Here is a 288,358-nt window from a genome sequence, read left to right on the forward strand (position 1 = left end):
AGGGGGACGGTTAGGGTTATGGTTAGGGTTAGGGTGAGGGTTTTTTGTTAAGGATAGGGTGAAGGTTAGGGTGAGGGGATGGGTTAGGGTTAGGGTGAGGGTTATGGTTAGTGTGAGAGTTAAGGTTTAGGGTAGGGTTAGGTTTAGGTTGAGGGTAAGGTCTAGGGTGAGGTTGAGGGTTAGGGTAAGTGTTAGCATTAGGTTTAGTGTGAGGGTCAGGATGAAGGTTAGGATTAGGGTTAGGGTAAGGGTTAGGGTGAGGGTGAGGGTTAGGAATAGGTTTAGGGTGAGGGTTAGGGTTAGGGTTAGGGTGAGGGTGAGGGTTAAGGTGAGAGTTAGAGTTAGGTTTAAGGTTAGGTTGAGGGTTAGGGTGAGGCTTAGGTTTAGGTTTAGGGTTAGGGTTACGGTGAGGGTTAGGGTGAGGTTAGGGTTAGGGTTAGAGTGAGGGTTAGGGTTAGTGTGATTGTTAGGGTGAGGGTTCGGTTTAGGGTGATGGTGAGGACTCAGGTGAGGGTGAGGTTTAGGGTGTTGGTGAGGGTTAGGTTTAGGGTGAGGGTTAGGGTGAGAGTGAGGGTTAGGGTGAGGGTTAGGTTGAGGGTTAAGTTTAGGATTACTTTTAGGGTTAAAGTTAGGGTTAATGTGAGGTTTAGGTTTAGCTTTAGGGTAAGGATTAATGTAAGGGTGAGGGTGAGGTTTAGTGTGAGAGTGAGAGTTAGGGTTAGCGTTAGGGTTAGGGTGAGGGTTAGGGTGAGGGTTAGGATTAGGGTTAGGGTGAGGTTGAGGCTTAGGGTTAGGGTTAGGGTGAGGTTGAGTGTTAGGTTTAGAGTTAGTGTGAGGGTTAGGGTTAGAGTGAGGTTTAGGGTTAGGGTGAGAATGAGGGTTAGGTTTGGGTTAGGGTTAGATTTAGGGAGGGTGAGGGTTAGGGTTAGGATTAGGGTTATGGTTATGTTTAGGTTGGTGGTGAGGGTGAGGATGATGGTTAGGAATAGGGTGAGGGTTAGGGATAGGGGTAGGGATAGGGTTAGGTTGAGTGTTAGTGTTAGGGTTAGGGTTAGGATGAGTGTTAGGGTAAGGTGTAGAGTTAGGGTTCGAGTGAGGGTTAGGGTTAGTGTGAGGGTTTGGTTTAGGGTTAGGGTTACGGTGAAGGTGAGGGTAAGGGTTAGGGTGAGCGTTAGGATGAGGGTGAGGGTTAGGGTTAGGGTTAGGGTTAGGATGAGTGTTAGGGTGAGGGTGAGGGCTAGGGTTATGGTGAGGGTTCGGGTGAGCCTTAGGGTGAAGGTTAGGGTTAGGGTTAGGGTGAGGGTTAGGGTGAGGTTAAGGTTTAGCCTGAGGGTTTGGTTGAGGGTGAGGGTTAGTGTTAGTGTGAGGGGAAGGGTGCGGTTTATGGTTAGGGTTAGGGTTAGGCTGAGGGGTAGGGTTAGGGTTAGGGTGAGGGTCTGGTGAGGGTTCCATTTAGGTAAGGGTTAGGGTTAGGGTTAGGGCGAGGATTAGGGTGAGGGTTCGGGTGAGGGTTCGGGTTAGGGTGTAGGTGAGGGTTAGGATTAGGTTGAAGGTTTAGTTTAGGGTTAGGGTTACTTTTAGGGTTAGGGTGAGGGTTAGGATTAGGCTTAGGGTTAGGGATACCGTGAGGGTTAGGGTGAGGGTTTGGGTTAGGGTTAGGGTGAGGGTTAGGATTAAGGTTAGGTTGAGGTTTAGGGTTAGTTTTAGGGTTAGTGTTAGGGTGATGGTGACGGTTAGGTTTACGATTAGTGTTAGTGTTAGGGTTAGGGTTAGGGTTAGGCTTAGGTTGAGGGTGAGGGTGAGGGTGTGGGTTTAGGATAGGCTTAGGATAAGGGAGACTGTGAGGCTGAGTTTTAGGGTTATGGTTTGGGTGAGGGTTAAGTTTAGGGTGAGGGATAAGGTTAGGGTTATGGTTAGGGTTAGGCTGAGGCTGAGGGTGAGGTTTAGGTTTAGGTTTAGGGTTAGGTTAAGAGTGAGGGTGAGGTTTAGGTTTAGGATTCCTTTTAGGGTTAGTTTTAGGCTTATGGTGAGGGTGAGGGTGAGGGTTAGGTTTAGGGTGAGGGTTAGGGTTTTGGTGAGTGTTAGGTTTAGGGTGATGTTTAGAATGAGGGTGAGGGTTAGGAGGAGGGGAGGGGGGAGGGTGAGTGTGTGGGTGAGGGTTAGGGTTAGGGTTTGTGTGAGGGTTAGGGTGACGGTAAGGGTTAATTTGAGTGTGAGTGTTAGGGATAAGGTTAGGGTGAGATTTAGGGTTAGGGTTAGGGTGAGGGTTAGTGTTAGGCTTAGGTTTATGGTGAGGGTGAGGGTGAGTGTTAGTGTTAGGGTTAGCATTAGGATGAGTGTAAGGTTAAGGGGTAGAGTTAGGGTTCGGGTGAGGGTCAGGGTTAGTGTGAGGGTTGGGTTTAGGGTTAGACTTAGGGTAAAGGTGAGGGTAAGGGTTAGGGTGAGCGTTAGGACGAGGGTGAGGGTTAGGGTTAGGGTTAGGGTTAGGATGAGGGTTAGGGTGAGGGTGAGGGCTAGGGTTAAGGTGAGGGTTAGGGTGAGCGTTAGGGTGAGGGTTAGGGTTAGGCTTAGGGTGAGGGTTAGGTATAGGGTAAGGTTTAGGCTGAGTGTTAGGTGGAGGGTGAGAGTTAGGGTTAGTGTGAGGGTTAGGTTTAGGGTTAGGTTTAGGGTGAAGGTGAGGGTAAGGGTTAGGGTTCCCGTTAGGGTTAGGGTTAGCATGAGGGTTAGGTTGAGGGTGAGGGCTAGGGTTAGGGTGAGGGTTAGGGTTATGGTTAGGGTGAGAGTTAGGGTTATGGTTAGGGTGAGTGTTAGGTTGAGGGTATGGTTTACCCTGAGGGATAGGTTGAGGGTGAGGGTTAGGGTTAGGGTGAGGGGAAGGGTAAGGTTTAGGGTTAGGTTTAGGGTTAGGCTGAGGAGTAGGGTTAGGGTTAGGGTTAGGATGAGGGTTTCATTTAGGTAAGGGTTAGCGTTAGGGTTAGGGTGAGGATTAGGGTGAGGGCTTCGGGATAGGGTGTGGGTGAGGGTTAGGATTAGGTTGAAGGTTAGGATTTGGGTTAGGGTTTCTTTTAGGGTAAGGGTTAGGTTTAGGGTTAGGGCTAGGGTTAGGGATAGTGTGAGGTTTAGGTTGAGGGTTTGTGTTAGGGTTAGGGTGAGGGTCAGGGTTAAGTTTAGGTTGTGGTTTAGGGTTAGTTTTAGGGTTAGGGTTAGGGTGATGGTGACAGTTAGGCTTAGGATTGGTGTTAGTGTTAGGGTTAGGGTTAGGGTTAGGCTTAGGCTTAGGTTGAGGGTGAGGGTGAGTGTTAAGGATATGGTTAGCGTAAGGGAGAGTGTGAGGCTGTGTTTTAGGGTTATGGTTTGGGTGAGGGTTAGGTTTAGGGTGAGGGATAGGGTTAGGGTTAGGCTGAGGGTGAGGGTGAGGTTTAGGTTTAGGTTTAGGGTTAGGTTTAGAATGAGGGTGAGGTTTAGGTTTAGGATTCGTTTTAGGGTTAGATTTAGGCTTATGGTGAGGGTGAGTGTGAGGGTTAGGGTTAGGGTGAGGGTTAGGGTTTTGTTGAGGGTTAGGATTAGGGTGATGTTTAGAGTGAGTGTGAGGGTTAAGGAAGGGGAAGGGGGAGGGGGAGTGTGTGAGTGAGGTTTAGGGTTAGGGTTTGTGTGAGGGTTTGTGTGATGGTGAGTGTTAATTTGAGCGTGAGTATTAGGGGTAGGATTAGGGTGAGATTAAGGGTTAGGGTTAGGGTTAGGGTGAGGGTGAGGGTGAGGATGAGGGTTAGGTTTAGGGTGAGGGTTAGGGTTAGGTTTAGGGTTAGGGTTAGGATTAGGGTGAGTGTTAGGGTTAGGGTTAAGATGAGGGTTAGGGTGAGGGGTAGATTTAGCTTTAGGGTGAGGGTTAGGATTCGTGTGAGGGTTAGTTTTAGTTTTAGGGTTAAGGTTATGGTGAGGGTAAGGGTTAGGGTGAGGTTTATGGTTAGGGTGAGGGTTAGGGTTAATGTTAAGATGAGGATTAGTGTGAGGGTGAGGGCCTGGGTTAGGTTTGGAGTTAGGGTGAGCGTTAGGGTGAGGGTTAGGGTTAGGGTGAGTGTTAGGGTGAGGGTAAGTTTTAGGGTGAGAGTTAGTGTGAGGGTGAGGGTTAGGGTTAGGATGAGGGAAAGGGTGAGGGTTAGGGTTAGGGTTAGGATTAGGCTGAGGGGTAGGGTTAGGATAAGGGTGAGGGTGAGGTTGAGTGTTTCAGTTAGGGATGGTTTAGTGTTAGGGTTAGGTTGAGGATTAGGGTGAGGTTGAGGGTGAGGATGAGGGTTAGGGTGTGGGTGTGGGTGAGGGTTATGGTTAGGGTGAAGGTTACGGTGACGGTAAGGGTTAGGGTGAGGGTGACGGGTAGGGTTACGGTTAGGGTTAGGGTGAGGGTTAGGGTTAGGGTTAGGGATAGTGTGAGGGTTAGGGTGAGGGGTTGGGTTAGGATGAGGGTGAGGGTTAGGGTTAGAGTGAGAGTAAAGGGTAGGGATAGGGTTAAGGTTAGGTTGAGGTTGAGGGTTAGCATGAGGGTGAGGGAGAGGGTTAGGGTTAGGGTGAGCGTTAGGTTTAGGGTGAGGGTTAGGATTAGGGTTAGAGTAAGGGTTAGGGTTAGGGTGAGGGTTAGGGTTAGGTTTAGGGTTAGGGTTAGGGTTAGGGTTTGGGTGAGAGTGAGGGTAATCGTTTGGCTGAGGTTTAGGCTGAGGGTGAGGGTTAGGGTAAGGTTTAGGGTTAGGCTGAGGGTTAGGTTGAGAGTTAGAGTCAGGTTTAAGGATTTGGTGAGGGTTCGGGTGAGGATGAGTGTTTGGGTTATGGTTAGGGTTACAGTGAGGGTTAGGATGAGGGTTAGGGAGAGTGTGAGTGTTAGGGTTAGGGTGAGGGGAACGGTGAGGCTTAGGGTTAGGGTGAGGCTGAGGGGTAGGGTTGGGTTTAGGATGAAGGTGAGTGTGAGGGTTTCAGTTAGGTAAGGGTTAGGGTTAGGGTTAGGGTGAGTTTTAGGGTGAGGGTTCAGGTGAGTGTTAGGGTTAGGGTGTGGGTGAGGGATAGGGTTAGGGTGAAGGTTAGGGTGACGGTAAGGGTTAGCGTGAGGTTGACAGTTAGGGTTATGGTTAAGGGTAGGGATAGGTTGAGGTTTAGGGTGAGGGGTTGGGTTAGGGTTAGGGTGAGGGTTAGGGTTAGTGTGAGAGTTAAGTTATGCATAGTGTTAGATTTAGGGTGAGGGTAAGGGTTAAGGTGAGGGTGAGGGTGAGGGTTAGGGTTAGGGAGAGCGTTAGGATTAGGGTGAGTGTTAGGATGAGGGTTTGGTTTAGGGTTAGGGTGAGGGTTAGGGTGAGGGAGAGGGTTAGGGTTAGGTTTAGGGTGAGGGTGAGGGTAATGCTTATGCTGAGGGTTAGGATGAGGGTAAGGGTTAGGGTTAGGGATAGTGTGAGGATTAGGGGTAGCTTTAGGGTTAGGGTGAGGGTTAGGCTGACGGGTAGGGTTAGGGTTAGGGTAAGGGATAGGTTTAGTGTGATTGTTAGGGTTATGTTTAATAGAGGTGACGGTAAGGGTTAGGGTGAGGGTTAGGGTTAGGGTGAAGTTTAGGGTTAGCATTCAGATTAGGATGAGGGTTAGGGTGAGGGTTAGGGTTAGGGATAGGGTTAGGGTGAGGGTGAAGACTAGGGTTAAGGTTAGGCAGAGCGTTAGGTTTAGGCTTAGGTTGAGGTTGAGATTGAGGGTGAGGGTTAATGATAGGTTTAGATTAAGGGAGACAGTGAGGCTGAGAGTTAGGGTTATGGTTTGGGTGAGGGTTAGGTTTAGGGTGAGAGATAGGGTTAGGTTTCAGGTTAGGGTGAGGGGTTGGGTTAGGGTTAGTGTGAGAGTTAGGATTAGGGATGGGTTAGGGTTAGGGTGAGGGTAAGGGTTAGGGTGAGAGTTAGGTTGAGGGTTAGGGTTAGGATTAGGGTTAAGGTAAGGGTTAGGCTGAGAGTGAGGTTGAGGCTGAGGGTGAGGGTTAGGTTTAGTTTTAGGGTTAGGGTGAGGATGAGGGTGAGGGTTACGTTTAGGATTAGTGTTAGCGTTCTGCTTAGGCTTAGGGTGAGGGTGAAGGTGAGGTTGAGGCTTAGGCTTAGGTTTAGGTTTAGGGTTAGGGTGAGGGATAGGGTTAGAGTTAGGGTTAGGGTGAGGGTGAGGGTTAGGATTAGGTTTAGGGTGACAGTGAGGGTGAAAGTTAGGTTTAGGATTAGTGTTATTGTTAAGATTAGGCTTATGGTGAGGGGGAGGGGGAGGGTTAGGGTTAGGGTGAGGGTTAGTTTGACAGTGAGGGTTAGGGTTAGTGTGAGGATTAAGGTTAGGGTTAGGGTGAGGGTGAGGGTTAGGATCAGGGTTAGGTTTAGGGTTAGTGAGAGGGTGAAGGTTAGGGTTAAGTTTAGGTGAGGGTTAGGGTTAGGGTTTAGGTTAGGATTAGGCTTAGGGTGAGGGTTAGGTTTAGGGTGATGTTTAGGGTGAGGGTGAGGTTTAGGGTTAGAGTGAGGATTCGGGTGAGGGTGAACGTTAGGGTGTTGTTGAGGGTTTGGGTTAGGGTGAGGGTTAGGTTGACAGTGAGGGTTAGGGTGAAGGTGAGGGTTAAGATTAGTCTTAGGGTGAGGGTTAAGTTTAGGGTTAAGGATAGGGTTAGGGTGAGGGTGAGGTTTAGGGTTAGGTTTAGGTGAGGCTTAAAGCTGGGGTGAGGGTTAGGGTTAGGGTTAGGGTTAGTGTGAGGGTCAGGTTAAGGGTTAGGGCTAGGATTAGGGAGAATGTTAGGGTGAGGGATAGTGTTAGGGTTAGGGTGAGCGTTATTGTTAGGTTGGTGTTTAGGGTGAGAATGAGTGTTAGGGTGAGGGCGAGGGTTCGGGTGAGGGTGAGGGTTAGGGTTAGCCTGAGGGTTAGGATGATGGTGAGGGTTAGGGTTAGGATTAGTGTTAGCGTTAGGGTGAGTGTTAGGGTTAGGGGAAGGGTAGGGTGAGGGTTAGGGTGAGGGTTAGGTTTAGGTTTAGGGTTAAGGTTAGGGTTACTGTTAGGACTAGGGTTAGGTTTAGGGTTAGGGTGAGGGTAAGCATTAGGGTGAGGTTTAGGGTGAGGGTTAGGTTTAGCTTTAGGGTTAGGGTGAGGGTTAGGGTTAGTGTTAGTGTTAGGGTTACGGTGAGACTGCGGCTTAGGTTTAGGTTGAGGGTTAGGGTTAGGGTGAGTTTTAGGGATTGGTTAGGGTTAGGGAGAGGATATGGGTGAGGGTTAGGATTAGCCTTATGTTTAGAGTTAGGGTGAGGGTGAGATTTAGGTTTAGGATTAGGGATAGGGTTAGGGTTAGTCTGAGGGTGAGGTTAAGGGTGAGAATTAGGGTTAGGGTTGGGGAGAGGGTTAGGGTTAGGGTAAGGATGAGGGTTAGGCTAAGGGGTAGTGTTAGGGTTAGGGTGAGGGTTAGGGTGTGGGTATGTGTTAGGATTAGGGTGCCGGTGAGGGTTAGGGTGAGGTTGAGGTTTAGGATTAGCGTTAGCGTTAGAGTGAGGCATAAGGTTAGGGTTAGTTTTAGGGTGAGTGTAAGGGGTAGGGGTCGAGTTAGGTTTAGGGTGAGGGTTAGGGTTAGGGTTAGGGTTATTGTTAGGGTTATAGTTAGGGTGAGGGTGAGGGTGAGTGGTAGTTTGAGGGTTAGGTTTAGGTTTAGGTTTAGGTTTAAGCTGAGAGTGAGGGTGAGGGTGAGGGTTAGGGTTAGTGTGAAGTTTAGGGTGAGGTTGAGAGTCAGGGTGAGTGTGAGGGTTCGGGTGAGGGTGAGGGTTAGGTTGTGGGTGAGGATTAGAGTTAGGGTGAGGTTTAGGGTGAGAGTAAAGGTTAGGGTGAGTGTTAGGGTGAGGGTGAGGTATAGGGTTAGCATTAGCGTGAGGGTTAGGGTTAGGGTGAGGGTTAGGGTTAGTGTTAGGATTAGGGTAAGGTTTAGGGTTAAAGTTAGGGTTAGAGTTAGGGTGGGGTTGAGGGTGAGGGCTAGTGTTAGGATTAGAGTTAGGGTTAGGTTTAGGCTGATTGTGAGGGTGAGGGTGAGGGTTAGGTTTAGGTTTTGGTTTAGGGGATGAGGGTGAGGGTGAGGTGTAGGTTTAGGATTAAGGTAAGGGGTAGTGTTACGGTTAGGAAGAAGGTTAGGCTGAGGGTTAGGGTTATTGTTAGGTTTAGGGTGACGTTGAGATTTAGGGTTAGGTTTGGGGTTTGGGTTAGGGTTAGGGTTAGGTTTAGGGTTAGGGTGAGGGTGAGGGTGAGGGTTAGGGTGAGGGTGAGGGTTACAGTTAGCTTTACCATGAGGGTTAGGGTTAGGGTGAGGGTTAGGGTTAGAGTTAGGGTGAGGGTTAGAGCTAGGGTTAGGGTTAGGGTGAGGTTTAGGCTGAGGGTGACGGTGAGGGGGAGGGTTAGGTTCAGGATTAGGGTTAGGGTTAGGGTTACGCTTAGGGTGAGGGTGAGGGTGAGGATGGGGGTGAGGGTGAGGTTTAAGGCGTGGGTGATGGTCAGGTTTCAGGTAAGTGTTAGGGTGACTTTGAAGGTTAGGGTTAGGGTTAGGGTCAGTGTTAGGGTGAGGGTTAGGTTTAGGCTTAGGATTAGGTTGAGGATAAGGTTTAGGGTGAGGTTTAGGGTGAGGATTAGTGTTAGCGTTAGGGTTAGGTTGAGGGTTAGGGTGAGTGTTAGGGTTAGTGTTAGGGTTAGGGTGAGGGTGATGGTTAGGGTTAGGGTTAGTGTTAGAGTTTTGGTTAGGGTGAGGTTCAGGGATAGGGTTCGTTTAGGGTGAGGGTGAGGTTGAGGGTTAGGATTAGTGTTAGGGTTAGAGTTAGGGTGAGGGTGAGGGTGTGGGTTAGGGTTAGGATTAGGGTTAGGGTTAGGGTTAGGTTGAGGGTGAGTGTAAGGGTGAGGTTGAGGGTGAGAGTTAGGATTAGGGTGAGGGTAAGTGTTAGGCTTAGTGTTAGGGTGAGGGGTAGGTTTAGGGTTAGGATTAGGATGAGGGTTAGGCTGAGGGGTAGGTTGAGGGTTAGCATTAGGGTGAGGGTTAGGGTTAAGGTCAGGGATATGGTGAGAGTAAGGGTTAGGATGGGTGTGAGGTTTGAGCTGAGGGTGAGGGTTAGGGTGTGGGTGAGGGTTAGGGTTAGGGTGAGATTAAGGGTTAGGGTGAGTGTTAGTGTGAGAGTGAGGTTTAGGGTTAGGATTAGGGTTAGTGTGAGGGTAAGGGTTAGGGTTAGGTTTGGGGTTAGGGTGAAGTATAGGATGAGGGTGAGATTTAGGGTTAGGTGTAGGGTGAGTGTTTGGATGAAGGTGAGGTTTAGGGTTAGGTTTAGGGTTAGGGTGAGGTTTAGGGATAGGGTTAGGTTTCGGGTTAGGGTGAGGTTGAGGGTTAGGGTTAGGATTAGGGTTCGGGTTAGGCTGAGGGTGTGGGTAAGGGTGAGGGTGAAGGTTATGGTTAGGGTGAGTGAAGGTTAGGGTTAGGTTTAGGGTGAGGTTTAGGGTTAGGGTTTGGGTTAGTATGAGGGTTAGCCTGAGGGGTAGGGTTAGGTTTAGGGTGAGGATTAATGTTAGTGAGAGAGTTAGGAGTAGGGTTAGGGTTAGGTGGATGTTAAGGGTTAGGGGGAGGGTTAGGGTTAGTGTCAGGATTAGGTTGAGCGTTAGGGTGAGGGTTAGTTTTATGGTGAGGGTAAGCGTTAGGGTGAGGTTTAGGGTGAGTGTGAGGGTTAGGGTTAGGATTAGGGTTAGGGTGAGGGTGAGTGTTAGGGTTAGAGTGAGGGCTAGGATTAGGGTTACAGTTAGGTTTAGGGTTAGTATGAGTGTTATTTTGAGGGTGAGGGTTAGGGTGAGGGTTAGGGTGAGGGTTAGGTTGAGATTTAGGGTAAGAGTTAGGGTGAGTGTTAGGGTTAGTGTGAAGGTTAATGTTAGGGTTAGGGTTAGGTTGAGGGTAAGGGTTAGGGTGAGGGTAAGGTTTTGTGTGAGGGATAGGGGTAAGGTTAGGGTTAGGGTGAGGAAAACGTTTAGGGTGAGGGTTAGGGTGAGGGTTAGGTTTTAGTTTAGGATTAGTTTTAGGATTAGCATTAGGGTTAGGGTGCCAGTTAGGGTGAGGGTTAGGGTTAGGGTTAGGGTGAGGGTGAGTGTTAGGTTTAGGATTAGGGTTAGGTTGAGGTTTAGGGTTAGGGTTAGGTTGAGGTTTAGGGTTAGGATGAGGGTTAGGGTTAGGGTTAGGATGAGGGTTAGTGTGAGGGTGAGGGACTGGGTTAGGGTTAGGGTTAGGGTGAGCGTTAGGGTGAGGGTTAGGGTTAGGGTTAGGGTGAGGGTTAGGGTGCGGGTAAGGTTTTGGGTGAGGTTTTGGGTGAGGTTGATTGTTAGTGTTAGGATGACGGGAAGGGTGAGCATTAGGGTTAGGGTTAGGATTAGGCTGAGGGGTAGGGTTAGGGTTAGGGTGAGGCTTAGAGTGAGTGTTTCATTTAGGGAAGGTGTAGTGTTAGGGTTAGATTTAGGATTAAGTTGAGGGTGAGGGTGAGTGTGAGGGTTAGGGTATTGGTGTGGGTGAGGGTTAGGGTTAGGGTGAAGGTTAGGGTAACGGTAAGGGTTAGGGTGAGGGTGACGGTTAGAGTTACAGTTAGTGTTAGGATGAGGGTTAGGGATAGGGTTAGGGATAGGGTGAGGGTTAGGGTGAGGGGATGGGTTAGGGTTAGGTTGAGGGTTAGGGTCAGTGTGAGAGTTAAGGTTAGGGATAGGGTTAGGGTTTGGTTGAGGTTGAGGGTTAGCTTGAGGGTGAGGGTGAGGGTTAGGGTTAGTGTTAGCGTTAGGTTTAGGGTGATGGTTAGGATGAGGGTCAGGATTAGGGTTAGAGTAAGGGTTAAGGTGAGGGTGAGGGTTAGGGTTAGGATTAGGATGAGGGTTATTGTTAGGGTTTGGGTGAGAGTGAGGGTAATCGTTATGCTGAAGGTTAGGGTGAGGGTGAGGTTTAGGATTAGGTTTAGGGTTAGCGTGGGGGTTAGTGTGAGATTTAGAGTTAAGTTCAAGTTAGGGTGAGGGTTAGGATTAGGCTGAGGGGTAGGGTTAGGGTTAGGGTGAGGGTGAGGGTTTCAGTTAGGTAAGGTTTAGGGTTAGGGTTAGTTTTAGGATGAGGGTTTCGGCTGGGGATGAGGGTTAGGGTGTGGGTGAGGATTAGATTTAGGGTGAAGGTTAGGGTGAAGGTAAGGGTTAGGATGAGGGTGACAGGTTACGGTTAGGTTTAGGGTAAAGGTAAGGGTTAGGGATAGGGTGAGGATTAGGGTGAGGGGTTGGGTTAGTGTTAGGGTTAGTGTGAGAGTTAAGGTTAGGTATACTGTTAGGATTAGGGTGAGGGTAAGTGTTAGAGTTAGGGTGAGAGTGAGGTTTAGGGTTAGGTTTAGCGTTAGGATTAGGGTGAGTTTTAGGATGAGGGTTTGGTTTATGTTTAGGGTAAGGCTTAGGGTGAGGGTGAGGGTTGAGGTTAGGTTTAGGGTGAGGGTTAGGGTTAGGGTTAGGGTTAGGGTGAGGCTGAGGGTTACGGTTAAAGTTAGGAAGAGGTTTAGGGTTAGGCTTAGGTTGAGGTTGAGTGTGAGGGTGAGGGTTAAGGATAGGATTAGGTTAAGGGAGACGGTGAGGCTGAGGGTTTGGGTTATGGTTTGGGTGAGGGTTAGGTTAAGCGTGAGGGATAGGGTTAGGGTTAGGGTTAGGGTTAGGCTGAGGGTGAGGGTGAGTTTTAAGTTTAGGTTAAGGGTTAGGTTTAGAGTGAGGGTGAGGTTTAGGTTTAGGATTAGATTTAGGCTTATGGTGAGGGTGAAGGTGAGGGTTAGGGTTAGGGAGAGGGTTAGGGTTTTGGTGAGGGTTAGGTTTAGGGTGATGTTTATAGTGAGGGTGAGGGTTAGGGTGAGGGTGAGGGAGAGGGTGAAGGTGTGGGTGAAGGTTAGGGTTAGGGTTCGGGTGAAGGTTAGGGTGACGGTGAGGGGTAAGGTGAGCGTGAGTGTTAGGGATAGGGTTAGGGTGAGGGTTAGGATTAGGGTTAAGTTTAGGGTTAGGGTGAGGGTTAGGATTAGGGTTAAGTTTAGGGTTAGGGTGAGGGTTAAAGTTAGGGTTAAGTTTAGGGTGAGGGTGAGGGTGAGGGTTAGTGGTAGGGTTAGAGTTAGTGTGAGTGTGAGGGTTAGGTTTAGGATTAGTGTTAGGGTTAGTGTTAGGCTTAGGTTGAAAGTGAGGGTGAGTGTAGGTTTAGGGTTAAGGTGAGGGTTATGGTTAGGGTTAGGATGAGGGTTAGGTTTAGGGTGATGGTGAGGATTCAGGTGAAGGTGAGGTTTAGGGTGTGGGTGAGGGTTAGGTTTAGGGTGAGGGTTAGGGTGACGGTGAGGGTTAGCTTGAGGGTGAGGGTTAGGGTTAGGGTAAGGGTTACGGTGAGGTTTAGGGTTAGGGTTAGGTTTAGGGTGAGGGTTAGGGTGACGGTTAGGTTTCGGGTTCCTTTTAGGGTTAAGGTTAGGGTTAGTGTGAGGTTTAGGTTTAGCGTTAGTGTTAGGATAAATGTAAGGGTGAGGGTGAGGTTTAGGGTTAGGGTGAGGGTTAGGGTGAGCGTTAGGATTAGGGTTAGGGTGAGGTTGAGGTTTAGGTTTAGGGTTAGGGTGAGGGTTAGGATGAGGGTTAGGTTTAGGGTTCGGTTAAGAGTTAGGGTGAAGGTGAGGGTTAGGGTTAGGTTTAGTGTGAGGGTTAGGCTTAGGCTTAGGGTTAGGGTTAGCTTTAGTGTTAGGATGAGGGTTAGGGGTCGGGTTCGGGTTAGGGTTAGGGTTAGGGTGATGGTGAGGGTTAGTGTGAGGGTGAGGGTTAGGGTTAGGGTGAGTGTGAGGGTGTGGATTAGGCTTAGGATTAGTGTTAAGGTTATTGTTTGGCTGAGCGTGAGGGTTAGGATTAGGGTTAGGGTGAGGTTAAGTGTTAGGGTTAGAATTAGTGTGAGGTTTAGGGTTAGGGTGAGGGTTAGTGTTAGGTTTAGGCTTAAGGTGAGGGTGAGGGTGAGGGTTAGGGTTGGGTTAGGTTTAGAGTTAAGGTGAGGGTGAGGGTGAGGGTGAGGGTTAGGGTGAGGGTTAGGGTCAGGGTTAGGGTGAGGGTCAGGGTTAGGGTGACAGTACGGTTTAGTGTATGTGTGAGGGTTAAGGTTAGGGTTTGGGTGAGGGTGATGTTTAGGTTCAGATTTAGGGTTAGTGTTAGAGTTAGTGTGATGGTGAGGATTAGGGTTAGGTTAGAGGTAAGTGAGGGTTAGGGTTAGGGTGAGGGTTAGGGTTAGGGTTAGGGTGAGGGTTAGGGTTAGGGTGAGGGTTAGGTTTAGGGTGATGTTTAGGGTGAGGGTGAGTTTTAGGGTGAGGGTGAGGGTTCGAGTTCGGGTGAGGGTTAGGTTGTGGGTGAGGGTAAGGTTTAAGTTGAGTGTTAGGGTGACTGTGAGGGTTAGGGTAAGTGTGAGGGTTAGGGTTAGGGTTAGGGAGGGCGTTAAGTGTTTAGGGTTAGGGTTAGGGTTAGGGTGAGGTTGAGGGTTAGGGTTAGGGTTAATTGAGACATATATAGGGTGAGGGTTAGGGTTATGCTTAGGGATAGGGTGAGGGTGAGGGTGAGGTTGAGGGTTAGGGTTAGGAATAGGGTGAGGGTGAGGGTTAGATTTAGGATTAGTGTTAGGTTTAGGTTTAGGCTTATTGTGAGTGAGAGGGTGAGAGTGAGGGTTAAGGTTAAGTTGAGGGTTAGGTGAGGGTTAGGGTTAGGGTGTGGGTGAGGATTAGGGTTGGGTTAGGGTTAGAGTTAGGGTGAGGGTGAGGGTTAGGCTTAGGCTTAGGGTTAGGGTTAGGTTTAGGCTGGGGGTGAGGGTGAGGATGAGGGTTATTTTTAGGGTGAGGGTTAGGGTTAGGGTTAGGGTGAGTGTTATGGTTAGGGTTTGGTTTAGGATGAGGGTTAGGGTGAGGGCTAGGTTTAGGGTTAGGGTGAGGGTTAGGCTTAGTGTGAGGTTTAGTGTGAGAGTTAGGGTTAGGGTTTATGTTAGGGTGAGGGTAAGAGTTAGGGTGAGGGTTAGGGTTAGGGTGAGGGTTAGGGATAGAATGAGGGTTAGGTTAGGGTTAGGGTTAGGGTTAGGGTGAGGGTAAGGTTTAGGGTGAAGTTTAGGGTGAGGGATAGGGTGAGAGTTTGGGATAGCGTTAGGGTTAGGGTGAGGGTGAGGGTTAGGTTTAGGGTGAGGGTTAGGATGAGGGTTAGGGTTAGGGTTAGGGTTAGGCTGAGGGGTAGGTTTAGGGTTAGGGTGAGGGTGAGGGTGAGTTTTTTGGTTAGGTAAGGGTTAGGGTTAGGGTTATGGTGAGGATTAGGTTGAGGGTTCAGGTGATGGTGAGGGTTAGGGTAAGGGTTAGGGTTAGGGTTAGGGTGAGGGTTAGGGTGAAAATTAGTGTTAGGTTTAGGGTTAGGGTGTGGGTTAGGGTGAGGGTGAGTGTTATGGTTAGTGTTAGGGTTAGGGTGAGGGTTAGGTTGAGGTTTATGTTGAGGGTGTGGGTTAGGGTTAGGGTGAGGGTATGGGTTAGAGTGAAGGTTAAGGTTAGGGTTAGGGTGAGGTCTAGGCTGAGGGTGAGGGTTAGGGTTAGGGATAGGGTGAAGATGAGGGTTAGGGTTAGGGTTACTCTGACGGTTAGGCTTAGGGGTATGGTTAGGGTTAGTGTGAGGGATAGGTTTAGTGTGAGTGTTAGGGTTAAGGTTTATGTTAGGGTGAGGGTAAGAGTTAGGGTGAGGGTTAGGGTTAGGTTGAGAGTTAGGTTTAGGGTTAGGGTTAGGGTCAAGGTGTGGGTTAGGGTGAGGGTGAGGGTGAGGGTTAGGGTGAGTGTGAGGGTGAGGGTTGGGGTTAGGATTAGTTTTAGGGTTATGGTTAGCCTTAGGGTGAGGGTGAGGTTTAGGGTTAGGGTTAGGTTTAGGGTGAACGGGAGGGTGAGGGTTAGTGTTAGGATTAGGTTTAGGGTTAGTGTTAGGCTGAGGGTGAGGGTGAGGGTTAGGTTTAGGGTTACGGTTAGGGTGAGGATGAGGGTGAGGCTTAGGTTTAGGATTAGTGTTAGGGTTCTGATTAGGCTTAGGGTGAAGCTGAAGGTGAGGCTGACGGTTAGGGTTAGGGTGAGCGTTTCATTTAGGGTGAGGGATAGGTTTCGGTTAGGGTTAGGGAGAGGGTGAGGGTTATGGTAAGGGTGAGGTGAGGGTTAGGTTTAGGATTAGTGTTATTTTTAGAGTTAGGCTTAGGGTGAGGTTGAGGGTTATGTTTAGGGTGAGGGTTAGGTTGACAGTGAGGGTTAGGGTAAGGGTGAGGGTTAGGGTTAGGGTTAGGATGAGGGTGAGGGTTAGGATCAGGGTTTGGTTTAGGGTTAGTGTGAGGGTGAGGGTTAGGGTTAGGGTGAGGTTTAGGGATGGGTTAGGGTTAGGGAGAAGGTGAGGGTCAGGCTTAGGTTAGGGTTAGGTTTAGAGTTAGGGTGAGGGTGAGAGTTAGTGTTAGTATTAGTGTTAGAGTTAGAGTTAGTCTGAGGGTGAGGTTAAGGTTGAGGTTTAGTGTTAGGGTTGGGGAGAGAGTTAGGGTTATTATAAGGTTGCGGATTAGGCTGAAGGGTAGGGTTAGGTTTACGGTGATGGTTAGGGTTAGGGTTAGGTTGAGGGTAAGTGTTAGGGTGAGGGTTAGGGTTAGGGTTAGGATGAGGTTTAGTTTTAGGGTGATGGTGAGGGTTTGGGTGAGGGTGAGGGTTAGGGTGTGAGTGAGAGTTATGTTTAGGGTGAGGTTTGGGTGAGGGTGAGGGTTAGGGTTAGGGTTAGGGTTACGGTGAGGTTTAGGGTTAGGGATAGGTTTAGGGTGAGGTTTAGGGTGAGTGTTAGTGTTAGGGTTAGGGCTAGTGTGAGGTTTAGGGTTAGGGTTAGGGAAAAGGTAAGGGTGAGGGTGAGGTTTAGGTTGAGGGTGAGGGTTAGGGTTAGCGTTAGGTTTAGTGTGAGGGTGATGGTGAGGGTTAGGATTAGGGTTAGGGTGAGGTTGTGTGTTAGGTTTAGAGTTAGTGTGAGGGTTAGGGTTATGGTGAGGGTTAGGGTTAGGGTTAGGGTTAGGGTGAGGGTGAGAGTGAGTGTTAGGTTTGGGTTAGGATTAGACTTAGTGAGGGTGAGGGTTAGGGTTAGGATTAGGGTTAGGGTTATGTTTAGGTTGGGGGTGAGGGTGAAGATGATGGTTAGGTTTAGGGTGAGGGTTAGGGGTAGGGTTAAGGTTAGGGTGAGTGTTAGTGTTAGGGTTAGGTTTAGGATGAGGGTTAGGGTAAGGGGTAGAGTTAGGGTTCAAGTGAGGGTTATGGTTAGTGTCAGGGTTAGGGTTAGCGTTAGGGTTAGGGTGAAGTTTAGTGTAAGGTTTAGGGTGAGCCTTAGGACGAGGGTGAGGGTTAGCTTTAGGGTTAGGGTTAGGATGAGGGTTAGGGTGAGGGTGAGGGCTAGGGTTAGGGTGAGGGTTAGGTTGAGCATTAGAGTGAGGGTTAGGGTTAGGTTTAGGGTGAGGGTTAGGGTAGGGTAAGGTTTAGGCTGAGGGTTAGGTTGAGTGTGAGGGTTAGGGTTAGGGTGAGGGGAAGGGTGAGGTTTAGGCTTAGGGTTAGGTTTAGGCTGAGGATTAGGGTTAGGGTTAGGGTTAGGATCAGGATGAGGGTGAAGGTTTCATTTAGGTAAGGGTTAAGGTTAGGGTTAGGGTGAGGATTAGGGTCAGGATTCGGGTGAGTGTTCGGGTTAGGGTGTGGGTGAGGGTTAGGATTAAGTTGAAGGTTAGGGTTAGGGTTAGGGTTACTTTTAGGGTTAGGGTGAGGGTTCAGGTTACGGTTAGGTTTAGGGTGAGGGTGAGGGTTAGGGTTAAGGTTAGGGAGAGGGTTATGGTTAGGCATAGGTTGAGGTTGAGGTTGAGGGTGTGGGTTGTGGGTTAAGGACAGGGTTAGGTTAAGGGAGACGGTGAGGCTGAGGGTTAGGGTTATGGTTTGGTTGAGGGTTAGGTTAAGCGTGAGGGATAGGGTTAGGGTTAGAGTTATGTTAGGCTGAGGGTGAGGGTGAGGTTTAGGTTTAGGGTCAGGGTTAATTTTAGGGTGAGGGTGAGGTTTAGATTTAGGATTAGTTTTAGGGTTAGTTTTAGGCTTATGGTGAGGATGAGGGTGAGGGTGAGGGTTTTGGTGAGGGTTAGGTTTAGGGTGATGTGTAGAGTGAGTGTGAAGGTTAGGGGGAGGGGGAGGGGGAGTGTGTGGGTGAGGGTTAGGGTTAGGGTTCGGGTGAGGGTTAGGGCGAGGGTGAGTGTTAATTTGAGCGTGAGTATTAGGGATATTTTAGGGTGAGATTTACGGTTAGGGTTAGGGTTAGGCTGAGGGTGACTGTGAGGGTGAGTGTTAGGGTTGGGTTAGGGTTAGAGTTAGGGTGAAGTTGAGGGTTAGGATTAGGATTAGGGTTGGGGTTACGTTTAGGCTGAGGGTGAGGGTGAGTATGAGGGTTAGGTTTAGGATGAGGGTTAGGGTTAGGGTTAGGTTTCGGGTTTAGGATTAGGGTGAGTGTTAGGGTTAGGGTTAGGATGAGGTTTAGTGTGAGGGTGAGGGCCTGGGTTAGGGTTAGAGTTAGGGTGAGAGTTAGGGTGAGGGTTAGGGTTAGGGTTAGTGTGAGGGTTAGGGTGAGAGTAAGGTTTAGGTTGAGGGTTAGGGTGAGGGTGAGGTTTAGGGTTAGGATGAGGGGAAGGGTGAGGGTTAGGGTTAGGGTTAAGATTAGGCTGAGGGGTAGGGTTAGGGTTAGGGTGAGGGTGACGGTGAGTGTTTCAGTTAGGGATGGTTTAGTGTTAGAGTTAGGTTGAGGATTAGGGTGAGGGTGAGAGTGAGGATGAGGGTTAGGTTGTGGGTGTGGGTGTGGGTTAGGGTTAGGGTGAAGTTTAGGGTGACGGTAAGGGTTAGGGTGAGGGTGACGGTTAGGGTTACGGTTAGGGTTAGTTTGAGGGTTAGGGTTAGGGTTAGGGACAGGCTGAGGGTTAGGGTAAGGGGTTGGGTTAGGGTTAGGTTGAGCGTTAGGGTTAGTGTGAGAGTTAAGGTTAGGGATAGGGTTAGGGTTAGGTTGAGGGTGAGGGTTAGCATGAGGGTGAGGGAAAGGGTGAGGGTTAGTGTGAGCATTAGGTTTAGGGTGAGGTTTAGGATTAGGGTTAGAGTAAGGGTTAGGGTGAGGGTGAGGATTAGGGTTAGGGTTAGGTGAGGGTTAGGGTTAGGGTTAGGGTGAGGTTTAGGGTGAGGGTTAGGATGAGGGATACGTGAGGGTGAGGGCCTGGGTTAGGGTTAGGGTTAGGGTGAGCGTTAGAGTGAGGATTAGGGTTAGGGTTAGGGTGAGGGTTAGGATGAGGGTAAGGTTTAGGGTGAGGGTTAGGGTGAGGGTGAGGTTTAGGGTTAGGATGAGGGGAAGGGTGAGGGTTAGGGTGAGAGTTAGAGTTAGGTTTAAGGTTAGGTTGAGGGTTAGCTTGAGGCTTAGGGTTATGGTTAGGGTTAGGGTTACGGTGAAGGTTAGGGTTTGTGTTAGAGTGAGGGCGAGTGTTAGGCTTAGGGTGATGGATAGGGTTAGGCTGAGGATTAGAGTTAGGGTTAAGTTTAGGGTGAGGATTAGGTTTAGGGTTAGGGATAGGCTGAGGATTAGGCTGAGGGTTAGTGTTAGGGTTAGGGTGAAGGATAGATTTAGTGTGAGGTTTAGGGTTAGGGTTAATGTTAGGGTGAGGGAAAGAGTTAGGGTGAGGCTTAGGGTTAGGGTAATTATTAGGGATAGCATTAGTGTTAGGGTGAGGGTTAGGGTGTAGGTTAGGGTGAATGTTAGGGTGAGTGTTAGGGCTAGGGTGAGGCTAAGGGTTAGTGTTAGGTTTAGGGTGATGGTGAGGGTGAGTGTGAGGGTGAGGGTTAAGGTGAGGGTGAGGGTTAGGGTTAGTGGTAGTGTTAGGGTTAGTTTTAGGCTGAGGGTGACCCTGAAGATTAGGGTTAGTGTTAGGTTTACAGTGAGCTGAGGGTGAGGGTTAGGGTTAGGATTAGGGTTAAGGTTAGGGCTAGGCTGAGGGTGAGGTTGAGGATGAGGGTGAGGTTTAGGGTTAGGATTAGGGTTAAGGTGAGGGAGAGGGTTAGCATGAGGGTGAGGGTGAGGGTTACGGCTAGGGTTGGCGTTAGGTTTAGGAGGAGGGTTAGGATGAGGTTTAGGATTAGGGTTAGAGTAAGGGTTAGGATGAGGGTGAGGGTTAGGGTTAGTTTTAGGCTGAGGGTTTGGGTTAGGGTTTGGGTGAGGGTGAGGGTAATGGTGATGTTGAGGGTTAGGGTGAGGGTGAGGGTTAAGGTTAGGTTTAGGGTTAGGGTGAGAGTTAGAGTTAGGTTTAAAGTTAGGGTGAGGGATAGGGTGAGGGTGGGGGTTAGGGTTAGGGTCAGGGGAAGGGTGAGGGTTAGGGTAAGGGTTAGCCTGAGGGGTAGGGTTAGGGTTAGGGTGAGGGTGAGGTTTTCAGTTAGGTAAGGGTTAGGGTTAGGGTTAGGGTGAGTTTTAGGGTGAGGGTGAGGTTGTGGGTGAGGGTTAGGGTGTGGGTGACGGTTAGATTTAGAGTGAAGATTCAGATGACGGTAAGGGTTAAGGTTAGGGTGACAGTTAGGGTTACGGTTAGGGTTAGGGTGAGGGTAAGGGTTAGGGTTAGGGATAGGGTGAGGATAAGGGTGAGGGGTTGGATTAGGGTTAGGGTGAGGGTTAGGGTTAGTGTGAGAGTTAAGATTAGGTATACTGTTAAGTTTAGGGTTTAGGGTAAGTGTTAGGGTGAGGGTTAGGGTGAGTGTTAGGATGAGGGTTTGGTTTAGGGTTAGGGTTACGGTTAGGGTGAGGGTGTGGGTTAGGGTTTGGGTGAGGGTGAGGGTAATGGTTATGCTGAAGGTTAGGGTGAGGGTGAGGGTTAGGGTTTGGGATAGTGTGAGGATTAGGGCTAGTTTTAGGGTTAGGGTGAGAGTTATGCTGACTGGTAGAAGTAGGGTTAGGGTGAGGGATAGGTTTAGTGTGATTGTAACGGTTAGGGTTAGGGTTAATGTTAGGGTGAGGGTAAGGGTTAGGGTGAGGGTTAGGGTTAGGGTGAAGTTTAGGGTTAGCATTCGGTTTATGATGAGGGTTAGTTTGAGTGTTAGGGTTAGGGTTAGGGTTAGGGTGAGGTTTAGGGTTAAGTTTAGGAAGAGCATTAGAGTTAGGCATAGGTTCAGGTTGAGGGTGAGGGTGAGGGTTAAGGATAGGGTTAGGTTAAGGGAGACGGTGAGGCTGAGGGTTAGGGTTATGGTTTGCGTGAGGGTTAGGTTTAGGATGAGGGATAGGGTTAGGGTTAGGGTTAGGGTTAGGCTGAGGGTGAGGGTGAGGTTTAAGTTTAGGGTTAGGGTTAGGTGTAGAGTGAGGGTGAGGTTTAGGTTTAGGATTAGTTTTAGTGTTAGTTTTAGGCTTATGGTGAGGGTTAGGGTTTTGGTGAGGGTTAGGTTTAGGGTGATGTTTAGAGTGAGGGTGAGGTTTAGGGTGAGGGTTATGGAGAGCGTGAAGGTGTGGGTGAGGATTAGGGTTAGGCTTCAGGTGATGGTTATTGTGACGGTGAGGGTTAAGGTGGGCGTGAGTGTTAGGGAAGAGTTAGGGTGATGTTTAGTGTTAGTGTTAGGGTTAGGGTTAGGGTGAGGGTTAGGGTTAGTGTTAGGTTTAGGGTGAGTGTGAGGGTGAGGGTTAGTGTTAGGGTTAGGGTTAGTGTGAGGGTGAGGGTTAGGTTTAGGATTAGTGTTAGGGTTAGGGTTAGGCTTAGGTTGAGAGTGAGGGTGAGGGTGAGGTTTAGGGTGTGGGTGAGGGTTAGGTTTAGGGTGAGCGTTAGGGTCACGGTGAGGTTTAGGTTGAGGATGAGGGATTGGGTTAGGGTAAGGGTTACGGTGAGGTTTAGGGTTAGGGTTAGGTGTAGGGTGAGGGTTAGGGTGAGGGTTAGTTTTAGGGTTAGTTTTGGGGATAAGGGTAGGGTTAGTGTGAGGTTTAGGTTAGGGTTATGGTTAGGGTAAACGTAAGGGTGAGGGTGAGGTTTAGGGTGAAAGTGAGGGTTATGGTTAGCGTTAGGTTTAGCATGAGGTTTAGGGTGAGGGTTAGGATTAGGGTTAGGGTGAGGTCGAGGGTTAGGGTTAGGGTTAGGCTGAGGTTTAGGGTTAGGGTAAGGGTTAGGGTTAGGGTTAGGGTTAAGGTGAGGGTGAGGGTGAGTGTTATGGTTGGGTTAGGGTTAGAGTTAGGGTGAGGGTGAGTGTTAGGGTTAGGATTAGGGTTGGGGTTAAGTTTAGGCTGGGGGTGAGGGTGAGGATGAGGGTTAGGTTTAGGATGAGGGTTAGGGTTAGGTTTCGCGTTTAGGATTATGGTGAGTGTTAGGGTTAGGGTTCTGGTTAGGATGAGGGTTAGGCTGAGGTTTAGATTTAGGGTTAGGTTGAGGGTTAGGGTTCGTGTGAGGGTTAGTTTCAGGGTTAGGGTTACTGTTATGGTGAGTGTAAGGGTTAGGGTGAGGTTTAGGGTTAGTGTGAGGGTTAGATTTAGGTTTAGGGTGAGGGTTACGGTTCGTGTGAGAGTTAGGTTTAGGGTTAGGGTTAGGGTTATGATGAGTGTAAGGGTTATGGTGAGGTTTAGGGTTATTGGGAGGGTTAGGGTTAGGGTTAAGATGAGGGTTAGGGTGAGCGTGAGGGCCTGGGTTAGGCTTAGGGTTAGGGTGAGCTTTAGGATTTGGGTGAGTGTTAGGATGAGGATTTGGTTTAGGGTTAAGGTAAGGGTTAGGGTGAGGGCGAGGGTTATGGTTAGGTTTAGGGTGAGGTTTAGGGTTAGGGTTAGGGTTTGGGTGTGGGTGAGGGTAATGCTTATGCTTAGGGTTAGGGTGAGGGTGAGGGTTAGCATTAGGGATAGTTTGAGGATTAGGTGTAGGTTTAGGGTTAGAGGTGAGGGTTAGGCTGAGGGTTAGGGTTGGGTTAGGGTGAGGGATAGCTTTAGTGTGATTGTTAGGTTTAGATTTAATGTTAGGGTGTTGATAAGGGTTAGGGTGAGGGTTAGAGTTAGGGTGAAGTTTAGGGTTAGCATTCGGTTTAGGATGAGTGTTAGGGTGAGGGTTAGGGTTAGGGTCAGGGTTAGGGTGAGGGTGAGGGTTAGGGTTAAGGTTAGGAAGAGGGTTAGGGTTAGGCTTAGGTTGAGGTTGAGGGTGAGGGTGAGGGTTAAGGATAGGGTTAGGTTAAGGGAGACGGTTAGACAGAAGGTTAGGGTTAAGGTTTGGGTGAGGATTAGGTTTATGGTGAGGGATAGGGTTATTGTTAGAGTTAGGGTTAGGCTGAGGGTGAGGGTGAAGTTTAAGTTTAGGGTTAGGTTTAGGTTTAGAGTGAGGGTGAGGTTTAGGTTTAGGATTAGTTTTAGGGTTAGTTTTAGGCTTATGGTGAGGGTGAAGGTGAGGTTTAGGGTTAGGGTGAGGGTTAGGATTTTGGTGAGATTTAGGTTTAGGGTGATGTTTAGAGTGAGGGTGAGGGTTAGGGTGAGGATGAGTGAGAGGGTGAGTGTGTGGGTATGGGTTAGGGTGAGGGTTCGGGTGAGGGTTAGGGTGATGGTGAGGGTTAAGGTGAGCGTGAGTTTTAGGGATAGGGTTAGGGTGAGGTTTATTGTTAGGGTTAGGGTGAGGGTTAGGGTTAGGCTTAGGTTTAGGGTGAGGGTGAGGGTGAGGGTTAGTGTTAGGGTTAGGGTTAGTGTGAGGGTTAGGGTTAGGTTTATGATTAGTGTTAGGGTTAGGGTTAGGCTTAGGTTGAGATGGGGGGAGGTTTAGGGGTAGGGTGAGGGTTACAGTTAGGGTTAGGATGAGGGTTAGGTTTAGGGTGATGGTGAGGGCTTCGGTGAGGGTGAGGTTTAGGGTGTGGGTGAGGGTTAGGTTTAGGGTGAGCGTTAGGGTGACGGTGAGGGTTAGGGTGAGGGTGAGGGATAGGGTTAGGGTAAGGTTTACGGTGAGGTTTAAGGTTAGGGTTAGGTTTAGGGAGAGGGTTAGGTTTAAGTTTAGTTTTAGGGTTAAGGTTAGGATTAGTGTGAGGTTTAGGTTTAGCATTAGGGTTAGGATAAATGTGAGGGTGAGGGTGAGGTTTAGGGTGAGGGTGAGGTTTAGGGTGAGGGTGAGGGTAAGGGTTAGCGTTAGGGTTAGGGTGAGTGTTAGGGTGAGGGTTAAGATTAGGGTTAGGGTGAAGTTGAGGGTTAGGGTTAGGGTGAGTGTTAGTGTTAGGGTGAGGGTTAGGGTTAGGTTTAGGGTTAGGGTAAGGGTGAGGGTCAGTTTTAGGGTTGGGTTAGGGTCAGAGTTAGGGTGAGGGTGAGCGTTAGGTTTAGGATTAGGTTTGGGTTTACGTTTAGGCTGGTGAGGGTGAGGATGAGGGTTAGGTTTAGGGTGAATGGTAGGGTTATGGTTAGGGTTAGCATTAGGATTAGGGTGAGGGTTAGGGTGAGAGTTAGAGTTAGGTTTATAGTTAGCGTGAGGGATACGGTGAAGGTGGGGGTTAGGTTTAGTGTTAGGTTTACAGTGAGTGTTAGGGTGAGGGTGAGGGTGAGGTTTAGTGTTAGGGTCAGGGGAAGGGTGAGGGTTAGGGTTAGGGTTAGGCTGAGGGGTAGGGTTAGGGTTAGGGTGAGGGTGAGGGTTTCATTTAGGTAAGGTTTAGGGTTAGGGTTAGGGTGAGTTTTAGAGTGAGGGTGAGGGTGAGGGTTAGGGTGTGGATGACGGTTAGATTTAGGGTTAAGATTCAGGTGACGGTAAGGGTTCGGGTGAGGGTGACAGGGTTACGGTTAGGGTTAGGGTGAGGGTAAGGGTTAGGGTTAGGGATAGGGTGAGGATTAGGGTGAGGGGTTGGGTTAGGGTTAGGGTGAGGGTTAGGGTTAGTGTGAGAGTTAAGATTAGGTATACTGTTAAGTTTAGGGTTTAGGGTAAGTGTTAGGGTGAGGGTTATGGTGAGTGTTAGGATGAGGGTTTGGTTTAGGGTTAGGGTTACGGTTAGGGTGAGGGTGTGGGTTAGGGTTTGGTTGAGGGTGAGGGTAATGGTTATGCTGAAGGTTAGGGTGAGGGTGAGGGTTAGGGTTAGGGATAGTGTGAGGATTAGGGATAGGTTTAGGGTTAGGGTGAGAGTTATGCTGACTGGTAGAGGTAGGGTTAGAGTGAGGGATAGGTTTAGTGTGATTGTAAGGGTTCGGGTTAGGGTTAATGTTAGGGTTAGGGCAAGGGTTAGGGTGAGGGTTAGGGTTAGGGTGAAGTTTAGGGTTAGCATTCGGTTTATGATGAGGGTTAGGGTGAGGGTGAGGTTTAGGTTAAGGTTAGGAAGAGCGTTAGGGTTAGGCTTAGGTTGAGGTTGAGGGTGAGGGTGAGGGTTAAGGATAGGGTTAGGTTAAGGAAGACGGTGAGGCTGAGGGTTAGGGTTATGGTTTGGGTGAGGGTTAGGTTTAGGGCGAGGGATAGGGTTAGGGTTAGGGTTAGGGTTAGGCTGAGGGTGAGGGTGAGGTTTAAGTTTAGGGTTAGGGTTAGGTTTAGAGTGAGGGTGAGGTTTAGGTTTAGGATTAGTTTTAGTGTTAGTTTTAGGCTTATGGTGAGGGTGAAGGTGAGGGTTAGGGTTTTGGTGAGGGTTAGGTTTAGGGTGATGTTTAGAGTGAAGGTGAGGGTTAGGGTGAGGGTTATGGAGAGCGTGAAGGTGTGGGTGAGGGTTAGGGTTAGGCTTCAGGTGAGGGTTAGAGTGACGGTGAGGGTTAAGGTGAGCGTGAGTGTTAGGGAAGAGTTAGGGTGAAGTTTAGTGTTAGGGTTAGGGTTAGGGTGAGGGTTAGGGTTAGGCTTAGGTTTAGGGTGAGTGTGAGGGTGAGGGTTAGTGTTAGGGTTAGGGTTAGTGTGAGGGTGAGGGTTAGGTTTAGTATTAGGGTTAGGGTTAGGGTTAGGCTTAGGTTGAGTGGGGGCAGGTTTAGGGGTAGGGTAAGGGTTACGGTTAGGGTTAGGATGAGGGTTAGGTTTAGGGTGATGGTGAGGGCTTCGGTTAGGGTGAGGTTTAGGGTACGGGTGAGGGTTAGGTTTAGGGTGAGCGTTAGGGTGACGGTGAGGGTTAGTGTGAGGGTGAGGGATAGGTTTAGGGTAAGGTTTACGGTGAGGTTTAGGGTTAGGGTTAGGTTTAGGGTTAAGGTTAGGATTAGTGTGAGGTTTAGTTTTGGCATAAGGGTTAGGATAAATGTGAGGGTGAGGGTGAGGTTGAGGGTGAGGGTGAGGGTTAGGGTTAGCATTAGGGTTAGGGTGATTGTTAGGGTGAGGGTTAAGATTAGGGTTAGGGTGAAGTTGAGGGTTAGCGTTAGGGTTAGGGTGAGGGTTAGTGTTAGGGTGAGGGTTAGGGTTAGGTTTAGAGTTAGGATAAGGGTGAGGGTGGGTGTTAGGGTTGGGTTAGTGTTAGATTTAGGGTGAGGGTGAGCTCTAGGTTTAGGATTAGGTTTGGATTTACGTTTAGGCTGGTGAGGGTGAGGATGAGGGTTAGGTTTAGGGTGAGTGTTAGGGTTATGGTTATGGTTAGGATTAGGATTAGGGTGAGTGTTAGAGCTAGAGTTAGGGTTAAGATGAGGCTTAGGTTGAGGGGTAGAGTTAGGGTTAGGGTGAAACTTAGGGTTAATGTGAGGGTTAGGTTTAAGGTAAGGGTTAGGGTTATGGTGAAGGTAAAGGTTAGGTTGAGGTTTAGGGTGAAGTTTAGGATGAGGGTTAGGGTGAGGGTGAGGGCCTTGGTTAGGGTTAGGGTTAGGGCGAGGGATAGGGTTAGGGTGAGGTTTAGGGTTAGGGGTAGGGTGAGGGTGAGGGTGAGGGTTAGGGTTTGGGTTAGGATGAGGTTGAGGTTGATGGTTAGATTTATGGTTAGGGTTAGGTTTAAGGTTAGGGTGAGGGTAAGGGTTGGGGTTAGGGTGAGGGCTAGGCTGAGGGTGAGGCTTAGGGTGAAGGATAGGTTTAGGGTAAGGTTTAGGTTGAGGGTAAGGTTGAGGGTGAGCAGTAGGGTTAGGGGTAGGGTTAGGGTGAGGGTTATGGTTAGGGTTAGGGTGAGGGTGAGGTTTAGGGTGAGGGTTAAGTTTAGGGTTAGGATTAGGGTGAGGATGAGGGTTAGGGTTAAGGTTAGGGTGAGAGGGAGGCTTAGGGTTAGGGTGAGGGTTAGGTTGAGGTTAAAGGTTAGGATGAGTGTTAGGGTGAGGTTGAGCGTTAGGGTTAGGCTGAGGGTGAGCGTTAGGTTTAGGGTGAGGGTTAGGTTGAGGGAGATCCTTAGGGTTAGGGTAAGGGTGAGGATTAGAGTTAGGATTACGGTTAGGGTGAGGGCTAGTGTGAGGATGAGGGTGAGGGTTAGGGTTAGGGAGACGGTTAGGGTGAGGGTGAGGGTTAGGTTTAGGGTTAGGGTGAGGGTTAGGGTTAGTGTGAGGGTTAGATTGAGCATGAGGGTAAAGGTTAGGGTGAGAGTTAAGGTGAGGGTGAGGGTTAGGATTAGCATTAGGGTAATGCAGAGGGTGACGGTTAGGGTTAGGATTAGGGTTTGGGTTAGGGTGATGGTGAGGGTGAGTGTTAGGGTTAGGGTTAGGGTGAGGTTGAGGTTTAGAGTTAGGGTTAGGGTAAGGGTTAGGGTTAGGGTGAGGTTTAGGGTTAGGGTTAGGGTGAGGGTTAGGTTTAGTGTGAGCATTAGTTTTAGGGTGAGGGTGACGGTTAGGTTAGGGTTAGGGAGACGGTTAGGGTTAGTGTGAGGTTTAGGATTAGGGTTAAGGTTAGGGTTAGGGTGAGGATAAGGGTTAGGGTGAGGATTAGGGTCAGGTTGTGGGTTAGGGTTAGCATTAGGGTTAGGGTCAGGTTTAGGTTGAGGTTAAGGGTGAGGGTGAGGGTTAGGATTAGGGGTAGGGTTTGAGTGAGGATTAGGTTTATGGTTACGGTGAGGGTGAGGGTTAGGGTGAGGGTTAAGGTCAGGGTTAGGGTTAGGTGAGGATGAGGTTTAAGGTCAGGGTAGGGTGACAGTGAGGGTTAGGGTTAGCGTTAGGGTTAGGGTGAGGGTTAAGGTGAGGTTAAACGTTAGGATGAGTGTTAGGGTGAGGGTGAGCGTTAGGCTTAGGGTGAGGGTTAGGTTGAGGGTGAGCATTAGGGATAGGGTGAGTGTGAGGTTTAGGGTTAGGGTTAGGGTTAGGGTTAGGGTGAGGGCTAGTGTGTGTATGAGGGTTAGGGTTAGGGTGAGGGAGACGGTTAGGGTGAGGGTGAGGGTTAGGTATAGGGTTAGGGTGAGCGTTAGGGTTAGTGTGAGGGTTAGATTGAGCATGAGGATAAGAGTTAGGGTGAGAGTTAAGGTGAGGGTGAGGGTTAGGATCAGCATTAGGGTAATGCAGAGGGTGACAGTTAGGGTTAGGATTAGAGTTTGTGTTAGGGTGAGAGTGAGGGTGAGGGTTAGGGTTAGGGTTAGGGTGAGCTCGAGGGTTAGAGTTAGGATTAGGGCGAGGGTTAGGATTAGGGTGAGGTTTAGGGTTAGGGTTAGGGTGAGGGTTAGGTTTAGTGTGAGCATTAGTTTTAGGGTGAGGGTGAGGGTTAGGTTAGGGCTAGGGAGACGGTTAGTGTTAGTGTGAGGTTTAGGATTAGGGTGAAGGTTAGGGTTAGGGTGAGGATTAGGGTTAGGGTGAGGATTAGGGTGAGGGTGAGGGTTAGGTTTAGCGTTAGGGTTAGAGTAAAGTTTAGGTTGAGGGTAAGGGTGAGGGTGAGGTTTAGGATTAGTGGTAGGGTTTGAGTGAGGATTAATTTTATGGTTACGGTGAGGGTGAGGGTTAGCGTGAGGGTTAAGGTCAGGGTTAGGGTTAGGGTGAGGATGAGGGTTAGGGTTAGTGTAGAGTGACAGTGTTGGTTAGGGTTAGGGTTAGGGTGAGGGCTAGTGTGAGGATGAGGATTAGGGTTAGGGTTAGGGAGACCGTTAGGGTGAGGGTGAGATTTAAGGTTAGGATTAGGGTGAGGGTTAGGGTGAGGTTGAGCATTAGGGTTAGGGTGAGTGTGAGGTTTAGGTTTAGGGTTAGGGTTAGGGTGAGGGTGAGGGTTAGGATTAGGGTTAGGGAGATGGTTAGGGTGAGGGTGAGGTTTAGGTTTAGGGTTAGGGGGAGTGTTAGGTTTAGTGTGAGGGTTATGGTGAGGGTGAGGGCAAGGGTTAGGGTGAAAGTTAAGGTGAGGGTGAGGGTGAGGGTTAGTATGAGGGTGAGGGTTAGGATTAGGGTGAGGATTAGGGCTAGGATTAGGGTTAAGGTGGGGGCTAACGTGAAGGTGAGGGTGAGGGTTAGGGTGAGGGGTACAGTTAGGGTTAGTGTTAGAGTTAGATTTAGTGTGAGGGTTAGGGTTCCGGTTAGGGTTAGGGTTATTTTTATTGTTAGGGTTAGGTTTATGTTGAGGGAGAGTGTGAGGGTGAGGGTTATGTTTAGTGTTAGTATTAGGTTTAGGCTGAGGGTGAGGGTGAGGGTGAGGATTAGGATTAGTGTTAGGGTGAGGGTTAGGGTTAGGGTGAGGGTTAGGTTTAGGGTTAGGATGACGCTTAGGGTGAGGGGTAGGGTGAAGTTTAGGGTGAGCATTAGGGTTAGGGTGAGGGTTAGGGTGAGGTTAAGGGTTAGGGTTAGGGTGAGTATGAGGGTAAGGGTTAAGATTAGGGAGAGGGTAAGGGTTAGTGTAAAGATTAGTGTTAGGGTGAGGGTTAGGTTTAGGATGAGGGTTAGGGTGATGGTGAGGGTTAGGGATAGCATTAGGTTTAGGGTTAGGTTGAGGATAGGATTAGATTTAGGGTTAGGGTGAGGGCTATGTTGAGGGTGAGCGTTAGGGTTAGGGTTAGGGATAGGGTGAGGATTAGGGTTAGGGATACAGTGAGGGTTAGGGTGAGGGTTAGGGTTAGGTTGAGGGTGAGCGTTAGGGTTAGGATTAGCGATAGGGTGAGGATTAGGGCTAGGGATAGGGTGAGGGTTAGGCTGAGGGTTAGGGTTAGGGTTAGGATGAGGGTTAGGTTTTGTGTGAGCGTTAGGGTTAGGATTAGGGTTAACGTGAGGGAAAGGGTTAGGGTGAGGTTTAGGGTGAGGGTGAGGTTTAGGGTTAGCATTATGGTCAGGGTTACTGTTAGGGTGAGGGTTAGGGTTAGGGTTAGGCTTAGGGTGAGGGTGAGGGTTAGGTTAAGAGTGAGGGTTAGGTTTAGTGTGAGGGTTAGGGTTAGGGTTAGAGTTAGGGTGAGGGTAAAGTTTAGGGTGCGGGTTTGGGTGAGAGTAAGGGTTAGGTTTAGCATGAATTTTAGGGTGAGTGTCAGGGTGAGGGTTAGCGTTAGGGTTAGGGTTAGGGTGAGGGCTAGGGTGAGAGTGAGGGTTAGGTTTAGGGTTAGGGTGAGGGTAAGGGTTAGGGTGAGTGTTAGGGTGAGGGAGAGTTTTAGGGTGAGGGTGAGGGTGAGGGTTAGTGTTGGGGTGAGGTTGAGGGTGAGGGTTAGTGTTACGTTAGGGTGAGGGTTAGGGTATGGGTGAGAGTTAGGGTTAGGGTTAGGGTGAGGGTTAGGCTGAGGGTGAGGGTTAGGGTTAGGGTGAGGGCTAGGGTGAGGCTGAGAGTTAGGGTTAGGGTTACGGTGAGGGTTAGGTTTAGGTTGAGGGTGAGTGTTAGGGTGTGGGTAAGGGTTAGGGTTAGGGTGAGGGTTAGATTTAGTGTGAGGGTAAGGGTTATGGTTATTATAGTGTTAGGGTGAGGGTTAGAGTTAGGGTTAGGTTTGGGTGAGGGTGAGAGTGAGATTGAGGGTTAGAGTTAGGATTAGGGTTAGGTTTAGGGTTAGGCTGAGGATGAGGGTGAGGGTGACGGTTAGGTTTAGGGTTAGGGTTAGAGTGTGGGCTATTGTGAGGGAGAGGGTTAGGGGGAGGGGGAGGGGGAGGGGGAGAAATTTAGTTCGGAAAGTGTTAGGGTTAGGGTTAGGGAGAGTATTAGGGTGAGGGTGAGGTTTAGGGTGAGGGTTAGGGTTTGGAGTAGGGTGAGGATTAGGGTTAGGGTGATGTTTAGGGTGAGGTTAGGGTAAGGGTGAGGGTGAGGGTGAGGGTTAGCTTGAGGGTTAGGTTGTGGGTGAGGGTGATGTTGAGGGCTACGTTTTTGGTTAGGTAAGGGTTAGGGTCAATATTAGGGTTAGGGTAAGGGTTAGGTTGAAGATATGGGTGAGGGGTAGGGTTAGGGGTAGGGTGAGGGTTAGGTTTAGTGTGAGGGTTAGAGTGAGGGTTAAGTTTAGGGAGAGGGTAAGTGTTAGGGTGAGGGATAGGATGAGGGTTAGGGTTAGGGTGAAGGTGAAGGTTAGGGTTAGGGTGAAGGTGAGGGTTAGGGTGAGGGTTAGGCTTATGGTTAGAGTTAAGGTTGAGGGTTAGGGTTAGGGTTAGGGTGAGAGTGAGGGTTAGGGTAAGCCTTAAGTTTAGGATTAGGGTTAGGGTGAGGTTAAGTGTTAGGGTGAGTGTTAGGGTGAGGGTTATGGTTAGTGTGAGGGTAAGGTTTAGGTTGAGGGTTAGGGTGAGGGTGAGGTTTAGGGTTAGGGTTATGGTTAGGGTGAGGTCAAGGGTAAGGATGAGGGTTAAGGTTAGGTTTAGGGAGATGGTTAGGGTGAGAGTGAGGGTTAGGGTTAGGGTTAGGGGGAGGTTTAGGATGATGGTGAGGGTTAGGGTGAGGGTTAGGCTGAGGGTGAGGGAGAGGGTGAGGGTGAGGGTTAGGGTTAGGATTAAGGTTCGGTTAAGGGTAGGCTGAGGGTGAGTGTGTGTGAGGGTAAGGGTTATGTTTAGTGTTACGGTCAGGTTTAGGTTGATGGTGAGGGTGAGGGTTAGGGTGAGAGTTAAACTGAGGGCAAGGTTTAGGGTTAGGATGAGGGTCAGGGTTAGGGTGAGGTTTAGAGTTAGGCTTATTTTTAGGGTTAGGTTTAGGGATAGGGTGAGTTTGAGATTGAGGTTTAGTGTTAGGGTTAGTGTGAGGGCTAGGTTAATGGTTAGGGTTAGGGTTTAGGGCTAGGGTGAGGGTGAGGGTTAGGTTTAGGGTGTGGGTGAGGGTGAGGGTGAGGGTTAGGGTTAGAGTGAGGGTTAGGGTGAGGGTTAGGGTGATGGTAAGTGTTATTGTTAGTATTAGATTTAGGGTTAGGCTGAGGGTGAGGGTGAGGGTGAGGTTTAGGGTTAGTGTTAGGGTTAGGGTTAGGGTGAGGGCTAGGATGAGGGTGAGGGTTAGGGTGAGGGTGAGGATTTCGTTGAGGTAAGGGTTAGGGATAGGGTTAGGGTGAGGATTAGGTTGAGGGTGAGGGTTAGGGTTAGGGTGATGTGTAGGGTGAGGGTGAGGGTTAGGGTCGTGGAGAGGGTTCGGGTGTGGGTGAGGGGTAGGGTGTGGGTGTGGGTTAGGGTGAGGGTGAGGATTATGGTTACGGTTTGGGTTAGAGTGAGGGTTAGTTTTAGGGTTAGGGATAGGGTGAGGGGTAGGGTTAGAGTTAGGGTGAGTGTTTGGGTTAGTGTGAGAGTTAAGGTTAGGGTTAGGGTGAGGGTAAGGGTGAGGGTGAGGGTTAGATTGAGGGTGAGGGTTAGGGTTAGCGTAAGTGTTAGGGTGAATGGTAGCGTGACGCTTAGCGTTAAGGTTAGTGTTAGGGTGAGGGTGAGGTTTACGGTTAGGTTTAGGGTGAGGATTAGGTTTAGGATTAGGGTTAGGGTTAGGGTGAGGGTTAGCATTAGGGTTAGGGTTAGGGTGAGGGTGAGGGGAGGATGAGGTTTAAGGTTAGGTTTAGGTTGAGGGTTAGGGTTATGGTGAGGGTTAGCTTAGGTTTAGGGTTAGGGTGAGGGTGAGGGTGAGGGTTAGGTTTGGGGTTAGGGTTAGGGTGAGGGCTAGGGTTAATGTTAGCGTGAGGGTAAGGGTGAGTGTTAGGGTGAGGGTGAGGGTTAGGGTGAGGGTTAGGATTAGGAGTAAGTTTAGGGTTAAGGTGATAATAAGTTTTAGGGTGAGGGTTAGGGTGCGGGTCGGGGTTAGGGTTAGTGTTATGGTTATGGTGAGGGTTAGGGTGAGGGTTAGGGTTAGGATTAATGTTAGGGTTAGTGTCAGGGTGCGGGTTAGCGTTAGGGTGAGAGTGAGGGTGAGGTTTAGAGTGAGGGTGAGGGTTAGGGTTAGGGTTAGGGTTAGGCTGAGGGTGATGAAGGTGAGGGTTAGAGTTAGGCTTAGGGTGAGAGTTAGGTTTCGTGTGTGGGTTAGAGTGAGGGTGAGGGTAATGGTTAGGGTGAGAGTTAAGGTGAGGTTGAGGGTTAGGGTTAGGGTAATGGTGAGGGTGACGGTTAGGGTTAGAATGAGGGTTAGAGTGAGGGTGAGTGCTAGGTTGAAGGTGAGGTTTCCGGTGAGGGTGTGGGTGAGGGTGAGGGTTTTGTTTAGGTAAGGGTTAGGGTTAGGATTAGGGTTAGGATTAGAGTGAGGGTGAGGGTTAGCTTGAGGTGTAGGTTGAGGGTTAGGTTTAGCATTAGGGTTAGGGTGAGGGTGAGTGTGAGTGTTAGGTTTAGGTGAGGGTAAGTGTTAGGGTGAGGGTTAGGGTTAAGGGTGAGGGTTAGGGTTAGCGTGAGTGTTAGGTTGAGGTTTAGGGTGAGGGTTAGTGTGTGGGTGAGGGTGAGTGTGAGGGTGAGGGTTAGGGTTAGGGTTAGGGTGAGGGTGAGGATTAGGGTTAGGATTAGGGTTAGGGATAGTCTGAGGGTGAGGGTGAGGGTGAGGGTTAGGTTAGGGTGAGTGTGAGGGTGACTGTGAGGGTTAGGGTGAGTGTGAGGTTTAGGGTTAGAGTGAGGATTACGGTTAGGATTAGGGACAGGGTGAGGGCTAAGGTGAGGGTGAAGGTTAGGTTTAGGGTTAGAGTTAGGGTGAGGGTGAGGGTTAGGATGAGGGTTAAGGTCAGGGTTAGGGTTAGGGTGAGGATGAGGTTTAGGGTTAGGGTAGGGTGACAGTGAGAGTTAGGGTTAGGGTAGGGTGACAGTGAGGATTAGGGTTAGGATTAGGGTTAGGGTGAGGGTTAAGGTGAGGTTAAAGATTAGGATGACTGTTAGGGTGAGGGTGTGCGTTAGGGTTAGGGTGAGGGTTAGGTTTAGGGTGAAGGTTATTGTGAGAGTGAGGGTTAGGGTTAGCGTTTGTTTTAGGGTGAGTGTTAGGGTGAGGGTTAGGTTTAGGGTTAGGTTTCGGTTCAGGGTGAGGGCTAGGGAATGTGTGAGGGTTAGGGTTAGTGTTAGGGATAGGATGAGGATTAGGGTGAGGGTTAGGTTTAGTATGAGAGTTAGGGTTAGGGTTAGTGTTAGGGTGAGCATGACGGTAAGGTTTAGGGTGAGGTTTAGGGTGAGAGTGAGGGTTAGGGTTATGTTCAGGATTAGCGTGAGGGTGAGAATTAAGTTGAGGGGTAGGGTTGGGGTGAGGATGACGGTGAGGGTGAGTTTTGGGGTTAGGTTTAGGGTTAGGGTAAAAAGTGATCGTGACGGTTAGGTTTAGGATTAGGGTTAGGGTTAGTGTTAGGCTGAGGTTGAGGCTGAGTGTGAGGGTTTGGGTCAAGGTTAGTGTTAGGCTGTAGGTTAGGGTTAGTGTGATGGTTAGGGTGATGGTGAGTGTAAGTGTTAGGGTGAGAGTTAGTTTGAGCGTGAGGTTTAGGGTTAGGGTTCAGGTGAGGTTTAGGGTGAGGGTGAGGGTTAGGGTGAGGGTGAGGGTTGAGTGTTAGGGTTATGGTGAGGATTAGGGTTAGGATTAGGGTTAGGGTGAGGGCTAGGTTGATGGTGAGGGTTAGGGTTAGGGTGAGGGTTAGGGTTAGGGTGAGGTTTACTGTTATTGTTAGGTTGAGGGTGAGGGTGAGGGTGAGGGTTAGGGTTAGGATTAGGGTGAGGGTGAGGGTGAGGGTTAGATTTAGTATTAAGGTTATGGTTAAGGTTACGGTGAGGGTAAGGATTAGGCTGAGGGTGAGGGCTAGGGTGAGGGTGAGGGTTAGGGTGAGGGCTAGCGTTAGGGTTATGGTGAGGGTTAGGGTTAGAGTGAGGGTTAGGATTAGTGTTAAAGTTAGGGTTAGGTTGAGAATAAGTGTTAGGGTGAGGGTTAGGGTGAGGGTGAGGTTTAGGGTTAGTGTTAGGGTTAGGGAAAGGGTTAGGTTGAGGGTAAGGATGAGGGTGAGGTTTAGGGTTAGTGGTAGGGTTAGGGTGAGGGTTAGGTTTACGGAGACGGTTAGGGTGAGTGTGAGGGTGAGGGTTAGGGTGAGCGTTAGGGATAGTGTGAGGGTTGGGTTGAGGGTGAGGGTAAGGGTTAGGGTGAGAGTTAAGTTGAGGGTAAGGGTTAGGGTAACGTTGAGGTTGACTGTTAGGTTTAGGATTAGGTTTACGGTTAGTGTGAGGGCTAGGTTGAGGGTGAGGTGTAAGTTGAGGGTGAGATTGAGGGTGAGGGTTTTGTTTAGGTAAGGGTTAGGTTTAGGATTAGGTTAGGCTTAGGGTGTGGGTGAGGGTTAGGTTGAGGGGTTGGGTTAGGGTTAGGGTGAGGGTTAGGTTTAGTGTGAGGGTTACGGGGTGGGTTAAGGCTAGGGTGAGAGTGAGAGTAAGGGTTAGATTGAGGGTTAGGGTTAGGTTACGGGTTAGGGTGAGGGGTAGGTTTAGGGTTAGGGTGAGCGTTAGGGTCAGGGTCAGGGTGAGGGTTAGGAAAGAGTTAGGGTGAGGTTGAGGGGAGGTATAGGGTTAAGGTTAGGGTGAGGGTTATTGTTAGTGTGAGGGTTAGTGTTAGGGTTAGGGTTAGGGTGAGGGTTAGGGTTAGGGTTAGGGTGAGGGTGAGGGTAAGTGTTAGTGTGTTGGTTAAGTTGAGTTTGAGATTTAGGGTAAGGGTTAGGGAGAAGTTTAGGTTTACATGAGGTTTAGGGTTAGGATTAGGATGAGGATTAGGATGAGGGTGACTCTTAGGGTTAGGGTGAGTGTGAGGTTTAGGGCGAGGGTTAGGGTTAGGGTTAGGGTAAGGGTGAAGGTTAGGGTGAGGTTAAGGCTTAGGGTGAGTGTTAGGGTGAGGGTGATTGTAACGGTTAGGGTTACTGTGAGGGTAAGGGTTAGGGTGAGGTTTAGGGTGAGGGTGAGCATTAGGGTTAGGGTGAGGGTGAGGTTTATGGTTAGGGTTAGGTTTAGGGTGTGCATTAGTGTTAGGGTGAGGGTGAGGGTTAGAGTTTAGTTTAGGGAGAGGGTTAGGGTGAGGGTGAGCTTTAGGGTTAGGGTTTGTGTGAGTGTTAGGGTTAGTGTGAGGGTTAGGGTTAAGTTTAGGTTTAGGGTTAGGGTTAGGGTTAGGATGAAGGTTTAGGGTTAGTGTGAGGGTTAGGGTGAAGGTTAGGGTGAGGTTTAGGTTTAGGGTTAGGGTTAGGATGAAGGTTAGGTTTAGGGTGAGGGTGAGTGTCAGTGTGAGGGTAAGGGTTAGGTTTAGGGTGAAGATTAGGGATAAGATTAGGGTTAGGGTGAGGGCTAAGGTGAGTGTCAGGTTTAGGGTGATGGTTAGGGTTAGGATGAGGGTAAGGTTTAGGGTGAGGGGTGCGGTTAGGTTTAGTGTGAGGGTTAGGTTTAGTGTGAGGGTTAGGGTTAGGGTTAGGGTTAATTTTAGGTTTAGGGTTAGGTTTAGGGTGAGGTTCTTTGTGAGGCTGGGGGTTAGGTATAGTGTTAGGGTTAGGGTGATGGTGATGGTGAGGGTGAGGGTGAGGGTGAGTGTTAGGGTTAGTGTTAGGGTGAGGGTCAGGGTTAGGGTGAGGGTTAGGTTTAGGGTTAGGATGAGGCTTAGGGTGAGGGGTAGGGTGAGGGTTAAGGTGAGCTTCAGGGTTAGGGTGAGGTTTAGGGTGAGGGATAGGGTGAGGTTAAGTGTTAGGGTGTGTGTTAGGGTGAGGGTGAGGGTTAGAGTTAGGGTTAGTGTGAGGATAAATGTTAGTTTGAGATTTAGGGTGGGGGTGAGCATTAGGGTTAGGGTGAGTGTGAGGTTTAGGGTTAGGGTTAGGGTTAGAGTGAGAATTAGTTTTAGGGTGAGGGTGAGGTTTAGGGTTAGGATTAGGGTGAGGGTTAGGATTAGTGTGAGAGTTAGGGTGATGGTGAGGGTAAGGGTTAGGGTGAGAGTTAAGGTGATCGTGAGGGTTAGGGTGAGGGTGAGGGTTAGGGTTTGGGTGACGGTTAGGTTTAGGTTTAGGATGAGGGTGAGGGTTAGGTTGAGGGTGAGTGTGAGTGTGAGGGTGAGGGTTAGGGTGAGGGTTAGTGTGAGGTTAAGGTTTAGGATGAGTGTTAGGATGAGGGTGAGCATTAGGGTTAGTGTGAGGTTAAGGGTTAGGGTGAGGTTTAGGGTGAGGGTGCGGGCTAGGATGAGGGTGAGGGTTAGGGTTAGGGTTAGGGAGACTGTTAGGGTGAGGATGAGGGTGAGGGTTAAGTTTGGGGTTAGGGTGAGTTTGAGGGTTAGGGTAAGGGTTAGGGCGAAGTTAGGTTTACATGAGGTTTAGGGTTAGTTTTAGGATGAGGTTGAGGATGAGGGTGAGTGTTAGGGTTAGGGTGAGGGTGAGGGTGAGGGTTAGATTTAGGGTTAGGATGAGGCTTAGGGTGAGGTGTAGGGTGAGGTTTAGGGTGAGAGTTAGGGTCAGGGTGAGGGTTAGGGTGAGGGTTAGGGTGAGGGTGAGGGTTAGGTTTAGGTAAGAGTAAGTGTTAGGGGTAGGGTTAGGGTGAGGGTGAGGGTTAGGGATAGCATTAGTGTTAGGGTTAAGCTTAGGGTAGGATTAGGTTTATGGTTAGGGTGAGGGCTTGGTTGAGTGTGAGGGTTAGGGTTAGGGTTAAGGAAAGGGTGAGGATTAGGGTTAGGGTTAGGGTGAGGGTTAGGCTGAGGGGTAGGTTTAGGGTTAGGTTAATATGAGTGTTAGGGATAGGGTTAGGATTAGTGTTAGGGTGAGGGTAAGGGTTAGGGTGAGGTTTCGGGTGAGGGTGAGGGTTAGGGTTAGCATTAGGGTTCGGGTTAGTGTTAGGATGAGGGTTAGGGTTAGGGTTAGGGTTAGGGTTTGGGTGAGTGTGAAGGTTAGGTTAAGGGTGAGGGTGAGGTTTAGTGTGAGGATTAGGGTTAGGGTTAGAGTTAGGGTGAGGTAAGGGATACGGTGCGGTTTAGGGTGAGAGTGAGGGTTAGGGATAGCGTAAGTTTTAGGCTGAGGGTGAGGGTGAGGGTTAGGGTGAGGGTGAGGGTTAGGGTTGGGGTCAGGGTGAGGGTGAGGGTTAGGGTTAGGTTTAGGGTGAGGTTTAGGACTTGGGTGAGTGTTAGGGTTAGGGTTAGTGTTAGTGTGAGGGTGGGGGTGAGGGTTAGAGTGAGGGTAAGTGCGAGGATGAGGGGGAGGTTGAGGTTTAGGGTTAGGTTTAAGGTTAGAGTGTAGGTTTGGGTTACTGTGAGGGTTAGGGTGAGGATGAGTGTAAGTGTTAGAATGAGCGTTAGTGTGAGTGTGAGGTTTAGGGTTAGGGTTAGGGTGAGGGTTAGGGGAGGTTAGGGTTAGGATGAGGGTGAGTGTTAGGGTTAGGGTGAGGGTGAGGGTGTAGGTGATGGTGAGGGTGAGGGTAAGGGTTTTGGTTAGGTAAGGGTTAGGGTTAGGTTGAGGGGTAGGTTTAGGGTAAGGGTGAGGGTTAGGTTTAGTGTGAGTGTTAGGGTGAGGTTAAGGTTAGGGTGAGGGTGAGGGTAAGGGTTAGGGTGAGGGTTAGGTTGAGGGTGAGCGTTAGGGTGAGGGGTAGGTTTAGGGTTAGGGAGAGTGTTAGGGTTAGGGTTAGGGTTAGGGTTAGAGATAGTGGGAGGGTGATATTTAGGGTTAGGATTAGGGTGAGAGTTAGGTTGAGGGTTAGGGTTAGGGTTAGGATGAGGTTTAGGGTGAGGGTGAGGGATAGGGTTAGCGTTAGGGTTAGGGTAAGGGTTATGTTGAGGGTAAGGGTGAGTGTGAGGGTTAGGGTTAGGAGTAGGGTTAGGGTGAGGTTTAGGGATAGGGTTAAGGTGAAGGTGAGGGTTAGGGTGAGGGGTAGGGTTAGGGATAGGATGAGGATGATGATTACGGTTAGGGTTAGGGTGAAGTTGAGGGTTAGGGTAAGCGTTATGTTTAGAGTTAGGGTTAGGGTGAGAGTTTGTGTGAGGTTAAGGGTTAGGGTGAGTTTTAGGGTGAGGGTGAGGGTTAGGGTTAGTTTGAGGGTGAGGATTGGGGTGAGGGTTAGGTGAGGGTGAGTTTAGGGTCAGGGTGAGGGTGAGGTTTAGGGTTAGGGTTAGGGTTAGGGTGAGGGCTAGGGTGAGGTTGAGGGTTAGGATTATTGTTAGGGTTAGTGTTAGGCTGAGGCTGAGGGTGAGGGTGAGGGTTAACGTTAGGGTTAGGTTGTAGGTTAGGGATAGTGAGATGGTTAGGGTCAGGGTGAGTGTAAGGGTTAGGGTGAGAGTTAGTGTGAGCGTGAGGTTTAGGGTTAGGGTTAGGGTGAGCATTAGGGTTAGGATTAGGGTTAGGTTGAGGGCTAGGGTGAGCTTGAGGGTTAGGTTTAGGTGAGGCTAAAGGTTAGGGTGAGGGTTAGGGTTAAGAGTGAGGGCTAGAGTTAGCGTGAGTGTTGGGGTGAGGTTTATGCTGAGGGTTAGAGTGAGGGTGAGGGTGAGTGTGAGGGTTAGGGTTAAGGTGAGGGTTAGGGTTAGTGTGAGGGTTTGGGTGAAGGTGTGGTTTAGGGTTATTGTTAGGGTGAGTGTGAGGATGAGGGTGAGGGTTAAGGTGAGGGAGAGATTTAGGGTTAGAGTGAGGGCTAGGTTGAAGTTGAGGGTTAGGGTAAGGGTTAGGGATAGGGCGAAGATTAGGTTTAGGGTTAGGGTGAGGGTTAGGCTGAGGGGTAGGCTTAGGGTTAGGGTTAGGGTTAGGTTTAGAGTGAGGGTTAGGGTTAGGGTTAGGGTGAGGGTAAGGGTTAGGGTGAGGGTTAGGGTGAGGGTGAGGGTGAGGGTTAGGGTTAGGATTAGGGTTAGGGTGAGGACTAAGGTGAAGGTGAGGGTTAAGATTAGGGTTAGGGTTAGTGTTAGGCTGAGGGTAAGGTTGAGGGTGAGGGTTAAGGTTATGGTTAGGGTGAGGGTGAGGGTTAGGTTATTGGTGAGGGTTAGGTTTAGTGTGAGGGTTATGGTTAGGGTTAGAGTTAGGGTGAGGTTAAGAGTTAGGGTGAGGGTTAGGGTGAGTGTGAGGGTGAGGGTTAGGGTTAGGATTAGGGTTAGATTGAGGGCTAGGGTGAGGGTGAGTGTTAGGATTAGGGTTAGGGTTAGTTAGTCTTAGGCTAAGGGTGAGGGTGACGGTTAAGTTTATGGTTAGTGTGTAGGTTCGGTTTAGTTAGATGGTTAGGGTGAGGGTGAGTGTAAGGGTTAGGATGAGAGTTAGTGTGTGCCATAGGTTTAGGGTTAGGGTTTTGGTGAGAGTTAGGGTGAGAGTGAGGGTTAGGGTGAGGGTGAGTCTTAGGGTTAGGGTGAGCATTAGGGTTAGGATTAGGGTTAGAGTTGGGGCTAGGGTGAGGGTGAGGGTTAGGGTTAGGATTAGGGTGAGCGTAATGGTTACCTTGACGGTTAGGGTTAGGGTGAAGGTTACGGTTAGTATGAAGGTTAGAGTGTGGTTTACGCTGAGGCATAGGGTTAGGTTTAGGGTGAGGGTTAGGTTTAGGGTGAGGGTTAGGTTTAGGGTTATGGTTAGGATTAGGGTTAAGGTGAGCGTAAGGGTTAGTGTGAGGGTTAGGTTAAGGGTGAGAGTTAGGGTATGCATTAGGGTTAGGGTTAGGGTTTGGGTGAGGGTTAGGGTTAGGGTGAGGGTAAGGGTTAGGGTAAGGTTGATGGTTAGGCTTAGTGTGAGGGTTAGGGTTAGGGTTAGAGTAAGGGTGAGGGTAAGTGTTAGGGTGAGGGTTAAGTGAGTATTAGGGTGAGGGTTAGGGTGAGGATTAGGGTTAGTGTTAGGCTGAGGGTGAGGGTTAGGGTGAGGGTTAAGTTTACGGTTAGGGTGTAGGTTAAGGTTAGTGAGATGGTTAGGGTGAGGGTGAGTGTAAGTGTTTGGTGAGAGTTAGTGTGAGCATGAGGTTTAGGATTAGGGTTAGGGTGAGGGTTAGGTTTAGAGTGAGGGTTAGGGTTAGGATTAGGGTTAGGTTGAGGGTAAGGGTAAGGGTGAGGTTGAGGTTTAGGGTTAGAATTAGGGTTAGGGTTAGGGTTAGGGTGAGGGTTAGGGTTAGGGTTAGGGTGAGGGTGAGGATTAGGGTAAGGGTGAGGGTTAGGTTTACTGTGAGGGTTAGGGTTAGGGTCAGAGTTAGGGTGAGGGTAAGGGTTAGGGTGAGGGTTAGGTTGAGTGTGAGGGTGAGGGTGAGCGTTAGGGTTAGGATTAGGGTTAGGGTCAGGTCTAGGGTGAGGTTGAGGGTTAGGATTATTGTTAGGGTTAGTGTTAGGCTGAGGGTGAGGGTGAGGGTGAGGGTGAGGGTTAACGTTAGGGTTAGGGTGTAGGTTAGGGATAGTGAGATGGTTAGGGTCAGGGTGAGTGTAAGGGTTAGGGTGAGTGTTAGTGTGAGCGTGAGGTTTAGGGTTAGGGTTAGGGTGAAGGTTACGGTGAGGGTGAGGGTTCGGTTGAGGGTGAGTGTTAGGGTTAGGGTGAGAATTAGGGTTAGGATTAGGGTTAGGGTGAGGGCTAGGGCGAGCTTGAGGGTTAGGTTTAGGTGAGGGTAAGGGTTAGGGTGAGGGTTAGGGTTAAGAGTGAGGGCTAGAGTTAGCGTGAGTGTTGGGGTGAGGTTTATGCTGAGGGTTAGAGTGACGGTGAGGGTGAGTGTGAGGGTTAGGGTTAAGGTGAGGATTAGGGTTAGTGTGAGGGTTTGGATGACGGTGTGGTTTAGGGTTAGGGTTACTGTGAGTGTGAGGATGAGGGTGAGGGTTAAGGTGAGGGAGAGGTTTAGGGTTAGGGTGAGGGCTAGGTTGAAGTTGAGGGTTAGGGTAAGGGTTAGGGATAGGGCGAGGATTAGGTTTAGGGTTAGGGTGAGGGTTAGGCTGAGGGGTAGGCTTAGGGTTAAGGTTAGGGTTAGGTTTAGAGTGAGGGTTAGGGTTAGGGTTAGGGTGAGGGTAAGGGTTAGGGTGAGGGTTAGGGTGAGGGTGAGGGTGAGGGTGAGGGTTAGGATTAGGGTTAGGGTGAGGGCTAGGTTGAAGGTGAGGGTTAAGATTAGGGTTAGGATTAGGGTTAGGGTGAGCCCTAGGGTGAAGGTGAGGGTTAAGATTAGGGTTAGGGTTAGTGTTAGGCTTAGGGTACGGTTGAAGGTGAGGGTTAAGGTTATTTTTAGGGTGAGGGTGAGGGTTAGGTTATTGGTGAGGGTTAGGTATAGTGTGAAGGTTATGGTTAGGGTTAGAGTTAGGGTGAGGGTAAGAGTTAGAGTGAGGTTAGGGTGAGTGTGAGGGTGAGGGTTAGGGTTAGGATTAGGGTTAGATTGAGGGCTAGGGTGAGGGTGATTTTTAGGATTAGGGTTAGGTTTAGTTAGTGTTAGGCTAAAGGAGAGGGTGAGGGTTAATGTTATGGTTAGTGTGCAAGTTAGCTTTAGTTAGATGGTTAGGGTGAGGGTGAGTGTAAGGGTTAGGATGAGAGTTAGTGTGAGCGAGAGGTTTAGGGTTAGGGTTATGGTGAGAGTTAGGGTGAGGGTGAGGGTTAGAGTGAGGGTGAGTCTTAGGGTTAGTGTGAGCATTAGGGTTAGGATTAGGGTTAGAGTTGGGGATAGGGTGAGGGTTAGGGTTAGTTTACGTGTTAGGATTAGGGTTAGAGTGAGGGTTAGGGTTAGTGTGAGGTTGTGTGTTAGGGTGTGTGTTAGGGTTCCGGTTAGGGTTAGGGTTAGGTTTAGTGTGAGGATTACAGTTAGGGTTATTTTTAGGGTTAGGGTTAGGTTGAGGGTGAGTATGAGAGTTAGAGTTAGGGTTAGGTTACGGTGAGGTTGAGGGTGAGTGTTTTAGTTAGGAAAGTGTTAGGGTTAGGTTTAGAGTGAGGGTGAGTTTTAGGGTGAGGATTAGGGTTTGGGTGAGGGTTAGGGTGGGAGTTCGGGTTAGGATTAGGTTAGAGTTAGGGTGAGGGTGAGGGTGAGGTTTAGGGTTAGGGTTAGGGTTAGGGTGAGGTTGAGGTTAGGGTTAGGATGAGGTTTAGCGTTAGGGTTAGGGTGAGGGCGAGGGTGGAGGGTGAGGGTTAGCGTTAGGGTCAGGGTGAGGTTGAGGTTTAGGGTTAGGTGAGGGTAAGGGTTAGGGTGAGGGTTAGAGTTAAGAGTGAGGGCTAGACTTAGCGTGATTGTTAAGGTGAGGTTTACGGTTAGGGTTAGGGTGAGGGTGAGGGTGAGGGTGAGGGTGAGGGTTAGGGTTAGGGTGAGGGTGAGGGTGAGGGTGAGGGTTAGGTTTAGGATTAGGGTTAGGGTTAGGGCTAAGGCTAGGGTGAGGGTGAGTGTGAGGTTTAGGGTTAGGTGAGGGTAAGGGTTAGGGTGAGGGTTAGAGTTAAGAGTGCGGGCTAGAGTTAGCGTGATTGTTAAGGTGAGGTTTACGGTTAGGGTTAGGGTTAGGGTGAGGGTGAGGGTGAGTGTGAGGGTGAGGGTTAGGGTTAGGGTTAGGGTTAGGCTGAGGGTGAGGGTGAGGGTGAGTGTTAGGTTTAGGGTGAGGGTTAGGGTTAGTGTAAGGGTTTGGGTGAATGTGAGGTTTAGGGTTAGTGTTAGGGTGAGTGTGAGGGTGAGGGTTAAGGTGAGGGTGAGGGTTAGGTTTAGTGGTAGTGTTAGGGTTAGTTTTAGGCTGAGGGTGACCCTGAAGATTAGGGTTAGTGTTAGGCTTACGGTGAGCTGAGGGTGAGGGTTAGGGTTAGGATTAGGGTTAAGGTTAGGGCTAGGCTGAGGGTGAGGTTGAGGATGAGGGTGAGGTTTAGGGTTAGGATTAGGGTTAAGGTGAGGGAGAGGGTTAGCATGAGGGTGAGGGTGAGGGTTACGGCTAGGGTTGGCGTTAGGTTTAGGGGGAGGGTTAGGATGAGGTTTAGGATTAGGGTTAGAGTAAGGGTTAGGATGAGGGTGAGGGTTAGGGTTAGTTTTAGGCTGAGGGTTTGGGTTAGGGTTTGGGTGAGGGTGAGGGTAATGGTGATGTTGAGGGTTAGGGTGAGGGTGAGGGTTAAGGTTAGGTTTAGGGTTAGGGTGAGAGTTAGAGTTAGGTTTAAAGTTAGGGTGAGGGATAGGGTGAGGGTGGGGGTTAGGGTTAGGTTTGCAATGAGTGTTAGGGTGAGTGTTAGGGTGAGGGTGAGAGTTAGTGTTAGGGTCAGGGGAAGGGTGAGGGTTAGGGTAAGGGTTAGCCTGAGGGGTAGGGTTAGGGTTAGGGTGAGGGTGAGGTTTTCAGTTAGGTAAGGGTTAGGGTTAGGGTTAGGGTGAGTTTTAGGGTGAGGGTGAGGTTGTGGGTGAGGGTTAGGGTGTGGGTGACGGTTAGATTTAGAGTGAAGATTCAGATGACAGTAAGGGTTAAGGTTAGGGTGACAGTTAGGGTTACGGTTAGGGTTAGGGTGAGGGTAAGGGTTAGGGTTAGGGATAGGGTGAGGATAAGGATGAGGGGTTGGATTAGGGTTAGGGTGACGGTTAGGGTTAGTGTGAGAGTTAAGGTTAGGTATACTGTTAGGTTTAGGGTGAGGGTGAGTGTTAGGATGAGCGTTTGGGTTAGGGTTAGGGTTATAGTTAGGGTGAGGGTGAGGGTTAGGGTTTGGGTGAGGGTGAGGGTAATGGTTATGCTGAAGGTTAGGGTGAGGGTGAGGGTTAGGGTTTGGGATAGTGTGAGGATTAGGGCTAGTTTTAGGGTTAGGGTGAGAGTTATGCTGACTGGTAGAAGTAGGGTTAGGGTGAGGGATAGGTTTAGTGTGATTGTAACAGTTAGGGTTAGGGTTAATGTTAGGGTGAGGGTAAGGGTTAGGGTGAGGGTTAGGGTTAGGGTGAAGTTTAGGGTTAGCATTCGGTTTATGATGAGGGTTAGGGTTAGGGTTAGGGTTAGGGTTAGGGTTAGGGTGAGGTTTAGGGTTAAGTTTAGGAAGAGCATTAGAGTTAGGCATAGGTTCAGGTTGAGGGTGAGGGTGAGGGTTAAGGATAGGGTTAGGTTAAGGGAGACGGTGAGGCTGAGGGTTAGGGTTATGGTTTGCGTGAGGGTTAGGTTTAGGATGAGGGATAGGGTTAGGGTTAGGGTTAGGGTTAGGCTGAGGGTGAGGGTGAGGTTTAAGTTTAGGGTTAGGGTTAGGTGTAGAGTGAGGGTGAGGTTTAGGTTTAGGATTAGTTTTAGTGTTAGTTTTAGGCTTATGGTGAGGGTTAGGGTTTTGGTGAGGGTTAGGTTTAGGGTGATGTTTAGAGTGAGGGTGAGGTTTAGGGTGAGGGTTATGGAGAGCGTGAAGGTGTGGGTGAGGATTAGGGTTAGGCTTCAGGTGATGGTTATTGTGACGGTGAGGGTTAAGGTGGATGTGAGTGTTAGGGAAGAGTTAGGGTGATGTTTAGTGTTAGTGTTAGGGTTAGGGTTAGGGTGAGGGTTAGGGTTAGTGTTAGGTTTAGGGTGAGTGTGAGGGTGAGGGTTAGTGTTAGGGTTAGGGTTAGTGTGAGGGTGAGGGTTAGGTTTAGGATTAGTGTTAGGTTTAGGGTTAGGCTTAGGTTGAGAGTGAGGGTGAGGGTGAGGTTTAGGGTTAGGCTGAGGGTTAGGTTTAGGGTGATGTTGAGGGCTCAGGTGAGGGTGAGGTTTAGGGTGTGGGTGAGGGTTAGGTTTAGGGTGAGCGTTAGGGTCACGGTGAGGTTTAGGTTGAGGATGAGGGATTGGGTTAGGATAAGGGTACGGTGAGGTTTAGGGTTAGGGTTAGGTGTAGGGTGAGGGTTAGGGTGAGGGTTAGTTTTAGGGTTAGTTTTGGGGATAAGTGTAGGGTTAGTGTGAGGTTTAGGTTAGGGTTATGGTTAGGGTAAACGTAAGGGTGAGGGTGAGGTTTAGGGTGAAAGTGAGGGTTATGGTTAGCGTTAGGGTTAGCATGAGGTTTAGGGTGAGGGTTAGGATTAGGGTTAGGGTGAGGTTGAGGGTTAGGGTTTGGGTGAATGTGAGGTTTAGGGTTAGGGTGAGGGTTAGGGTTAGGGTTAGGGTTAAGGTGAGGGTGAGGGTTAGGGTAAGGGCTAGGTTGAGGGTGAGGGTTAGGATAAGGGTTAGAGATAGGGCGAGGATGAGGGTTAGGGTTAGGGTGAGGGTTGGGCTGAGTTGTAGGGTTAGGGTTAGGGTTAGGTTTAGAGTGAGGGTTAGGGTTAGGGTTAGGATTAGGGTTGCATGAGGGTAAGGGTTAGAATGAGGGTGAGGGTAGGTGATAGTATTAGGGTTAGGGTGAGGGTTACGGTGAGGGTTAGGGTTAGGGTTAGGGTGAGGGTGAGTGTTAGGGTGAGCATTAGGGTTTGGGTGAGGGTTAGGGTGAGAGTTCGGGTTAGGATTAGTTTAGGGTTTGGGTGAGGGTGAGGGTGAGGGTTAGAGTGAGGGTTAGGTTTTGTGTGAGGTTGTGTGTTAGGGTGTGGGTTAGGGTTCGTGTTAGGATGAGGGTTAGGTTTCGTGTGAGGGTTAGGGTTAGGGTTATTTTTAGTGTTAGGTTTAGGTTGAGGGTGAGTGTGAGGGTTAGAGTTAGGGTTAGGTTAGGGTGAGGTTGAGGGTGAGGGTGAGGTGGAGGGTGAGTGTTTTAGTTAGGAAAGTGTTAGGGTTAGGTTTAGGGTGAGGGTGAGTGTTAGGGTGAGGATTAGGGTTTGGGTGAGGGTTAGGGTGAGAGTTCGGGTTAGGATTAGGTTAGGGTTAGGGTGAGGGTGAGGGTGAGGGTTAGGGTTAGGGTTAGGGTAAGGATGAGGGTTAGGGTTAGGGCTAGGGCGGGGGTTTGGGTTAGGGTGAGGTTTAGGGTTAGGGTTAGGTTTAGGGTGACGGTGAGTGTGAGGGTTAGGGTGAGGGTTGGGTTAAGAGTGAGGGCTAGAGATAGCGTGAGTGTTAGGGTGAGGTTTTGGGTGAGGGTGAGGGTGAGTGTGAGGGTGAGGGTTAGGGTTAGGTTTGGGTGAGGGTGAGGGTGAGGATTAGGATTAGGATTAGGGTTAGGGATAGGCTCAGGGTGAGGATGAGGGTAAGGGTTAGGGTGAGGGTTAGGGTTAGTGTGAGGGTTAGGGTGAAGGTGAGGGTTAGGGTTAGGGTTAGGGTGAGTGTGAGGGTGAGGTTGAGGGTTAAGGTGAGGGTGAGTTTTAGGGTTTGGGTGAGGGCTAGTTTGAGGGTGAGTGCTAGGGTAAGGGTTAGCGGTAGGGCCAGGATTAGGGTTAGGGTTAGGGTGAGGGTTAAGCTGAGGGGTAGGTTTAGGGTTAGTGTGAGGGTTAGGTTTAGAATGAGGGATAGGGTTAGGGTTAGGATTAGGGTAGGGTGAGGGTAAGGGTTAGGGTGAGGGTGAGGGTGAGGGTCAGGGTTAGGGTTAGCATTAGTGTTAGGGTTAGGTTTAGGGTTAGGTTTAGGGTTAGGGTTAGGGTCAGGATGAGGGTCAGGGTAAGGGTGAGGGTTAGGTTTAGTGTTAGGGTTAGGGTTAGGGTTATAGTTAGGGTGAGGGTAAAGATTAGGGTGAGGGTTAGGGTCACTGTGAGGGTCAGGGTGAGGGTTAGGGTTAGGATTAGGGTTTGGGTGAGGGCTAGGGTGAGGGTGAGTTTTAGGATTACTGTTAGGGTTAGTGTTAGGCTGAGGGTGAGGTTTAGGGTGAGGGTTAAGGTTAGGGTTAGGGTGTAGGTTAGGTTAGTGAAATGGTTAGTTTGAGGGTGAGTGTAAGGGTTAGGGTGAGTGTAAGTGTGAGTGTGATGTTTAGGGTGAGGGTTAGTGTGAGGCTGAGTGTTAGGTTTATGGTGAGCATTAGGGTTAGGATTAGGGTTAGGCTTACAGCTAGGGTGAGGGTGAGGGATATGGTAAGTGTTAGTGTAAGGGTTAGAGTGAGGGTTAGGTTTAGTGTGAGGTTGTGTGTTAGGGAGTAGGTTAGGGTTTGGGTTGGGGTGAGGGTTAGGTTTAGTGTGAGGGTTAGAGTTTGGGTTATTTTTAGGGTTAGGGTTAGGTTGAGGGTGAGTGTGAGGATTAAAGTTAGGGTAAAGTTAGGGTGAGGTTGAGGGTGAGGGTGAGGTTGAGGGTGAGTGTTTTAGTTAGGAGAATGTTAGGGTTTGGGTTAGGGTTAGAATTAGGGTGAGGGTGAGTGTTATGGTGAGGATTAGGGTTTTGGTGAGGGTTAGGGTGAGATTTCGGTTAGGATTAAGTTAGGGTTAGGGTGAGGGTGAGGGTGAGGGTTAGGGTTAGGTTTAGGATTAGGGTTAGGGTTAGGGTTAGGGCGAGGGTTAGGTTTAGGGTGAGGTTTAGGGTTAAGGTTATGGTGAGGGTGAGGGTGAGGGTGAGGGTTAGGGTTAGGGTTAGGGTTAGGATTAGGGTGAGGGTTAGAGTGAGTGTGAGGTTTAGGGTTAGGTAAGGGTAATGGTTAGGGTGAGGCTTAGGGATAAGAGTGAGGGCTGGGGTTAGCGTGAGTGTTAGTGCGAAGTTTAGGGTGAGAGTGAGTGTGAGGGTGAGGGTGAGTGTGAGGGTGAGGTTTAGGGTTAGTGTTAGAGTGAGGGTGATGGTGAGTATTAGGGTTAGGATTAGGGTTAAGGTTAGGCTGAGGGTGTGGGTGAGCATAAGCGTTAGGGTTAGAGTGAAGGTTAGGGTTAGTGTGAGGGTTAGGGTGAAGGTGAGTGTTAGGGTTAGGGTTAAGGTGAGTGTGAGGGTGAGGGTGAGTGATAAGTTGAGGGTGAGTTTTAGGGTTAGGGTGAGGGCTGGTTTGAGGGTGAGGTTTAGGGTAAGTGTTAGGGATAGGGCGAGGATAGGGTTAGTGTTAGGGTGAGGTTTAGGCTGAGGGGGTAGGGTTAGGGTTAGGGTGTGGGTTAGGTTTAGAGTGAGGGTTAGGGTTAGGGTTAGGATTAGGGTTAGGATGAGGGTAAGGGTTAAGGTGAGTGTGAGGTTTAGGGTTAGAATTAGGGGTAGGGTTAGGGTTAGGGTGAGGGTTAGGGTTAGGGTGAGGGTGAGGGTTAGGGTAAGTTTGAGGTTTAGGTTTAGTGTGAGGGTTAGGGTTAGGGTTAGAGTTAGGGTGAGGGTAAGGGTTAGAGTGAGCGTTAGGGTGAGTGTGAGGTTGAGGCTGAGCGTTAGGGTTAGGATTAGGGTTAGGGTGAGCGCTAGAGTGAGGTTGAGGGTTAGGATTATTGTTAGGGTTAGTGTTAGGCTGAGGGCGAGGGTGAGGTTGAGGGTTAACGTTAGGGTTAGGGTGTAGGTTAGGGTTAGTGAGATGGTTAGTGTCAAGGTGAGTGTAAGGGTTAGGGTGAGAGTTAGTGTGAGCGTGAGGTTTAGGGTTAGGGTTAGGGTGAAGGTTACGGTGAGGGTGAGGGTTAGGTTGAGGGTGAGTGTTAGATTTAGGGTGAGCATTAGGGTTAGGATTAGTGTTAGGGTGAGGGCTAGAGTGAGAGTGAGGTTTAGGGTAAGGGTTAGGGTTAGGGTTAGAGTGAGGGTTAGGGTTAGTGTGAGGTTGTGTGTTAGGGTGTGGGTTAGGGTTCGGGTTAGGATGAGGGTTAGGTTTAGTGTGAGGGTTAGGGTTAGGGTTAGGTTAGGGTGAGGTTGAGAGTGAGTGTTTTAGTTAGGAAAATGTTAGGGTTAGGGTGAGGGTGAGGGTGAGTGTTAGGGTGAGGATTAGGGTTTGGGTGTGGTATAGGATGAGACTTCGTCTTAGGATTAGGTTAGGGTTAGGGTGAGGGTGAGTGTGAGGGTTCGGGTTAGGGTTAGGTTGAGGTTGAGGATTAGGGTTAGGGCTAGGACGAGGGTTAGGGTTAGGGTGAGGTTTAGGGTTAGGGTTAGGGTGAGGGTGAGGGTGAAGGTTAGGTTTAGGATTAGCGTTAGGTTTAGGGTTAGGGTGTGGTTAAGTGTTAGGGTGAGGGTGAGGGTGAGGGTGAAGGTTAGGGTTATGTTGTGGGCTAGGTTGAGGGTGAATGTTCGGTTTAGAGTTATGGTTATGGTGAAGGTGAGGGATAAGTTGATGATGAGGATTAGGGTGAGTTAGAAGAGAAATAGGGTTAGGGTTAGGGTGAGTGTTAGGGTTAGTGTGAGTGTTAGGATTAGGGTTAAGGTTATATTTAATGTAAGGATTAGGTTTAGGGTGAGGTTTAGGGTGAGGGTGAGGGTTAGGGTTAGAGTAAGGGTTAGGGTAACTGATAGGTTGAGGGTAAGGGTGAGGGTGAGGTTTAGGTTTAGGTTTAGGGGTAGGGTTAGGGTGAGGGTTAGGGTTAGGTTGAGGGTTTGGGCTAGGGTTAGGGTTAGGGTTAGGGTGAGTGTTATTGTGAGTTTAAGGTTTCGGATGAGTGTTAGTATGAGGGTGAGTGTTAGGGTTAGTGTGAGGGTAAGGGTTAGGGTGAGGGTTAGGGTGAGCGTGAGCATTAGGGTTAGGGTGAGGGTGAGGTTTAGGGTTAGGTTTAGGGTGAAGGTTAGGGTGAGGGTGAGGGTTAGGGTGAGGGTTAGGGTGAGGGTGAGGGTTAGGGTTAGGGTGTGCATTAGGGTTAGGATTAGGGTTAGGGTGAGGGCTAGGGTTAGGGTGAGGGTTAGGGTAAGGGTTAGGGTTAGGGTTAGAGTGAGGTTTAGGGTTAGTGTGAGGTTGTGTGTTAGGGTGTGGGTTAGGGTCCGGGTTAGGGTGAGGGTTAGGTTTAGTGTAACGGTTTGGGTTAGGGTTATTTTTAGTGTTAGATTTAGGTTGAGGGTGAGTGTGAGGGTTAGAGTTAGGGTTAGGTTAGAGTGAGGTTTAGGGTGAGGGTGAGGTTGAGGGTGAGTGTTTTAGTTAGGAAAGTGTTAGGGTTAGGGTTAGGGTGAGGATTAGGTTGAGGGTGAGTGTTATGGTGAGGATTAGGTTTTGGGTGACGGTTAGGGTGAGAGTTCAGGTTAGGATTAGGTTAGGGTTAGGGTGAGGGTGAAGGTGAGGGTGAGGGTTAGGGTTAGGGTGAGGTTGAGGGTTAGGGTTAGGGCTAGGGCGAAGGTGAGGTTTAGGGTGAGGTTTAGGTTTAGGGTTAGGATGAGGGTGAGGGTGAGGGTAAGGGTTAGGGTTAGGGTGAGGGTGAGGGTGAGGGTTAGGTTTAGGATTAGGGTTAGGGTAAGTTTAGCGTGAGGTTAAGGGTTAGGGTGAGGGTGAGGGTGAGGGTGAGTGTTAGGGTTAGGTTGTGGGCTAGGGTGAGGGTGAGGGTTCAGTTTAGGGTTATGGTTATGGTGAAGGTGACAGATAGGGTGAGGGTGAGGGTTAGGGTGAGTGTAAGGGGAGAGATAGGGTTAGGGTTAGGGTGAGGGTTAGGGTTAGTGTGAGTGTTAGGATTAGGGTTATGGTTATGTTTAGGGTGAGGGTAAGGTTTAGGGTGAGGGTGAGGGTTAGGGTTAGCTTTAGGTTTAGGGAAACTGTTAGGTTGAGGGTAAGGGTGAGTGAGAGGTTTAGGTTTAGGGGTAGGGTTAGGGTGAGGGTTAGGCTTAGAGTGAGCGTTAGGGTTAGGGTGAGTGTTATGGTTAGGGTGAGTGTTAGGGTGAGGTTAAGGGTTAGGATGAGTTTTAGGGTGAGGGTGAGCGTTAGGCTTAGGCTTAGGGTTAGGGTTATGTTGAGGGGTTGGGTGAGGGTTGGGGTTAGTGTGACGGTGAGGCTTAAAGTTAGAGTTAGGGTTAAAGTTAGGATGAGGGTCAATGTAAGGTTTAGGGTGAGGGGTAGGTTGAGGGTGAGGATTAGGATGAGGTTTAGGGTTAAGGTGAGGTTTAGGGCTAGGGTTAGGGTGAGGGTTAGGGTTAGGTTGATGTATAAGGTAAGGATGAGGGTTTGCGTGAGTGTGAGGCTTCTGGTGAGGGTGAGGGTTTGCGTGTGGGTGAGGGTTAGGGTTAGGGTGACTGTTAGGGTGACGGTGAGGGTTAGGGTGAGGGTGAGTGTTAGGGTTATGGTTAGGGTTATGTTGAGGGTTAGGGTTAGGGTAAGGGATAGGGTGAGGGTTAAGATGTGTGGTTGGGTTAGAGTTAGGGTGAGGGTTAGGGTTAGGGTTAGGGTTAGGGTGAGGTTATTGGTTAGGGTGAGCGTTAGGTTGAGTGTAAGTGTTAGGGTTAGCGTTAGAGTTTGCGTGAGGGTTAGGGTGTGGGGTTGGGTTAGGGTTAGTGTGAGGGTTAGGGTTGGAGAGAGGTTAAGGGTTAGGATGAGGGTTAGGTTTAGCATTAGGGTCAGGGTGAGGGTTAGGGTGAGGGTTAGGTTAAGGGTTAGGTTCAGGGTGGGGGTTACGGTTAAGGTTAGGGTTAGGATGAGGGTTAGGGTTAGGGTTAGGGTTAGGGTGAGTTTGAGGGTAAGGGTTAGGTGAGGGATAGGGTGAGGGTGAGGGTTAGGGTTAGGTTTAGGGTGAGGGTGAGGGTTAGGGTGAGGTTTAGAGTGACCTTGAGGGTTAGGCATAGTGTTAGGGTTAGGGTGAGGGTGAGGGTCCTGGTTAGGGTGAGGTTTAGAGTGAGGTTGAAGTTTAGGTTTAGGGTGAGGGTTAGGTTGAGGGTTAAGGTGAGGGTTAGGGTTAGGTTAAGGGTGAGGGTTAGGTTGAGGATTAAGGTTAATGTTAGGGTGAGGGCTAGGGTGACGGTGAGGGTTAGGCTTAGGTTTAGGGTTAGGGTTAGGGTGAGGGGTTGGGTGAGTGTTAGGGTTAGGGTGAGTGTGAAGCTTAGGGTTAGGGTTAGGGTTATAGTTTGGGTGATGGTTAGGGTGAGGGTAAGTTTTATAGTGAGGGTTAGAGTGAGGGTGAGGGTTAGGGTTAGATTTAAGGTGAGGGGTTGGGTGAGGGTTAGGGTTAGGTTTATGGTGAGGGTTAGGGTTAGTGTTATGGTTAGGGTTTAGATGAGGATTAGGTTTAGTGTGAGGTTTAGGGTTAGGGTTAATGCTAGTGTTAGGGTGAGAGTAAGGGTTAGGGTTAGGGTGAGGGTTAGGGTTATTGTGAGGTTTAGGGTTAATGTTCGGGTTAGGGTTAGGGTGAGTGTTAGGGTTAGGTTTAGGGTGAGGATGAGTGTTAGGTTGAGGTTTAGGGTTATGGTTAGGGTGAGGTTTAGGTTGAGGGGTAGGGTTAGGTTTAGGGTGAGGGTTAGGGTTAGTGTGAGGATTAGGGTGAGTGCTAGGGTGAGCGTGAGGGTGAGGTTAGGGTTAGGGATAGGGTGAGGATTAGGGTTAGGTTTAGGGTGAGGTTGAGGGTTAGGCTGATGGGTAGGGTAAGGGATAGGCTGTAGGATAGGTTTAGTGTGAGGGTTAGGGTTAGGGTTAATCTTAGGGTGAGGGTAAGGGTTAGTGGGAGGGTTTAGGTTAGAGTGAAGTTTAGGGTTAGCATTCCGTTTAGGATGAGCATTAGGGTCAGGCTAACGGTTAGGTTTAGGGTTAAGGTTAGGGTTAGGGTGAGGGTAAGTGTTAGGGTGAGGGTGAGGGTTAGAATTAGGATTAGGGTTATGGGGAGAGTTAGGGTTAGGTTTAGGGTTAGTGTGAGGTTTAGGGTAAGATTTTGTTTAGTGTTAGTGATAGGGTTAGGGCGAGGTTGAGGGTGAGGGTGAGGATTAGGGTTAGGGTGAGGTTTAGGGATAAGTTTAGGGTTAAGGTGAGGGTTAGGGTGAGGGTGAGGGTGAGTGTGAGGGTTAGGGTTAGGGATAGGGTGAGGATTATGGTTAGGTTTAGGGTTAGGGTGAGGGTTAGGCTGACGGGTATCATTAGGTTTAGGCTGAGGGATTGGTTTAGTGTGAGGTTTAGGGTTAGGGTTAATATTAGGGTGTGGATAAGGGTTAGGGTGAGGGTTAGGGTTAGGGTGAAGTTTAGGGTGAAGCTAAGGGTTAGGTTAAGGGTGACGGTTAGGTTTAAGGTTAGGGTTAGGGTGAGGGATAGGGTTAGGGTTAGGTTGAAGCTAAGTGTTGGGGTGAGGGTTAGGGTGAGGGGTTGGGTTAGGGTTAGGGTGAGGGTTAGGGTTAGTGTGAGAGTTAAGTTTAGGTATACTGTTAGGTTTAGGATGAGGGTAAGTGTTAGGGTGAGAGTGAGGGTGAGGCTTTGGGTTAGGGTTAGCGTTAGGATTAGGGTGAGTTTTAGGATGAGGGTTAGGTTTAGGTTTAAGGTAAGGGTTAGGGTGAGGGTGAGCTTTAGGTTTAGGGTGAAGTTTAGGGTTAGCATTCGGTTTAGGATGAGGTTTAGGGTGAGGATTATGGTTAGGGTTAGGGTGAGGGTGAGGGTTAGGGTTAAGGTTAGGGTGAGGGTTAGGGTTAGGTTGAAGCTAAGTGTTGGGGTGAGGGTTAGGGTGAGGGTGAAGGTGAGGGTGAGGAATAGTGTGAGTCTGAGGGTAAGGGTTAGGGTTAGGTTTAGGGTTAGGGATAGGGTGAGGGTTAGGGTTACGCTGGGGGTGAGGGTGAGGGTTAGGTTTAGGGTGAGCGTGAGGGTCAGGGTTAGAGTTAGGATTAGTTTTAGGGTTAGGGTTAGGTTGAGGGTGAGGGTGAGGGTGAAGATGAGGGTTAGGTTAATGGTTAGTTTTAGGGTTAGGGTGAGGTTGAGGGTGAGGGTTAGGTTTAGGATTAGTGTTAGGGTTAGGCTTAGGCTTAGTTTGAGGGTGAGGGTTAAGGATAGGGTTAGGTTTAGGGAGATGGTGAGGCGGAGGTTTAGGGTTATGGTTAGTGTGACGGTTAGGTTTAGGGTGAGAGGTAGGTTAAGGGTAAGGGTTACGGTTCACTGAGGGTGAGGGTGAGGTTTAGGTTTAGGGTTAGGGTTAGGTTTAGAGTGAGGGTTAGGTTTAGGTTTAGGATCCGTTTTAGGGTTAATTTTAGGCTTATGGTATGGGTGAGGGTGCAGTTTAGGGTTAGGGTGAGGGTTAGGGTTAGGGTGAAGTTTAGGGTTAGGGTGATGTTTAGAGTGAGGGTGAGGGTTAGAGTGAGGGTTAGGGTGAATGTGAGGGTTTGTGAGGGTTAGGGTTAGGGTTAGGGTGAGGGTTAGGGTGACGGTGAGGGTTAAGGTGAGGATGAGGGTTAGGGATAGTGTTAGGGTGAGGGTTAGGGTTAGGGTTATTGTTAGGATGAGGTTTAGGGTTAAGGTTAGGTTTAGGGTGAGGTTGAGGGTTAATGTTAGGGTTAGGTTTATTGTGACAGTGAGGATTAGGTTTAGGATCAGTGTTAGGGTTAGAGTTTTGCTTAGGGTGAGATTGAGGTTGAGGGTGAGGTTTAGGTTTAGGTTTAGGGTTAGTGTGAGGTTTAGGGTTAGGGTTAGGATGAGTGGAAGGGTGAGGGTTAGGGTTAGGGTTAGGATTAGGCTGAGGGGTAGGGTTAGGATTAGGGTGAGGTGGAGGGTGAGAGTTTCACTTAGGGAAAGTTTAGTGTTAGGGTGAGGATTAGGGTGAGGGTTCGGGTGAGGGTGAGGGTTAGGGTGTGGGTGTGGGTGAGGGTGAGTTTTAGGGTTAGGGTTAGGTTTAGGTTGAGGGTTAGGGTTAGGGTTTGGGTGAGGGTGAGGGTAATCGTCATGCTGAAGGTTAGGGTGAGGGTGAGGGTTAGGATTAGGGTTAGGGTTACGGTGAGGTTTAGTGTTAGGGTTAGGTTTAGGGTGAGAATTACGTTGAGGGTTAGGGTTAGGGTTAGTGTGAAGTTAAGTTTAGGGTAAGGGTTAGGGTAAAGATAAGGGTGAGGGTGAAGTTTAGGGTGAGGGTTAGTTTTAGGGTTAGCGTTAGGATTAGGGTGTGGGTTAGGGTGAGGGTTAGGATTACGGATAGGTTGAGGTTGAGGTTTAGGGTTAGGATTAGTGTGAGTGTTAGGATTAGGGTGAGGGTTAGGGTTAGGTTTAGGGTTAGGGTGAGGGTGAGGGTGAGGGTGAGGTTTGGGTTAGGGTTAGAGTTAGGGTGAGGTTGAGGTTTAGGGTTATGATTAGGTTTAGGGTTACGTTTAGGCTGGGGTTGAGGGTGAGGATGAGGGTTAGGTTTACTGTGAGGGTTAGGTTTAGGGGTAGGGTTAGGGTTATACTGAGTGTTAGGGTTAGGGGTAGTGTTAGGATGAGGGTTACGGTGAGGGGTAAAGTTAGTGTTAGTGTGAGGGTTAGGGTTAAGTTTAGGTTTAGGGTGAGGGCAAGGGTGAGGGTGAGGGTGAGGGTTAGGGTTAGGGATAGGTTGAGGATTAGGTTAGGTTTAGGGTTAGGGTGAGGGTTAGGCTGAAGGGTAGGGTTAGGGATAGGCTGTAGGATAGGTTTAGTGTGAGAGTTAGGATTAGGGTTAATATTAGGGTGAGGGTAAGGGTTAGGTTGAGGGTTAGCGTTAGGATGAAGTTTAGGGTTAGCATTCGGTTTAGGATGAGGGTTACGGTGAGGCTAAGGGTTAGGTTTAGGGTTAGGGTTAGTGTTAGGGTGAGGGTAAGTGTTAGGTTGAGGGTTAGGGTGGGGGTGAGTGTTAGGGTTAGGATTAGGGTTATGGGGAGGATTAGGGTTAGGTTTAGGGTTAGTGTGAGGTTTAGGGTAAGAGTTTTGTTTAGTGTTAGGGTTAGGGTTAGGGTGAGGGTGAGGGTGAGGGTGAGGGTTAGGGTTACGGTGATGGTTAGGGATAAGTTTAGGATTAAGGTGAGGGTTAGGTTGAGGGTGAGGGTGAGGGTTAGTTTAGGGATAGGTTGAGGATTAGGGTTAGGTTTAAGGTTAGGATGAGGGTTAGGCTGACCGGTATGGTTAGGGTTAGGAGGAAGGGATTGGTTTAGTGTGAGGGTTAGGGTTAGGGTTAATATTAGGGTGTGGGTAAGGGTTAGGGTGAGGGTTAGGGTTAGTGTGAAGTTTAGGGTTAGCATTCGGATTAGGATGAGGGTTAGGGTGAGGGTTAGGGTTAGGGTTAGGGGGAGGGGGAGGGTTAGGATTAAGGTTAGGCTGAGGGTTAGGGTTAGTTTGAAGCTAAGTGTTGGGGTTAGGGTTAGGGTGAGGGTGAGGGTGAGGGTGAGGGTGAGGAATAGGGTGAATCTGAGGGTAAGGGTTAGGGTTAGGTTTATGGTTAGGGATAGGGTGAGGGTTAGGGTTAGGCTGGGGGTGAGTGTGAGGGTTAGGTTATGGTTAGGTTTAGGGTTACGCTGAGGGTGAGGGTGAGGGTGAAGATGAGGGTTAGGTTAACGGTTAATTTTAGGGTTAGGGTTAGGGTGAGGGTGAGGGTTAGGTTTAGGATTAGTGTTAGGTTTAGGGTTAGGCTTAGGTTGAGGGTGGGGGTGGGATTTAGGGTCAAGGATAGGGTTAAGTTTAGGGAGAAGGTGAGGCGGAGGGTTAGGATTATGGTTAGGGTGAGGGATAGGTTTAGGGTGAGAGATAGGTTAAGGGTAAGGGTTACGGTTCGCCGAGGTTGAGGGTGAGGTTTAGGTTTAGTGTTAGGGTTAGATTTAGAGAGAGGCTTAGGTTTAGGTTTAGGATTAGTTTTAGGGTTAGTTTTAGGCTTATGGTGAGGGTGAGGGTGCACGTTAGGGTTAGGGTGAGGGTTAGGTTTAGGGTGAAGGTTAGGGTTAGGGTGATGTTTAGAGTGAGAGTGAGGGTTAGAGTGAGGGTTAGGGTGAGGGTGAGGATGTGTGTGAGGGATAGGTTTAGGGTTAGGGTTAGGGTTAGGATTATGTTTGGGGTTACATTTAGGCTGGGGGTGAGGGTGAGGATGTGGGTTAGGTTTAGGGTGAGGGTTAGGGTTAGGGTTAGGGTTACGATTAGGGTGAGTGTTAGTGTTAGGGTTAGGGTTAGGATGAGGTTTAGGGTAAGAGGTAGATTTAGGGTTATTGTGAGGGTTACGGTTCGTGTGAGGGTTATGTTTAGTGTTAGGGTTACCTTTATGGTGAGGATAAGGGTTAGGGTGATGATTAGAGTTAGGGTGAGGGTTAGGGTTAAGGTTAGGATGAGGGTTAGTGTGAGGGTGAGGGTCTGGGTTAGGGTTAGGTTTAGGCTGAGCTTTAGGGTGAGAGTTAGTGTTAGGGTTAGGGTGAGTGTTAGGGTGAGGGTAAGGTTTAGGGTGAGGGTAAGAATGAGGGTGAGGGTTACGGTTAGGATGAGGGGAAGGGTGAGGCTTATGGTTAGGGTTCGGATTAGGCTGATTGTTAGGGTTATGGTTAGGGTGAGGGTGAGGGTGAGTCTTTCAGTTAGGGAAGGTTTAGTGTTAGGGTTAGGTTGAGGATTAGGGTGAGGTTGAGGGTGCGGGTGAGGGTTAGGGTGTGGGTGTGGGTGAGGGTTAGGGTTAGGGTGAAGGTTAGGGTGATGGTAAGGGTTAGGGTGAGGGTGAGGGTTAGGGTTACGGTTAGGGATAGGGTTAGGAATAGGGTGAGGGTTAGGGTGAGGGGTTGGGTTAGGATTAGAGTGAGGTTTAGGGTTAGTGTGAGAGTTAAGGTTAGGGATAGGGTTAGGGTTAGGTTGAGGGTGAGGGTTAGCATGACGGTGAAGGTGAGGGTTAGGGTTAGGGTTAGGATTATGGTTGGGGTTACATTTAGGCTGGGGGTGAGGGTGAGGATGTGGGTTAGGTTTAGGGTGAGGGTAAGAGTGAAGGTGAGGGTTACGGTTAGGATGAGGGGAAGGGTGAGGCTTAGGGTTAGGGTTAGGATTAGGCTGATTGGAAAGGTTAGGGTTAGGGTAAGGGTGAGGCTGAGTCTTTCAGTTAGGGAAGGTTTGGTGTTAGGGTTAGGTTGAGGATTAGGGTGAGGGTGAGGGTGAGGCTGAGGGTTAGGGTGTGGGTGTGGGTGAGGGTTAGGGTTAGGGTGAAGGTTAGGGTGATGGTAAGGGTTAGGGTGAGGGTGACGGTTAGGGTTACAGTTAGGGTTAGGGTTAGGAATAGGGTGAGGGTTAGGGTGAGGGGTTGGGTTAGGATTAGGGTGAGGTATAGGGTTAGTGTGAGAGTTAAGGTTAGGGATAGGGTTATAGTTAGGTTGAGGGTGAGGGTTAGCATGACGGTGAAGGTGAGGGTTAGGGTTAGGGTTAGGATTATGGTTGGGGTTACATTTAGGCTGGGGGTGAGGGTGAGGATGTGGGTTAGGTTTAGGGTGAGGTTTAGGATGAGGGTTAGGATTAGGGTTAGAGTAAGGGTTAGGGTGAGGGTGAGGGTAAGGGTTAAGTTTAGGGTGAGGGTTAGGGTTAAGGTTTGGGTGAGGGTGAGGGTAATCGTTATGCTGAGGGTTAGGGTGAGGGTGTGGTTGAGGGTGAGGGTTGGGGTTAGGGTGAGCGTTAGGGTTTTGGTGAGGATTAGGTTTAGGATGATGTTTAAAGTGAAGGTGAGGGATAGGGTGAGGGGGAGTGGGAGGGTGAAGTTTTGGATGAGGGTTAGGGTTAGGCTTCGGGTGAGGGTTTGGGTGACGGTGAGGGTTAAGGTGAGCGTGAGTGTTAGGGATAGGGTTAGGGTGAGGGTTAGGGTTAGGGTTAGGGTTAGAGTGAGTGTTTGGCTTAGGGTTAGATTTAGGGTGAGGGTGAGGTTTAGGTTTAGGCTTAGTTTTAGGGTTAGTTTTAGGGTTATGATGAGGGTGAGGTTGAGGGTTAGGGTGAGTGTTAGGGTTTTGGTGAGGGTTAGGTTTAGGGTGATGTTTAGAGTGAGGGTGAGGGATAGGGTGAGGGTGAGGGTGAGGGTGAAGGTGTGGGTGAGGGTTAGGGATAGGGTTCGGGTGAGGGTTAGGGTGACGCTGAGTGTTAAGGTGAATGTGAGTGTGAGGGATAGGGTTAGGGTGAGGGTTAGTGTGAGGATTAGGGTTAGGGTGAGTGTTAGGGTTAGGGTTAGGGTCACGGTGAGGCTTAGGGTGAGGGTAGTGTTAGGGTTGGGGTTAGTGTGAGGTTGAGGGTTAGGTTTAGGATTAGTGTTAGGGTTAGGTTTAGGCTTAGGTTGAGAGTGAGGGTGAGGGTGAGGTTTAGGGTTAGGGTGAGGGTTACGGTTAGGGTTAGGATAAGGGTTAGATTTAGGGTGATGGTGAGGGCTCAGGTGAGGGTGACATTTAGGGTATGGGTGAGGGTTAGGGTTATGGTGAGGGTTAGGGTGACGGTGAGGGTTAGGGTGAGGGTGAGAGTTAGGATTAGGGTAAGGGTTACGTTGAGGTTTAGAGTTAGGGTTAGATTTAGGGTGAGGGTTAGGTTTAGGGTTAGTTTTAGTGTTAGGGTTAGTGTGAGTTTTAGGTTTAACGTTAGGGTTAGAATGAAGGTAAGTGTGAGGGTGAGGTTTAGGGTGAGGGCGAGGGTTAGGGTTAGCGTTAGGGTTAGTGTGAGGTTTATGGTGAGGGTTAGGATTAGGGTCAGGGTTAGGTAGAGGGTTAAGGTTAGGGTGAGGGTTATGGTTAGGGTGAGCGTTAGGGTTAGGTTTGGGGTTAGGGTGAGGGTGTGGGTGAGTGTGGGTTGGGTTAGGGTTAGAGTTAGGGTGAGGGTGAGGGTTAGGGTTAGGATTATGTTTGGGGTTACTTTTAGGCTCGGCATGAGGGTGAGGATGAGGGTTAGGTTTACGGTGACGTTTAGGGTTATGTTTAGGGTTAGGGTTAGGATTAGGGTGAGAGTTAGGGCTAGAGATAGGGTTAGGATGAGGCTTAGGGTGAGGGGAAGACTTAGGGTTAGGGTGAGGCTTAGGGTTAGTGTGAGGGTTAAGTTTAGTGTTAGGGTTAGTTTTATGGTGAGGGTAAGGTTTAGGGTGAGGGTGAGGGTTAGGGTGAGGGTGAGGGTTAGGGTTAGGATTAGGGTTAGGCTGAGGGATAGGGTTAGGGTTAGGGTGAGGGTGAGGGTGAGGGTTTCAGTTAGGTAAGGGTTAGGGTTAGGGTTATGGTGAGGATTTGGGTGAGGGTTCTGGTGAGGGTGAGGGTTAGGGTGTGGGTGAGGGTTAGGGTTAGGGTGAAGGTTAGGGTGAAGCTAAGGGTTAGGTTGAAGGTGAAATTTAGGGTTAAGGTTAGGGTTCGGGTTAGGGTTAGGGTTAGGGATAGGGTGAGGGTTAGGGTGAGGGGTTGGGTTAGGGTTAGGGTGAAGGTTAGGGCTAGTGTGAGAGTTAAGGTTAGGTATACTGTTAGATTTAGGGTGAGGGTAAGGGTTAGGGTGAGGGTGAGGGTGAGGCTTAGGGTTAGGGTTAGCGTTAGGATTAGGGTGAGTGTTAGGATGAGGGTTAGGTTTAGGTTTAGGTTAAGTGTTAGGGTGAGGGTGAGGGTTAGGTTTAGGTTAAGGGTGAGTGTTAGTGTTAAGGTTAGGGTTTGGGTGAGGGTGAGGGTAATGGTTATGCTAAGGTTTAGGGTGAGGGTGAGGGTTAAGGTTAGGGATAGTGTGAGGGTTATGGGTAGGTTTAGGAATAGGGTGAGGGTTAAGCTGACAGGTAGGGTTAAGGTTAGGGTGAGGGATAGGTTTAGTGTGATTGTTAGGGTTAGGGTTATGGTTAATGTTAGGGTTAGGGTGAGGGTTAGGGTTAAGGTTAGGGTTAGGGTGAGGTTTAGTTTTAGGGTTAGGGTTTGGGTGAGGGTGAGGGTAATGTTTATGCTGAGGGTTGGGTTGAGGGTGATGGTTAGGGTTAGGGATAGTGTGAGGATTAGGGGTAGGTTTAGTGTTAGGGTGAGGTTTAGGCTAACGGGTAGGGTTAGGGTTAGGGTGAGGGATAGGTTTAGTGTGATTGTTATGGTTAGGTTTAGGGTTAATGTTAGGGTTAGGGTGAGGGATAGATTTAGCCTTAGGTTTAGGTGCGAGTGAGGGTTAGGGTTAAGTTTAGGAAGAGGGTTATGGTTAAGCTTAGGTTGAGATTGAGGGTGAGGGTGAGGGTTAAGGATAGGGTTAGGTTATGGGAGACGGTGAGGCTGAGGTTTAGGGTTATGGTTTGGGTGAGGGTTAGGTTTAGGGTGAGGGATAGGGTTAGGGTTAGGGTTAGGGCTAGGCTGAGGGTGAGGGTGAGGTTTAGGTTTAGGGTTAGGGTTAGGTTTAGAGTGAGGGTGAGGTTTAGGTTTAGGATTAGTTTTAGGGTTAGTTTTGGCTTATGGTGAGGGTGAGGGTTAGGTTTAGGGTGAGGGTTAGGGTTTTGGTGAAGGTTAGGTTTAGGGTGATGTTTAGAGTGAGGGTGAGGGTTAGCGTGAGGGGGAGGGGGAGGGTGAGTTTGTGGGTGAGGGTTAGGGTTAGGTTTGTGTGAGAGTTAGGGTGACAGTGAGAGTTAAGGTGAGAGTGAGTGTTAGGGATAGGGTTAGGGTGAGGTTTAGGGTTAGGGTTAGGGTTAGGGTTAGTGTGAGGTTGAGGGTTAGGGTTTGGATTAGGGTGAGGGTGAGGGTGAGGGTTAGTGTTAGGGTTAGGGTTAGTCTGAGGGTGAGGGTTAGGTTTAGGATTAGTGTTAGGTTTAGTGTTAGGCTTAGGTTGAGAATGAGGTTGAGAGTGAGGTTTAGGTTTAGGTTGAGGGTTATGATTAGGGTTAGGATGAGGGTTAGGTTTAGGGTGATGGTGAGGGCTCAGTTGAGTGTGAGGGTTAGGGTTTGGTGAGGGTTAGGTTTAGGGTAAGGGTTAGGGTGACAGTAAGGGTTAGGGTGAGGGTGAGAGTTAGGGTTAGGTAAGGGTTACGGTGAGGTTTAGGGTTAGGGTTAGGTGTAGGGTGAGCAGTAGGGTGAGGGTTAGGTTTAGGGTGAGTTTTAGGGTTAGTGTGAGGTTTAGGTTTAGGGTTAGGGTTAGGATAAAGGTAAGGGTGAGGGTGAGGTTTATGGTGAGGGTGAGGGTTGGGGTTAGCGTTAGGTTTAGGGTGAGAGTTAGGATTAGGTTTAGGGTGAGGTTGAGGGTTATCGTTAGGGTTTGGGTGCAGGTTAGGGTTAGGGTGAGGGTTAGGGTTAGGCTTAGGGTAAGGTTGAGGGTGAGTGTTAGGGTTGGCTTAGGGTTAGAGTTAGGGTGAGGGTGAGGGTTAGGGTTAGCGTTAGGCTTAGGGTGAGTCTTAGGGTGAGGGTTAGGATTAGGGTTAGGGTGAGGTTGACGGTTAGCGTTAGGGTTAGGGTGAGGGTTAGGGTTAGGGTGAGGGTGAGTATTAGGGTTGGGTTAGGGTTAGAGTTAGGGTGAGGGTGAGGGTTAGGGATAGGATTAGGGTTTGTTATAAGTTTAGGCTGGGGGTGAGGGTGAGGATTAGGGTTAGGTTTAGGGTTAGGGTTAGGGTTAGGGTTCGGGTTAGGCTTAGGATTAGGATGAGTGTTAGGGTTAGGGTTAGGGTTATGATGAGGGTTAGGGTGAGGGGTACATTTAGGGTTACTATGAGGGTTAGAATTCATGTGAGAGTTATGTTTAGGGTTAGGGTTAGGATTATGGTGAGGGTAAGGTTTAGAATGAGGTTTAGGATTAGGGTGAGGGTTAGGGTGAGGGTTATGGTGAGGGTAAGGGTTAGAATGAGGTTTAGGGTTAGGGTGAGGGTTAGGGTTAGGGTTAGGATGAGGGTTAGTGTGAGGTTGAGGGCCTGGGTTAGGGTTAGGTTTAGGGTGAGCGTTAGGGTGAGGGTTAGGGTTAAGGTTAGGGTGAGGGTTAGGGTGAGGGTGAGGGTTAGGGTTAGGATGAGGGGAAAGATGAGGGTTAGGGTTAGGGTTAGGATTAGTTTGAGGGGTAGGGTTAGGTTTAGGGTGAGGTTGAGAGTGAGTGTTTCAGTTAGTGAAGGTTTAGTGTTAGGGTTAGGTTGGGGATTAGGGTGAGGGTGAGGGTGAGGTTTAGGTTGTGGGTGTGGGTGAGGGTTAGAGTTAGGGTGAAAGTTAGGGTTATGGTAAGGGTTAGGGTGAGGTTGAAGTTTAGGGTTACGGTTAGGGTTAGGGTGAGGGTTAGGGTTAGGGTTAGGGATAGGGTTAGGGTTAGGGTGATGGGATGAGTTAGGGTTAGCGTGAGGGTTAGGGTTCGTGTGAGAGTTAAGGTTAGGGATAGGGGTAGGATGAGGGTTAGGATTAGGGTTACTGTAAGGGTTAGGGTGAGGGTGAGGGTTAGGGTTAGTTTTAGGGTGAGGGTTAGTGTTAGGGTTTGGGTGAGGGTGAGGGTAATGGTTATGCTGAGGGTTAGGGTGAGGGTGAGGGTTAGGGTTAGGTTTAGGGTTAGGGTGGTGGTTAGGGTGAGAGTTTGAGTTAGGTTTAATGTTAGGGTGAGGGTTAGGGTGAGGGTGAGGTTTAGGGTTAGGGTTAGCGTTACAGTGAGGTTTAGGGTGAGTATTAGGGTGAGGTTGAGGGTTATGATTATGGTGAGGGGAAGGGTGAGGGTTAGGGTTAGGGTTGGGCTTAGGGTTAGGGTTAGGGTTAGGGTGAGGGTGAAAGTGAGGGTTTCAGTTAGGTAAGGGTTAGGGATAGTGTTAGGTTGAGTTTTAGGGTGAGGGTTCGGCTGAGGGTGAGGTTTAGAGTGTGGGTGAGGGTTAGGTTTAGGGTGAAGGTTAGGATGACGGTAAGGGTTAAGGTGAGGGTGACAGTTAGGGTCACGGTTAGGGTTATGGTGAGGGTAAGTGTGAGGGTTAGGGATAGGGTGAGGTTTAGGGTGAGGGGTTGGGTTAGGGTTCGGGTGAGGGTTAGGGTTAGTGTAAGAGTTAAGGTCAGGTATACCATTAGGTTTAGGTGAGGGTAAGGGTTAAGGTGAGGGTGAGGGTGAGGGTTAGGTTTAGGGTGAGCGTTAGGATTAGGGAGAGTGTTAGGATGAGGGTGTGGTTTAGGATTAGGGTAAGGGTTAGGGTGAGGGTGAGGGTTAGGGTTAGGTTTAGGGTGAGGTTTAGGGTTAGGGTTAGGGTTTGGGTGAGGGTGAGTGTAATGCTTATGCTGAGGGTTAGGGTTAGGGTTAGGGATAGTGTGAGGATTATTGGTAGGTTTAGTGTTAGGGTGAGTGTTTGGCTGACGGGTAGGTTTAGGGTTAGGGTGAGGGATAGGTTTAGTGTGATTGTTAGGGTTAGGGTTAATGTTAGGGTGAGGGTAATGGTTAGGGTGAGTGTTCGGGTTATGGTGAAGTTTAGCGTTAGCATTCGGTTTAGGATGAGGGTTAGGGTGAGGGTGAGGGTTAGGTTTACGGTTAGGGTGAGGGTGAGGGTTAGGGTTAAGGTTTGGAAGAAGGTTAGGGTTAGGCTTACGTTGAGTTTGAGGGTGAGGGTGAGGGTTAAGGTTAGGGTTAGGTTAAGGGAGACGGTGAGGCTGAGGGTTAGGAGTGTGGTTTGGGTGAGGGTAAGGTTTAGGGTGAGGGATAGGTTTAGGGTTAGGATGAGGGTTAGGCTGAGGGTGAGGGTGAGGTTTAAGTTTAGGGTTAGGTTTAGGTTTAGTGTGAGGGTGAGGTTTAGGTTTAGGATTAGTTTTAGGGTTACTTTTAGGCTTAAGTTGAGGGTGAGGGTGAGTGTTAGGGTTAGGGTGAGGGTTAGGGTTTTGGTGAGGGTTAGGTTTAGGGTGATGTTTAGAGTGAGGGTGAGGGCTAGGGTGAGGGTGAGGGAGAGGGTGAAGGTGTGGGTGAGGGTTAAGGTTAGGGTTCGGGTGAGGGTTAGGTTGACTGTGAGGGTTAAGGTGAGCGTGAGTGTTAGGGATACGGTTAGGGTGAGGGTTAGGGTGAGGGTTAGGGTTAGGGTTAGGGTGAGGTTTAGCGTTAAGTTTAGGTTTTGTGTGAGGGTGAGGGTGAGTGTTAGTGGTAGGGTTAGGGTTAGTGTGAGGGTGAGGGTTAGGTTTAGGGTTAGTGTTAAGGTTAGGATTAGGCTTAGGTTGAGAGTGCGGGTGAGGGTGAGGTTTAGGGTTAGGGCATTGGTTACGGTTAGGGTTAGGATGAGGGTTAGGTTTAGGGTGACGGTGAGGGCTCAGGTGAGGGTGAGGTTTAGGGTGTGGGTGAGGGTTAGGTTTAGGGTGAGGGTTAGGGTGACTTTTAGGGATAGGGTGCGGGTTAGGTTAAGCGTTACGGTGAGGTTTAGGGTTAGGGTTAGGTTTAGGGTGAGGGTTAGGGTGAGGCTTAGGATTAGGGTTAGTTTTAGGGTTAAGGTTAAGGTTAGTGTGAGGTTTAGGTTTAGCGTTAGGTTTAGGATAAAGGTAAGGGTGAGGGTGAGGTTTATGGTGAGGGTGAGGTTTGGGGTTAGCGTTAGGTTTAGGGTGAGGGTTAGTATTAGGGTTAGGGTGAGGTTGAGGGTTATCGTTAGGGTTAGGGTATAGGTTAGGGTTAGGGTGAGGGTTAGGGTAAGGGTTAGGCTTAGGGTGAGGGTGAGGGTGAGTGTTAAGGTTGGGTTAGCGTTAGAGTTAGGGTGAGGGTGAGAGTTAGGGTTAGCTTTAGGCTTAGGGTGAGGGTTAGGGTGAGGGTTAGGATTAGGGTTAGGGTGAGGTTGACGGTTAGCGTTAGGGTTAGGGTGAGGGTTAGGGTTAGGGTGAGGGTTAGGGTTAGGGTTATGGTTAGGGTGAGGGTGAGGGTGACTGTTAGGGTTGGGTTAGGGTTAGAGTTAAGGTGAGGGTGAGGGTTAGGGATAGGATTAGGGTTGGGGATACGTTTAGGCTGGGGGTGAGGGTGAGGATTAGGGTTAGGTTTAGGGTTAGGGTTAGGGTTAGGGTTTGGGCTAGGCTTAGGATTAGGATGAGTGTTAGGGTTAGGATTACTGTTATGATGAGGGTTAGGTTGAGGCGTACATTTAGGGTTAGTATGAGGGTTAGAATTCATGTGAGAGTTATGTTTAGGGTTAGGGTTAGGGTTAGGGTTATGGTGAGGGTAAGGTTTAGGATGAGGTTTAGGGTTAGGGTGAGGGTTAGGGTTAGGGTTATGGTGAGGGTAAGGGTTAGGGTAAGGTTAGGGTTAGGGTGAGGGTTAGGGTTAGGGTTAGGATGAGGGTTAGTGTGAGGGTGAGGGCCTGGGTTAGGGTTAGGTTTAGGGTGAGCGTTAGGGTGATTGTTAGGGTTAAGGTTAGGGTAAGGGTTAGGGTGAGGGTAAGGTATAGGGTGAAGGTTAGGGTGAGGGTGAGGGTTAGGGTTAGGATGAGGGGAAAGATGAGGGTTAGGGTTAGCGTTAGGATTAGGCTGAGGGGTAGGGTTAGGTTTAGGGTGAGGTTGAGAGTGAGTGTTTCAGTTAGTGAAGGTTTAGTGTTAGGGTTAAGTTGAGGATTAGGGTGAGGGTGAGGGTGATGGTGAGGTTTAGGTTGTGGGTGTGGGTGAGGGTTAGGGTTAGGGTGAAGGTTAAGGTGATGGTAAGGGTTAGGGTGAGGTTGAAGTTTAGGGTTACTGTTAGGGTTAGGTTGAGGTTAGGTTTAGGGTTAGGGATAGGGTTAGGGTTAGGGTGAGGCGATGGGTTAGGGTTAGTGTGAGGGTTAGGGTTAGTGTGGGAGTTAAGGTTAGGGATAGGGTTAGGATGAGGGTTAGGATTAGGGTTACTGTAAGGGTTAGGGTGAGGGTGAGGGTTAGGGTTAGGTTTAGGGTGAGGGTTTGGGTGAGGGTCAGGGTAATCGCTATGCTGAGGGTTAGGCTGAGGGTGAGGGTTAGGGTTAGGTTTAGATTTAGGGTGAGGGTTAGGGTGAGAGTTAGAGTTAGGTTTAAGGTTAGGGTGAGGGTTAGGGTGAGGGTGAGGTTTAGGGTTAAGATTAGCCTTACAGTGAGGTTTAGGGTGAGTATTAGGGTGAGGTTGAGGGTTAAGGTTATGGTGAGGGGAAGGGTGAGGGTTAGGGTTAGGGTGAGGGTTAGGTTCTTGGTGAGGGTTAGGGTGAGGGTGAAGGTGAGGGTTTCAGTTAGGTAAGGGTTAGGGATAGTGTTAGGTTGAGTTTTAGGGTGAGGGTTCGGCTGAGGGTGAGGTTTAGGGTGTGGGTGAGGGTTAGGTTTAGGGTGAAGGTTAGGGTGACGGTAAGGGTTAAGGTGAGGGTGACAGTTAGGGTCACGGTTAGGGTTATGGTGAGGGTAAGTGTTAGGGTTAGGGATAGGGTGAGGTTTAGGGTGAGGGGTTGGGTTAGGGTTCGGGTGAGGGTTAGGGTTAGTGTGAGAGTTAAGGTCAGGTATACCATTAGGTTTAGGTGAGGGTAAGGGTTAGGGTTAAGGTTTGGAAGAAGGTTAGGGTTAGGCTTACGTTGAGTTTGAGGGTGAGGGTGAGGGTTAAGGTTAGGGTTAGGTTAAGGGAGACGGTGAGGCTGAGGGTTAGGAGTGTGGTTTGGGTGAGGGTAAGGTTTAGGGTGAGGGATAGGTTTAGGGTTAGGATGAGGGTTAGGCTGAGGGTGAGGGTGAGGTTTAAGTTTAGGGTTAGGTTTAGGTTTAGTGTGAGGGTGAGGTTTAGGTTTAGGATTAGTTTTAGGGTTACTTTTAGGCTTAAGTTGAGGGTGAGGGTGAGTGTTAGGGTTAGGGTGAGGGTTAGGGTTTTGGTGAGGGTTAGGTTTAGGGTGATGTTTAGAGTGAGGGTGAGGGTTAGGGTGAGAGTGAGGGAGAGGGTGAAGGTGTGGGTGAGGGTTAAGGTTAGGGTTCGGGTGAGGGTTAGGTTGACTGTGAGGGTTAAGGTGAGCGTGAGTGTTAGGGATAGGGTTAGGGTGAGGGTTAGGGTTAGGGTTAGGGTGAGGTTTAGGGTTAGGTTTAGGTTTAGTGTGAGGGTGAGGATGCGGGTTAGTGGTAGGGTTAGGGTTAGTGTGAGGGTGAGGGTTAGGTTTAGGGTTAGTGTTAGGGTTAGGATTAAGCTTAGGATGAGAGTGCGGGTGAGGGTGAGGTTTAGGGTTAGGGCATTGGTTACGGTTAGGGTTAGGATGAGTGTTAGGTTTAGGGTGACGGTGAGGGCTCAGGTGAGGGTGAGGTTTAGGGTGTGGGTGAGGGTTAGGTTTAGGGTGAGGGTTAGGGTGACTGTTAGGGTTAGGGTGAGGGTTTGGATGAGGGTTAGGGTAAGGGTTACGGTGAGGTTTAGGGTTAGGGTTAGGTTTAGGGTGAGGGTTAGGGTGAGTTTTAGTTTTAGGGTTAGTTTTAGGGTTAAGGTTAAGATTAGTGTGAGGTTTAGGTTTAGCGTTAGGGTTAGGACAAATATAAGGGTGAGGGTGAGGTTTAGGGTGAGGGTGAGGGTTAGGGTTAGCCTTAGGTTTAGGGTGATGGTTAGGGTGAGGGTTAGGATTAGAATTAGGGTTAGGTTGAGGGTCAGGTTTAAGGTTAGGGTGAGGGTTAGGGCTAGGCAGAGGGTTAGGTTTAGGTTTAGGGTTAGGATGAGCATGAGGGTGAGTGTTAGGTTTAGGATTAGGTTTGGGGTTATGTTTAGGCTGAGGGTGAGGGTGAGGATGAGGGTTATGTTTAGGGTGAGGGTTAGGGTTAGTGTTAGGGTTAGGGTTAGGATTAGGGTGAATGTTAGGGCTAGAGTTAGGGTTAAGATTAGGCTTAGTGTGATGGGTAGAGTTAGGGTTAGGGTGAGGCTTAGGGTTAGTGTGAGGGTCATGGTTAAGATTAGGGTGAAGGTTAGGGTGAGGGTAAGTTTTAGGCTCATGGTAGGGTGAGGGTGAGGGTTAGGGTTAGGATGAGGGGAAGGATGAGGTTTAGGGTTAGTGTTAGGATTAGGCTGAGGGGTAGGGTTAGTGTTACGGTGAGGGTGAGGGTGAGTATTTCAGTTAAGGAAGGTTTAGTGTTAGGGTTAGGGTGAGGATTAGGGTGAGGGTTCGGGTGAGGTTGAGGGTTAGGGTGTATGGGTGGGTGAGGATTAGGTTTAGGGTGAAGGTTAGGGTGATGGTAACTGTTAGGGTGAGGGTGACGGTTCGGGTTACTGTTAGGGTTAGGGTGAGGGTTAGGGTTAGGGATAAGGTGAGGGTTAGGGTGAGGGGATGGGTTAGGGTTATTGTGAGGGTTATGGTTAGTGTGAGAGTTAAGGTTAGGGATAGGGTTAGGGTTAGGTTGAGGGTAAGGTTTAGTGTGAGGGTGAGGGTTAGGGTGAGGGTGAGGGTTAGGGTTAGGATTAGGGTTAGGGTGATTTTGAGGGTTAGGATTAGGGTTAGGGTTATTGTTAGGCTGAGGGTGAGGGTTAGGGTTAGGGTTAGCGTTAGGTTTAGGGTGAGGGTTAGGATGAGGGTTAGGATTAGGGTTAGGGTAAGGGTTAGTTTGAGTGTGAGCGTTAGGGTTAGGTTTAGGGTGAGGCTTAGGTTCGGGTTTGAGTGAGGGTGAGGGTAATATTTATGCTGAGGTTTAGGGTGAAGGTGAGGTTTAGGGTTAGGTTTAGGGTTAGGGTGAGAGTTAGAGTGAGTGTTAGAGTAAGGTTTAAGGTTAGGTTGAGGGTTAGGGTGAGGGTGAGAGTTAGGGTTAGGGTTAGGGTTATAGTGAGGGTTAAGGTGAGGGTTAGGGTGAGGGATAGGGTTAGGGTGAGGATTAGGGTTAGGGTTCAGGTTAGGGTGATGTCAAGGGTGAGGTTGAGTTTTAGGGTTAAGTTTAGGGATAGGGTGAGGATTAGGTTAGGTTAGGGTGAGGGTTAGGCTGATGGGTAGGGTTAGGGTTAGGGTGAAGGATAGATTTAGTGTGATGATTACGGTTAGGGTTAGGGTTAAGGTTAGGGTGAGGGTATGAGTTATTGTGAGGGTTAGGGTTAGGGTGAGGATTAGGGATCTCATTAGCGTTAGGATGAGGGTCAGGTTGAGGGTTAGGTTTAGGGTTAGGGTGAGGGTGAGGTTGAGGATTAGTGTGAAGGTTAGGTGAGGGTTAATGCTAGGGTGAGGCTGAGGGTTAGTGTTAGGTTTAGGGTGAGGGTGAGGGTTAGGGTTAGGGTTATTGTTATGGTTAGGGTTAGGCTGAGGTTGAGGGCGAGGTTTAGGGTTAGGGTTAGGTTTAGGGTGAGCTGAGGGTGAGGTTAGGGTTAGGATTAAGGTTAAGGTTAGGGTTAGGATGAGGGTGAGATTAAGGTGAGGGTTAGGGTTAGGATTAGGGTTAGGATGAGGGTGAGGGTTAACTTTAGGATTAGGGTTAGGTTTAGGGTTAGGCTTAGGGTTAATGTTAGGGTGAGTTTGAGGGTAGGTTTATGGTGAGTGTTAGGGTTAGGGTGAGGGATAGCGTTAGGGTTATGTTAGGGTGAGGGTTAGGGTTAGGGTTACGGTTAGGGTGAAGGTGTGGGTTAGATTTAGGATTAGTGATAGGGTTAGGGTTAGGCTTAGGGTGAGGTTCAGACTGAGAATTAGGTTTAGGGTGAGGGTTAGGGTGACAGTGAGGGTTAGGGTATGTGTGAGGGTTAGGGTTAGGTTTAGGGTGAGGGTGAGGGTTAGGGTCAGGGTTAGGGTTAGGGTTAGTGTGAGGGTGAGTGTTAGGGTTAGGGTTAGGGTTAAGTTAGGGTTAGGGTTAGGGTAAGGGTTAGGGTTAGGGTTAGGGTGAGAGTTAAGTTTAGGGTGATGTTTAGGGTGAGGGAGAGCTTTAGGGTGAGGGTGAGGGTGAGGTTTCGGGTGAGGGTTAGGGTGTGGGTTAGGGTTAGGGATACGGTGAGGGTTAGGGTGACAGTGAGCGTTAGGGTTAGGCTGAGGGTTAGGGTTAGGGTGAGGGTTAAGGTTAGGGTTAGGTGTAGGGTGAGGGTGAGGGTGAGGATTAGAGTTAGGGTTAGGATTAGGGTGAGGGTGAGGGTGAGCTTTAGATTCAGGATTAGAGTTAGGTTTAGGGTTAGGCTTATGGTGAGTGAGAGACTGAGGGTGAGGTTTAGGGTAAGGGTGAGGGTTAGTTTTAGGGTTTGGGTGATGGTTAGAGTGAGGGTTAAGGATAGGGTTAGGGTTAGGGTTAATGTGAAGTTTAGGGTTAATATTAGGGTTAGGGTGAGGGTGAGGGTGAGGGTGAGGGTTAGATTTAGGGTGAGGGTTAGGGTTACGGTTACGGTGTGGGTGAGGGTTAGGGTTGGGTTAGGGTTAGAGTTAGGGTGCGGATGAGGGTTAGGCTTCGGATTAGCGTTGGGGTTAGGGATAGGGTTAGGATGAGTGTTAGGGTTAGGGTTAGGGTTAGGATGAGGGTTAGGGTGAGGGGTAGGTTTAGGGTTAGTGTGGGGGTTAGGATTAGTGTGAGGGTTCGGGTTAGGGTTGGAGTTAAGGTTAGGGTGAGGGTAAGGGTTAGCGTGAGGGTTAGGACGAGGGTGAGGTTTAGGTTTAGGTTTAGGGGTAGGGTGAGTGTTAGGGTGACAGTGAGGGCTAGGGTTAGGGTTAGGGTTTGGGTGAGGGTGAGGGTTAGGGTTAGGGTTAGGTGAGGCTTACGGTTAGGGTGAATGTTAGGGTTAGTCTTAGGATTAGGGTGAGGGTGAGCGTGAGGGTTAGACTTAGGGTTAAGATTAGGGTGAGGGTGAGGTTGAGGGTTAGATTCAGGATTAGAGTTAGGTTTAGGGTTAGGCTTATGGTGAGTGAGAGACTGAGGGTGAGGTTTAGGGTAAGCGTGAGGGTTAGGGTTATGGTTAGGTTGATTGTTAGGGTTAAGGTTAGGTATAGCGTTAGGGTTAGGGTTAGTGTGAAGGTTAGGGTTAATATTAGGGTTTGGGTTAGGGTGAGATTTAGGATGAGGGTGAGGGTTAGGGTTAGGGTTAGTTTTAGGGTTAGGGTTAGGGTGTGGGTGAGGGTTAGGGTTGGATTAGGGTTAGAGTTAGGTTGAGGGTGAGGGTTAGGCTTGGGATTAGGGTTAGGTTTTGGTTTAGGCTTGGGGTGAGAGTGAGGATGAGGGTTAGGGTTAGGGTTAGGGATAGGGTTAGGGTGAGTTTTAGGTTTAGGGTTAGGTTTGGTTGAGGGTTAGGGTGAGGGGTAGGGTTACGGTTAGGGTGAGGGTTAGGATTAGGATGAGGGTTAGGGTTAGTGTTAGAGTTAGGCTTAGCATGAATGTAAGGGTTAGGGTGAGGGTTAGGGTGAGGGTTAGGGTGAGTGTTGGGGTTAGGGTTAGTGTTACGGTGAGGGTGAGATTTAGGTTTAGGGTGAGGGGTAGGTTGTGGGTTAGGGTTAGACTGAGGTTTAGGGTGAGGGTTAGGGTGAGGGTGAGGTTGAGGGTTCCATTTAGGTAAGGGTTAGGGTGAGGATTAGGGTGAGGTTGAGTGTTATGGTTGGTGTTAGGGTTAGGGTGAGGGTTAGGGTGAGGTTTATTGTGAGGGTGAGGGTGAGGGTTAGGGTGAAGGTTCGGTTTATGGTGAGGGTTAGGGTTAGAGTTAGGGTGAGGTCTAAGCTGAGGGTGAGGGTCAGGGTTAGGGATAGGTTGAAGATTAGGGTTAGGGTTAGGGTGAGGTTTATGCTGAGGGGTAGGGTTAGGGTTAGGGTTAGGGTTAGGCTGAGGGTGAGGGTGAGGTTTAGGTTTAGGATTAGGGTTAGGTGTAGAGTGAGGGTGAGGTTTAGGTTTAGGATTCGTTTTAGGGTTAGTTTTAGACTTATGGTGAGGGTGAGGGTGAGGGTTAGGTTAAGGGTGATGTTCAGACTGAAGATGAGGGTTAGGGTGATGTTCAGACTGAAGGTGAGGGTTAGGGTGATGGTTAGGGTTAGGGTTAGGGTGAGGGTTAGGGTGACGGTGAGGGTTAAGGTGAGGGTGAGTGTTAGGGATAGGGTTAGGGTGAGGGTTAGGGTGCGGGTTAGGGTTAGGGTTAAGGTGAGGGTTAGGGTTAGGGTTAGGTTTAGGGAGAGGGTGTGAGTGTGGATTAGTGTTAGGGTTAGGGTTAGTGTGAGGGTGAGGGTTAGGTTTAGGATTAGTGTTAGGGTTAGTGTTAGGCTTAGGGTGAGACTGAGGTTGAGAGTGAGGTTTAGGGTTAGGGTGGGGGTTACGGTTAGGGTTAATGTGAGGGTAAGTATTAGGGTGATGGTGAGGGTTCAGGTGAGGGTGAGGGTTAGGGTGTGGGTGAGGGTTAGTGTGAGGGTGAAGGTGAGGGTTAGGATAAAGGTTACGGTGCGGTTTATGGTTAGGGTTAGGTTTTCAGTGAGCGTTATGGTGAGGTTTAAGTTTAGTGTTAGGTTTAGGATAAAGGTAAGGATGAGGGTGAGGTTTAGGGTGAGGGTGAGGGTTAGGGTTAGTGTTAGGGTTAAGGTGAGGGTTAGGGTGAGCGTTAGGGTTAGGGTTAGGGTGAGGGTTAGCATTAGGGTTAGGTTTAGGGTGAGGGTGAGTGTGAGGGTTAGTGTTAGGGTTAGGGTTAGTGTGAGGGTGAGGGTTAGGTTTAGGATTAGTATTAGGTATAGGGTTAGACTTAGGGTGAGAGTGAGGGTGAGAGTGAGGTTTAGGGTTAGGGTGAGGTTGAGGGTTAGGGTGTGGGTGAGGGTGAGGTTTAGGCTGAGGGTTAGGGTGACGGTGAGTGTTAAGGTGAGGGTTAGAGTTAAGGTTAGGGTAAGTGTTGTGGTGTGGTTTAGGGTTAGGGTTATGTTTAGGGTGAGGGTTAGGTTTAGGGTTAGGTTTAGGATTAGGGTTAAGCTTAAGATTAGGGTTAGTGTGAGGTTTAGGTTTAGGATTAGGGTTAGGATAAAGGAAAGGGTGAGGGTGAGGTTTAGGGTGAGGTTGAAGGTTAGGGTTAGCGTTAGGGTTACGGTGAGGGTTAGGCTGAGGGATATTGTTAGGGTTAGGGTGAGGGATTGGTTTACTTTGATTGTTAGGTTTAGGGTTAGGGTTAATTTTAGCGTGACGGAAAGGATTTTATTGAGGGTTAGAGTTAGGGTGAAGTTTAGGGTTAGCATCCGGTTTACGATGAGGGTTAGGGTGAGGGTTGGGATTAGGGTTAGGTTTAGGGTGACGGTGAGGGTTAGGGTTAAGGTTAGGTTGAGTGTTAGGGTTAGTTTTAGGGTTATGGTTAGGGTGATGTTGAGGGTTAGGTTTAGGATTATTTTTAGGGTTAGGGTTAGGGTAAGGGTTAGAGTTAGGATTCGGGTGAGGTTTAGGGTTAGTGTGAGGGTTGGGTTTAGGGTTAGGGTTAGGGTGAATGTGAGTGTAATTGTTAGGGTGAGCGTTAGGACGAGGGTGAGGGTTAGGGTTAGGGTTAGGTTTAGGATGAGGGTTAGGGTGAGGGTGAGGTTTAGGGTGAGGGTGAGGGTTAGGGTGACAGTGAGTGTTAGGGTGAGGGTGAGGGTTAAGTTTAGGGTAAGTGTTATGGTTTGGTTTAGGGTTAGGGTTAGCGTTAGGATTAGGGTGAGGGTTAGGGTGAGCGTTAGGGTTAGGGTTAGGGTGAGGGTTAACTTTAGGGTTAATTTTAGGGTGAGGGTAAGTGTGAGGGTTAGTGTTAGGGTTAGGGTTAGGGATAGTGTGAGGGTGAGGGTTAGGTTTAGGATTAGTATTTGGTATAGGGTAAGGCTTAGGGTGAGAGTGAGGGTGAGAGTAAGGTTTAGGGTTAGAGTAAGGGTGAGGGTTAGGGTGTGGGTGAGGGTGAGGTTTAGGGTGAGGGTTAGGGTGACGGTGAGTGTTAGGGTGAGGGTGAGGGTTAAGGTTAGGGTAAGTGTTATGGTTTGGTTAAGGGTTAGGTTTAGGGTTAGGTTTAGGGTGAGGGTTAGGGTTAGGGTTAGGTTTAGGGTTAGGGTTAAGGTTAAGGTTAGGGTTAGTGTGAGGTTTAGGTTTAGGATTAGGGTTAGGATAAAGGAAAGGGTGAGGGTGAGGTTTAGGGTGAGGTTGAGGATTAGGGTTAGCGTTAGGGTTAGGGTGAGGGTTAGGTTGACGGATATTGTTAGGGTTAGGGTGAAGGATAGGTTTAGTTTGATTGTTAGTGTTAGGGTTACGGTTAATGTTAGGGTGAGGGAAAGGATTTTGGTGAGGGTTAGGGTTAGGGTGAAGTTTAGGGTTAGCATTCGGTTTAGGATGAGGGTTAGTGTTAGTGTTAGGGTTAGGGTTAGGGTTAGGGTGAGGGTGATTGTTAGGGTTAAGGTTAGGTTGAGTGTTAGGGTTAGTTTTAGGGTTATGGTTAGGGTGATGTTGCGGGTTAGGTTTAGGGTTATTTTTAGGGTTAGGGTTAGGGTTAGTGTTAGGCTTAGGGTTAGGCTTAGGTTTAGGTTGAGGGTTAAGGATAGGGTTACGGTAATGGAGACGGTGAGGCTGAAGGTTAGGGTTATGGTTTGGGTGAGGCTTAGCTGTAGGGATAGGGTTAGGTTTAGGGTTAGGATTAGTCTGAGGGTGAGGGTGAGGTTTAGGTTTAGGGTTAGATTTAGATTTAGAGTGAGGGTGAGGTTTAAGTTTAGGATTCGTTTTAGGGTTAGTTTTAGGCTTATGGTGAGGTTGAGGGTGAGGGTTAGGTTTAGGGTGATTTTCAGACTGACGGTGAGGTTTAGGGTGATGGTTAGGGTTTGGGTTAGGGTGAGGGTTATTGTGATGGTGAGGGTTAAGGTGAAGGTGACTGTTAGGAATAGGGTTAGGGCGAGGGTTAGGGTGAGGGTTAGGGATAGGGTTAGGGTGAGGGTTATGGTTAGGGTTAGGGCTAGGGTGAGGGTGAAGGTTAGTGTTAGGGTTAGGGTTAGTGTGAGGGTGAGGGTTAGGTTTAGGATTAGTGTTAGGGTTAGGGTTAGACTTAGGGTGAGAATGAAGGTGAGAGTGAGGTTAGGGTTAGGGTGTGGGTTACGGTTAGGATTAGGGTGAGGGCTAGGTTTAAGGTGAGGGTTAGGGTGACGGTAAGGGTTAGTGTGAGGGTGAGGGTTAGGGTTAGGTTATGGGTTACGATGAGGTTTAGGGTTAGGGTTAGGTTTAGGGAGAGGTTGAGGTTTAGGTTTAGGGTTAGGGTTAAGGTCAAAGTTAGGGTTACTGTGAGGTTTATGTTTAGAGTTAGGGTTAGGATAAAGGTAAGGGTGAGGGTGAGGCTTAGGGTTAGCGTTAGGGTTAGGGTGAGGTTTAGGGTGAGGGTTAGGTTTAGGGTTGGTGTGAAGGTTAGAGTTAGGTTTAGGTTTAGGTTGATGGTGAGGGTGAGAGTTAGTGTTAGGGTTAGGGTTAGTGTGATGGTGAGGGTTAGGTTTAGGATTAGTGTTAGGTTTAGTGTTAGGGTTAGGGTTAGGGTTAGGGTTAGTGTTAGGGTAAGGATGAGGGTTAGGCTGAAGGGTAGGGTTAGGGTAAGTTTGAGGCTCAGGATTAGGGTTAGGGTTAGGGTGAGGTTAAGGGTTAGGGTGAGGTTTAGGGTTAGGGTTAGGATGAGGTTTAGGTTTAGGGTGATGGTGAGGGTTCGGGTGAGTGTGAGGGTTAGCATGTGAGTGAGGGTTAGGTTTAGAGTAAGGGTTAGGGTGACGGTGAGTGTTAAAGTGAGGGTGAGGTTTAGGGTTAGGGTGAGGTTGAGTGTTAGCGTTCGAGTTAGTGTGAGGGTTAGGTTTAGGGTGAGAGTTAGGGTTAGGTTATGGTTAGGGTGATGGTGAGAGTGAGGGTTAAGTTTGGGTTAGGGTTAGAGTTAGGGAGGGTGAGGATTAGGGTTAGGATTAGGGTTAGGGTTACGTTTAGGCTGGGGGTGAGGGTGAAGATGATGGTTAGGTTTAGGTTGAGTTTTTGGGTTAGGGGTAGGGTTAGGGTTAGGGTGAGGTTTTGGGTTAGGGGTAGGGTTAAGATGAGGTTTAGGGAAAGGGGTAGAATTAGGGTTCGGGTGAGGTTTAGGGTTAGTTTGAGGGTTAGGTTTAGGGTTAGAGTTAGGGTGAAGGTTAGGGTGAGCGTTAGGGTGAGTGTTAGGGTTAGGGTTAGCGTGAGGATTAGGGTGAGGGTAAGGTTTTGGCTGAGGGTTAGGTTGAGGGTAAGGGTTAGGGTTAGGGTGACGGGAAGTGTGAGGTGTAGGGTTAGGGTTAGGGTTAGACTGAGGGGTAGGGTTCGTGTTCAGGTGTGGCTGAGGGTTAGGATTAGGTTGAAGGTTAGGGTGATGGTAATGGTTAGGGTGAGGGTGATGGTTAGGGTTACTCGTAGGGTTAGGGTGAGGGTTAGGGTTAGGGTTAGGGATAGCGTGAAGGTTAGGGTGAGGGGTTGGGTTAGGGTTAGGGTGAGGTTTAGGGTTAAAGTTAGGGTTAGTTTTAGGGTTAGGGTTAAGGTGATGGTGACGGTTAGGTTTAGGATTAGTGTTAGTGTTAGGGTTAGGCTTAGGCTTAGGTTGAGGTTGGGGGTTCGGGTTCGGGTTAAGGATAGGGTTAGGGTAAGGGAGATTGTGAGGCTGAGTTTTAGGGTTATGGTTTGGGTGAGGGTTACGTTTAGGGTGAGGGATAGGGTTAGGGTTAGGGTTAGGCTGAGGCTGAGGGTGAGGTTTAGGTTTAGGGTTAGGGTTAAGTTTAGAGTGAGGGTGAGGTTTAGGTTTAGAATTCGTTTTAGGGTTAGTTTTAGGCTTATGTTGAGGGTGAGGGTGAGGGTGAGGGTTAGGTTTAGGGTGATGTTCAGATTGAGGGTGAGGGTTAGGGTGAGGGTTAGGGTGTGTGATAGGGTGACGGTGAGGTTTAAGGTGAGGGTGAGTGTTAGGGATAGGGTTAGTGTTAGGGTTAGGGTTAGGGTTAGGGTTATGGTTAGGTTTAGGGTGAGTGTGAGGGTGACGATTAGTGTTAGGGTTAGGGTTAGTGTGAGGGTGAGGGTTAGGTTTAGTATTAGTGTTAGGGTTAGTGTTAGGCTTAGGGTGAGAGTGAGGTTGAGAGTGAGGTTGAGGGTTAGGGTGAGGGTTAGTATTAGGGTGATGGTGAGGGTTCAGTTGAGGGTGAGGGTGAGGGTTAAGGTAAGGGTTACGGTAAGGTTTATGGTTAGGTTTAGGTTTACAGTGAGCGTTAGGGTGAGTGTTAGGTTTAGGATTAGGGTTAAGGTTAAGGTTAGGGGTAGTGTGAGGTTTAGGTTTAGGGTTAGGTTTAGGATAAAGGTAAGGGTGACAGTGAGGTTTAGGGTGATGGTGAGGGTGAAGGTAAGCGTTAGGGTTAGGTTTAGGGTGAAGGTGAGGGTGAAGGTTTGTGTTAGGGTTAGGGTTAGTGTGATTGTGAGGGTTAGGTTTAGCATTAGTATTATGTATAGGGTTAGGCTTAGGGTGAGAGTGAGGGTGAGAGTGAGGTTTAGGGTTAGGGTGAGGGTGAGGGTTAGGGTGTGGGTGAGGGTTAGGTTCCGGGTGAGGGTTAGCTTTACGGTGAGTGTTAGGGTGAGGGTGAGAGTTAGGGTTAGGGTAAGTGTTATGGTGTGGTTTAGGGTTAGGATTAGGTTTAGGGTGAGGGTTAGGGTTAGGGTTAGGTTTAGGGTTAGGGTTAAGGTTAAGATTAGGTTTAGTGTGAGGTTTAGGTTTAGAGTTAGAGTTAGGATAAAAAAAGGGTGAGGGTGTGGTTTAGGGTGAGGTTGAGGGTTAGGGTTTGCGTTAGGGTTAGGGTGAGGGTTAGGCTGACGGATATTGTTAGGGTCAGGGTGAAGGATAGGTTTAGTGTGATTGTTAGGGTTAGGGTTAGGGTTAATGTTAGGGTGACGGAAAGGATTATGGTGAGGGTTAGGGTAACAGTTTAATTTAGGGTTAGCATTCGGTTTAGGATGAGGGTTAGGGTAAGGGTTAAGGATAGGGTTATGGTTATGGTGAGGGTGAGGGTTAGGGTTAAGGTTAGTTTGAGGGTTAGGGTTAGTTTTAAGGTTATGGTTAGGATGATGTTGAGGGCTAGGTTTAGGATTATGATTAGGGTTAGGTTTAGGCTTAGGTTGAGGTAGAGGGTTAAGGATAGGGTTAGGGTAATGGAGACGGTGAGGCTGAAGGTTAGGGTTATGATTTGGGTGAGAATTAGGTTGAGGGATAGGGTGAGGGTTAGGGTTAGGGTTAGTCTGAGGGTGAGGGTGAGGTTTAGGTTTAGGGTTAGGGTTAGGTTTAGAGTGAGGGTGAGGTTTAAGTTTAGGATTCATTTTAGGGTTAGTTTTAGGCTTATGGTGAGGGTGAGGGTGAGTGTTAGGTTTAGGGTGATTTTCAGACTGAGGGTGAGGGTTAGGGTGAAGGTGAGGGTTAAGGTGAGGTTGAGTGTTAGGGATAGGATTACGGTGATTGTTAGGATGAGGTTTAGGGATAGGGTTACGGTGAGGGTTATGGTTAGAGTTAGGGCTGGAGTGAGGGTGAGGGTGAGGGTTAGTGTTAGGGTTAGGGTTAGTGTCAGGGTGAGGGTTAGGTTTAGGATTAGTGTTAGGGTTAGGGTTAGGCTTAGGGTGAGAGTGAGGTTTAGGGTTAGGGTGAGGTTTACGGTTAGGGTTAGGATGAGGGTTAGGTTTAGGGTGATGGTGCAGATTCAGGTGAGGGTGAAGGTTAGGGTGTGGGTGAGGGTTAGGTTTAGGGTGAGGGTTAGGGTGACGGTGAAGGTTAGTGTGAGTGGGAGGGTTAGGGTTAGGGTATGGGTTACGGTGAGGGTTAGGGTTAGGGTTAGGTTTAGGGTGAGGTTGAGGGTGAGGGGTAGTTTTAGGGTTAGGGTTAAGGTTAAGTTTAGGGTTACTGTGAGGTTTAGGTATAGAGTTAGGGTTAGGATAAATGTAAGGGTGAGGGTGAGATTTAGTTTGAGGGTGAGGATTAGGGTTAGCGTTAGGATTAGCGTGAGGTTTAGGGTGAGGGTTAGGGTTAGGGTTAGTTTGAGGGTTAGAGTTAGGTTTAGGTTTAGGTGGAAGGTGAGGGTGAGTGTTAGTGTTAGGTTTAGGGTTAGCGTGAGGGTGAGGGTTAGGTTTAGGATTAGTGTTAGGTTTGGGGTTAGGCTTAGGGTGAGAGTAAGGGTGAGACTGAGGTTTAGGGTTAGGGTGAGGTTTAGGGTTGGGATTAGGATGAGGGTTATATTTAGGGTGATGGTGAGGTTTCAGCTGAGAGTGAGGTTTAGGGTGTGGGTGACGGTAAGGTTTAGGGTGAGGGTTAGGGTGTCGGTGAGTGTTAGGGTGATGGTGAGGGTTAGGGTTAGGGTAAGGGTGAGGGTGAGTGTCAGGGTGAGTTTTAGGGTGAGTGTGAGGGTTAGGGTTAGGGTTAGGGTTAGGGTTCGGCTGAGGGTTAGGGTGAGGTTTAGGGTTAGGGTTACATTTAGGGTGAGCGTGAGGGTGAGGGTTAGGGTTAAAATTAGGGTTAAGTTTAGGGTTAGGCTGAGGATGAGGGTGAGGGTGAGGGTGAGCGTTATGGCTAGGATTAGGGTTCGGGTGAGGGTGAGGGTTAGCTTTAGGATTAGTGTTAGTGTTAGTGTTAGGGTTAGGCTTAGGGTGAGGGTGAGCGTGAGGTTGATGGTTAAGTTTAGGGTGAGCGTTAGGTTTAGGGTGAGGGATAGCATTTTTGTTAGTGTTTGGTTGAGGGTTACGGTTAGAGTTACGGTTAGGGTGAGGGTGATGATTAGGTTTAGGATTAGTGATAGGGTTAGGGTTAGGCTTAGGGTGAGGGTGAGGGTGGGGGTTAGGGTTAGGGTAAGGGTTAGGGTGACAGTGAGGGTTAGAGTAAGTGTGAGGGTTATGGTTAGGGTTAGGGTGAGGGTGAGGGTTAGGGTCAGGGTTAGGGTTAGGGTTAGTGTGAGGGTGAGGTTTGGGGTTAGGTTAGGTTTAAGTGAGGGTTAGGGTTATGGTGAGCGTTAGTGTTAGGGTTAGGGTGAGGGTTAATGTTAGGGTGATGTTTAGGGTGAGGGTGAGGTTTAGGGTAGGGGTGAGGGTGAAGGTGAGGGTTAGGTTGTGGGTGAGGGTTGGGGTTAGGGTGAGGGTTTGGGAGACAGTGAAGGTTAGGGTAACTGTGAGCGTTAGTGTTAGGGTTCGGGTGAGGGTTAAAGTTAGGGTTAGGGTTAGGGTTAGGGTTAGGGTGAGGGTGAGGGTTAGGGTTAGGTTTAGGTGAGGCTTACTGTTAGGGTGAGGGTTACGGTTAGGCTTAGGGTTAGGGTGAGGGTGAGGTTTAGGGTTAGCGTTAGGATTAGGGTTAGGGTCAGGGTGAGGGTTAGATTTAGGATTAGAGTTAGGGTTAGGGTTAGGCTTATGGTGAGTGAAAGGGTGAGGGTTAGGGTGAGGGTTTGGGTTAGGGTGACAGTACGGTTTAATGTAAGTGTGAGGGTTAGGATTAGGGTTAGGGTGAGGGTGATGGTTAGGTTCAGAGTTAGGGTTAGGGTTAGAGTTAGTGTGATGGTGAGGTTTAGGGTTAGGGTTAGGGGTAAGTGAGGGTTAGGGTTAGGGTGAGGGTTAGGTTTAGGGTTAGACTGAGAGTTAATGTTAGGGTGATGTTTGGGGTGAGGGTGAGGTTTAGCGTGAGGGTGAAGGTGAGGGTGAGTGTTAGGTTGTGTGTGAGGGTTAGGGTTAGGGTGAGGGTTAGGGTGACAGTGAGGGTTAGGGTAACTGTGAGCATTAGGGTTAGGGTGAGGGTTAAAGTTAGGGTTACGGTTAGGCTTAGGCTTAGGGTTAAGGGTTAGGGTTAGGGTTAGGGTTAGGGTTAGGGTTAGGGTTAGGGTTAGGGTTAGGGTGAGGGTTAGGTTTAGGGTGATGTTTTGGGTGAGGGTGAGGTTAAGGGTGAGGGTGAGTAATCGGGTTAGGTTGTGGGTGAGGGTTCGGGTTAGTGTGAGGGTTAGGGTGACAGTGAGGGTGAGGGTAAACGTGAGCGTTAGGGTTAGGGTTAGGGTTAAAGTTAGGGTTAGGGTTGGGTTAGGGTGAGGTTGAGTCTTAGGATTAGGGTTAGGTGAGGCTTACGGTTAGGGTGAGGGTGAGGGTGAGGTTTAGGGTTAGGGTTAGAATTAGGATGAGGGTGAGGCTGAGGGTTAGATTTAGGATTAGTGTTAGGGTTAGGGTTAGGCATATGGTGAGTGAGAGGGTGAGGGTGAGGGTTAGGGTAAGGGTGAGGGTTAGGGTTAGAGTTAGGGTGATTGTTAGGTTGAGGGTTAGGGTTAGGGTGAGGGTTAGGGTTAATGTTAGTGTTAGGGTTAGGTTGAGGGTTAGGTTGAGGGTGAGGGCTAGGGTTAAGGTTAGGGTTAGGTTGAGGTTTAGGGTGAAGGTAAGCATTAGGGTGAGCGTGAGGTTTAGTTTTATGGTGAGGGGTAGGGTGAAGTTTAGGGTTAGGGTTAGGGTTAGGCTGAAGGGTAGGGTTAGTGTTAGGGTGAGGGTGAGGGTGAGTGTTTCGGTTAGGGTGAGGGTTAGGGTTAAGTTTAGGGTTAGGGTGAGGAGTTGGGTTAGCGTTAGGGTGAGGGTTAGGGTTAGTGTGAGAGTTAGGATTGGGGATAGGGTTAGGGTTAGGGTGAGGGTAAGGTTTAGGTTGAGAGTTAGGGTGAGGGTTAGGGGTAGGTTTAGCATTAGGGTTAGGGTGAGGGTTAGGGTGAATTTTATGTTTAGGTTTAGGGTTAGGGTAAGGGTGATTGTTAGGGTTTGGGTGATTGTTAGGGTGAGTGTTAAGATTAGGGTTAGGGTTAGAGTGAGGTTTAGGGTTAATTTTAGCGTTGGGGATAGGATGAGGGTGAGGGTTAGGGTTAGGTTTAGGGTTATGGTGAGCGTTAGGGTGAGGGTTAGGGTGATGGTGAGAGCTAGGGTTAGGTTTACGGTTAGGTTGAGGTTTATGGTGACGGTTAGGGTTAGGGTTAGGGTCAGCATGAGGGTTAGTTTTATGTTGAGGGGTAGGGTGAGGTTTAGGGTTAGGGTTAGGGTTAGTCTGAGTGGTAGGTTTAGGATTAGGGTGAGGTTTTCTGTTAGGGTGAGGTTTAGGGTTAGGGTGAGGGATTGGGTTAGAGTTAGGGTTAGTGTGAGAATTAGGATCAGGGATAGGGTTAGGATTAGGCTGAGGGTAAGGGTTAGGGTGAGAAGTAGGGTGAGGGTTAGGGTTAGTTTTAGCATTAGGGTTAGGGTAAGGGTTAGGGTGAGGTTGAGGGTTAGGTTTAGGTTTAGGGTGAGGGTTAGGCTTAGGGTTAGGGTTTGGGTGAGGGTAAGGGTAATGATTAGGGTGAGGGATAGGGTGAGGGTTAGTGTTAGGGTTATGGTGAGGGTTAGGGTGAGGGATAGGGTTAGATTTAAGGTTAGGGTGAGGGTTAGGGTGAGGTTGAGGCTTAGGGTTAGGGTTAGGGTTAGGGTGAGGTTTAGGGTGAGGGTGAGGGTTGGGGTTAGGTTGAGAATTAGGGTTAGGATGAGGGTTAGGGTTAGGGTGAGGTCTAAGCTGAGGGTGAGGGTTAGGGTTAGGGATTGGGTGAAGATTTTGGTTAGGGTGAGGGTTAGGCTGAGGGGTAGGGTTAGGTTAGGGTGAGGGATAGGTTTAGTGTGAGAGTTATGGTTAGGATTAATATTAGGGTGAGGGTAAGAGTTAGGGTGAGGTTTAGGGTTAGGGTGAGGGTTAGGGTTAGCATTAGGGTTAGGATGAGGGTTAGGGTGAGGGTGAGGTTGAGGGTTAGGGTGAAGATTAGCGTGAGGGTTAGGGCTAGGGTAAGGCTAAGGGTTAAGTTTATGGTTAGCGTTATTGCTATGGTGAGGGTGAGGGTTAGGGTTAGGGTGAGTGTGATGGTGAGGGTTAGGGTTAGTGTTAGTGTTAGGATTATGGTGAGGCTTAGGGTGAGGGTGAGGTTTAGGATCAGGGTTAGGTTTAGGGTGAGAGGGAGGGTGAGGGTTAGGGTTAGGATTAGGGTTAGGGTTATGGTTAGGCTGAGGGTGAGGTTGAGGCTGAGGGTGAGGGTTAGTTTTAGGTTTAGGTTTAGGGTCAAGATGAGGGTGAGTGTTAGGTTTAGGATTAGTGTTAGGGTTCTGTTTAGGCTTAGGGTGAGGGTGAAGGTGAGTTTGAGAGTTAGGCTTAGGGTTAGCGTTAGGGTTAGTGTGATGGTGAGGGTGAGGGTTAGGTTTAGGATTAGTGTTATTGTTAGGGTTAGGGTTAGGGTGAGGGTGAGGGTGAGGGTTAGGGTTAGGGTGAGGGTTAGGTTGACAGTGAGGGTTAGGGTAAGTGTGAGGGTTATGGTTAGGGTTAGGGTGAGGGTGAGGTTTAGAATCAGGGTTAGGTTTAGGGTTAGTGTGAGGGTGAGGGTTAGGGTTAGGGTTATGTGAGGGTTAGGGTTAGGGTTAGGGTGAGGGTGAGGGTGAGGGTTAGGTTTAGGATGATGTTTAGGGTGAGGGTGAGGTTTAGGGTTAGAGTGAGGGTTCGGGTGAGGGTGAGCGTTTCGGTGTTGGTGAGGGTTTGGGTTAGGTTGAGGAATAGGGTGACAGTGAGGTTTAGGGTGAGGGTGAAGTTTAAGGTTAGGGTTAGGGTGAGGGTTAAGTTTAGGGTTAGGGATAGGGTTAGGGTGAGGGTGAGGGTTAGGGTTAGGGTTAGGTGAGGCTTACAGCTAGGGTGAGGGTTAGGGTTAGGGATAGGGTTAGGGTGAGGGTCAGGTTAAGGGTTAGAGTTAAGATTAGTGTGAGGGTTAGGGTGATTGATAGTGGTTTTTTTTTCAGCCCAGCAAGATTTTATTTCCAAAATAATGAGCAAAATGTAGGGCTTCAGGAATGACTCAAGTGGTAATGAGCCAGTTGAACAAGCACAGGACCTAATTCAAATCCCAGTACTGTCCCCCTCCAATTAACATGTGGTAAACTTCAGTGGTTTTTAAAATATATTTACAAGTTTTTGTTGTTGTTGTTGCTAGTACTGCTGTTTGAACTTGGAGCTTCTCATTCTTTTTTTTCTTTTTTAAATTTAATTTTATTTTATTTGAGAACATACTGTACAGAGGGGTTACAATTACATGGGCAGGATAATGCATATACTTCTTACCAAGCATTGCAGCCTCCTCCTTTGTTTACCCTTCACCTCCCTTCCCAGCCTCCCCCCTCCCCCCCACCTAATCATACCCCCCCTCCCCCCCCCACACCGACATTGTAAAGCTGGTTTTGACATGACATTTTGTACTTCTCATTGTTGCAACAGGTCCACCAGAATCGTTAAACGACTTGTTTGTGCCCATCTCCTCCCCATGTTATACTGACATCAAATATAGTAAAAGCGGGGGTTACACTGTGGGGGAGGGACATACAAAGCAAGAAAGAAATAATCTAATAAATGCCTTAGAAACCCATGCATGAAAGAAACAAAAACATTAAAATACATATTTAAGGGTTCGTTTTCCTAACATCACATTATCTGACCTTTTCCGCTTGACTCATAATTATACTAGATATTGCAAATAAGGGTTAGGGTTAGGGTGAGGTTTAGGGTTAATGTTAGGGTTAGGATTAGGGAGAGGGTTAGGGTGAGGGTTAGGGTTAGGCTTAGGTTGAGGGTGAGGGTGAGGATGAGTCTTAGGGTGAGAGTTAGGGTTAGGGTTAGGGATAGGGATAGGGTGAGGGTTAGGTTTAGGGTTAGGGTTAGGATGAGGTTTAGGCTGAGGAGTAGGGTTAGGGTTAGGGTGAGGGTAAGGGTTCGTGTGAGGGTTAGGGTTAGGGATAGGGTTAGGGTTAAGATTAGGGTGAGGGTTATGGTTCGGGTAACAGTTAGGATTAGGGTTAAGGTTATTGTTAGGTTTAGGGTTAGGGTGAGGGTGAGAGTTACCGTTATGGTTAGGTTTAGGGTTAGAGTGAGGGTGAGGGTTAGGGTTAAGATTAGGTTTAGGTTTAGGTTAAGGCTGAGGGTGAGGGTGAGTGTGAAGGTGATGGATAGGTTTAGGGTTAGGTTGACGGCTAGGGTGAGGGTTAGGGTGCGTGTGAGGGTGAGGGTGAGGTTTTCAGTTAGGGTTAGACTTAGGATGAGGGTTAGGGAGAGGGGTAGGGTTAGGGTTAGGATGAGAGTTATGCTTAGTGGAGGGTTAAGGTTAGGGTTAGGGTTAGGATTAGGGTTAGGGTGAGTGTTAGGGTCAGGTTAGGGTTAGAGTGAGGGTTAGGGAGAGGGTAAGGGTTAGGGTTAGTGGACGGTTAGGGGTAGGGTTAGGTTGAGGGTTAGGGTTAGGGTTAGGTTTAGGGTTAGTTGAGAGTTAGGGTCAGGGTGAGGATTAGGGTTAGGTTGAGGGTTTGGGTTAGGGTGAGGATTAGGGTTAGGGTGAGGGTTTGGGTTAGGGTGAGTGTTAGGGTAAGGGTGAGGGTTAGGGTTAGGATTAGGGTTAGGGTGAAGGATAGGGTGAGGGTGAGGTTTAGGTTTAGCGTTTAGTTTAGGGTTAGGATGATGTTTAGGTTGAGGGTGAGGGTTAGTACGTGGATGAGGGTTAGTGTTAGGGTGAGGGTTAGGGTGAGGGTTATGGTGAAGGTTCCGGTTAGGGTGAGGGTGAGGGTTAAGGTGAAGGTGAGGGTTAGGGTTAGCGTTACAGTGAGGGTAAGGATTAGGTTGAGGTTTAGGGTGAGGGTTAGTGTTAGGGTGGGGGATAAGGTTAGGGTGAAGGTTAGCGTTAGGGTGAGTGTAAAGGTTAGTGTGAGGGTGAGGGTTAGGTTTAAGGTGAGGGTTATGGTGTGGGTGAGAATTAGGTTTAGGGTTAGGGTAAGGGTGAGGGTTAGTGTGAGGGTGAGGTTTAGGTTTAGGGTGAGGGTTAGGGTGAGGGTAAGTGTTAGGGTGAGTGTTAGGATGAGGGTGAAATTTAGGGTTAGGGTTAGGGTGAAGGGTAGGGTTAGGGTTAGGGTTAGGGTTAGGGTGAGGATTAGGTTTAGGGTTAGGGTTAAGGTGAGGGTGAGGGTGAGTGTAAGGGTTAGGGTGAGGTTTAGGGTGAGGGTGAGGCTAAGGGTTAGGGTGAGGTTTAGGGTGAGGTTTAGGGTTAGGGTTATTGTTAGGGTTAGGTTTAGGGTTCGGGTGAGTGTGGGATTGAGGTTTAGGGTTAGGGTTAGTGTGAGGGTTAGGTTAAGGTTTAGGCTTAGGGTTAATGTTAGGTTTAGGATGAGGTTTAGGGTGAGGGTGTGGGTGACGGTGAGGGTTAGGGTTAAAGTGAGGGTCAGGTTGAGGGTTAGTGTGATGGTAAGTGTTATTGTGAGTGTTAGGGTTAGGGTTAATCTGAGGTTGAGCGTGTGGGTGAGAGTCAGGGTTAGGGTTAGTGTTAGGGATAGGGTTAAGGTGAGGGCTAGGATGAGGGTGAGGGTGAGGGTGGGAGTGAGGGTGAGGGTGAGGATTTCGGTTAGGTAAAGGTAAGGGATAGGGTTAGGGTGAGGATTAGGCTGAGGGTGAGGGTTAGGGTTAGGATTAGGTTAAGGTTAGGGTTAGGCTGAGGATGAGGGTGAGGGTGAGGTTGAGGGTTATGGCTAGGATTCGGGGTCGGGTGAGGGTGAGGGTTAGCTTTAAGATTAGTGTTCTGGTTAGGGTTAGGCTTAGGGTGAGGGTGAGTGTGAGGTTGAGGGTTAGGTTTAGGGTGAGCGTTAGGTTTAGGGTGAGGGATAGCATTAGGGTTAGGGTTTGGGTGAGGGTTAGGGTTAGGGTTACGGTTAGGGTGAGGATGATGGTTAGGTTTAGGATTAGTGATAAGGTTAGGGTTAGGCTTAGGGTGAGGGTGAGGGTGGGGTTTAGGGTTAGGGTGGGGGTTAGGGTGACAGTGAGGGTTAGGGTAAGTGTGAGGGTTATGGTTAGGGTTAGGGTGAGGATGAGGCTTAGGGTCAGGGTTAGGGTTAGTGTTAGTGTGAGGGTGAGGTTTGGGGTTAGGGTTAGGGTTAAGTGAGTGTTAGGGTTAGGGTGAGAGGGTTAGGGTTAGGGTGAGGGTTAATGTTAGGGTGATGTTTAGGGTGAGGGTGAGGTTTAGGGTGAGGGTTCGGGTTCAGGTTCGGGTGAGGGTTAGGGTTAGGGTGAGGGTTAAGGTTAGGGTGAGGGTTAGGGTGACAATGAGGGTTAGGGTAAGGGTAAGCGTTAGGGTTAGGGTTAGGTTGAGGGTTAAAATTAGGGTTAGGGTTAGGGTGAGGGTGAGGGTTAGGTTTAGGGTTAGGTTAGGCTTACGGTTAGGGTGAGGGTTACGGTTAGGCTTAGGGTTAGGGTGAGGGTGAGGGTGAGGTTTAGGGTTAGGGTTAGGATTAGGGTGAGGGTGAGGTTGAGGGTTAGATTTAGGATTAGTGTTATAGTTAGTGTTAGGCTTATGGTGAGTGAGAGGGTGAGGGTTAGGGTAAGGGTGAGGGTTAGTGTTAGGGTTAGGGTGATTTTTAGGTTGACGGTTAGGGTTACGGTGAGTTTTAGGGTTAATGTTAGGGTTAGTGTTAGGGTGAGTGTTAGGGTGAGGGTGAGGGTTAGCGTTAGGGGTAGAGTGAGGGTTAGGTTAATGGTGAGGGCTAGGGTTAGGGTTAGGGTTAGGTTGAGTTTAGGGTGACGGTTAGGGTTAGGGTTAGGGTTATAGTGAAGGTAAGGATTACGGTGAAGGTAAGGTTTGGTGTGAGGCTTAGGTTTAAGATTAGGTTTAGGGTGAGGAAAAGGGTTAGGGTGAGGGTGAGGTTTAGGGTGAGAGTTAGGTTTTGATTTAGGCTTAGTTTTATAGTTAGCATTAGGTTTAGGGTGCCAGTTAGTGTGAGTGTTAGGGTTAGGGTTAGGGTGAGGGTGAAAGTTAGGGTTAGGATTAGGTTAGGGTTAGGGTGAGGGTTAGGGTTAGGGTTAGGGTGAGGGTGAGGGTGAGGGTGAGGGTGAGGGTTAGGGTGTGGGTGAGCATAAGGGTTAGGGTTAGGGTGAGGGTGAGGCTTAGGTTTAGGTTTAGGATTAGGGTTTTGGTTAGGTTTAGGCTTAGTGTGAGTGTGAGGGTTAGGGTTAGGGTTAGGGTGATGGTTAGGGTTTGTGTGAGGGATAGGGTTAGGTTTAGGGTGAGGGTGAGTGTGAGGGTGAGATTTAGGGTTAGGGTTAGGTTGAGGGTTAGGGTTAGTGTGATGTTTAGGGTGAGGGTGAGGCTTACGGTGAGTGTGAGGGTTCGGCTAAGGGTGAGTGTCTGGGTGAGGTTTAGGGTTAGGTTGAGAGTTAGGGTTAGGGTTAGGGTGAGGGTTAGGGTTAGGGTGAGTGTTAGGGATAGGTTTAGGGTTAGGGTGAAGTTGAGGTTGAGGGCTAGGTTTAGTGTTAGGCTTAGGGTGAGTGTGAGGGTTAGGGTGAGGGTGAGGGTTAGGATTAGGGTGAGGGTTAGGGTTAGGGTTAGGTTTAGGATGAGGTTTAGGCTGAGGCGTAGGCTTAGGGTTAGGGTGAGGATTAGGGTTAGTGTGAGGTTTAGGGGTAGGGTTTGGGTTAATATTAGGGTGACGGTTAAGGTTAGGGTAACGGTTAGGATTAGGGTTAGGGTTATTGGTAGTGTTAGGTTAAGGCTGAGTGTAAGGGTGAGGGTGAGGGTTATGGGTAGGGTTAGGGTTAGAGTGATGGTGAGGGTGAGGGTGAGGGTTAGGAGTAGGATTAAGATTAGGGATAGGGTTAGGCAGAGAATGAGAGTGAGGGTGAAGGTGAGGGTTAAGGTTAGGGTTAGGTTGATGGCTAGACTGAGTGTACGGGTTAGGGTGAGGGTGAGGGTGAGGGTGAAGGTTTCGGTTAGGTAAGGGTTAGTGTTAGGGTTAGGGTGAGGATTAGGTTGAGGGTGAGGTTTAGGGTGCGGGTTAGGGTGAGGGTGAGGGTTAGGGTTAGGATTAGGGTTAGGGTGATGTTTAGGATAGGGTGAGGGTTAGGGTTAGTGTGGGAGTGAGGGTGTGGGTGAGGGTTAGGTTTATGGTGAGGGTTAGGGTGACTGTGAGGTTTAGGGTGAGTGTGAGACTTATGGTTAGGGTTAGGGTTAGTGTGAGGTTTAGGGTTTGGGTTAGGGTTAGGGGGAGGGTTAGGGTGTGGGGTAGGGTTATTGTTAGGGTGAGGGTTAGGTTTAGTGGGAGTGTTAGGGTTAGGGTTAGGGTGAGGGTGAGGGGTAAGTTTTGTGTGAGGGTTAGGGTTAGGGTTAGGGTGAGGTTGAGGGTGAGGGTGAGGGCTAGGTTTAGGGTTAGGTTGACGGTTAGGGTTAGCGTGATGTTTAAGGTGAGGGTGAGGGTTATGGTGAGTATGAGGGTTCTGGTGAGGGTGAGGGTTAGTGTGTGCGTGAGGGTTAGGGTTAGGTTAAGTGTTACGGTGACGGTTAAGGTTAGGGTGAGGGTGAGGGTTAGGGATAGGGTAAGCATTATGGTGAGGGTGAGGGTAATGGTTAGGATTAGTGTGAGGTTTAGGTTTAGGCTTAGGGTTAGTGTAAGAATTAAGGATAGAGTTAGGGTTGGAGTTATGTTGAGGGTAAGGTTTGGGGTAAGGATTAGGGTGAGGGTGAGGGTTAGGGTAAGCGTTAGGGTTAGGGTGAGGGTTAAGGAGAGGGTTAGGGTTAGGGTGAGGGTGAGGGTGAGGGTTATGGTTGGGGTTAGCGTTGGGGTAAGTGTTAGGGTTAGGGTGAGGGTTAGGGATATGGTTAGGGTTAGGGTGAGAGTGAGTGTGAGGGTTAGGGATAGGGATAGGGTGAGTGTTAGGTTTAGGGTTATGTTTAGGATGAGGTTTAGGCTGAGGAGTAGGGTTAGGGTTAGGTTGAGGGTTAGGGTTCGTGTGAGGGTTAGGGTTAGGGATAGGGTTAGGTTTAAGATTAGGGTGAGGGTTATGGTTCGGGTAATGGTTAGGATTAGGGTTAGGGTTATTGTTAGGGTTAGGGTTAGGGTGAGGGTGAGAGTTACCGTTATGGTTAGGTTTAGGGTTAGATTGAGGGTGAGGGTTAGGATTAGGATTAGGTTTAGGGTTAGGTTAAAGCTGAGGGTGAGGGTGAGTGTGAAGGTGATGGATAGGGTTAGGGTTAGGTTGACGGCTAGGGTGAGGGTTAGGGTGCGTGTGAGGGTGAGGGTGAGGTTTTCAGTTAGGGTTAGACTTAGGATGAGGGTTAGGGAGAGGGGTAGGGTTAGGGTTAGGATGAGAGTTAGGCTTAGTGGAGGGTGAAGGTTAGGGTTAGGTTTAGGATTAGGGTTAGGTTAAGGGTTAGGGTGAGTTTTAGGGTCAGGGTTAGGTTTAGAGTGAGGGTTAGGGTGAGGGTGAGGGTTAGGGTTAGTGGACGGTTAGAGGTAGGGTTAGGTTGAGGGTTAGGGTTAGGTTGAGGGTTAGGCTGAGGGTGAGGGTGAGGGTTAGGGTTAGGGTGAGGGTTTGGGTTAGGGTGAGTGTTAGGGTAAGGGTGAGGGTTAGGGTTAGGGTTAGGGTTAGGGTGAAGGATAGGGTGAGGGTGAGGTTTAGGTTTAGCGTTTAGTTTAGGGTTAGGATGATGTTTAGGTTGAGGGTGAGGGTTAGTATGTGGATAAGGGTTAGTGTTAGGGTGAGGTTTAGGGTGAGGGTTATGGTGAAGGTTAGGGTTAGCGTTAGGGTGAGGGTAAGGATTAGGTTGAGGGTTAGGGTGAGGGTTAGTGTTAGGGTGAGGGATACGGTTAGGGTGAAGGTTAGCATTAGGGTGAGCGTAAGGGTTAATGTGAGGGTTATTGTGAGGGTGAGGGTAAGGTTTAAGGTGAGGGTTAGGGTGAGGGTGAGTATTAGGTTTAGGTTTAGGGTAAGGGTGAGGGTTAGTGTGAGGGTGAGTTTTAGGTTTAGGGTGAGGGTAAGTGTTAGAGTGAGTGTTATGATGAGGGTGAAGTTTAGGGTTAGGGTTAGGGTGAAGGGTAGGGTTAGGGTTAGGGTTAGGGTTAGGGTGAGGATTAGGGCTAGGGTTAGGGTTAGGGTGAGGGTGAGGGTGAGGGTTAGGGTTAGGTTGAGGGTAAGGGTTAAGGTGAGGTTTAGGGTGAGGGTGAGGTTAAGGGTTAGGGTGAGGTTTAGGGTGAGGGTTAGGGTTAGGGTTATTGTTAGGGTTAGGTTTAGGGTTTGGGTGAGGGTGGGATTGAGTTTTAGGGTTAGGGTTAGTGTGAGGTTTAGGTTTAGGTTTAGGCTTAGGGTTAGTGTTAGGTTGAGGGTGAGGTTTAGGGTGAGGGTGTGGGTGAGGGTGAGTGTTAGGGTTAAAGTGAGGGTCAGGTTGAGGGTTAATGTGATGGTAAGTGTTATTGTGAGTGTTAGTGTTAGGGTTAGTCTGAGGTTGAGGGTGTGGGTGAGAGTCAGGGTTAGGGTTAGTGTTAGGGATAGGGTTAAGGTGAGGGCTACGATGAAGGTGAGGGTTAGGGTGAGGGTGAGGGTGAGGGATAATGTGAGGTTTAGGGTGAGGGTCAGGTTTCGGGTGAGGGTTCGGGTTAGGGTGTGGGTGAGGGTTGGGGTTAGTGTTAGGGTTAGTGTTACGTTGAGTGTTAATATGAGGTTGAAGTTTAGGATTAGGGTGAATATTAGGGTGAGTTTAGGGTTAGGGTGAGGGTTAAGGTTAGGGTGATGTTTAGGCTGAGGGTGAAGGTTAGGCTATTGGTGAGGGTTCGCGTGAGGGTGAGGGTTAGGGTGAGGGTGAGTGCTAGGGTTAGGGTGAGGGTTAGGGTGACGGTGACAGTAAACGTGAGGGTGAGGTTGAGGGTTAGGTTAGGGTTAGAATTTGGCTAAAGGTTAGGTTTAGGGTTAGGGTGAGGTTTAGTGTGATCGTTATGGTTAGGGTGAGGGTTAGTGTGAGGATTAGGGTTAGGGTTAGGGTTAGGGTGAGGGTTAGGGTTAGGGTGAGGTTTAGGGTGAGGGTGAATGTTAGGGTTAGCGTTAGGGTTAGGGTGAGGGTTAGTGTTAGAGTTACGTTTAAGGTAAGGTTTAGGGTTAGGGTTCGTTTAGGGTTAGGGTGAGGGTGAGGGTGAGGTTTAGGGTGAAGGTTTGGTTGAGGTTTAGGGTTAGGATGAGGTTTAGGGTTAGGATGAGGGGTAGGGTGAGGGGTAGGGTTAGGGTTAGCGTGAAGGTTAGGGTTAGTGTGAGGGTTAGGGTTAGGGTTAGGGTTAGGTTTAGGGTTAGGTTGTGGTTAAGGGTTATTTTGAGAGTTAGGTTGAGGGTTATATTTAGGGTTAGGGTTAAGGTGAGGGTTAGGGTGAGGGTAATGGTTATGTTGAGTATAAGGATGAGGGTGAGGATTAGGGTTAGGGTTAGGGTGAGGGATAGGTTTAGGGTTAGGGTTAGGGTTAAGGTGAGGATTAGGTTTAGGGTGAGCTTTAGGGTAAGGGTGAGGGTTAGGGTGAGGGTGAGGATTAGGGTTAGAGTTAGGATTAGGGTGAAGATTAGGATGAGTGTGAGGGTTAGGGTTAGTGTTAGGGTTAAGGTGAGGGTGAGGTTTAGGGTTAGGGTTAGGTTTAGGGTTAGGGTGAGGTTGAGGGTGAGGATTCTCTTTAGGGTGAGGGTTAGGTTTAAGGTTAGATTGAGGGTTAGGGTGAGGGTGATGTTTATGGGGAGGATGAGGTTTCGGTTGATGTTTATCGTTAGAGAGTGGTTGAGGCTTAGGGATATGGTGAGGGATAGGGTTTGTGTTAGGGTGAGGGTTAGAGTGAGGGTGTGGGTGAGGGTGGGGGTGAGGGTTAGGCTTACAGTGAAGGTTAAGTTGAGGGTTACTGTGATGGTAAGGGTTATTGTGAGTGTTAGGTTTAGGGTTAGGCTGAGGCTGAGGGTGAGGCTGAGGGTGAAGGTTAGAGTTAGTGTTAGGGTTAGGGTTAGGGTGAGGATTAGTCTGAGGGTGAGGGTTAGGGTGAGGGTGAGGGTTAGGTTTTGATTTAGGGTGAGGGTTAGTTTAGGGAGATATGTAGAGTGAGGATGAGGGTTAGGGTGAGGGTGAGGGTGAGGGTGAGTGTTATGGTGTGGGTGAGGTTTAGGATTACGTTGTGGGTTAGGGTGGTGGTGAGGGTTAGGGTTACGGTTAGGTTTAGGGTGAGGCTTAGGGTTAGGGTGACGATTAGGGTGAAGGGTAGGGTTAGAGTTAGGGTGAGGGTTTGGTTTAGTGTGAGGGTTAAGTTTAGGATTAGGGTGAGGGTAGGGGTTAGGGTGAGGGTTGGAGTTAGGGTGAGGGTTAGGATTAGCATAAGTGTTAGGATTAGGATTAGGTTGGGGTATGGGCTAGGGCGAGGGTGAGGGTTAGGATTAGGCTTAGGGTTAAGGTGAGGTTTGGGGAGACGGTGAGGGATAGGGTTACGGTTAGGGTTAGGGTGAGAGTTAGGTTTAGGGTGAGGGTTACGGTGAAGATTATGGTTAGGGTTAGTGTTAGGGTGAAGGTGAGGGTTACGCTTAGCTTTAGGGTGACGGTTAGGGTTATGGTGAGGGTAAGGGTTAGGATTAGGGTTAGGGTTAGTGTTAGGTTTAGGGTGAGGGTTATGGTTATGGTTAGGGTTATGTTGAGGGTTAGGGTTGGCATTAGGGTGAGGGTTGGGGTTATTGTCAGTGTTAGGGTTAGGGTTGGAGTTAGGGTTATGGTGAGGGTAAGGGTTAGGGTGAGGGTTTGGGTTAGGGTTAGGGTGAGGGTTAGGTTGAGGGTTAGGGTTAGGGTTAGGGTTATTGTGAGGGTTAGGGTGAGGGTTAGGGTTAGGGTTAGGATTAGGGTTAGGGTTATGATGAGGGTTAGGGTTAGGTTTACGGTTAGGTTGAGGGTGAGGGTTAGGGTTAGGGTTAGGGTTAGTGTGATGATTAGGGTGAGGTTGTGGTTTTGGGTGCGAGTTAGGGTTAGGGTGAAGGTGTGGGTTAGAGTGAGGGTTAGGTTGACGGTGAGTTGTAGGGTGAGGTGAGGGTTAGGTTTACGGTGAGGGTTAGGGTGATTGGTTGGTTTAGGGTTAGGGTTAGGTTTAGGGTTAGGCTGAGAGTGAGTGTGACGGTTATTGTTAGAGTTAGGGTTATGGTGAGGGTTAGGTTTAGTGTGTGGGTTGGGTGAGGGTGAGGGTAAGGGTTAGGGTGAGGGTGTGGGTGAGGTTGAGGGTTAGAGTGAGGATTAGTTTGAGGGTTCAGGTGAGGGTTATGGTGACGGTAAGGGTTATTGTGAGTGTTAGGGTTAGGGTTAGGGTTAGGCTGAGGTTGAGGGTGAGGGTGAGGGTGAGGTTTAGGGTTAGTGTTAGAGTTAGGGTTAGTGTGATGGCTAGGATGAGGGTGGGGTTTAGGGTGAGTGTAAGGGTGAGGGTGAGGATTTTGGTTAGGTAAGGGTTAGGGATAGGATTAGGGTGAGGATTAGGTTGACGGGTAGGGTTAGGGTTAGCGTGAGGGTTAGGGTTAGGGTTAGGGTGAGGGTTAGCTTTAGTGTTAGGGTTATGGTGAGGGTTAAGGTTATGGTGAGGTTGAGTGTAAAGGTTAGGTTGAGGGCTAGGGTGAGGGTTAGTGTGAGGAGTAGTTATAGGGTTAGTGTGAGCGTTAGGGTTAGGGTGAGTGTTAGGGTTAGGATTAGCGTGAGGATGAGGTTTAGCTTTAGGATTAGAGTGAGGGTAAGGGTTAGGGTTAGGATGAGGTTTAGGGTGAGGGTGAGGGATAGGGTTAGGGTTAGGGTGAGGGTTAGGGTTAGTGTGAGCGTTAGGATTAGGTTTAATAGGTAAGGTAGAGGATAACTGTTAGGGTTAGAGTTAGGGTTAGGGTTAGGGTTAGGGTTAGGGTTAGGGTTGGGGTTAGGGTTAGGGTTAGGGTAAAGGTTAGGTTTAGGGTTAGGGTTAGGCTTAGGGTTGGGGTTAGGGTTAGGGTGAGGGTGAGGCTTAGGGTTAGGATTAGGGTTTGGGTTAGGGTTAGGCTGAGGGTGAGGGTGAGGGTTAGGGTGAGGTTCAGTGTTAGCGATAGGATTAGAGAGCTAGGTTGAGGGTTAGGGTTATTGTGAGGGTTAGGGTGAGTGTTAGGGTTAGGGTAAGGGTTAGGTTTAGGGTTAGGGTGAGGGTAAGGGTTAGTGTGACAGTTAGGGTGAGGGTAAGTTGTAGGGTTAGGGTTAGGGTTAGATTGAGGGTTAGGGTTAGCGTGAGTGTTAGGGTGAGATTTAGGGTGAGGGTTAGGGTTAAGAGTGAGGGTTAGGGTTAGCGTGAGTGTTAGGGTGAGATTTAGGGTGAGGGTTAGGCTGAGGTTGAGGGTGATAGTGAAAGTGATGGTTTGGGTTAGGGTTAGGGTTTGGGTGAGGATGAGGGTGGGGATTAGTGTTAGGATTAGTGTTAGAGTTAGGGTTAGGCTGAGGGTGAGGGTGAGGGTGAGGGTGAGGGTTAGGGTTAGGGTGAATGTTAGGGTTAATGTGTGGGTTAGTGTGAAGGTGAGTGTTAGGGTAAAGGTTAGGGTTAGGGTGAGTATGAGGGTTTGGGTGAGGGTTAGGGTAAAGGCTATGGTGAGGATTAGATTTAGGATTAGGGATAGGGTGAGGGCTAAGATGACGGTGAGGGTTAAGGTGAGGGTGAGGGTTAGTGTGAGGGTTAGGGTGAGGATTAGGTTTAGGGTGAGAAAGAGGATTAGGGTGAGGGGTAGGGTTAGGGATAGTGTGGGGGTTAGGTTTAGTGTGAGGGTTAGAGTTAGCATTAGGTTTAGTGTTAGGGTTATTTGTATGTTTAGGGTTAGGCTTAGTGTGAGGGTGAGTGTGAGGGTGAGGTTTAGGTTTAGTGTTAGGGTTAGGTTTAGGTTGAGGGTGAGTGTGAGTGTGAGGTTTATGTTTAGTGTTAGTGTTAGGTTTAGGTTGAGGGTGAGGGTGAGGTTTCAGGTTCGGTTTAGGTTTACGGTTAGGGTTTCGGTAAGGTTGAGGGTGAGGGTGAGGGTTAGGGTTAGGGTTAGGGTTATGTTTAGGGTTAGGATGATTGTTAGGGTGAGGGGTATCATTATTGTTAGGGAGAGCGTTAGGGTTAGGGTGAGCGTTAGGATGAGGGTTAGGGTTAGGGTGAGGATGAGGGTTAGGATAAGCGTTAGGGTCAGGGTAATGGTTAGGGTGAGGGTTAGGTTTGGGGTGAGAATAAGGGTTAGAGTGAGGGTTAGGTTGAGGGTGAAGGTTAGGGATAGCTTTAGGGTTAGCATGAGTGTTAGGGTGAGCTTGAGGTTTAGGGTTAGGTGAGGGTAAGGATTAGTGTGAGGATTAGGCTGCTGGTGAGGGTTAGGGATAGCATTAGGGTTAGGGTGTGGGTGAGGTTAGGGTTAGGGTTAGGGTGACGGTAGGGATATGTTGAGGGTGAGGGTTAGAGTTAGGATTAGGTATAGGGTGAGGATTAGGGTTATAGTTAGGGTGAGGGTTAGACTGAGGGGTAGGGTAAGGGTTAGGGTGAGGATTAGGTTTCCAGTGAGGGTCAGGGTTAGGGTTAGGATTAGGGTTAATGTGAGGGTTAGGGTTAGGGTTAGGTTTAGGGTGAGGGTGAGGGTGAGGGTTAGGGTAAGTGTGAGGGTTAGGTTTAGTGTGAGGGTTATTGTTAGAGTTATGGTGAGGGTAAGGTTTAGGTTGAGGGTTAGGGTTGGCATTAGGTTTAGGGTTAGGGTGAGGGTTAGGGTTAGGGTTAGGGTTGGGGTGACAGTGAGGGTGATGGTTAGGTTAAGGGTGAGGGTTAGGTTTAGTGTGAGGGTTAGGGTTAGGTTTAGATTTAGGGTGAGTGTAAGGGACAGGGTGAGGGTGAGGGTGAGGTTGCGGGTTAGGGTTAGCATTAGGGTTAGGGTTAGGGTGAAGGTTAGGGTTAGGGTTAGGGTTAGGGTGAGAGTGAGGATTAGGGTTAGGTTAAAGGTGAGGGTTAAGTTTAGTGTGAGGGTTAGGGTTAGGGTTAGATTTAGGGTGAGGTTAACGGTTAGGGTGAGGGTTAGGGTGAGAGTGAGGGGTAGGGTTAGCGTGAGTTTTTGGGTGAGTGTTAGGGTGAGGTTTAGGCTTAGGGTTAGGTTTAGGTTTAGCGTTAGGGTGAGGGATAGGGGGAGTGTGAAGGTTAGAGTTAGGGTTAGGGTTAGGGTTAGGCTGAGGGTGAGGGTTAGGGTGAGGTTTAGGGTGAGGGTGAGGTTCACGGTGAGGGTTAGGGTTAGGTTCAGGATTAGGATGAGGGTGAGGATTAAGTTGAGAATTAGGGTTTTGGTGAGGGTGAGGCTTATGCTTAGGGTTAAGTTTAGGGTGAGGGTGAAATTGAGGGTTAGGGTGAAGTTTAGTTTGAGGATGAGGGTGAGGATGGGGTTGAGTGTGAGGGTGAGGTTTAGGTTTAAGTTTAGGGTTAGGGTGAAAGTGAGTGTGAGGGTTAGGATTAGGATTAGGGTTAGGGTTAAGGTTAGGGTGAGGATAAGGATTAGGGTGACCGTGAGGGCTAGGGTGAGGGTGCGGGTTAGGGGGAGGGTTAGGTGAGGAATAGGCTTAGGGTTATGGTGATGGTTAGGGGTGTGTGAGGGTTAGGATTAGGGTTAAGTTTAGTTTTAGGGTGAGGATAAGGATTAGGGTAAGGGTTAGGGTGAGGGTGAGGGTTAGGGTTAGGGGTAGGGGTAGGGTAAGGGTTAGGGTGAGGGTGAGGTTTAGGGTTAGGGGTAGGGGTAGGGTGAGGGTTAGGGTTAGGGTTAAGGTGAGGGTGAGGGGTAGGGTTAGGGTTAGGGTAACGGTGAGGGTGAAGGTTAGGGTTAGGATTAGGGTTAGAGTTAACTTGAGGGTGAGGGTTAGGGTGAAGGTTAGGGTTAGGGTTAGGATTCGGATGAGGGTTAGGGTTAGGGTTAGGGAGAGAGTGAGTTTTAGGGTTAGGGTTAGGGTTAGGGTGAGGGTTAGGATGAAGTTAAGGTTTAGGATGAGTATTAGGATGAGGGTGAACGTTAGGGTTAGTGTGAGGATTAGGGTTACGGTGAGGGCTAGGGTGAGGGTGAGTGTTAGGTTTAGGTTTAGGGAGACTTTTAGGATGAGAGTGAGGGTTAGGGTTAGGGTCTGGGTGAGGGTTAGGATTAGTGTGAGGGTTAGATTGAGGGTAAGGGTAAGGGTTAGGGTGAGAGTTAAGGCGAGGGTGAGGGTTAGGGTTAGGATTAGGGTTAGAGTTAAGGTGAGGGTGAGGGTTAGGGTGAGGGTTAGGGTTAGGGTTAGGGTGAGGGTTAGGTTTAGTGTGAGGCTTAGGGTGAGGGTTAAGGTTATGGTGAGGGTGAGTGTAAGGGTTAGGGTAAGGGTTAGGGTGAGGTTGAGGGTTAGGGTGAGGGGTAGGTTTAGGATAAGGGTGAGCGTTAGGTTTAGGGTGAGGGTTAGGGTGAGGGTGAGGGTGAGGGTTAGCGTTAGGGTTAGGGTTAGTGTGAGGGTGAGGATTAGGGTTAGGATTAGGGTGAGGTTAAGGGTTAGGTTGAGGGTTAGGGTTAGGGTTAGGGTAAGGGTTAGAGTTAGTGTGAGGGTTAGGGTTTTTTTAAGATTAGGGTTAGCGTGAGGTTAAGGGTTAGGATGAGGGTTAGGGTGAAGGTGAGGGTGAGGTTCAGCGTTAGGGTTAGGGTAAGTGTTAGGTTGAGGTTAAGGTTGAGTGTGAGGGTTAGGGTTAGGCGTAGGGTTAGTTTGAGGTTTGGGGTTAGGGTGACGGTGAGGTTAAGGGTTAGGGTGTGGGTTAGGGTGAGTTTGAGGGTTAGGGTAAGGGTTACGGCGAAGATTAGGTTTACGTGAGGTTTAGGGTTAGGGTTAGGATGAGGTTGAGGATGAGGGTGAGTGTTAGAGTTAGGGTGAGGGTGAGGTTCAGGGTGAAGTTTAGGGTTAGGGTGAGGTTTAGGATGAGGTTAAGGATTAGGGTGAGTGTGAGTGTGAGGGTGAGGGTTAGGATAATTGTGAGGGTAAAGGTTAGGGTGAGGGTTAGGGTGAGGTTGAGGTTTATGGTTAGGGTTAGGGAGACAGTTGGGGTGAGGGTGAGGTTTAGGGTTAGGGTTAGGGTGAGGGTTAGGTTTAGTGTGAGGGTTAGGGTGAAGTTGAGGGTAAGGGTTAGGGTGAGAGTTAAGGTGAGGGTGAGGGTTAAGGTGAGGGTGAGGGTTAGGGTTAGGGTGAGGTTTAGGGTTAGGGTGAGGGTTAGACTGAGGGTTAGGTTTAGGATTAGGGTTATGGTGAGGGTTAGGGTTAGGATGAAGGTTAGGTTTAGTGTGAGGGTGAGGGTTAGTTTGAGGGTGAGGCTCAGGTTTAGGGTGAGGGTTAGTGTTAAGATTAATGTTAGGGTGAGGGCCAAGGGGAGCGTGAGGGTTAGGGTTAGGGTTAGGGTGAGGGTTAGGGTGAGGGTGAGGGTAAGGGTTAGGGTGAGGGATACAGTTAGGTTTAGTCTGAGGGTTAGGTTTAGTGTCAGGGTTAGGGATAGGGTTAGGGTTAGGGTTATTTTTAGGGTTAGGGTTAGGTTTAGGGTGAGGTTAATTGTGAGAGTGAGGGTTAGGTATAGTGTTAGGGTTAGGGTTAGGGTGAAGATGAGGGTGAGGGTGAGGGTTAGGGTTAAGTTTAGGGTTAGGTTTACGATTAGGCTGAGGGTGAGGGTGAGGGTGAGAGTTAGGGTTAGGGTTAGTGCTAGGGTAAGGGTTAGGTTTAGGGTGAGTGTTAGGTTTAGGGTTAGGATGAGGCTTAGGGTGAGGGGTAGGGTGAGGCTTAAGGTGAGCGTTAGGGTTAGGGTGAGGGGTAGGGTGAGGTCAAGTGTTAGGGTGTGTGTTAGGGTGAGGGTGAGGGTTAGGATCAGGGTTAGTGTGAGGACAAAGGTTAGGGGGAGGTTTAGGGTGAGGGTGACCATTAGGGTTAGGGTGAGTGTTAGGTTTAGGGTTAGGGTTAGGGTTAGGGTGAGAATTAGTGTTAGGGTGAGGTTGAGGTTTAAGGTTTGGGTTAGGGAGACGGTTAGGTTGAGGTTGAGGTTTAGGGTTAAGGTTAGGGTGAGGGTTAGGGTTAGTGTGATGGTTAGGGTGGGGGTGAGGGTAAGGGTTAGGGTGAGGGTTAAGGTAAGGGTGACTGTTAGGGTGAGGGTGAGGTTTAGGGTGAGGGTTAGGGTGAGGGTTAGGGTTAGGGTGAGGGATAGGGTTAGAGTGAGGGTGAGGGCTAGGGTGAAGGTCAGGGTTAGGGTGAGGGTTAGGGTGAGGGACAGGTTTAGGGTTATGGTGAGGGTTAGGGTTAGTGTGAGGGTTAGGATTAGGGTTAAGTTTACAGTTAGGGTGAGGATAAGGTTTAGGGTGAGGGTTAGGGTGAGGTTGAGGGTTAGTGTTAGCAGTAGGGTTAGGGTAAGGGTTAGGTTGAGGGTAAGGGTGTGGGTGAGGGTTAGGTTTAGGGGTAGGGTTAGGGTGAGGGTTAGGGTTGGGGTTAGGGTTAGGTAGAGGGTGAGGCTGAGTTTAAGGGTTAAGATGAGTGTTAGGGTGAGGGTGAGCATTAAGGTTAGAGTGAGGGTAAGGGTTAGGGTTAGGGTTAGGGAGACGGTTAGGGTGAGGGTGAGGGTTATGTTTAGGTTTAGTGTGAGGGTTAGGTTGAGGGTGAGGGTAAGGGTAAGGGTGAGGGTTAGGGTAAGCGGGAGCATTAGGGTTAGGGTGAGGGTGAGGTTTAGGTTTAGGAATAGGGTTAGGGTGAGCATTAGGTTTAGGGTTCGGGTGAGGATTAGGGTTACTGTTAGGGAGACGCTTAGGGTGAGGGTGAGGTTTAGGGTTAGGGTTATGGTGAGGGTTAGGATTAGTGTGAGGGTTAGGGTGAGGGTGAGGGTAAGGGTTAGGGTGAGAGTTAAGGTGAGGGTGAGGATTAGGGTGAGGGTGAGGGTTAGGGTTAGGGTGAGGGTTAGGGTTAGGGTTAGGGTGATCATTAAGGGGAGGGCGAGGGTGAGTGTGAGGTTGAGGTTGAGTGTTAGGGTTAGGGTGAGAATGAGCGTGAGTTTTAGGGTTAGGATTTGGGTTAGGGTTAGGGTTAGGCTGAGGGTGAGGTTGAGGGTGAGGGTGAGGGTTAGGTTGAAGGTGAGGGTTAGTATTAAGTTTAGGGTTAGGGTGAGGCTTAGGGCGATGGTGAGGGTTAGTGTGATGGTGAGGGTTAGGTTGAGGGTGAAGATTAGGGTTGGGATTAGGGTTTCGGTGAGGGCTAAGGTTAGGGTGATTGTTAGGGTTAGGGTTAGGGTGAGGTTAAGGGTTAGGGTGAGGGGTATGGTTAGGTTTAGTGTGAGGATTAGGTTTAGTGTGAGAGTTAGGGGTAGGTTTAGAGTTAGGGTTATTTTTAGGGTTAGGGTTAGGTTTAGGTTGAAAGTGAGGGTGAGGGTTAGGGTTAGGTTTAGGGTTAGGTTTACGATTAGGCTGAGGGTGAGGGTGAGGGTGAGGTTTAGGGTTAGGGTTTGGATGAGGTTTAGTGTGTGGGTGAGGGATAGGTTTAGGTTTAGGGTAATGGTTAGATTTAATGTGAGGGTTACCATTGGGTTAAGGTTAGGGTTAGGGTGAGAGTGAGCGTTAGGGTTAGCGTTAGGTTTAGGGTATGGGTTAGGTTGAGGGTAAGGCTGAGGGTTAGGGTTAGTGTTCGAGTAGGGATAGGGTGAGGGTTAGGGTTAGGGTTAGCGTGAAGTTGAGGTTTAGGATGAATGTTAGGGTTAGGGTTAAGTTTAGGATGAGGGTTACGGTTAGGGTTAGGGTTAGGGTGAGGTTTAGGGTAAGCGTTTGGTTTAGTGTTAGGGTTAGGGTAAGTATTAGGGTGATTGTTAGGGTGAGGTTGAGCATTAGATTTAGGGTGAGGGTGAGGGTTAGTGTTAGGTTTAGGGAGACGGTTAGGGTGAGGGTGAGTGTTAGGGTTAGGGTTAGTGTGAGGTTTAGGATGACGCTGATGGTGAGGGTGAGTGTGCAGTTTAGGGTTAGGGTGAGTGTGAGGGTGAGGGTGAGGGTTAGGTTTAGGGTTAGGATGAGGCTTAGGTTGAGGTATAGGGTGAGGGTTAAGGTGAGCGTTAGGGTTAGGGTGAGGGTTAGGGTGAGGCTAAGTGTTAGGTTGAGTGTTAGGGTGAGGGTGAGGGTTAGGGTTTGTGTGAGGGTAAGGGTTATTGTGAGAGTTAGGGTGAGGTTGAGCATTAGAGTTAGAGTGAGTGTGAGGTTTATGTGTAGGTTTAGGGTGAGCATTAGGGTTAGTGTGAGGGTGAGGGTTAGGGTGAGCGTGAGAGTAAGGGTTAGGGTGAGAGTTAAGGTGAGGGTGAAGGTTAGGTTGAGGGTGAGGGTTCGGTTTAGGGTGAGGGTTAGGGTTACGGTGAGGGTTAGGGTTAGGGTTAGGGTTAGGTGAGGGTTAGGTTTAGGTTGAGGTTTAGGGTTAGGGTTAGGGTGAAGGTGAGGGTTAGGTTGAGGGTGAGGGTGAGGGTTAGGGTTAGGGTGAGGGTGAGTGTGAGGGTGAGGGTTAGGGTTAGGGTGAGGGTGAGGGTGAGTTTTAGAGTTCGGATTAGGGCTAGGGTTAGTGTTACGTTGCGGGTGAATGTGAGGGTGAGGGTTAGGGTTAGAGGTAGGTTTAAGGTGAAGGTTAGGGTTAGTATGAGAGTTAGTGTGAAGGTGAGGGTTAGGGTTAGATTTAGTTTTAGGGTAAGGTTTAGTGTGAGAGTGAGGGTTAGTGTGAGTGTGAGGTTTGGGTTTAGGGTGAGGATTAGGGTTAGGATAAGGGTTAGGGTGAAGGTGAGGTTTAATGTGAGCGGCACAGTTAGGGTTAGTGTGAGGGTTAGGATTAGTGTGAGGGTTAGGGTTAGGTTTTGGGTTATATTTAAGATTAGGGTAAGGATTAGGGTGAGGGTGCGTGTGACGGTGAGGGTTATGTTTAGTGTTAGGGTTAAGGTTAGGCTGAGGGTGAAGGTGAGGGTGATGGTTAGGGTTAGTGTTAGGGAGAGCGTAAGGGTTAGGGTGAGGGTTAGGGAGACGGTTAGGGTGAGGGTGAGGTTTAAGGTTAGGGTTAGATGAGGTTTAAAGTTAATGTGAGGTTGAGTGTAAGGGTTAGGGTGAGAGTTAAGGTGAGAGTGAGGGTGAGGGTGAGGGTGAGGGTTGGGATTAGAGTGAGGGTTAGGGTGAGGGTTAGGGTTAGGGTGAGGGTTAGGGTGAGGTTTAGGTTGAGGGTAAGGGTGAGGTGTAGGGTTAGGATTAGGGTTACAGTTAGGGTTAAGCTGAGAGTGAGCGTGAGGGTTAGGGTTAGGTTTAGGGTGAAGGTTACGGTTAGTATAAGGGTTAGGGTGAAGGTGAGTGTTAGGGTTAGTTTTAGTGTTAGGGTAAGGGTTCAGGTGAGTGTGATTGTTAGTGTGAGGGTGAGGGTTAGGGTTAGGGTGAGGATTAGGGTTAGGGTGAAGGCTAAGGTGAGAGTGAAGGTTAGGGTTAAGGTTCGTGTTAGGTTTAGGGTGAGGGTTAGGGTTAGGGTGAGGGTGAGGTTTAGGGTGAGGGTTAGGGTTAGGGTTAGGGTTAATGGGATGGTTAGGTTTAGTGTGAGGTTTAGGATTAGGGTTAGGGATAGGGTTATTTTTAGGGTTAGGGTTAGGTTTAGGGTGAGGGTGAGTGTGAGGGTGAGGATTATGTTCAGTGTTAGGGCTATTGTTAGGCTGAGGGTGAGGGTGAGGGTGAGGTTTAGGGTTAGTGTTAGGGTGAGGGTTAGATTTAGGGTTAGGATGAGGGTTAGGTTGAGGGTTAGGGTGAGGTTTAGGGTGAGCGTTAGGGTTAGGATGACGGTTAGGGTGAGGTTTAGGGTAAAGGTTAGGGTGAGAGTGAGGTTTAGGGTTAGTATTAGGGTGAGCGTAAAGGTAAGGGTGAGGGTTAGGGTTAGGGTGAGGGTGAGGGTTAGGGTGAGGGTTATGGTGAGGGTAAGGGTTATGGTGAGGGTAAGGGTTAGTGTGAGTGTTAGGGATAGGGTTAGGATTAGTGTTAAGGTGAGGGTAAGGGTTAGGGTGAGGTTTAGTTTGAGGGTGAGGGTTAGGGTTAGCATTAGGGTTCGGGTTAGTGTTAGGGTTCAGGTTAGGATTAGGGTTAGGGTGAGGGTGAGAGTTAGGTTAAGGGTGAGGGTTAGGTTTAGAGTGAGGTTTAGGGTTATAATTAGGGTGAGGCTAAGGGTTAGGGTACACGTTAGGGTGAGAGTGAGTGTTAGGGTTACCGTGAGTTTTAGGATGAGCATCAGGGTGAGGGTTAGGGTGAGAGCGAGGGTTAGATTTGGATTGAGGGTGAGGGTGAGGGTTAGGATTAGTGTTAGGGTAAGGGTTAGGGTTTGGGTGAGTGTTAGGGTTAGGGTTAGGGTTAGTGTGAGGGTGAGGGTGAGCGTGAGGTTGAGGTTTAGGGTTAGGGTGAGGGTGAGGTTGAAGGTTAGGGTTATGATTAGAGTAAGGGTTAGTGTTAGGCTGAGGGTGAGGCTGAGGGTGAAGGTGAGGGTTAGGTTTAGTGTTATGGTTTAGGTTAGGGTTAGTGTGTGGGTTAGGGTGAGGATGAGTGTAAGGTTTAGGATGAGAGTTAATGTGAGCGTGAGGTTTAGGGTGCGTGTTATGGTGAGGGTTAGGGTGAGGGTGAGGGTTAGGGTGATGGTGACTGTTAGGGTTAGGGTGAGGATCAGGCTTAGGATTAGGGTTAGGGTGAGGGCTAGGGTGAGTGTGAGGGTTAGGGTTAGGGTTAGTGTGAGGGCTAGTTTTAGGTTGAGGGTGAGTGTTAGGGTGTGGGTTAGTGTTAGGGTTAGGGTGAGGGTTAGGTTTACTGTGAGGGTTAGGGTTAGAGTTAGTTTTAGTGTTAGTGTTAGGGTGAGGGTGAGGGTGAAGGTTAGAGGTAGGGTTAGGTTTGAGTGAGGGTGAGAGTGAGGGTGAGGGTTAGGTTTAGGACTGAGTTTAGGGTTAGGGTTAGGCTGAGGGTGAGGGTGAGGTTGAGGATTAGGTTTAGTGTTAGGGTTAGAGTGAGGGCTAGGGTGAGGGTTAGGGTTAGGGTGAGGGTGAGTGTGATGGTGAGTGTTTTAGTTAGGAAAGTGTTAGGGTTAGGGTTAGTGTGAGGATTTGGTTGAGTATGAGGGTTAGGGGGAGGGTTAGGGTTAGGCTGTGGGTTAGAGTTAGGGGTAGAGTGAGGGTTAGGGTTATGGTGATGTTTAGCGTGAGGGTTAGGGTGAGGTTGAGTGTTAGGGTTCGGGTTAGGGTGAGGGTTAGGGTGTGGGTGACGATGAGGGTGAGGGTAAGGGTTTTCCTTAGGTAAGGGTTAGGGTTAGTATTAGGGTTAAGTTTACAGTGAGAGTTAGGGTGAGGAGTAGGGTTAGGGTTAGTGTGAGGGATAGGTTTAGTGTGAGGGTGAAGGTGAGGGTTAAGGTTAGGGTGAGGGTGAGGGCAAGGGTTAGGGTGTGGGTTAGGGTGAGGGTGAGGGTTAGGATGAGGGGTAAGTTTAGGGTTAGGGTGAATGTGAGGGTTAGGGTTAGGGTTAGGGGAAGTGTGAGGGTGACGTTTAGGGTTAGGATTAGGATGAGGGTAAGGGTTAGGATGAGGGTTAGGGTGAGGGTTAGGATTAGGGTTAGGATATGGTTTAAGTTGAGGGTAAGGGATAGGGTTACGGTTATGATGGGGGTTAGGGTTAGTGTGAGGGTTAGGATTAGGGTTAAGCTTAAGGTTAGGGTGAGGGTGAGGGTTAGGGATAGCGTTAGGGTTAGGGTAAGGGTTAGGTTGAGGGTAAGGGTGAGTCTGAGTGTTAGGGTTCGAGTAGGGTTAGGGTGAGGGTTAGAGTGAAGGTGAGGGTTAGGATGAGGTTTAGGGTTAGGGTTAGGGTTAGGATAAGGGTGACAGTTAGGGTTAGGGTGAGAGTGAAGGTTAGGGTAAGCGTTAGAGTTAGGGTTAGGATTAGGGTCAGCGTTGGGGTGAGGTTAAGGGTTAGGGTGAGTGTTAGGGTGAGGGGTAGTGTTAGGGATAGTGTGAGAGTAAGGATTATGGTGATGGTTAGGGTGAGTGTGAGCATTAGGGTTAGGGTGAGGGTGAGGTTGAGAATTAGGGTTAGGGTTAGGGATACGTTTAGGGTGAGGGTGAGGTTTAGGGTTAGGGTGAGTGTGAGGGTGAGGGGAGGGTTAGGTTTAGGGTGAGGATGAGGCTTAGGGTGAGGTGTAGGTTGAAGGTTAAAGTGAGTGTTAGGGTTAGGGTGAGGGTTAGGGTGAGGTTAAGTGTTAGGGTGAGTGTTAGGGTGACGGTGAGGGTTAGGGTTAGTGTGAGGGTAAGGGTTAGGTTGAGGGTTAGGGTGAGGGTGAGCATTAGGGTTAGGGTGAGTGTGAGGTTTAGGGTTAGGGTTATTGTTAGGTTGAGCATTAGTTTTAAGGTGAGGGATAGGGTTAGGTTTAGGGTTATGGTCAGTGTGAGGGTGACGTTTAGGGTTAGGATTAGTGTGAGGGTAAGTGTTAGGGTGAGGATTAGGGTGAGGGTTAGGGTTAGGATTAGGATGAGGTTTAGGGTGAGGGTTAGGGTTAGGGTTAGGCTTAGGGTTTGAGTTAGGATTAGTGTGAAGGTTAGGATTAGGGTTATGGTTAGGGTTAGGGTGAGGTTGAGGGTTAGGGTTAGCATTAGGATTAGGGTAAGTGTTAGGTTGAGGGTAAGGGTGCGTGTGAGGGTTAGGGTAAGGAATAGGTTTAGGGTGAGGGTTAGGGTTAGGGTTAGGGTGAAGGTGAGGGTTATGATGAGGGTTAGGTTTAGGGTTAGGGTTAGGATGAGGGTTACGTTTAGGGTTAGTGTGAGGGTGAGGGTTAGGGTAAGCGTTAGGGTTAGGGTTAGGGTTAGGGTCAGCGTTAGGGTGAGGTTAAGGGTTAGGGTGAGTGTTAGGGTGAGGGTGACTGATAGGGTTAGTTTGAGGGTAAGGATTAGTGTGAGGGTTAGGGTCAGGGTGAGTTTAGGGTTAGGGTTAAGGTTAGTGTGAGGGCTAGGTTGAGGGTGAGGGTTAGGGTTAGGGAGACAATTAGGTTGAGGGTGAGTGTTAGTGTCAGGGTTAGGGTGAGGGTTAGGATGACGGTGACGGTTAGGGTGAGGGTGAGGTTTAGGGTTAGGGTGAGGGTGAGGGTTAGGATTAGGTTTAGGATGAGGCTTAGGGTGAGGTGTAGCGTGAGGGTTAAGGTGAGCGTTAGGGTTAGGGTGAGGGTTTGGGTGAGGGTTAGGGTGAGGTTAAGTGTTAGGGTGAGGGTGAGGGTTAGGGTTAGATTGAGGGTAAGGGTTAGGGTGAGGGTTAGGGTGAGGGTGAGTTTTAGGGTTAGGGTTAGGTTTAGGGTGAGCATTAGTGTTAGGGTGAGGGTGAGGGTTATGGTTAGGGTTAGGAGAGGGTTAAGGTGAGAGTTAGGGTTATGGTTAGAGTGAGGGTTAGCGTTAGTGTGTGGTTGTTTGTTAGGGTGAGGGTTAGGTTTCGGTTTGGGGTGAGGGTTAGGATTAGTGTGAGGGTTACGGTTAGGATTATTTTTAGGGTTTGGTTTAGGTTGAGGGTGAGGGTGAGGTTGAGGGTGAGTGGTTTAGGTAGGAAAGTGTTAGGGTTAGGGTTAGGGTGAGGATTAGGGTGAGGTTGAGTGTTAAGGTGAGGATTAGGGTTTGGGTGAGAGTTAGGGTGAGAGTTCTGGTTAGGATTAGGTTAGGGTAAGGGTGAGGTTGAGGGTGAGATTTAGGGTTAGGGTTAAGGTGAGGTTGAGGGTTAGGGTTAGGGTTAGGGCGAAAGTTAGTGTTAGGGTGAGGTTTAGGGTTAGGGTTAGTGTTAAGGTGAGGCTGAGGGTGAGGGTGAGGGTTAGGGTGAGGGTTAGGGCGAAAGTTAGTGTTAGGGTGAGGTTTAGGGTTAGGGTTAGTGTTAGGGTGAGACTGAGGGTGAGGGTGAGGGTTAGGGTGAGGGTTAGAGTGAGGGTGAGTGTGAGGCTTAGGTTTAGGGTTAGGGATAGGGTTAGGGTAAGGGTGAGGGTTAGGGTGAGGGTGAGGTTTAGGGGTTGGGTTAGGGGGAGGGTAAGGATGACGGTGAGGGATTGGGTGAGGGAGAAGTTTAGGGTTAGGGTGAGTGTGAGGGTGAGGGTGAGGGTAAGGTTTAGGGTGAGGATGAGGCTTAGGGTGAGGTGTAGGGTGAGGGTTAAGTTGAGCGCTAGGGTTAGGGTGAGGTTAAGAGTTAGGGTGAGTGTTAGGGTGAGGGTGAGGTTTAGGGTTAGTGTGAGGGTAAATGTTCGGTTGAGGGTTAGGGTGAGGGTGAGCATTAGGTTTAGGGTGAGTGTGAGGTATAGGGTTAGGGTTAGGGTTAGGGTTAGGGTGAGCATTAGTGTTAGGGTGAGGGTGAGGGTTATGGTTAGGGTAAGAGTTTGTGTCAGGGTGACATTTAGGGTAAGGATTAGGGTGAGGTTAAGTGTTAGAGTGAGTGTTACGGTGAGGGTGATGGTTAGAGTTAGTTTGAGGGCAAGGTTTAGGGTGAGGTTTTGGGTGAGGCTGAGCATTAGTGTTAGGGTGAGGGTGAGGGTTAGGGTTAGGGTTAGGGAGAAGGTTAGGGTGAGGGTGAGGTTTAGGGTTAGGGTTAGATGAGGTTTAGGGTTAGTGTGAGGTTTAGCGTGAGGGTGAGTGTAAGGGTTAGGGTGAGAGTTAAGGTGAGGGTGAGGGTTAGGGTGAGGGTGAGGGTTAGGTTTAAGGTGAGGGTTAGAGTTATGTTGAGGGTTAGGGTGAGGTTTAGGGTTAGGGTGAGGGTTAGGGTTAGGGTGAGTGTTAGGGTTAGAGTGAGGTTTAGGTAGAGAGTGAGTGTGAGGTTTAAGGTTAGGATTAGGTTAGGGTTAGGGTTAGTCTGAGGGTGAGGGTGAGGTTGAGGGTTAGGGTTAGGTTTGGGTGAAGGTTACGGTTAGTATGAGGGTTAGGGTGAAGGTGAGGGTTAGGGTTAGGGTGTGTGTGATTATTAGTGTGAGGGTGAGGGTTAGGGTTAGGGTGAGGATTAGGGTTAGGGTGAGGACTAAGGTGAGGGTGAGGGATAGGGTTAAAGTTAGGTTAGGTTTAGGGTGAGGATTAGGGTTAGGGTAAGGGTGAGGGTTAGGGTGAGGGATACGGTTAGGGTTATTGTGTGGGTTAGGTTTAGTGTGAGGTTTAGGGTTAGGGTTAGGGTTAGGGTTATTTTTAGGGTTAGAGTTAGGTTTAGGGTGAGGGTGAGTGTGAGGGTGACTGTTACGCTTAGTGTTAGGGTTATTGTTAGGCTGAGGCTGAGGGTGAGGGTGAGGTTTAGGGTTAGTGTTAGGGTGAGGGCTAGGGTTAGGTGAGGGTTAGGTTTAGGGTTAGGATGAGGCTTTGGGTGAGGGGTAGGGTGAGGTTTAGGGTGAGCGTTAGGGTTACTGTGAGGGTTAGGGTGAGTTTTAGGGTTAAGGTTAGGGTTAGGGTGAGGGTGAGGGTTAGGGTTAGGGTTAGGGTAAGTGTAACGTTTAGGAGAGGGTTAAGCTTAGTGTGAGGGTGAGGGTTATGGTGAGGGTTAGGTTGAGGATGAGTGTTAGTGTGAGTGTTAGGGATAAGGTTAGGATTAGTGTTAGGGTGAGGGTTAGGGTTAGGGTGAGGTTTAGGTTGAGGGTGAGGGTTAGGGTTAGGGTTAGGTTTAGGGTGAGGGTTAGGTTAAGGGTGAGGGTTAGGTTTAGTGTGAGGGTTAGGGTTAGAGTTAGAGTTAGGGTGAGGGTAAGGGTTAGGTTGCACGTTAGGGTAAGAGTGAGGGTTAGGGTTAGCGTGAGTTTTAGGGTGAGGGTCAGGGTGAGGGTTAGGATGAGGGTGAGAGTTAGAGTTGGATTGAGGGTGAGGTGAGGTTTAGGGTTAGGGTTAGGGTGAGGGTTAGGGTTTGGGTGAGTGTTAGGGTTAGGGTTAGGGTTAGGGTGATGGTGAGGGTGAGGTTGAGGGTTAGGGTGAGGTTAAGCGTGAGGGTGAGGGAGAGGGTGAGGCTTATTGTTAGGTTTAGGGTTAAGGGTGAGGGTGAGGGTTAGGGTTCTGATTAGAATTAGGTTTAGTGTTTGGCTGAGGGTGAGGCTGAGGGTGAAGTTGAGGGTTGGGTTTAGGATTAGGGTTTAGGTTAGGGTTAATGTGAGTGTTAGGGTGAGGTTTAGTGTAAGGGTTAGGATGAGAGTTAGTTTGTGTGTGAGGTTTAGGGTTAGTGTTAGGGTGAGGGTGAGGGTTAGGGTGAGGCTGAGGGTTTGGGTGATGGTGAGTGTTAGGGATAGGGTGAGGATTAGGCTTAGGATAAGGGTTAGGTTGAGGGCTAGGATGAGGGTGAGGTTTAGGGTTAGCATTAGGGTAAGGGTGAAGGTGAGGCTTAGTGTGAGGGTTAGAGTTAAGGTTAGGGATAGGGTGAGGATTAGGGTTAGGTTTAGATTTAGAGTGAGGGTTAGGCTGAGGGGTAGGGTTACTGTTAGGATGAGGTTTAGGTTTAGTGTGAGGTATACGGTTAGGGTTAGGGTTAGGGTTAGGGTGAGGGTAAGGGTTAGGGTGAGGGTTAGGGTTAGGGTGAGGATTCAGGGTAGTGTGAGGGTTAGGGTGTGGGGTAAGCTAAGAATTAGGGTTCAGGTTAGGGTTAGGGTTCGGGTTAGGTTGAGGTTTAGGGTCAGGGTGAGGGTTAAGTTTAGGGTGAGGGTTAGGTTTAGGGTGAGGATTAGGGGTAGGGTTAGGGTTAGGGTTAGGTTGAGGGTTAGGGTTAGGTAAGGTTTAGTGTGAGGGTTAGAGTGAGGGTGAGCATTAGGGTTAGAGTTAGGGTGAGGTTTAGGGTGAGGGTTAGGGTTAGGTTTAGGGTTATGTTGAGGGTTGGGGTGAGGGTTAGGGTTAGAGATAGGGTTAGGATGAGGGTTAGGGTGAAGTTAAGGGTAAGTGTGAGGGTTAGGGTGAGGACGAGTGTTAGGTTTAGGGTCAGGGTTAGGGTTTGCGTTAGGGTCAGGGTGAGGGTTAGGGTTAGGGTGAGGTTTAGGGTTAGGGTGAGGGTTAGGGTGAGGGTTAGGGTTAGGGTGAAGGTTAGGGTTAGCTGTAGGTTTAGGGTTATGGTGAGGGTTAGGGTGAGGGTTAGGATTACGTTAAGGGTTAGTGTGAGGGTTGGGGTGAAGGTAAGTTTAAGTGTGAGGGTTAGGATGAGAGTGAGTGTTAGGTTTAAGGTTAGGGTTAGGGTGAGTGTTAGGGTCAGGGTGAGTGATAGGGTTAGGGTGAGTGTTAGGGTTAGGGTGAGAGTTAGGGTGAGGGTTAGGGTTAGCGTGAGGGTTAGGGTGTGGGCTAGGTTATGGATAGGGTGACGGTGAGAGTTAGTGTGAGGGTTAGGGTTAGGGTTAGGGTTAGGGTGAGCGTTAGGGTTAGTGTTAGTGTTACGGTTAGGGTTAGGGTTAGGGTTAGGGTTAGGGTTAGGGTGAGGATTAGGGTTAGGTTTAGGGTTAGGGTAGGGGTGAGGGTTAGCGTTTGGTTTAGGGTCAGGTTGAGGGTGAGGATGAGGGTTAGGGTTAGTATTTGGGGTAGGGTTAGGGTGAGGGTTACGGTTAGGGTTAGGGTTAGGGTGAGGGTTAGGGTGTGGGCTAGGTTATGGATAGGGTGAGGGTGAGGGTTAGTGTGAGGGTGTGGGTTAGGGTTAGGGTTAGGGTGAGCGTTAGGGTTAGTGTTAGTGTTACGGTTAGGGTTAGGGTTAGGGTGAGGGTTAGGGTTAGGGTAGGCGTGAGGGTTAGCGTTTGTTTTAGGGTCAGGGTGAGGGTGAGGATGAGGGTTAGGGTTAGGATTAGGGGTAGGGTTAGGGTGAGGGTTACGGTTAGGGTTAGGGGTAGGGTTAGGGTGAGGGTTAGGGTTAGGGTAAGGATTAGGGTGAGGGTAAGCGTTAGGGGGAAGGTTAGGTTGAGAGTGAGGTTTAGGGTTAGCGTGAATGTTAGGGTGAGGGTAAGGCTGAGGGTGAGGGTTAGCGTTAGGGTGAGTGTTAGGTTTAGTGTTAGGGTGAGGGTTAGGGTTAGGGTGAGGTTTAAGATGAGGTTGACTGTTAGTGTGAGGGTGAAGGTGAGGGTGAGGTTTAAGGTGAGGGTGAGGGTCAGGGTGAGGTGAGGGTGAGGTTTAGGTTTAGGGTGAAGGTGAGGGTGAGGGTTAGGTTAGGATTAGGGTTAGGGTTAGGGTTAGGCTGAGGGTGAGGGTGAAAATGAAGGATGAGGGTTAGGGTTAGGGTTAGGGTGAGGGTTAGTGTTAGTGTGAGGGTTAGTGTGATGGTGAGGGTCAGGGTGAGGATGAGGTTTAGGGTTAGGATTAGGGTTAGGGTGAGTTTTAGGGTTAGGGTTAGGGTTAGGTTTAGGGTTAGGGTTAGGGTTATTGTTCGGTTTAGGTTTAGGGTTAGGGTGAGGGTGAAGCTTAGCGTTAAGGTTAGGGTTAGGGTTAGAGTGAGGGTGGGGTTGAGGGTTAGGTTTAGGATTAAGTTTAGGTTTAGGGTAAGGCTGAGGGCAAAGGGGAGGTTGAGGGTGAGGGTTAGGCTTAGGTTTAGGTTTAGGGTGAGGGCTAGGATGAGGGTGAGGGTTAGTGTGAGAGTTAGGGTGAGGCTTTCAGTTATGTAAGGGTTGAGGTTAGGGTGAGGGTTACGGTGATGGTGAGGGTTAAGCTGAGTTTAGGTTTAGGTTTAGGGTTAGGGTTAGGCTTAGGTTTCGGGTTAGGGTGAGGGTTAGGTTTAGGATAAGGGTTAGGGTTGGAGTTAGTGTGAGTGTTAGGGTCAGGACGAGGGTTCGGGTGATGGTGAAGGTTAGGGTGTAGGCGAGGGTTAGGGTTAGGGTGAGGATTAGGGTTAGGGTTATGGTTAGGGTTATGGTGAGGGTAAGGATTAGAGTGAGGTTTAGGGTGAAGGTGAGGGTTAGGGTTAGCGTTAGGGTTAGGATGAGGGTTAAGGTGAGAGTTAGGGTTAGAGTGAGGTTGAGGGTGAGGGTGAGGGTGAGGGTTAGGATTAGGGTTAGGTTTAGGGGTATTATGAGTGTGAGTGTGAGGGTGAGGGTTACGGTTAGTGTTAGTGTGAGGGTTAGGTTTAGGGTGAGGGGTAGGGTTAGGGTAAGGGTTCGGGTGAGGGTTAGGGTTAGGGTTAGTGTTAGGGTGAGGGTCAGGGAGAGGGTTAAGGTTAGGTAGAGGGTTAGGTTTAGGCTGATGGGTAGGGTTAGGGTGATGTTTATTGTGAGGGTGAACGTTATGGTGAGGGTGAGTGTTAGGGTGAGGGTTCGGGTTCGGGTGAGGTTTAGGGTTAGGGTGATGTTTATGGTGAGGCTTAGGGTTAGGGTAAGGTTTAGGCTTCGAGTGAGTGTGAGAGTTAGGGTGAGGGTGAGGTTGAGGGTGAAGGTGACTGTTAAGGTTAGGTTTAGTGTGAGGGTTAGTGTTAGGGTAAGGATTAGGTTTAGGGTGAGGTTTAGGGTTATGGTAAGGGTTAGGGTGAGAGTTAGGGTTAGGCATAGGGTTAGGGTCAGGGTGAGGGTTAGGGTTAGGTTGAGGGTTAGGGTTAGGGTGAGGGTTAGGGATAGTGTTAGGGTGAGAGTTAGGGTTAGGGTGACGTTTATTGTGAGGGTGAGGGTTAGGGTGAGGGTGAGTGTTCATGTGAGGGTGAGGGCTCATGTGAGGGTCAAGGTTAGGGTGTGGCTGAGGGTTAGGGTTAGGGTGTTAGGGTGTGGGTGAGGTTTAGGTTTAGTGTTAGGGTTAGGGTGAGGGTTAGGGTTAGGGTTAGGGTTAGCGTGAGAGTTAAATTGAGGTGTCGGGATAGGGTTAGTGTGAGCGTTAGTGTTAAGGTTAGGGTTAGTGTGAGGATAAGGGTTAGGGTGACAGTTAGGGTGAGGGTGAGGGTTAGGGTTAGAACTAGGATTAGGGTTAGGATGAGGGTTAGAGTTAGGGTTAGGGTGAGGGTTAGGGTTAGGGTGATGTATAAGTTGAGGTTGAGGTTTAGTGTGAGGGTGTCGGTGAGGGTTAGGTTGAGGTTTCGGGTGAGGGTGAGTTTGAGGGTGAGGTTTAGGGTTAAGGTTAGGGTGAGGATTAGGTTTAGGTTTAGGATTAGGGTGAGGGTTAGGGTTAGGATGAGGGTGAGGGTGAAATTGAGGGTGAGGTTAGGATTAGAGTGAAGGATAGGGTTAGTGTGAGGGTTAGGGGAGGGTGAGGGTTAGGTTGAGGGGTAGGGTTAGGGTGAGGTTAGGGTTATGATTAGGGTGAGGGTTAGCGTTAGAGTGATGTTTAAAATGAGGGTGAGGGTTGCTGTTAGGGTTAGCATTAGAGAAAGGGTTAGGTTTAGGTTTAGGGTTAGGGTGAGGGTTAGGGTGACGGGTAGGTTTAGGGTTAGGGTGAGGGTTAAGGTTAGTGAGAGGGTAAAGGTTAGGGTTAGGCTGAAGGTGAGGGTGAAAGTGAGGGTGAGGGTTAGGATTAGGGTGAGGGTTAGGGTTAGTGTGAGGGTTAGTGTGATGGTGAGGGTCAGGGTGAGGGTGAAGATTAGAATGAGGGTGAGGGTGAGGGGGATGTTTAGGGTTAGAATTAGGGTTAGGTTGGGTTTTACTGTTAGGTTTAGGGTTAGGGTTAGGCTTATTGTTAGGGTTAGGGTTAGGGTGAGGGTGAGGGTTAGGGTGAGGGTCAGCATTAGGATTAGGGTTAGGGTTAGGCTGAGGGTGGGGTTGAGGGATAGGGTTTGGATTGGAGTTAGGGATAGGGTAAGGCTGAGGGGGAAGGGGAGGTTGAGGGTGAGGCTTAGGGTTAGGGTGAGGGCTAGGGTGAGGTTGAGGGTTAGGGTGAGTGTGAGTTTGAGGGTTTCAGTTAGGTAAGGGTTAAGGTTAGGGTGAGGATTAGGGTGAGGGCGATGGTTAAGCTGAGGTTAGGTTTAGGGTGATGGTTCGGGTTAGGGTTAGTGTGATGGTTAGGGTTAGGGTGATGTTTAGCGTGAGGGTGATGGTTAGGGTGAGGGTTAGGGTTAGTGTTAGGGCGAGAGTTAGGGTTCAGGTGAGGTTTATTGTAAGGGTGAGGGTTAGGGTGAGGGTGAGGGTTAGGTTTAAGGTTAGATTTAGGGTGAGGGTGAAGGTGAAGGTTAAGATTAGGAATAGGGTTAGGGTTAGGGTTAAGCTGAGGTAGAGGGTCAGGGTGAGGTTGATGTCTAGGGTTATGGTTAGGGTTAGGGTGAGGGTTACGGTTAGTGTGAGGGTTATGTTTAGGGTTAGGGTTAGGATTAGAGTGAGCGGAAGGGTTAGGGTGAGGGTTAGGGTGAGGGTAAGGTTTAGGGTTAGGGTTAGCTTTAGGGTGAGGGTTAGCGTTTGGGTGATGTGATGTTTAGGGTGAGGGTGAGGGTTAGGGTGAGGATGAGGGTTCAGGTGAGGGTGAGTGTTCGGATGAGGGTGAGGGTTAGGGTGTCAGTGAGGGTTAGGGTTAGGTTTAGAGTTAGGGTTAGGGTGCTCGTTAGGGGAACAGTTAGAATGAGGTGTCGGGATAGGGTTAGGGTTAGTGTGAGGATTAGGGTTAGCGTTAGGTTTAGTGTGAGGATAAGGGTTAGGGTGAGGGTGAGGTTTAGGGTTAGCGTTAGGGTTAGGGTAAGGGTTAGGTTGAGGTTTAGTGTGAGGATGTGGGTTAGGGTTAGTGTTAGGGTTAGGGTGAGGGTTAGGGTGAGGTTTAGGGTGAGGGTGAGGTATAGGGTGAGGGTTAGGTTTAGGGTGAGGGTTAGGGTTAGGTTTTGGGTTAGGGTGACGGTGAGTATTAGGGTTAGGTTTAGTGTTAGTGTTAGGGTTAGGCTGAGGGTGATGGGGAGGGGGAGGGGGAGGGTTAGGGTTAGGATAAGGGTTAGGGTTATGGTTAGGGTGAGGGTTAGTGTTAGGGTTCGGGTTAGGATGAGGTTTAGGCTGACGGTTAGGGTTAGGATTAGTGTGAGAGTTAGGATTAGGGTCAGGTTTAAGGTTAGGTTTAGGGTTAGGGTAAGGATTAGGCTGACGGTTAGGGTTAGGATTAGTGTGAGAGTTAGGGTTAGGGTCAGGGTTAAGGCTAGGTTTAGGGTTAGGATAAGGGTTAGCCTGAGGGTTAGGGTTAGGATTAGTGTGAGGGTTAGGTTTAGGGTTAGGTTAAGGGTTAGGGTGAGGGTAAAGGTTAGGGTGAGGGTTAGGATGAGGGTGAGGGTTAGGTTTGCGGTGAGGGTCAGGGTGAAGGTTAGGTTTAGGGTTAGGGTTAGGGTGTGGGTAAGTGTTAGGGTGAGGGATAGGTTGAGGGTGAGGGTTAGGTTTAGGTTGAGTGTAAGGGTTATGGTGAGGATTAGGGTGAGGGTGAGGGTTCATTTTAGCATTAGGCTTAGGGTTAGGGTGAGGGTCAGAGGGAGGGTTAGGTTTAGGTTGAGGTTTAGGGTTAGGGTGAGGGTTAGGGATAGGGTTAGGTTGAGGGTAATTGTTAGGATGAGGGTTAAGGTGAGTGTGAAGTTTAGGGTTAAGGTGAGGATTAGGGTTAGGGTTAAGGTGACAGTAAGGGTTAGGGTGAGGGTTAGGGTGAGTGTAAGGTTTAGGGTTAGAATTAGGGTTAGGGTTAGTGTTAGGATGAGTGTTAGGGTTAGGTTTAAGTTTAGGGTGAGGGTGAGGGTTAGGATTAGGATTAGGGTGAGGGTTAGTGTTAGGGTGAAGGCTAGGGCGAGGGTGAGGGTTAGGGTGAGGGTGAGGGTGAAGGTGAGGTTTTCGGTTAGGTATGGGTTATGGTTAGGGTTAGGGTGAGGATTAGGATGAGGGTGTGGGTTAGGTTTAGGGTTAGGGTTATGGTGAGGGTGAGGGTTAGGGTTAGGGTTAGTGTGAGGCTTAGGGTTATGGTGAGGTTAGGGTTAGGGTGAGGGTTAGGATTAGGGTTAGATTGAGGTTTAGGGTTAGGGTGATGTTTAGTGTGAGGGTGAGGGTTAGGGTGAGGGTGAGTGTTCGGGTGAGAGTTAGGGTTAGGTTTAGGGTTAGGGATAGGGTTAGGTTGAGGGTAAGTGTTAGGATGAGGGTTTAGGTGAGTGTGAAGTTTAGGGTTAAGGTGAGCGTTAGAGTTTGGGTTAGGGTTAGGGTGAGGGTGAGGGTTAGGTTTAGGGTTAGGTTTAGGTTTAGGATAAGGGTTAGGCTGAGTGTTAGGGTTAGGGTTAGTGTGAGTGTTAGGTTTAGGGTTAGGGTTTTTGTTAGGTTGAGGGTAAAGGTTAGGGTGAGGGTTAGGATGAGGGTGATGGTTAGGGTTAGGGTGATGGTTAGGTTGAGGGTGAGGTTTAGGTTGTGGGTAAGTGTTAGGGTGAGGGTTAGGATGAGGGTGAGGGTTTGGTTTTCGGTGAGGTTAAGGGTTAGGGTGAGGGTTAGGGTGAGGGTGAGTGTTAGGGTTAGCATTAGGTTTAGGGTGAGGGTGAGGGTTAGGGTTAAGGTTAGGGATAGGGTGAGGATGAGTGTTAGGGTTAGGTTTAGGATGAGGGTTAGGCTAAGGGGTTACGGTTAGGATTAGGGTGAGGGTTAGGTTTAGTGTGAGGTTTAGATTTAGGGTTAGGGTGAGGGTTAGGTTTAATCTGAGGGTTAGGGTTAGGGTTAGGGTGAGGGTAAGGTTTAGGGTGAGGGTTAGGCTGAGGGTGAGATTTAAGGTTAACATTAGGTTTAGGGTTAGGGTAAGGATGAGGGTTAGGGTTAGGGTGAGTGTGAGGGTGAGCGTTAGGTTTCGGATTAGGATTAGGGTTAGGGTTAGGTTGAGTGTTAAGGTGAGGGTGAGGGTTCGGTTGAGGGTGAGGGTTAGGGTGTGTGTGAGTGTTAGGATTAGGGTTAGTGTTAGGATTATGGTGTGGTAAGGGTTAGGGTGAGGTATAGTGTGAGGATGAGGGTTAGGGTTAGTGTTAGGTTTAGGGTGAGGTTTAGGGTGAGGCTTAGGGTTAGATTTAGGTTTAGGGTGATGTTGATGTATATTGTGAGGGTTAGCGCTATGGTGAGGGTTAGGGATAGGGTGAGGGTGAGTGTGAGGGTGAGTGTTAGGTTTAGAGTTTAGGTTTAGGGTGAGGGTGATGGTTAGGGTTAGGAATAGGGTAAGGTTTAGGGTTAGGATGAGGATGAGGGTGACAGTAAGGGTGTGGGTTAGGGTTAGGGTGAGGGTTAGGCTTAGGGTTAGGGTTAGGGTGAGGGTGAGGGTGGGGATTAGGGTTAGGGTAAGGGGTAGGGTGAGGGTTAATCTGAGGGTTAGGTTTAGGGTTAGTGTGAGGGTTAGTTTTAGGGTTAGGTTTTGGGTTAGGGTGAGGGTTAGGGTTAGTTTTAGTGTTAGGATAAGGGTTAGGCTGAGGGTTAGGGTTAGGGTTAGTGTGACTGTTAGGTTTAGGGTTAGGGTTGGGGTAAGGTTGAGGGTAAAGGTTAGGGTGAGGTTTAGGGTGAGGGTGAGGGTTAGGGTTAGGGTGAGGATTAGGCTGAGGCTTAGGTTTAGGGTTATGTTTAGGGTTAGGGTGAGGGTTAGGGTGAGGGTTAGGGTTAGGGTTAGGCTTAGGGTGAGGGTTAGGGTGTAGGTAAAGGTTAGGGTGAGGGTTAGGGTAAGGGTGAGGTTTAGGGTTAGGGTGAGGGTAAGGGTTAGTTTGAGGTTTAGGGTGAGGGTGAAGCTTAGGTTTACCATCAGGGTTAGGGTGAGGGTGAGGGTTAGGGTTAAGTTTAGGGATAGGGTGAGGATTAGGTTTAGGGTTAGATTTAGGGTGAGGTTTAGGCTGAGTGGTAGGTATAGGGTTAGGTTGAGTGTTAGGTTTAGTGGGAGGATTAGAGTTAGGGTTAGGGTGAGGGTGAGGTTTAGGGTTAGCATTAGGTTTACCGTTAGGGTTAGGATGAGTGTTAGTGTTAGGGTGAGGGTGAGGGTGAGTGTGAGGGTGAGGGTTAGTGTTAGGGTTAGTGGACAGTTACTGTTATGGTGAGGGTTATGTTTAGGGTGAGGGTTAAGGTTAGGGTAAGGGTTTGGTTTAGGGTTAGGGTTAGGGTGAGGGTCAGGGCGAGGGTTAGGTTTAGGTTGAGGTTTAGGGTTAGGGTGAGGGTTAGGGATAGGGTTAGGTTGAGGGTAAGTGTTAGGCTGAGGGTTAGAGTTAAGGTTAGTGTGAGTGTTATTTTTAGGGTTAGGGTTTGGGTTAGATTGAAGGTAAAGTTTAGGATGAGTTTTAGGGTGAGGGTGAGGGTTAGGGTTATGGTTAGGGTTAGGGTGAGTGTTAGGTTGAGGGCTAGGTTTAGGGTGAGGTTTACGGTGTGGTTAAATTTTAGGGTGAGAGATCGTGTGAGGGTGAGGGTTAGGGTTAGCTTGAGTTTAGTGTTAGGGTGAGGGCTAGGTTGACGGTAAGGGTTAGCGTGAGGGTGAGGGTGAAGTTTTTGGTTAGGAAAGGTTAGGGTTAGGGTTAGGGTGAGGATTAGGGTGAGGGTGTGGGTTAGGGTTAGGGTGAGGGTGAGGTTGAGGGTGAGTGTTAGGATGAGGGTTAGGGTTAGGGTTAGTGTGAGGGTGAGGGGGAGGGGGAGGGTTAGGTTTAGGGTTAGTGTGAGTGTTAGGGTTACGGTGAGGGTTAGGGTTAAGGTGAGAGTTAGGGTGAGGGTTAAGGTGAGGTGGAGGGTTACGGTTAGCATTAGAGTTAGGGTGAGTGTGAGGGTTAGGGTTAAGGTTAAGGTTAGGGATAGGGTGATAATTAGGGTTACGGTTAGGTTTAGCGTGAGGGTTAGAATGAGGGGTAGGGTTAGGATTAGGGTGAGGGTTAGGTTTAGTGTGAGGTTTAGGTTTACGGTTAGGGTGAGGGATAGGTTTAGTTTGAGGGTTAGGTTTAGGGTGAGGTTAAGGGTTAGGGTGAGGGTTAGGCTGAGGGTGAGAGTTAGGGTTATCATTAGGTTTAGGATGAGGGTTAGGGTTAGGGTGAGGGTGAGATAGAGGGTGAGGATGAGTGTTCTGCTTAGGTATAGTGTGAGGGTTAGTGTTAGCGTGAGGGTTAGTTTTAGGGTGAGTGTTAGGGTTAGGGTAAGGGTTAGGGTGAGGGTTAGGGTTAGGGTTGGGTTAGGGTGAGTGTCAGGGTGAGGGTTAGGGTTAGGTTGAGGCTTAGGGTTAGGGTGAGGGTTAGGGTTAGTGTTAGGGTGAGAGTTAGGGTTAGGGTGATGTTTATTGTGAGGGAGAGGGTTAGGGTAAGGGTGAGGGTTGGGGTTCGGTTGAGGGTGAGGGTGAGGGTGAGGGTGAGGGTTAGGGTGTGGTTGAGGCTTAGGGTTAGGGTGAATGTTAGGGTGACGGTGAGGGTTAGGGTGAGGGTGAGGGTTAGGTTTACGGTTAGGGTTAGGGGGAGGGATAGGGTTAGGTTTAGGGTTACGGTGAGAGTTAGGGTGAGGTTTCGGGATACGGTTAGGGTGAGGGTTAGGGTTAGTTTCAGGGTTAGGGTTAGGGTTAGTGTGAGGATAAGGGTTAGGCTGAGGGTTAGTGTGATGTTGAGTGTTAGTGTTAGGGTTAGGGTTAGGGTGAGGGTTAGGGTTAGGGTGATGGTGAGGGTTAGGTTTAGGGTGATGTTTAGGGTGAGGTTGTGTGTTAGTGTGAGTGTGAGGGTGAGGGTTGGGATGAGGGTGGGGATGAGGGTTAGGGTTAGATTTAGGTTCAGGGTTAGGATAAGGGTTAGGCTGAGGGTTAGGTTTAGGGTTAGTGTGAGTGTTAGGCTTAGGGTTAGGGTTTGGGTTAGGTTGAGGGTAAAGGTTAGGGTGAGGTTTAGGGTGAGGGTGATGGTTAGGCTTAGGGTGATGGTTAGGTTGAATGTTAGGTTTTGGGTTATGGTTACAGTTAGGGTGAGGGTTTGGGTTACAGTGAGTTTAAGGGTTAGGGTGAGATTTAGGGTGAGGGTTAGTGTTAGGGTTAGCATTAGGGTTAGGGTGAGGGTGAAGGTTAGGGTTAAGGTTAGGGTTAGGGTGAGGATTAGGGTTAAGGTTAGGTTTAGGGTGAGGGTTAGGCTGAGGGGTACGGTTAGGATTAGGGTGAGGTTTAGGTTTAGTGTGAGGTTTAGGGTTAGGGTTAAGGTGAGGCTGAGGTTTACTCTGAGGGTGAGGGTTAGGGTTAGGGTGAGGGTAAGGGTTAGGGTGAGGGTAAGGCTGAGGGTGAGATTTAGGGTTAGCATTAGGTTTAGTTTTAGGGTAAGGATGAGCGTTAGGGTTAGGGTTAGTGTGAGGTAGAGGGTGAGGATGTGTGTTAGGTTTAGGTTTAGTGTGAGGGTTAGTGTTAGGGTGAGGTTTAGGTTTAGGGTGAGTGTTAGGGTTAGGGTAAGGGTTAGGGTGAGTGTTATTGTTGGGGTTGGGTTAGGGTGAGGGTCAGGGTGAGGGTTAGGGTTAGGTTGAGACTTAGGTTTAGTGTTAGTGTTAGGGTGAGAGTTAGGGTTAGGGTGATGTTTATTGTGATGGTGAGGGTTAGGGTGAGTTTGAGTGTTCGTGTGAGGGTGAGGGTTTGGGTGAGGGTGAGGGTTAGGGTATGGTTAAGGTTTAGGGTTAGGGTGAGGGTTAGGGTGACGGTGAGGGTTAGGGTGAGGATGAGGGTTAGGTTTACGGTTAGGGTTAGGGTGAGAGTTAGGGTTAGGGTTAGGGTTAGGGTTAGGGTGAGAGTTAGGGTGAGGTGTCGGGATAGGGTAAGGTGAGGGTTAGGGTAAGGATTAGGGTTAGGGTTAGGGTTAGGGTGAGTGTGATGGTTAGGGTTAGTGTTAGGTTTAGGGTTAGGATAAGGGTTAGGCTGAGGGTTAGGGTTAGGGTTAGTGTGAGTGTTATGTTCAGGGTTAAGGTTTGGGTTAGGTTAATGCTAAAGGTTAGGGTGAGGGTTAGGGTGAGGGTGAGGGTTAGGGTTAGGGTGAGGGTTAACATTAGGTTGAGGGTTAGGTTTAGGATTAGTGCTAGGGTGAGGGTTAGGGTGCGGGTGCGGGTTATCGTGAGGGTGATGGTGAGGGTTAGGGGTGGGTTTAGGGTGAGTTTGAGGGTGAGGGCTAGGTTTAGGATTAGGATTAGGGTTAGGGTTAGTTTGAGTGTTACGGTGAGGGTGAGGGTGAGGGTGAGGGTGAGGGTTAGGGTGTGGGTGAGTGTTAGGGTTAGGGTGAGAAATAGGGTTAGGGTTAGGGTTAAGGTTATGGTGAAGGTAAGGGTTAGGGTGAGGTATAGTGTGAGGATGAGGGTTAGGGTTAGTGTTAGGGTTAGGGTGAGGTTTAGGGTGAGGCTTTGGGTTAGATGTAGGTTAAGGGTGAGGGTGAGGTATAGGGTGAGGGTTAGCGCTATGGTGAGGGTTAGGGATAGGGTTAGGGTGAGGGTGAGGGTGAGTGTTAGGTTTAGAGTTAGGGTGAGGGTGAGGGTGACGGTTAGGATTAGGGTAAGGATTAGGGTTAGGATGAGGGTGAGGGTGACAGTTAGGTTGTAGGTTAGGGTGAGGGTTAGGTTTAGGTTTAGGGTTAGGGTTAGGGTGAGGGTGAGGGTGGGGGTTAGGGTTAGGGGTAGGGGTAGGGTGAGGGTTAGGCTGAGGGTTAGGGTTAGGGTTAGTATGAGGGTTAGGTTTAGGGTTAGGGTTTGGGTTAGAGTGAGTGTTAGGGTTAGTTATTGGGGTTAGGATAAGGGTTAGGCTGAGGGTTAAGCTTAGGGTTAGTGTGACTGTTAGGTTTAGGGTTAGGGTTTGGGTAAGGTTGAGGGTAAAGGTTAGGGTGAGGTTTAGGGTGAGGGTGAGGGTTAGGGTTAGGGTGAGGATTAGGCTGAGGCTTAGGTTTAGGGTTATGTTTAGGGTTAGGGTTAGGGTTAGGGTGAGGGTTAGGTTTAGGTTTAGGCTTAGGGTTAGGGTTAGGGTATAGGTAAGGGTTAGGATGAGGGTTAGGATAAAGGTGAGGTTTAGGGTTAGGGTGAGGGTAAGGGTTAGGGTGAGGGTTAGGGTGAGGGTGAAGGTTAGGGTTACCATGAGTGTTAGGGTGAGACTGAGGGTTAGGGTTAAGTTTAGGGATAGGGTGAGGATTAGGTTTATGGTTAGATTTAGGGTGAGGTTTAGGCTGAGTGGTAGGTATAGGGTTAGGTTGAGTGTTAGGTTTAGTGTGAGGGTTAGAGTTAGGGTTCGGGTGAGGGTAAGGTTTAGGGTGAGGGTTAGGGTGAAGGTGAGATTTAGGGTTAGCATTAGGTTTACCGTTAGGGTTAGGATGAGTGTTAGGGTTAGGGTGAGGGTGAGGGTGAGGGTTAGTGTTAGAGTTAGTGTGACAGTTACTGTTATGGTGAGGGTTAGGTTTAGCGTGAGGGTTAGGGTTACGGTATGGGTTTGGTTTAGCATTAGGTTTACCGTTAGGGTTAGGATGAGTGTTAGGGTTAGGGTGAGGGTGAGGGTGAGGGTTAGTGTTAGAGTTAGTGTGACAGTTACTGTTATGGTGAGGGTTAGGTTTAGCGTGAGGGTTAGGGTTAGGGTATGGGTTTGGTTTAGGGTTAGGGTTACGGTGAGGGTCAGGGTGAGGGCTAAGTTTAGGTTGAGGTTTAGGGTTAGGGTGAGGGTTAGGGATAGGGTTAGGTTGAGGATAAGTGTTAGGATGAGGGTTAGGGTAAGTGTGAGGGTTAGGGTTAGGGTGAGGGTTAGGGTTAGGGTTAGGGTTAGGGCGAGTGTGATGGTTAGGGTTAGGTTTAGTGTTAGGATAATTGTTTGGCTGAGGGTTACAGTTAAGGTTAGTGTGAGTGTTAGGTTTAGCGTTAGGGTTTGGGTTAGATTGAAGTTAAAGTTTAGGGTGAGGTTTAGGGTGAGTGTGAGGGTTAGGGTTAGGGTGAGTGTTAGGATGAGGCTTAGGTTTAGGGTTATGGTTAGGGTTAGGGTGAGGGTTAGGTTTAGGATTAGGGTTAGGATGAGGTTTAGGGTGTGGGTAACTTTTAGGTTGAGGGTTAGGGTGAGGGTGAGGTTTAGGGTTAGGGTTAGCTTGAGTTTAGTGTTAGGGTGAGGGCTAGGGTGATGGTAAGGTTTAGGGTGAGGGTGAGGTTTTTGGTTAGGTAAGGGTTAGGGTTAGGGTTAGGGTGAGGATTAGGGTGAGGGTGTGCGTTAGGGTTAGGGTTAGGGTTACGGTGAGGGTGAGGGTGAGGGTGAGTGTTAGGATGAGTGTTAGGGTTAGGGTTAGTGTGAGAGTGAGTGTGACGGTGAGGGTTAGGCTTAGGTTGAGTGTGAGTGTTAGGGTTATGGTGAGGGTTAGGGTTAGTTTTAGTGTCAGGTTTAGGTTTAATGTGATGTTTAGTGTGAGGGTGAGTGTTAGGATGAGGGTGAGTGTCCTGGTGAGAGTTAGGGTTACGGTTAAGGTTAGGGTTAGTGTGAGGGTAAGGATTAGGGTGAGGGTTAGTGTGAGGGTGAGGTTTACGATTAGGGTGATGGTTAGTGTTAGGTTTAGGGTTATGGTATGGTTGAGGGTTAGGGTGAGCATTAGGCTTAGTGTTACTGTTAGTTTGCGAGTTAGGGTGAGTGGGAGGGTTAGGGTGAGATTTAGGGTGAGTGTGAGGGTTAGGTTTAGGGTGAGGGTAAGTGTTAGTGTGAGGGTTAGGGTGTGGGTGAGAGTTAGGGTTAGCATTAGAGTTAGGGTGAGGGTGAGGGATAGGGTGAGGATTAGGTTTAGGGTTAGGGATAGGGTGAGGATTAGGGTGAGGGTTAAAGTGAGGTGGACGGTTAGGGTTAGCATTAGGGTTAGGGTGAGTGTGAGGGTTAGGGTTAGGGTTAAGGTTAGGGATAGTGTGAGGATTAGGGTTAGGGTTAGTTTTAGGTTGAGGGTTAGGATGAGGGGTAGGGTTAGGATTAGGGTGAGTGTTAGGTTTAGTGTGAGGTTTAGGGTTAGGGTTAGGGTGAGGGATAGGTTTAGTTTGAGGGTTAGGGTTAGGGTTAGGGTGAGGGTAAGGTTTAGGGTGAGGGTTAGGCTGAAGGTGAGATTTAGGGTTAGGGTTAGGGTGAGGATGAGGGTTAGGGTTAGGGTGAGGGTGAGGTAGAGGGTGAGGATGAGTGTTAGGTTTAGGTATAGTGTGAGGGTTAGTGTTAGGGTGAGGGTTAGTTTTAGGGTGAGTGTTAGGTTTAGGGTAAGGGTTAGGGTGAGGGTTAGGGTTAGGGTTGGGTTAGGGTGAGTGTCAGGGTGAGGGTTAGGGTTAGGTTGAGGCTTAGGGTTAGGGTGAGGGTTACGGTTAGTTTTAGGGTGAGAGTTAAGGTTAGGGTGATGTTTATTGTGAGGGTGAGGGTTAGGGTAAGGGTGAGTGTTGGAGTGAGGGTGAAGGTTCGGGTGAGGGTGAGGGTTAGGGAGTGGTTGAGGCTTAGTGTTAGGGTGAAGGTTAGGGTGACGGTGAGTGTTAGGGTGAGGGTGAGTGTTAGGTTTACGGATAGGGTTAGGGTGAGAGATAGGGTTAGGGTTAGGGTTAGTGTGAGAGTTAGGGTGAGGTGTCGGGTGAGGGTTAGGGTTAGTTTGAGGGTACGGGTTAGTGTGAGGATAAGGGTTAGAGTGAGGGTTAGGGTGATGGTGAGGGTTAGGGTTAGCGTTAGGGTTAGGGTGAGGGTTAGGATTAGGGTGAGGGTGAGGGTTAGTGTTAGGGTGATGTTTAGGGTGAGTTTGAGTGTTAGTGTGAGGGTGAGGGTGAGGGTGTGGGTGAGGGTGAGGTTGAAGATGAGGGTTAGTGTTAGGGTTAGGGTGAAGTTGAGGGTGAAAGATAAGGTGAGGGTTAGGGTTAGGGTGAGGCTTAGGTTTAGGGTTAGGGTTAGGATGAGGTTTAGGCTGAGTGTTAAGGTTATGGTTAGTGTGAGGGTTAGGGTTAGGGTGCAGGTGAGGGTGAGGTTTAGGGTTAGTTTTAGGGTGAGTTTTAGGGTTAGGGTTAGGGTTCGGGTTAGGGTTATTGTTAGGGTTAGTGTTAGGATGAGGGTGAGTGTGAGGGTTTCGTTTAGGTAAGGGTTAGGGTTAGGGTGAGGATTAGGGTGAGGGTGAGGGTTAAGCTGAGGATAGGTTTAGGGTGAGGGTTAGCGTTAGGGTGATGTTTAGGGTGAGGGTGTGGGTTAGGCTGAGGGTGAGGGTTAGGGTGAGGGTGAGGGTTAGGGTTAGGGTTAGGTTTAGGTTGAATGTGAGGGTAAGGGTTAGGATTAGGAATAGGTTTAGGGTTAGGGTTAGGCTGAGGTTGAGGGTCAGGTTGAGGGTGAAGGTTAGGGTTATGGTTAGGGTTAGGTTGAGAGTTACGGAGAGGGGTAGGGTTATGGTTATGGTGAGGTTTAGGGTGAGTGTGAGGATTAGTGTGAGGGTGAGAGTGAGGTTTAGGGTTAGGGTTAGGGTTAGACTTAGGGTGAGTTTGAAGGTGAGGGTTAGGTTTAGGATTAGGTTTAAAGTTAGTTTTAGGGTGATTGTTAGGGTTCGGGTTCGGGTTCGGGTTCAGGTGAGGGTTAGGGTGTGCATGAGGGTTAGGGATATGTTGAGGATTAGGGTTAGGATAAGTGTTAGGGTTAAGGTGAGCTTTAGGATTAAGGTGAGGTTTAGTGTGCAGATGAGAGTTAGGGTTAGTGTTAGGGATAGGGTGAGGGTTAGGGTGAGTGTTACGGTTAGGGTTAGGGTGAGGGTGAGGTATAGGGTGAGGGTTAGGGTTAGGGTGAGGGTTAGGGATACGGTTAGGGTTAAGGTGAGGGTGATGGTGAGTGTTAGGGTTAGGTTTAGGGTTGGAGTTAGGGTGAGGGTGAGAGTGAGTGTAAGGATTAGGGTTAGGCTGAGGGTGATGTGGAGGGTTAGGGTGAGGGTTATGGTTAGGATGAGGGTTAGTGTTAGTGATAGGGTTAGGGTTAGGTTTAGGGTGAGGGTTAGGGTTAGGTTTAGGGTTAGGATAAGGTTTAGGCTGAGGGTTAGGTTTAGGGTTAGTGTGAGGGTTAGGTTTAGGGTTAGGGTAAGTGTTAGGGTGAGGGTATAGTTTAGGGTGAATATTAGGGTGACGGTGAAGGTTAGGGTTAGGTTGAAGGTTAGGGTGAAGGTTAGGTTTATGGTCCGGGTTAGGGTGAGTGTTAAGGTGTGGGTAAGTGTTAGGGTGAGAGTTAGGTTGAGGGTGAGGTTTAGGGTTCGGGTGAGGGTTAGGGTGAGTGTGAGGGATAGTTTGAGGGTTCGGGTTAAGGTTAAGGATAGGATGAGGATTTGGGTTAGGGTTAGATTTCGGGTGTGGGTTAGGCTGAGGGATAGTTTTAGGGTGAGGGTGAGGCTGAGGTTTAGTGAGAGGGTTAGGGTTAGGGTTAGGGTGACAGTAAGGTTTACAGTGAGGGTTAGGGTGAGTGTGAAGTATAGGGTTAGCATTAGGTTTAGGGTTAGGGTTAGGATGAGTGTTAGGGTTAGGTTTAGGTTTAGGGTTAGGGTGAGGGTGAGGTTAAGGGTTAGGGTTAGGTTGAGGTTTAGTGTTAAGTGAGGGCTAGGGTAAGGGTAAGGGTTAGGGTGAGGGTGAGGGTGATGTTGATGTTTTTGGTTAGGTAAGGGGTAGGGTTAGGGTTAGGGTGAGGATTAGGGTGAGGGTGTGGGTTAGGGTTAGGGTTAGGGTTAGGGTGAGGGTGAGGGTGAGGGTGAGGGCGAGTGTTAGGATGAGGTTTAGGGTTAGGGTTAGTGTGAGGGGGAGGGGGAGGGCGAGGGTTAGGTTTAGGGTTAGTGTGAGTGTTAGGGTTACGGTGAGGGTTAAGGTTAAGGTGAGCGTTAGGATTAGTTTTAGGGTGAGGTTTAGGTTTAGGGTGATATTTAGTGTGAGGTTGAGGGTTAGGGTGAGGGTGAGTGTACTGGTGAGAATTAGAGTTAGGGTTAGGGTTAGGGATAGGGTTAGTGTGAGGGTAAGAGTTAGGGTGAGGGTTAGGGTGAGGGTGAGGTTTATGGTTAGGGTGAGGGTTAGTGTAAGGTTTAGGGTTATGGTGAGTGTTAGGGTTAGGGTGAGCATTACCCTTAGTGTTAGGGTTAGTTTGCGGGTTAGTGTGAGTGTGAGGGTTAGGGTGAGATTTAGGGTGAGTGTGAGAGTTAGGTTTAGGGTGAGGGTAAGTGTTAGGGTGAGGGTTAGGGTGAGGGTGAGAGTTAGGGTTAGCATTAGAGTTAGGGTGAGGGTGAGGGATAGCTTGAGGATTAGGGTTAGGGTTAGGGATAGGGTGAGGGTTAGGGTGAGGTGGAGGGTTAGGGTTAGTGTTAAGGTGAGAGTTAGGGTTAGGGTGATGTTTATTGTGAGGGTTAGGGTAAGGGTGAGTATTAGGGTTCGGGTGAGGGTGAGTGTTAGGGTGTGGTTGAGGTTTAGGGTTAGTGTGAAGGTTAGGGTGACAGTGAGGGTTAGGGTGAGGGTGAGGGTTAGGTATACGGTTAGGGTTAGGGTGAGGGATAGGGTTAGGGTTAGGGTTATGGTGAATGTTAGGGTGAGGTGTCGGGCTAAGGTTAGGGTGAGGGTTAGGTTTACTTTGAGGGTTAGGGTTAGGGTTAGTGTGAGGATAAGGGTTAGGGTGAGGGTTAGGGTGATGGTGAGGGTTAGGTTAGCGTTAGGGTTAGGGTGAGGGTTAGGGTTAGGGTGATGGTGAGGGTTAGGTTTAGGGTGAAGTTTAGGGTGAGGTTGTGTGTTAGTGTGAGGGTGAGGGTGAGGGTGAGGGTTGGGGTGAGGGTGTGGGTGAGGCTTAGGATTAGATTTAGGTTTAGGATTAGGATAAGGGTTAGGCTGAGGGTTAGGTTTAGGGTTAGTGTGAGTGTTAGGTTTAGGGTTAGAGTTTGGGTTAGTTTGAGGGTAAAGTTTAGGGTGAGGGTTAGGGTGAGGGTGATGGTTAGGGTTAGGGTGATGGTTAGGTTGAGGGTTAGGTTTAGGGTTATGGTTACAGTTAGGGTGAGGGTTAGGGTGAGGGTTAGGGTTAGGGTTAGGGTTAGGGTGAGGTTTATGGTGTGTGTAAGTGTTAGGTGGAGAGTTAGGATGAGGGTGAAGGTTTGGGTTAAGGTGAGGTTAAGGGTTATGTTGAGGGTTAGGGTGAGGGTCAGTGTTAGGGTTAGCATTAGGGTTAGGGTGAGGGTGAGGGTTAGGGTTAAGGTTAGGTTTAGGGTGAGGGTTAGGCTGAGGGGTACGGTTAGGATTAGGGTGAGGTTTAGGTTTAGTGTGAGGTTTAGGGTTAGGGTTAGGGTGAGGGTTAGGTTTACTCTGAGGGTTAGGGTTAGGGTTAGGGTGAGGGTTAGGGTTGGGGTTCGGTTAGGGTGAGGGTCAGGGTGAGGGATAGGGTTAGGGTTAGGGTGAGGTTTAAGGTGAGGGTTAGGTTTACTCGGAGGGTTAGGGTTAGGGTTAGGGTGAGGGTAAGGGTTTGGGTGAGGGTTAGACTGAGGGTGAGATTTAGGGTTAGTATTAGGTTTAGGGTTAGGGTAAGGATGAGGGTTAGGGTTAGGGTGACTGTGAGGTAGAGGGTGAGGATGAGTGTTAGGTTTAGGTTTAGTGTGAGGGTTAGTGTTAGGGTGAGGTTTAGGTTTAGGGTGAGTGTTAGGGTTAGGGTAAGGGTTAGGGTGAGGGTTAGGTTTGGGGTTGGGTTAGGGTGAGGGTCAGGGTGAGGGTTAGGTTTAGGTTGAGGCTTAGGTTTAGTGTTAGTGTTAGGGTGAGAGTTAGAGTTAGGGTGATGTTTATTGTGATGGTGAGGGTTAGGGTGAGGGTAAGGGTTCAGGTGAGGGTGAGGGTTAGGGTGTGGTTGAGGTTTAGGGTTAGGGTCAGGGTTAGGGTGACGGTGAGTGTTAGGGTGAGGATGAGGTTTAGGTTTACGGTTAGGGTTAGGGTGAGAGTTAGGGTTAGGGTTAGGGTTGGGGTGAGAGTTAGGGTGAGGTGTCGGGATAGGGTTAGGTGAGGGTTAGGGTGAGGCTTAGGGTTAGGGTTAGGGTTAGGGTGAGTGTGACGGTTAGAGTTAGTGTTAGGTTTAGGGTTAGGATAAGGGTTAGGCTGTTGGTTAGGGTTAGGGTTAGTGTGAGTGTTAGGTTCAGGGTTAGGGTTTGGGTTAGGTTGAGGCTAAAGGTTTGGGTGAGGGTTAGGGTGGGAGTGTGGGTTAGGGTTAGGGTGAGGTTTAGCATTAGGTTGAGGGTTAGGTTTAGGATTAGTGCTAGGGTGAGGGTTAGGGTGCGGGTGCGGGTTATTGTGAGGGTGATGGTGAGGGTTAGGGTTAGGTTTAGGGTGAATTTGAGCGTGAGGGTTAGGTTTTGGATTAGGATTAGGGTTAGGGTTAGTTTGAGTGTTACGGTGAGGGTGAGGGTTCGGGTGAGGGTGAGGGTTAGGATGTGGGTGAGTGTTAGGGTTAGGGTGAGAAATAGGGTTAGGGTTAGGGTTAGGGTTATGGTGAAGGTAAGGTTTAGGGTGAGGTATAGTGTGAGGATGAGGGTTAGGGTTAGTGTTAAGGTTAGGGTGAGGGTTGGGGTGAGGCTTGGGTTAGATTTAGGTTTAGGGTGAGGTTGAGGTATAGGGTGAGGGTTAGCGCTATGGTGAGGGTTAGGGATAGGGTTAGGGTGAGTGTGAGCGTGAGTGTTAGGTTTAGAGTTAGGGTGAGGGTGAGATTGAGGGTTAGGAATAGGGTAAGGTTTAGGGTTAGGATGAGGGTGAGGGTGACAGTAAGGGTGTGGGTTAGGGTGAAGGTTAGGTTTAGGTTTAGGGTTAGGATTAGGGTGAGGGTGAAGGTGGGGGTTAGGGTTAAGGTTAGGGGTAGAGTGAGGGTTAGGCTGAGGGTTAGGGTTAGGGTTAGTGTGAGGGTTAGGTTTAGGGTTAGGGTTTGGGTTAGAGTGAGTGTTAGGGTTAGTTTTAGGGTTAGGATAATGGTTAGGCTGAGTTTTAAGGTTAGGGTTAGTGTGACTGTTAGGTTTAGGGTTAGGTTTTGGGTTAGGTTGAAGGTAAAGGTTAGGGTGAGGGTGAGGGTGAGGGTTAGGGTTAGGGTTAGGGTGAGGATTAGGCTGAAGGTTAGGGTTAGGGTTATATTTAGGGTTAGGGTGAGGGTTAGGATGAGGGTTAGGGTTAGGGTTAGGCTTAGGGTGAGGGTTAGGGTGTAGGTAAGGGTTAGGGTGAGGGTTAGGATAAGGGTGAGGTTTAGGGTTAGGGTGAGGGTAAGGATTAGGGTGAGGGTTAGGGTGAGGGTGAAGGTTAGGGTTACCATGAGGGGTAGGGTGAGAGTGAGGGTTAGGGTTAAGTTTAGGGATAGGGTGAGGATTAGGTTTAGGGTTAGATTTAGGATGAGGTTTAGGCTAAGTGGTAGGTATAGGGTTAGGTTGAGTGTTAGGTGTAGTGTGAGGGTTAGAGTTAGGGTTAGGGTGAGGGTAAGGTTTAGGGTGAGGGTTAGGGTGAGGGTGAGTTTTAGGGTTAGCATTAATTAGGTTTACCGTTAGAGTTAGGATGAGTGTTAGGGTTAGGGTGAGGGTGAGTGTGAGGGTGAGGGTTAGTGTTAGGGTTAGTGTGACAGTTATTGTTATGGTGAGGGTTAGGTTTAGGGTGAGGGTTAGGGTTAGGTTAACGGTTTGGTTTAGGGTTAGGGTTAGGGTGAGGGTCAGGGTGTGGGTTATGTTTAGGTTGAGGTTTAGGGTTAGGGTGAGGGTTAGGGATAGGGTTAGGTTGAGGGTAAGTGTTAGAATGAGGGATAGCGTGGGTGTGAGGGTTAGGGTTGGGGTGAGCCTTAGGGTTAGGATTAGGGTTAGGGTGAGTGTGGGGGTTAGGGTTAGGTTTAGGGTTAGGATAAGTGTTAGGCTGAGGGTTAGAGTTAAGGTTAGTGTGAGTGTTAGGTTTAGGTTTAGGGTTTGGGTTAGATTGAAGGTAAAGTTTACGTTGAGGTTTAGGGTGAGGGTTAGGGTTAGGGTGAGGGTTAGTGTTAGTGTTAGTGTTAGGGTGAGTGTTAGGGTGAGGATAAGGGTTAGGGTGAGGATTAGGGTGAGGGTGAGGTGTAGGTTTAACGTTAGGGATAGGGTGAGCGTTAGGGTGAGGGTTAGGTTTGGGGTGAGGGTGAGGGTTAGGTTAAGGGTTAGGGTTAGGGTTAGGCTTAGGGTCAGAGTAACGGTGAGGGTTAAGTTTATGATAAGTGTTAAGTTTAGAGTTAGTGTGAGTGTTAGGGTGAGGATGAGGGTTCGGGTGATGGTGAAGGTTAGGGTGTGGGCGAGAGTTAGGTTTACGGTGAGGATTAGGTTTGGGTTAGGGTTAGGGTTATGTTGAGGGTAAGTTTTAGTGTGAGGATTAGGGTGAAGGTGAGGGTTAGGGTTAGCGTTAGGGTTAGGGTTAGGTTTAGGGTTATGGTGAGGGTAAGGGTTAGGGTTAGATTTAGTGTGAGGGTTAGGGTAAGGGTTAGGATGAGGGTTAGGTTTAGGGTTAGGGTGAGGGTCAGGTTGAGGGTTAGGTTTAGGTAGAGGGTTAGGGTTAGGCTGAGGGGTAGGTTTAGGGTGATGTTTATTGTGAGGATGAAGGTTAGGGTGAGGGTGACTGTTAGGGTGAGAATGAGGGTTCGGTTGAGGGTTAGGGTTCGGGCGATGTTTAGGGTGAGGTTCAGGGTCAGGGTAAGTTTTAGGCTTCGGGTGAGTGTGAGGGTTAGGGTGTGGGTGAGGGTTTAGGTTAGGTTGAGTGTTAGGGTGACGGTGAGGTTTGGGGTGAGGGTGAGGGTTAGGGTTAGGTTTAGGGTGAGGGTTAGGGTTAGGATGAGGGGTAGGGTGAGAGGTAGTGTTAGGATTAGGGTGAGGGATAGGGTGAGGGTGAGGGTTAGGTTGAGGGTGAGGGTGAGGGTGAGGGCTTCGTTTAGGTAAGGGTTAGGGTTAGAGTTAGGGTGAGGGTTAGGGTTTGGGTGATGTTTAGGGTGAGGGTGAGGGTTAGGGTGAGGGTGAGGTTGAGGGTTAGGTTGAGGGTGAGATTGAGGGTGAGGTTTACGGATAGGGTTAGGGTTTGTGTGAAGGTGAGGGTTAGGGTAAGGGTGAGGGTTAGGGATATTGTTACTGTTAGGGTTAGAGTGAGGATGAGGGTTAGCGTTAGGGTTAGGATGAGGGCAAGGGTTAGGGTGAGGGTTAGGGTGAGGGTGAGGTTTAGGGTTAGTCTGAGGGTGAGGTTGAGGGTGAGGGTTAGGGTTAGGTTTAGGGGTAAAGGTTAGGGTTAGTTTAGGTAGAGGGTTAGGGTTAGTGTGAGGGTTAGGATGAGGGGCAGGTTGAGGGTGAAGGTTAGGGTGAGATTGAGGAAGAGGATGAGGTTAGCGTTTTGATTGGGGTTAGGGTGAGTTTTAGGGTTAGGGTTAGGGTTATTGTTAGGATTAGGGTTAGAATGAGGGCTAGGGTGAAGATGAGGGTTAGGGTTAGGGCTAGGATGAGGGTTAGGTTTTGGGTGAAGGTTAGGGTTAGGTTTAGGGTGAGGGTTAGGGTTAGCGTGATGTTAAGTTTGAGGGTAAGTGTTAGGGTGAGGTTGGGGGTGAGGGCTAGGCTTGGGTGAGGGTGAGTGTGAGGGTTAAGTTTAGGATTAGGATTAAGTTTAGGGTTAGAGTTAGGGCCCTCACTGTAACCATCACCCTCACCCTAGCCCTCACCCTAACCTTAACCATAATCCTAACCCTAACCCTCAACCTCACCCTCATCCTCAGCCTAACCCTAAACCTAACCCTATCCTAACCCTAACCCTCACCCTTACCCTCACCCTAACACTACCCCCAAACCTCACCCTCACCCACACACTCTTCCTATCTCTAACCCTAACCCTAACCCTAACCCTCAACCTCACCCTCATCCTCAGCCTAACCCTCAACCTAACCCTATCCTAACCCTAGCCCTCACCCTTACCCTCACCCTAACACTACCCCCAAACCTCACCCTCACCCACACACTCTTCCTATCTCTAACCCTAACCCTAACCCTAATCCTAACCCTAACCCTAATGCTCACCCTAAACCTCAACCTCACTCTAACCCTCACCCTAACCCTTACCCTCACACTAACCCTAACCCTAATCCTAAATCTCACCCTATCCCTAACCCTAACCCTAACCCTCACCCTCACCCTAGCTCTCACCCTACCTCTAACCCTAACCCTAAGCTGCACCATCAACCTCACACTCACCCTATCCCTCACCATAACCCTAGCCCTCACCCTAACCTTAACACTAAGCCTAACCCTAACTCTCAACCTCACCCTCACCCTCAGCCAAACCTAACCCTAAACGTCACCCTCACCCTCACCCTCACCCTCACCTTCACCCTCAACCTAACCCTAACAATAGGAATAACCCTTACCCTAACGCTCACCCTCACCCTAACACTAATATTAAACCTAACTCTAACTCTCACACTAAACCTAACCCTCAACCTAACCCTAACCCTACCCCTCAGCCTAGCCCTCAACCTAAACCTCAACATAACCCTTACCCTCACCCTCACCCTAAACGTCACCCTAAGCCTAACCCTCACCCACACCCTCACGCTCACCCTCAGCCGAAACCTAAACCTAACCATAATCCTAACCATAACCCTCACCTTCACCCTCACACTAACTCTAACCCTAATACACTGCCTCACCCTCAAACTCACCCTAACCCTCAGCCTCACCCTCACCCTCATCCTAACCCCAACCGTAACCCTAAGCCTAACCCTCACCCTAACCCTAACCCTCAACCTAACCCTAACCCTAAACTTCACCCTCACCCTCACCCTAAACCTAACCCTAACACTAACCCTCACTCTAAACATCACCCTAAACCTAATGATAACCCAAACACTCACGCTCACCCTAACCCTCACCCTAACCATTATCCTCAGCCTAACCCTAAATCTAAACCTAATTCTCACCCTTCAATAACACTTACCCTAAACCTCACCCTCTCCCTAGCCCTCACCCTAACTCTAACCCTAATCCTAACCCTCACCCGAACCCTCACCTTCAACCTAACACTCACCCTCACCCTAAACATCACCCTGACCCTAGCTTTCACCCTAAACCTATCCCTAACCCTCACACTAACCCTAACCCTCACCCTAATCCTAATCCTCACACTAACCCTAAACCTAACCCTAACCAAACTGAAACCCTCACCCTCACCCTTACCCTTACCCTAACCCTCAGCCTCATCCTCAGCCTAACCTTAAACCTAACCCTAATCATAACCCTAACCCTCACCCTCACTCACACCCTAACATTAACCCTCACCCTCACCCACACCCTAACCCTATCTCTAACCCAAACCTAAGCCTCAGCCTAACCCTAAACCTCACCCTAACCCCAACCCTCACCCTCACCCAAACACTAATCCTAACACTAACCCTAAGCCTAACCCTCACCCTCACCCTAACCCACACCCTAACCCTTACCCTCAAACTAAACCTAAACCTAAACCTAAACCTCACACTAACCCTAACCCTCACCCTAACCCTAACCCTAAACGAAACCCTAACCCTAACCATCACCCTATCTGTAACCCTCACACTCACCCTCACCCTCACCCTAACACTCACCCTCACCCTAGCCCTCACCCTAATCTTAAACCTAACCCTAACCCTCAACCTCACCCTCACCCTCAGACCAACCCTAACCCCTGACCCTAACCCTAATCCTAAACCTAAACCTCACCCTAAATCTAAACCTCACCCTCAACCACACACTAATCTTAACCCTAACCCTAAGCTTAATATTCACAATCACCCTAAACCTCCCCCTAAAATTTAGCTCACACTAAACCTAACCCTAACCCTAAACCTCACACTAACCCTAACCCTCACCCTCACCCTAACACTAAACCTAACCCTAACCCTGCCCCTCCCCCTCAGCCTAACCCTAACCCTAATCCTAATCCTAACCCTAACCCTCACTGTCACTCTGACCCTAAATCTAACCCTAACCCTAAACCTCCCCCTCCCTCTCCCCCTACCCCTACCCATGCCCCTCACCCTAACACTAACAATAACCCTAACCCTAACCCTAACCCTAAACCTAACCCAAACACTCCCCCTCACCCTCACTCTCATCCTCAGCCTAATACTCACCCTAATCCTAATCCTAAAACTAACCCTCTCTTCTCCCCCTCACCCTAAACCTAAACCTAAACCTAAACCTAAACCTCACCCTCACCCTCACTCTCACGTTGACCCTCACCTTAACTCTAACCCTAACCCTCACCCTCACCCTAACCCTAACCCTAACCCTAACTCTCACACTAAACCTAACCCTCACCCTAACCCTAACCCTACCCCTCAGCCTAACTCTCATCCTAACCATAACCCTAACCCTAATCCTCACCCTATCCCTAACAGTAAACTTAACCCTAAACCTTACCCTCACCCTAGACCTCACCCTAACAGTAACCCTAAACCTAACTCTCCCCTAACCATAACCCTCACCCTAACCCTAACCCTCACCCTGACCCTAACCATCACCCTAACCCTAACCCTAACCATAAACCTCAACTTAACGCTCACCCTCAACCTAACCCTAACCATCACCCTACTCCTCACCCTAAACCTAACCCTAACCCTCACCCTCAACCTAAACCTCACGCTAACACTTACCCTCACCCTGACCCTCACCCTAACCTTAACCCTAACGATAAGCCTCACCGTAACCCTCAATCTAACCCTAAATCTAATATTCACCCGAACCCTAACCCGAACACTAACCCTAACCCTCACCCTCACCCTCACCCTCAGCCTAAACCTAACCCTAACCCTAATCCTAACCCTAACCCTCACCCTCATCCTCACCCTAATTCTAACCCTAACCCTAACCCTCACCTAACACTAAGCCTAACCCAAAACCTCACCCTCACCCTCAACCTCACCCTCAGTCTAACCCTAAAACTAACCATAATCCTAACCCTCACCCACACCCTAACTCTAACGCATACCCAACCCTAACTCTCACCCTAACTCTAACCCTCACCAAAACCTAACCCTCTCCTCACATGCACCCTAACCCTAACTCTAACCATAACCCTCACCCTAACACAAACCCTCACACTCACCCTCACCCTCACCCTAAGTCTAACCCTAACCCTAACCCTAATCTTAACCCTAACCGTCTCCCTCACCTCACCCTAACCCTAACCCTAACCCTAATGCTAACACTCACCCTAATCCTAACCCTCACCCTACCCTAATCCAAACTTCACTCTCACCCTAAACGTAACCCTAAACCTAACCCTCACCCTAACACTCACCCTAACCCTAGCGTTAACCCTAAACCTCACCCTCACCCTAAATCTCTCCCTAACCCTTACCCTCACCCTAACTCTAACCCTAAACATAACAATAACCCTCACACTAACCCTAACTCTAACCCTAACCCTAACAATAAACCTAACCCTAAACCTCACCCTAACCCTAAATCTAACCCTAACCCTAAGCTTTACACTAACCCTAACACTAACCCTAACCCTCACCCTCACCCTAATCCTCAACGTCACCCTAACCCTCTCCCTCCCCCTTCCCCTCACCCTCAGCCTAACACTAACCCTAATCCTAATCCTAACACTAACACTAACTCTCAACCTCACCCTAAACCTAACCTTAACCCTAAACATCCCACTCCCCCTCCCCCTCACCCTAACCCTAACAATAACCCTAAACCTTAATCTAACCCTAATCCTCACCCTAACCCTAACAGTAACCCTCCCCCTCTTGCTCCCCCTCAGCCTGACCCTAAACCTAATACTTATCCTAAACCTAATCCTCATTCTCACCCTCACTCCAAAACTAACCCTAACCCTACCCCTCAGCCTAACCCTAACCCTAATCCTCAACCTATCTTTAACCCTCACACTAAACCTCACATTCACCCTAGCTCTCACCCTAACCTTAATCCTAAACCTAACCTTCACCCTAACCCTAAAACTCACCCTAACCCTAGCACTCACCCTGATCCTAAACCTCACACTAAGCCTAACCCTAACCCTCACCCTGACCCTAACCCTCACTCTAACCCTAAACCTAACCCTAAACCTAAACTTAACGCTCACACTCACCCTAACCCTAACCCTCACCCTACTCCTCACCCTAACCGTAACCCTAACCCTCACCTTGACCCTCACCCTAAGCCTAAACCTAACCCTAACCCTAATCCTAACCCGAACACTAACCCTCACCCTCACCCTAGCCCACACTCTAACCCTCAACCTCATCCTAAACATCACCCTAACCCTAGCCCTCACCATGACCCTAAACATACCCCTCACACTAACCCTCAACCTAACCCTTACATTCACCCTCACCCTAACCCTCACACTAACTATAACCCTCACCCTAACACTAACCCTAACCCTCACCCTCAACTTATCCCTTCACCTAACTCTAACCCTAACCCTAACACTCACCCAAAACCTCACCCTCACTGTAGCCCTCACCCTCACCCTAAACATCACTCTAATCCAACCCTCACGCTAGCCAAAACCTAACACTCACCCTAACCCTAACCCTCACCCTCACCCTCACCCTCACACCAACCCTCACCCTCACACTAGCCCTCACCCTAAACTTAAACCTCACCCTAACCCTAACCCTGAACCTCACCCTCACCCTCAGCCTAACCCTAAACCTAACCCTATCCTAACCCTAACCCTCACCCTTACCCTCACCCTAACACTAACCATAAACCTCACCCTCACCCACACCCTCTCCCTCACTCTAAACCTAACCCTAACCCTAATCCAAACCCTAACCCTAATGCTCACCCTAAACCTCAACCTCACCTTAACCCTCACCCTAACACTTACCCTCACCCTAACCTTAACCCTAATCCTAAATCTCACCCTATCCCTAACCCTAACCCTCACCCTCACCCTAGCCCTCACCCTAACCTTAACACTAAGCCTAACGCTAACTCTCAACCTCAACCTCACACTCAGCCTAACCCTAACCCTAAACCTCATCCTCACCCTCACCCTCACCCTCACCCTCACCTTCACCCTCAACCTAACCCTAACAATAGGAATAACCCTAACGCTAACGCTAACCCTCACCCTAAAACTAACATTAAACCTAACCCTAACTCTCACAATAAACCTAACCCTCAAACTAACCCTAACCCTACCCCTCAGCCTAACCCTCAAACTAACTCTCAACATAACCCTTACCCTCACCCTCACCCTAACCGTCACCCTAACACTAACCCTCACCCACACCCTAAAGCTCATCCTCAGCATAAATGTAACCCTAACCATAATCCTAACCATAACCCTCACCCTCACCCTCACCCTAACCTTAACCTTAATCCACTGCCTCACCCTCAAACTCACCCTAACCCTCATCCTCACCCTCACCCTCACCCTAACCCCAAACCTCATCCTAACCCTAACCCTCAACCTAACCCTAACCCTAAACTTCAACCTCACCGTCACCCTCACCTTAACCCTAACACTAACCCTCACCCTAAACATCACCCTAACCCTAATGCTAACCCTAACACTCACCCACACCCTAACCCTCACCCTAAACATTATCCTCAGCCTAACCCTAAATCTAACCCTAATTCTCACCCTATCCCTAACACTTACCCTAAACCTCACCCTCTCCCTAGCCCTCACCCTAACTCTAACCCTAACCCTAACCCTCACCCGAAACCTCACCTTCACCCTAACACTCACCCTCACCCTAAACATCACCCAGACCCTAGCTTTCACCCTAAACCTATCCGTAACCCTCACACTAACCCTAACCCTCACCCTAACCCTCACCCATATCCTAATCCTCACACTAACCCTAAACCTAACACTAACCTAACCGAAACCCTCACCCTCACCCTCAACCTAACCCTCAGCCTCACCCTCAGCCTAACCTTAAACCTAATCCTAATCATAACCCTAAACTTCACCCTCACCCTCACCCTAACATTAACCCTCACCCTCACTCACACCCTCACCTAACTCTAACAATAAACCTAAGCCTCAGCCTAACCCTAAACCTCACCCTAACCCCAACCCTCACCCTCACCCAAACACTAATCCTAACCCTAACCCTAAGCCTAACCCTCACCCTCACCCTAACCCACACCCTAACCCTTACCCTCACACTAAACCAAAACCTAAACCTAACCCTCACACTAACTCTAACCCTCACCCTCACCCTAACCCTAAACGAAACCCGAACCCTAACCCTCACCCTATCCCTAACCCTCACACTCATCCTCACCCTCACCCTAGCCCTCACCCTAATCTTAAACCTAACCCTAACCCTCAACCTCACCCTCACCCTCAGACCAACCCTAACCCAAACCCTAACCCTAATTCTAAACCTAAACCTCACCCTAAACCTAAACCTCACCCTCACTCACACACTAATCCTAACCCTAAACCTAAGCCTAACATTCACACTCAACCTAAACCTCCCCCTAAACTTTTAGCTCACCCTAAACCTAATCCAAACCCTAAACCTCACATTAACCCTAACCCTCAACCTCTCCCTAACACTAAACCTAACACTAACCCTGCCCCTCCCCCTCAACCTAACCCTAACCCTAATCCTAATCCTAATCCTAAACCTCACTGTCACTCTCACCCTAAATCTAACCCTAAACCTAAACATCTCCCTCCCTCTCCCCCTCCCCTCCCCATCCCCCTCACCCTAACACTAACCATAACCCTAACCCTAATCCTAACCCTCACCCAAACCGTAACCCTAACCCTCACCCAAACCCTCCCCCTCACTCTCACTCTCATCCTCAGCCTAACCCTCACCCTAATCCTAATCCTAAACCTAACCCTCTCTCTCCCCCTCACCCTAAACCTAAACCAAACCCAAACCTCACCCTCACCCTCACTCTCACCCTCAAACTCACCTTCACCCTCACCCTAACTATAACCCTAACCCTAACCCTCACCCTAACACTAACCCTAACCCTAACTCTCACACTAAACCTAACCCTCACCCAAACCCTAATCCTACCCCTCAGCCTAACTCTCATCCTAACCATAACCCTAACCCTAATCCTCACTCTATCAATAACAGTAACCCTAACCCTAAACCTCACCCTCACCCTAGCCCTCACCCTAACCGTAACCCTGAACCTAACTCTCCCCTAAACCTAACCCTCACCCTAACCCTAACCCTCACCCTGACCCTAACCATCACCCTAATCCTAACCCTAACAATAAACCTCACTTAACCCTCACCCTCACCCTAACCCTAACCCTCACTCTACTCCTAAACCTAAACCTAAACCTAACCCTCACCCTCAACCTAAACCTCACGCTAACACTTACCCTCACCCTGACCCTCACCCTAACCCTAACACTAAGGATAACCCTTATCATAACAATCAACCTAACCCTAAATCTAATCCTCACCCGACCACTCACCCGAACACTAACCCTAACCCTCACCCTCACTCTCACCCTCAGCCTAAACCTAACCCTATCCCTAATCCTAACCCTAACCCTCACCCTCATCCTCACCCTAATTCTAACCCTAACCCTAACCCTCACCCTGACCCTAACCCTAACCCTAACCCTACGCCTAACCCTAACCCTCACCCTAACCCTCAACCTCACCCTCAGTCTAACCCTAAACCTAACCCTAATCCTAACCCTCACCCTCACCCTCACCCTAACACTAACCCGTATCCAACCCTAACTCTCACCCTAACTCTAACCCTCACCCAAAAATAACCCTCTATCTCACATTCACCCTAACCCTAACTCTAACCATAACCCTCACCCTAACCCAAACCCTCACCCTCACCCTCACCCTAAGTCTAATCCTAACCCTAACCCTAATCTTAACCCTAACACTCACCCTCACCTCACCCTAACTCTAACCATAACCCAACTCTAATCCTCACACTAACTCTAACCCTCAAACAACCCTAACCCTCACCCTCACCCTCACCCTCACCCTCCCCCTAACCCTAACCCTAACACTAACGCTCACCCTAACTCTAACCCTCACCCTAACCCTAATCCTAAACTTCACACTCACCCTAAACGTAAACCTAAACCTAACCCTCACCCTAACACTCACACTAACCCTAACGTTCACCATAAACCTAACCTTCACCCTAAACCTCATCCTAAATCTTACCCTCACCCTAACACTAACCCTAACCCTAACACTAACCCTCACACTAACCCTAAGTCTAACCCTAATCCTAACACTAAACCTAAACCTAAACCTCACCCTAACCCTAATTCTAACCCTAAGCTTTACACTAACCCTAACACTAACCCTAACCCTCACCCTCATCCTAACCCTCAATGTCACCTTAACCCTCCCCCTACCCCTTCCACTCACCCTCAGCCTAACACTAACCCTAATACTAATCCTAACACTTACCCTCACTCTCAACCTCACCCTAAACCTAACCCTAACCCTAAACATCAACCCCTCACCCTCACCCTAACCCTAAAAATAACCCTAACTCTAAACCTAACCCAGCACTCACCCTAACCCTAACAATAACCCTAACCCTAGCACTCATCCTGATCCTAAACCTCATTCTAAGCCTAACCCTAACCCTCACCCTGACCCTAACCCTCACCCTAACCCTAAACCTAACCCTAAACCACAACTTAACGCTAACACTTACCCTAACCCTAACCCTCACACTACTCCTCGCCCTAACCGTAACCCTAACCCTCACCCTAACCCTTACCCGAACCCTCACCCTAATCCTCACCCTCACCCTCAACCTAAGCCTAACCCTAACCCTAATCCTAACCCTAACACTAACCCTCACCCTCACCCTAGCCCTCACCCTAACTCTAACCGTAACCCTAACCCGCACCCGAACCCGAACCTGAACCCAAACCCTCACCCTCATCCTAAACTTCACTCTAACCCTAGCCCTCACCATCACCCTAAACTTACCCCTCACACTAACCCTCAACCTAACCCTTACCTTCACCCTCACCCTAACCCTCACACTAACTATAACCCTCACCCAAACACTAACCCTAACCCTCACCCTCACCTTATCCCTCCCCCTAACTCTAACCCTAACCCTAACCCTCACCCGAACCCGAAACCTCACCCTAACCCTCACCCTCACCCTAAACATCACTCTAATCCAACCCTCACGCTAGCCTAAACCTAACCCTCACCCTAACCCTAACCCTCACACTCACCCTCCCCCCCACCCTAAACCTCACCCTCACACTAGCCCCACCCTAAACTTAAACCTCACCTAACCCTAACCCTGAACCTCACCCTCACCCTAAGCCTAACCCTAACCCTATCCCTAATCCTAACCGTAACCCTCACCCAAACCCTAAACCTAACCCTATCCCTCATCCTCACCCACACCCTCACCCTAACTCTAACCCTCACCCTAACCCAAACACTAACCTTAACCCTCCCCCTCACTCTCACCCTCAGTCTAACACTAACCCTAGTCCTAATCCTAACCCTAACCCTCACTCTCATCCTCACCGTAAACCTAACCCTAATCTGAAACCTCACCCTCACCCTCAACTTCACCCTCAACTTCACCCTCACCCTAACCCTAACAATAACCCTAAACCTAACCCTAACCCTAACCCTCACCCTAAACCTAACAATCAAACTAACCCTAACCCTCAGCTTCACCCTCACCCTAACCCTCACCCTAACCCTAATGCTAACCCTAACCCTCACCCTAACCCTCACCCTAACCCTTAGCCTAAACCTAACCCAAATTCTCACCCTCATACTAGCCCTCCCCCTAACTCTAACCCTAAACCTCACCCTCAACCACACCCTCTCCCTAACTGTAACCCTAACCCTAACCCTAATGCTCACCCTAAATCTCAACCTCACCCTAACCCTCACCCTAACCATTATCCTCAGCCTAACCCTAAATCTAACCCTAATTCTCACTCTATCCCTAACACTTACCCTTAACCTCACCCTCCCCTACCCCTCACCCTAACTCTAACCCTAACCCTAACCCTCACCCGAACCCTCACCTTCACCCTAAAACTCACTCTCACCCTAAACATCAGCAGTGACCATAGCTTTCACCCTAAACCTATCCCTAACCCTCACACTAACCCTAACCCTCACCCGAACCCTCACCCATATTCTAATCCTCACACTAACCCTAAACCTAACCCTAACCTAACTGAAACCCTCACCCACACCCTCACCCTCAACCTAACCCTCAGCCTCACCCTCAGCCTAACCTTAAACCTAACCCTAATCATAATCCTAACCCTCACCCTCACCCTCACCCTAACATTAACCCTCACCCTCACCCACACCCTCACCCTAACTCTAACCCTAAACCTAAGCCTCAGCCTAACCCTAAACCTCACTGTAACTCCAACCATCACACTCACCCAAACACTAATCCTAACCCTAAACCTAAGTCTAACCCTCACCCTCACCCTAACCCACACCCTAACCCTTACCCTCACACTAAATCTAACCCTAAACCTAAACCTCACACTAACCCTAACCTTCACCCTAACCCTAACCCTAAACGAAACCCTAACCCTAACCATCACCCTATCCCTAACCCTCACACTCATCCTCACCCTCACCCTAAACCTCACCCTCACCCTAGCCCTCACCCTAAGCTTAAACCTAACCCTAACCCTCAACCTCACCCTCACCCTCAGACCAACCCTAACCCAAACCCTAACCCTAATCCTAAACCTAAACCTCAAACTAAATCTAAACCTCACCCTCACCCACACACTAATCCTAACCCTAAACCTAAGCCTAACATTCACATTCACCCTAAACCTCCCCCTAAACTTTTAGCTCACCCTAAACCTAATCCTAACCCTAAACCTCACACTAACCCTAACCCTCACCCTCACCCTAACACTAAACCTAACCCTAACCCTCTACCTCCTCCTCAGCCTAACCCTAACCCTAAACCTAATCCTAACCCTAACCCTCAATGTCAGTCTCACCCTAAATCTAACCCTAAACTTAAACCTCCCCCTCCATCTCCCCCTCCCCTCCCCATCCCCCTCACCCTAACACTAACCATAACCCTAAACCTAACCCTAACCCTCACCCAAACTGTAACACTAACCCTAACCCAAACCCTCCCCCTCACCCTCACTCTCATCCTCAGCCTAACCCTCACAATAATCCTAATCCTAAACCTAACCCTCTCTCTCCCCCTCACCCTAAACCTAAACCTAACCCTAAACCTCACCCTCACCCTCACTCTCACCCTCACACTCACCTTCACTCTCACCCTAACTCTAACCCGAACCCTAACCCTCACCCTAACACTAAGCGTAACCCTAACTCTCACACTAAACCTATCCCTTACCCTAACACTAACCCTACCCCTCAGCCTAACTCTCATCCTAACCATAACCCTAACCCTAATCCACACCCTATCCCTAACAGTAAACTTAACCCTAAACCTCACCCTCACCCTAGCCCTCACCCTAACCGTAACCCTAAACTTAACTCTCCCCTAAACCTAACCCTCACCCTAACCCTAACCCTCACCCTGACCCTAACCATCACCCTAACCCTAACCCTAACCATAAACCTCAACTTATCCCTCACCCTCACCCTAACCCTAACCCTCACCCTACTCCTCACCCTAAACCTAACCCTAACCCTCACCCTCAACCTAAACCTCCTGTTAACACTTACCCTCACCCTGACCCTCACCCTAACCCTAACCCTAAAGATAACCCTCCTGTAACCCTCAACCTAACCCTAAATCTAATCCTCACCGGAACACTCAACCGAAAACTAACCCTAACCCTCACCCTCACCCTCACCCTCAGCCTAAACCTAACCCTAACCCTAATCCTAACCCTAACCCTCACCCTCATCCTCACCCTAATTCTAACCCTAAGCCTAACCCTCACCCTCACCCTAACCCTAATCCTAACCCTAACCCAAAACCTCACGCTAACCCTCAACCTCACCCTCAGTCTAACCCTAAACCTAACCCTAATCCTAACCCTCACCCTCACCCTCACCCTAACTCTAACCAGTACTCAAACCTAACTCTCACATTAACTCTAACCCTCACCCAAAAATAACCCTCTCCCTCACATTCACCCTAACCCTAACTCTAACCCTAACCCTCACCCTAACCCTAACCCTAACCTTCACCCTCACCCAAACCTCATCCTCACCCTCACCCTAAGTCTAACCCTAACCCTAAACCTAATCTTAACCCTAACCCTCACCCTCACCTCACCCTAACTCTAACCATAACCCAACCCTAATCCTCACCCTAACTCTAACCCTTAACCAACCCTAACCCTCACCCTCACCCTCACCCTAACCCTAATCCTAACACTAATGCTAACGCTCACCCTAACCCTAACCCTCACCCTAACGCTAACCCTAAACTTCACCCTCACCCTAACCGTAACCCTAAACCTAACCCTCACCCTAACACTCACCATAACCCTAACGTTAACCCTAAACCTCACACTCACCCTAAACCTCACCCTAACCCTTACCCTCACCCTAACCCTAACCCTAAACGTAACACTAACCCTCACACTAATCCTAACCCTAACCCTAACACTAAACCTAACCCTAAGCCTCACTGTAAACTTAACTCTAACCCTAACCCTCAGCCTTACACTAACCTTAACACTAACCCTAACCCTCACCCTCACACTAACCCTCAACTTCACCCTAACCCTCCCCCTCCCGCTTCCCCTCACCCTCAGCCTAACACTAACCTTAATCCTAATCCTACCACTAACCCTCACTCTCAACCTCACCCTAAACCTAACCCTAATTATAAACATCCCCCTCCTACTCTCCCTAACCCTAACCCTAACCCTCCCCCTCTCCCTCCCCCTCAGCCTAACCCTAAACCTAATCCTTATCCTAACCCTAATCCTCATTCTCACCCTCACCCTAAAACTAACCTAACTCTACCCCTCAGCCTAAACCTCACCCTAACCCTCACACTAACTCTAACCCTCACCCAAACACTAACCCTAACCCTAATTCTCACCCTATTCCTAACCCTAACCTGAACCCGAACCCTAACTCTAACCCTCACACTCATCCTAAACATCACCGTAACCCTAGCCCTCACCCTAACCCTAACCCTAACACTCACCCTCACCCTAACCCTCAACCTAAACCTCACCCTCAACATAATCATCACCCTAACCTAACCCTAACCCTTACCTCAACGAAACCTTCACACTCACCCTCACCCTCACCCTAACACTCACTCTCACAATAGCCCTCACCCTAACCTTAACCCAACCCTAACCCTAACCCTCAACCTCACCCTCACCCTCAGCCTAAACCTAACCCTAACCCTAATCCTAATCCTAACCCTAACCCGCACCCTCACCCTAACCTTAACCCTAACCCTAACCCTCACCCTCACTCAAAACCTCACCCTAACCCTAACCCTAAACCTAACCCTAACCCTCACACTAACCTAACTCTCACCCTCACCCTCACCCTAACCCTAACCCTAACACTAACCTTCTCCCTCACCCTCACCCTCAACCTCATCCTAATGCTAACCGTAATCCTAATCCTAAGCCTAACCCTCTTTCTCACCCTCACCCTAAACCAAACCCTAACCCTAAACCTCCCCCTCACCCTCACCCTCACCTTTACTCTAACCCTAACAATAAACCTAACCTTAACCTTAACCCTAACCCTCACCCTAAACCTTACCCTAACCCTAACAGTAACCCTAACCCTCCCACTCGCCCTCACCCTCATCCTTAACCTAACCCTAACACTAATCCTAATTCTAAACCTAACCCTCAATCTCACCCTCACCCTAAACCTAACCCTATCTCTAAACCTCAGCCACACCCTCAACCTCACCCTCACCCTCACCCTAACCCTAACAATAACCCTAACCCAAACCCTCAACCCAACCCTTTCCCTATCCCTCAGCCTAACCCTCACCCTCACCCTAACACTAACCTTCAGCCTAACACTAACCCTAACCCTAAGCCTAAGCCTCACACTAAATCTAACCTTCACCCTAACCTTTACCCTACCCCTCAGCTTAACCCTCACCCTAACCCTGACCCTAACATGCACCCTAAACCTAACCATAATCCTAACCCTAACCCTAACTCTTACCCTCACTCTAACCCTCACACTAATCCTAAGCCTAAGCCTAACCCTAACCCTAAAACTCACCCTCACCCTCACCCTAACCCTAACCCTAAAACTCACCCTCACCCTCAACCTCACCCTCACCCTCATCCTAACCCGAACAATAACCTTAACCCTAACCCTAACACTCACCCCAACCCTTACCCTACCCCTCAGCCTAACTCTCACCCTCACCCTAAACCTAACCCTAAACTTCACCCTAACACTAACCCTAACCCTAACCCTAACCCTTACACGAAATCTAACCGGGACCCTAACTCTTACCCTCACCCTAACCCTCAAACTAATCCTAAGTCTAACCCTAACCCTAAACCTTACCCTAACCCTCACCCTAACCCTAACCCTCACCCTAACCCTCAAACTAATCCTAAGTCTAACCCTAACCCTAAACCTTACCCTAACCCTCACCCTAACCCTAACCCTAACCCTAACCCTCAGTCTAACCCTAATCCTAACCCTAAGCCTCACCCTCACCCTAACCCTCACCCTAAACCTAACCCTCACCTACAACCTAAACCTCACCCTCACTCTCACCCTCATCCTCACCCTAAGCCTAACCTTAATGCTAAACTTAACACTCACCCTAACACTCACCCTAACCCTCACCCTAACCCTAACCCTCACCCGAATCCTTACCTTCATCCTAACACTAACCCTAACCCTAAACCTATTACTCACACTAAACCTAAACCTTACACTAACGCTAAACCTACCCCTCACCCTAACCCTAAACCTAAACCTAAACCTAAACCTTACCCTCACCCTAAGCATAACCCTAACCCTCACCCTCACCGTAGCCCTCACCTTAACCTAATCCAAACCCTAAGCCGAACCCTAATCCTAAACTTCACCCTAACCCTAACCCTCACCCTAACCCTTACCCTAACCCTAACCCTACCATTAACGCGAACCTTCCCCCTAACCTTCATCCTTTCCCTAACCCTAACCCTCAGCCTCACCCTAAGCCTCACCCTAACCCTTACCCTAACCCTAAATCTAACCCTACCCTAACCCTATCCCTCAAATTAGACATAACCCTCACATTAACCCTAAACCTACCCCTTGGACTAACCCTCACCCTAACCCTAAACCTAACCCTAATTCTCACCCAATCCCTAACCCTAACCCTAAACCTCAACCTCACCCTAGCCCTCACCCTAATTCTAATCCTATCCCTAACCCTCACCCAAACCATCACCTTCACCCTCATCCTAAACATCACCCTAAACCTAACCCTAACCCTCACCCTAACCCTAACCCCAACCCTCACCCTAACCCTAACGCTCACCCTAACCCTCACCCACAACCTAATCCTCAACCTAACACTAAAACTAACCCTTACCTAACCGAAACCCTCACCCGCACCCTCACCCACACCCTAACCCTGACCCTCACCCTAGTCCTCATCCTAACCTTCACACTAATCCCAAACCCTCAACCTCACCCTCACCCTCAGCCTAACCCTAACCCTAACCCTAATCCTAAACCTAAAACTCACCTTCGCCCTAACACTAAACCTAACCCTCACGCTAACCCTCAACCTCACCTACACCCTCACCCTAACACTGAACCTAACACTAACCCTCATCCTAACCCTAAACCTAACCCTAACCCTACCCCTCCCTCTTACTGTCACCCTCAACTTGAGCCTAAGCCTCACCCTAATCCTCATCCTAACCCTAAACCTCACTCTCACCCTCACCCTAAACCTAACTCTAACCCTAAACTTCACCCTCACCCTCACCCTCAGTCTAACCCTAACCCTAACAATAATCCTAACCCTCACCCTCACCCTCACCCTCACCCTAACTCTAACCCGAACCCTCACTCTAACTCTAACCCTCACCCAACCCTAACCCTCACCCTCAACTTCAATCTAACCCTAACCTTAACCCTAACTCTCACCCTACCCCTTACCCTCACCCTAATCCTAACCCTGACCCTAACCCAAACCCTCACCCTAAACCTAACTCTCACCCAGACCCTAACCCTCACCCTAACCCTAACCGTAAACCTAACCCTCACTCTCCCTAACCCTCACCCTAACCCTTACCATCACCCTAATCCTCACCCTAACCCTAACACTAACCTTAAACCTCACAGTAAACCTCACCCTAACCCTAACCCTAACCCTCACCCTCAACCTAACCCTCATGCTAACCCTTAACCTCTCCCTAACCCTAACCTTAACCCTAACCCTAAACCTCATAGTAACCCTAACCCTCACACTAACCATAACCCTACCCTTCAACCTAACCTCCTCCTACCCCTAACCCTCACGCTTACCCTCACCCTAACCCTAACCCTAACCCTCACCCTAACCCAAACCGCCACCCTCATCCTCAACCTCACCCTCAGTCTAACCCTAACCCTAATCCAATCCTAACCCTATCCCTCACCCTCACCCTAACTCTAACCCTAATCCAACCCTAAACCTCACCAAAACTCTAACTCTCACCCAACCATACCCCTCACACTCAACCTCAATCTGACCCTAACCTTAACCCTAACTCTCACCCTAACCCATACCCTCACCCTAACCCTTACCCTAAACCTAACCCTAACCCTAACCCTAACCCTCACACTAATCCTAATGCTAACCCTAACCCTAATCCTAACCCAAACCATAAAACTAACCCTAACCCTCATCCTAAACCTAACCCTAATCCTCACACTCACCCTAACCCTCACAGACAACCTAACCCTCATCCTAACCCTAACCCTAACCCACACCCTAACCATCACATTCACCCTGACCCTCAACCTCACGTTAAACAACACGGTAAACATAACCCTCACCCTAAACCTAACCCTAAGCCTCACCCTAACCTAACCCACACCCTCATCCTCACCCTCACTCACAGCCTAAACCTAACTGTAAACCTAACCCTCACCCTCACCCTAACCCTAAACCTAACCCTCACCCTAACTCTAACCCTCACCCTAACAATAACCCTAACCCGATATATCACCCTAACCCTAACCCTCACCCTAACCCTAACGCTATCCCTAACCCTAAACCTCACACACACCCGAAGACTAACCCTAAACCTAACACTAATCCTAAACCAAACTGTCACTCTCAACCTAACCCTCACCCTAATCCTAACTTAACCTTAACCCTAACCCTCACCCTAACCCTCACCTTAAGCCTAACCCTAAACCTAAACCTCCCACTCAACCAAACCCTCAACCTAACCCTTATCCTCACCCTTACCCTAACCCTCACATTAACCCTAACCCTCATTCTAACCCTAGGCCTAACCCTCACCCTCACCCTCATTCTCACCCTCAGCCTAACCCTAACCCTAACCCTAACACTAACCCTAAATCTAACCCTAACCCTCACCCTCACACTTACCCCAACCCTAACCCTCACACTCACCCTCATCCTCACCCTAAACCTCAACCTCAACCTCACCCCCACCCTATCCTTAACAATAACCCTAACCCTCTCCCTAACCCTCAACCTAAACCTAAGCCTCAACCTAAACCTAACCCTAACCCTCACACTCACCCTCACCCTAAGCCTAACCCTAAACCTAACACTCACCCTCACCCTAACCCTCACCCTTACCCTTACCGACACCCTAACCCTCACCCTCACGCTCACCCTAACGCTAACCCTAATCCAACCATAACCCTCACTCTAACTCTAACCCTCACCCAACCCTAACCCTCACATTCAACCTCAATCTATCCCTAACCTTAACACTAACTGTCACCCTAAAACCAACCCTCACCCTAACCCTTACCCTCACCCTAACCCTAACCCTCACCCTAACCCTCACACTAATCCTAATGCTAACCCTAACCCTCACCCTCAAACTAACCCTCATCCTAACCCTAAAACTAACGGTAACCCTCACCCTAACCCTAAACCTCACCCTCACCCTAACCCTAACCCTAACCCTAGCCCTCACCTCAACCTAACCCTCACCCTAACCCTTAACCTCACACTAACCCTAACACTCAAACTAACCCTCACACTAACCCTACAACTAACGCTCATCCTCACCCTAACCCTAAACCTAACCCTCACCCTCACCCTAACCCTCACCCATACCCTAACCCTCACTTTCACCCTAAACCTCACCCTCACCCTAAACATCACCCTAAACATAACCCTCACTCTAACCCTAACCGTAAGCCTCACCCTAAACCTAACCCTCACACTCACCCTCACCCTCACTCACAGCCTAAGCCTAACCCTAACCCTAAGCTTCACCCTAACCCTCACCCTAAACCTAACCCTCACCCTAAACCTAACCCTCACCCTAAACCTAACCCTAACCCTCACCCTAACCCTAGCCCTCACCCTCACCCTAACCCTCACCCTAACCCTTAACCTCACACTAACCCTAACCCTAACCCTAACCCTCAGACTAAACCTAACCCTCACCCTAACCCTAACCATTCCCCTCAGCCTAAACCTCACCCTAACCCTGACCCTAACCCTAATTCTCACTCTATCCCTAACCCTAACCCTAACCTTCACCCTCATCCTAGCCCTCAACCTAACTCTAACTGTAACCCCAACCCGCACCTGAACCCTCAACTTCACCATAACACTCAAACTCATCCTTAACATCACCCTAACAGTATCCCTCAACCTAACCCTAACCCTAACCCTCACCCTAACACTAACCCTCACCCTAATCCTCACCCTCATCCAAATCCTCACCCTAACCCTAGCCCTAACACTTACCTAACAGAAACCCTCACACTCACCCTCACCCTCACAATTGCCCTCACCCTAACTTTAACCCACCCTAACCCTATCCCTCAAACTCACCCACACCCTCAGCCTAACCCTAACCCTAACCCTAATCCTAACCCTAACCCTCACCCTCACCCTAACCCTAAACCTAACCCTAAACTTCACTCAAACCCTCACCCTAACCCTAACCCTAAACCTCACACTAACTCTCACCCTCACCCTCACCCACACACTAAACCTAACACTAACCCTAAGCCTAATTCTCACCCTCACCCTAAACCTCACCCTAACCCTTAACTTCACCCTAAACCTAACCCTAACCCTAACCCTCACACTAACCTAACCCTTACCCTCTCCCTAAACCTAAACTGAAACCTAAACCTAACCCTCACAGTAACCCTAACAATCACCCTAACCATAACGCTACCCCTCAATCTAACCCTCATCCTACCCCTAACCCCAACCCTTTCGCTTACCCTTACCCTCACCCTAATCCTAACCCTCACCTTATAAAAAACCGTCACCCTCACCCTCACCCTAACCCTCAGTCCAACCCTAACCCTAACAATAATCCTAACCCTAACCTTCACCCTCACCCTCACCCTAACTCTAACCCTAATCCAACCATAACCCTCACTCTAACTCTAACCCTCACCCAAATCTAACCCTCACCCTAAACCTAACCCTAACCCTAACCTTAACCCTAACTCTCACCCTAACCCCAACCCTCACCCTAACCCTAACCCTCAACCTAACACTTAATCTCTCCCTAACCCTAACCTTAACCCTAACCCTAACACTCACAGTAACCCTAACCCTCACCCTAACCATAACCCTACCCCTCAATCTAACCCTCATCCTACCCCTAACTCTAACACTTTCACTTACCCTCACCCTCACCCTAACCCTAACACTCACCTTAAAAAAAAACGTCACCCTCACCCTCATCCTCAGTCTAAACCTAACCCTAATCCTAACCCTAACCCTAACCCTCACTCTCACCTTCACCCTAACTCTAACCCTAATCCAACCATAACCCTCACTCTATCTCTAACCCTCACCCAAACCTAACCATAACCCTCAACCTCAATCTAACCCTAACCTTAACCATAACTCTCACAATAACCCTAACCCTCACTCTAACCTTTACCCTCACCCTAACCCTAACTGTAAACATAACCCTCACACTAATCCTAATGCTAACCCAAACCCTAACCCTCAAACTAACCCTCACCATAACCCTAAAACTCACACTGACCCTCACCCTAACCCTAACCCTAATCCTCAACCTCACCCTAACCCTCACCGTCACCGTAACCCTCACCCTAAACCTAACCCTCACCCACACCCTAACGCTCACTCTCACCCTGACCCTCACCCTCAAACTAAACATCACCCTAAACATAACCCTCAACCTAACCCTAACCCTAAGCCTCACCCTAAATCTAACCCTCACCCGCACATTCACAGCCTAAGCCTAACCCTAACTCTAAACCTCACCCTAACCCTAACCCTAAACCTAACCCTCACCCTAACCCTAACCCTCACCCTAACCCTAACACTAACCCTAAACATCACCCTAACCCTAATTCTCACCCTTACCCTAACCCTAGCCCTAACCCTAAACCTCAACCTCACCCTCACCCTAAGCCTAATCCTAAACCTAACTCTCACTCTCATCCTTACCCTAATGCTAAACCTAACCCTAATCCACACACTAATACTCACCCTCACCCTCACCCTTACTCTTACCCTAAGCTAACCTTCACCCTCACCCTCACCCTAAACCTCACCCTCACCCTCACCCTAACCTTAACCCTAACCCTAACACAACCGTCACCCTCAACCTAACCCTCAAGCTCACACTAAACCTCACCCTCACCCTAACCCTCACCCTAACCCTAGCGCTAACCCTCACCCTAACACTTACAGTCACCCTAATGGTCAAGTCACCCTAATCCTCACACTAACCCTAAACTTAAACCTTACGCTAACCCTAACCCTCACCCTCACCCTCACCTTCACCCTCTGCCTAAACCTCACCCTCACCCTAGCCCTCACTCTAAACCTAAACCTAACCCTAACCCTCACCCTGACCCTAAACCTCACCGTCATACTAATACTCACCCTAACTCTTACTCTAACCCTAACCCTAACCATAACCCTCACCCTCACCCTATCCCTAACCCTCACCCACACCCTAAACCTAACCGCAACCCTAACCCTAACCCTTACCTCACCAAAACCCGCACACTCACCCTCACCCTCACCCTAACCCTCACTCTCACAATAGCCCTCACCCTAACCTAAACCCAACCATAACCCTAACCCTCAAACTCACCTTCAACCTCAGCCTAAACCTAACCCTAACCATAATCCTAACCCTAACCCTCACCCTCACCCTAACCTAACCCTAACCCTAACTCTCACACTAACCTAACTCTTACCCTCACCCTCACCCTAACCCTAACCCTAACACTAACCTTCTCCCTCACCCTCATCCTCAACTTCATCTTAATGATAAACATAATCCTAATCCTAACCCTAACCATCACTCTCAACCTCACCCTAAACCAAACCCTAACCCTAAACCTCCCCCTCCCCCTGCCCCTCACCTTTACACTAACCCTAACAATAAACCTAACCCAAAACCTAAACCTACCCCTCCCCCTACCCCTCACCCTCATGCTCAGCCTAACTCTAACCCTAATCCTAATCCTAAACCTAACCCTCAATCTCACCCTCACCCTAAAACTAACCCTATACCTAAACGTCACCCACACGCTCAACCTCACCCTCACCCTCACCCTAACCCTAACAATAACCCTAACCCTAACACAAACCCTCACCCCAACCCTTTCCCTATCCCTCAGTCTAACCCTCACCCTTACCCTAACCCTAACCTTCACCCTAACACTAACCCTAAAACTAACCCTAAGCCTCACACTAAATCTAGCCCTCACCCTAACCCTTACCCTACCCTTCAGCCTAACCCTCACCCTAACCCTGACCCTAACATGCACCCTAAACCTAACCATAATACTAACCCTCACCCTAAGCGTAACCCTAACCCTTACCCTCACCCTAACCCTCACACTAATCCTAAGCCTAACCCTAACCCTAAACCTCACCCTAACCCTCACCCTAACCCTAACTCTAACCCTAAATCTCACCCTCACCCACAACCTCACCCTCAACCTCACCCTAAACCTAACAATAACCCTAAAACTAACCCTAACCCTCACCCAAACCCAACCTTCACCCTCACCCTCAATCTAACCCTAACCTTAACCCTAACTCTCACCCTAACCCATACCCTCACCCTAACCCTTACCCTAAACCTAACCCTAACCCTAACCCTCACGCTAATCCTAATGCTAACCCTAATCCTAACCCTCACCCTAACCCTAAAACTAACCCTAACCCTCACCCTAACCCTAACCCTAATCCTCACACTCACCCTAACACTCACGGTCACCCTATCCTTCACCCTAACCCTAACCCTAACCCATATCCTAACCCTCACTCTCACTCTGACCCTCACCCTCACCCTAAATATCACCATAAACATAACCCTCACCCTAACCCTAACCCTAAGACTCACCCTAAACCTAACCCTCACCCTCACCCTCACCCTCACTCACAGCCTAAACCTAACCCTAACCCTAACCCTCACCCTAACCCTAACCCTAAACCTAACCTTCACCCTAACCCTAACCCTCACCCTAACCCTAACCCTATACATCACCCTAACCCTACCCCTCACCCTTACCCTAACGCTATCCCTAACCCTAAACCTCACATTCACCCTCACGCTAAGCCTTACCCTCAACCTACCACTAATCCTAAACCTAACTGTCACTCTCACCCAAACCCTCACCCTAACCCTAACCTAACCTTAACCCTAACCCTCACCCTAAACCTAACCCTAACCCTAAACCTCCCACTCACCCTAACACTCAACCTAACCCTTATCCTCACCCTTATCATAACCCTCACATTAACCCTAAATCTCATCCTAACCCTAAGCCTAACCCTCACCCTCACCCTCATTGTCACCCTCAGCCTAACCCTAACTCTAACCCAAACCCGAACCCTAAGCCTAACCCTAACCCCCACACTAATCCTAATGCTAACCCTAACCCTAACCCTCAAACTAACCCTCACCCTAACCCTAAAACTAACGGTAACCCTCACCCTAAACCTAAACCTAATCCTCACCCTCACCCTAACCCTCACCGTCACCCTAAACCTCACCCTAACCCTAACTCTAACCCTAACCCTAAACCTTACACTAACCCTAACAATAACCCTAACCCTAACCTAACCCTCAACCTAACACTAACCCTAAGCCTAACCCTAACTCTCACACTAAACCTAACTCTCACCCTAACCCTAAGGCAACCCCTCAGCCTAACCTTAACCCTAACCCTAATCCTCACCCTCACCCTAACCCTCACCGTCACCCTAACCCTCACCCTAAACCTAACTCTAACCTTAACCCTAACCCTTACACTAACCCTAACAATAAGCCTAACCCTAACCTAACCCTCAACCTAACACTAACCCTAACCCTAAACCTAACTCTCACACTAAAACTAACCCTCAACCTAAACTTAAGCCAAACCCTCAGCCTAACCCTAAACCTAACCCTAACCCTAACCCTAATCCTCAATTTATCCCTAACTGTAACCCTAACCCTAAACCTCACCTTCACCCTAGCCCTCACCCTCAAAATAGCCCTCACCCTAACCTTAACCCAACCCTAACCCTAACCCTCAAACTCACCCTCACGCTCAGCCTAACCCTAACACTAACCCTAATCCTAACCCTAACGCTCACCCTCAACCTAACCCTAACCCTCACCCTCACTCAAACCCTCACCCTAACCCTAACCCTAACCCTAAACCTCACACTAACTCTCACCCTCTCCCTCACCCATACACTAATCCTAACACTAACCCTAAGCCTAACTATCACCCTCACCGTAAACCTCAACCTAACGCTTACCCTTACCCTAAACCTAACCCTAACCCTGACCCTCACACTAACCTAAGCCTTAACCTCTCCCTAACCCTAACCCTAACCCTCACAGTAACCCTAACAATCACCCTAACCATAACCCTACCCCTCAATCTAACCCTCATCCTACCCCTAAACCTCACCCTCAGGCTAACCTTAACCTTAACCGTAATCCTAACCCAAATCTCAACCTCTCCCTCACCCTAACTCTAACCCTAATGCAACCATAACCCTCACGCTAACTCTAACCCTCACCCAACCCTAACCTTAAGCCTCACCCTAAACCTAACCCTCACCCACACTCACAGCCTAAGCCTAACACTAAACCGAACCCTCACCTTAACCCTAACACTAAACCTAACCCTCACCCTCACCCTAATCCTCACTCTAAACCTAACCTTCACCCTAAACCTAACCCTAACTCACCCTCACCCTAACCCTAACCCTAGCCCTAACCCACACCCTCACCCTAACCCTCACCCTAACCCTTAATCTCACACTAACCCTAACCCTAACCCTAATCCTCAGACTAAACCTAACCCTCACCCTAACCCTAACCATTCCCCTCAGCCTAACCCTGACCCTAACCCTGACCATAACAATAATTCTAACCCTATCCCTAACCCTAATCCTAATCCTCACCCTCACCCTAGCTCTCAACCTAACTCTAACTGTAAACCTAACCCGCACCCTCACCCGCACCCTCTCACTAACCTTCACCCTCATCCTTAACGTCACCCTGACCTTATCCCTCACCCTAATCCTAACCCTAACCCTCACCCTAACTCTAACCCTCACACTAACCCTCTCCCTCAACCAAATCCTCACCATAAGCCTAACCCTAACACTTACCTCACCGAAACTCTCAAACTCACCCTCACCCTCACCCTAACCCTCACCCTCTCAGTAGCCCTCACCCTAACCTTAACCCAACCTTAATCCTAACCCTCAAACTCACCCTCACCCTCAGCCTAACCCTAACCCTAACCCTAATCCTAACCGTAACCTTCACCCTCACCCTAACACTAATCCTAATCCTATCACTCACCCTCACTCAAACCCTCACCCTAACCCTAACCCTAAACCTCACACTAACTCTCACCCTCACCCTCACCCACACACTAATCCTAACTCTAACCCTAAACCTAACTCTCCCCCTCACCCTAAACCTCACCCTAAAATTTACCCTCACCCTAAACCTAACCCTAACTCTATCCCTCACACTAACATAAGTCTTACCCTCTCCCTAACCCTAACCTTAACTCTAACCCTGACCCTCACAGTAACCCTAACCCTCACCCTAACCATAACCCTACCCCTCAATCTAACCCTCATCCTACCCCTAACCCTAACCCTTTCGCTTACCCTCACCCTCACCCTAACCCTAAACCTCACCTTAAAAGAAACTGTCACTCTCACCCTCACCCTCACCCTCAGTCTAACCCTAAACCTAACCCTCACCCTCACCCTCACCCTCACCCTCAGCCTAACCCTAACCCTAACCCTAATCCTAAACGTAACCCTCACCCTCACCCTCACTCTTAACCTAACCCTAACCTTCACACTCACCCTCACCCTAAACCTCAGCCTCAACCTCACCCTCACCCTATCCTTAACCCTAACCCTAACACTCACCCTAACTCTAACCCTCACCCTAAACCTAAACATAACCCTCATCCTCACCCTAAACCTAACCCTAACCCTAACTCTCACCCTCACCCTAACCCTCACCCTAACCCATAAGCTCACACTAACCCTAACCCTAACCCTCAGACTAAACTTAACCCTCACCCTAACCCTAACTTTTCCCCTCAGCCTAACCCTCACCCAAACCCTAACCCTAACCCTAATTCTCACCCTATCCCTAACCCTAACCCTAACCCTCACGCTCACCCTAGCTCGCACCCTAACTCTAACCTTAAACCTAAATCGCACCCGAACCCTCACCCTCACCCTAAACCTCACCCTCATCCTAAACATCAGCATAACCCTATCCCTCACTCTAACCCTAACCCTAACCCTCACCCTAACCCTAAACCTCACCCTAACCCTCACCCTCAACCTAAACCTGACCCTAACCCTAACCATCACCCTCACCCTAACCCTAACCCGAAACCTAACCCTAACCCTACCTGTTAATCTCACCCTCAACTTGAGCCTAAGCCTAACCCTAAACCTAATCCTAACCCTAAAACTCACTCTCAACCTCACCCTAAACCTAACTCTAACCCTAACCCTCACCCTCACCTTCAACCTAACTCTAACCCTGATCCAACCCTAACCCTCACTCTAACTCAAACCCTCACCCAACCCTAACCCTCATTCTCAACCTCAATCTAACCCTAACCTTAACAAAAACTCTCACCCTAACCCTTACCCTCACCATAATCCTAACCTTCACCCTAACCAAAACCCTCACCCTAAACCTAACCCTCACCGTGACCCTAACCCTCACCCTAACCCTAACCCTCACCCTAACCCTCTTCCTAACTCTAACCATAACCCTAACCCTCACCATAAGTCTCAACGTAACCCTAACCCTAACCATAACCCTCACTCTCCCTAACCCTCACGCTAACCCTTACCATCAAACCAATGCTCACCCTTATCCTAACCCTAACTCTAACCTTAAACTTCACAGTAATCCTCACCCTAAACCTAACCCTCACCCTCACCCTCAACCTAACCCTCATGCTAACCATTACCCTCTCCCTCTCCCTAACCTTAACCCTAACCCTAAACCGCATAGTAACCCTAAACCTCACCCTAAACATAACCCTACCCCTCAACCTACCGTCATTCTACCCCTAACACTAACCCTCACGCTTACCCTCACCCTCACCCTAAACCTAACCCTCACCCTAACAAAAAATCGCCACCCCCACCTTCACCCTCAGTCTAACCATAACACTAACCCTAATCCTAACCCTAACCCTCACCCTCACCCTAACTCTAACCCTAATCCAACCCTAAACCTCACTCTAACTCTAACCCTCACCCAACCCTAACCCTCACCCTCAACCTCAATCTAACCCTAAACTTAAACCTAACTCTCACCCTAACCCATACCCTCACCCTAACACTTACCCTAAACTTAACCTTAACGCTAACCCTAGCCCTCACACTAATCCTAATGCTAACCCTAACCTTAACCCTCACCCTAACCCTAACCCTAAACCTAAACCTCACCCTAACCCTAACCCTCACCCTAACCATAACCCTAACCCTATACATCACCCTAACCCTAACCCTCACCCTAACCCTAACGCTATCCCTAACCCTAAACCTCACCCTCACCCTAACCCTAAGCCTAACCCTAAACCAAATATTAATCCGAAACCTAAATGTCACTCTCACCCTTACCCTCACCCTAACCCTAACCTATCCTTAACCCTAACCCTCACCCTAACACTCACCCTAAACCCAACCCTAACCCTAAACCTCCCACTCACCCTAACACTCAACCTAACCCTTATCCTCACCCTCACCCTAACCCTCACATTAACCCTAACCCTAAGCCTAACCCTCACCCTCACCCTCATTGTCACCCTCAGCCTAACCCTAACCCTAACCCTAACCCTAACTCTAACCCTAACCCTCACCCTCACCCTTACCCTAACCCTAACACTCACCCTCACCCTCACGCTAAACCTCAGCTTCAACCTCATCCTCACCCTATACTTAACAATAAAACTAACCCTCACCCTAACCCTAAACCTAACCCTCACGCTAAAAAAACCCTAAATCTCACCCTCACCCTCACCCTAAGCCTAACCCTAAACCTAACACTCACCCTCACCCTAACCCTCACCCTTACCCTTACCTTCACCCTCACCCTCACCCTCACCCTCACCCTAATTCTAACCTTAATCCAACCATAATCCTCACTCTAAGTCTAAACCTCACCCAACCCTAACCCTCACCCTCAACCTCATTCTAACCCTAAACTTAACCCTAACTCTCACCCTAACCCGAAACCTCACCCTAACCCTTACCCTCACCCTAACCCTAACCCTAACCCTAACCCTCACACTGATCCTAATGCTAACCCTATCCCTAACCCTCAAACTAACCCTCAACATAACCCTAAAACTAACCCTAACCCTCACACTAACCCTAACCCTAATCCTCACCCTCACCCTAACCCTCACCGTTACCCTAACCCTCACCCTAAACCTAATTCTAACCCTAACCCTAACCCTTACACTAACCTTAACAATAATCCTAACCCTAACCTAACCCTCAGTCTAACACTAACCATAACCATAACCCTAACTGTCACACTAAACCTAACCCTCACACTAACTTAAGCCTACCCATCAGCCTACCCTAACCCTAATCCTAACCCTAACCCTAATCCTCACCCTATCCCTAACCGTAACCCTAACCCTAAAACTCACCCTCACCCTAGCCCTCACCCTCACAATAGCCATCACCCTAACCTTAACCCAACCCTAACCCTAACCCTCAAACTCACTCTCACCCTCAGCCTATCCTTTACCCTAAACCTAATCCTAACCCTAACCCTCACCCTCACCCTAACCCTAACCCTAACCCTAACCCTCACCATCACTCAAACCCTCACCCTAACCCTAACACAAACACTAAACCTCACACTAACTCTCACCCTCACCCTCACCCACACACTAATCCTAACACTAACCCTAAGGCTAACTCTCACCCTCACCCTAAACCTCACCCTAACCCTTACCCTCACCCTAAACCTAACCCTAACACTAAACCTCACACTTACCTAACCCTTACCCTCTCCCTAACCCTAACCTTACCCCTAAAACTAACCCTCACAGTAACCCTAACAATCACCCTAACCATAACAATACCCCTCAATCTAACCCTGATCCTACCCCTAACCCTAAACCTTTCGCTTACCTTCACCCTCACCCTAACCCTAACCCTCACCTTAAATAAAACCGTCACCCTCACATTCACCCTCACCCTCAGGCTAACCCTAACCCTAACCCTAATCCTAACCCTAGCCCTCACACTCACAATCACCCTAACTCTAACCCTAATCCAACCATTACCCTCACTCTAACTCTAACCCTCACCCAACCCTAACCCTAACCCTCAACCTCAATCTAAACCTAACCTTAAACCTAAATCACAACCTAACCCTAACCCACACTCTAACCCTTACCCTCACCGTAACCCTAACCCTAAACCTAGCCCTCACACAAATCTAATGCTAACCCTAAGCCTAACCCTCAAACTAACCCTCACCCTAACCTAAAACTAACGCTAACCTCACACTAACCCTAACCCTAATCCTCACACTCACCCTAACCCTAACCCTAATCCTCACCCTCACCCTAACCCTCACCGTCACCTTAACCCTCACCCTAACCCTAATCTTCACCCTCACCCTCACTCTCACCCTGACCCTCATCCTCACCCTAAACATCACCCTAAACATAACCCTCACCCTAACGCTAACCCTAAGCCTCACCCTAAACCTAACCCTCACCCTAAACCTAACCCTAAACTTCACCCTCACCCTAACCCTAACCCTAACCTTAACCCTCACCCTAAACCTAAGCCTCCCCCTAACCCTCACCCTAAACCTAACCCTCAGCCTAACCCTCACCCTAACCCTGACCCTAACCCTAATTCTCACCCTATCCCTAACCCTAACCCTAACCCTCACCCTCACCCTAGCCCTCAACCTAACTCTAACCATAACCCTAACCCGCACCCGAACACTCACCCTCACCCTAACCCTCACCCACATCCTTAACATCACCCTAACCCTATCCCTCACCCAAACCCTAACCCTAACCCTCACCCTAACACTAACCCACACCCTAACCCTCACCCTCATCCAAATCCTCACCCAAACCCTAGCCCTAACACTTACCTAACCGAAACCCTCACCCTCACACTCACCTTAAACCTCACCCTCACAGTAGCCCTCACCCTAACCTTAACCCATCCTAACCCTATCCTTCAAACTCACCCTCACCTTCAGCCTAACCCTAACCCTAACCCTAATCCTAACCCTAACCCTCACCCTCACCCTAACCCTAAACCTATCTCTAACCCTCAACCTCACTCAAACCCTCACCCTAACCCTAGCCCTAACCCTAACCCTAAACCTCACACTAACTCACCCTCACCCTCACCCACACACTAATCCTAACACTAACCCTAAGCCTAACCCTCACCCTCACAATAGCCCTCACCCTAACCTTAAATCAACCCTAACCCTAACCCTCAAACTCAGCCTCACCCTCACTCTAACTCAAACCCTCACCCTAACCCTAAACCTAACCCTAACCCTAAACCTCACACTAACTCTCACCCTCACCCTCACCCACACACTAATCCTAACACTAACCCTAAGCCTAACTCTCACCCTCACCCTAAACCTCACCCTAACATTTACCCTCACCCTAAACCTAACCCTAACCCTAACCCTCATACTAACCTAAGCCTTACCCTCTCCCTAACCCTAACCTTAAACCTAACCCTAATCCTCACAGTAACCCTAACCCTCACCTTAACCATAACCCTACCCCTCAATCTAACCCTGATCCTACCCCTAATGCTAACCCTTTTGCTTACCCTCACCCTCACCCTAACACTAAACCTCACCTTAAAATAAAAACCATCACCCTAACCCTCGACCTCATCCTCAGTCTAACCCTAACCCAAACCCTAATCCAACCATATTCCTCACTCTAACTCTAACCCTCACACAACCCTAACCCTCACCCTCAACCTCAATCTAACCCTAACCTTAACCGTAACTCTCACCCTAACCCTAACTCTAACCCTAACACTTACCCTCACCCTAACCCTAACCCTATCCCTAACCCTAAACCTCAACCTCAACCTCAACCTAAGCTTAACCCTAAACCTAACACTAATCCTAAACCTAACTTGCACTCAAATCCTTACCCTAATGCTAACCCTAACCCTAACCCACACACTAATACTCACCCTCACCCTCACCCTAACCCTAAACTAACCCTAACCCTCACCCTCACCCTAAACATAACCCTAACCCTAACCCTAACCCGAACCGTCACCCTCACCCTAAACCTCACGCTCACACTAAACCTCACCCTCACCCTAAACTTCACCCTAACTCTAGAGCTAACCCTCACTCTGACACTTACCGTCACCCTAATCCTCAAGTCACCGTAATCCTCACCCTAACCCTAAACTTAAAGCTTACGCTAACCCTAACCCTCAACCTCACCCTAGCCCTCACTCTAACCCTAACCCTAAACCTAAGGCTCACCCTGAACCTAACCCTCACCGTCATACTAATCCTCACCATAACTCTTATTCTAACCCTAACCCTAACCCTAACACTCACCCTTACCCTATCCCTAACCCTCATCCTCTCCCTAACCCTAAACCTAACCCTAAACCTTACCTCACCGAAATCCTCACACTCACCCTCACCCTCACCCTAACACTCAATCTCACAATAGCCCTCACCCTAACCTTAACCCAACCCTAACACTAACCCTCAAACTCACCCTCACCCTCAGCCTAAATCTAACCCTAACCCTAATCCTAACCCTAACCCTCACCCTAACCCTAAACCTAAACCTAACCGTAACCCTCACCGTCACTCAAAACCTCACCCTAACCCTAACCCTAACCCTAACCCTCACACTAACCTAACTCTCACAATCACCCTCACCCTAACACTAACACTAACCTTCTCCTTCACCCTCACCCTCAACCTCATCCTAATGCAAACTGTAATCCTAATCCTAAACCTAACCCTCACTCTCACCCTCACCCTAAACCATACCCTAACCCTAAACCTCCCCCTTCCCCTCCCCCTCACCTTTACCCTAACCCTAACAATAAACCTAACCCTAACCCTAACCCTAACACTCACCCTAACCCTTACCCTAACCCTAAGCGTAACCGTAACCCTGCCCCTACCCTTCACCCTCATCCTCAGCCTACCCCCTAACCCTAATCCTAAACCTAACCCTCAATCTCACCCTCACCCTAAACCTAACCCTATCCCTAAACCTCACCCATACTTTCACCCTCACCCTCACTCTCACCCTAACCCTAACCCAAACCCTCACCCCAACCCTTTCCCTATCCCTCAGCCTAACCCTCACCCTCACCCTAACCCTAACCTTCACCCTAACACTAATCCTAACCCTAACCTTAAGCCTCACACTAATTTCAAACCTCACCCTAAAACTTAACCTACCCCTCAGCCTAACCCTCACCCTAACCCTAACCCTAACCTTCACCCTAACACTAACCCTAACCCTTACACGAAATCTAACCCTCACCCTAACCCTTACCCTACCCCTCAGCCAAATCCTCACCCTAACCCTGACTCTAACCTGCACCCTACACCTAACCATAACCCTAACCCGATCCCTAACCCGGACACTAACCCTTACCCTCCCCCTAACCCTCAAAATAATCCTAAGCATAACCCTAACCCTAAACCTCACCCTAACCCTAACCCTAACCCTAACCCTCAGCTTAGCCCTAATCCTAACCCTAAGCCTCACCCTCACCCTAACCCTCACCCTAACCCTAAACCTCACCCACAACCTAACCCTCACCCTCAACCTCACCCTCACCCTAGGCCTAAACCTAAGCCTAACACTAATTCTAAACTTAACACTCACCCTAACACTCACGCTAAACCTAACCCTAATACCAACCCTCACCCTAATCCTTACCCTCATCCTAACACTAACCATAACCCTAAACCTACCACTCACACTAAACCTAAACCTCACACTAACCCTAATCTTACCCCTCACCCTCTCCCTAACCCTAACCTTAAAACTAACCCTAAACCTCATAGTAACACTAACCCTCACCCTAACCATAACCCTACCCCTCAACCTACAGTCATCCTACACCTAACCCTCAACCTAACCCAAACCGCCACCCTCAACCTCAGTCTAACCCTAACACTAACCCTAACCCTAACCCTCACCCTCACCCTAACTCTAACCCTAATCCAACCCTAACCCTCACTCTAACTCTAACCCTCACCCAACAATAACCCTCACCCTCAACCTCAATCTAACCCTAACCTTAACCCTAACTCTCACACTAACCCATACCCTCACCCAAACCCTTGCCCTAAACCTAACCCTTACCCTAACCCTAACCCTCACACTAATCCTAATGCTAACCCTCACCCTAACCCTCACCCTAACCCTAACCGTAACCCTAAAACTAACAGTAACCCTCACCCTAACCCTAACCCTAATCCTCACACTCACCCTAACCCTCACCGTCACTCTAACCCTCACCCTAAACCTAACCCTAACCCACATCCTAACCCTCACTCTCACCCTGACCCTCACCCTCACCCTAAACATAACCGTACACATAACCCTCAAAATAACCCTAAGCCTAAGACTCACCCTAAACCTAACCCTCACCCTCACCCTCACCCTCAGTCACAGGCTAAACCTAACCCTAACCCTAACCCTCAACCTAACCCTAACCCTAACCCTATACATCACCCTGTCCCTAAACCTCACCCTAACCCTAACGCTATCCCTAACCCTAAACCTCACCCTCACCCTCAAACTAAGCCTAACCTTAAACCTAACACTAATCCTAAACCTAATTGTCACTTTCACCCTAACCCTCACCCTAACCCTAACCTAACCTTAACCCTAACCCTCACCCTAAACCCAACCCTAACCCTAAACCTCCCACTCACCCTAACACTCAACCTAGCCCTTATCCTCACCCTCACCCTAACCCTCACATTAACCCTAACCCTCACACTAACCCTAAGCCTAACCCTCACCCTCATCCTCATTGTCACACTCAGCCTAACCCTAACCCCATCCCTAACACTAACTCTAACCCTAACCCTAACCCTCACCCTTACCCTAACCCTAAACCTCACCCTCACCCTCACGCTAAACCTCAGCTTCAACCTCACCCTCACCCTATCCTTAACAATAACCCTAACCCTCACCCTAAACCTCACCCTAAACCTAACCCTCACCCTAAACCTAACCCTAAACCTCACCCTCATCCTCACTCTTAGCCTAACCTTAAACCTAACACTCACTCTCACCCTAAACCTCAACCTTACCCTTAACTTCACCCGAACCCTCACCCTAATCCTCACCCTAACTCTAGCCCTAATGCATCCGTAACCCTCACTCTAACTCAAAACCTCACCCAACCCTAACCCTCACCCTCAACCTCAATCTAACCCTAACCTTAACCCTAACTCTCACCCTAACCCTAACCCTCACCTTAACCCTTACCCTCACCCTAACCTTAACCCTAACCCTAACCCTCACACTAATCCTAATGCTAACCCTAACCCTACCCCTCAAACAAACCCTCACCCTAACCCTAAAACTAACGCTAACCCTCACCCTAACCCTAACCCTAATCCTCACCCTCACCCTAACCCTCACCATCACCCTAAACCTCACCCTAAACCTAAATCTAACACTAACCCTAACCCTTACACTAACCCTAACAATAACCCTAACCCTAACCTAACCCTCAACCTAACACTAACCCTAACCCTCACTCTCACACTAAACCTAACCCTCACCCTAACCCTAAACCAACCCCTCAGCCTAACCCTAACCCTAACCATAATCCTCACCCTATCCCTAACCTTAACCCTAACCCTAAACCTCACCCGCACCCTAGACCTCACCCTAACCCTAACCCTAAACCTAACCCTGCCCTAGACCTAACCCTCACCCTAACCCTAACCCTCACCCTGACCCAAATCTACAACCTAACAATTACCCTAAACCTCAACCTCAACTTAACACTCACCCTCACCTTAACCCTAACCCTCACGGTACTCCTCACCCTCACCCTAACCCTAACCCTCAACTTCACCCTAAACCTCACGTTAACACTTACCCTCACCCTGAAAATCAGCCTAACACTAAAACTAACACTAATCCTTACCCTAACCCTCACCCTCACTTCACCCTAACTCTAACCATAACCCAACCCTAATCGTCACCCTCACTCTAACGATGAACCAAACATAACCCTCACCCTCACCCTCACCCTAAACCTAACCCTAACCCTAACGCTAACGCTCACCCTAAATCTAACCCTCACCCTAACACTAACCCTAAACGTCACCCTCACCCTAAACCTAACCCTAAACCTAGCCCTCACCCTAACACTCACCCTAACCCTAATGTTAACCCTAAACCTCACCCTCACCCTAAACCTCACCCTAACCCTTACCCTCACCCTAAGCCTAACCCTAACCCTAACACTAACCTTCACACTAATCCTAACCCAAACCCTAACCCTAACACTAAACCTCACCCTAACCCTCACCCTAACCCTAATTCTAACCCTAACCCTAACCCTTACACTAACCCTTACAATAACCCTAACCCTAACCCTAACCCTCACCCTAACACTAACCCTAACCCTAACCCTAACTCTCACACTAAACCTAACCCTCACCCTAACTCTAAGAAAACCCTTCAGCCTAACCCTAACCCTAACCCTAACCCTAAACCTCACCCTCACCCTAGCAAACACCCTAACCTTAACCCTAAACTTAACCTTCCCCAAAACCTAACTCTCAGCTAACCCTACCCCTCACCCTGACCCTAACCCTCACCCTAACCATAACCCTCAACCTCAACTTAACGCTTACCCTCACCTTAACCCTAACCCTCACCATACTCCTCACCCTAAACCTCACCCTAACCCTCACAGTCAACCTAACCCTCACCCTAACCCTAACCCTCAACCACACCCTAACCCTCACTCTCAACATGACCCTCACCCTCACCCTAAACATCACCCTAAACAAAACCCTCACTCTAACCCTAACCCTAAGCCTCACCCTAAACCTAACCCTCACCCTCACCCTCATTCACAGCCTAAGCCTAACCCTAACCCTCACCCTAACCCTAACTCTACACCTAACCCTCCCCCTAACCCTAAAACTCACCCTAACCCTAACACTAACCCTAAACATCACCCTAACCCTAACCCTTACCCTAACCCTATCCCTAACCCTAAACCTCACCCTCACCCTCACCCTAAGGCTTACCCTATACCTAACACTAATCCTAAACCTAACTCTCACTCTCATCCTTACCCTAATGCTAACCCTAACCCTAACCCACGCACTAATACTCACCCTCACCTTCACCCTAACCCTACCGCTAACCTAACCGTCACCCTCACCCTCACCCTAAACCTAGCCCTAACCCTAACCCGAACCCGAACCGTCACGCTCCCCCTAACCCTCACGCTCACACTAAACCTCACCCTAACCCTAACCCTCACCCTAACCCTAGCGCTAACCCTCACCCTAACAGTTACCGTCACCCTAATCCTCAAGTCATCCTAAACCTCACCCTAACCCTAAAGTTAAACCTTATGCCAACCCTGGCCCTCATCCTCACCCTCACCTTCACCCACAGCCTAACCTTCACCCTCACCCTAGCCCTCACACTAAACCTAACCCTAACCCTCACCCTGACCCTAACCCTCACCGTCATACTAATCCTCACCCTAACACTTACTCTAACCCTAACCCTAACCCTCACCCTCACCCTATCCCTAACCCTCACCCTCACCCTAATCCTAAACCTAAACCTAACCCTAACCCTCACCCTAAACCTACCCCTAAACCTAACCTCACCCTCAAGCTCACCCTCAGCCTAACCCTAATCTTAAACCAAATCCTTACCATAATCCTCACCCTTACCCTCAACTTAACCCTAACCCTCAAACTCACCCTCACCTTCACCCTCACCCTAACCCTCAGCCTCACTCTCATGCTCACCCTAACCCTAACCCTAACCCTAACCCTCACCCTCACCCTAACCCTAATCCTAACCCTATCTCTCACCCAACCATCACCCTAAACCTAACCCTAAACCTCACCCTCACCCTAACCCTCACCCTAACCCTTACCCTCACCCTAAGCCTAACCTAACCCAAAATCTAACCGTAACCCTCAGACTAACCCTATCCCTCACCATAACCTTACCCTCACACTCACGCTAGCCATCACCCTAACTCTATCCCTAAACCTAACCTTCACCCGAACCCTCACACTCATCATCACTCTCACCCTAATCCTAACAATAATTTTAACCTAACTCTCATTGTAACCCTAACCCTAACCCTAACCATAACCATAACCCTCAGCCTCAACCTCACCGTAATCCTAAACCTAACCCTAATCCTAATTCTAACAATATCCCTCACCCTCAACCTCACCCTAAACCTAACCCTAACTCTAAACCTCACCCTAACCCTAAACCTACCCCTCACTTAACCCTAACCTTAATCCTAAACCTAAACCTTACCCTCACCATAAGCTTAACCCTAACCGTCACCGTCACCCTAGCCCTCACATTAACCCTAATCCAAACCCTAACCCTCACCCTAACCCTAACCTTCACCCTAACGCTAAGCCTCACCCTAAACCTTACCCTAACCCTAACCCTATCATTAACCCTAACCTTCACCCTAACCCTCATACTAAACCTAACCGTAACCCTCCCCCTCACCCTAACTCTCAACGTAACCCTTACCCTCACCCTCACCCTAAGAATCACACTGGCCCTAACCCCCACCCTAACCCTAACCCTAACCCTCTCCCTCACCCTAAGCCTAACCCTAAACCTAACACTCACCCTCACCCTAACCCTCACCCTTACCCTTACCTTCACCCTAACCCTCACCCTCACCTCACCCTAACTCTAACCCTAATCCAACAATAACCCTCACTCTAACTCTAACCCTCACCCAACCCTAACCCTCACACTCAACCTCAATCTAACTCTAACCTTAAACCTAACTCTCACCCTAACCATGACTATCACCCTAACCTTTACCCTCACCCTAACCCAAACCCTAACCTTAACCCTAACCCTCACACTAATCCTAACGCTAACCCTAAACCTAACCCTCAACCTAACTCTAAAACTAACACTAACCCTCCCCCTAAACCTAACCCTAATCCTCACACTCACCTTAACCCTCACCGTCAACCTAAACCTCACCATATCCCTAACCCTCACCCACACCCTAACCCTCATTCCCACCCTGAAACTCACCCTCATGCTAAACATCACCCTAAACATAACCCTCACCGTAACCCTAACCCTAAGCCTCACCCTAAACCTAACCCTCACCTTCACCCTCACCCGCACTCATAGCTTAAGCCTAATCCTAAACCTAACCCTCACCCTCACCCTAACCCTAACCCTAAACCTAACCCTCACCCTAACCCTAACCGTCACCGTAACCCTAACCCTAACCCTATACATCACCCTAACCCTAACCCTAACCGTCACCGTAACCCTAACCCTAACCCTATACATCACCCTAACCCTAAACCTCACCCTAAACCTAACACTATCCCTAATCCTAAACCTCACCCTCACCCTCAGCCTAAGCCTAAGCCTAAACCTAATCCTAACACTAATTCGAAACCTAACTCTCACTCTCACCCTAACCCTCACCCTAACCCTAACTTAACCTTAACCCTAACCCTCACCCTAACCCTCATCCTAGCCCTAACCCTAACCCTAAACCTCCTACTAAACCACACCCTCACCCTATCACTCATCCTAACCATTACCCTCACCCTAACCCTAACCTTCACACTAACTCTAACCCTCACCCTATACCTAAACCTACTCCTCAGCCTAACCCTCATCCTAACCCTAACCCTAATCCTAAACCTCACCCTAACCCTAACCTTAACCCTAACCCTCACCCGAACCCTATCCCTCACCCTCACACTCACACTCACCCTCAGCCTAACCCTAACCCTAACCCTCATCCTAACCCTAAACATCACCCAAACCCTCAGCCTAACTCTAACCCTAAACTAACCCTAACCCTCACCCTCACCCTAAACTTAACCCTAAACCTATCCCTAACCCTCACCCTAACCCTAACTCTCAACCTAAAAATAGCCCTAAACCTCACCCTCACCTAACCCTAACCCTAACCCTCAACCTCACGCTAAACCACACCCTAACGCTAAACCTAACCCTCACCCTAACCCTCACCGTCACTCTAACCCTCACCCTAACCCTAACCCACACACACACCATAATCCTCACCCTCACCCGAAACCTCACACTCACTCTAACCCTAACCCTAACCTTAATCTTCACCCTAACCCTAACCCGAATCCTCACCCTCACCCTAACCCTAACCCTAACCCTAAACCTAACCCTCACCGTTACCCTAACCCTAACCCTAAACATAACCATCACCATCACCCAAAACCTAACCCTCACCCCCACCCTAACCTTAACCCTCACCCTAAACCTAACGATAAACCTCACCCTCACCCTAACCCTTACCCTAACCCTAACCCTCACCCTAAACTTCACCCTAAACCTAACGCTAACCCTAACCCTCACCCGAATCATAACCCTCACCCTCACCCTTATCCCCACAGTAACCCTAAACGTAACCCTAACTCTAACCCTACCCCTCACCCTAACCCTAACCCTAACCCTCACCCTCACCCTAACCCTAAACCTAGTCCTCACCCTCACCCTAAACCTCACCATCACCCTAACTCTCACCGTCAAAATAACCCTCACCCACACCCTAACCCTCACCCTCACCCGAACCTGAACCCTAAACATCAACATAAACCTAACCCTCAACCTAAATGTGAGTCTAACCCTCAGCCGAACCCTAATCCTCACCCTCACCCTCACCCTCACCCTAAGCCTAACCCTCACCATAACCCTAAACCTCATCCTAACCCTACCGCTAACCCTAACCCTCACACTAACCCTCACCCTAACCCTAACGCTAACCCTAACCCTCACCCTCACGCTAAACCTCACCCTAACCCTAACCCTAAACCTAGCCCTAACACTCACATTAACCCTCACCCTAATTCGAATCCTAACCCTAACCCTCACCCTAACGCTAACCCTAACCCTAACACACATCCTCACCCTAACAGTCACTGTCACCCTGACCCTCAACCTAACCCTAACCCTTACCCACACACTAAACCTCACCATCACCCTCAAAGTCACCCTCAACCTAAACCTCACCCTTACCCTAAACATCACCCTAACCCTAAACCTCACCCTCACCCTAAACATAACCCTCACCCTCACCCGAACCCTAACCCTGAAACTCACCCTAACCCTCACCCTCACACTCACGCTAACCTTATCCCTCTCTCTCAGTCTAACCCTCAGCCTAACCCTTACACTTACCCTAAACCTAACTCTAACCCTAACTCTAAACTCACACTAAACATAACCCTCACCCTAACCCTAACCCTAAACCTACCCCTCACCATAAAACTCACCCTAAACCTAACCCTCACCCTAACCGTAACCCTAAACTTCACCCTCACCCTAGGCCTCACCCTAACCCTAATCCAAAACCTAACCCTAACCCTAAACCTTACCCTAACCCTAAACCTCAACCTCACCCTCACCCAAACCCTAGACCTAAACTTAACCCTCACGCTAACCCTAACCCAAATGCAAAGTCTAACACTCACCCACACCCTAACCCTCATCCTAACCCTTACCCTCACCCTCACCCTCACCCTAAACCTCACCCTAGGCTCAACCCTCAACCTAAGGCTAAACCTAAACCTCACCCTCACCTTCACCCTAACCCTAACCCTAAACCTAACCCTCACCCAAACCCTAACCCTCACCCTAACCCTCACCCTCACCCTCACCCTCATCCTCAGCCTTACCCTAACCCTAAGCCTAATTCTAAACCTAACCCTCACCCTCACCCTAAACCTAAACCTAACCCTAAACCTCACCCTCACAATCACCCTCAACCTTACTCTAACCCTAACCCTAACCCTCACCCTAACTAGAACCCTAACCCTAACCCTAACCCTAACACTCACGCTAATGCTAAACCTAAAGCTAAGCCTCAGCCAAACCATCTCCCTAAGCCTAACCATAACCCTCAACCTAACCCTAACGCTAACCCTAAACCAAACCCTCACCCCAACCCTAAACCTCACCCTCACTCACACCCTCACACTCAGCCTAACCCTAACCCTAACCCTAATCCTAACCCTAACCCTCACACTCACCCTCACCCTAACTCTAACCCTAACCCTAACCCTGACCATCACCCTAACCCCAACCCTATCCATAACCCTCAGCCTAACCCTAACCCTCACCCTAACCCTAATCCTAACCCTAATGCTATCCCTAAACCTCACCCTCACCCTAACCCTCACTCTAAACCTAACCCGAAAACTAACCCTCACCCTAATGCTCACCCTAACTACAACCTAACCCTAACCCTCACCCTCACCCTCACCCTAAACCTTACCCTCCCCCTAACCCTAACCATAACCCTAACTCTAACCCTCACCATCACCCTAAGCCTAACCTGAACCCTAACCCGCACCCTAAACCTCACCCTAAATCTAATGCTATCCCTAAACCTCACCCTCACCCTAGCCCTCACCCTAAAACTGACCCTAACCCTAACCCTCACCCTCAATCTCACCCCACCCTCAACCTAACCCTAACCCTAACACTCACCCTAACCCTAATCCTAACACTAATGCTAACCCTCAACCTCAACCTCAACCTAACCCTCACCCTAAACCTAAACCTAACCCTAATGCTATCCCTAAACCTCACCCTCACCTTAAACCTCATTCTAACCCTTACCTTCACTCTAACCCTCACCCTAACCCAAACCCTAACACTAACACTAAACCTTACCCTAACCCTGGCCCTAAACCTAAACGTAACCCTCTCCCTCACCCTAGCGCTTTCCCTAACCCTCAACCTAACCCTAACCCTCACCCTCACCCTAACCCTCACCCTAAACCTGCCCTCACCCTAACAATAACCCTAAACCTAACTCTAACCCTCACCCTCACCCTAAGCCTAACCTGAACCCTAACCTCACCCTCACCAAAAACCCTAACTCTAACGCTATCCCTAAACCTCACCCTCACCCTAAACCTCATCCTAACCCTTACGGTCACCATAACCCTAAACCTAACCTAACCCTAATCCTCACTATAACCCTAACCCTCACCCTCACCCTAACCCTCACAGTCACCTTAATCCTCACTCTAAACCAAACCGCCACCCACATCCTATAACTCCCCCGAACCCTCACCCTCACCCTCACCCTAGCCATACCCTAAACCTCACCCTAACCCTAACCCTCACCCTAAACCTAACTCTAATCATCGCCCTCATACTAAACCTAACCCTCAATTTAACCCTCACCCTAACCCTCACCGTCACCTTAACCTGACCCTAACCCTAATCCTAACCCACACCCTAAACCTCACCCTCACCTGAACCCTCACCCTCACCCTCACCCTCACCCTAATCCTCACCCTAACCCTAACCCTAACCCTAAACCTTACCCTAACCCTAACCCTAACTCTAACCCTCAACCTAACCCTAACCCTAAACCTAACCCTCACCCTAACCCTCATCCTAACCCTAACGCTAACCTTAACCCTCACCCAAACCCTCACCCTAATCCTCACCCTAACCCTAACCCTAACCCTAACACTAATCCTTATGCTAACCCTAACCCTAACTGTAACCCTCACCCTCACCCTAACCCTAAACTTTGCCCTAACTCTAATGCTAACACTAGCCCTCACCCACACCCTAAACCTAACCCTAAGCCTACCCCTCAGCCTAACCTTCACGCTACCTTCACACTAACCCTAACCCTAACTCTAAACCACACCCTCACCCTATCACTCATCCTAACCATTACCCTCACCCTAACCCTAACCTTCACACTAACTCTAACCCTTACCCTGTACCTAAACCTACTCCTCAGCCTAACCCTCATCCTAACCCTAAACCTAATCCTAAACCTCACCCTAACCCTAACCTTAACCCTAACCCTCACCCGAACCCTATCCCTCACCCTCACACTCACACTCACCCTCAGCCTAACCCTAACCCTAACCCTCATCCTAACCCTAAACATCACCCAAACCCTCAGCCTAACTCTAACCCTAAACTAACCCTAACCCTCACCCTCACCCTAAACTTAACCCTAAACCTATCCCTAACCCTCAACCTAACCCTAACTCTCAACCTAAAAATAGCCCTAAACCTCACCCTCACCTAACCCTAACCCTAACCCTCAACCTCACGCTAAACCACACCCTAACGCTAAACCTAACCCTCACCCTAACCCTCACCGTCACTCTAACCCTCACCCTAACCCTAACCCACACACACACCATAATCCTCACCCTCACCCGAAACCTCATACTCACTCTAACCCTAACCCTAACCTTAATCTTCACCCTAACCCTAACCCTAATCCTCACCCTCACCCTAACCCTAACCCTAACCCTAAACCTAACCCTCACCGTTACCCTAACCCTAACCCTAAACATAACCATCACCATCACCCAAAACCTAACCCTCAGCCCCACCCTAACCTTAACCCTCACCCTAAACCTAACGATCAACCTCACCCTCACCCTAACCCTTACCCTAACCCTAACCCTCACCCTAAACTTCACCCTAAACCTAACGCTAACCCTAACCCTCACCCGAATCATAACCCTCACCCTCACCCTTATCCCCACAGTAACCCTAAACGTAACCCTAACTCTAACCCTACCCCTCACCCTAACCCTAACCCTAACCCTCACCCTCACCCTCACCCTAACCCTAAACCTAGTCCTCACCCTCACCCTAAACCTCACCATCACCCTAACTCTCACCGTCAAAATAACCCTAACCCACACCCTAACCCTCACCCTCACCCTCACCCGAACCTGAACCCTAAACATCAACATAAACCTAACCCTCAACCTAAACGTGAGTCTAACCCTCAGCCGAACCCTAATCCTCACCCTCACCCTCACCCTTACCCTAAGCCTAATCCTCACCATAACCCTAAACCTCATCCTAACCCTACCGCTAACCCTAACCCTCACACTAACCCTCACCCTAACCCTAACGCTAACCCTAACCCTCACCCTCAGGCTAAACCTCACCCTAACCCTCACCCTAAACCTAGCCCTAACCCTCACATTAACCCTCACCCTAATTCGAATCCTAACCCTAACCCTCACACTAACGCTAACCCTAACCCTAACCAAAACCCTCACCCTAACACTCACTGTCACCCTGACCCTCAACCTAATCCTAACCCTTACCCACACACTAAACCTCACCATCACCCTCACCCTCAACCTCAACCTAAACCTCACCCTCACCCTAACCCTAACCCTAACCCTAATCCTCACCCTAAACCTAACCTTCAGCCTCAACCTCACCCTCACCCTAAGCCTAACCCGAACCCGAACCCTAATCCTAACCCTCACCCTCACCTTCACCCTAAACCTAAACCTAAACCTCACCTTCATCCTCACCCTTAACCTAACCCTAACCCTAACCAACACCCTAACCCTAACACTCACCCTAACCCTAACCCTTAACCTCACACTCACCCTAACCCTAAAACTAACCCTCAACCTCACCCTAACCATCACCCTATCCCTAAGGCTAACCCTGACACTCACCCTCACCCTAACCCTTACCCTAACCCTTATCCTAACCCTCACAGTAACCTAACCCTCACCCTAACCCTAACCCTAACCCTCACCCTAAAGCTAAGGCTAAACCTAACCCTCACCCTAACGCTCACCGTCACTCTAACCCTCACCCTAACCCTAACCCACATCCACACCATAACCCTCACCCTCACCTGAAACCTCACCCTCACCGTAAACCTCACACTCCCCCTAACCCTAACCCTAAACCTAATCCTCACCCTAAACCTAAACCTAATCCCCACCCTCACCATCACCCTCACCCTAACCCTAACCTCACCCTAACCCTAATCCTAAACCTAACCCTCACCCTCACCCTCACCCTAAACCTAACCGTAACCCTAAACCTAACCCTCACCCTTACCCTAAACATAACCCTCACCCTAAACCTAAGGATAAACCTCACCCTCACGCTAACCCTTACCCTAACCCTAAACTTCACCCTAAACATAACGCTAACCCTAACCATCACCCGAATCATAACCCTCACCCTAAACTTTATCCCCACAGTAATCCTAAACGTAACCCTAACTCTAACCCTACCCCTCACCCTAACCCTCACCCTAACCCTCACCCTCACCCTAAACCTAACCCTAGTCCTCACCCTCACCCTAAACCTCACCATCACCCTAACCTTCACCGTCAAAATAACCCTCACCCACACCCTAACCCTCACCCTCACCCTCACCCGAACCTGAACCCTAAACATCACCATAAACCTAACCCTCAACCTAAACGTCACTCTAACCCTCACCCGAACCGTAATCCTCACCCTCACCCTCACCCTAAGCCTAACCCTCACCATAACCCTAACCCTCATCCTAACCCTACCCCTAACCCTAACCCTCACACTAACCCTCACCCTAACCCTAACGCTAACACTAACCCTCACCCTCACGCTAAACCTCACCCTAACCCGAACCCTAAACATAACCCTAATCCTCATACTAACCCTAACCCTAAACCTAACCCTAACCCTCACATTAACCCTCACCCTAATTCGAATCCTAACCCTAACGCTCACACTAACACTAACCCTAACCCTAACCCACACACTCACCCTAACACTAACTGTCACCCTGACCCTCAACCTAACCCTAACCCTTACCCACACACTAAACCTCACCATCACCCTCACCCTCACCCTCAACCTAAACCTCACCCTCACCCTAGCCCTAACCCTAACCCTAATCCTCAACCTAAACCTAAACTTCAGCCTCAACCTCACCCTCACACTAAGCCTAACCCGACCCCGAACCCTAATCCTAACACTCACCCTCACCCTCACGCTAAACCTAAACCTAAACCTCACCTTCATCCTCACCCTTACCCTAACCCTAACCCTAACCCACACCTTAACCCTAACACTCACCCTAACCCTAACACTTAAACTCACTCTCACCCTAAACCTCACCATCACTCTAACCCTCATTGTCAAAATTACCCTCACCCACACCCTAACCCTCACCCGAACCTGAACCCGAACCTGAACCCTAAACATCACCATACAACTAACCCTCAACCTAAAAGTGAATCTAACCCTCACCCGAATCCTAATCCTCACCCTCACCCTCACCCTCACCCTAAGCCTAACCCTCACCATAACTCTAACCCTCATCCTAACCCTACCGCTAACAATAACCCTCACACTAACCCTCACCCTAACCCTAATGCTAACACTAACCCTCACCCTCACGCTAAACCTCACCCTAACCCTAACCCTAAACATAAACCTATTCCTCATACTAACCCTAACCCTAAACCTAACACTAACCCTCACATTAACCCTCACCCTAATTCGAATCCGAACTCTAACCCTCACACTAACGCTAACCCTAACCCTAACCCACACCCTCACTCTAAACCTCACTGTCACCCTGACCCTCAACCTAATCCTAACTCTTACCCACACACTAAACCTCACCATCACCCTCACCCTCACCCTCAAACTAAACCTCACCCTCACCCTAACCCTAACACTAACCCTAATCCTCTTCCTAAACCTAACCTTCAGCCTCAACCTCACCCTCACCCTAAGCCTAACCCGAACCCGATCCCTAATCCTAACCCTCAATCTCACCCTCACCCTCACCCTAAACCTAAACCTCAACTTCATCCTCACCCTTACACTAACCCTAACCCTAACCCACACCCTAACCCTAACACTCACCCTAACCCTAACCCTTAACCTCACACTCACCCTAACCCTAACCCTAAACCTCAACCTCACCCTAACCCTAAGGCTAACCCTGACACACCCTCACACTAACCCTCACCCTAACACTTATCCTAACACTAACCCTAACCCTCACAGTAACCCTAACCCTCACCCTAACCCGGACCCTACCCCTCATCCTAAACCTCACCCTAAACCTAACCCTAAACCTAAACAACACCCTGTCCTGAACCCTACCCCTAATCCTCACCCTCACCCTAACACTCACCATCACAATAACCCACACTCCAAATCTAACCCTCACGGACAACCTAACCCTCACCCTCACCTGAACCCTCACCGTCACTCTAACCCTCACCCTTATCTAAACATCACCCTAATATTAACCCTCATCCTCACCCTAACCATAACCCTCACCCTCAACCGAACCCTAACCCTGAAACTTACCCTAACCCTCACCCTCACACTCACGCTAATCTTAACCCTCTCTCTCAGTCTAACCCTCAGCCTAACCCTTATACTTACCCTAAACCTAACTCTAACCCTGACCCTAACCTCACACTAAACATAACCCTCACCCTAACCTAACCCTAACCCTACTCCTCACCATAAAACTCACCCTAAACCTAACCCTCACCCTAACGGTAACCCTAAACCTCACCGTCACCCTAGACCTCACCTTAACCCTAATCCAAACACTAACCCTAACACTAACCCTTACCCTAAGCCTAAACCTCAAACTCACCCTCAACCAAACCCTAAACCTATACCTAACACTAACCCTAACCCTAACCCAAATGCGAAGCCTAACCCTCACCCACACCCTAACCCTCATCCTAACCCTTACCTTCACCCTCACCCTCACCCTAAACCTCACCCTAGGCTTAACCTTCAACCTAAGCCTAAACTTAAACCTCACCCTCACCTTCACCCTAACCCTAACCCTAAGCCTAACCCTCACCCTAACCCTAATCCTCACACTAACCTTAAATCTAAACATAACCCTAACCCTCAACTTAACCCTTACCCTAATCCTAACCTTAACACTAACCCTCACCCTAAAGCTAACCCTAACCCTAAACCTAACCCTTACCCCAACCCTCACCCTCACCCTAAACCTTAACCTAAACCTAACCCTAAACCTCACCCACACCTTAACCCTCACCCTCACCCTCACCCTCACCCTAAACCTCACACTCACCCTCACCCTAATCTTAAACCTAACATTAATCCTCACAGTAACCCTAACACTCATCCTCATCCTCAGCCTAACCCTAACCCTAACCCTAATCCTAAACCTAACCCTCACCCTCACCCTAAACCTAAACCTAACCCTAAACCTCACCCTCACCCTCACCCTCAACCTTACCCTAACCTTAACCTTAACTCTCACCCTAACACTAACCCTCACCCTAACACTAATCCTAACCCTCACCCTAACCCTAACCCTGACCCTAATGCTAACCTTAACCCTAACTCTCACCCTAACACTAATGCTAATCCTAACCCTCAACCTTACACTAACCCTCTCCCTAACCCTTACACTCACACTAACCCTAAACCTAACACTAATCCTCACACTAACCCTAATCCTTACCCTAAACTTCAAACTCACCCTAAGCCTCACCGTCAATCAAACCCTCACTCTAAACCTAACCCTAACCCTAACCCTAACCCCTCGCGCTCAGCCTCACACTCACCCTAATCCTTACCTTCACCCTAACCCTAACCCTAACCGTAACTCTAACCCTCAACATAACCCTCACCCTCACCCTAAACCTAACTGTAACACTAACCCTCACCGTAACCCTAACCTTAACGCGAATGCTATCCAAAAAATCAACCTCACCCTATCCCGCAGTCTAACCCTTTCACACACCCTAACCCTAACCCTAACCCTAACAGTAAACCTAAACATCACTCTAACCCTAACCCTAACCCTAGACCTCACCCTAATTCTAACCCTCACTGTCACTCTAAACCTCACCGTATCCCTAACCCTCACCCTAACCCTAACCCTAACCCTCACCCTCACACTCACCCTAACCCTAACCCTAACCCTCAACATAACTCTCAACCTCACCCTCACCCTAAACCTAACCGTAACCCTAACCCTCACCCTAACTGTAACCCTAACCGTAATGCTATCCCTAACCCCCACCCTCACCCTATCCCTCACTCTAACTCTTACCCTCAACCTAACCCTAACCCTAAAACTAAACCTCACACTAAGCCTCACCCTAAACCTAAACTTAACCCTCACCATCACCCTCACCCTAACCCTAACACTCACCCTAACCCTAATCCTAAACCTAACCCTCACCCTCACCCTCACCCTAACCCTAAACCTAACCCTAAACCTAACCCTCACCGTTACCCTAACCCTAACCCTAAACATAACCATCACCATCACCCAAAATCTAACCCTCACCCCCACCCTAACCTTAACCCTCACCCTAAACCTAATGATAAACCTCACCCTCACCCTAACCCTTACCCTAACCCTAACCCTCACCCTAAACTTCATCCTAAACCTAACGCTAACCCTAACCCTCACCCGAATCATAACCCTCACCCTCACCCTTATCCTCACAGTAACCCTAAACGTAACCCTAAATCTAACCCTACCCCTCACCCTAACCCTAACCCTAACCCTCACCCTCACCCTAACCCTAACCATAGTCCTCACCCTCACCCTAAACCTCATCATCACCCTAACCCTCACCCACACCCTAACCCTCACCCACACCCTAACCCTCACCCACACCCTCACCCGAACCTGAACCCTAAACATCAACATAAACCTAACCCTCAACCTAAATGTCACTCTAACCCTCACCCGAACCCTAATCCTCACCCTCACCCTCACCCTTACCCTAAGCCTAACCCTCACCATAACCCTAACCCTCATCCTAACCCTACCCCTAACCCTAACCCTCACACTAACCCTCACCCTAACCCTAACGCTAACACTAACCCTCACCCTCACGCTAAACCTCACCCTAACCCTAACCCTAAACATAACCCTAATCCTCATACTAACCCTAACCCTAACCCTAACCCTAACCCTCACATTAACCCTCACCCTAATTCGAATCCTAACCCTAACCCTCACACTAACGCTAACCCTAACCCTAACCCACACCCTCACCCTAACCCTCTCTGTCACCATGACCCTCAAGCTAACCCTAACCCTTACCCACACACTAAACCTCACCATCACCCTGACCCTCACCCTCAACCTAAACCTCACCCTCACCCTAACCCTAAACCTAACCCAAATCCTCACCCTAAACCTAACCTTCAGCCTCAACCTCACCCTCACCCTAAGCCTAACCCGAACCCGAACCCTAATCCTAACCCTCACCCTCTCCCTCACCCTCACGCTAAACCTAAACCTAAACATCACCTTCATCTTCACCCTTACCCTAACCCTAGCCCTAACCCACACCCTAACCCTAACACTCACTCTAACCCTAACCCTCAACCTCACCCTAACCCTCTCCCTAACCCTAAGGCTAACCCTGACACTCACCCTCACCCTAACCCTTATCCTAACACTAACCCTAACCCTAACCCTCACAGTAACCCTAACCCGGACCCTACCCCTCATCCTAAACCTCACCCTAAACCTAACCTAACCCTAAACCACACCCTAACCTGAACCCTACCCCTAATCCTCACCCTCACCCTAACACTCACCGATACCCTGACCCTCACTCTAAATCTAAGCATCACGGACAACCTTATCCTCACCCTCAGTCAAAACCTCACTGTCACTCTAAACCTCACCCTTACCTAAAAATCACCCTAACCCTAACCCTCACCCTCACCCTACACATAAGCCTTACCCTCACCCGAACCCTAACCCTGAAACTCACCCTAACCCTCACCCTCACACTAACGCTTACCTTAACCCTCTCTCTCAGTCTAACCCTCAGCCTAACCCTTACACTTACCCTAAACCTTACTCTAACCCTAACCCTAACCTCACACTAAACAGAACCCTCACCCTAACCCTAACCCTAACCCTACCCCTCACCATAAAACTCACCCTAAACCTAAACCTCACACTAACCCTAACCCTAAACCTCACCCTCACCCTAGACCTCACCCAAATGCAAAGCCTAACCCTCACCCACACCCTAACCCTCATCCTAACCCTTACCCTCACCCTCGCCCTCACCCTAAACCTCACCCTAGGCTTAACCCTCAACCTAAGCCTAAACCTAAACCTCACCCTAACCTTCACCCTAACCCTAACCCTAAACCTAAACCTCACCCTAACCCTAATCCTCACACTAACCTTAAACCTAAACATAACCCTAACCCTCACCTTAACCCTTACCCTAATCCTAATCTTAACACTAACCCTCACCCTAACGCTAACCCTAACCCTAACCCTAACCCTTACCCCAACCCTCACCCTCACCCTAACCCTCAACCTAAACCTATCCCTCACCCTCAACCTCATCCTAACCCTCACGCTCACCCTCACCCTAATCCTAAACCTAACATTAATCCTCACACTAACCCTAAAACTCACCATCATCCTCAGCCTAACCCTAACCCTAACACTAATCCTAAACCTCAACCCTCACCCTCACCCTAATGCTAACCCTAACCCTAACCCTAACCTTCACCCTAACACTAATGCTAATCCTAACCCTCACCCTTACCCTAACCCTCTCCCTAAGCCTTACACTCACACTAACCCTAAACCTAACCCTAATCCTGACCCTAAACTTCAAACTCACCCTAACCCTCACCGTCACCTTAACCCTCACTCTAAACCTAACCCTCACCCACACCCTAACACTCACCTTAACCGTCACCCTCAACCTAAACATCACCCTAACCTTAACCCTCACCCTACCACTAAACATAACCCTCACCCTCACCCTAACCTTAACTCTAACCCTAACCCTAATCCTAACCCTCACCGTAACAATCACCCTAACACTCAGGCTAACCCGAAACCTCACTCTCACCCTAACACTCATCCTAAACCTTACTCTCACCCTAAACTTAAGCCTTACGCAAACCCTCACACTAAACCTAACCCTCACCCTAACAATAACGCTAACCCTACCCCTCACCCTAACACTCACCCTAAACCTAACCCTCACCCTTATCCTAACCTTAACCTTGCCCTCAGCCTCACCCTAGCCCTCATCCTAACCCTAAACCTAACACTAACCATACAACTAACCCTAAACCTAACTCTCACCCTCACTGTCACCCTCACCATCACCCTCAACCTAACCCTCTCCCTCACCCTCACCATAATCCTAACCATAACTCTTACCCTCACCCTAAACCTAATTCTGACCCTCACCCTCACATTCACCCTAAGCCTAACCCTAAACCTAAGCCTAATCATAAACCTAACCATCACCTTCACCCTCACCCAAACCTAAACCTCACCCTAACCCTAACCCTAGCCCTCGCCCTAAACCTTACCCTCACTGTCACTCTAACCCTCACCCTAACCCTAACAATCACCCTAACTCTAACCCTAACCCTCACCCTCACCCTCACCCTAACCCTAACCCTTACCCTCACCCTAACCCTAACCCTAACCGTAACTCTAACCCTCAACATAACCCTCACCCTCACCCTAACACTAACCGTAACACTAACCCTCACCCTAACCCTAACCTTAACGCTAATGCTATCCAAAAAATCAACCTCACCCTAACCCTCAGTCTAACGCTTACACTCACCCTAACCCTAACCTTAATAGTAAACCTAAACCTCACTCTAACCGTAACCCTAAACCTAGACCTCACCCTAACCCTAACCCTCACTGTCAATCTAAACCTCACCGTATCCCTAACCCTCACCCTAACTCTAAACCTAAACCTCACCCTCACCCTCATCCTAACCCTAACCCTAACCCTAATCCTCACCCTAACCCTAACCCTAACCCTAACCCTCAACATAACCCTCAACCTCACCATCACACTAATCCTAACCCTAGCCCTAATGCTGTGACTAACCCTCACCCTCACCCTAACCCTCACTCTAACTCTTACCTCACCCTCACCCTAACCCTCACTCTAACCCTTACCCTCAACCTAACCCTAACCCTAAAACTAAACCTCACACTAACCCTCACCCTATACCTAAACCTAACCCTAACCCTCATCCTAACCCTTACCCTAACCCTCACCCTAACCCTCACCCTAACCCTAAACCTTTCCCTCACACTAATCCTAACCCTAACCCTATGCCTCAGCCAAAGCATCTCCCTATACCTAACCATAACCCTCAACCTAACCTTAACGCTAACCCTTAACCAAACCCTCACCCTAACCCTAAACCTCACCCGCACTCACACCCTCACACTCAGCCTAACCCTAACCCTAACCCTAATCCTAAACCTAACCCTCACACTAACCCTCACCCTAACTCTATCCCTAAACCTAACCCTGACCATCACCCCAACCCCAACCCTATCCGCAACCCTCAGCGTATCCCTAACCCTCACCCTAACCCTAACCCTAACTTTCAACCTAACCCTAATCCTAACCCTAATGCTATCCCTAAACCTCACCCTCACCCTAACCCTCACTCTAACCCTAAACCAAAACCTAACCCTCACCCTAATGCTCACTCTACCCACAACCTAACCCTAACCCTAACCCTCACCCTAAACCTTACCCTGCCCCTAACCCTAACCCTAACCCTAACTCTAACCCTCGCCATCACCCTAAGCCTAACCTGAACCCTAACCCTCACCCTAAACCTCACCCTAAATCTAACGCTATCCCTAAACCTCACCCTCACCCTAAACCTCATCCTAACCCTTACCCTCATCATAACCCTAACCCTAATCCTAATCCTCAACGCAAACCTAACCCTCACCCTCACCCTAGCCCTCACCCTAAAACTGACCCTAACCCTAATCCTCACCCTCAACCTCACCCCACAATCAACCTAACCCTAACCCTAATGCTAAACCTCAAACTCAACCTCACCCTAACCCTCACCCTAAACCTAAACCTAACCCTAATGCTATCCCTAACCTCACCCTCACCTTAACCCTCATTCTAACCCTTACCTTCACTCTAACCCTCACCCTCACCCTAACCCTAACACTAACACTAAACCTCACCCTAACCCTGGCCCTAAACCTAAACGTAACCCTCACCCTCACCCTAACCCTCACCCTAAACCTTACCCTCACCCTAACAATAACCCTAAACCTAACTCTAACCCTCATCCTTACCCTAAGCCTAACCTGAACCCCAACCCTCAACCTCACCCTCACCCTAACTCTAACGCTATCCCTAAACCTCACCCTCACCCTAAACCTCATCCTAACCCTTACCGTCACCATAACCCTAAATCTCACCCTAAACCTAATCCTCACTATAACCCTAACCCTTATCCTCACCCTAACCCTCACAGTCACCTTAACCCTCACTTTAAATCAATCCACCACCCACACCCTAAAACTCACCCGAAACCGAACCCGAACCCTCACCCTAGCCCTACCCTAAACCTCACCCTAACCCTAAACCTCACCCTAAACCTAACTCTAACCATCACCCTCATACTAACCCTAACTCTCACCTTAACCCTCACCCTAACCCTAACGCTAACCCTAACCCTCACTCTCACCCTAAACTTCACCCTAAACCTTATCCTCACACTAACCCTAACCCTAACCCTAACCCTCACATAAACCCTTACCCTCACCCTAAACCTAAACCTACCCCTCACATTACCCCTCACCCTAACCCTAACCCTAAGCCTCACCAAATCCTAACCCTAACCCTCACTTTCACCCTAACCCTCACCGTCACCCTAACCCTCACACCAACCGTAACCCTCACCTACATCCTCACCCTCACCCTAACCCTCACCCTAACCTTCAATCTCACCCTAGCCCTCACCCTAAAACTAACCCTAACCCTAACCCTCACCCTCAACCTCACCCTCACCCTAACCCTAACCCTAACCCTAAACCACAACCTCACCCGAACAGTCATCCTAACCATTACCCTCACCCTAACCCTAACCCTCACACTAACTCTAACCCTCACACTATACCTAAACCTACTCCTCAGCCTAACCCTCATCCTAAACCTAAACCTAAACCTAACCCTTACCTTAAATCTAACCCTCACCCGAACCCTATCCCTCACCGTCACCCTCACACTCACCCTCAGCCTAAGCCTAACCCTAACCCTCATCCTAACCCTAACCATCACCCACACCCTCAGCATAACTCTAACCGTAAACCTAACCCTAACCCTCACCCTCACCCTAAACTTAACCGTAAACCTATCCCTAACCCTCACCCTAACTCTAACTCTCAACCTAACCATAGCCCTAAACCTCACCCTCAATCTAACCCTAACCCTAACTCTCACCCTCACCCTAACCCACACCCTTACCCTAACGCTAACCCTAAACCTCACCCTAAACCTCAACCTAAACCTTACCTTCACCCTAACCTTAACCCTAACTCTAATCCTCACACCAACCCTAACCTTAACCCTAACCCTAAACCTCACTCTCACCCTCACCCTCACCCTAATCCTAAACCTAACCCTAACCCTCACCCTAACCCTCACCGTCACTCTAACCCTCACCCTAAACCTAACCGACACCCACGCCATAACCCTCACCCTCACCTGAAACCTCACCCTCACCCTAAACCTCACACTCACCTTAACCCTAACCCTAACCCTAATCCTCACCCTAACCCTAACCCTAATCCCCACCCTCACCATCACCCTCAGCCTAACCCTAACCATCACCCTAACCCTAACCATAAACCTTACCCTCACCCTCACCCTCACCCTAACCCTAACCCTAACCCTAAAACTAACCCTCACCCTTACCCTCACCCTAACCCTAAACATAACCATCACCATCACCCAAAACCTAACCCTCATCCCCACCCTAAATTAACTCTCACCCTAAACCTAACGATAAACCTCACCCTCACCCTAACCCTTACCCTAACCTTAACCCTCACCCTAAACTTCACCCTAAACCTAACGCTAACCCTAACCCTCACCCGAATCATAACCCTCACCCTACCCTTTATCCCCACAGTAACCCTAAACGTAACCCTAACTCTAACCCTAACCCTCACCCTAACGCTCACCCTAACCCTAACCCTAACCCTCACCCTCACCCTAACCGTAACCCTAATCCTCACCCTCACCCAAACCTCACCATCACCCTAACCGTCACCATCAAAATAACCCTCACCCACACCCTAACCCTCACCATCACCCTCACCCGAACCTGAACCCTAAACATCACCATAAACTTAACCCTCAACCTAAACACGACTCTAACCCTCACCTGAACCCTAATCCTCACCCTCACCCTCACAATCACCCTAAGCCTCACCCTCACCCTCACCCTAAACATCACACTAACCCTAACCCTCACCCTAACCCTAACCCTATCCCTCAACCTAAACACGACTCTAACCCTCACCTGAACCCTAATCCTCACGCTCACCCTCACCCTCACCCTAAGCCTCACCCTCACCCTCACCCTAAACATCACACTAACCCTAACCCTCACCCTAACCCTAACCCTATCCCTCAACCTAAACCTAAACTCAGCTTAACCCTCACCATCACCGTAATCCTCACCCTAACCCTAACCCTTACATAACTGAAACCCTCACCCTAACCCTCACCCTAAACCTCACCCTCATCCTAGCCCTCACCCTAAACCTAACCCTAAACCTAACCCTCACCCTCAACCTCCCTTTCCCCCTCAGCCTTACACTAAACCTAACCCTAATCCTAAACCTAACCTTCAACCCCAACCTCACTCTAACCCTAATCCTAACCCTAACGCTAAGCTTCACCCTCACCCTAACCCTAACCCTAAACCTAACCCTAACCCTAAAACTCACCTTAACCCTAATCGTAACCCTAACCCTCATCCTCACCCTGACCCTCAACATCACACTAACCCTCACACTAACACTAACCCTCACCCTAACCCTAACCCTAACCCTCACCCTTCACTTTCACCCTCACTCTCAGTCTAACTCTAACCATAAACCTAATCTTAACCTAACCCTCACCCTCACCTTAACCCTAACCCTAAGCCTAACCCTAATCCTCACCCTCACCCTCACCCTCACCCTCACCTCAAAACTCACCTTCACCCTCACCCTCACACTAACACTCAACCTCACCGTAAACCTCACCCTCACCCTAAACCTCACCCTAAACCTTATCCTCACACTAACCCTAACCCTAACCCTAACCCTCACACTAACCCTAACCCTCACCCTAACCCTATCCCAACACCTCACTATAACTGTAACCCTAACGAGCTCCCTAACTCTAACTCTATACCTAACCCTATCCCTCACCCAACCCTCACCGACACACTAACCCTCACTCTCATCCGAACCCTCACCCTCACCTGAACCCTCATCCTCACCCTAACCCTCACCCTCACCCTAAACATCACTCAAACGCTAACCCTCACCCTAAACCTAACCTTAACCCTAAACCTCACCTTCACCCTAACCCTCACCCTAACCCTTACGCTCACCCTAACCCTAACCCTAAACATAACCCTCACACTAACCGTAACGCTCACCCTAACCCTAACCCTATTCCTAATCCTAACCCTCACCCTCACCCTCACCCTAAACTTAACACTAATCATAACCCTCACTCTCACACTAACCCTCACAATAAACCTCACCCTAACCCTAATTCTCGCCCTAACACTAACCCTAAACCTCACCCTAACCATCACCCTCACCCTAAACATCACCCTAACCCTAACCATCACACTAACCCTAACCCTAACCCTCACCCTAAACCTAACTTCAGCTTAACCATCACCCTCACCCTAATCCTCACCCTAACCCTAACCCTTACCTAACTGAAACCCTCAAACTCACACTCACCCTAACTCTCACCCTCACCCTAGCCCTCACCCTCAACCTCCCCTTCCCCCTCAGCCTTACCCTAACCCTAACTCCAATTAAAACTCCTACCCTCAACCCCACCCTCAGCCTAACCCTAAATCTAACACTAATGCTAACCATCACCCTAACCCTCACCCTCACCCTAACCCTAACCGTAACAATAAGTCAAACCCTAACCCTAAACCTAACCCTAAAACTCAAACTAACCCTAATCCTAAACCTAAACATAACCCTCACCCTCACCCTCATTCTAACCCTCACCCTCACCCTGACCCTCACCATCACACTAACCCTAACACTAACCCTAACCTCCAACCTAATCCTAACCCTCACCCTCACTTTCACCCTCACCCTCAGCCTAACCCTAACCCTTACCCTCACACTAACATTAACCCTCACCCTAACCCTAAACCTACCCATCACCCTAACCCTCACACTAACCCTAAACCTAAACCTAACCCTTTCCCTAACGCTAACCCTAACAGTAACCCTCACCCTCATACTAAACATCACTCTAACGCTAACCCTCACCCTAATCATAACCCTAAACCTCACCCTAACCCTACCCCTCAACCTAACTCTCACCCTCTCCTAACCCTCACACTAACCCTAACCCTCATCCTAATCCTAACAATCATCCTCAATTTCACCCTCACCCTCAGCCTAACCCTAACCCCAACCCTAACCCTAACCCTAACCCTAACCCTCACCCTAACCTTAAACCTAAACCTCACCCTCAAACTAACCCTCACCCGCAACCTCAACCTAATCCTCACCCTCACCCTCACCCTCACACTAAACCTCAACCTCACCTTAAACATCACCCTAACCCTAACCCTCACCCTAACCCTAACTCTAACCCTCACCCTCACCCTAACCCTAACCCTAGTTCTAACCCTAACCCTGACCCTCACCCTAACCCTCACCCTAACCCTTTCCCGACACCTCAACCTAACTCTCACACTAACCCTAACCCTAACCCTAACCCTCACCCTAACCCTACCCCGAAACCTAAACCTCACCCACACCCTAACACTCACCCTAACCCTAACCCTCAACCACACCCTAACCTTAACCCTCACCCGAACCCGAACCCTCACACGAACACTCACCCTCACCCTAACCCTCACCCTCACAATAAAAATCACCCTAACCCTAACTCTCACCCTAACACTATCCCTAACCCACACCCTAACCCTAACCCTCAACCTAACCCTAACCCTCACCCTGACCCTCACCCTACCCCTAACCCTAACTCTCACCTTAACCCTTACCATAACCCTAAACCTCACCCTAAACCTAATCCTCACCCTAACACTAACCCTCACACTAAACCTAACCCTAACAGTCACCCTCACCCTCAACCTCACCCTCACCCTAACTCTCACACTCACCCAAAGCCTAAAACTTACCCTAACCCTAAACCTCACCATAGACATCACCCTAACCCTAAACCTCACCCGAACTCGAACCCTCACCCTAACACTCACCCTCACCCTAATCTTCACTCTCACAATAAATATCACCCTAACCCTACCCGTCAGCCTAAACCTAACCCTCTACCTAACCCTAACCCTCACCCTGACCCTCACCCTAACCCTCACCCTAACCCTAAACCTAAACCTCACCCTAAACCTAACCCTCACACTAACACTGACCCTAACCCTCACCCTCACCCTCACCCTCACAATACCCCTAAACCTAACCCTAATCCTAACACTAAAGCTCACCCTCACCCTCACCCTCACCCTAACCCTAACCCTCACCTTAACACTAAACCTAATGCTAACCCTAACCCTAACACTCACACTAACCCTAAACCTAACCCTCAGCCTAACACTCACCCTAACCCTAACCCTAACGCTAACCCTCAACCTAAACGTAACACTAACCCTAAGACTCATACTAACCCTAACCCTAACCCTATTGCTAATCCTAACCCTCACCCTCAACCTCACACTAACCCTCACCCTCACCTCAGCTCTCACCCTCACCATAACCCCAACCCTAACCCTCAAACTCACCCTAACCCTAACCCTAAACCTAACCCTCACCATCAGCATCACCCTAACCCTAACCCTTACCCTCACACTAAACCTAACCCTAACCATAAACCGAAACCTAGCCCTCACACTAACCCTAACTCTCACCCACAGCCTAACTCTCACCCTCACCCGAACCCTCACCCTAACCCTAACCCTCACCCTAAACCTTACCCTCACCCTATCCTTAACCTTAACTCTAATCCTCACACTAAGCCTCACCCTTAACCTAATGCTAACCCTAACCCTCACCCTCAACCTAAACCTCACCCTTACCCTTTCCCTTACCCTCACCCTCACCCTCACCATCACACTCACCCTAACCTTCACCCTCACCCTCTCCCTAACCCTAACCCTAAACTAACCCTCACGCTAACCCTAACCCTAACCTTCCCCCTCACTCAAACCTTCACCCTCACCCTAAAGATCACCCTAACCCAAACCCTCACCTTAACCCTCACCCTCACCCTAATCCTCATCCTAATCTAACCCTAACCCTTACCTAAACTAAACCCTCACCCTCACCCTCACCCTAAACCTCACCCTCAACCTAGACCTTACCCTAACCCTAAACCTAAACGTAACCCTCACCCTCACCCTAACCCTAACCCTAACCCTCACCCTAATCCTAACCCTCACCCTAACAATAACCTTCACCCTCACCCTCACCCTCATCCTAATCCTAACACTAACCCTAACCCTCACCCTCACCCTCACCCTAACCCTAACACTAACCCTCACTCTAATCCTAACACTCATCCTAAACTAAACTTCACCCTCACCCTCACCCTAAACCGAACCCTAACACTAACGTAAAACCTCACCCTCACTCTAACCCTCACCCTATCCTTATCCTCACCCTAACCCTAACCCTAACCCTAACCCTAATCCTAATTCTCACATGAACCCTAACCTTCACCATAAACCTAACCCTAATCCAAATCTTTAGCCTAGCCTCACTCTAATCCTAAACCTTACCCTCACCTTAACACTAACCATAACCCTAACACTCACACTAAACCTAACCCTCACCCAAACCCTAACCCACATCCTCACCTGAACCTTCACCATCACCCTAACACTCACCCTCACAATAACCCTCACGCTAACCCTAACCCTAAACCGAAACCTAACCCTCACACTAAACCTATTCCTCACCCTATCCCTAACCCTAACCCTAACCCTCACACACACCCTTGACCTCACACTAACCTCACCCTAACCTTAAAACTAACCCTTACCCTAACCCTAACCCTAAACCTCACACTAACCCTAAACCTTAACCTAACCCTTACCCTCACCCTAATCCTAACCCTTACCCTAACCCTAACCCTAAATCTCACACTAACCCTATCCTTCACCCTAAACCTGACCCTACCCCACAGCTTGACCCTCATCCTAAACCAAACCCTAAACCTAACCCTCACCCTAACCCTAACCCTCACTCTCACCCTCACCCTCAGCCATACCCTAACCCTAATCCTAAAACTAAACTTCACCCACACCCTCAACCTAACTATAACCCTAACCCTAACACTAATCCTCACACGCACCCTCACCTGAACTCTCACCCTCACCCTAAACCTCTCCCTAACCCTCGCCCTCACTCTAACCATCACCCTAACTCTTATCCTCACACTAAAACTAACTCTAAACCTAACCTTAACCCTAACACTAACCCTAACCCTAACCCTAACCCTAAAGCTACCCCTCACCCTAACACTCACCCTAACCCTAATCCTAACCCTATCCCTAACCTTCACCCACACCCCCACCCTCACCCTAACCCTCACCCTCACCCTAAACATCACCCTAACCCTTACCCTCACCCTAACCCTAACCCTCACCCTAAACAGAACCCTCAACTTAACCCTCACCCTCACCCTAATCCTCACCCTAACCCTAACCCTAAAACTTACCAAAACGAAAACCTCATCCTCACCCTCACCCTCACCTAACCCTAACCCTAACCCTAGCCCTCACCCTAACCCTAACCCTAACACTAACCCTCTCCCTCACCCTGACCCTCAGCCTAACCCTAACTCTAACCCTAACCCTCACACAAACCCTAAGCCTCACCCTCACCGAACCCTCACCCTCACCCTAAAACTCACACTAACCCTAACCCTATCCCTAACCCTAACCCTAACCCTCATCCTCAAACTCACCTAAAACTAACTCAAACCCTCACCCTCACCCTCACCCTCACATTAACCCTCACCCTCAGCCTAACCCTCACCCCAACCCTAACCCTAAAACTCATTGTAACCCTCACACTAACCATAACCCTAATCTTAACCCTCAACCTAACCGTAACCCTACCCCTAACCCTCACCCTCACACTCACCCTAAACCTAACGCTAGCACTCAACCTAACCCTAATCCTCACCCACACCATAACCCCCACCTTTACTCGAACCCTCATCCTCACCGGAACCCTCATCCTCACCCTAACCCTCACCCTCACCCTGAACATCACCCAAACCCTAACCCTTACGCTAACCCTAACCCTCACCCTAACCCTAACCCTCAACCTAAACCTCACCCTCACCCTAATCCTCACCATAACCCTATCCCTTACCTAAAAGAAACCCTCACCCTAACCTCACACTAACCCTCACGCTCACCCTAGCCCTCACCCTAATCCTAACCCTAACCCTAATCCTTACCCTCACCCTAACCCTCACCCTAACCCTTACTTTCAAACTAATCCTAACCCTAACATTAACCATAACCCTCACAGTAAACGTAACCCTCACCCTAACCCTAACACTCTCACTGAGCCTCACCCTCACCCTCAGCCTAACCCTAATCCTAAACCTATTCCTAATCCTAACCCTCATCCTCAACCTCACACTAACACTCACCCTCACCTCAGCCCTCACCCTCACCATAACCCTAACTCTAAAGCTCAACCTCACCCTAACCATAACCCTATACCTAAACCTCACCATCAGCATCACCCTAACCCTAACCCTTACCATCACCCTAACCCTAACCCTAACCATAAACCGAAACCTAGCCCTCACAATAACCCTAACCCTCATCCACACCCTAACCCTCACCCTTAACCGAACCCTCACCCAAACCCTAATCCTCACCCTAAACCTTAGCCTCACCCTAACCCTAAACCTAACCGTAAACCTCACACTAAACCTAAACCTCATCCTAACAGTAAACCTACCCCTCAGCCTAACCCTCACCCTAAACCTAACCCTAATATTCACCCTATCCCTACCCTTAACTCTAACCCTCACACTAAGCGTCACCCTCACCCTTACCCTAATGCTAACCCTAACCCTCAGCCTCACCCTAACCCTCACCCTAACCCTTACCCTCACCCTAACCCTAACCCTCACCCTCACCCTAACCCTCACCCTAACCCTTACCCACATCCTAACCCTCACCCTAACCCTAACCCTAAACCTCACCCTAACCCTAACCTTCACCCTCACCCTAACCATAACACTAACCCTAACCCTCACCCTAACCCTCACCATAACCCTAACCGTAACCCTCACCCTAAACTTTACCCTCTCCCTAACTCTAACCCTAACCCTAAACCTAACCCACACACCAACCCTAACCCTAACCCTCAGCCTATCCCTTATTCTAACCCTAAACCTAACCCTAAACCTCATCTTAACCCTAAACCTAACCCTTATGCTCACACTAACCCTAAAACTGACCCTCAGCCTAATGCTCATCCTAACCCTAATCGTAACGCTAACCCTCACCCTAACTGTAACACTAACCCTCACACTCACCCTAACCCTAACCCTCACCCTCACCCTCAACCTAACACTAATCCTAACCATCACCCTCACACTAATTCTAACCGTAAACCTAACCCTAACATTCACCCTCACCCTCACCCTAACACTATCCCTAACCCTCACCCTAACTCTCACACTAACCCTCCCCCTAACCCTAAACCTCATCCTCACACTAAACCTCACCACAAGCCTTCACCTCAACATAACCCTTACAGTAACCCTAACCCTAATCCTCACCCTAACCCTAACCCTCACCCAAACCCTAAGCCTCACGCTCACCGAACCCTCACCCTCACCCTAACACTCACCCTAACCCTCACCCTCACCCTAACCCTAACCCTAACCTTAATCCTCACCCTAACCCTAATCCTATCCCTAAACCTAACCCTCACCCTAACCCTCACCTTAAACCTAACGGTAACCCTAACCCTCTCCCTCACCCTAACCCTCAATCTAACCCTTATCCTCACACTAAGCCAAACCCTAACATTAACCCTAACCCTCACAGTAACCCTAACCCTCAGCCTAACCCTAAACCTAACCTCACCCTAAACCTCACCCTAACCCTTACCCTCACCCTAACGCTCAGCCTAACCCCAAACCTCCCCTCACACTAACCCTCACCATCGCCCTAACCCTCACTCTCACCCTAACCCTCAGCTACACCCTCACTCTCACCCTACCTGAACCCTCACCCTCACCCTAACCCTCACCATTACCCTAACCCTAACCATAATCCTAAACCTAACCCTGACCCTCATCCTCACCCTAACACTAAACCTAACACTAACCCTCACCCTCACACTATCCCTCATCTTAAACCTAACCCTAACCCTTACCCTCACCCTAACCCTAACCCTAACCCTAACCCTCACCCTAAACCTAACCCTATCCCTAAACCTAACCCTCACCCTCACCCTAACCTTCACCCTAAACCTAAGCCAAAACCACACCCTAACCCTCACCCTCACCCGAACCCTAAGACTCAACCTAACCCTAAACCTAACTCTGACACTCACCTTAACCCAACCCTAACCCTCGCCCTCACCCTAACCCTTACCCTAAGCCTAACATTCACCCTAAAACGAACCCTCACCCTAACACTAACCCTCAAACTATACCTAAACCTAACACTCATCCTCACCCTCTACCTCACCCTCACCCTAACAATAACCCTCATCCTAACCCTAACCCTAAACCTAATGCTAACCCTAAATCTCACTCTCAGCCTAACCCTCACCCTAACCCTTACCCTCACCCTAACCCTCAAACTAAACCTATCCCTCACCCTAACCCTAACCCTAAACCTTACACTAAACCTAACCCTCAACCTAATCCTAACCCTACCCCCATCCTAACCTTCACCCTAAACCTAACCCTAACCCTAATCCTCCCTCTATTCCTAACCTTAACCCCAAACCTAACCCTCACACTCACCCTAACCCTAATGCTAACCCTAACCCTCCACCTCGCCCTAACCCTCACCCTAATCCTCACCCTATCCCTAACCCTAACCCTAATCCTCACCCTATCCCTCACCCTCACCCTAACTCTAATGCTAACTCTAACTCTCACCCTCACCCTAACCCTCACCCCAACACTTACCCTCACCTAAACCTAACCCTCACACTCACCCTAACCCGCAAACTAACCCTAACACTAATCCTAATGCTCACTCTAACCCTCACCCACACCATAACACTAAACCTAACACTAACCCTCACCATAACCGTAAACCTCACCCTCACCCTAACCCTCACCCTATTCCTTACCCTCACACTAACCCTATCCCTAACCCTAACCCTAACCCTAACTCTCACCAGGACACTCACCCTCACCCTAACCCTCACCCTCACACTAAACAGCAACCTAAACCTGAACCTCACCCTAAACCTAACCCTAAACCTCACCCTAACCCTAACTCTCACCATAACCCTAACACTCACACTAACCCTAAACCTAACCCTCACCCTCACCCTCACCCTCACACTAACCCTAACCCTAACCCTCATCCTAGCACTCACCCTCAACCTCACCCTCACCCTAACCCTAACCCACACCCTCACCCTAATCCTCACCCTAAACCTAACCCTAACCCTTACCTAACCAAAAATATCACCCTCAGCCTCACCCTCACCCTCACCCTAACACTTATCCTCACCCTAGCCCTCACCTAACACTAAAACTCAACCTAACCCTAACCCTAAACCTCACCCTCACCCTGACCCTAAACCTAAACCAAAACCTAACACTCATCCTAACCCTAAACCTAAACCTAATGCTAACCAGATAACTCACACTCACCCTAACCCTCACTGTAATCCTTACTGTCACCCTAAACCTAACCCTAATCCTCACAATAAACCTAAGCCTCACCCTAACCCTAACCCTACCCCTCAGCCGAACCCTCACCCGAAACCTAACCCTAACCCAAATCCTCATCCTATCCTTAACCTTAACCCAAACCCTCACCCTATCCCTCACCCTCACCCTAACCCTCACCCTTATCCTTACCCTCACCCGAATCCTAAACCTCACCCTCAACCTAACCTTCACCCTAACACTTACCCACACCTTAACACTCACCCAAACTCGAACCATAAACTTAAACTTGACCCTAACCCTCAACCTAACCCTAACCTTCACCGTCACCCTAATATTCACCTTAAACTTTACCCTCACCCTAACACTTACCCTAAAACTAAACCTAACCCTCACACTAACGCTAACACTAACCCTCAGCCTAAACCTTATCCTAACCCTAAACCTAAACCTAATCCTCACCTTAAACCTAACCCTAACCCTAACACTAACACTAACCCTCATCCTAACCCGAATCCTCAACCTCAGCCTCCACATCACCCTCAGCCTAACCCTAATCCTAACCCTAATCCTAACACTTACCCTCACCCTCACACTAATTCCAACCCTAAACCTAACCCTAACACTCACCATCACCCTCACCCTAACCCTAACCGTATCCCTAACCCTCACCCTAACCCTAACCCTCACCCTAAACCTCACCCTCACCCTAACCCTAAATCTAACACTCACCGTAACCCTCACCCTATCCCTAACACTAACCCTAACCCTCATCCTCACATTAAACGTCACCTTAATCCTAAAGCTCACCATAACCCTAACCCTAATCCTAACCCTAATCCTCACCATAAACCTAACCCTCATGCACACCCTAACCCTCAACCAAAACCGAACCCGAACCCTCACCAGAACACTCACCCTAACAATAACCTTAACCCTAATCCTAAACCTAACCCTCACCTTCAAACTCACCCTAACTCTAACCCTAACCCTAACCCTAACCCTCACTCTCACCCTCACCCTAATTCTCACACTCACCCTAAACCTCACCTTAACCCTAACCCTACACCTCTCCTTAACTCTCAACCTAACCCTAACCCTAACCCTAACCTTGACCCTCACCCTGATCCTCAACCTCAGCCTAAACCTAACCCTAACCCTATTCCTAATCCTAACCCTTAACCTCACATTCAACCTAAACCTAACCCTAACCCTAACCCTCACACACACCCTCACCCTCACCCTAACCCTCACCCTCACCCTAACCCACACCCTCACCCTAAACATCACCCTAACCCTAACCCTCACCGTAAACGTATCCTCAGCTTAACCCTCACCCTCACCCTAATCCTCACCCTAACCCTAACCCTTACCTAAACGAAACCCTCACCCTCACCCTCACCCTAACACTAACCCTAACAATAACCCTAACTCTAACCCTAACCCTAACCCTAAAACTCACCCTAAAACTAACCCTAAACCTCACCCTCACCTGCACCCTAACCCTAACCCTCACACTAACCATAACCCTCACCTTTTCTTTCACCCTCACCCTCACACTAACCCTAACCCTATCCCTCATCCTCAACCTCACCCTCACCCACACCCTCACCCTAACCCTCACCCTCACCCTCACACTAACACTCAACCTCACCTTGAACATCACCCTAACCTTAACCCTCACCCTCACCCTAATCCTAACCCTCACCCTAACCCTAACGATAACCCTGACACTCACCATCACCTTAACTCTCACCCTAAACCTTATCCTCACACTAACCCTAAAACTAACCCTCAAACTAACCCTAACCCTCATCCTAACCGTATCCCGACACCTCACCCTAACTCTCACCCTAACCCTAACCCTAACCCTATCCCTCACCCTAACCCTACCCGTAAATCTAACCTTCACCCTCACCCTAACAATCACCGTCACCCTAACTTTCACCCTAACCCTAAGCCTCAACCACACCCTAACCCTCACCCTCAACCAAACCCTCACCCTCACCCCAACACTCACCCGTACCATAAACCTCACCCTCACAATAAACATCACCCTAAACCTAACTCTAACCCTAACCCTAACCCTAACCCTCACCCTAACCTTAAGCCTCACCCTAACCCTAACCCTCACCTTGACACTAACCCTAACCCAACCCTAACCCTAACCGTCAACCTAACCCTTAACCTAACCCTAACTGTCATCCTAAAACTAACACTCACCCTAACACTAACCCTCACACTATTACTAAACCTAACACTCATCCTCACCCTCTACCTCACCCTCACCCTAACCTTAACCCTCATCCTTACCCTAACCCTAAACCTAATGCTAACCCTAAATCTCACCCTCAGCCTAACCCTCACCCTAACCCTTACCCTCACCCTAACCCTAACCCTAACCTTCAAACTAAACCTATCCTTCACCCTAACCCTAACACTACACCTCACACTAAACCTAACCATCACCCTAATCCTAACCCTACCCCTCATCCTAACCCTCAACCTAACCTTAACCCTCACCCTAATCCTCACCCTATTCCTAACCTTAACCCTAACCCTAACCCTCACACTCACCCTAACCCTAATGCTAACCCTAACCCTCCACCTCACTCTAACGCTCACCCTAATCCTCAGCCTATCCCTAACCCTAACCCTAATCATCAACCTATATCTCCCCCTCACCCTAACGCTAATGCTAACCCTAACTCTCACCCTCACCCAGCCCTCACCCTAACACTTAACCTCACCCTAAACCTAACCCTCACACTCACCCTAAATCTCACCCTAACCCTCACACTCACAGTAACCCGCAAACTAACCCTAACACTAAGCCTAATGCTCAACCTAACCCTCACCCTCACCATAACCCTAAACCTAACAATAACCCTCACCCTAACCGTAAACCTCACCCTCACCCTAACCCTTACCCTCACACTAACCCTAACCCTAACCCTAAACCTAACCCTAACTCTTACCAGGACACTCACCCTCACCCTAACCCTCACCCTCCCACTAAACATCACCCTAAACCTAAACCTCACCCTAAACCTAACCCTAACCCTCACCCTAACCCTAACCCTCACTGTAAACCTAACACTCACACTAACGCTAAACCTAACCCTCACCCTCACCCTCACACTAACCCTAACCCTAACCCTTATCCTAACACTCACCCTCAACCTCACACTCACCGTAACCCTAACCCTAATCCTAACCCACACCCTCAGCCTAATCCTCACCCTAAACCTAACCGTAACCCTAACCCTTACCAAACCAAAAACCTCACCCTCACCATCACCCTCACCCTAACACTTACCGTCACCCTAGCCCTCAAGCTAACACTAAACCTCAAGCTAACCCTAACCGTAACCCTCACCCTCACCCTAACCCTCACCGTAAATGTTACCCACACCCTAAACCTCACCCTAACTCTAACACTAAACCTAACCCTCACCCTAAACCTAACCCTAACCCTAAACCTCACCCTCACCCTAACACTCACCCTAAAATTTACCTTCAATCTAACCCAAACCCTAACCAAAAACCTAACACTCACGCTAACCTTAACTCTAACCCTCAGCCTAACCCTTTTCCTAACCCTAAACCTAACCCTAACCCTCACACTCACTCTAACCCTAACCCTAACCCTCACCCTAACCCTAACCCTCACACTCCCCCTAACCCTCATCCTAACATTTACCCTCAACCTAAACCTTTCCCTAACCCTCTCCCTGACCCTCACCCTTACCCTAACCCTAAACCAAACCCTTACCCTAACCCTAAACCTCACCCTAAACCTAACCCTCACCATAACAGTAACCGTCACAGTAACCCTAACACTAAGCCTCACCCTCAACCTCACCCTCACCCTCACACTAACCCTAACCCTCATCCTAACCCTAACGGTAAACCTAATGCTAACCCTAAAACTCACCCTCACCCTAACTCTCACCCTAAACCTTACCCTCACCGTAACCCTAACTCTAACCCTCACACTAAACCTAACACTCAACCTAACCCTATACCTACCACTCAGCCTAAACCTCACGCTAAATCTAACTCTAAACCTAATCCTCAACCTATCCCTAACCTTAACCCTAACCCTCACCCTCACCCTAACCCTCATGCTAACCCTAACCTTCACCCTCACCCTAACCCTCACTCTAACCCTTACCCTCACCCTAACTCTAAACTTCACCCTTATCCTAACCCTCACCCTAACCCTTACCTACACCCAAACCCTCACCCTAAGCCTAAGCCTAAACCTAACCCTCAAACTAACCCTCACCCAAATCCTAAACATAACCCTAACCGTAACCCTCAGCCTAATCCTCACCCTAAACCTAACCCTCACCCTCAGCCTAACCCTCACCCTAACCTTTACCCTCAACCTAACCCAAACCCTAACCCTAAACCTAACAGTCACACTAACCCTAACCTTAACCCTCAGCCTAACCCTTATCCTAACCCTAAAACTAACCCTAACCCTCACCCTAACCCAAACCCTAACCCTAAACCTAACCCTCACACTAACCCTGACCCTAACCCTCAGCCTAACCCTCACCCTAACCCTAACACTAACCCTAACCCCCAACCTCACCCTCACCCTAACCCTAAACCTAAACCTAACCCTCACCCAAACGCTAACCCACACCCTTACTGTCACCCTCACCCTCATTGTAACCCTAATCCTTACCCTATTCCTAACCCTCACCCTCACCCTCACCCTAACTCTAAACCTAACCCTCCTCCTCCCCCTCACCCTAACCCTATCCCTTACCCTCACCATAGCGCTAAACCTCACCCTATACCTCAACCTCACTCTAAACCTAAATCTAACCCTAAGCCTCACCCTAAACCTCACTCTAACCATAACACTAACCGTAACCCTCATCCTCACACTATACCTCATCCTAACCCTTACCTTCACCATAATCCTAACCCTATTTCTCACCCTAACCCTAACACTCACCCACACCCTAACCCTCACCCTCACCCTCACCCTCACCGTAATACTCAACCTAACCCTAACCCTAACCCTAATTCTAAACCTAACCTCACCCTCAAACTCACCCTCACCCAAACCCTAACCCTCATCATCACCCTCAAAATAACCCACACCTGCACCCTAATCCTCACCCTAACACTAACCCTAAACCTAACCCTCAACCTAATGCTAACCCTCACCCTAAACCTAAACCTAACCCTCACCCTAACCCTCACCCTAACCTTTACCCTCAACCTAACCCAAACCCTAACCCTAAACCTAACAGTCACACTAACCCTAACCTTAACCCTCAGCCTAATCCTTATCCTAACCCTAAAACTAACCCTAACCCTCACCCTAACCCAAACCCTAACCCTAAACCTAACCCTCACACTAACCCTGACCCTAACCCTCAGCCTAACCCTCACCCTAACCCTAACACTAACCCTAACCCCCAACCTCACCCTCACCCTAACCCTAAACCTAAACCTAACCCTCACCCAAACGCTAACCCACACCCTTACTGTCACCCTCACCCTCATTGTAACCCTAATCCTTACCCTATTCCTAACCCTCACCCTCACCCTCACCCTAACTCTAAACCTAACCCTCCTCCTACCCCCTCACCCTAACCCTATCCCTTACCCTCACCATAGCGCTAAACCTCACCCTATACCTCAACCTCACCCTAAACCTAAATCTAACCCTAAGCCTCACCCTAAACCTCACTCTAACCATAACACTAACCCTAACCCTCATCCTCACACTATACCTCACCCTAACCCTTACCTTCACCATAATCCTAACCCTATTTCTCACCCTAACCCTAACACTCACCCACACCCTAACCCTCACCCTCACCCTCACCCTCACCGTAACACTCAACCTAACCCTAACCCTAACCCTAATTCTAAACCTAACCTCACCCTCAAACTCACCCTCACCCAAAGCCTAACCCTCACCATCACCCTCAAAATAACCCGCACCCGCACCCTAATCCTCACCCTAACACTAATCCTAAACCTAACCCTCAACCTAATGCTAACCCTCACCCTAACCCTAACCCTCACCCTCACCCTAACCCTCACCCTAACCCTAACCCTAACTCTCACCCTAACCCTAACCGTAAACCTAACCTTCATCCTCACCCTAACCCTCACCGTCACCCTAGCACTCACCCTAACCAAAAACTTCAACCACACCCTAACCCTCACCGGAACCCTCACCCTCACACGAACACTAACCCTCACCCTAACCCTCACCATCACTACACACATCACCCTAACCCTAACTCTCACCCTAACACTAACACTAAACCTAAGACTCAACCTAACCCTGACCCTCACCCTGACCCTCACCCTAACCCAACCCCAACCCCAACCCTCACGCTAACCCTTACCCTAACCCGAACACTCACCCTAAACCTAAACCTCACCCTAACACTAACCCTCACACTAAACCTAAACCTAACACTCATGCTCACCCTCTACCTCACACTCACCCTAACCCTAAACCTCATCCTTACCCTAACCATAAACCTAATGCTAACCCTAAATCTCACCCTCAGCCTAACCCTCACCCTAAGCCTTACCCTTACCCTAACCCTAACCCTAACCCTGAGTAAACCTAACCGTCACCCTAACCCTAACCCTATACCTCACCCTAAACCTAAACCTCACCCAAATCCTAACCTTACCCCTCAGCCTAACCCTCACCTTAAACCTAACCCTAAACCTAATCCTCACCCTATCCCTAAACTTAACCCTAACCCTCACGCTTACCCTAACCCTAATGCTAACCCTAACACTCACCCTCACCCTAACCCTCACCCTAACCCTTGACCTCACCGCAACCCAAACCCTCACCTTCATCCTAACCCTCACCCTAACACTTATCCACACCCTAATAATCACCCTAACCCTAAACCTAAACCTAACCCTCACCCTAAATCTAACCATAACCCTAAACCTAACCCTGAACCTAACCATCACCCTAACCCTAACCATCACCCTCACCCTAACCCTCAACCTAAACTTTACCCTCAACCTAACCCAAACCCTAACTCTAAACCTAACACTCACACTAACCCTAACCCTAACCCTCAGCCTAACCCTTATCCTAACCCTAAACCTAACCCTAACCCTAACCCTCAATCTCACCCTAACCCTAACTCTAACCCTCACCCTAACCTAAACCTAAACCTCAGCCTAACCCTCGACCAAACCCTAACCCTAACCCTAACCCTCACCATCATCCTATCCCTAACCCAAACCCTAACCCTCAATTTAACCCTCACCTTCACACTCACCTTAACCCTCATCCTAACACTTACCCTCAACCTAACCCTATCACTAACCCTAAACCTAACCCTAACTCTCACCCGAACACTCACCATCAGCCTAACCCTGAGCCTCACACTAAACATCACCCTAAACCTAACCTTCAAACTAACCCTAACCCTCACCATAACCCTAACCTCACCATAACCCTAACCCTCACACTAACCCTAACCCTAACCCTCACTCGCACCCTAAACCTAACTCTAAACCTAACCCACACCCTCACCCTAATCCTCACCCTAAACCCTAACCGTAACCCATACCTAACCGAAAACCTCACCTTCACCCTCACCCTCACCCTAACCCTCACACTCACCCTAGCCCTCACCCTAACACTAACCCTCACCATAACACTAATCCTAACCCTCACCCTCACCCTCACCCTAAACTTAAACCTAACCCTAACCCTCATCCTAACACTAACCCTAACCCTAATTCTAACCCTAAACCTTACACTCGCCCTAAGCCTCACCCTAACCCTTACGGTCACCTTAACCCTAACCCTAACCCTCACACTAAATCTAACACAAACACTAACTCTAACTCTACCCTTCAGCTTAACCCTCACCCTAAACCAAACCCTAACCCTAATCCTCACCCTGTCCTTAACCTTAACACAAACACTCACAATAACCCTAATGCTAACCCGCACCCTCACCCTCACCCTAATCCTCACCATAACCCTTACACTCAACCTAACCCTAACCCTCACCCTCAACCTATACCTCACCCTAACACTTACCCACACCCTAACCCTCACCCTAACCCTAACCCTACACCTAAATTTCACCCTAATCCTCACCCCAACCCTAACCCTCACCCTCACCCTAACCCTCACCCTAAACTTTACCCTCACCGTAACCCTTAACCTAACCCTAAACCTAACCCTCACACTAATCCTAAACCTAAACCTCAGCCTAACCCTTATCCTAACCCTAAGCCTAACCTTAACCCTGACCCTAACCCTAACTCTCACACTAATCCTAACCCTAACCGTCAGCCTAACCCTCACCCTAACACTAACCCTAACCCTTATCCTAACCCTAAAACTCACCCTCACCCTCCCAATCACCCTCAGCCTAACCCTAAGTCTAACACTAAACCTAACCCTAACACTCACCCTCACCCTCACCCTAATCCAAACCCTAACCCTAACACTCACCCTAACCCTAACCCTCAACCTATACCTCACCCTCACCCTAAACCTAACCCTAACCGTAAACCTCACCCTAACCCTCACCCTAATCCTAACACTAACCCTAACCCACATCCTCACACTAAACCTTACCCTAACCCTTACCCTCACCATAACCTTAACCCTAACCCTAAGCCTAATCCTCACCCTAACCATAACGCTCACCCACAACCTAAACCTCACCCTCAGCCGAACACTCACCCTCACCCTAACACACTCCCTAACCCTAATCCTAACCCTAACCTTCACCCTCACCCTGACCCTCACCTTCAGGCTAACCCTAACCCTGACTTTATTCCTAATCCTAACCCTCACCCTCACCCTTACCCTAACCATAATTCTCACTCTCACCCTCACCCTCACCATAAGCCTCACCCTCACCCTCACCCTAAACGTCACACTAACCCTAAACCTCACCCTAACCCTAACCCTATCCCTCAACCTAAACCTAAACTCAGCTTAACTCTCACCATCATGGTAATCCTCAACCTAATCCTAACCCTTACATAAGTGAAACCCTCACCCTAACCCTCAACTTCATCCTATCCCTCACCCTAAACCTAACCTTAATCCTAACCCTCACCCTCAACCTTTGTTTCCCCCTCAGCCTTACCCTAAACCTAACCCTAATCGTAAACCTAACCCTCAACCCCAACCTCACTCTAACCCTAACCCTAAACCTAATGCTAAGATTCACCCTCACCATCACCCTAACCCAAAACCTAACCCTAACCCTAACCCTAAAACTCACACTAACCTGAATCCTAACCCTAACCCTCATCCTCACCCTGATCCCCACCATCACACTAACCCTCACACTAACACTAACCCTGACCCTAACCCTAACCCTAACCCTCACCCTTCACTTTCACCCTCACCCTCAGCCTAACCCTAACCCTAACCCTAACCCTAACCTAACCCTCACCCTCACCTTCACCCTAACAATAACTCTAACCCTAAACCTCACTCACACTCACCCTCACCCTCACCCTCACCTCAAACCTCACCCTCACTCTCACCCTCACAATAACACTCAACCTCAGCCTAAACCTCATCCTAACCCTAACCCTCACACTAACACTAACCCTAACACTCACCGTAACGCTAACCCTCACCCTAACCCTTACCCTAACCCTAACGCTAACCCTAAACCTCACCCTCACCCTAACCCTAACCCTAACCCTAAACATAACCCTCACACTAACCGTAACCCTCACCCTAACGCTAACCCTAACCCAAAACTTCAACCTCACCCTGACCCTCAACCTCAGCCTAACACTAACCCTAACTCTATTCCTAATCCTAACCCTCACCCTCACCCTCACCTAAACCTAACACTAACCCTAACCCTCACCCACACCCTCACCCTCACCCTAACCCTCACCCTCACAATAAACATCACCCTAACCCTAACTCTCGCTCTAACACTAACCCTAAACCTCACCCTAACCATCACGCTGTCCCTAAACATCACCCTAACCCTAACCATCACCCTAACCCTAACCATCACCCTAACCCTAACCCTAACCCTCACCCTAAACCTAACCTCAGCTTAACCCTCACCCTAACCCTAATCCTCACTCTAACCCTAACCCTTAACTAACTGAAACCCTCAAACTCACCCTCACCCTAACCCTCACCCTCACCCTAGCCCTCACCCTAACCCTAACCCTCACCCTCAACCTGCCCTTCCCCCTCAGCCTTACCCTAACCCTAACCCTCAACCCCACCCTCAGCCTAACCCTAACCGTAACCCTAATGCTAACCCTCACCCTAACCCTCACCCTCACCCTAACCCTAACAATAAGCCTAACCCTAACACTAAACCTAACCCTAAAACTCAACCTAACCCTAATCCTAACTCTAAACATCACCCTCACCCTCACCCTCATTCTAACCCTCACCCTCACCCTCACTCTCACCATCACACTAACCCTCACACTAACCCTAACACTCACCCTAACCCTAACCCTCACCCTCACATTCACCCTCACCCTCAGCCTAACCCTAACCCTTACCCTCACACTAACATTAACCCTCACCCTAACCCTAAACCTACCCTTCACCCTAACCCTTACCCTAACCCTAAACCTAAACCTAACCCTTTCCCTAATGCTGACCCTAACAGTAACCCTCACCCTCATACTAAACATCATTCTAACGCTAACCCTCACCCTAATCATAACCCTAACCCTCACCCTAACCCTTCCCCTCAACCTAACCCTCACCCTCCCCTAACCCTCACACTAACCCTAACCCTCACCCTAATCCTAACCCTCACCCTCAATTTCACCCTCACCCTCAGCCTAACCCTAACCCTAACCCTAATCCTAACCCTAACCCTAACCCTCACCCTAACCTTAACCCTAAACCTCACCCTCAAACTCACCCTCACCCGCAACCTCAACCTAACCCTCACACTCACCCTCATCCTCACACTAAACATCAACCTCACCTTAAACATCACCCTAACCCTAACCCTCACCATAACCCTAACTCTAAACCTCACCCTAACCCTAACCCTAACCATAGCTCTAACCCAAACACTCACCCTAACACTAACCCTCACCCTAACCCTTATCCTCACACTAACCATAGCCCTAACCCTAACCCTCACCCTAACCCTATCCCGACACCTCCACGTAACTCTCACACTAACCCTAACCCTAACCCTAACCCTCACCCTAACCGTCACCCTAAACCTAAACCTCACCCATCCCCTAACACTCACCCTAACCCTAACCCTCAACCACACCCTAACCTTCACCCTCACCCGAACCCTCACCCTCACACGAACACTCACCCACACCCTAACCCTCACCCTCACAATAAACATCACCCTAACCCTAACTCTCACCCTAACACTATCCCTCACCCTCACCCTAACCCTAACCCTCAACCTAACCCTAACCCTCACCCTGACCCTCACCCTACCCCTAACCCTAACTCTCACCCTAACCCTTACCATAATCCTAAACCCCACCCTAAACCTAATCCTCACCCTAACACTAACCCTCACACTAAACCGAACCCTAACAGTCACCCTCACCCTAAACCTCACCCTCACCCTAACTCTCACACACACCCGAAGCCTAAACCTTACCCTAACCCTAAACCTCACCATAAACATCACCCTTACCCTAAACCTCACCCGATTCCGAACCCTCACCCTAACACTCACCCTCACCCTAACCTTCACCCTCACAATAAACATCACCCTAACCCTACAAGACAACCTAAACCTAACCCTCTACCTAACCCTAACCCTCACCCTGACCCTCACCCTAACCACAACCCTAACCCTAACCCTCACCTGAACCCTTACCCTAACCCTACCCCTCACCCTAAACCTAACCCTCACCCTAAACCTAACTCACACACTAACACTAACCCTAACCTTCACCCTCACCCTCACACTCACAAAACCCCTAAACCTAACCCTAATCCTAACAATAACCTTCACCCTCACCCTCACCCTCACCCTAACCTTAACTCTCACCTTAACCCTCATCCTAACACTAAAGCTAACCCTAACCTTCACCTTCACCCTAAACCTCACCGTAACCTTTACCCTCACCATAACACTAACCCTAACCTTAACACTAATCCTCACCCTCACCCTAACCCTCGCCCACACCCTAACCTTCACCATCACCCGAACCTTTGTCCTCACCCTAACACTCACACTAACTCTAACCCAACCCTCACCCTCACCCTCACCCTAAGCCTAACCCTAACCCTAAACCTAAACCTAACCCTCAACCTCACCCTAAACCTAGCGCTCAACCTAAAGCTCACCCTATCCCTAATGCTAACCCTACAGCTCACGCTCACCCTAACCCTCACCCTAACCCTTATCCTCACACTAACCCTCACCCTAACACTAACACTAACCCTCACCCTAACCCTAACCCTAACCCTAACCCAAAACCTAACCCTCACCGTCACCCTCAACCTAACACTCACCCTCACCATAAACATCACCCTAATGGTAAACCTCATCCTAAACCTAACACTAACCCTCACCCTAAACCTAACACTAACCCTCACCCTAATTTCACCCTATCCCTAAAGCTAACCCAACACCTCAGCCTCACCCTAACCCTCACCCTATCCCTTACCCTCACACTAACCCTAACCATAACCCTAACCCTAACCCTCACACTAAACCTAATCCTCACCCTAGCCCTAACCCTCACACTATCCCTCACCCTCACCCTAACTCTAATTCTAACCCTAACTCTCACCCTCACCCTAACCAACACCCTAACCCTTACTCTCACCCTAACCCTAACCCTCACCCTCACCCTAAATCTCACCCTAACTATTACCCTCACCCTAACCCACAAACTAACCCTAACCCTAACCCTAAACCTAACACTTACCCTCACCCTAACCCTAAACCTAACCCTAACCCTAACCCTCACTCTAACCCTTACCCTAACCCTAACCCTCACCCTAACTCTAACCCCAACTCTCACCCTAACCCTAACCCTCACACTAACCCTCACCCTCAACCTCAATATCACCCTAAAACTTACCCTCATCCTAGTCATGACCCTAAACCTAACCATAACCCTAATCCTAATTTTCAACCTCACCCTCACCTGACCCTAACCCTAACACTAATCCTAACCCTAAACCTCACCCTCACCCTCAACCTAACCGGAACCTTAACCCTAACCCTCTCGCTAAACCTAACCCTCACTCTAATGCTACCCCTAACCTTAACCCTAACAATAACCCTAAACCTCACACTAACCCTCACCCTAACCCTAAACCTAACCCTAAAACTCACCCTAACCCAAATCCTAAGCCTAACCCTCACACTCACTGTCACCCTCACCCTAAACCTGACCCTCAACCTCACCCTAACCCTAACCCTCAAACTAACCCTAACCCTGACCCTAACCCTAACCCTAACCCTCACCCTCACCCTCACCGTCACCCTCATCCTAACACTTACCCTAAACCTAATCCTAACCCTAACCCACACCCTCACCCTAAACCTCACCCTAACCCTTATCCTCACACTAAGCCCAACCCTAACCCTCACCCTCACCCTCACCTTAACCCTAAGCCTAAACATAACCCTCACTCTATCCCTAACTCTTACCCTAACCCTAACCCTCACACTAACCCTCACCCTAACTCTTATCCTAACAATTACCCTAAACCTAACCCTCAACCTTACCCTTACCCTACACCTCACCCTAATCCTAAACCTCACCCTAACCCTAAACTTAAGCCTCAGCCTAAACCTAACCCTCACCCTCACCCTAATCTGCACCCTAACCCTAACATTTACCTAACCGAAACCCTCACCTCACCCTCAATATCACCCTAACCCTAACCCTCACCCTAACCCTGACCTCACCCTAACCCTAACCCTAATACTAATCCTAACAGTAAACCTAACCCTCACACTAATCCTAACACTACCCCTCAGCCTAAACCTAAAACTAAACCTAACCATAACCCTAATCCTCACCCTATCCCTAACCCTAACCCGAAACCTCACCCAACCTTACCCTCACCGTAACCCTAATGATAAACCTAACCCTCACCTTAACCCTAAAACTCACTCTTACCCTAAGCCTCAATTAAGCCTTACCCTTACCCTAACCCTAAGCCTAACCCTCACCCTAATACTAACCCTAACCCTAACCCTAAACATCACCCTCACCCTAACCCTCATCCTCACCCTTACCCTCATCCTAATGCTAACCCTAACACTAACCCTCACCCTAACACTCACCATCACCCTAACCCTCACCCTAAGCCTAAACCGCACCCACATCCTAACCCTAACCCTCAAGCGAACCCTCACCGTCACCCTAATCCTCCCCCTCCCCCTAAACATCACCCTAACCCTAACCCTCACCCTACCTCTCAACCTCACCCAAATCCTCACCCTAACACTAACCCTAACACTTACCTAACTGAAACCCTCTTCCTCACCCTCACCCTAAACCTCACCCTAACCCTAGCCCTGACCATAACCCTAACCCTAACCCTAACACTCACCCTGACCCTCACCCTCAACCTCACCCTCAGTCTAACCCTAACCCTTAACCTAACCCTAACCCTCACCCTCACCCTCATTCTCACCCTCACTATAACTCTAACCCTAACCCTAACTCTCACCCTCACCCTCAGCCTAACCCTAACCTTATCCCTAACCCTCACCCTCACCGTAACCCTCACCAAAATCCTAACCCTAACCCTCACCAATACCCTAATCCTAACCCTAAACCTAACCCTCACACTAACCCTTATCCTAATCCTAACACTAACCCTAAACCTCACCCTCACCCTAACCCTAACCCTCAGCTACACCCTAACTCTCACCCTCACCTGAACGCTCACCCTCACCCTGACCCTCACCCTTACCCTAACTCTAAACCTAATCCTAAACCTAACCCTGACCCTCATCCTCACCCTAACACTAAACCAAACACTAACCCTCACCCTCACCCTAACCCTCACCCTAAACCTAACCCTAAACCTTACCCTCACCCTCACCCTCACCCTAACCCTAACCCTAACCCTCACCCTAACCCTAACCCTATCCCTAAACCTAACCCTCACCCTAACCCTCAACTTAAACCTAACAGTAACCCTAACCCTCTCCCTCACCCTAACCCTCACCCTAACCCTTATACTCACACTAACCCAAACCCTAATACTAACCCGAACCCTCACAGTAACCCTAACCCTCAGCCTAACCATAACCTAACCTCACCCTAACCCTAACCCTAACCCTAACCCTCACCCTACCTCTCAACCTCACCTAAATCCTCACCCTAACACTAACCCTAAGACTTACCTAACTGAAACCCTCTTCCTCACCCTCACCCTAAACCTCACCCTAACCCTAGACCTGACCATAACCCTAACCCTAACCCTAACACTCACCCTGACCCTCACCCTCAACCTCACCCTCAGCCTAACCCTAACCCTTAACCTAACCCTAACCCTCACCCTCACCCTCATTCTCACCCTCACTATAACTCTAACCCTAACCCTAACGCTCACCCTCACCCTCAGCCTAACCCTAACCTTATCCCTAACCCTCACCCTCACCGTAACCCTCACCAAAATCCTAACCCTAACCCTCACCAAAACCCTAACCCTAACCCTAAACCTAACCCTCACACTAACCCTTATCCTAATCCTAACACTAACCCTAAACCTCACCCTCACCCTAAAGCTCACCCTAACCCTTACCTTCACCATATCCCTAACCCTAACCCTAACCCTAATTCTCACCCTCACCCTAAACATCACCCTAACCCTAACCCTCACCCTAAACCTAACCCTCCACCTAACACTGAACCTCACCCTAATCCTCACCCTAACACTAACCCTAACCCTTACCTAACCGAAACCCTCTTCCTCACCCTCACTCTAACGCTCACCCTCACCCTAGCCCTGACCATAACCCTAAACCTAACTCTAACGCTCACCCTCACCCTCAACCTCACACTCAGCCTAACCCTAACCCTTAACCTAACCTTAACCCTCAACCTCACCCTGACTCTCACAATCCCGGTAACTCAAACCCTAACCCTAACTCTCACCCTCACCCTCACCCTAAACCTAACCCTATCCCTAACCCTCACCCTAACCCTAAATCTCACCCAAACCCTAACCCTAACCCTCACCCTCACCCTAACCCTAACCCTAAACCTAACCTTCACCCTAACCTTTATCCTAAACCTAACACTAACCCTAACACTCACCCGGACCCTAAAACTCACCCTAAACCTTACCTTCACCATATCCCTAACCCTAACTCTTACCCTAATCCTCACACTAACCAGAACCGAAACCCTAACACTAACCCTCACCCTTATGCTCACCCTAACCTTAACCCTCACCCTCACCATCACCCTAAACCTCACCCTAAATGTAACACTCAGTCACACCCTAAACTTCACCCTCACCTGAACCCTCACCCTCACCCTAACCCTCACCCTTACCCTAACCCTAACCCTAATCCTAAACCTAAGCCTGAACCTCATCCTCACCCTAACCCTAAGACTAACCCTAAACCTCACCCTCACCCTAACCTTATCTCTAAAACCAACCCTCACCCTAACCCTCACCTTAAACCTAATGATAACCATAAACCTCTATCTCACCCTAACCCTCAGCCTAACCCTTATCCTCACACTAACCCAAACCCTAACACTAACCATGACCCTCACAGTAACCCTAACCCTCAGCCTAACCCTAAACCTAACCTCAACCTAAACCTCACCCTAACACTTACCCTCACCCTGACGCTAACCCTAACCCTAAACCTCCCCTCACCCTAAACCTCACCGTCGACTTAACCCTCACCCTAAGCCTAACCCTCACCCACAACCTAACCCTAATCCTCACCCTCACACTCACACTCACCCTAAGTTCAACTCTAATCCTTACCCTAATCCTAAACCTAACCCTCACCCTCACCCTCATCCTAAACCTAAACCTAATCCTAACCTTCACCCACACCCTCACCCTAAGCCTAACCCTAACAATAACCCTCACCCTAACCCTCAACATAACCCTAACCCTAACCCTCACCGTAACCCTAACGCTAACCCTAAACCTCACCCTCACCCTAACCCTTATTCTCATACTAAACCTAACCCTAACCCTCACCCTCACCCTCACACTAACCCTAACCCTACCCCTCACCCTAAACCTCACCCTAACTCTAACCCTCTCCCACACCCTAAACCTCACCCTAACCTGAACCCTAACCCACACCTAGCCCTCACCCTCACCCTAAACATCACCCTAACCCTAACCCTCACCCTAACTCTAACCCTAACGCTCCCTAACACTAACCCTCACATTAACCCTCACCCTCAACCTAATCCTCCCCCTAACAATAACCCTAACACTTACCTAAGCGAAACCCTCCCCCTGCCCCTCACCCCCACTCTAAAACTCACCCTCACAATAGCCCTCACCCTAATCCTAAACCTAAACCTAACACACACCCTCACCCTCACCCTCTCCCTCAGCCTTACCGTAACCCTAAATCTAATCTTAACACTAACCTTCACCCTCACCCTCAACCTTACCGTAACCCTAACCCTAAAGCTAACCCTCATCCACACCCTAACCCTCACCCTAACCCTAACACTAACTCTAACCCTCACCCTCAAACTCACCCTAACCCTAAACCTAACCCTAACCGTCAATCTAACCCTAACCCTCACCCTCACACTCACTGTCAGCCTAACCCTCACCCTAAACCTAACCCTATCCCACACCCTAAACCTCACCCTCACCCGAACCCTCACCCTCACCTGAACCCTCACCCTAAACCTAACCCTCACTCTAACCCTAACCCTAACCCTTACCTAACCGAAACCCTCACCCTCACCGTCATACTCACCGTAACCCTCACCCTCACCGTAGCCCTCACCCTAAGCCTAAACCTCACCCACATCCTAACTCTAACCCTCATACGAACCCTCACCGTCACCCTAATCCTCCCCCTCCCCCTAAACATCACCCTAACCCTAACCCTCACCCTAACCCTAACCCTTAACCTAACACTCAACCTCATCCTAATCCTCACCCTAACACTAACCCTAACCCTTACCTAACCGAAACCCTCTTCCTCACCCTCACCTTAACCCTCACCCTCACCCTAGCCCTGACCATATCCCTAAACCTAACCATAACGCTCACCCTCACCCTCACCCTAACCCTCACCCTAACCCTAACCCTTAACCTAACCCTAACCCTCAACCTCACCCTGACTCTCACCCTCACTGTAACTCTAACCCTAACCCTAACTCTCACCCTCACCCTCACCCTAACCCTAAACCTATCCCTAACCCTCACCCTAACCCTAACCCTCACCCAAATCCTAACCCTAACCGTCAGCCTCACCCGAAACTTAACCCTAAAACTAAACCTCACCCTAAACCTTATCCTAACCCTAACGGTAACCCTAACCCACACCCTCACTCTGAAGCTCACCCTAACCTTTAACTTCACCATATCCCAACCCCTAACCCTAACCCTAATCCTCACACTAACCCAAACCATAACCCTAAGCCTAACCCTCACCCTAACGCTCACCATAACCCTAACCGTCACCCTCACCCTAACCCACACCATCACCCTAACCCTCACCCTAACCCTCACCCTAAACCTAACCCTCAACCACACCCTAACCCTCAACCTCACCTGAACCCTCCCCCTTACCCTAACCCTCCCCCTTACCCTAAACCTCCCCCTTACCCTAACCCTAACCCTTATCCTAAACCTAACCCTCTCCCTCATCTTCACCCTAACACTAACGCTAACACTAACTCTCAACCTCACCCTAACCCTCACCATAAACCTAAACCTAGACCTCAACCTCAACCTCACCCTAACCCTATCCCTAACCCTAACCTTCACCCTAACCCTAACCCTTACCCTAACCCTAACCTCAACCTAACCCTTACCCTCACCCTAACGCTAACCCTAACCGTAAACCTCCCCTCACCCTAATCCTCACCATCGCCCTAACCCTCACCCTAAGCCTAACCCTCACCCACAACCTAACCCTAATCCTCACCCTCACCCTAAACATCACCCTAACCCTAACCCTCACCCTAAACCTAAGCCTAATCCTCACCCTAAACCTAAACCTCACCCTCACCCTCACCCTAAGCCTAACCCTAAACCTAACCCTAATCCTAAACCTAACCCTCACACTCACTCTCACCCTAAGCCTAACCCTAGCCCTAACCCTAATCCTAAACCTAACCCTCACCCTCACACTCACCTTAAGCCTAACCCTAACCCTAACCCTAATCCTAAACCTAAACCTCACTCTCACCCTGAACCTAACCCTAAACCTAAATTTCACCCTCACCCTCACCCTAACCCTAACAATAACCCTCACCGTAACCCTAACCCTAACCCTCACCGTAACCCTAAAACTCACCTTCACTCTAGCCCTTATTCTCATACTAACCCTAACCTTAACCGTCACCCTCACCCTCACCTTAACCCTAACCCTGACGCTACCCCTCACCCTAAACCTTACCTAAACCTAACCCTCTCCCACACCCTAAACCTCACCCTAACCTGAATCCTAACACTCACCCTAGACTTCACCCTCACCCTAAACATCACCCTAACCCTAACCCTCACCGTAACTCTAACCCTAACACTCCCTAACCTTAACCCTCACATTAACCCTCACCCTCCATATAATCCTCACCCTAACAATAACCCTAACCCTTACCTAAGCGAAACCCTCGCCCTCACCCTCACCCCCACTCTAAACCTCACCCTCACACTAGCCCTCACCCTAACCCTAAACCTAAACCTAACATTCACTCTCACCCTCACCCTCACCCTCAGCCTTACCGTAACCCTAAATCTAATCCTAACACTAACCTTCCCCCTCACCCTCACCCTTACCCTAACCCTAACCCTAACGCTAACCCTCACCCTCACCCTAACCCTAACCCTAAACCTAACCCTCAACCTAAAGATAATCCTAACCCTCAGCCTCAATCTAAACGTCACCCTAACACTAACTCTCACCCTAACCTTAATGCTAACCGTAAACCTAAGAGTCACCCTCAACCTAACCCTCACCCTAACCCTAAGACTAATCCTAACCCTCACCCTCACCCTCACCCTACCCTAACCCTAACCCTACCCCTCACCCTTACCTTCACCCTAACCCTAACCCTAATCCTGAACCTATCCCTAACGCTAACCATAACCCTCAACCTCACCCTAACCCTCAACCTAACCCTTACCCTCAACCTGACCCTAACCCTAACCATAACCCTAACCCTCACACTAACCCTAAAACTCACACTAACCCTAACCGTACCTCTCACCCTAACCCTCACCCTCACTCTAACCCTAAACCTAACCCTAACCCTCACCCTAATTCCAACCCTAACCCTCACCCTAACCCTAACCTTCACACTAACCGTCATATTTAACCCAATTCTCACCCTAGCAATAACCCTAACTCTTAACTAACCGAAACCCTCACCTTCACCCTCATTCTCACATTAACACTCAACCTCAACCTAGCCCTCACCTTAACCCTAACCCTAACCCTAACCCTAACCTTCACCCTCACCCTCACCCTCACTGTCATCCTCAGCCGTACCATAACCCTAACCCAAATCATAACCCTTACCCTCACCCTCACCCTCACACTCACCCTAAACCTCACCCTCACCGTATCCCTCCCCCTAAACCTAGACCTCACCCTACCCCTAACCCTAAACCTCACTCTTACACTAACCCTAACCCTAACTCTAACAATAACCCTAACCCTAATCATAACCCTAACCCTCACTGTCACTGTCACAGTCACCCTAAACTTGACCCTCAACCTCACCCTCACCCTAACCCTCATACTAACGCTAACCCTCACCCTCACCCTAACCCTAACCCTCACACTCAGCCTAACCCTTAACCAAACCCTAATCCTAACCCTAAACCTCACACTCACCCTAACCCTAACAATAACGCTCAACATCACTCTCACCCTCACCCTTACCGTAACCCACACCCTCAACCTCAACCTCACCCTAACCCTCACTGTCACCCTAAATTTCATCCTAATCCTAACCCTCACCCTAACCCCATACTTTACCCTAACCATAACCCTCACCCTAACCCTCACCCTAACCCTGACCCTACCATTCACCCTAACCCTCATCCTAACACTAACCCTAATCATCAGCCTAACCCTAACCCTCACCCTCACTCTCACCCTCAGCCTCAGCTTAACCCTAACCCTAACCCTAATCCTAAACCTAACCCTCACCCCCTCTCTCATCCTAACACTAACCATAACCCTAATGCTAACCTTCACCCTCACCTCAACCTAACCCTAACCCTAAACCTAACAATAACTGAAACCCTAACCCTAACCCTAATCCTAACCCTAACCCTCACACTAACCCTAAATCTAACCCTATAACTCACCCTAACCCTAACCCTAACCATCACCCTAACACTAACCCTCACCCTAAGCCTACCCCTAACCTTCACCCTAAACTTCACCCTACTCCTAACTCTCACCCTAACCCTAAAACTAACCCTCACCCTAACCCTCACCCTAACCCTCACCCTAAACCTAACCCTACCCCTCAACCTAACCCTCAACCTAACCGTAACCCTAACCCTCACCCTAACCCTAAACCTCACCCTCACCCTCAGCCTAACCCAAACCCTACCCCTAATCTTAAACGTAACCCTCACACCCTCCCTCACCCTAATCCTAACCATAAACCTAACTCACACTCAACTTAACCCTAACCCTAACCCTAACAATAACTCTAACCCTAACCCTAACCCTAATCCTAACCCTAACCCTCACCCTCAGCCTCACCAAAACTCTGACCCTAATCCTAAACGTAACACTCACCCTCACCTTATCCCTAAAACTAACCCTTACCCTAATCCTCAACTTAACCCTATTGCTAACCCTAAACCACACCCTCACCCTAAACCTCATTCTAACTCTAAAGCTCACTATAACCCTAACACTAAACCTAACCCTGATCCTCACCCTTACCCTAACCCTCAACCACACCCTAACACTCAACCTCACCCGAAACCTCACCCTCACGTTCACACTCACTCTAACCCTAACCCTAACCCTACACCTAACCCTCACCCTCACCCTCACCCTCACCCTTACCCTAACCCTAACCCTAACCCTCACCCTCACCCTAAATATCACCCTAACCCTAACACTAACCCTAACCCTAACCCTCATCCTCACACTATCCCTAAACTTATACCTAACCCTAACCCTCACACTAACCCTAACCCTCACCCTAAACCTAAGCCTACCGCTCACCCAAAACCTCATGCTAACCCTAACACTAACGCTAACCCTCACCCTAATCCTAACCCTAACCCTAACCCTAACCCTCACCTTCACCCTAACACTCACCATCACCCTAAAACTCACCCGAAACCTAACCCTAACCCACACACTAACCCTCACCGCCACCCTCACCCTCACCCTCACCCGAACCATCACCCTCACCTTAAACCTCACCCTCAACCTAAACATCACCCTAAACCTAACCCTCACCCTAACCCCAACCCTAACCCTCACCCTAACCCTAATCCTCACGCTCAATCTAACCCTCACCTTCACCCTCAAACTAACCCTAACACTAATGCTAAACCTAACCCTGACACTCACCCTAACCATCACCGTAACCCTTACTCTTACCCTAACCCTAACCCTCACCCTCACCTAACCTTCACCCTAACACATATCCTCACACTAACACTAACCCTATACATAACCCTAACCCTCACACTAACCCTAACCCTACCCCTCACCCTAACCCTCACCCTAACCCTAACCCTAACGCAAACCCTCAACCTTATCATAAACTGAACCCTAACCCTACCCCTCACCCTAACCCTCCCCCTAACCCTAACCCTAATGCTAATCCTCACCCTAATCATAAACTGACCCTAACCCTCACACACACCCTAACCCTCATCCTCAACCGAACCCGAACCCTCAACCGAACCCACAACCTCAACCTAAAGCTCACCCTCAACCTAAACAGCAACCTAAACCTAACCCTCACCCTAACCCCAACCCTAACCCTCACGCTAAACCTAACAATCAAACTAGCCCTCACCCTCACCCTAAACCTCACCCTAACCCTAACCCTTACCTAACCGAAACCCTCACCCTCACCATCCCTCTCACCCTCACCCTAACGCTCACCCTGACCCTAACCCTTGCCCTAACCCTAACCCAAAACCTAACCCTAACCCTCACCCTCACCCTAACCATAAACCTAACCAATGCATAACCCTCACCCTAAACCTAACTCTAACCCTAATGTTAACCCTAACCCTAACCATCAACCTAACCCTAACCTTCAACCTCACCCTCACCCTCAACCTAACCCTAAACCTAACCCTCACCCTCAACTTAACACTCAGTTTAACACTTACCCTCACCATAATCCGAACCTTAATCCTACCCCTCACCCTAACCTTAACCCTCAATCTCACCCTCACCCTCACCCTAAGCCTAACCCTATCCCTAAGCATAATCCTAAAAGAAACCCTCACCCGCACCCTCAACCTTACCCTAAACCTAAAACTAACACTCATCCTAAACCTAACCCTTACCCTAACCTTTACCCTCACCCTAGGACTCACCCTAAACCTAACCCTAATCCTAACCCTAACACTAACCCTCAGCCTCTCCCTCAGCCTAACGCTAAGCCTAACCATAATCCTAACAATAAACCTCACCCTCACCCTAACCTTAAACCTAACCCTAACCCTCACCGTCACCCTCACCCTCACACTCACCCTAACCCTCACCCTCACTCTCAACCCTCACCCTGACCCTCAACCTCACCCCAAACTTCACCCTAACTGTAACCCTCACCCTAACTCTAACCCTCTCTCTAAAGCTCACAATAACCCTAACGCTAACCCTAAACCTCACCCTCTTCCTAACCCTCACCATAACCCTTATCCTCACACTAACCCTAACCCTAACCCTCACACTAACCCTAACTCTCACACTAACCCTAACCCTAACCCTCAAGCTAACCCTCACCCTAACCCTAACCTTAAACCTAACCGTCACATTAAACATAACGCTAACCCACACCCTCACCCTAACCCTCACCGTCACCCTAACCTTCACCCTAACCCTCACCCATAACCTAACCCTCACCTGAACCCGAACTCTAACCCTCACCCTAACCCTAAACCTCACCCTAAACATCACCCTAAACCTAACCCTCACCCTAAATCTAACCCTAACCCTCACCCTAACCCTAAACCTCATACTAAACCCCACACTCAACCTAAACCTCACAATAACAATAACGCTTACCCTTACCTAACCGAAACCCTCACCCTCACCCTAACCCTCACCTTAACCCTCAACCTAAATTTAAGCCTAACTCTCACCCTCAACCTCAGCCTAAACCTAACCCTCAACCTCACCATCACCCTCAGCCTCAGCCTATCCCAAACCCTAACCCTAATCCTATACCTAACCCACAACCTCACCCTAACCCTAACCCAAACCCTAACGCTAGCCCTCACCCTCACCCTCACCCCCACCCTAAACCTCACTCTCAACCTCACACTCACCCTAACCCTCACACTAACCCTAACCTTCATCCTAACCATAAACCTGACCCTCTCGCTTATCCTCACCCAAACCCTCACCTTCAGCCTAACCCTAACCCTGAAACTAATCCTAACCCTAACCCTCACCCTCACCCTAACCCTCATCCTAACCCTCAACCTAACCCTAACCAACACCCTAATCCTCACCCTAACCCTCACCCTTACCCTAACGCTCATCCTAAACTTTAACCTCACACTAACCCTAATCCTAAGACTAACACTAACCCTCACACTAACCCTAACCCTCACCCTAACCCTAAACCTACCACTCAACCTAACCCTCACCCTAACAATCACCCTAACACTAACCCTAACCCTCAACGTCAATCTAACCCTCAACGTCACCCTAAACTGATCCTAACCCTAAACCTAACCCACACCCTAACCCTCACCCTCACCTGAACCCTCACCCTCACTCGAAACCTCACACTCATCCTAACCCTCACCCTCACCCTAAACATCACCCTAACCATAACCCTCACTGTAAACCTAACCACAACCCTACCATAACCCTAACCCTCAACCTAACACTCACCCTCACACTAACGCTCACATTAAACTTTAACCTCACACTAACCCTAACCCTAACACTAACCCTAACACTCACACTAACCCTAAGGCTCACCCTAAACCTAACCCTACACCTCAACCTAAACCTCACCCTAACATTCACCTTAACCCTAACTCTAATCCTCACCCTCACCCTAACCCTCACCGTCACCCTAACCTGACCCTAACCCTAACCCTAACCCACACCCTAAACCTCACCCTCACCTGAACCCTCACCCTCCCCCGAACCCTCACCCTAATCCTCACCCTAACCCTAACAGTAACCCTAAACCTTACCCTAACCCTAACCCTAACTCTAACCCTCACCCTAACCTTAACCCTAAACCTAACCATCACCCTAACCCTCATCCTAACCCTAATGCTAACCCTAAACATCACCCTCACCTTAACCCTAACCCTAACTCTAAACCTAACCCTAACCCTAAACCTTACCCTAACCCTAACCCTAACCCTCACACTAACCCTAACCCTCTCCCTATCCCTAACCATACACCTCACCCTAACCCTCACCATCACCCTAAAACTAACCCTAACCCTCACCCAAAACCTTACCCTAAACCTCACACTCAACCTAACACTCACCGTCACACTAACCCTCACCATAACTCTAACCCTCACCCAAAACCTAACCCTAATGCTCACACTCAACCTAACCCTCACAGTCACACTAACCCTCACCATAACCCTAACCCTCACCCACACCCTAACCCTCACACTCACCCGAAACATAACTCTCACCCTAACCCTCACCCTCACCCTAAACATCACCCTAACCCTACCCCTCAACCTAACTATAAACCTTACCCTCACCCTAACCCTAACCCTCACACTAACCCTCACCCTCAATTTAAACCTCACCCTAACAATAACCCTAACGCTTACCTAACTGAAACCCTCACCCTCACACTCATTCTCACACTAACACTCAGGCTCAACCTAGCCCTCACCCTAACCCGAACCCTAACCCTTACCCTCACCCCAATCCTCGCCCTCAGCCTCACCCTAACCCTAACCCTAACACTCACCCTCATCGTCACTTTAACCCTAACCATAACGGTAAACCTCACCCTCACACTCACCCTAACCCTAACCCTAGCCGTAACAATAACCCTAACCCTAACCCTAAACCTAATCCTCAAAATAAAACTAACCCTCACCCTAATCTTAACCCACACACTAACCCTCGCTCTCGCCCTCAGCCTAACCCTAAACCTTACCCTAACCCTCACCGTAACCCTCACCCTAAACCTCATCCTAACCCTAACACCAAGCCTAACACTCACTCTAATCCTAACCCTCACCAGAACCCTTATCCTCACACTAACCCTAACCCTAAACCTAACCCTCACACTAACCATAACCCTCACCCTAACCCTAACCCTAACCCTCACCCTACCCCTCACCCTAACCCTAACATTAACTCTAACTCTCACCCTAAACATAAACCTATCACTCACCCTCACCCTAAACCTCACCGTCACCCTGACCTTCACCCTAACACTAACGTTCACACACACCCTAACCCTCACGTGAAACCGAACCCGAACCCGAACCCTAACCCTCACCCTCACCCTAAACCTCACCCTAAACCTAACCCTCACCCTAACCCTCACACTAAACCTCAACCTAATCCTCACCCTAACCCTAACCCTAACCCTAACCCTTACCCTCAACCCCACCCTCGCCTTCAGCCTAACCATAACCCTAACCCTAACACTCACCCTCAACCTCACCTTAACCCTAACCCTCACCCTCACCCTAGCCCTCACCCTAACCATAACCCTAATCCTAACATTAACACTAACCCTCAGCCTCTCCCTCAGCCTAACCCTAACCGTAATCCTAACAATTAACCTCACCCTCACCCTAACCTTAATCCTAATTCTCACCATCTCCATCACCCTCACACACACGCTAACCCTCACCCTCACCCTCAAACCTCACCTTAACCCTCAACCTCACCCTAAACATCACCCTAACCGTAACCCTCACCCTAACCCTAACCCTCTCCCTAAACCTCACAATAAACCTAACGCTAACCCTAACCCTCACTCTCTCCCTAACCCTTACCATAACCCTTATCCTCACACTAACCCTAACCCTAACCCTCACACTAACCCTAACTCTCACACTAACCCTAATCCTAACCCTCACGCTAACCCTCACGCTAACCCTAACCTTAACCCTAACCATCACCTTAAATATAATGCTATCCCTCACCGTCACCCTAAACTTCATCCTAACCCTCACCCATAACCTAACCCTCACCTGAACCCGAACTCTAACCCAAACCCTAAACTTCACCCTCACCCTAAACATCACCCTAAACCTAACCCTCACCCTAACTCTAATCCTAACCCTCTCCCTAACCCTAAACCTCACACTAACACCCACACTCAACCTAAACGTCACCCTTACAATAACCCTAGGCCTTACCTAACCGAAAATCTCACCCTCACCCTAGCCATCACCTTAACCCTCACCCTAACTTTAACCCTACCGCTCAACCTAATGTTCACCCTAACAATCACCCTAACACTAACCCAAACCCTCATGTCACCCTAACCCTCAATGTCACCCTAACCGGACCCTAACCGTAAACCTAACCTACATCTTAACCCTCACCCTCACCTGATCCCTCACCCTCACCCGAAACCTCACACTCATCCTTACCCTCACCCTCACACTAAACATCACCCTAACCATAACCCTCACTGTAAACCTAACCTCAACCCTACCTTAACCCTAACCCTCAACCTAACCCTCACCCTCACACTAACCCTCACCCTAAACTTTAACCTCACACTAACGCTAACCCTAAACCTAACCCTAACCCTCACACTAACCCTAAGGCTCACCCTAAACCTAACCCTACCCCTCAACCTAACGCTGACCCTAACATTCACTCTAACCCTAACCCTAACCCTCACCCTCACCCTAACCCTCACACTAACCCTCACCCTAACCCTCACACTAACCCTAAGGCTCACCCTAACCCTAACCCTAACCCACACCCTAACCCTCACACTCACCTGAACCCGAACCCGAACCCTCACCCTAATCCTCACTCTAACCCTAACCCTAAACCTTACCATAACCCTAACCCTCACACTAACCCTAACCCTCACACTAACCCTAACCCTCACCATAACCCTAACCCTACACCTCACCCTAATACTCACCATCACCCTAAAACTAATCCTAACCCTCACCCAAAACCTAACCCTAACCCTCACACTCAACCTAACTCTCACCGTCACACTAACCCTCACCGTAACCCTAACCCTTACCCACACCCTAACCCTCACACTCACCCGAACCCTAACCCTCACCCTAACCCTCACCCTCACCCTAAACATCACCCTAACCCTACCCCTCAACCTAACTATAAACCTTACCCTCACCCTAACCCTAACCCTCACACTAACCCTCACGCTCAATTTAAACCTCACCCTAACAATAACCCTAACTCTTACCTAACCGAAAACCTCACCCTCACCCTCACTCTCACAATAACACTCACGCTCAACCTAGCCCTCACCGTAACCCTGACCCTAACCCTTACATTAACCCCCACCCTCGCCCTCAGCCTAACCGTAACCCTAACCCTAACACTCACCCTCATCTTCAACCTAACCCTAACCCTAACGTTAACCCTCACCCTCACACTCACCCTAACCCTAACCCTAGCCCTAACAATAAACCTAACCCTAAACCTAAACCTAATCCTAAAACTAACCCTCACCCTAACCCTAACCCTAACCCTCACCCGCACCCTAATCCTCACCCTAAACTTTAACCTCACACTAACTCTAACTCTATCCCTAACCATAATCCTCACACTAAAACTAACCTTCATCCTAACCCTCACCCTTAACCTCACCCTAACCCTCACCCTCACCCTAACACTAACGCTAACCCTAACCCTCACTCTCAACCTAACCCTCACCCTAACCCTTATCCTCACACTAACCTTAAACCTAACCCTAACCCTCACATTAACCCTAACCCTCACCCTAACCCTTACTCTTCCCCTCACCTAACAGCTCACCCTAACCCTAAACCTCAACTTCACCCTAACCCTCACCGTCACCCTAACCCTCACCCTAACCCTAACCCACACCTACACCCTAACACTAATCCTCACCCTAATCCTAACCATCACCTTAAACCTCACCCTGATCCTCACCCTAACCCTAACCCTAAGCCTTTCCTAACCGAAACCCTCACCCTCACCCTAACTGTCACCCTCACCCTAACCTTCACCCTAGCCATCACCCAAAAACTTACCCTAACCCTCACCCTCAACCCTCACTCTCACCCCCACCCTCAGCCTAACCCTAACCCTAAACCTAACCTCAACCTCAACCTCCCCCTACCCCTCACACTAACCCTAACCCTAATCCTAACCCTAATGCAAAAACTAGCCCTCACCCTCACACTAACCCTAACCCTCTGCATAAACCTAACCCTAACCCAACCCTACCCCTACACCTCACCCTCACCCTAACCCTCTCCCTCACACTAGCCCTCACCCTAAACCTAACTCTCACCCTAACCCTAACCCTAACCCTCTCCTTCACCCTAACCCTCACCTTCACCCTAAACTAGCCCTAACCCTTACCCTCACCCTAACCCTAACCCTAACCATAACCCTAACAGTAAAACTAACCCTCACCCTAACCCTCATCCTAACCCTTAACCTCACCCTAACCCTTACCCTCACCCTAACCCTAATCCTAACGGTAACCCTCACCCTCACCCTAACCCTCACCCTAACCCTTACCCATACATGAACCCTAAGCATAACACTCAGCCTAACCCTCATATTAAACTTAACCCTAAACCTAACCCTCACCTTACCCTTAACCCTAAGCCTAAACCAAACCCTCACCCTAACCCTAACACTCACACTCACCCTCAACCTCACTGTAAGCCTAACCCTAACACTAACCCTAATCCAAACCCTAACACTCACCCTCACCCTAACTCTAAACCTAACCCTAAACAAACCCTCACCCTCACCCTAAACCTATCCCTAAACCTCACCCTAATCCTAACCCTAATCCTAATCCTAACCCTCACCCTCACCCTAAACCTCACCCTCACCCTTATCCTAACACTAACATTAACCCTAAACCTTACCCTCACACTAACCTTAACCCTGACCCTAACCCTAACCCTACCCCTCACCATAAACCTCACACTAACACTAACACTAACCCTAACCCTCACCCTAACACTAACCATAACCCTAACCCTCACCCACACCCTAAACCTCATCCTCACCAAAACCCTCTCTCTTACCCTAAATATCACCCTAACCTAACCTTCACCCTAACCCCTACCGTAACCCTCACCATAAATCTAGACATCTACCTAATCCTCAGCCTCAACCTAATCTTCACCCTAAACCTCACCCTAACCCTTACCTAACCCTAACTCTAACCCTCAACCTCACCCTCAACCTAACCCTAACCATAACCCTCACCCTAACCCTAACCCTATCCCTAAATCTAACCCTAACCCTATCCCTCACCCTAACCCTCACACTCATGCTAAACATTACCCGCACCCTAACCCTCACCCTAAACCTAACCCTCACCCTAACCCTCACCCTAACCCTAATGATAACCCTAACACTCACCCTCACCCTAACCCTCACCCTAACCTTTATCCATACACTAACCCTAAGTCTAACCCTAACCCTAACCCTCACACTATCACTAACCCTCACCCTAACTCTAATCCTACCCCTCACCCTAACCCTCACCCTACACCTAAACCTAACCCTAACACTAAGCCTCACCCTAAACCTAACCCTAATCCTCAACCTCACCCTAACCCTCATGGTCACCCTAACCCTCACCCTAACCCTAACACTCACCCACACTCTAACCCTCACCCTAAACCTAACCCTAACACTCACCCTAATCCTCACCATAACCCTAACCCTATCCCTAACCCTCAACCTTACCGTCACCCTATCCCTAACGCTAAACCTAACCCTAAACCTCAACCTAACCCTCATCCTAACACTTATCCTCACACTAAACCTAAAAATAACCATAACCCTAACCCTCACATTAACCCTAACCCTCACACTAACCCTAAACCTACCCCTCACCCTAAACCTCACCTTCACCCTAACCCTGACCCTAAACCCTCACCCGAAACCTAACCCTAACCCGCACACTCACCCTAACGCTCACCATCACCCTAAAACTCACCCTAACCCTAACTCTCACCCACACCCTAACCCTCTTCTCAACCGAACCCTAACCCTCACCCTTACCCTTACCCTCAACCTACACGTCACCCTAACCCTAACCCTCACCCTAACTCTAACCCTAACCCTCAACCTAACCCTACCCTCACACTAACCCTCACCCTCAACTTAAACCTCACTGTAACAATAACCCTAACCCTTACCTAACCGAAACCCTCACCCTCACCCTCAATCTCACCCTAACCCTCAAACTCAACCTAGCCCTCACCCTAACCCTAACCCTAAACCAACCCCTTACCCTCAACCTCACCCTCGCCCTCAGCCCAACCCAACCCTAACCCTAACCCTAACCCTCAGCCTCACCCTAACCCTCAACCTAGCCTTTAACCTCACACTAACCCTAACTCTAACCTTATCCATAACCCTCACAGTAAACCTAACCCTCAACCTAACCCTAAACCTACCCCTCAACCTAACCCTCACCCTCACCCAAACACTAACCATAACCCTCACCCTCACCCTAAACCTCACCCTCACCCTAACCCTAACCCTCACCCTAACCCTAAACCTAACCCTAACCCTCACCCTAACCCTAACCCTCACACTAACCTTCACATTCAACCTAATACTCACCCTAACAATAACCCTAACTCTTACGTAACCGAAATCCTCAGCTTCACCCTCATTCTCACCCTAACCCTCACCCTCACCCTCACCCTCACCGGCACCCTCAGCATTACCAGAACCCTAACAGAAATCGTAACCCTTACCCTCACCCTCACCCTCACACTCACCCTAAACCTCACCCTCACCATAGCCCTCACCATAAACCTAAACCTCACCCTAACCCTAACTCTAAACCTCACTCTTACCCTAACCCTAACCATAACCCTAACCCTCACCCTAACCCTCACCCTAACCCTCACCCTAACCCTCACACTAACCCTCACACTAACCCTCATCCTAACCCTAACCCTAACCCTCATCCTCACCCTAACCCTCACCCTTACCCTCACCCTCACCCTCAGCCTAACACAAACCCTACCCCTAACCTTAATCCTAACCCTCACCCCCTCCCTCTCCCTATTCCTAACCATAACCCTAATGCTAATTCTCACACCCACACTCAACTTAACCCTAACCCTAACCCTAACAATAACTGTAACCCTAACCCTAACCCTAATCCTAACCCTAACCCTCACCCTCAGCCTCACCAAAACTCTAACCCTAACCCTAATCCTAAACCTAACCCTCACCCTCACCCTATCCCCAAACCTAACCCTTGCCCTAATCCTCACCCTAACCCTATTGCTAACCCTAAACCTCACCCTCATCCTAATCCTCACTCTAACTCTAAAGCTCACTATAACCCTAACTCTAAGCCTAACCCTAGTCCTCACACTAAACCTAACCCTCAACCACACCCTAACACTCAACCTCACCCGAACCCTCACCCTCACGTTTACACTCACTCTACCCCTAACCCTAACCCTAACCCTACACCAAACCCTCACCCTTACCCTCACCCTCAACCTAACTCTAACCCTATCCCTAACCCTAACCCTCACCCTAACCCTAAAACTCACCCTAACACTAACGCTAACCCTAACCCTCAGTCTCAACCTAACCCTCACCCTAACCCTTATCCTCACACTAACCATAACCCTAACCCTAACCCTAAACCTCACACTAACCCTAACCCTCACCCTATCCCGAACCCTACCCCTCACACTAACCCTCACCCTAACCCTAAACCTAATTCTAACATTCACCCTAACCCTATCCCTAACCCTCACCCTCACCCAATCCCTCACCCTCACTCTAACCCTCCCTCTCCCCCTAAACATCTCCCTAACCCTAACCCTCACCCTAAACCTAATCCTAACACTCACCATAACCCTAACCCTCAGCCTAACCCTCACCCTCGCCCGAATCCTCACCATAACCCTAAACCTAACTCTAACCTAACTAAAACCCTCCCCCTCCCCCTCACCCTCATGCTCACCCTCACCCTCTCCCTATCCCTCACCATAACCTTAACCCTCCCCCTAACCCTAACCCTCAACCTAACGCTCACCCTAAACCTGACGCTAAACCTCACCCTCATACTAACACTAACCCTCACCTTATCCTTCACCCTAAACCTCACCCTGACCCTAACGCTAGCCCTAACCCTCACTCTCAACCTAATCCTCACCCTAACCCTTATCCTCACCCTAACCCTTATCCTCACCCTAACCCTTACCCTCACCCTAACCCTAACCCTAAACATAATCCTCACACTAACCCTAACCCCTAACCCTCACCCTAACGCTCACCGTAACCCTAACCCTCTCCCTCATCCTAACCCTCAACATCACCTTAACCCTCACCCTAACCCTAACCATCATCCACACCCTAAAAGTCACCCTCACCCTCACCCTAACCCTGACGCTAACCCTCCCCTAAACCTCACCCTAACCCTAACCCTCACCCTTAAACTAATTCTAACCCTCACCCTCATACTAACCCTATCCCTCACCTTATCCCTCACCCTACACCTCACGCTAACCCTAACGCTAACCCTAACCCTCACTCTCAACCTAACCCTCACCCTAACCCTTACCCTCCCACTAACCCTAAGCCTAACCCTAACCCTCACATTAACCCTAACTCTTACCCTAACCCTTACCCTACCCCTCACTTAACCCCTCACCCTAACCCTAACCCTAACCCTCACCTTAACCCTAGCCCTAAACCTCACCTTCACCCTAACCCTCACCGTCACCCTAACCCTCACCCTAACCCTAACAGTCAACTGCACCCTAACACGCACACTAGCCCTCACCCTAACTCTCACCCTCACCCTAAACATCACGCTAATCCTAACCCTCACCCTAACCCTAAACCTAATCTTCGCCCTAACCCTAACCCTCAGCTTCAACCTCACCCTCTCCCTAATCCTCACCCTCACCCAAAGTGTCAAACTAACCCTCACCCTCATCCTAGCCCTCACCCTAAAACTAACCCTAACCCTCACCCTCACCCTCACCCCCACCCTCAGCCTAACCCTAACCCTAACCCTTACCTCAACCTCAATCGCACCCTCACCCTCACCCTAACCCTATCCCTACCCCTAACCCTAATGCTAAAACTAGCCCTCACCCTCACACCAACCAGAACCCTCAGCCTAACCCTAAACCTAACCCTAACCCTACCCATACCCCTCACCCTCACCCTAACCCTCTCCCTCACACTACCCCTCACCCTAAACTTAACCCTAACCCTAAGCCTAACCCTAACCCTAACAGTAACACTAACCCTCACCCTAACAATCACCCTAACCCTAACCCTCAGCCTAACCCTCACATTAAACTTAATCCTAACCCTAACCCTCACCTAACCCTTAACCCTAACCCTAATCCTAACCCTCACATTAACCCTAACCCTCACACTCACCCTCAACCTCACCCTCAGCCTAACCCTAACCCTAACCCTAACCCTCACCCAAACCCTAAACCTCACCCTCACCCTCAACCTCACCATCACCCTCAACGTGTCCTTCACCCTCACACTCACTCTAACACTAAACATAATCCTAAACCTTACCCTAAACCTAACCCTCACCCTCACCGTCACCCTCACCATCACGCACAACCTAAACCTCACCCTCACCCTCACCCTCAACCTAACCCTAACCTTAACCATAAACCTCACTCTAATCTTAACTCTGACCCTCACCCTCACACTTACCCTAAGCCTTACCAAACACCTAAGACTAAACCTAAACCTAACCCTCACCTGCACCCTCACCCTAAACCTAAACCTGACCCTAACCCTAACAATAACCCTAACCCTCACACTCACCCTAACCCTCACCGTCACCCTAACACTCAGCCGAAACCTAACCCTCACCCACACCCTAACCCTAACGCTATCCCTATAATTCACCCGAAACATAATCCTAACCCTAACATTCACCATCACCCTCACCCTCACCCTAACCCTCACCCTCACCCTCACCCTCAGCCTAAACCTATCCCTAACCCCAGTCCTAACCCTAACCCTCACGCTAACCCTAACCCTAACCCTCACCGTCACCCTCACGCTCACCGTCAACTTAACACTCACGCTCAACCTCACCCTCACCCTGACCCTCACCCTCACCCTAAGCAGTACTCTCACCCTAACCCTCACCCTATCCATAACCATAACCCTCATCCTAACCCTAACCCTCACCCTAATCCTCACCCTAACCCTAACCCAAACCCTCACCCTAACCCTCACCCTAACCCTCATGCTAACCCTAACCCTAACCTTCACCATAAACCTCACCCTAACAATTAAACTCTCCAAAACCATGACCCTAACCCTAACCCTAATATGCACTCTAACGCTAACCCTAACCCAAACCCCAACACTCAAGGTCACCCGAATCATCAACTGAACCCTTACAATCACCCTAACCCTAAACCTAACCCTAATCCTATACCTATCCCTCACCCTAACCTTAACCCTAACCCTAACCCTAACCATCACCCTCACCCTAACACTCACCCTCACCTTAAATAACACCCTAAACCTCACCCTCACCCTAACCCTGACCCTAACACTCACCCTCATCCTAACACTCACCGTAAACGTCACCCTTACCCTAACACTAACCCTAACCCTCACCCTGACCCTCACCCTAACCCTCACCCTCACCCTTACCCTAACACTAACCCTAACCCTAACCCTAACCCTCAAACTAACCCTAAACCTGACCCTAACCCTAACCCTAACCCTCACCCTAACCCACACCCTAACACTTCCCCTAATGCTAAACCTCACCCTAACACTAACCATAATCCTAACGTTCACCCTCACCCTAACCCTCATCGTCAACCTAACACTCAGCCGAAATCTAACCCTCACCCACACCCTAACCCTCACCCTCACCCGCACTCTCACTCTCACCCTAAACATCAACCTAACCCTAACCTTCACCCTAACCGCTACCCTAACCCACATCCTCATCCTAACCCTCTACCTAACCCTCACCCTCAACCTAATCCTCACCCTCACCCTAAACCTAACCCTTAATTAACCCTAGTTCTAACCCTCAACCTGACCCTCACCCTAACCCTAACCCTAACCCTCACCCTAACCCTAAACCTAACCCTAACCCTCTCCCTCACCCTAACCCTCTCCCTCACGCTAAACATTACCCACACCCTAACCCTCACCCTAAACCTAACCCTCACCCTAACCCTCACCCTAACCCTAACACTAACCCTAATCCTAACACTAACCCTCACCTCATCCCAACCATGACTCTAACCCTAACAATAACCCTCACCCTCAACCTCACCCTACCTCCAACCCTAAACCTAATCCAATTTCTAATCCTCAACCTCACCCTAACTCTAACACTAACCCTAACCCTATACCTCAACATCACCCTCACCCTAAACCTAACCCTCAACCTAACCCTCACCCTCCCTCTAATCCTCACCCTAACCCTAACCCTTACCTAAACGAAACCCTCACCCTCACCCTCACTCTCACACTAATCCTTACAATAAACCTAACCCTAACCCTCACCCTCACCCTCAGCCTAACCCTAACCCTCACCCTAACCCTCACCCTAAACCTCACAATAACCCTAAATCTAACCCAAACCCTCACCCTCAATGTAACCCTCACCCTACCCTCACGCTGACCCTTACCCTCAACCTAACCCTAACCCTAACCCTAACCCTAACCCTCAACCTAATCCTAACCATCACCCTAACCCTAAACCTACCCCTCACCCTAAACCTCACCCTAACCTTAACCCTAACCCTAATTCTCACCCTAAATCTAACCCTAACCATCACAGTCAACCTAACCCTCATCCTAACCCTAACCCTCACCCACACCCTAACGCTCAACGTTACCCGAACCCTAACGCTCACCCTAACACTCACCCTCACCCTAACCCTCACCCTAATCCTAACCCTCACCAAAACGGTAGCCCTAACACTCACCCTAACCCTAACCCTCACACTAACCCTCACCCTCAACCTAATCCTCACCCTGACAATAACCATAACCCTTACCTAACAGAAACCTTCCCCCTCCCCCTCACCCTCACTCTCAACCTCATCCTAGCCCTCAGCCTAACCCTAACCCTAACCCTAACCCTAATCCTAACACTGAACCTCACCCTCACTCTCACTCTAACTCTAATCCTAACCTTCACCCTCACCCTAATTCTAACCCTAAAACTAATCCAAATTCTAGCCCTCAATCTCACCCTCACCCTAACTCTAACCCTAACCCTAACCCTAACCCTCACACTCACTCTCACCCTAACCCTAAACCTCGCCCTAACCCGCACCCTAACCCTAACCCTCACCCCAACCCTAACGCTAACCCTAACCGTCACCCTCACCCTAAACCTCACCCTAAGCCTTAAACTCACCCTAACCCTAGCCCTAAACCTATCCCTAATCCTCGCCCTAAGCCTAAATCTCACCCAAAACCCAAAATTAAACCTCACATGAAACCTCACCCTCACCCTTACACTCACCCTACCCCTAACCCTAACCCTAATACTAAACCTAACCCTCACCCTAACCCTAACCCTAACCATCGCCCTCACACTAATCCTCACCATCACCCTAAATATCACCCTAACCCTAAGCCTCACCCTAACCCTAACACTCACCCTAACACTAACCCTCACCGTAACCCTCACCCTAACCATAATGCTAAATCTAACCCTAAACCTCACCATCACCCTAACAGTCAGCCGAAACCTAACCCTCACCCACACTCTAACCCTCACACTCATCCGAACACTCACACTCACCCGAACCCTCAACCTCACGCCAACAATCACACTAACACTCACCCTAACCCTAACCCTCAACCTAACCTTAACACTCACCCTAGCCCTAACCCTAACCCTAATCCTAACACTGAACCTCACCCTCACTCTCACCCTAACTCTAATCCTAACCCTAACCCTCACCCTCACCCTAATTCTATCCATAACCCTAATCCAAATTCTAACCCTACTCTCACCCTCACCCTAACTCTAAGCTAACCCTAACCCTAACTTTCACCCTCACCCTCACTCTAAACCTAACTGTCACCCTAACCCGCACCCTAACCCTAAGCCTCACACTAACCCTAACACTAAACATAACCCTCAACCTCACCCTAAGCCTCATCCTATCCCTTAAACTCACCATAACCCTAACCCTAACCCTAATCCTCACCCTAACCCTAACTCTCACCCACAACCTAAAACTCAACCTCAACTAAAACATAACCCTAACCCTAACACTAACACTAACCCTAACCCTCAACGTAACCCTCACCCTAACCCTAACGCTAACCCTAACCCTAACCCTCACCATCCACTTAACACTCAGCCGAAACCTAACCCTCACCCACACTCTAACCCTCACCCTCACCTGAACACTCACACTCACCTGAACCCTCAACCTCACCCTAACCCTAACCCTAACACTGACCCTAACCCTAACCCTAACCCTAACACTCACCCTAACCTTAACACTCAACCTCACCCTAACACTCACTGTCACCCTAACACTACTCAGTAACCTAATCCTCAGCCACAGCCTAACCTTCACCCTCTCCCGAACACTCACACTCACCCGAACCCTCACCTTAACCCTCATCCTCACCCTAAACATCACCCTAACCCTAACCCTCACCCTAACCCCAACCCTAACACTCACCCTAACCCTAACCCTCAACCTAAACCTCATCCTCACCTTAATCCTCAACCTAACCCTAACCCTAACACTTACCTTATCAAAACCCTTACCCTCACCCTCACCCTAACTCTCACCCTCACCCTAGCCCTCAACCTAACCCTAACCCTAACCCTCAGCCTCACCTTCAACCTAACCCTAACCCTAAACCTCAGCCTCACCTTCAACCTAACCCTAACAGTAACCCTAAACCTCACCCTAACCCTAAAGATAACCCTATCCCTAACCCGAACCCTAACTCTCACCCTCACCTTAAGTCTATACGTAAACCTAACCCTCAACCTAACCCTAACGTTATCCCTAACCCTCACCCTCACCCTAACCCTCACCCTCAACCTAACCCTAACACTACCGCTCACACTAACCCTCATCCTAACCCTCATCCTCACCCTAGACCTCACCCTAAACTTAACCCCCACCCTAACCCTAACACTAACCCTCACCCTCAGCCTAAACCTAACCCTAACCCTAACCCTCACCATAACCCTAAGCCTAACCCTAACCCTATCCCTCACTTTAACCCTCACCCTAACCCTAATCCTCAACCTAACCCTCATCCTTACCCTAATCTTCACCATAATCTTAAACCTAACTCTTACCTAAACGAAACCCTCACACTCACCCTCACCCTAACCCTCACCCTCACCCTAGCCCTCACCCTAACCTTAATCCTCAACCTAACATTAACCCTCACCCTACCCCTATCACTAACCCTCACCCTCTCCCTAACCCTAAACCTAACCCTAGCCATCACCCTAACACTAACACTAACCCTCACCCTAACGCTAACCCTCACCCTAACCCTCACCCTAACACTTATCCTCACACTAAACCTAACCTTAACCCTCACACTAAATCTAATCCTCACCCTATCCCTAACTCTAACCCTAACCCTTACCCTAACCCTCACTCTCACCCTAACCCTAATGCTAACCCTAACACTCAACTTCACCCTAACTGTTACTCTCACCTTCAACCTAACCCTAAACCTAACCCTAAACCTCACCCTAACCCTAACCCTAACCCTATCCCTAAACTGAACCCTAAACCTCACCCTCACCCTAACATAAAACCTAAACATAACCCTCACGCTAACGCTCACCCTAAACCTAAAGTTATCCCTAACCCTCACCCTTACCCTCACCCTCACCTTCTCCCTAACACTCACCCTCAACCTAGCCCTAACCTAAGGCTAACCCTAACCCTAAACCTCCCCCTCACACTCCCCCTCACCCTCAGCCTAACCCTAACCCTAATCCTAAAACTACACCTCACCGCCAACATCACCCTAACCCGAACCTTATCCCTAACCCTCACCCGAACCCTCACCCTCACCCTAATCCTCAACCTAACCCCCACCCTCACTCTAATACTCACCATAACCTTAACCCTAACCCTTACCTAACCGAAACCCTCACACTCACCCTCACCCTAACCCTCCCACTAACACTTATCCTCACACTAAACCTACCCCTAACCCTCACACTAACCCTAAACCTCATCCTATCCCAAGCCCTAACCCTAACCCTCACCCTAACCCTCACTCTCACCCTAACCCTAATGCTAACCCTAACACTCAAACTCACCCTAACCCTCACGCTAACCCTCACCATCACCCTAAACCTAAACCTAACCCTAAAGCTCACACTAACCCTCACCCTAACTCTAACGCTAACCCAAAACCTCAAACTCACCCTAAACCTCAACCTAATACTTACCCTCACCATAACCCTAACCCTAACCCTAATCCTCACCCTAAACCTAACCCTCACCTACATCCTAAAATTCACACTTACCCTAACACTCAACTTACTCTAAACAAAATCCTAAAATAAACCCTCAACATCACCCTCACCCGCACCCTAACGCTAACCCTTACCCTAACCCTCACCCTCATCCTCACCCTAACCCTCACCTCACCCTAAACATCACCCTAACCCTAACCCTCACCCTAACCCTCACCCTCACGCTAAACAGTACCCTAACCCTAATTCTCACCCTAACCCTAAACCTAACCCTCACCCTAAACCTAACCCACACCCTAACCCTCACCCTAACCCTAACGATAACCCTAACCCTCACCCTCACCCTAACCCTCACCTAAACTTTAACCTCACACTAACCCTAACTCTAACACAAACTCTCACACTAACACTAACCCTCACCCTAACCCTAACTCTACCCCTCAACCTAAACCTCACCCTAACCCTAACTCTAAACCTAACCCTCACCCTAACCCTCACCCTAACCCTCACCCTCACCCTAGCCCTCAATCTAACCCTAACCCTCAACCTAACCCTAACCCTAAACCTCACCCTCAACTTCAACCTAACCCTAACCCTACCCCTAAACCTCACACTAACCTACACCCTAAACATAACCCTATGCCACAACCTAAACCTCACCCTCACCTTCTCACTCACCCTCACCCGAACCCTCACACGAACCCAAACCCTCAGCCTCACCCTAAACATCAACCTAACCCTAACCCTCACTCTAACCCTAACCCTAACCCTCAACCTAACCCTAACCCTCAACCTAAACTTCACCCTCACCCTAGCCCTCACCGTAACCCTAAACCTAACCCTAACCCTAAACCTCCCCCTCCCCCTCTACCTCCCCCTCAGCCTAACGATAACCCTAATCATAAACCTACCCCTCACCTGCACCATCACCCTAAACCTAACCCTAACCCTAATGCCCACCCTCACCCTCACCCTCACCCTAACCATAACCCTAACCCTAACAATAACCCTAACCCTAAATCTAACCTTAATCCTAACCCTAACCCTTACCATAACCATAAAACACCGTAACCCTAATCCTAACCCTAACCCTCACCCTAACACTAACCCTCACTCTAACCCTCACCCTAACCCTCACCCTAAACCTAACCCTAACCCTAACCTTCAACTTAAACCTAACCGTAACACTAACCCTCAAGCTAAACTTCAACCTAACCCTAACGCTAACTCCAACCCTAACGCTAACCCTAAACTTCACCCTCAACCTAACCCTCACCCTAACCCTTATCCTCACACTAACCCTGATCCTAAACCTATCCCTAACCCTCACACTAACCCTAACCCTAACCCTACCCCTCACACTAAACCTAACCCTAACCCTAAACCTAATCCTAACCCTCAACCTAACACTAAAGCTCACCCTAACCTAACCCTCACCCTCACCCTTAACCTAACCCCCAACCTAACCCTCAACCTCATCCTAATCCTCACCATAACCCAAACCCTAAAACTTACCTAACGGAAACACTCACCCTCACCCTCACCCTAATCCTCACACTTACCCTAGTCCTCAACTTAACCTTAACCCTCACCCTAACCCTAACACTAACCCTCACCCTCATCCTAAACCTAACCCTAACCCTAACCCTCACACTAAACCTCACCCTAACCCTAAACCTAACCCTCACCCTAACCCTCACCCAAACCCTAACCCTAACCCTCAACCTAAACCTAACCCTAACCCTCACCCTCAACCTAACCCTCATCCTAAACCTAACCCTCACCATAACCCTAATGCTAACCGTAAACCTAATGCTAACCCTAACCATCACCCTCAAACTAACCCTCACCCTAACCCTTATCCTCACACTAACCCTAAACCTAACCCTAACCCTAACCCTCACAATAACCCTAACCCTCACCCTAAACCTAACCCTACCCCTCACACTACCCCTCACCTTAAACCTCACCCTAAACCTAACCCTCAAGCTAACCCTCACTCTCACCCTAATCCTCACCATAACCCTACCCCTAACCCTTACCTAACCGAAACCCTCACCCTCACCCTAACCCTCACCCTCAACCTCACCCTCACCTGAAAACTAACCCTCACCCTCATACTCACTCTCTCCCTAACTCTAACCCTAAACCTAACCCTAAACCTAACCCTCAACCTCACCCTCACCCTAACACTCACCCTCACCATAAACACATCCTAACCCTAACCTTCACCCTAACCCGAAACATCACCCCCAACCTAACACTCAACCTCACCCTAAACAGCACCCTAACCCTAACCCTCAACATAAACATAACACCAACCCTCAACCCTTACCCTAACCCTCAACGTAACCCTCACCCTCACCCTAATCCTCACTATAACCCTAACCCTAAACCTTACCTAACCGAAACCCTCACCCTCATCATAACATTCACCATCACCCTAGCCCACACCCTCACCCTTACCCTCACCTTCACCCTAACCCTAACCCTAACGCTCACCCTAAACCTAACCCTTAACCTAACCCTAAACCTAACACTAACACTCACCCTAAACCAAACCGTAACCCTCACCTTAACCGTAAGCCTTACCCTAACTCTAACCCTAACCTTCATCCTCACACTCACCCTATCCCTAACCCTTACCCTAAACCTCACCCTAACCATAAATCTTACCCTAACACTAACCCTAAACCCTACCCTCACCCTAACTCTAACCCTATCCCTAACCCTCACCCTAACCCTAACGCTTACCCTAACCCTCACCCTAACAATTATCCTCACACTAAGCATACCCTAAACCCATCCCTAACCCTCACACTAACTCTAACCCTCACTCTAACACCAACCCTACCCCTCACCCTAAGCCTCAAACTCACTCTAACCATAACCCTAACACTCACCCGAAACCTAACCCTAACCCTCACACTCACCCTAACCCTCACCGTCACCCTAACCCTCAACCTAACAGTCACCCTCACACTAACCCTAACCCAAACCACACCCTCACTCAAACACTAACCCTAACCCTAATCCTAACCCTCACCCTTAATCTAACCCTCACCCTCACCCTCACCCTAACCCTCACCATCATCCTAGCCCTCACCGTAAATCTAACCCTAACCCTAAGCCAAAACCTCCCCCTCCCCCTCACCTCACCCTCAGCCTAAACCTAACCCTAATCCTAAACCTAACCCTCACCCCACCCTCACCCTAACCCTAACCCTAACGCCAACCCTCACCCTCACTCTCAACCAAACCCTAACCCTAACCCTAACAATAACCCTAACCATAACCCTAACCCTAATCCTAAACCTAACCCTAACACTAACCCTAACCCTAACCCTAACACTCACCCTCAACCTAACCCTCACCCTAACCCTTATTCTCACACTAACCCTAACCCTAACCCTAAACCTAACCCTCACACTAACCCTCACCCTAACCCTCACCCTCACCCTAGACCTCACCCTAACCTTAACCCCCACCCTAACCCTATCACTAACCCTCACCCTCACCCTAAACCTAACCCTAACCCTAACCCACACCTTAACCCAAACCCTCACCTCACCCTAAACATCACCCTAACCCTAACCCTCACCCTAACCCTCACCCTCATGCTTAACAGTACCCTAACCCTAACTCTCACCCTAACCCTAAATCTAACCCTCAACCGAAAGCTAACCCTCACCCTAACCCTAATCCTCACCCTCACCCTAAATCTAACCCAAACCCTCACACTAACCCTAACCCTCACCCTAACATTAACTCTACCCCTCACCCTAGCCCTCAACCTAACCCTAACCCTCAACCTAACCCTAACCCGAACCCTCACCTTCAACCTAACCCTAACCCTAACCCTAAACCTCACCGTAACCCTCACCCTAACCCGAAAATTAAGCCACACCCTAAACCTCACCCTCAACCTCACACTCACCCTCACCCGAACCGTCACCCGAACCCTAACACTCACCCTCACCCTAAACATCAACCTAACCCTAACCCTCACTCTAAACCTAACCCTAACCCTCACCCTAACCCTAACCCTCAACCTAACCCTCACCCTCACCCTAGCCCTCATCGTAACTCTAAACCTAACCCTAAACCTAAACCTCACCCTCACCCTCTACCTCCCCCTCAGCCTAACCATAACCCTAATCCTAAACCTTCCCCTCACCCCCACCATCACCTTAAACCTAACCCTAACCCTAACGCCAACCCTCACCCTCACCCTCACCCTAACCCTAAAGCTAATCCTAACAATAACCCTAACTCCAAATCTAAACTTAATTCTAACCCTAACCCTTACCCTAACCATAACCCTAACCCTAAAACTCACCGTAACCCTAATCTTAACCCTAACCCTCACCCTAACATTAACCCCTACTCTAACCCTCACCCTAACCCTCACCCTAAACCTAACCCTAACCCTAACCATCAACCTCACCCTAACCCTAACACTCAAACTAAACCTCACCCTAAACCTAACACTCACCCTAACCCTCACGCTAAACCTAATGCTAACCCCAACCCTAACGCTAACCCTAAACTTCACCCTCAAACTAACCCTCACCCTAATCCTTATCCTCACACTAACCCTAATCCTAAACCTAACCCTTACCCTAATGCTAACCCTAAACCTTAACCTTACCCTAAGTCTTACCCTCACCATAACCCTAACCCTAATCCTCACCCTAACACTAACCCTACCACTCACCCTCACCCTCAATCTCACCCTAAACCTAACCCTAACCCTAACCCTCATCGTCACCCTCACACTAAAACTCACCCTCACCATAAACATCACACTAAACCTAATCCTCAACCTAACCATAACCCTAACCCTCACCCTAACCCTAACCCTCAAACTAAAGCTCACCGAAACCCTAAGGCTAACCCTAACCCTCACCCTCACCATAACCCTCACCCTAACCCTTATCCTCACAGTAACCCTAACCCTAACCCTCACACTAACCCTAATCCTCACCCTATCCCTAACCCTCACCCTAACTCTAACCCTAACCCTCACCCTCACCCTAATCCTCAACCTAACCCTCATCCTCACACTAACCCTAACCTTAACCCTAACCCTCACACTAACACTAATCCTCACCCTATCCCTAATTCTAGCCCTAATCCTTTCCCTCACCTTAACCCTCAGCCTCACCCTAAACATCACGCTAAACCTAACCCTATCCTTAAGCCTAACCCTAACCCTCATGCTAACACTAACCCTCAATCTAACACTCACCCTCAACCTAATACTCACCCTAACCTAAACATAACCCTTACCTAACCGAAACTCTCACCTCAACCTCACCCTAACCCAAACCCTAACCCTAACCCTCAACCTATCAGTAACCCTAATCGTCACCCTCACCCTCACCCTAACCCTAACCCTAATCCTAACCCTTACCCTCACCCTCACCCTAATGCTAAAACCAACCCTAACCCTCACCCTCACCCTAACCCTAAACCTAACCCTAACCCTCACCCTCACCCTAACTCTAAACCTCACCCTAAACCTCAACTTAACCCTAATTCTAACCCTAACCCTAAACCTCACCCTAAACCTCACCCTAACCCATACCCTCACTCTAACCTAACCCTAACCCTCACACTAATCCTAATCCTCACCCAAACCCTAACTATACTCCTCACCCTAACCCTCACCCTAACACTAATACGAACCCTAACCATCACCCTAACCCTAAACTTAACCCTCACCCTAACCCTCACCATAACACTCATGCTAACCCTAAACCTCATTCTCACCCTACCCTCATCCTAACCCTTTCCCTCACCCTAATCCTACCTCTAACCATAATGCTCACACTAAACCTAACCCCCACCGAAACCCTAATACTACCCTTCACCTAACCCTAACCCTAACCCTAACACTCACGCTAACCCTAAGCCTAATCCTAACCCTCACCCTCACCCTAGCCCTCATCCTAAAGCTAATCCTAACCCTAACCCTCACCCTAACTCTAAACATCACCCTAACCCTAACTCTCACCCTCACCCTAAACCTTACCCTAAACATAACCCGAACATTAACCCTAACTCTCACCCTAAACCTAACCCTAAACTTAACCCTAACCCTAACCCTAACCCTAACCCTAAACCTAAACCTAACCCTAAACCTAACCCTCACCCTAATCCTCACCCTAAACCTCACCCTCACCCTAACCCTAACCCTAACCCTCACCCTCACCCTAACCCTCACCCTCACCCTAAACCTCACCCTAACCCTAACCCTAACCCTAAACCTAAACCTAAACCTAACCCTAACCCTCACCCTCACCCTCACGCTCAGCCTAACCCTAACCCTCACCCAAAACCTTACCCTCAGCCTACCCTAACCCTAACCCAAACCCTAACCCTAACACTCACCCAAACCCTAACCCTCACCTAACCCTAAACTTAACCCTCAAACTCACCGTCACCCTAACACTCAACCTAAACCTAACCCTCACCCGCACCCTAACGCTCACCCTCACCCTCACGCTCACCCTAATGCTCACCCTCACACTAAACTTCACCCTAACCCCAACCCGCACCCTAACCCTAAACCTTACCCTCACCCTAACCCTAACCCACACCCTCACCCTAACCCTAAGCCTTACCCTAACCCTAAAACTAATCCTAAACCTAACACTCCCTCTCACCCTAACCCTATATCTATCCCTAAAACTCACACTCCCACTCACCCTAACCCTAACCCTCACCCTCACCCTAACCCTAACCAACACACTAACCCTAACCATCACCCTAAATCTAAACCTCATCCTAAACCTAACCCTATTCCTCATCATCACATTAACACTCATCCTCACCCTAAACCTATTCCTAACCTTCACACTCATCCTAACCATCATCCTTACCCTTACCCTCACGGTAACCCTAACCGTAACCATAACCCTCACCCTCACCCTCACCCTAAACCTAGCCCTCACCCTAACCCTCAACCTAAACCTAAACCTAACCCTAACTCTCACCCTCACCCTACGCCTAACTCTAACCCAAACCCTAATCATAACCCTAAGCCTCACTCTCTCCCTCACCCTAAGCCTAACCCCAACCCTAAACCTCCCCCTCCCCCTCACCCTAACCCTAAACCTAATCCTAACCCTCACCCTAAACCTCACCCTCACCCTAAACCTAACCGTAACCCTCACCCTAACCCTAACACTAACCCTAACCCTAACCCATACCTAAACCTAACCCTAACATTAACCCAAACCCTTACACTAAACCTAACCCTAACACTCACAATAACCCTCACATTAACGCTAATCCTAACCTTAACCCTCCCCCTCACCCTAACCCTCAACCTTACCCTTACCCTCATCCTCACCCTAACCCTCACAATAAACCTAACGCTCACCCTAACCCTAACACTAACCCTCACCCTCACCCTCACCCTGACCGTAATCCTAAACCTAAACCTTACCCTAACACTCACCCTCACTCTAACCCTCACCCTCACCCTTACCTTCACCCTAATCCTAAACCTAACCTTAACCCTAACCCTCACACTACCCTAACACTCAGCCTAACCCTAACCCTAACACTAAACTTAAACCTCACCCTAACCCTCACCCTACCCCTCACCCTAACCATAACTCTAACCCTTAACCTCACCCTCATCCTAACCCTCACCGTTACACTTACCCTCACGGTAAGCCTAACCCAAACCCTAACCCTCGCACTAACCCTAACCCTAAGCCTAAACCTCACACTAACCCTCATCGTAAACCTAACATTAACCCTAACCTTCACCCTAACCCTAAGCCTAATCCTCACCCTAAACCTAACCCTCACCCTCACTCTCACCCTAACCATAATCCTGCCCCTCACCCTAACTTTCATCCTAACCCTAACCCTCACCCTCACCCTCAACCTCAGACTTAACCTAACCCTCACCCAAAACCTTACCCTCAGCCTACCCTAACCCTAACCCTAACCCTAACAATCACCCAAACCCTAACCCTCACCTAACCCTAAACTTAACCTTCAAACTCACCGTCACCCTAACACTCAACCTAAACCTAACCTCACCCGCACCCTAACGCTCACCCTCACCCTCACTCTCACCCTAACGCTCACCCTCACACTAAACTTCCCCCTAACCCCAACCCGCACCCTAAACCTAAACCTAACCCTCACCCTAACCCTAACCCACACCCTCACCCTAACCCTAAACCTTACCCTAACCCTAAAACTAATCCTAAACCTAACACTCCCCCTCACCCTAACTCTAAACCTATCCCTAAAACTCACCCTCCCAATCACCCTAACCCTAACCCTCACCCTCACCCTAACACTAACCAACACACTAACCCTAACCATCACCCTAACCCTAAACCTCATCCTAAACCTAACCATAATCCTCATCATCACCCTAACACTCACCCTCACCCTAACGCTATTCCTAACCCTCTCCCTCATCCTAACCATCACCCTTACTCTTACCCTCACGGTAACCCTAACCGTAACCATAACCCTCACCCTCACCCTCACCCTCACCCTCACCCTCACCCTAAACCTAGCCCTCACCCTAACCCTCAAACTAAACCTAAACCTAACCCTAACCCTCACCCTCACCCTACGCCAAACCCTAATCATAACCCTAAGCCTCACTCTCTCCCTCACCCTAAGCCTAACCCCAACCCAAAAACTCACCCTCACCCTCACCCTAACCCTAAACCTAATACTAACCCTCACCCTAACCCTCACCCTCACCCTAAACCTAACTGTAACCCTCACCCTAACCCTAACACTAACCCTAACCCTAACCCGTACCCTAAACCTAACCCTAACATTAACCCAAACCCTTACACTAAACCTAACCCTAAACTTAACCCTAACACTCACCCTAACCCTCACACTAGCCCTAATCCTAACCTTAACCCTCCCCTTCACCCTAACCCTCAACCTTACCCTTACCCTTATCCTCACCCTAACCCTCACAATAAACCTAACGCTCACCCTAACCCTAACACTAACCCTCACCCTCACCCTCACGTTCACCCTCAGCCTAACCCTAACACTAACACTAATCCAAACACTAACCCTCACCCTCACCCTAACCCTAAACCTAGCCCTCACCCTAACCCTCAACGTAAACCTAACCCTAACCCTAACCCTCACGCTAACCCTAAACCTCACACTCACCCTCAGCATAACCCTAACCCAAACCCTAATCCTAACCCTAAGCCTCACCCTCACCCTCATCCTAACCCAAACCCTAACCCTAACCCTAAACCTAAGCTTAAGCGTAACACTCACCCTAGCCCTCACCCTAACCATAATCCTAATCCTAACACTCACCCACAACCCAACCCTCACCCTCACCCTAACTCTTACACTAAACATAACCCTTACATTAACCCTAATTCTCGCCCTAACCCTAGCCCTTAACTTAAACCTAACCCTCACCCTCACCCTAACCCTAAACCTAACCTTCCCCCTCCCCCTAACCCTCATCCTAATCTTTACCCTCATCCTCACCCTAACCCTCACAATAAACATAACCCTCACCCTATCCCTAACATTAACCCTCACCCTCACAATCACCCTCAGCCTTAACCCTAAACCTAACCCTAATCCAAACACTAACCCCCACCCTCACCCTCAATCCAACCCTTACCCGAACCCTAACCCGAACCCACACACTCATCCTCACCCACACCTTAAAACTCAGCCTCAGCCTCAACCTCAACCTAAACCTAACCCTAATCCTAACCCTCACCCTAACCGTAACCCTGAACCTAAACCTAACCCTAACCCACAACGTAAGCCTCACCTTCACCCTCACCCTCACCCTAACCCTCACCCTCACACTAGCCCTCACCCTAATCTTAACTCTAACCCTAAACCTCACCCTAACCCTTACCCTCACCCTCATTCTTACCCTCACCCTAACCCTTAGCCTCACCCTAACCCTAACCCTCAACCTAACCCTAACACTGCCCCTCAACTTAACCCTCATCCTAACCCTAACACTCACCTTTACCCTCAGCCTAACCCTAACCCTAACCCTAATCCTAACCCTATTCCTCACCCTCACATACACCCTAATTCTAACCATAACCCTTACCCTAACTATAATCCTCACCTTAACCCTCACCCTAACCCTAAACCTAACCCTTACCCTCACCCTCACCCTCACCCTCAGCCTAACCCTAACCCTCACCCTAAAACTTACCCTCAACCTACCCTAACCCTAACCCTTACCCTAACCCTAGCACTCACCCAAAGCCTAACCCTAACACTAAACCTAAAATTAACCCTAACCCTCAAGCTCACCCTAACACTCATCCTAACCCTAACCCTAACCCTCATCCTCACCCTAACACTCACCCTCACCCTAACCCTTTCCCTAACCCAAACCATCATCCTAACTCTCACCCTTACCCTTACCCTCACGGTAACCCTATACCTAACCCTAACCCTAACCCTCACACTAACACTAAGGCTCACACTAACCCTAATTATACCCCTCACCCTAACCCTCAACCTAAACCTAACCCTAATCCTAACCCCCACCCTAACCCTTATATTCAGCCTAGCTCTCACCCTAACCCTAACCCTAACCACACCCTAACTCTAACCCTCACCCTAACCCTCAGCCTCATCCTAACCCTAACCCTTATCCTCACACTATCCGTAACCCTCAACCTAACCCTAACCCTACCCCTCAACTTCACACTCATCCTAACCCTAAACATAACCCTAACATTTACCCTAACCGTAACCCTAACACAAACCCTCACCTTCAGCCTAACCCTAACCCTCACCCTAATCCTAACCCTATTCCTCACCCTCACCCTCACCCTAATTCTAACCATAACCCTAACCCTAACCCTCACCCTCACCCAAACTCTAAATCTCACCCTAACCCTCAACCTAACCCTAACTCTAACACTAACCCTAAACCTCAACCTAAACCTCACCCTAAACCTTACCCTCACTCTAACCCTAAACCTAACCCTAACCCTCACACTAATCCTAACCCTCACCATAACCCTAACTATACCCCTCACCCTAACCCTCACACTAACACTAATACGAACCCTAACCATCACCCTAAGCCTAACCTTAACCCTCGCCCTCACTCTAACCCTCCCCGTCAACCTAACTCTCATTTTTACCCTAACCCTCACCCACAGCCCAACACTCACCCTCACCCAACCCTCACCCTATCGCTAAACCTAACCCTAACCCTCACCCTAACACTCATGCTAACCCTAAACATTACTCTCACCCTAACCTCATCTTAAACTTTACCCTCAACCTAACCCTATCCCTAACCATAACCCTCACACTAAACCTAACCCTCACCCTAACCCTAACCCTCCCCCTTACACTAACCATAACCGTAACCCTAATCCGCAACCTCAACCTAACCCTTACCCTCACCCTAACCCTCACCCTCACCCTAACCCTAACCCTAACATTAACCTTAAACATCACCCTAAATCTAACTCTCACTCTCATCCTAACCCTCGCCCTAACAATTACCCTCACCCTAACCCTAACCCTAACCCTAACCCTCACCCTCACCTTAACCCACGCACTCAACCTAGGGCTCAGCCTAACCGTAACCCTAACCCTAAGCCAAACCCTAACCCTCACACTAATCCTAACCCTCACACTAACCCCAACCCTACCCCTCACCCTAACCCTCATTCTAAACCTAACCTTAACCATCACCCTCACCCTAACCCTAACCTTAACCATCACCCTAACCCTAAACCTCACCCTCACCCTCACCTTCAAACTAACCCTAACCCTACCCTTCACCCTAAACCTCATCCTATCCCCACCCCTCACCCTAACACTCACACTAATCCTAAACCTAACCCTAAACCTCACCCTCACCCTCAGCCTAACACTAACCCTCACCATAACCCTTACCCTCATGCTTCCCTAACCCTAACCCTAACTCTAAGCCTCACCTGCATCCTACACTCACCCAAACCCTCAGACTAACAGTAATCCTATCCCTCACCCTAACCCTCAACTCACCCAAACCCTATCTCTAAACCTCACCCTCATCCTAAACCTCACCCTTACCCTTACCATCACGGTAACCCTAAACCTAACCCTAACCCTAACCCTCACACTAACACTAAGGCTCACACTAACCCTAACCATACCCCTCACCCTAACCCTCACCCTCACCCTCACCCTAACCCTAAACCTACCCCTCACCCTAAACCTCAACCTAAACCTAACCCTAAACTTAACCTTCATGCTAACCCTAACCCTCACCCTCACCCTCAGCCTAACACTAACCCAAACCCTAATCCTAACAATAACACTAAACCTAACCCTAAACCTCACCCTAACCCTAACCCTCACCCTAAACCTAACCATAACACTCTCCCTAACCCTAACCCTAACCCTAACCCTTACCCTAAACCTAACCCTAACCATTACCCTAAACCTAACCCTAACATTAACCCTAACACTCATCCTAAAAGTAACCCTAAACTTAACCCTAAACCTCACCCTAATCCTCACCCTAACCCTAACCCTAACTCTAACCCTCCCCATCACCCAAACCCTCAACCTAACCCTTACCCTCATCCTCACCCTAACCCTCAAAATAAACCTAACCCTCACCCTAAACCTAACACTAACATTCACCCTCACCCTCATCCTCACCCTCAGACTAACCCTAACCCTAACACTAATCCAAACACTAACCCTCACACTCATCCTCAACCTAACCCTAACCTGAACCCTAAACCTCACCCTAACACTCACCCTCAACCTCACCTTAAAACTCAGACTCAGCCTCAACCTCACTTTAACCCTAACCCTAACTGTAACCCTGACCCTAACCCTAAACCTAACCCACACCCTAACCCTCACCCTCACCCTCACTCTTACCCTCATCCTAACCCTCATCCTAACCCTTACCCTCACCCTAACCCTAACCCTACCCCTAACCCTAACCCTACCCCTCAACTTAACCCTCATCCTAACCCTAAGCCTAACCCTAACACTCACCCTAACCCTAACCCTAACCCTAACACTCACCCTCACCCTCAGCCTAACCCTAACCCTGATCCTAACCCTATTCCTCACCCTCATCCTCACCCTAATTCTAACCCTAACCCTAACCCTAACCCTCACCCTCACCCTAACCCTAACTGTAACTCTCACCCTAACCCTAACCCTCACCCTAACCCTAGCCCTAACTCTCACCCTCACCCTAACTCTAAACGTCACCCTAACCCTCAATCTAACCCTAACTCTAACACTAACCCTAAACCTCACCCTAAACCTCACCCTAACCCTTACTCTCACTCTAACCCTAACCCTAACCCTAACCCTCACACTAATCTTAACCCTCACCCTAACCCTAACTATACCCCTCTGTAGAGAGCTGCGAGAGACAGCACCTGGAAGATGGCGCCGGCTTCTGCCCTCCGCCTTCCCGAAGGCGAGTCCTCTCTGTGGTAAACAACTCCTTATATGGCTAAGGCAAAGAATCTGGCTTGCTTCCGCGCACCTGAACCTATTGGTGGATCCCACGTGGCGTATCAGGGTTGGCTACCCAGCGGGTACTTAAGGCTGTGGGGAATTTTCCCCGGGGTTGGGGTCAGAAGATTACTCAAAGGTCCTGAATAAACTGCAGAGAGAAGAGCTTGGTGTCGCATCTTCCTTTCTGGTCGAGGCGGCGTGGCAGGTTGGTGGCCCGTACGGGGACTCAGCCATAACCCCAACGAGGACTCAGAACTCTCTGAGGTCAGGGTGGTGCACCGGTAAGTTCCCAGGTAAAGGGGGAATCTGCGACAATTGCGGGGGGATTTTTGCTCTTCTCTGTAGATAAAGAGAGAGCGAGAACCCGGGGCTAGTCAATAGAGTAGCCAAAAGTAAAAGTTTGTTTACCAGCTTTAAATGTTTAAAACATGGGCGCTTCGTCTTCGCACCCAATTTTTTTGGCTCTCAATGAGCTACTGCACTCAAAGAAGTTAAAAATAAAAAAGAGTACTTTAGAGAGATTTTTGGATGAATGTGACATCGTTGCCCCGTGGTTCGCTGTCTCCGGAAGCCTCACGGTGGCCTCTTGCGAGAAACTAGGGAGGGACCTAGATTTTGCCTCTGAACAAGGAACGCTTAAGAGCGGAGTGAGACCAATATGGAAACTGATAAGAGGCTGTCTTGAAGACCAGCGCTGCAGTGAGGTGGTAGAGAATGGTCAGGCCGCCCTAGAAATGCTGCAGGAAGAAAGATCGGAAAGGGCAGACAGCGAAAAGGAGGAGAGCAGGGGGTGGTTATACCCCGATCTTGCCGAACTAGAGACCTCTGAGTCTACAGACTCAGAGGAACTACAATCACTCATAGAAAAAATAGAAAAAACAAAGATAAGAAAGAGGAGGAAAGGGAAGGAGAGAGAGGACTCAGATAAAGACGAATGCACGCCTTCCATGTGCTGTGCCTCACCCTCGGCCCCTCCGCTTTATGCGGAGGACCCCAGAAGTGGCAGCCCCGGCTGTTCTTTCAGCCCAGGCGTGTGGAAATCGGTCAGAACCGAGTTACATCTAGTCTGTCCAATATTTCAGGATCCGCAGGGACAGCGGTATCATGAACCCTTAGATTTTAAGGTGATAAAATCTTTAGCTGAGTCTGTGTGGACATACGGAATCACGGCCTCCTTTACTGTAGCCCAGGTGGAGGCCCTAAACAGACACTGCATGACACCCGGTGATTGGAGTGGGCTCGCACGAGCTTGTTTGAGCCCAGGTCAGTATTTAGATTGGAAGGCCTTTTTGATTGAATTTGCTAGTGAAGAGGCTGCGGACAATCAGGCTGCGGGAAACCCAGCTTGGGACAGAGATATGCTGCTTGGACAGGGGAGATTCGCCAATCAGCAGATAGGCTACCCGGTTTAAGTTTATGAACAAATCAATAAAATTGGCATAAAGGCATGGAAGGCCTTACCAAATAAAGGCGAGGTAAGTGGCAATCTCACCAAAATCCTGCAGGGCTCTACGGACCCGTTTTCGGACTTTGTTGCCCGTATGGTCGAGGCTGCTGGCAGAATTTTTGGTGATCCAGATGCAGCCATGCCATTAATTAAACAGCTTGTTTACAAGCAGTGCACTAAGGAATTCAGAGCCGCCATAACCCCATGTAAGAATAGGGGACTAGAAGCGTGGATGAAAGTTTGCAGAGAGCTGGGCGGACCACTAACTAATGCTGGATTAGCTGCTGCTGTGGTACAATTAACCCAGAAGAAAGGGGGAGGCTCAGGTGCGTGCTTTAGATGCGGCAAGATGGGACACATAAAGTGCAATTGCCCTGAAAGAGGAAGTGTGATAGAAACAGAAGAAAAGGGGCTGGGAAGTTGGCTCAGTGGTAGAGTGCTTGCCTTGCATGCATGAGGCCCTGGGTTCGATTCCCCAGCACCACATAAGCAAAAGAAAAAAGCCGGAAGTGGCGCTGTGGCTCAAGTGGTAAAGCGCTAGCCTTGAGCTGAAGAGCTGAGGGACAGCACCCAGGCCTAGAGTTCAGGCCCAGGAAAAAACCTATTCAAAAAACGCTGCAAATTTGTCTAAACAGTTGTCTAGTTATATTTTAGGTAATTGAACTGGGGAGTTCGACAGCCTGATGGAACAGCTCAGCGTTGCCATCGTAACAGTGAACTCGACCCGAGTGGGTGCTGGATTGGCGGAGGGGTTATCTTCATGGATCTCCGCTGCTATGAATCATCTTAAGGAGTGGGCGGGTTTGGGAGCCCTGACAGGCCTCCTGGTATTAGCCTCCTTGGTATGTCTGTGGTGCATTTGCCAAATTAGAGGTTCTCAGCGTCGCAGTGCAGCCATGATTATCCAAGCTTTTACAGCCATTGGAGCAGGTCAGTCCCCCCAAGTGTGGCTTGCCACCCTAAAACAATGAACACAGATTGCAAAGCCAAAGTACTGCAGTCGAGAGGCATGAGTTTTGCCCTCGAGGAGAGCATGTTTGATTGCACACGGGTTCGATTCGCCTTTTCCCGTCCTTGTGAAAAACGAATCAATGGACAGGCTGAGTCATCCCTAGAGAAGGCGCCCTCTGGGAGAAGGCTTGTATGCAGTCCTTGCATTGCACAACAGGGATCAGACCTCTGTTCTCATCTGTGTTCTTTAAACAAAAAAGGGGGAACTGTAGAGAGCTGCGAGAGGCCGCACCTGGAAGATGGCGCCGGCTTCCGCCCTCCGCCTTCCCGATGGCGAGTGCTCTCTGTGGTAAACAACTCCTTATATGGCTAAGGCAAAGAATCTGGCTTGCTTCCGCGCACCAGAACCTATTGGTGGATCCCACGTGGCGTATCAGGGTTGGCTACCCAGCGGGTACTTAAGGCTGTGGGGAATTTTCCCCGGGGTTGGGGTCAGTAGATTACTCAAAGGTCCTGAATAAACTGCAGAGAGAAGAGTTCGGTGTCGCGTCTTCCTTGGTGGTCGAGGCGGTAGCGACACCCCTCACGCTAACCATCACCCTAACCCTAACCTTAACCCTCGCCCTCACTCTAACCCTCCCCGTCAACCTAACCCTCACCTTTACCCTAACCCTCACCCACAGCCCAACCCTCACCCTCACCCAACCCTCACCCTATCCTAAACCTAACCCTAACCCTCACCCTAACACTCATGCTAACCCTAAACCTTACTCTCTCCCTTCCCTCATCCTAACCCTTACCCTCACCCTAACCCTATCCCTAACCATAACCCTCACACTAAACCTAACCCTCACCCTAACCCTAACCCTACCCCTCAAACTAACCCTAACCGTTATCCTAATTTGCACCATCAACCTGACCCTTACACTCACCCTAACCCTAACCCTCACCCTCACCCTAACCCTAACCCTAAACTTAACCGTAAACATCAACATAACCCTAACCCTCACCCTCATCCTAACCCTCACCATAAAATTTACCCTCACCCTAAACCTAACCCTAACCCTAACCCTTAACCTATCCCTAAACCTATGCCTCACACTAAGCCTCATCCTAACTATAAGCATAACCCTAATCCTCAACCTGACCCTAACCCTCACCCACACTCTAATCCTCATCGTCCCTCTAACCCTCACCCTACCCTAACCCTCACCGACATCCTCACCCTCACCCTCACCCTCACCCTAACCCACACCCTCATTCTAGCCCTCAGCCTAACCCTAAAGCTAACTCTAACACTCACCCTAAGCCTAACCCTAACCCTAAACCACACACTAACCCTAACCCTCACACTAACCCAAACCCTACCCCTCACCCTAACGCTCATCCTTAACCTAGCCCTAACCCTCACCCTCACCCTAACCCTAACCCTAACCTTCACGCTAACCCCAAACCTCACCCTCAACCTCACCCTCAACCTAACCCTAACTCTACCCCTCACCATAAATGTCATCGTAACCCTAACCCAACCCTAACACTCTCACTAATCCTAAACCTAACCCTAAACCTCAGCCTCAGCCTAACACTAACCCTCACCCATAACCCTTACCCTCATCCTTCCCTAACATTAAACGTAAACTTAAACCTCACCCGCACCCTAACACTCACCCAAACCCTAACCCTCACACTCACATTAACCCTAAACCTAACCCAAACCATCACCCAACTCCTCACCCTCACCCTAAGCCTTATCCTAACCGCAAAACTAATCCTAAACCTAACTCTCACCCTCACCCTATCCCTAAACCTAACCCTCACTCTTACTCTAACCATAAACCTCACCTTCACCCTCACCCTAACCCTAACCCTAACCCTAACCTTAAACATCACCCTAACCCTCACCCTAACCCTATCCCTCACCCTCATCCTAACCCTCACCCTAACCCTTACCCTCACCCTAACTCTAATCCTAAACCTAACCCTCGCACTAACCCTAACCTTCACCTTAACCCTAACCCTAAACTTCACGCTAAGTCCTAGTACACCTCCCCCCATCCTTACCCTCCTGTACCTTCCTTAAAGAGTTGCCTCATGAGAAGCTGGCACCTGTGGCAAACCTCTATAATCCTAGCTAACCAGGAAGCTGAGTTCTCAGGATTGTGATTTGAAGCCACTTGGGGCAGGAAAAGCCCAAAGGCTCTCATTTCCATAAACTAAAACCAAAAAAACAAAGCCAATGGAGCTGTGGCTCAAGGGTATAACATTCACCTTAAGCAAAAAAGAAGCTCAGGCATGGTGCCCAGTTCTTGAGTGCAAGCACCGGGATACACACACACACACACACACACACACACACCCTAACCGTCACCCTCACCCTAACCGTCACCATCACCCAAACCCTCACCCTAAACCTACAACACAACCACACCCTAACCCTAACCCTCACCAGAACCCTCACCCTTACCCTAACACTAACCCTCACCCTAACCATAACCATAACATAAACCCTAACCCTCACCCTAACCCTAACGCTAACCCTAACCCTCACCATCACCCTAATCCTCCCCCTAACTCTTATCCTCACACTAACCCTAACCCTAAGCCTAACCCTCACACTAAGCTTAACCCTCACCCTAACCCTAAAGCTACCCCGCACCCTAACCCTCACCCTAACCCTAAACCTCACGCACACACTAACCCTCACTCTTACCCGAATCCTCACCCTCAATCCAACCCTCACCCTCACCATAAACATCACCCTAACCCTAACCCTCAATTTAACCCTAACCCAAAACCTCAGCCTAACCCTAACCCTCACGCTAACCCTCACCCTCATCCTAATCCTCACCCTAACCCTAAACCTAACCCTTACCTAACCGAAAACCTCACCCTCAAACTCACCCTCACTCTCAACCTAACCCTAACCCTCACCCTAGCCCTCACCCTCACCCTCAGCCTAATTCTTACCCTAACCCTAACCCTAAACCTCACCTTCACCCTAAACCTAACCCTAATCCTAACAATAACCCTCACCCTCACCCTCACCGTCACCCTAACCCTAAACCTAACCCTCACCATTACCCTAACCCTCACACTAACCCTAACCCTCAACCTCAACCTCAACCTAACCCTGACTCTAACCCTAACCCTCAACTTCACCCTAACCTTCAGCCAAACCCTAACCCTCACCCTAACCCTAAACCTAACCCTAACCCTCACCCCAACCCTAACGCTAATCTTCACCCTCACCCTCACCCTAACCCTAAACCTAACTGTATCCCTAACTCTCTACCTAATCGTCACCCTAACACTCACGCTAAACCTCAACCTCATTCTCACCCTAACCCTAATCTTAACCCTTATGATCACCCTAACACTAACCCTTAACCTCACACTAAACCTAACCATCAACCTCACCCTAACCCTAACCCTAATCCTAAACTTCACCTTCACACTATCCTTCACCCTAACCCTAATCCTAACCCTAAATCTCAGGCTAACCCTCATCCTCACCCTAAACCTCACTATCACCATAACCCTAACCCTAACCCTCACCTCACCCTCCACCTAACCTTAACCCTAACCCTAATCCGATCACTAACTCTCACCCTCACCCTCACCCTAACTCTAACCCCAACCCTAACTCTCACCCTCACCCTCACCCTAACCCTCACCCTCACCATCACCCTAAACTTAACCCAAACACTTACCCTAACATTAACCCTAAACCTAAACTTCAGCCTAACAATAACCCTAACCCTAATGTTAACCCTAACTCACCCTAACCCTCACCCTATACCTAAAACTAACCCTAAACTTCACCCTTACGCTAACCCTAACCCTAAACCTCACTCTCACCCTAATCATCACCGTCACCAAAACCCTCACCCTAACCCTGCAACTCAACCACACCATAACCCTCACCCTCACCAGAACCCTCACCCTCAGCCTAAAACTCACCTCACCCTAAACATAACCCTAACCCTAACCCTAATCCTAAACCTAAGACTCTCCCTCACCCTCAGCCTCACCCTAAACCTAACCCTAACCCTAACCCTAACCCTTACCCTAAACTTCACCTTAACCCTCACCCTCACCCTCACCCGAAACCTAACCCTCACCCTCACGCTAAACCTCACCCTAACTCTAAACCTAACCCTAACCCTAATCCTTACCTTAAACCTAACTCTAACCCTAACCCTCACCCTAATCCTCACCATAACCCGTACACTAACACTAACCTTCAACCTCACCCTAACACTAACCTTAAACTTCACAGTAACCCTAACCCAAACCCTAACCCTAACCCTCACCCTCACCCTAACCTTAACCCTCACCCTCACACTCACTCTCACCCTCACCCTAACCCTAACCCTTACCCTAACCCTCAACCTAACCAAAACCCTCACCCTCACCCTCAACCTCACTCTCAGCCTAAGTCTAACCCTAACTGTAACCCTAAACCTCAACCTCACCCTAACCACAACCCTGACCCTAACCTTAACTCTAACCCTCACCCTAATCCTAACCCTAAACGAAACCCTAACCCTAATCCTCACCCTAACCCTAACCCAAAACCTCACCCTAACACTCAGGCTAACCGTAACCCTCACCCTAACCCTCACACTAACCCTAAACCTAAACATAGCACTCACCCTTACCCTAACCATCACCCTCACCCTAACCCTCATCATAACCCTAACACTAACCCTAAACCTAACCTTCACTCTACCCCTCACCCTCACCCTAACCCTAAACCTAATCCTCACCCTACCCCCACCCTAAACCTAACCCTAAACCTCACACTCACCCTAACCCTCACACTAACCCCAAATCTCACCCTAAACCTAACTCTCACCCTCTCCCTAACCCTCACCCTAAACCTAGCCCTAACCCTCACCCTAGCCCTCATCTTAACGCTCACCCTAACCCTAACCCTCACCCTCACCCTAACCCTAACCTTAACCCTCACACTAACCCTAAACCTCACCCTAACCTTAACCATACCCCTCACCTTAACCCTCACCCTAAACCTAAACCTAAAACTAACCATCACCCTCAGCCAACCACTCAGTCACCCTAAACCTCACCATAAACCTAACCCTCACCCACACACTAACCCTCACCTTCAACCGAAACCTCACCCTCACACTAATCCTCACTCTCAACTTAAGCATCACCAAAACCCAAACCCTAAGACTAAACCTCACCCTAACCTTAACCCGCTCCCTAACCCTCACCCTCAACCTATTCCTCACCCTAACTCTAACCCTAACCCTTACCTAACCTTAACACTCAACCTCATCCTAACACTAAACCTAACTGTAACCCTAACCCTCACACTAACCCTCACACTAACACTCATGCTAACCCTAATCCTCACTCTCACCATAAACTTCACCCTAAACCTTACACTTACCATAAACCTAACCCTAACATTAACACTTACAGTAAACCTAAACCTAACCATGACCCTAACCCTATCCCTCACCCTCACCCTCATCCTCACCCTAACCCTAATCCTAACCCTAACACTCACCCTAACCCTAACGCTAACCTTAACCTTAAATGTAAACCTAAGGCTAACCCTCACCTTAACCCTAAACCTAACCCTAAACCTCACCCTAAACCTAAACCTGACCCTAACCCTCACCCTCACCCTAACCCTCACCCTAACCCTAACCCTAATCCTAACCCTCACCCTAATCCTCACCCTAACCATAATCCTAACCCTAACACTCACACTCACCCTAACCTTCATCCTAACCCTTATCCTCACCCTAACCCAAATCCTAACCCTCACACTAACCCTAACCCTCGCCCTAACCCTAACACTACTCCTCAGCCTAAACCTCATCCTTAACCTAACCCTAATCTTCACACTTAACCTAACCCGAAACCTAACCCTAAACCTCACCCTAACCCTAACCCTCACCCTCACACTCACCCTCAGCCTAACCCTAATACTAACCCGAATACTAACCCGAACCCTCACCCTCACCCTCAACCGAAATATAACCCCAACCCTAACCCTAACTCTCAACCTCACCCTCAACCTAACTCTAACCCTAACCCGAACCCTCACCCGAACCCTCACCTTCACCCTAACCCTCACCCTCACCCTTAACATCACACTAACCCTAACCTGCACCCTAACCCTTACCGTAACCCTTACACTCACCCCCTTGGCTAACCCTAACCCTAACCCTAAACCTCACCCTCACCACAACCCTCAACCTAACCCTAACCCTAACGCTAACCCTCACACTAACCTTAACCCTCACCTGAACCCTAACTCTACCCCTTAGCCTAACCCTCATACTAACACTAACCCTAAACATAACCCTCACCCTTACCCTAACCCTCACCCTCACCCTAAACGTAACCCTAACCCTAATCCTCACCCTCACCCTCACCCTAACACTAAACCTAACCCTAACAATAACCCGAACGCTAACCCTAAGCCTAACCCTAACTCTCACGCTCACCCTAACCCTAACACTAACCCTCACCCTCATTCTATCCCTAAGCATAACCCTAACCCCCACCTTAACCCTCACCCTAACACTCATGCTAACCCTAATACTAATCCTTACATAACTGAAAACTTCACCCTCACCCTAAACCTCACCCTCAACCAGCCCTCACCCTAATCCTAACCCTAAGCCTAAACCAAACCCTCAACCTCCCTCTCCCCCTCCCCCTGCTCCTCCCCCTAACCCTAAACCTAACCCTAATACTAATCCTAACCTTCACCCTCACCTTCACCCTAACCCTAACAGGAACACTAACCATCACTCTAACACTAAACCTAACCCTAAACTTCACACTAGCCCTAACACAAACCCTAACCCTAACACTCAACCTAACCCTAACCCTCACCCTCACCCTCAACCTCACTCTCAGCCTAACCCTAACCCTAATCCTAACTCTAAACCTCACCCAAACCCTAACCCTAACGAAACTCTAACCCTAACCCTCACCCTAACCCGAAACCTTAACCTCAACCTCACCCTAACCCTAACCCTAACACTAACCCTAACTCTAACCCTCACCCTAACCCTAACCCTAAACGAAACCCTAACCCTAACCCTCACCCTAACCCTAACCCTCACCCTAACACTCACGCTAAACCTAACGCTCACCCTAACCCTAACCCTCACCCTCAACCGCAAACTCATCCTAACCCTAACCCTAACCCTAACCCTAACTCTAACCCTCACCCTAATCCTAACCCTAAACTCACCCTCACCCTAATCCTAACCCAAACCCTAACCTTCACCTTAACCCTCACCATAACAATCACACTAACCCTAACCCTAACCCTAGCACTCACCCTCACCCTAAACCTAACCCTAACCCTAACACTCACCCCAACCCTCACCCTAACCTTAGTGCTAACCCTAAGTCTCAACCTCACCCTAACCCTCAGCCTAAAACTTACCCTCACCCTCACCCTAACACTTACCCTAATCCTCACCCTCAACCTAAGCCTCACCCTAACCCTAAACCTAACCCTCACCCAACCCTCACCCTAAACCTAACCCTAACCCAAACCCTCACAAAAACCCTAACCTCACCATAACCCTAACCCTGACCCTCACCCTAACCTCACCCTAACCCTAACCCCAACCCTAACACTCACACTCACCCCAACCCTCACCCTAACCCCAACTCTCACCCTAAACCTAACCCTCACCCTCACCCTAACCCTCACCCTAAACCTAAACCTAACTGTCACCCTAGCCCTCATCATAACCCTCACCCTAAGCCTAACCCTAAACCTCACCCTAACCCTCACAATAACCCTAACCCTCAACTTAAGCCTAACCATAACCCTCACCCTAACCCTCACCCTAACCCTAACCCTATCCCTAATCCTTAGCCTCAGCCTAATACTCACAGTCACCCTAACACTCACCCTAAACTTAACCCTCACCCACACCCAAACCCTCACCCTCACCCAAACCCTCACTCTCACCCTAACCCTCAACCTCACCTTAAACATCGCCCTAACCCTAACCCCACCCAAACCCTCACACTCAACCTTATCCTCACCCTAACTCTAACCCTGACCCTTACCTAAACTTAACCCTCACCCTCATCCTAACCCTAAAACTAAACCTAACCCTAACCCTAACCCTGACATTAACCCTCACCCTAACACTCACACAAACCCTAACACTCACTCTCACCCTACCCCTCATCCTAAACATAACCCTAACTCTAACCCTAATCCTCCCCCTCCCCTCCCCCTCACCTCAGCCTAACCCTAACCCTAACCCTAATTCTAACCCTAACTCTAACCCTCACCCTCACCCTAACCCTAAACCTAACCGTAACCCTCACCCTCACCCTCACCCTAACCCTCACCCTAACACTAACCCTAACCCTAACCCTCACTGGAACCCTAAACTTAACTCTCTCCCAAACCCTAACCCTCACCCTAACCCTAACCCTAACACTTACACTAAACCTAAACCTCACCCTAAACCTAACCTTACACCTGACCCTCACACTCACACTCACCCTAACCCTAACACTCACTCTAACCCTCTCCCTAACACTAACCCTACCCCTAACCTTAAGCCTAAGCCTAACCCTAACAATAAGCCTCATGATCACGCTAACCCTAACCCTAAACGTTACCCTCACCGGCACCCCAACCCTCACTCTCACCCTAAACATCACCTTAACCCTGACCCTCACCCTAACCCTAACCCTAATCCTAACACTTACACTAAACCTAAACCTCTCCCTAACCCTAACCCTACCACTCACCCTCACCCTCAACCTCACCCTAACCCTAACCCTAAACTTAACACTCAATCTAACCCTCTCGCTAACCCTAACCCTAAACCTAACCCTAAACCTCACCCTAACCCTCACCCTCACCCTAAACCTAAGCCTCACCCGCAACCTAACCCTCACCCTAACCCTAACACTAAACTTCACACTAACCCTAACCCTCACCCTAACCCTAACCATACCCCTCATCCTAAACCTCATCCTAACCCTAACCCTAATCCTCACCCTAACCCTTACCCAAAACCAAACCCTAATCCTAACTCTCACCCTCACCCTCACCCTCACCTTCACCCTCAGCCTAACCATAACCCTAACTCTAAACCTCACCCTCACCCTCACCCTCAACCTAACTCTAACCCTAACCCTAACCCTAACCCTCACCCTAACACTAACCCTATCCCTAACCCTCATGCTAACCCTGACCTGAACCCTCACCCTCAACCTAATTCTAACCCTCACCCTAAACCTCACCCTAACCCTTACCCTCACCATAACCCTAATTCTAACCCAACCCCTCACCCTAATGCTAAACCTAACCCTACCCCTCCTCAGCCTAACACTCACAATCACCCTAACACTCACCCTAACCCTAACCTTCATCCACAGCCTAATCCTCACCCTCACACGAACGCTCACACTCACTCTAACTCTCACCCTCACACTAAAAATCACACTAACCATAACCCTCACCCTAACCCTAACCTTAACGCTCACCCTAACACTCACCCTCACCCTCACCCTAAGCCTAAGCCTAACCCTAACCCTAATCCTAAACCTAACCCTCACCCTCACTCTAACTCTCACACTAACCCTCACACTAACACTTTTCCTCACCCTAACCGTAATCCTGACACAAACCCTACACCTCACCCTAAACCTAACCCTACTCCTCACACTCACCCTCACCCTAAACCTAATCCTAACCCTAACACTAATACTAAACCTAAACCTCACCCTCACCCTCACCCTAACCCTCACACTAACTCTAACCTCACCCTAACCCGATCCCTACCCCTAAGCCTAACCCTCACCCTAACCCTATCCCTACCCCTCAGCCTAACCCTCATCCTAACACTAACCCTAACCTTAACCCTCACCCTAACTCTATCCTAACCCTAACACTAACCCTTACCCTCACCCTCAGCCTAACCCTAAACCTAACCCTTACCTTCAACCTAAGTATAACCCTAACCCTAATCCTAAACCTAACCCTCACCCTCATCCTCAGCCTAATACTAACTCTAACCCTAATCTTAACCCTCACCCTCACCTTAACCCTTACCATATCCCTAAACCTCAACATTACCTTAACCCTCACCCTGAACGTAACCCTTACCCTCACCCTCACCCTAACCCTAACCCTCACCCTAACCCTCACGCTAACCCTATCACTAACCCTAAACCTCACACTAAACCTCACCCCAACCCTTACACTCACCTTAACCCTAACCCTAACCCTAACCCTAAACCTCACACTAACCCTAACACTAACCCTAACCCCAACCCTCAGCCTAACCCTAACCCTAACCATAATCGTCATGCTAACACCTACCCTAAACCTAAACCTTACCCTCAACGGCACCCTAACCCCACCCTAACCCTAACCCTCGCCCACACCCTAACCCTAACCCTCACCCGAACCCTCAACCTCACTGTAAACATCACCCTAAACCTAACCCTAAGTCTAAACCTTACCCTCACCCTCACCCTCACCCTCAGCCTAATCCTAACCCTAACCCTAATCCTAAGCCTAGCCCTCCCCCTCCCCCTCACCCTAACTCTAACCCAAACCTTCACTCTAAGGCTAACTCTAACCCTCACCCTCACAGTAAACCTCACCCTAAACCTCAACCTAACACTTTGCCTCACACTAACCATAACCCTCACAAAAATCCTAACCCTCACCCTAATCCTAACCCTACCCCTCACCCTCACCCTCACCCTAACCATAAAGCTCACGCTAACACTAACCCTAACCCTAACCCTCACCCTAACCCTAACTCTACCGCTCAGCCTAACCCTCCTTTTTTTTTTTTTTTTGATGTTTCATTTTTTTTTTTTATTGTAAAGCTACTATACAGAGGGTTCCAGTTACATGAGTGAGGTTATGAGTACACTTCCTCTTGAACATTGTTACCCCCTCCATTGTTTTCCCCCTACCATCCCCTCCCTCCCTCCCTTCCCCGAGGTTCTTTTTTTTTTTTTGATTGAGATTAAATGATTACATAATTTCAAAGTCACAAGTTCATTCTAACTTCCCTGGAGCAAATTGTCTACCACAGTCTGTAATATATAACAGTGTTCACATGTTATATACCATATTTGTGATCAGCAGCATGAGGATATTTAGTAGTGGTTCAACCAGATGAGCGGGAGTTCTTTGTTTCTTAAGTCCTGTTAGTTTTGTCGTATCACCTAACCTTTTGGATTTAGCATCCACTTATGAGGGAGACCATGTACCGTTTGTCTCTTCGTTCTTGGCTTACCTCGCTCAACATGATTCCTTCTAGCTCCATCCATTTCCCTGCAAATGCCATTATTTTGTCATTTCTAATGGCTGCATAATATTCCATTGTGTATAGATACCACAATTTTTGGATCCATTCATCTGTGGTGGGGCACCTAGGTTGTTTCCATATCCTAGCTATTGCGAACAGTGCTGCAATAAGCATGGAGGTGCACGTGTCCTTGTATATTGGTTCCTGTTGTTCAGGGTAGATGCCTAGAAGTGGTATGACTGGGTCGTAAGGGAGGTCAATCTTTAGCTTTCTAAGGACCCTCCAGACTGCTTTCCAAAGTGGTTGTATAAGTGTACATTCCCACCAGCAGTGTAATAGGGTTCCTCTTTCTCCACATCCCCTCCAGCATTTGTCGTTGGCTGATTTGTGGATGTGGGACATTCTGACTGGGGTAAGGTGGTATCTCAGGGTTGTCTTTATTTGCATTTCCTTCACCACCAGGGATGATGAACATTTCCTCATGTGTTTCTTTGCCATTTTTATTTCTTCATTTGAGAAGTCCCTCTTTAGTTCCCTTGCCCATTTAGTAATTGGTTTGTTAGGTTTGGGAGGGATTAGTTTCTTGAGTTCCCTGTATATACAGGATGTTAACCCCTTGTCTGATATATTGCTGGTAAATATTTTTTCCCAATTAGTTGGTTGTCTTTCTAGCTTAGTTGCGATAGATTTAGCTGTGCAGAAGCTTTTTATTTTAAGGTAGTCCCATTTGTCGAGTCTCTCTCCAACTTGTTGTGACCCTGGGACTCTGTTCAGGAAGTTCCTTCCTGTGCCTATTAGTTCAAGTGTCTCTCCTACTCTGTCCTGCAGTAGTTTCAGAGATTCAGGTTTAATGTTAAGGTCTTTAATCCATTTTGAGTTGATGTTGGTGCAAGGTGATAGGCTGGGGTCCACTTTTAGTTTTCTGCATGTGGCTGCCCAGTTTTCCCAGCACCAGCGGTTGAAGAGGCTGTGTTTCTTCCATTGTATGTCTTTGGCTCCTTTGTCGAATATCAGCTGGTTGTAGGCCTGTGGATTTATATCTGGATCTTCTATTCTGTTCCATTGGTCTTCGGGTCTGTTTTTTTGCCAGTACCATGCTGTCTTTGTGATTATAGCTCTGTAGTAGAGTTTGAAGTTCGGCATGGATAGCCCTCCCATATTGTCTTTATCCCCTAGAATTGTTTTGGCTATTCTAGGTCTTTTGTTGTTCCATATAAATTTTTGGACTGTTTTCTGTATTTCAGTGATGTACGTCATTGGGATTTTAATAGGAATTGCATTGAATTTGTATATTAGTTTTGGAAGTATCACCATCTTTACTATATTAAGTCGGCCTATCCAGGAGCATGGGAGGTCTTTCCATTTCCTAGTGTCTTCTGCAATTTCTTTCGTTAACTTTTTATAGTTCTCATTAAATAGTTCTTTTACATCTTTGGTTAGGTTAATTCCTAAATATTTTATTTTTTGGGAGGTTATTGTGAATGGGGTTGCTCCCTTTATTTCCCTCTCTTCCTGTGCGTTATCAGTGTATAGGAAGGCAACTGATTTTTGTGGGTTTATTTTGTATCCTGCTATTTTGCCGAAGTGACTTATGATTTCTAAAAGTTTGGGGATGGAGTTTTTGGGATCGTGGAGGTATAGTATCATGTCGTCTGCAAAAAGGGATAGTTTCACTTCTTCTTTCCCTATGCGGATCCCTTTAATGTCTTTTTCTTGCCTTATTGCCCTGGCTAAGGGTTCTAGGACTATGTTGAAGAGGAGTGGAGACAGTGGACATCCTTGCCTTGTTCCTGTTTTTAGGAGGATTGGTTGTAGCTTTTCCCCATTAAGTATAATATTGGCTATTGGTCTGTCATAAATGGCTTTTATTGTTTTTAGAAAAGTTCCTTCTATTCCTATTTTCTCCAGAGCTTTTAGCATGAATGAATGTTGAATTTTATCAAAGGCCTTTTCTGCATCTGTGGCAATAATCATGTGATTCTTGACCTTGGCTCTGTTGATATGCTGGATTACATTTATTGACTTACGTATGTTAAACCATCCCTGTGTCTCTGGGATGAAGCCTACCTGATCATAGTGTATTATTTTTTTTTATGTGTTTCTGGATTCTGTTAGCTAGAATCTTGTTAAGGATCTTTGCATCTGTGTTCATCAAGGAGATTGGCCTGTAATTCTCCTTTTTGGTTGGGTCTTTGCCTGGTTTGGGGATGAGTGTGATATTGGCTTCGTAGAATGAGTTTGGGATAGCTCCCTCCTTCTCTGTTTCTCTGAAGAGCTTGAGGAGTATGGGTATTAGTTCTTCTTTAAAGGTCTTATAGAATTCTGCTGTGAATCCATCTGGTCCTGGGCTTTTTTTTGTTGGAAGACTTTTGATAGCTTCCTGTATCTCATTATAGGATATTGGCTTATTTAATTGGTTAACTTCTTCTTTGCTCAGTTTGGGTAAATTGTATTTCTCTAAAAATGCATCCATTTCCGCCATATTTTCTTCCTTTAGAGAGTATAGCTTTTGAAAGTAGTCTGTTAGAATTGTTTGGATATCTTGGGTACGTGTTGTGATGTTTCCCGTGGCATCCCTAATCCTATTAATATGGGTTTCCTCTCTTCTTTTTTTAATTAATCTTGCCAACGGGCCATCAATTTTGTTTATTTTTTCAAAGAACCAGCTTTTTGTTTGGTTTATTTTGGTTATGGTTTTCTGATTTTCTAATTGGTTAATCTCTGCTCTCAATTTGGTTATCTGGCTTCGTCTAGTAGCTTTAGGTCCCATTTTTTCTTGTTTTTCTAGCTGTTTTAGTTGCAACATGAGATTATTTACTTGGTCTGTCTCCATTCTCTTGATGTGGGCACTGAGGGCAATAAATTTGCCCCTCAGGACTGCTTTTGCTGTGTCCCACAAGTTTCTTTGTGAGGTGTTTTCATTTTCATTGAGTTCTAGGAAATGCTTTATTTCTTCTCTGATCTCTTCTGTTACCCAGGCCTTGTTAAGGAGTGTGCTGTTCAATTTCCATGTATTAGAGAAATTTCTGCGGTATGCTTTGTTATTGAGAGCTAGCTTGATTCCACTGTGGTCAGATAGGATACAGGGGATTATGTCGATCCCTTTGTATTTGCTTAAGTTCCTTGAATGAACTATGATATGGTCTATTTTGGAGAAAGTTCCATGAGCTGCTGAGAAGAATGTGTACTGTGTTGTTTTAGGGTGAAATACTCGGTAGATGTCAGTTAATTCCGCTTGAAGTATGGCCTCACTTAATTCGATAGCTTCTTTGCCAATCCTCTGGTTGGTAGACCTGTCCTTTGGTGAGAGTGGCGTGTTAAAATCTCCTAGTATTATCGTATTGGGATCTATTTTATTCTGTAAGTTTGAGAGCATTTGTTTAACATATCTGGGTGCACCGATATTTGGAGCATATAAGTTGATGATGGTTATATCCTCCTCTTGGATTGTTCCCTTTATTAATATGTAGTGTCCGTCCTTGTCTTTCTGTACTGATTTTAATGAAAAGTTTATTTTGTCAGATATCAGGATAGCTACACCTGCTTTCTTATTGGGGGAATTTGATTGGTAGATCCTTTTCCACCCCTTCACTCTGAGTTTGTTTGTATGTTTGGCTGAGAGGTGGGTCTCCTGAAGGCAACAGATGGATGGGTCTTGTTTTCTGATCCAGTCCTCAGTTCGTTTTCCTTTAAATGGCGAATTCAGCCCATTTATATTAAGAGAAAGTATAGAGAGATGCATTGTTGTCCCTGCCATTCTGTTTTCCTAAGTTTTTCTTCTTTCCTTTCCTCCTGTGCTTGCTCAGTTAGACTTTGTGTAATGCCTGTTTGGGGCAGGTCCCAGTTCCTGGTTGCTTTCTTCAGGTTGTGTCCCCCCTCTTAGAATTCTTTGTAATGCTGGCTTAATGTTTATGTATTCATTTAGTTTTTCTTTGCTATTAAAAGTTTTCAGTTCTCCATCGAATGTGAATGCTAGCTTTGCCGGGTATATCAGTCTGGGTTGGCAGTTATTGGCTCTCAGGGCACGTATGGTGCTTTCCCAGGCTTTTCTTGCATTCATTGTTTGTGTGGAGAGATCTGCAGTGATTCTAATTTTTTTCCCATTGTAGTATAGCTCCTTCTTCATTTTTGCTGCATGCAGGATTGTTTCCTTATTATTCAGATCCATCATTTTTACTATTATGTGCCTAGGAGTGTTTCTCCTGGGATCTTGCTTGTTGGGTGTTCGATAAGCTTTTGTGATGTAGTTAAGATGGTCGTTTTTGAGGTGGGGAAAATTTTCATTGACTATCTTGTTAAATAGGTGTTGCATTCCCTTGCTCTGGAATTCCTCACCTTCGTCCACTCCGATTATGCGAAGGTTAAATTTTTTAGCATTATCTGCTTGCTCTTGAATTTCCCTTTGGTTTAATTTGAGTGATTTTTCCATATCTGTCACTTTTTGGTCCAGTTGGTGTATTCTGTCTTCTGTATCTGACACTCTACCTTCCATTTCATTCACTCTGTTGACCGTGGCTTCTATTGTGGTTTGCATGGTGGAAATGGATCCCTTTATGGATTCAATGTTGGTTCTCAGAGTACTGATCTCACCTCTCAATGAGGTGAGATCATTATGCATTACCTCTAATTTGGCGTTTATCTCACTTCTTACTGAGGTTTGTGCAGCTTCTATTTTTGCATCCAACTTTTGTTTGATATCCTGTATATCTTTTGATAGTTCATCCTTGTGCTCTTTCAATTTCTGATCCATTTCTCGCTTTATTTCTTGAGTCATTGCCTCCAGCAACCCTTGGATGTAGTTTTTGCCTTCCATTCCTGCTTTGCTCCCCCTGGGGCTCTCCCCTGCGTGGCTGCTGGCTTTTGAGGTGAGCTTGCTGTCCTGGGTAGTGGTAAACCTTGTGATTTTTCTCTGTGATTTTCGCATGGGGGTTCAGGAGACTGCTCTTCAATCTTGTTTTGGTGTGTCTGTCTTTGCTTGGTTGCTGATTCTGTATTGGTAGAGAGAGTCTGTGCCTGATCTGGATTCTGTTGGGAGCCTATTTCCAGCTGCTATTCTGACTTACTTAGGATTCTCAGCTCTCTGCTGTAGCAATTCCCGCCTTTGGAAGGGTTGAGCAGCCTAGACTGCTTGTGTTTGCTCCTGCGGGTGCTCTTGGGAAGATCAGATGCTCTGGATGCACTCTCCCAAATACTGGAGTCTGCTATGGGCTCCTGATGTGTTTTTGTTTGTTTGTTTTGGGCTGGTTGTGGGCTTGAACTCTAGGTTTGGGTGCTGTCCCTCAGCTCTTCAGCTCAGGGCTGGCACCCTACCATTTGAGCCACAGCCCCACTTCTGACCCTTTTTGCTTTCTTCAGGCGCCGGTCCCCTGGCCTGGTTCCGGCCCCAGCCTGGAGCGCGCTCGTTAGGCCTGTGCTAATGTGTATACCACCTAGGTTATGCAGCCTGGAGGACACAGTTCAAATTTCTTCTACTGTTGATAGTCTTGACCCAGGGGCGCTCTTGCTCTGGCCTGGCCAGCAGAGTGTGGTCCACCAGCTGGTGGAGCTTTCGAACAGTTCCCAGTTTTAGTGGGTCCTGTGGTCCGGGTGTTGGGGTAGGGAGTCTAGGTCAGGGTCTGGGGATTCCCTCTAGCTCTGGTCTCCCTTGATGGATTCCCTGTCCCCTGATGGGTACTCACCCTGTAGGTCATCAGTTGTTGTTGCAGTCCGTCAGTTGTTGTTGCAGTCCGAGTTCAGTTGGGGTGGTTGCAGGGCTGGGTTGGGCGGCCCCCGCCGGGTAGTTGCGATCGCGATTGGGCGGGTGGTCTGCGGACAGGTCCCTTTGTCCCGCTGCTGGTGCCGGGCGGCTTTGGCGGGATGGAGCCTCTCCGCTCAGGTGGAGAGTGTGGGGTGGGGGTGGGATCCTCGTGGAGACTCACGGCTGGTAGGTTTCTCTGTTCCTTGCGATCCGCTGTTCTGCAATCCGGTACCTGGTGATCTGCAAGCAGCCCCCTGTGTCTCTGTGGCTCCGGCAGCCCCCGCCGGGCCGGCTGGCCGGCGGCTTGGCGCACTGCCGCGCGGCCAGTAAAGGTTGGGGGAGGGGTCTTCGCTCTTCTCCGTTCTGAAATTCTTCTTTTCCTCTCTTTCTTTTTTTGTTATTTTCCACCTCTGGTTTTTCTCTGAGTGTTCGTCTTTTTGTTGTTGTCGGTCTCTTGGGGAGATTAAACGTTGGAACTCGAACTCTCTTTTTGGTTGGAGAGAGCTGTGGTGTTTCCCTACTGCCCCGTCGCCATCTTGGTCCCCCCTCCCTAACCCTCCTTTTAACACTAACCCTAACCCTAACCCTCAACCTAACCCTAACCCTTACCCTCACCCTCACCCTCACCCTAAACCTAAACCTAACCCTAATCCTCACCCTCAGCCTCACCCTAAATCTAACCCTAACCCTAATAATAACCCTAACGGAAAACCTAACCCTAACTCTAACTCTAACCCTCACCCAAACCCTAACCCTAACCGAAACCTAAACCTAACCCTCACCCTAATCCTAACCCTAACACTCACCCTCACCCTAACCCTAACCCTAACCATAACCCTCAAACTAACGCTAACCCTCACCCCTAACTCTAACCCTCACCTACACTCCAACCCTCATCCTAACTTTAACCCTAACCCTAAGCCTCACCCTAACATTCACCCTAACTCTAACCCTCTCCCTACCCCTCACACTAACTCTAACCCTAACCCTAACACTCACCCTCACCCTAACCCTAACCTAAACCCTAACTCTCACCCTAACCATCACCCTAACATTCACACTAACCCTTACTCTCACCCTAACAATAAACCTAGCGCTAACCCTCACACTAACCCTAACCCTCAGCCTAACCCTAACTCTACCCCTCAGCCTAACCCTCATCCTAGCACTAACACTAATCCTCACCCTATCCCTAACCCTAACCCTCACACTCAACCTCACTCTAAACCTAGCCCTAACCCTAATCCTCACCATCACCCTCAACCTAACCCTAACCCTAACAATAACCCTGACACTAACAATTACGATAACCTTAACCCTAATCCTAACTCTGAACCTCACCCTAAACTTAACTCTAACTGAAACCCTAACCCTAACCCTCACCCTAACCCTAACCCTAACCCTCACTCTCACCCTAACCCTAACCCTAACCCTAACCCTCACCTTAACACTCACCCTAACACTGACGCTAACCCTAAACCTCACTCTCACCATAATCCTCACCCTAACTCTTAACCTCAGCCTAACCCTAACGCTAACCCTAACACTAACCCTCACCCTAAACCTAACCCTCACCCTAACTCCTACCCTACCCATCACCCTAACCCTCACGCTAACCCTCACACTATCCCTAACCCTCACCCTCACCCTAGACCTCACCCTAACCCTAATCCTAACCCTAACCCTCACCATAACCATAAACCTCACCCTAACTCTAAGCCTCACCCTCAACCTAACACTCACCCTTACCCTAACCATAACAATAAGCATCACTCTAACCCTCACCCTAACCCTAACCCTCACCCTAACCCTCACACTAACTCTAACCCTAACCCTAACACTCACCCTCATCCTAAAGCTAACCCTAAACCTAACCCTAACCCTCACCCTAAATCTAATGCTAACCCTAAGTCTCACCCTCACCCTAAACCTCACCCTAAACCTTACCCTTACCCTCACAATAACCCTAACCCTAACCTTCACCCGAACCCTCACCTTAACCCTAATCCTAACCCTAAGCCTAACATTCACCCTAGTCCTAACCCCCAATCTTAAACCATACCTTAACCCTAACCCTCACCGTACCCTTACCCTCACCCTAACCCTAACCCTAACCGTCACCCTAACCCTCACAGTCACCCTAAACCTCAATCTAAACCTAACCTTCAACAACACCCTAACCCTCAACCTCACCCTAACCCTCAACCTCACCCTAAATATCACCCTAAACCTAACCCTCACCCTCACCCTCACCCTAACCTTCATCCTAACACTAACCCTCACCTTAACCATCACCCTAACCCTAAACCACCCTAACCCTAACCATAACCCTAACACTTACACTAAACCTAAATCTCACCCTAACCCTAACCCTACCCCTCACCCTCACACTGGCCCTCACCCTAACCCTAACCCTAACACTCACTCCAACCCTCTCCCTAACACTAAGCCTAACCCTAAGCCTAAGCCTAACAGTAACCATAAACCTCACGATAACTCTAACCCTAACACTAAACTTTACCCTCACTGGCACCCTAACACTCACTCTCACCCTAACCCTCACCCTAACCTTTACCCTCACTCTAACCCTAACCCTAACCCTAACACTTACACTAAACCTAAACCTCACCCTAACCCCAACCCTACCCCTCATGCCCACCCTCACAGTCACCCTAACCCTAACCCTAACACTCACTCTAACCCTCTCCCTAACCCTAACCCTCACCCTCACACTAACCCTAACCCTAACCGAAACCTATCCCTCACCCTCAACCTATCCCTTTCCCTAACCCTAACCCTAACCCTAACACTCACTCTAACCCTCTCCCTAACCCTAACCCTAAGCCTAACCCTAACCATAAGCCTTACGATAACGCTAACCCTAACCCTAAACCTTAACCTCACCGGCACCCTAACCCTAACCCTAACCCTAACCCTCACCCTAACCCTTACCCTCAACCTAACCCTAACCCTCACACTAACCCTAACACTTACACTAAACCTAGCCCAAACCCTCACCCTAACCCTAACCCTAACCCTAACACTCATTCTAACCTTCTCCTTAACCCTAACCCTAAACCTAACCCTAACCCTCACCCTCACCCTAACCCTAACCCTAACCCTCACAGTAACCCTAACCCTCACCCAAACCCTAATCATACCCCTCAGCCTAAACCTCATCCTAACCGTAACCGTAATCCTCACCCTAACACTTACCCGAAACCGAACCCTAATCCTAACCCTCACCCTAACCCTAACCTTCACCTTCACCCTCACCCTTAGTCTAACCCTAACCTTAACTCTAATATTAACCCTAAAATTCACCCTCAACCTCGCCCTAACTCTAACCCTAACCCTAACTCTAAACCTCACCCTCACCCTCAAACCTAACTCTAACCCTAACCCTAACCGTCACCCTCACTCTAACACTAATCCTATCCCTAACCCTCATGCTAACCCTGACCCTCACCCTCACTCTCACCCTAACCCTATCCCTAACACTAACACTAAAAATAACCCTCACCCTAACCCTAACCCTAACCTTCACCCTAACCCTAACCCTAACCCTCACCCTAACCCACACCGTGACCCTAACCCTCACCCTAAACCTCACTGTCACCCTCAACCTCACCCTAAGCTTAACCCTAACCCTAACCCTAATCCTAAACCTAACACTCACCCTCACCCTCACACTCACCCTCACCCTCAGTCTAACCCTAAACCTAACCCTAACCCTAACCCTGGCCCTCACCCTCACCTTCATCCTAAATGTAACCCTAACCCTAACCCAAAACCTCACCCTCATTCTAACCCAAACCATAAACCTAACCCTCACCCTAACCCTAACCCTCACCCACACACTAACCCTCACCCTCAATCAAACCCTCACGCTCACCCTAACCCTCACCCTCACCCTAATCATCACACTAACCCTAACCGTCACCCTAACCCTAACCCTTACCCTCACACTAACCCTCACCCTCACCCTGACCCTAAGCCTAACCCTAACTGTAACCCTAATCCTAAACCTAACCCTCACCCTCACCCTAAACCTAAGGCTACCCCTCAGCCTAACCCTCACACTAACCCTAACTCTAACCATAATCCTCACCCTAGCACTAACCCTAACCCTAACACTCACGCTCACTCGAGCCCTCAGCCTAAAACTAACCCTAACTCTAACTGTCACTCTAACCCGAACCCTAACCCTAACACTAACTCTCACCCACACCCTAACCCTCACCCTAACCCTAACGCTAACCCTAACATTAATCCTAACACTAACCCTCCCTCTAACCCTAAACCTAACACTAACTCTAACCCTTCCCCTCCCCCTCCACCTAATCCTAAACCTAACCCTAACCCTAACTCTCACCCTAAGCCTCACCCTAAACCTAACCCTAAACCCTCACACTCACCCTAATCCTCAACCAAACCCTTACCCTCAACCTAACCCTAGCCTTAACCCTCACACTAATGGTAACACTCATATAACCCTAACCCTACCCCTCACCCTAACACTCATCCTAACTCTAAACCTAACCCTAACCCTCACCCTAACCCTAACCCTAAACATAACCCTCAACCTCACCCTAACCCTCAACCTAACCCTACCCCTCACCCTAAACCTAACCCTAACCCTAACCCTAAAACTCACTCTCACCCTCTCCCTAACCCTAAACCTAACCCTAACCCTCACCCTAACCCTATCCCTAACCCTAACCCTCACCCTAAACCTAACCCTCACCCGCAACCTAACCCTCACCCTAACCCTAACCCTAACCCTCACACTAACCCTAACCATCACCCTAACCCAAACCATACCCCTCAGCCTAAACCTCATCCTAACCGTAACCCAAATCCTCACCCTAACACTTACCTGAAACCGAACCCTAATCCTAACCCTCACCCCAACCCTAACCCTCACCCTCACCCTCATACTCAGTCTAACCCTAACCCTAACTCTAACATTAACACTAAAATTCACCCTCAACCTCACCCTAAACTCTAACCCTAACCCTAACCCTCACCCGCACCCTAACACTAACCCTATCCCTAACCCTCATGCTAAACGTGACTCTCACCCTCATTCTCAACCTAACCCTATCCCTAACACTAACACTAAAAATAACCCTCACCCTAACCCTAAACCTAAGCCTCACCCTAACCCTCACCCTAACCCTCACAGTAAGCCCAACCCTAACCCTAACCCTCACCCTAAAGCACACCCTAACCCTCACCCTCACACTAAACATCACACTATCCCTAAACCTCACCCTAACCCTAACCCTAACCCTCACCCTAAACCTCACAGTCACCCTCAACCTAACGCTAAGCCTAACCTTAACCCTAAACCTAACACTCACCCTCATCCTCACCCACACCCTCACCCTCACCCTCAGTCTAACCCTAACCCTATCCCTAATCCTAACCCTGGCCTTCACCCTCACTTTCACCCTAACTGTAACCCTAACCCTAACCCTAAACCTCACCCTCATTGTAACTCAAACCATAAACCTAACCCTCACTCTAACCTAACCCTCAACCACACACTAACCCTCATCCTCACCAGAACCCTCACACTCACCATAACCCTCACCCTCACCCTAATCATCACACTAAACCTTACTGTCACCATAACCCTAACCCTTACACTCACCCTAACCCTCACCCTCACCCTCACCCTTAGCCTAACCCTACCCCTCACCCTAACCCTCATCGTAACCCTTACCCTAACCCTCAATCTAACACTAACCCTAACCCTAAACCTAAACCTCACACTAACCCTAACCCTAACCATAACCATAACCCTCACCTTAACCCTCACCCTAAACCTCACCCTCACCCTAACCCTCACCGTCACCCTAACCCTCAACCTAACCGTAAGCCTCACCAATACCCTAACCCTAACCCTCATTCGAACGCACATGCTCACACTAAACATCACCATCAGGCTAACCCTCACCCTAACCCTAAACCTAACCCTCACCCTCACGCTAACCCTCACACTCACCCTAATTCTAACCCTAACTCTAACCGTAATCCTTACCTTAAACCTAACTCTAAACCTAAACCTCACCCTAACCCTAATGTTAACCCTAAACTTCACTCTCACCGTACACCTCACCCTAACCCATACCCTCACCCTAACCCTAAACCTAACCCTAACCCTAATCATCACACTAACCCTAACTCTAAACCTCAACCTAACCCTCACCCTCAACCTAACCCTCACCCTCACCCTAACAATCACACTAACCCTAAGCATAACCATAAGCCTAACCCTAACACCCACACTTACCCTAACCCTCAACACCACCCTCACCCTCACCCTAAGCCTAACACTAACCCTAATCCTAAACTTAACGCTCTCTGTCACCCTCACCCTAAACGTAACCCTAATCCTAACCCTCTCCCTCACACTCACCCTAACACTAACCCTAACACTAACCCTCACCCTAACCCTAAGGCAGACCCTCAGCCTAAACCTAAACCTAACACTAACTGTAACCCTCACCCTAACCCTAAGCCTAACCCTAACAGCCATACTTATCCTAACCATCACCCCCACCCTCACCCTCACCCTAAGCCAAACACTAACCCTAATCCTAAACCTAACGCTCTCTGTCACCCTCACCCTAAACGTAACCCTAACCCTAACCCTCTCCCTCACCCTCACCCTAACACTAACCCTAACCCTAACCCTCACACTAACCCTAACCCTAAGGCAGACCCTCACCCTAAACCTAAACCTAACACTAACTGTAAACCTCACCCTAACCCTAACCCTAATCCTCACCCTAAACCTCACCCTAACCCTAACACTAACACTAACCCTAACACTCACTCAACCCCTCACCCTAAACCTAACACTAACACTCACCCTAACACTTACCCTCAACCTAACCCTCACCCTAAACCTAACCCTAAACCTAACCCTCACCCTAACCCTAACCAAAACCCTCACCCTCAACCTAACCCTCACCCTCACCCTAAACATCACCCTAACCCTATTCCTAACGCTAACACTAACCCTAACACTAAAACTAACCCTAACCGTCACTGTCTCCGAAACCCTCACCCTAACCCTACCCCTCACCCAAACCCTAACCCTCACCCTCACCCTAACACGCACCCTCACCCTCACCTTAACCCTCACCCTCACCCTAAACATCACCCTAACCCTAACTGTAACTCTAACCCTAATCCTGATCCTCACCCTCACCCTGACGCTAAGCCTGACACTAACCCTAAACTTAATCCTAAACCTAACGGTCTCTCTCACCCTCACCCTAACCCTAACCCTAACCCTCACCCTCACCCTAACCCTAACACTCACCCTTACCCTAAACCTCACCCTAACCCTAACGCAAACACTAACCCTAATTCTCACCCTAACCCTAACCCTAAAACTAACCCTAACTCTCACCCTATCCCTCACCCTAATCCTAGCCCTAACACTTAACCTAACCCTTACTCTCATCCTAACCCTCACCGTAACCCTAACCCTAGCCACACCCTCACCCTCACCCTAGTCCTCAACCTAACCCTAAACCTACCCCTCACTTAATCCTCATCCTAAAACTAAACCTAACACTAACCCTCACCCTAAACCTCACCCTAACGCTAACCCTAACCCTAACCCTCATCCTTCCCCTAACCCTCAACCTAACCCTTAACCTCAACCTAATCCTAACCCTAACACTAACTCTAATCCTCCCACTAACCCTAAACGTCACCCTAACCCTAACCGTAAACCTCACCCTAACCCTAACCTTCACCCTCAAACTCACCTTCATTCTAAGCCTGACCCTAAACCTAACCCTAATCCTAAACCTATCCTTTACCCTCACCTTTACCCTAACCCTCACCCTAACCCTTTTCCTCACCCTAACCCTAAGGCTCACACAAACCCTAACCCTCAACTTAACACTAACCCTCACCTAACCTTAAATCTAACCCACACCCTCATCCTCACCCTAAACCTAACTCTAATCCTAACCTTCACCCTAACACTAACCCTCACTGTAAACCTAACAATAAGCCTCACCCTCACCCTAATCCTGACCCTAGCAGAAACCCTCACCCTAACCGTCACTCTCAACCTAACATTAACACTAATCTTAACCCTCACCCTAACACACACCCTAACCCTAACGCCAAAACTAACCCTCACCCTAAACCACAGCCTAACCCTTACACTCACCCTAACCCTATCCCTAACCATCAACCTAACCCTAACCCTAACCCTAACCATCACCCTAACGATAACCCTAACTCTAACCCTAACCCTCACCGTCAACTTAACAATCACCCTAACCCAAACCCTCACACACACCCTAACCCTCACCCTCACCTGACCCCTCACTCTCAACCTAACTCTCATCCACACCCTCACCATCATTCTAAACATCACACTAACCCTAACCCTCATCCTAAACCTAACCCTAACCCTAACCTTCACCCTCACCCTCACCCTAAGCCTAACACTAACCCTAACCCTAATCCTAAATCTAAAACTAAACCTCACCCTCAGCCTCACCCTCACCCTCAGCCTAACCCTAACCCTAACCTTAATCCTAACCCTAGCCCTCACCCTCACCAACACCCTAACTCTAACCCTAACCCTAACCTTAACCCTCACCCTAACTCTAACCCTAAATCTAACCCTCACCCTAAACCTAAACCATACGCAAACGCTAACCCTAAACCTCACACTCACGGTATCCCTCACCATAACCCTTACTCTAACCCTAACCCAAACACAAACCCTAACCCTAACCCTCACCCTCAACCTCACCCTCACCCAAACCCTCACCCTCACCCTAAATATCACACTAACACTAAACCTCAAATTAACCCTAACCCTAATCCTCACCCTAACCCTCACCCACACCCTCACCCTCAGCCTCAGCCTAACCCTAACCCTAACACTAATCCTAACCCTACTCCTCACCCTCACCCTCACCCTAATTCTAACCCTAACCCTAACCCTCACCTTAACCCTAACCCTAAACCTAACCCTCACCCTCACCATAACCCTAACCCTCACACTTAGCTAACACTCACCCTAACCTTAAACTTAACCCTCAGCTTAACACTCACCCTAACCCTAACCCTAATCTTCACCCTACCACTAACCCTAATGCTAAAACTCAACCTCACCCTAGCCCTCAACCTAACAGTAACCCAAACCCTAACCCTCACCCTAACCCTAACCCTAACACTAACCCTAACCCTCACCCTACCCATTAAGCTAACCCTAAACCTAATGCTCACCCTAACCCTCACCCTAACCCTAACCCTAACCCTGACCCTCACCCTCACCCTAACCCTAACCGTAACCCTAACCGTATCCCTCAACCTAATCGTCACCCTCACCCTAACCCTAACACTAAACTTAACCCTCACCCTAACCCACACCATAAACCTAACGCTAACCCTAATCTCACCCTAAACCTCACCCTAAACGTACCCTCACCCTAACTGTAACCCTAACCCTAACCCGAATTCTCACACTAACCCTAACCCAAAACCCTAACCCGAACCCTAACCATCACCCAAACCCTAACCCTAATCCTAACCATCATCCTAACACTAAGCCTAGCCCTAAACCTAACCCTCACCGTCAACCTAACCATCACCCTAACCATAACCCTCACACACACCCTAACCTTCACCATAACCTGAACCCTCACTCTCACGCTAACCCACATCCACACCCTCACCCTCACTCTAAACATCACACTAACCCTAACCCTCACCCTAACCCTAAACCTTACCTGCACCCTAAACCTCACCTTCACCCTCACCCTCACCCTAAGCCTAACTAAACCTAACCCTAATCCTAAATCTAACACTCACACTCACACTCACCCTCACCCTCAGCCTAACCCTAACCCTACACTTAATCCTAAACCTAGCCCTCACCCTCACCATCACCCTAACTCTAACCCTAACCCTAACCCTAACCCACACCATAAACCTAAAACTAAACCTAATCCTCACCCTAACCCTAAACCTCACGCAAAAGCTAACCCGACCCTCACACTCACGCTAACCCTCACACTAACCCTTACTCTCACCCTAACCCTAACCCTAAACCTCACCCTAAACCTAACCCTCACTCTCACCCTAAACATCACACTAACCCTAACCCTCACCCTAACCCTAAACGTAACCCTCACCCTAACCCTCACGCTCAACCTCACCCTCACCCTGAGCCTAATTCTAACACTAACCCTAATCCTAAACCTAAAACTCACCCTCACCCTCAGCCTAACCCTAACCCTAACACTAATCCTAACCGTAGCCTCACCCTCACCCTCACCCTAATTCTTACCCTAACCCTAACCCTAACCCGCACCCTAACCTAACCCTAACCCTAAACCAAACCCTCATCCTAAGCCTAACACTAACACTCACCCTCACCCTAACCCTAACAATAACCATCACCCTCACCCTAACCCTGAACCTAAACCTTACCCTCAACATAACTCTAACCCTAATGCTAACCCTCACACTACCCCTAACCCTCACCCTAAGCCTAACCCCACCCCTCACCCTAACCCTAACCCTAACCCTCAAGCTAACACTAACTATAACCCTAAACCTAAACCTCACCCTAACACTAATCCTCACGCTAACGCTAACCCTAAACCCCACCCTCAAACTAAACTTCACCTTAACCCTTACTGTCAACCTAACCCTAACCCTAACCCTAACCCTCACACTAACGCTAACCCTCACCCTAACCGTAACCCTCACCCTAAACGTCACCATCACCCTAACCCTCAACCTAACCGTAAGCCTCACCAAGACCCTAACCCTAACCCTCAGTCGAACGCACATGCTCACACTAAACATCACCCTCAGGCTAACCCTCACCCTAACCCTAAACCTAACCCTCACCCTCACGCTAACCCTCACACTCACCCTCACCCTAACTCTAACCCTAACTCTAACCTTAACCCTTACCTTAAACCTAACTCTAAACCTCAACCTCACCCTAACCCTAATGCTAACCCTAAACTTCACCCTCAACCTACACCTCACCCTAACCCGTACCCTCACCCTAACCCTAAACCTAACCCTAACCCTAATCATCACACTAACCCTAACTGCAAACCTCAACCTAACCTTCACTCTAAACCTAACCCTAACCCTTACATTCACACCAACACTAAACCTAACCTTAACCTTCAAACTCACCCTAACATTCACTGTAACCCAAAGCCTCACCCTAACCCTACCCCTCATCCACACCCTAACCCTCACCCTCAACCTAACCCTCACCCTCACCCTAAACCTAAACCTCACCATCACCCTAATCCTCACCCTCACCCTAACAATCACCCTAACCCTAAGCATAACAGTAAGCCTAACCCTAACACCCACCCTTACCCTAACCCTCACCCCCACCCTCACCCTAACCCTAAGCCTAACACAACCCTAATCCTAAACCTAACACTCTCTGTCACCCTCACCCTAAACGTAAACCTAACCCTAACCCTCTCCCTCACCCTCACCCTAACACTAACCCTAACCCTAACCTTCACACTAACCCTAACCCTAATGCAGACCCACACCCTAACCCTAAACCTAACACTAACTGTAACCCTCGCCCTAACACTAACCCTAACACTCACTCAACCCCTCACCCTAACCCTAACACTAGCACTCACCCTAACACTTACCCTCAACCTAACCCTCACCCTAACCCTAACCCTAACCCTCACCCTAACCCTCACCCTAAACCTAACTCAAACCCTCACCCTCAACCTAACCCTCACCCTCACCCTAAACATTACTCTAACCCTATTCCTAACGCTAACACTAACCCTAACCCTAAAACTCACCCTAACCGTCACTGTCTCCGAAACCCTCACCCTAACCCTAACCCTCACCCAAACCCTAACCCTCACCCTCACCCTAACACTCACCCGAACCCTCACCCTCACCCTAAACATCACCCTAACCATAACCCTAACCCTAACTCTCACCCTAACTCTAACCCTCAACCTCACCCTCACGCTCAACCTAACCCTAACACTTACCCTAAACCTAATCCTAAACCTAACACTCTACCTCACCCTCACCCCAACCCTAACCCTCACCCTCACACTAAACCTAACCCTCACCCTATCCCTAACCCTACCCCTCACCCTACCCCTCATCCTAACCCTAAACCTAACCGTAAACCTCAACCTAACCCTAACGCTAAACCTAACCCTAAACCTCACCCTAACACTAACCTGCACACTAACGCTAACCCTAACCCTCACCCTCATCCCAACCCTCACCCTAACCCTTACTCTCACCCAACCCTAACCCTAACCCTAACCCTCACACTAACCCTAATACTAAACCTCACCTTAACCCTCACTCTAACCCTCAACCTCACCCTAACACTCACCGTCACCTTAAACCTCACCCTAACCCTGAACCTCACCGGAACCCAAACCCTCACCCTAAACATCACACTCACCCTAACCCTCACCTGAACCCTAAACCTAAACCTTACCCTCACGATAACCCTCACCCTCACCCTCACCCTAACTCTAACCCTAACTCTAAACTTAACCCTTACCTTAAACCTAAATCTAAACCTAACCCTCACAATATCCCTAACGCTAACACTAACCTTCACCCTCAACCTAAAACTCACCCTAAATCTTACCCTCACCCTAACCCTAAACCTAACCCTAACCCTAATCTTAACAATAACCCTAACATTAAACTCCAAATTAAACCTCACCCTAAACCTAACCGTAACCCTAAACTTCACCCAAATCCTCACCCTAACCCTAACCCTAAACCTCACCCTCACCCTAACCGTCAACCTCACCCTAACCCTCACCCTCACCCTCACCCTAACCCTCACCCTCACCCTAAACATCACCCTAACCCTAACCGTAACCCTAAACCTAACCCTAATCCTCACCCTCACCCTGACGCTAAGCCTAACACTAACCCTAAACTTAATCCTAAAGGTAATGCTCTCTCTCACCCTCAAACTAAACATAACCCTAAACCTAGCCCTAACCCTCACCCTCACCCTAACCCTAACCCTAAACCTCACCCTCACCCTAACCCTAACACTCACCCTTACCCTAAACCTCACCCTAACCCTAACGCAAACACTAACCCTAATTCTCACCCTAACCCTCACCCTAACCCTAAACCTAAAACTAACCCTAACTCTCACCCTATCCCTCACCCTAATCCTAACCCTAACACTTACCCTAACCCTTACTCTCTTCCTAACCCTCACGGTAACCCTAACCCTAGCCTCACCCTCACCCTCACCCTAGTCCTCAACCTAACCCTAAACCTACCCCTCACTTAATCCACATCCTAAAACTAAACCTAACCCTAACCCTCACCCTAAACCTCACCCTAACGCTAACCCTAACCCTCATCCTTCCCCTAACCCTCAACCTAACCCTTAACCTCAGCCTAACCCTAACCCTAACACTAACTCTAACCCTCACACTAACCCTAAACCTCACCCTAACCCTAACCGTAAACCTCATCCTAACCCTAACCTTCACCCTCACCCTCACCCTAACCTTCACCCTCACCCTCACCTTCATTCTCAGCCTCACCCTAAACCTAACCCTAATCCTAAACCTTTCCCTAACCCTCACCTTTACCCTAACCCTCACCCTAACCCTTTTCCTCACCCTATCCCTAAGGCTCACACAAACGCTAATCCTCATCTTAACACTAACCCTCACCTAACCTTAAATCTAACCCACACCCTCATCCTCACCCTAAAGCTAACTCTAATCCTAACCTTCACCCTAACACTAACCCTCACAGTAAACCTAACACTAAGCCTCACCCTCACCCTAATCCTGACCCTAGCAGAAACCCTCACCCTAACCGTCACTCTCACCCTAACACTAACACTAATCTTAACCCTCACCCTAACACACACCCTAACCCTAACGCCAAAACTAACCCTCACCCTAAACCACAGCCTAACCCATACAATCACCCTAACCCTAGCCCTAACCCTAACCCTAACGATAAACCTAACCCTAACCCTAACCCTAAAGATCAACCTAACCCTAACCCTAAAGCTAACCATCACCCTAACGATAACCCTAACTCTAACCCTAACCTTCACCGTCAACCTAACCATCACTCTAACCCAAACCCTCACACACACCCTAACCCTCACCCTCACCTGACCCCTCACTCTCAACCTAACTCTCATCCACACCCTCACCCTCACTCTAAACATCACACTAACCCTAACCCTCACCCTAAACCTAACCCTAACCCTCACCTTCACCCTCACCCTCAACCTAAGCCTAACACTAATCCTAACTCTAATCCTAAATCTAAAACTAAACCTCACCCTCAGCCTCACCCTCACCCTCAGCCTAACCCTAACCCTAGCCTTAATCCTAACCCTAGCCCTCACCCTCACCAATACCCTAACTCTAACCCTAACCCTAACCCTAACCCTCACCCTAACTCTAACCCTAAATCTAACCCTCACACTAACCCTAAACCATACGCAAATGCTAACCCTAACCCTCACACTCACGGTAACCCTCACCCTAACCCTTATTCTAACCCTAACCCAAACACTAACCCTAACCCTAACCCTCACCCTCAACCTCACCCTCACCCAAACCCTCACCTTCACCCTAAACATCACACTAACACTAACCCTCAACCTAACCCTAACCCTAATCCTCACCTTAACCCACACCCACACCCTCAGCCTCAGCCTAACCCTAACCCTAACACTAATCCTAACCCTACTCCTCACCCTCACCCTCACCCTAATTCTAACCCTAACCCTAACCCTAAACCTAACCC

Source organism: Dipodomys spectabilis, unplaced genomic scaffold (genome assembly GCF_019054845.1).
Source record: "Dipodomys spectabilis isolate Male_0828 unplaced genomic scaffold, ASM1905484v1 ptg000166l, whole genome shotgun sequence".
Lineage (NCBI taxonomy): Eukaryota > Metazoa > Chordata > Mammalia > Rodentia > Heteromyidae > Dipodomys > Dipodomys spectabilis.